The 288,358-nt window shown below is 40.0% G+C and overlaps 7 protein-coding genes across 15 annotated transcripts in view; 4 read left to right on the top strand and 3 right to left on the bottom strand.

Annotated features, from left to right (window-relative positions):
• ZNF330 (zinc finger protein 330) overlaps positions 1 to 9,782 on the bottom strand; it is an 11,704-nt gene extending 1,922 nt beyond the window's left edge. The window contains exons 1-8 of the mRNA XM_056490518.1: positions 9,755 to 9,782; positions 7,164 to 7,293; positions 6,934 to 6,953; positions 6,736 to 6,806; positions 5,153 to 5,232; positions 3,809 to 3,935; positions 2,995 to 3,099; positions 502 to 548 (exon numbers count right to left, since the gene is read on the bottom strand). Of these exons, the coding sequence (XP_056346493.1) occupies positions 502 to 548; positions 2,995 to 3,099; positions 3,809 to 3,935; positions 5,153 to 5,232; positions 6,736 to 6,806; positions 6,934 to 6,953; positions 7,164 to 7,283 (570 nt within the window). The 5' untranslated portion in view covers positions 7,284 to 7,293; positions 9,755 to 9,782. The remainder of the gene's footprint in view (positions 1 to 501; positions 549 to 2,994; positions 3,100 to 3,808; positions 3,936 to 5,152; positions 5,233 to 6,735; positions 6,807 to 6,933; positions 6,954 to 7,163; positions 7,294 to 9,754) is intronic.
• A 21,578-nt stretch (positions 9,783 to 31,360) lies between these two features.
• Positions 31,361 to 133,112, top strand: RNF150 (ring finger protein 150). The gene is made up of 7 exons (XM_056489805.1): positions 31,361 to 32,036; positions 90,170 to 90,420; positions 96,288 to 96,359; positions 96,764 to 96,846; positions 102,494 to 102,590; positions 107,243 to 107,453; positions 126,328 to 133,112. The coding sequence occupies exons 1-7, from the start codon at positions 31,571 to 31,573 to the stop codon at positions 126,444 to 126,446; spliced, it is 1,299 nt and encodes a 432-aa protein (XP_056345780.1). The 5' UTR covers positions 31,361 to 31,570; the 3' UTR covers positions 126,447 to 133,112.
• A 24,524-nt stretch (positions 133,113 to 157,636) lies between these two features.
• On the top strand, positions 157,637 to 199,865 carry TBC1D9 (TBC1 domain family member 9). 2 transcript variants are annotated; one of them, XM_056489361.1, is made up of 21 exons: positions 157,637 to 157,974; positions 170,470 to 170,580; positions 175,062 to 175,180; positions 176,832 to 177,060; positions 178,048 to 178,309; positions 179,380 to 179,587; positions 182,281 to 182,487; positions 182,731 to 182,901; positions 183,350 to 183,500; positions 184,874 to 185,088; positions 186,441 to 186,558; positions 187,503 to 187,788; positions 188,208 to 188,337; positions 189,489 to 189,587; positions 189,689 to 189,757; positions 190,807 to 191,047; positions 194,126 to 194,191; positions 195,458 to 195,544; positions 196,421 to 196,495; positions 196,635 to 196,735; positions 197,653 to 199,865. In XM_056489361.1, the coding sequence occupies exons 1-21, from the start codon at positions 157,848 to 157,850 to the stop codon at positions 198,373 to 198,375; spliced, it is 3,795 nt and encodes a 1,264-aa protein (XP_056345336.1). In that variant the 5' UTR covers positions 157,637 to 157,847; the 3' UTR covers positions 198,376 to 199,865. The 2 variants fall into 2 exon arrangements, with proteins under 2 accessions (XP_056345336.1, XP_056345337.1); XM_056489362.1 differs by lacking the exon at positions 196,421 to 196,495 and having other exon boundaries at positions 157,662 to 157,974.
• A 7,207-nt stretch (positions 199,866 to 207,072) lies between these two features.
• ELMOD2 (ELMO domain containing 2) lies at positions 207,073 to 213,719 on the bottom strand. Its single transcript, XM_056489363.1, has 8 exons — positions 213,434 to 213,719; positions 212,290 to 212,318; positions 211,586 to 211,680; positions 210,663 to 210,792; positions 209,726 to 209,859; positions 209,075 to 209,143; positions 207,888 to 208,021; positions 207,073 to 207,483 (listed from the first exon to the last, which is right to left on the bottom strand). The coding sequence occupies exons 1-8, from the start codon at positions 213,576 to 213,578 to the stop codon at positions 207,326 to 207,328; spliced, it is 894 nt and encodes a 297-aa protein (XP_056345338.1). The 5' UTR covers positions 213,579 to 213,719; the 3' UTR covers positions 207,073 to 207,325.
• A 6,539-nt stretch (positions 213,720 to 220,258) lies between these two features.
• Positions 220,259 to 250,948, top strand: MGAT4D (MGAT4 family member D). Of its 2 annotated transcripts, XM_056490524.1 has the most exons (15): positions 220,259 to 220,426; positions 227,838 to 227,999; positions 229,642 to 229,770; positions 231,503 to 231,636; positions 233,650 to 233,696; positions 235,415 to 235,528; positions 236,800 to 236,875; positions 241,435 to 241,546; positions 242,044 to 242,174; positions 245,775 to 245,882; positions 246,781 to 246,974; positions 248,654 to 248,732; positions 248,840 to 248,918; positions 249,219 to 249,331; positions 249,864 to 250,948. In XM_056490524.1, the coding sequence occupies exons 1-15, from the start codon at positions 220,336 to 220,338 to the stop codon at positions 249,888 to 249,890; spliced, it is 1,596 nt and encodes a 531-aa protein (XP_056346499.1). In that variant the 5' UTR covers positions 220,259 to 220,335; the 3' UTR covers positions 249,891 to 250,948. The 2 variants fall into 2 exon arrangements, with proteins under 2 accessions (XP_056346499.1, XP_056346500.1); XM_056490525.1 differs by lacking the exon at positions 249,219 to 249,331.
• Positions 250,949 to 253,677: 2,729 nt separating this feature from the next.
• Positions 253,678 to 275,881, top strand: CLGN (calmegin). 4 transcript variants are annotated; one of them, XM_056490052.1, is made up of 17 exons: positions 253,788 to 253,924; positions 254,216 to 254,350; positions 257,168 to 257,338; positions 258,127 to 258,197; positions 259,902 to 259,960; positions 262,004 to 262,145; positions 262,337 to 262,418; positions 263,158 to 263,350; positions 265,155 to 265,344; positions 265,950 to 266,063; positions 266,587 to 266,743; positions 267,606 to 267,821; positions 268,875 to 268,994; positions 269,172 to 269,310; positions 271,135 to 271,215; positions 273,310 to 273,440; positions 274,984 to 275,881. In XM_056490052.1, the coding sequence occupies exons 3-17, from the start codon at positions 257,177 to 257,179 to the stop codon at positions 275,056 to 275,058; spliced, it is 1,932 nt and encodes a 643-aa protein (XP_056346027.1). In that variant the 5' UTR covers positions 253,788 to 253,924; positions 254,216 to 254,350; positions 257,168 to 257,176; the 3' UTR covers positions 275,059 to 275,881. The 4 variants fall into 4 exon arrangements, with proteins under 4 accessions (XP_056346030.1, XP_056346028.1, XP_056346027.1 ...); XM_056490054.1 differs by having other exon boundaries at positions 253,860 to 253,880; XM_056490055.1 differs by lacking the exon at positions 254,216 to 254,350 and having other exon boundaries at positions 253,678 to 253,924; positions 274,987 to 275,881.
• A 1,787-nt stretch (positions 275,882 to 277,668) lies between these two features.
• On the bottom strand, positions 277,669 to 288,132 carry SCOC (short coiled-coil protein). Of its 4 annotated transcripts, none has more exons than XM_056489861.1 (4): positions 287,827 to 288,132; positions 280,639 to 280,710; positions 280,452 to 280,535; positions 277,669 to 279,916 (listed from the first exon to the last, which is right to left on the bottom strand). In XM_056489861.1, the coding sequence occupies exons 1-4, from the start codon at positions 287,888 to 287,890 to the stop codon at positions 279,774 to 279,776; spliced, it is 363 nt and encodes a 120-aa protein (XP_056345836.1). In that variant the 5' UTR covers positions 287,891 to 288,132; the 3' UTR covers positions 277,669 to 279,773. The 4 variants fall into 4 exon arrangements, with proteins under 4 accessions (XP_056345836.1, XP_056345838.1, XP_056345839.1 ...); XM_056489863.1 differs by lacking the exon at positions 287,827 to 288,132 and adding an exon at positions 281,241 to 281,320; XM_056489864.1 differs by lacking the exon at positions 287,827 to 288,132 and adding an exon at positions 281,241 to 281,301 and having other exon boundaries at positions 280,639 to 280,713.
• Positions 288,133 to 288,358: the final 226 nt, after the last annotated feature.

Raw genomic sequence — 288,358 nt, 5'->3', positions numbered from 1 at the left:
GGAACTTTTTATACAAAATTACTTCTGAGTGTGTAAAACCAATGACAACAAATCAGCATGTTCACATGGATTAGCTGTGGAGATAATTTCTTTGGATGAAACGATTTCTGTTCAGATGTTCACTGTTTAAAAGAACAACTTTTCTAATTGTTTTAGTTCCACACTGGATCAAAGCATATTCCAGAGCCTTGGATTCTGTTCATGACCAAGGATTTATTTTATTATCTTGGGTTTTTTTAAAGCCCCAACACGTTGCAGGCCCAGCTTCAGCTAAGAGGGCAGGGCACAGATCACCTCACACTGTCTTGTGGCTAACAGGCAAGCACAGATAAAAGGTCTTTTGTCCCCCACAGGTCTGACCCCAGGCTACAGAAACTAATACAAAAGTATGAATTTCCTTTTAATCATGGAGAGGAAGGCATGGCAAGGCCTGACACCAGCCTTGGAGGCCAAGGAGAGGGAGCCTAAAATCAGCTCCTCACAACTGTCTTTATTCTTTACCTTACAACGCAGGCAGGAGTGCTGCCCCAGCCTGTTACAGGAGACACCTGTTGGAGAAAAGCAGTATGACAAATTCAGTACGTGGAAACTGCAGACCTGTCATGTTTTTAAAACCTTGTAAAAGTATGCAATGCCAAAATTGAGGCATTTAGTTTTAATTCTCTGACACAACTGCACTCTGGCAATGTCAATCAGTCACTTTAGCCCACTTTTAGTACCGTCTTACTAGATTTTTTTAAACTCTAAACCTCATTTTTGACACAAAAAATGGAATTTCAAGAGGGGAAAATGTTTTGAGCTTCCAAACTTTTAAAACCTGAAGCTTCAGAACCAAGTTGGTGTTAAGGTTTCATCATGATTTTCCTTTTCTCACAACATTCAAAAGGAATGCTAGAAATGTAAGAACACTCTAAGCTTGCAAACTTCCAAACCTAAACAAGTTGTTACATTCTGTATTTTCTGTCATATCCTCTGGAAATGTACTTGACTGCACAGAACTTTATAAGAGAGTCTATCTGTGTTAAAGAACAGGAGCACAAGCTGTCAAGAGCAGAATCAGTGCCCAAAATTTAACTTGTCTTGAGCTTCAAATTGTTTTTACTATTCCACTAGAGGGCGTAAAATAAAGGCAAATACTCAGGAATTGGCAGCAACACGAAGTTTGGTGAATAGTTACTCCTTGAGAAGCAGTAACACATACTTTCCCAGTTTCTGTGCAAGTACTCATTCCTTTCCTCCTTGTCTAACCCCTATGACAGAAGTTTTTGAATCTGAAGTAATAAATATCATGAGTTCTCCACATAAGCAGGACAGACGTGGGATTTACAGCTCTGACATGTGTTTAAAGATGGAACTGGAATTGCTGATGCATATAGATTCATCATTTTTTGAGCATCCAGAAAACCTTTCTCAGATAGTGATGGAAAGTAACAGTACCTTTTTCACAGCTAAAATGGATTTATACAATTTCATGACCGTATTTGAAGATCAAGTATTCTGTAAAAGTACAGGTTTTATAATCTTCTTACCTCACTGACAAAAATCTTGTCTCTATCAAGTCTGCTCTGTGCCACAAAACACCAAACACAGTGAACACCCTCAAAAAAACTCTCTCTCTCTATTCAGGGTGTGATACCACATCTGTGAACTGGGAGCTTCCAACAATCATTGAAAAAACATTATTGTGGAACAGCTGTTGCTGCCTCAACATTGCTACGCAGGAAGAAATTCTGGCAGAATGCATCAAGGGAAGCTAGGAAAGGCTTAAAAAATAGCTGGCTAGGAACAAAAGTATGGGAGATGAAAAGGAGATAAGTGATATCTAAAAACACTAATTACAACACTGAGATCACTAATATTCTGGACCAGGAGAAATCAATTAGGACAAGAGATTAATCAGTTCAAAGGAAAAAAGCCTTATGATAAAGAGCACCTTGAATTTCTGCAGTAAGAATTGAGAATGCTGTAATTGTCAAAATACATGCATACAAGTTTTGGGAAGGACAAACAAATTCTTATCTTGTGATAAACCAAATTGTATGTAATGGTGGGTAGGAAAGAAATACTGGTAGAAAAATTATTATTAAAGTTATTTCGAATATGCACAGTATTGGCTTTTTTTTTAAGTTCCCTTCAAGTTTCAGCCAGAGATGAGTAATGGATGAGCAAAGTCAGGCATGGCCATCAGATCCTCTTACAAATACTAGTTTCAGTTTTGTCCACAAAAATTAATCAAAGTTCAAAAGGACATAAAGTGTTCAGCTACCTGTGCTTTACTCAAAGAGTGAACATAGATCAGTATTTGATACATTACTCACTTATGTGAGTACATGTGTCCACTGGTCAGAGAGGAAATGAACACTGAAATCATGCTTTGGGACTATTTTTAGCACTTCCCTTTGTGCTCAGTCTGTCTCACTGAGTCAGATAATGACTGCTGAGTCACAGCCTTCCTCAGGACTTTAGCAGCTGTAAACCTTTCACCAGCACACAGGCCTTCCACAGCAACCTAGGAAAGTTTAGCCAGACAAAGCCAGGTGGCATTGTTTAGGGCATCTGTCTTCCAGGAGGAATTAGCTCATCATTGGTCAGAAGAGTGGAAGACAGTTCCTTCCTTCTGCCTGCAGAGCTTTGTGGAGTGAAAAAGCAGCAGCAGCAGTTGCAGTTGTTTTGCTGCAGTCCTGCCACTGCCAACATTCCAACTATGGAGAACACTGGCTCCTGCAAGGGCAGCTTCCCATGGGAGGCCTGTAAGAGCCTGGCAGGAAAACAAGTGCCATGTATGTTCTGGCATGGAGGAAAGTTCATGAAAGAGAAACAAGTTCTAGTCTGGATAACTGGATACCAAAAGCCAGTACATAAAAAACAGGCCCTTCCCTCCAGCAGTGGCAAAATCTCCTTGGGAAAGGTGATGGAGAGGATTCTGGAGCACAGAGGAAGCAAGCAGAGAGGCTGCTTGGCTGTGGTGAAAGGAACTATGAATAACTAACTTACATTTAAATGTCTCTGCTTCCAAAACTTGGCAGCTGGCTTGATGTTCAAACTGATCATCTTCACAGAGGAAATCATGGCAAAACGAGCAGGCAAATATTCTGCCTCCTGAAAGATTTATCAAGGCAAAACAGTCAACAATGGGCACAGGCATTAAGTCCTGCTCTGCAAACAATTTAGGCAGTAGATCTGACTGAAGACCAGTTCTCCCTTCTGTCACAAATGCTTCAAGGTCCTAAATTAGATACTGCCATCCATTTTTACACTGAAAAATACCTCCTATCATACAACATAAGACTGCATACTATGGAGCAAGTATTATTTCTAGTACTTTTCTTCATTTTAATTTGACTGTAGCATTAACTATTTTTCTTAGATCATATTCTAATCCAGTCTGCTCTGCTCAGCTCTGAGACAAACTTGAAATAAACACTTTAAAGGATTCCATAAGTGGAGACCAGTATGGTTTCCTAAGCAACTGGGAATCCAAATACCTGTGCTAGTGCAGAAGAATAGAGTAAGAATGGCAGAAAACTGTGTTGGCAATTTGATGCAGTGCTTAATTATGTGAATAATTAAACTGATAGAAGCATTATAATTTAGATTACATAATAATCCCTGAACTGAGCACTGTATGTTCTTGAGCAGCTCATTTACTTTCACCACTGTACAATGACTGTTTTTAAAATGGAGAGAATCCTTGCTTTGAACAAATATACTGCAAGGACTAATCAGCGAAGACTAAAAATGCTAACTTAAACAATGCAAGGAAAGAGTGTAATTTATATTTTCTTATTTTTAAATGTGAGCAACCTACCATGGTCCCAGACACTTCTTTCACACTCAATGCATTCTGCATCTGCCAGAGGGCACATGCACGCGTGGGTGCTGAGACACTTCCTCCCGTGACACACCCAGGCTTCACAGAAATCACAGATTGCACCCTGCAATCACAGCAAGATACCAGCTCAGGGCTTCTGCAATACCAACAGAGACTTATCCCATAATCCCCAATGTATCCTAGTATCCATTCTCTAAATGGGCTCTCTTTGGTTGAATGAGAGTATTGAACCAAACCTGTGTTCTGACCAAGCTGCTCCACAGTTCATATTTGTGTGCTATTCATTTCTGCAGGATTCAGTATGATGCAAAATAATTTGGTTATCTTTTCTTATCACACATTTTGCACATGGAAAATTGTGTTGTCCCAGCTGAAACCTGGAATCCCCATAAACAATACCAATGTTCTGGCAAAAATGAAATTTCAAAGACCTGCAAAAATGCCTGAAGACTCTCATAGCTGAAATCACTCATTTGGATTTTTAATTCTGCTATATTAGAGCACAAGCTCTGCAGAGAGCAAAGATCAAATAACTCATTAGAAGTAAAAGACTCTTTAACTTTCATTTTGATTAATTATAAGATCTCCATTTCAGCTGTCCTTAACTAAGAAGCCTTCTCAGCCCACAGGTAACTAATTACTATGTGCATTATATGCACAGAAAGCTAAGAAAACAACAATGAATCCAAATTTAACTGTCAGTGAATACATGGGATGAGTTCAGGAATGCCAGCATGTGAAGGCTGGCTGTGCTACTGAGAACAGCTGACAGCCAGCTGCAGGCAGCAACAGGACAGAGATTAGTCCCTTTCCAGATGCACACACTAACTTGTCCTTCTAAGAACAAAACTTCAAAGGCCTGAAGCTATGATTATCTCTAATTAAGAGCCTAAAAGAAGGGTTTTGTTCATTAAAATTCCCCTCTAATGGAACAGATTCCTCTCTGTGATACTGATGATCTCTGTGACAAAAGTCTGCAGGTTTCTGCACAATAATCCAACATTTTAATGAAGGCTGGGAATTGTCTATGGGGCATGTAAGGGTCCAGTGCTCTTCATGCATGTGCTTAGGGCCTGCCACCAACACAGATCCATTACCATCCAGGACATGTGCTGGAGTTTGCAGGAGCTGAATCTAAAAATGAAAATTTTGGGGGTTTCAGTATAAGGGAAAAATCAGTTTGTTACATAAAAATGAGGAAAAAACCAATCTTGGCATGGTACATGCTATCATTCAATAAATCTACATTATCATTTTTCCAGGAAGATTTGCACAAAATATCCTCATAGTGAAAAAAAGGCTGTAATTTTGTATACATACCACCATAGCTAATCCAGTACTGTACACACCAGCATGTTTTATAACACAGTCTGAAGACTTCATCATGCATTTGGTTTTTCCTGTTTAAAATAAAGACAAGCAACCATAAGAAAACTATGTAAAAATAATTTTCATTTTAAAAAACAGAATGAATGTTTATGTAAGAACAGCACTTCAACTGAGTGCTTAATCATAAATCTAGATTAAAAAAATGCAAACAAATATGTTTGCATTATTGCTGCATTCTGCAACCCACCTTCACACCTCCCTTAGGTTAAATTAATTTTTGTCTGGTTTTTTGTCTGTGAAATCTCTTGCCTCTGTACTGAGATAACAAGACAATGTGCTGGTCTTGCTCTGTGTTTTGAGGCACAAATTTCAAATATCGAAACAAAGAACAAAACTAAAGTCCAGCAATGAAACCTTAAAGAGTTATGTTTAAAAATGCTGCTAGATCTGTCCCACCATAAAAGCAGCTGAGCTGGGCAGTGAGAGGTGGTAGGGGCATTACTGGGTGTGGGGCACTGGAACAGAGGGAGCTACCCATCCCTCAGGCTCCTCTAAGAAAGATGCTGCTGGTTTATAGTCCCCAATGCTTGATTAAACATCAAACAGCTCTAATGGTCTGTGTTTGGAAAGCTCTGGGTCTCAATACAGTGTGGTTGTTGATAGGAATTCTTTCCTCTGGAAACATACTCCAGATGAAGATAAATGCAGCACACAGATATGAGCCATAAGATAGAGAGCATGGTTTTAGTACTTCACTGCATGGTGACAGAAAGGAGACTTATGAGGGTGACACACTGCCACTGCACACTAACTGCCTGGCTTCCAGAAATGCTCAGTATCTGCAGGTCACAACAAAGGCACTGAAAGCTGCATGTCAGCAGCTCTGAGAGTCAAACTCCAAAACAGCCAAACTGCTAAATGACATACTGAAAATCCGCAGTGATGTGTTGAAACAGTGGAACAACAAAATTCACTTCAGTATGAAATGAGCATCAACATCTCCTGCAAGCAAGCACTGTTTAAAAACAAAGGGAATTTTAGCCAGATTCAGAGCAGTTCTGTCACTAGGAGTCCTTCTCTTCTAATTTCAAAGTATCAGCCCTCAAGCCCACATAAATAACAAGAGTTGCATATTACATTACAACCCCATGCAAGGTGAATCATATATTGTTGCTTTAACTGACATTGAATTGATCAGAAATTATGTAATCCCTAAAAAAGCAGTATTTATTGGTGCCTTGCTAGCAGTCAGAGCATTTTTAGTTTTCCTGATGTTATGAAACAATGCTCATGGTCAATCTATGGAAAGAGTCAGATTTCTCAAACCTAAAAGGAAGTAACACAAATTTTTCCAAAGAAAACAAACCATGATCCAGGCTTGCGAAACTTTGGGGGTTACAGGTATATATACTGAACAAAGATCACTTCTCAAGGAGGATATTCACAGCAGATTCAAAAGAACCTCCACATTACAGAGGTACTTTAAGATAAAGCTACTGTAACACAGGTACTGAGAGTTTAACACCACAATCAGGACTGAGGACAGCTTGTTTTCATTCATTATTTCTACTCACCACATTGTGCACAAATGGGCAATTTTTGAACTGAATTACAGAAGTAACAAAAAGCTCTATTCTTCTGTCGTCTAGGCACATGGAGGGAAAAAAAAAAAAAAGAAAGTATTAAACTTTAAATGAAAGCATTAAAAAACACCTGCAAAATGTCTGAAACAACTATTAAACTACTGGTTTTAGAAGGGTAAAATTTCTTACCTTTGGCACTTATCACATTCCTAAAGAGAAGAAATAAAACACTGGTAATTATTTTCATTCTAGATAAAATATATAAAATTTACAGACCTCCGCAGGGATTTACAATTAGGATTCAAACATCTTAATCAATATTCTGTCTGGTGCAACATAAATATATAGGAATGCAGTCAAGGTACTATCCCTGGGTTTACATAATTGAAAATTAATAGAGAATACTTAGGTTACTCTACCATTGAAGCATTACAAGGATGTTTGGCCAGGTCTATGTTGGCTCGGGAAGCTCTTATCTGCTTCTCGCGTTCCCGACGGTTCTCGGCTTTCTTACGAGCACCAGTCTTTTTTTTAGGCATGTTGCACTGTCTGTGGGGGAAAAACAGCTATGGAATGAATGCACACAAAACTATGCATGTAAATACATGGGTAACATGATGCATCCAGCACTGAAGCTGGATCTTACAGTTCCTGCATTGACTGTGCTTCATCTCCATTCACTTGCTTGTCTGAAAGTTTCTTTTGAAATGTAGAATGTGGGGACAATCCACGAGGAAGTGCCATGTGATGAACCATAAAGAATCTTGTGATCTGGAAAACTTTGCTCTCCTGAACTTTGTGTTTAACTATCTTTGAAGTCTTTTGCCTTAAAAAAAATGAAACCATTACCATCTGTAGGTTTATTTGTGATGGAACTCTGGTTTTGGTTTGCCTTGCCTGTTTAATAAGCATCTGTAAGGACATCAACAGGCAGTCAATTCTAGCAGCTTCAACTTGGAAGGAAAATCAGTATCTTCCTTCAAAAGGTCTTATAAACCAAAGCATCCTAACTTTTCTGAACACAGAAATATATTGTCCTGACCAGATACTAAAATTTGCTTTTGATAGCACACATAAATCAGTTTTCTTACTCTGTAAAATTCAGCACTGTGTTTAAATCGTGTTAGTGTCATATTTTGTAGTCAAAATTATATTGCTGTGCTGCCTGCTGGCAACTGTCATTATTCTAGAGTGTGACATTTCTGACACTGGGAGCCCAAGTTAAGGATCCATACTAATTTTCCAACCACTCAAATGCTGATTTAACAACAGAATCTAATGGCTAGTATTTATACCTTGACATCTTCACATTCCCTCATAATGGAAAGCACCAAAATGACAAACTGTTTTCATGAAAAGCACTGCCCCAGCGCCTCCTGAGGACACAGATTATGAGAAATTTTAGATGGCAGCTTTCAAAAAGCTGCACTGAACTAAGTAACAACAGAACTGCAATGTCAGGTCCCCTTAGCAAAGCTGTTGAGTGAATCCATGCTTTCAAACACCATCCAATAATAACAGCATCCTATAGATCAAAATTCTTATCACTTCCTCTGAGCTTTCATTTAAGTTGTTTGCTGTCTGCATCCTGGGCTCAAATTTTTGTAGAAATCTACTGTTTTTGTAAGTTTTGGACCAGAGTTTAACAATGTTATGATTCCAGAAATTGTGACAGCATAATCCTGTCTACCTTCAATTCCTTTCAACTCAGATTATCACCTCTTTTGAAACCACCAATTAGTATTCAAATGCCTCTGCAGAGTGCTCTACCTCCACTTTTGGCACTCTGTTACTGAATGCTCAGGCAGGAAAGATCCAGTGGATTCTGTCTGCAGCTCACACCCCTGGGTGTGTGTGGGAGAGAAAAGTGCATCTGGAGAACCTGAAATAAGAGCTTGTAGGTCCATGCCTGGCTCCCCTCTCAGCCTCAGAGGGTACAACTGTGCTGCCCTACAGAGCACTGGAGCTCCTGCATGGGAAGCACTCTGCACAAGGGTTGTTTCTCCATTTGAAGTTTCCTACTCATGGATGAAATGTGCTCAGGTCACAGCAGCAGTTGTGGGAGTGAGTGTGGCTCTCCAGCCTACAGGCTGATGCTGTGGCACAAGGAAGCAGAGTTTAGGTATTAGAAAGCTGTGTAAGAATGAGGTGAACAGTTCAAAAGAAAACCCCTAAAACTGGTTATGTGAGTACTGGGCCCCCAGCACTGTGTTCTACTCTGTAAATTTTCACCTCCTGCTGCTCTCTTGCTGCATTACTTGCTAAGGCAACCACAGGGCAAAGACCACAGATGTCCCACCACAGCTCCTAAGACTGCTGGTGGATTTTAACTGGTGGTTGTGCTACGTGAGGTGCATTAACAATGCCCAGCATCTAAGTTCTGCTGAAGTCACGGCTCCTTGTCCAAAGACACACCCTGACTGCAGGCGCAGGTTCCTGGATGTGCTGTGCTGAGCAGGACATCTCTCCTCACTACGTGGTGGTGCACTGCCCACCCTGCTGCCACAGGCACGGTGAGCAGCTGGAACGAGCTGTTCACGGGGGCAGGGAACTGCGGGCTGCCCTTGCCAGCACAGACACCAACACCCAGGAGAGGCTTTAGGCTTTCTGTACTTCAGGGTGTCTTGTGCTTGACCATCAAACAGCTTCCACCGTATGCTTTACGTATTCAAAGTCTGTGTCACAAATACTGTATTAACAGTAGTTCACACTTAACAGGACAATGAACTGAACGCCCTAATAACGCAAAAATCATTTTCCAGGCACTGTGATGCCCATGACTTGCTCCATCCTAAAAAGGCCTCCCGCTCCCCGGCTTGGCTACGGCAGAGCCGCACACCGCTCCGCTTGCTCGGCCACGGAAACCAAGGGCCGGCAACCGAGACCCTCAGCGCCTCTAGCCCGGCCCTTTGAGGCACCGCCGCCCTTTCAGCGTCCCCGCTCCCATTCCCATCCCCATTCCCACTCCCCCCATTCCCACTCCCGCTCCCGCTCCCGCTCCCGCTCGCACCTGGCTCCGGCCGCGCGGAAGCCGGAAGTGCCGGTGCGCACGGTGCGCTGCCCGCCCGGCCCGCGCCGCCCGGCCGGAACGTTCCGGGCACTCCTTGTGCCCCCTTCCCCTCACGGAGCGCGGCGCGCTTTTTAAAATGAGGTGTTAATTAATCTAAACAGTACGGGTACAACGTAACTTATACATTAAAAAGCCCTGCGCACAGCTCTGTCTCGTCTGAGGATATGCAAGTCACGGATGGATATGGCCCAGAAAACCCTCTGTGAAAATCATTAGATGCGTTGTGTAGATAGCTAATGGAAGATGAGTGCGTGGATCGCGGCCTTTCCCCTAGAAAGGGTTAGATACATATTTCACACCAGTAAGATCTTTGTGTGCTTTGATCATCGATTCACTCCAGCGAGGTTGGATGTGTCGCTTCACATTGCACTTGGTCGCTTAATTATCCCTGAAAGTTGGCTGCTAGTTATGGAATGTGATTTTCACTTTATGAGATACACAAGTTTTCATGGGCCTTCACCGCCTTTCCAAGAAGACACTCCTAACTTTTGTGAGGCCGCTGGTGATTCTCCCACATTTTGTTTGCTTGTCACACTTTTCCTTCCAGGCTTGGTGTTCTCAGCAGCTTAGGGGATGCACAGAAAGCAGCATTATTGTTCAGCAACAAAAAACATCGTGGTGGTCACTAAAATAGACACTTCTCCATCCTGAGAAAGCACATGAAGAAATAATTTTTAATTATTGTCAGTAGCCGTAGCTACAGGCTGTTTAACTAAAAACCTAAGTAGAAAATACCATCTTTTCTGAGATGTTAGAGGCGTTTTGGTGTAAGTCTCGCTTTTCTTAATGAATTAATCACCAATATTCTTGTATTCTGCTTGTGGCCATTGTAGTCAGTTTTAGGCAAGAACACAAAGAGAATAAATGTTACAGCATTGGGAAAAAAAATACAAACAGAAAGTTTTAATCTACTTTATAGTCATTATCCTGGTCAGCTAATCTGCTCTCCTGAGTGAATGGAGCTGTTGAAGAAAGGACATACACTCACAGATGTGACTGGGCATTTTTACATAAATTCATGAATGAAAAAGAAGAAGAAATCTAGAAAAACCCCAAGGAGATATGTAGACGCTGAGATTTTTATCTTAGTTTTGTTTTACCCTGTGTCTGCCTCAAATATATTCCAGAAACCACCCTCTAGATGGCAGGAGTTTGTCACTTCACTCATGAACAGTGAAACAGTAAAACATCTTATTTTCAGAACCAATAGAGTGGCCTAGGGCTGTAATACAAGGTAGTTTAAAAGATTTAAAAATTAGATGAGAACAGCCAGTTTAGAGCTTACAGAATTTCCATTAGCAGTGCTGGACTAGTCTCTGGGGGGTTGTGGCAGATTTGTTTCAAAGAAAATTCAGAAACTAAGGACAGCCGGCCTCCTTTTTCAAGGTGTTTTGAGTTCCCTCTGTGTGAGAAGCAGTGGAAGGACAGTGAGAGTGTCTCTGAAGGGTTATCATTCCATTTTACCTTACAGGATCAGAACTGTTGTGTCTTTGCTTCATGCCTGCTGTCTGGCTGGCTGAGATAACAGGTGAGGGCCACCCTGCACTGCCTAAAATAAGTGTTTGTCTAGTCAAGGGCTTTCAAGACAGCACGTGTATTGGTGACTGTCTTTGCTCTAAGCTGAGCTACTTGCAGAGGACACTAGAGAGAAAAGTGAAAGCTCTGTAAGCTAAATGTACAATGACAGCAGAGCTGTTGTTCTTCCCACACTAAAGGTGTCACCCTGCAGCAGCATGCACTGGTTTTTCTCTTCTGTTCCACCCTGCCGTGCCATCCTGCATCTCATAAAGTCAGTTTGGCCTATACAAAAGGCCAGAGAATACTAATAAATCAGAATCTCTCAAAAGTGATGTCTGGGATACAGAACAATGACATTTTGAGCAATATCTTTCCACCTTGCTCTCTTTCTTGTTCCCCTTTCAGAGTCATGTGGCAAGGCAGAGCAGTGGCACTCTGGGTTACATACTGGCTGCTGGTCAGATGCAGATTTTGAAGGCAGTAAATTCACATCTCAAATGGGAATAATTCAGCAAAAGAGTGTTGTGAACAGCTGTCTGAGGGAAGGGGACTTGCTTTCTCCAGTGGCAAAGCTGGGTATTGCCATTGCAGCAGTGTGTACCAGCTCACATGGACACTGACCATCTTCAGAGCTGTTCTCACTTCTTCCTCTGCTCATCTCATAAAAACCCTTCCTTTGCTGTGACACCATGTTTCAGGAATGGGCATTTATTTATTCCTTACTCATGTAATAATAAACGACTCATGCCTTCTCACTTCTACTACTGAAAATTTTAGAATCAGAAAGGAAAATAAGGAAATTAGGTGTGTGCACAGCCTCTATCAAAATGGCAATATTCTGAGGCAGATAAGACCTTCATATGCAGTGACACTGGGCTATGCTGGATGACAATGAAATATTTTTACTGCCTTTTGCTGTGATATCTCAGTCCTTTTAGAGATATAAAAAAGCACAATATCTCTCAACTTGAAATAAATACTGACCTGAGTTGTTGTCATTTACTTTTAATTGAACTGAAATTTCTTTTTCTCTAAATAATATCCTTGTTCTGATCCAATTAAGCCTCTATTACCTACCTGCCTATTACCATAATTATCTTCATTATTGCAATGTCTCTTTGCAGCATTCAATATGTTTTCCTCCCTGGGGATTGCATTGTAAAATAGGTGCAGCATATACCTTTCTAAATGACCTTTGAAATGGCATACATCAAATTTAATTTGTTTTTAAATCCTGGCCTTGCAGCAACTGACCTTAAAAGTCATGTCAATATTTGTTTGATGTAAGATAATTTTTTTCTGAAGACATTTATACTTGCTGATTTAACTACACAAAGAAATGGGAAACAAAGAAAATAACTTGAGGCAAAAATCTTTACTGACGTCTAGTGAATTGGCATGTTCAAATATAATATTTTAAAATAAGCATCCTAGAATTAGATGCTGTAAAGATTTCTTGTGTGTGTGTTTTCTTTTCCCCCTGCTATTATACCTGATGCTTGCAGTCATTAATCTTAGCCCTGGAAAGTCATTCCCCAAGAAATTTCTAGATGGTTATTTTGTCTGGTCAATGTTTGTGGAATGTATCAAGAGAGAAAAGAAGAAAGAAAAGAGATAAAACAAAAGGAGAAAATTTGCTGTTAAGTGATTAGAGTCTTGATTCAGGGAGCTCACTCAGTTGTCAACTTCTTTATTAAAATCTATTAATCTTTCCTGTGATACTCAAGTTGCATTTTTTCACATTTCTTCCATGACTTCAACAAAATTCTGAATAGCATTTTTATCCCGGTACCTTACTGGGGCTTTTTTTATTTTGTTTTTTAAGATGAAAGATATGCCATAAAGCTAATACTGGGATTTATGTGCACAATTAATGTGCCATCATATGTTAATTACCATAAAATAATTAAGATTGTTGAGGTGAGAGGATAGTGCAAGACTAATCAGTTACTCATTTTGTAACATAAAGGGGAAGCTATAATTTTTTGCTATGGAGAAAGAGCTTGTTGTCTAGTGGCAAGCTATTAGTATTGCTTTTCCATGATGAGATTGCACTACCATAAATTACCTTGTTTCTCTTCCCTCTGATCCCATCAAAAGGCTGGCACATGGTGATATATTTGCTGCATAGGTGACACTGGGAGGCTTTGTTTGTGAAGAAGAGGAGGGAGATGCCTGATAAATGGCAGCACCTGGTGACAGAACCGAAAAAGGTAAAAAGAAAAAAAAATCAACGTCAGGCAGAGGATGACTGATGACAAGAATTTCTCTCTCAGTGCTGGAGGCTTGTCAGGTGGATGTGACAGAGGAGAGTGAAAAATGTGAATGTTTTAATTGGTCACGGGATGTGAGAGTAATTTACACAGCTGATCAGGAGACTGCCAAGGTGATCAGGAAACTGAGAAGCCAGTCCCATAGGAGAATATGCTGTATCTGGCAAAATGAAAGGTTAGAATGGGAGAGTGGGGTTTCTATCTGTGTGCTGAGTTAGACGGGTGAGCAAAAAGGGCACAAGAGCAAGTGGGTGCAAAATTTTACAGCCTGGGGCCACGTGGGGAGGGAGAGAGAGAGAAAACAACAGTAGGAGAGTGTCAAGGTTCAGGGGACAGAGCTTTGTGATGTATGAAGAGAGCTGAGAGAGTTTAATCTGAAGAAGGGAAGGCTGACAAGGTCTGTCTTTGAGAACCTAAAGGAAGTTTTTAGAGAAGACAGAGCCAGGCTCTTCTCAAGGGTACCCAGTGACAACATGACAGTCAGCAGTCACAAGCTGCAGCAAGAGGAATTACGACTGATATACAGAAAACAATTCTTTGAAGTGAGAGTGGTTAAGAGTGGAAAATCTGTGCTGGAGCCCCAAGCACTGAGTCAAGAAACTCTCTCGTATTTAGAATGGATATTATTAAAATAACACAACGAGTTAGGAGGGGACCTGTAGAGCTCACCTATCCAAGTCCCCTGATGAAAGTTGCTACATCAAATAAGGCTGGTCAAGGCCTAGCTAAATCTTAAATGTTGCCATGGATAGGGATTGCACAACTGCTCTGGACACCCTTTTCCCAGGATTAACAACCTTGCCTGCAAAGATCCTGAGCAAGAGGATCCTACTGATTTCAAAGGCAGTTGGACTGTCCCCTAGATGAGGTAGAATATTTGTCTCCATATTTTTCTGGAATATCTGTTCTAACAAATTCAACATTTCAGCTTGTTTCTGTTATTGAGCTGTGTGACATGTTCCTCTTTGGTGTCACTTCTTATCTAGATAGCAATTTTTCTCCTTTTAATTATGACTTTTTCCTTGTTCAGTAGAATTCGTTTGTAGAAATCTTATGCAAATATGAACTGAATGGTTTTCCTGTCTAATTACAGCTCCATTTAGATGACATTAATATCAGTGGCACTGAGCACTGGCTGAATTAAATACTGAATTTATTCAGCTAATGAAAGCTGAAGGACAGATCATTTGTTTTATGGCATACAACATGGGTGGCTTAGCTGTTGATTCAGGGAGAAAGAGAATTTTTGCATCAAGTCCTCACTTCCCTGACATTGTAAGGAGCTCTCTTATAATCTTTCATAAAATTGACAAGCTCCCCTCTTATTTGCCCTCGCTGTGTTTTTGAAAAGCACTGTGGATAAAGAACAGAATTGCACCCAGTGTAGCATAGCATCCTACAGCAATTCATCATATACTGAATTTCACAGTGTAGGTGATGTAATACCTGTATTATAAATAAGATGTTTGAATGCAGGCAATTGAGTGTCAAATCAGATGCTTATGGCACTATGAAAAATGACACTTGGAACCATTTCTAGGCATGGATATCAGTCCTCAGTATTCTGATTGATTTAGAAAACCCGTTTGTTTATGTTCCACTACTGTTAGTTGATATTCTGAAAATAGTTTCTATTTATTCTCATTTGTGTTTTATTAGTTTTCATTTATAGTGCAAAGTTGTAATAACAGTTCTATTGCTTCTCAAGTACCTGTACATTTAGACTTATTGAAATATCACTATAAATAGTCATGTGTTCACCATTTTCATCAAACTCCTTATTTTTATTTATTGTGGAGTAATGAACCTGTAGTCCTACTCTAAACTAGAGCTTATCCACTGGTGATGTATTGTGAAATACATTTCTGTTTTTATAATGGGTGTTTGAAGCATAGTGCTGTTAAAAAGCTGAGCAAAAGCCTTTTTGATGGAGTGTGAGGAGGAATTTAAGGGTTTTCTCAAATCATTTAATTGTATTTGCATATTATTTAAAACACTAGTGGAAACTGCAATGCTGTTGTACCTGAAGACAAGACAAAAGCAAGCAGTTTCTGAAAACAGCATTCTGGGCTGTGAGCTGGTTTCTTTGCTCATTTTTACTAGGTTATATCTCTTTCTGACAAGATAGAGTTCTGCAGTCTCTGCACTGAGTGTGTGTCTGACAGGTCGCTGGAAGTATCAAGGTGTTTGAGGACTTGTTTGTTTTACTGTGTTTCTTGTTGGTGTCGTGTCTCTGGGCAGACTGTTGCTATCTGCAGCTAGGACACGGCTATTTATTTCATATGAAGTTAAACATTTGTCTCCAAGGGCCTTGAGGCTATGAATTTGCAATTTGCATGATGATGAGTAAAGTTAGAAAGGAATGACTTTTGGTCACTGCCTGCTTCTCTTGGTCTGACCCGCTCTGAGCTTGAAGACCTTCCAGTCATCCTACAAAAGCTAGTTGTGTGACAGATTTGGGCTGGAAGATGGATGGGATGCCCCTGAAAAGCCAGTGTGTTTCCAGAGCATTTTCATTTGTATCATTACCCAGCTGAAGTAAAATGTTGCTTGCATTTGTTTTTTGCAAATGGCTGCTTGGTGGAGTTTATTTGCATAGTGGTATTTTTGTCACTGATCAGTTAATTTTATATCTAATTCGTTTCAGAGAGCTCAAATCTTTTAAACAGCTCACTGTTTTCTTATGTTAAATCCAGCTAAAACAGCCTAGAATGAGCTGGAGCACTGGCCTAGAAAGGAAAGGCTTCACAGCCCATTACTGATCCCCTGAGCCATCTCATCCCCTTTACTGTCATGTAATGTTTGTTTAATGTAAAATTTCCATATAAAGCCAAACAAAATAAAACCCAAAATGCAGAACAGCAGCTCTTTGCCATTCAGATATTAAAATGTGGAGGTAGTGAAAATGAGATTTCCTTTCATAAGTGCATTAGTGACCTTAGGGGGACTCTCACCAGGGAAATGCCTCAGTGGTGAGAAAAGGCTCAGCTCAGAGGAGAAGGTGGATGAACCTCTTTTGGCACCATGGGCTGGAAACACTTGGGAGTTTTGTTTTCAGCTTCAAGGGAGAGGAGGCTCTTGTGGGAGCCTGTGAGAATTTCTAAAATCAGTGCTCTGGGCCAGGCTGTCACTGTGCATGTTACCAAGCATATCTGGGCAGGAGTGTGTCACTGTGTGACTGACTGAGGATTGCTGTGCATAAGGAGGCATGTCATTCCATGAGTCACTGAGGATTTCTATGCATGAGTGACTGTTTCTCTGCTCCAATATGAATAAATAACATTCAGAGCCTCCAGTCATTCCAAAAAGGTTTAATCAAGGCTATCAGATAACTGGATTGTCAAAAAGCATTCCTTGCTGAATTTATTCATGAGGTTTCAGGGACTCAAGTAAATTCAGCATCCCAGCAGTTTCTCCTGGGTCGTTTAAAGTACCCAGAAAGATCAAAGGAAGACCTCTAATTAAGATCTTTGAAAATGTGAAGCCCAAGGGGGATCACTTGTGTGAAAGGTGGAAATGATGAGCTCAGAGTCCTGTGCACACATCCCCTCTCCTGGGATGCTTTTTAGCTCAACAAGTGCCAGTGTGGATCACTCTGTGGATCTGTCAAGTTTTGCACAGCACCAGGTGCTGACTGCAGCATTCATCCATGTGAGTTGGGGATTGAAGGTACTTGGCAATGAGGAGAGAGTGTGTGAAAAGGGAAAGACAGCCTGAAAATACTTGCTGAAGGTGCTGGGAGAAGGCAAGGGAGAGAATTTCAGAGCTCTCTCACTGAGCATAAGGTAAAGTTGCACATTTTCATGTGGACCTGCTGAGTCTGGCACTTTGAGCAAGACCCTCACCTGGGCTGCCCCTGATTCCCACTGTCCCCTCTGTCACCTTGGCCTCACCCCATCTCAGCCCCATGCTGGCACCCAAGGGAACATTTGTGTCACAGGCTCCCCCACTTGCAGCTCTGTCCTTTCATCTCAGTCTCTCAATCCACCACCACAGTGAGGCACAAGTGAAGGCAAATGAGGTGAGTGGGCCATTCTGTGCACAAATATAAAGACATTCCAAGAATGCTATGGAGTTACCAGAGCTTTTCTAAAAGGCTAATTTTTTTTCACCACAAAGTCAATGAGTGAGACTGAATTTGACCTTGAGAAGCTTTTGAAGAGAATGGGGCAATGGTCCTTGTTAGGGGAGGGTGCAATTTCTCCATTTCACAGTTGGACAGTCACAAGCATGAGTCCCAGGGAATATCTGTGCCCTGCATCTCTTAAAGAGCAGTGGAAGCACTGGGAAGGTGTTCTGAAAGAAAGCTAGAGAAATTCCACATTCTTCCCTCTGATTAACCCAATCTGCCATTACATCAGACTTCCTTGGATCCAGCTTCAACACTTGCTCTTCAGCCTGGTGCTGGTCTCATCCAAGTGGGTGGGTATCTAGCAGATAGCATTGTTTGCATCTGAGGTGAAAGGGATGTAAAGTTTGGAATGTTTATTTTTAATTGCTGATATTTTATCCTTGCTATGTAGCAATGCCCACCAGAGGCACACAACAAATGCAACGTGACACAGCCCATCTCAGAACAGAGCTGGAGCCAAGGTGCTAAAATAAAAGCAGTTATTGAAAGCTAGTCAAATATTATCCTCAGAGAGTTTGTTTCCCTATCTCTGTTGTGCAGCTACATCTCTTGTGAAGCAGTTGCAGCTCATAAATAGGAAGTGGGAGTACTACAGAAATCCTTGGGAAAGAAGGATGCAGAGATAAATGCAGGCAAACATGAAATACAATTATCCAGCTTGTAAATGGGTTGCTACACAGTTCTTATTGCCTTTCCTTTGGGGAATTTTGCTGACACACACTTTCCTCTTTCATCCTGTGATAGAAGATGGCACCTCCCACAGTCTTATACATATTAGTAGCCTTCAAAAGCTTTTGTTCATTATGAACTGAAAGACAACATCCTTGCTGCCTATTTGATCCCTGATGGGAAAGGCTGTGAGGTTTTCCCTGGAGTTTTTTCCCTATGTTTTTTGGCACTTGCCTTTCCTGTTGAAGTTTTTCATACCTTTCATGCTGATTTCAGAGCTTCTTCCTACAAACTGGAGAAAAAGTAAAATTGAAGTCATTATGACACCAGAAATTCAAATTACTACATATCTCAGTATTATTTTGCTTTGAAATAGGATCTCATTCAACAAAAGTGAACAAAGTAAAACTGTGAGAGGAGGGGGAGAAGGAAGGAAGAGAAGGAAGTCCCAAGGATATTCCAGGTGGTTTAATGGAGTGTGGCTGTAACACATTCCCTGGTGGAGTTATGCCTGTAAAACAGTGCAGTGTAGGGAAAGCTTGTATAGCTTAGAGAGAATCCCAGCTTTTCTTTTTGGCTCCTTATCTGGCCATCTGCAGGGATCAGCAGCCAGAACAGATAAGCTGAGAGAAGATACCACAAAGAGTTACTACATACAGCTACAAGAAAGGCAGGGACTTTGGGAAGGAGATGTTTGGGCTGAAATGCTGGGTTGAAACCATGAGCAGAGAAATTTGGGGAAAGGAGATTCCCATGAACACAGACGGAATCAAGGTTTTATATGAAGTTCATGGAAAAAAAAAAAGAAATGAAAATTCTTTCATAAATTTTTCCTTTTCATGAAAGTTGCAGGGTATGTTGAACTTCGAGCTTCCTAAAAGGGCCTGGATTTTCTACTGGATTTTCACAACTGGATTGCCCAGTTGTGCTGGATTCATCTGTCTGGCTATAAAATAACTGATTTAGCAGACAGATGAAAGCTGGCATACTGGTGTAACCTGTGAGTATTAATTAATAGAAAATCTGGGCATATGCATAATATTATTTAGCAGAAAAACTTCGTATGAAATCTTACATTAAGGCTAATATTTGTTATAAGAATTAATAGAACTTTGCCTGCATAAAGTATGTTGCAATTTTCATAGAAAATACAATAGAGATGCAAAACAATGAGAGTTGTGTTTTTTATTCTACAGAAAGTAGCTATAATAAGTTCAAAAAATTTAGATGGTATATTTTTATCACTTTCCTCTAGATACAACATAAAAATGGACTTTGTCAGGCCTAGTAATATAGTTCAAATATTCAGACATTGGACTATTCATGTAGTATAAAAAAATAATTTTCTACATTAGCAGAAAGTCATCTATTTGGTAGAGCTACTCAGTATATTGCAGTGTCCAAGTGTAAGCCACACTACAGTGATTTCCTTATACAGTATGGGCATGCAATTATTAAGAATATTTAATGTACTTTGATTTTACCCAACATAATTCTTTTTTTCAGTTTGACTGTCTGTTTCTCTGATGTTAATTAACAGAAATGCTGGTAAGAAAAAGTGAGATGAGTTGATAAAAAAGTTGATAAAATGTGAAGTAAATATTAATTGTGGAATTCTTTATTTAAAAATTAATATAAAGCACAGTGACAAATATACTCTATAGCTAGAAAATTGGCATATAAATGTATCCATGAAATCATTGAATTGGGTTTCTTTCCTTTTGCACTATATGTCCTGCAAACTTTTGGTATTTCCATAAATTGTAGCTGCTTATGAGGACAGCCTGCCACTGGTGCTAATTGAATGTTCCTGGATTGTTAGGTTTGATCTGTGATGAGGTTTCCATGGTGATTCTATGGCCACTGCTACTATTTCTTTGTGCTGATGTGACTCTCAAGTGCCTATCTAACACTATGACATCCCAGATTGGCTGAAAATCAGTAGGAGTTTGCTGTTTGCTGTTGTCTTCAGTGGATTTGGTGTTGTCTCTGCTGTGACTGGGTCTGGAAACTGCTCTGGAATCATACAAGTCCCAAGTGTAGTCAAGATAATACTTCTGGTTTAAACTGTTCCCTGTGTTGCTTGAAACCAAGTGGAATTTGCTGGCATTCAAACCCACTCTCAGGCTGACCATGCCTCCACATGAAATAAGTTATGCAAGCCATTTCCCTCACAACTTAAGCCCTCTGGGATAATTTGATTCCACTGCATGGAAGCCCTTAGAATGGAGTGGGATGATATGGCAAAAGGGATCATGAAAGCACAGAAGATGGTTCTCTTTCAAAGAGCTTGCATCTGGATATGGATGGGCTTCTGAGAAAGACTGGAAAAAGGAGGAAAGGAGAATTAGCAGTGATCAAAGCAAATCAGTTGTCTGGCTACATTGAGATTGATATGTTGCCAGCTGAATAATCGACACTGGTTTTAGGGAGGCTTTTGAAGAAAGACAAAAGGATTTGTTCTTCTGTGCCAAGCAAGTGGATGGAAGTGTGGCAGTGCTTTTTGGGAATTGAGTGGGCAGAGGTGGCACTGTGGGTGTGGATGCAGCAGTGACAAACTTGAAGGGATTGCAGTGCCCATTTTAAGGGAAAGTTGGAGGCAAAATTGTGGCATGAGCAATAAGGAGGAGTTAGTGGATAAATATAAAAAAAAGAGAGGAAAAGGGCCAAGATAAGATGATGATCTCATTTTAACAGTATTCTGAATTGCCCTAAAAATGGCAAGTTCCAGGACAAGACAGAAGGAAGCTGATGAGATGGGTGAAGGAAGCTGCATGAGATGGGCAAAGGTCCAGTTATGACATGAGATGGGTTCCTGGATAAGACTTTTAACGTGCAAGTGTGGTTAAGAAAGTCTATCATTTTCCAGAGATTATGTGAAAAGAAATAGCAAGTTTTAGAAGTAAACAGGGTAAGAGAATCTTTGGAGTATAAAACAGTTTCCAAACTTTTCTACCTCCTTATTCCAGTGAGACAGTCTTGGATCAGATAACAATAAAAAAGAAGCATTTTTGTAATATTTCAATTGGTTTTTAAAGTGGAGAACAGGACGAGGGACAAGATTGATTGTTGAAGGTCAAAAGAGCTCTTAAGGAAGGATGTGAGCTGTGATTTTTACTGTCTCTTCTTTTGGACTGATAAGTGGCTGTTTCTCCTAGCAAGAAAAATGTCCCAAATAATATCACCTTCCTTGATCCTTGTGTTAAAGTTCAACCATGAGCAAGTGGAAAGATGCAGGAAAGAAATTTAAGGAAAGTGAGAAAAGATGTATTAAAGGTACATATTTTTTTAAATAGCTTTGAACTTACTACAGAAAGTTGTTTTTTCTTTTAAATTAAGAAAACAACAAAATATTACTTGTCAGTTTTATGTTCAGTTCTGTAACTCCTGAAAATACTGAGTAAATCCAATACACTTGTGAAGCCAGTTTTCCTCCTAGACTGCAGAGCAAGGCTTCTCATGGAGCAAGGATGACCTCTTGTGGTTGGTTTTCTGGTAGAGACTCAGGCTTGGTCCATGTCTAAAAGAGTTTGGATATTGATTAGATATTGATTAGATGAGGGAGAGTCACAACATACACTAACTATTCCTACAGCAATCCTTTATGTAAGTGGGGAGTATGAACATATTGTCAAAGAGGTTGATTTTGCCTCTTTGCTGGAACTTCACTCATGTTGAGGTTAATGTTCCAAGCTGAAATGGCTTTTTTTTTTTTTTAATAATCCATAAAAGTGAAACAAAAAAGCAAATAAACTTTGTGCAATTAAAGACTTCCAGGTAAATGTTCCTATTAGTCTAAACAGGTACAAGCCAGAAGCTGTGGCACTGTGCTGGTTTATAGGAAAGTACTATATTTTCACTGTTTATGCTGACTAGCTGAGGTAGAGACTAAATATCCTGCAGTAGCTGGAGAAATATGCATTTCTAAAATGTCTTGCTTATAAGTAACCTAATTTGCTCTCACACTGGGTGGTGTTTCTAACACTTTGTGCTGACAATGTTCTTTTAAAGTTACCACTACCCCTAGTCATGTAAAAACCTCTACTCTTTAAGATTACATTGTTTATGCTTAACCATGGTCTGGAAATTCAAAATCTATTGACTGACCTACTTGTGCATTTGAGAGGGGAAACAATTTGTCTTTTGTAGAACATCAAAATCTTTGCTAGAGCTCCTTTGTGCCTCTGCTAGGTAGTGCAGAGTGCTGTGGAATGGGATGTGCAAGAAGCCCTCAGTGCCTGTGGACAGACCTGATGTTTGTAATTTTGGGTATCCATTGCCAACGTTATTGTAAAATCTGTAACTGGAAAGTTGGGAAGTCAATACAGAAAAAAAATCTAATATCAATATATCAGCAAAGGAGTACATCTAAACTTCTCAATAACCTTGAGAAGAAAGGCTTGATTAGAAACAGAGACTTAATTCCCATGAGACATCACTGTATCACTGAGAGTCTTGGAAAACTCAGAGACTGCAGTGTGAGATGTTTTGGGCTGTGTTTTTCTGATGGGTGATGTTAGCACCAAGCAAAGACCCTCTGCTTTGTTATCTAACCAGTCACTTCTGCAGGCAGTGCAGTATGAGCTGGAGGCAGTGATGGGAGGACAAACCAAGTGCTCAGTGGTTGGCTACTGTCATGGCTTGACACTGGCCAAATTCCAGGCAAATTCCAAGAGAGGCCACATATCCAGAAGAACTTTCAGCAACATGAAAGGTACCTAATTAATCTCCCATTCTTCAAAGATTATGATAAAAATAATAATAGCTATTATAATTATGATTATTATTAGAAACAGAGCATCAGCAGAAAAACACAAGTATATCTCTCAATCTGTGTAAAAATTGCATGCACACACACACACATTTCCAATCACAGAATCCCCACCACTCTCAAGAGTGGAAGGTAATGTTTCTCAGGCACAGCCTGCCTTCCCTTCTCTACTGCAGAGCCTGACTTGCCTCCATGTGAGGAGAGGAGGCTGGAGGCTTCCCCTGCCTCAAGGTGGAGAGAGAGTCCCTGTGCTTTCTCTGACTACTCTGGATATCCTAGCAAAAGCCCTGAAGGGGTGAGAGCTTAATGAAAAATAATGTCAGCCTTTTGTCTTCAGATACTTGTCTAAAGGCTGATTTTCTAAAAGCCAGAAGGCTTGACATTTGATAAATATGGATTTGATAAATAGAATATTTCTATTAGGCCTCTCTGAACTATTTGGAAGCAAGAAGGCATTTGGGGAGAAAACTTCTTGTTGGCTTACCTGTGGCAGGACAGGTAGCTGCCACTAGTGCTAAACCAAGCACTCTGTTTAGAATTGAAGTATTCAAGGTAAAGAAACAGAACTAGGCTATGCTGTGCCTAAAGAAAAGAACATTAGATTTTTACTAAATGCATGTTTTGCATGCATGTCTACTTCTTGTCATCACAATACAGGCAGGGCAGCTTTGCTACCTACTGAAATATTTTTCTGGTTTTTATTGATGGTGTGGATAGCAGGATGAAAGTGATTTGTAGTGGAAGTAAATTTCTCTATGTTCATGGGTAGCTTAGAAGTCAACTAATGAATTCCTACAAACTTACTTTGAAGATCAAAAATTAATTTGTAAAGTTTGAGAAGCATAATTAAATATAAACCTCTATATACATTCTTGAAATGCAAACAAGTTGAAAATTTACCTTTTTTTTTTATTTTATACTGTCTCATAAAACATGGAGCTAGCAATGGCACCTGATATTAAAAACAATGTTAACAGTTTAAATGTTAATAACATCATTAGTGTTGTAGGAAATCAGAATAGGTGATCATAATGGACTCTCTTACAGGAACCCTAATTAGTCTTTCCTATCTGTAGCAAAAACAAACAAACCCTTACTGACTCCAGAAAAGCCTTTTCTTCTCCCAAGACAATGTTATAATGAACCATTACATTGACATATGACAACAAAACTTTTAGTCTCTTCACAAAAAGCAGCTTTTAGACAAGATGTGCTCAATCTTTTATTTAAAAAAAAAAGGTAAACAACAGAGATTAGAAGTAGAACTTGGTGAACAAACTTCCTCAAATGACTTTTTTGCTAAAAGTGTACTTATAAATCATTCATCAGTTCTTCTCCTGCATGGGCCATTTCTCTGTCACTCCAGCATGGGCCACTGTAATTGTAGTGATAAACAGTTTATAAATGTATGAGGTAAGATGGTGCAATACAAAGGATAGGGCTATTGTCTAAACCCTAAATGCAATGTCTGAAGTATTTGACTGATGAGTTCAGAACACTTACTTTTGAAAACTAGACTTACAGGAGGACAGAAATCTAGAGCACAAAGAGGATTAGAAGTGACAATAGCCCAAAATTAAAAATCTGAGCTCTATCAATTTTTAAAGTAAGCACTCTGCATACTTTTTCCTTTAACTCAGTTCAAATCTCCATAGGCTGTAGTCTGAGCTGCAGTCCAAGCAACAAATACTCTTCCACTAAATTTAAGAATGATTCAAGAAAGGAAATAAGAAAATGAGACAGCAAAATCCTAGGCTGTAATTTTTTTTTTTTTAATGGGCTTGGTATCTCTAGGATTCAGTGCAATTTTCATTCAAACTGGTGGTAAAAATTCCATTTGAATTTTAATATGTACATATGAAAGTGCTTCCCTTGAGCAGGAGCACTTCTTCTAAGAACCTGTTCAGTCACAGCTTTGAGCAGCAAACAATCTTAAGTAGAATATGCAGGAACACCATAAACAATGCCTGATGTGCCACAGCATTTTAGCCACAACCTGCAGATATGACAGTCTGGAAGTACAGAGCTTGTAAAACTCTGTGACAGCACCATCTGGTGTCTCCCAATAATGCTATTTATGCTATTTTTAGGGGAAGGGAAGAAATAGCCTGACAACCTTTAAAGCTAAATTTGGATATAAGCAAAGGGGATTTCCAGGATCATCTAGTCCAAACCTTGCTATTGCATGCCATCATTTAATAATTCCTTCACATCAGTTTATCATATCTTCTTTAATTCCAGTTAGGTAATGAGAAAATGTCACAGTTCTGTTAATTAAAAGCTTTCCTCTTTTTATTTTCTTTTGTATTCCTTTATATATGATCAACTTGCAGTCTTTTTCTTAAGGGCCAAATCCTAAATTGCTGTTTTCCTTCCACTGCATTTAGCTTTCCTGATATACCAACAGAGACCATCAAATCCTGTTTGCTTTTCCCCTTGTTGCCAAGCTTTTAACTTTCTCATAAATAATTCTTTACTCCCTCAGCCTCCTAGATGCCCTTTTCTGCATCTTCTGCAAGGGCAGCTCCAGGTGGGTTTTTTGAGGCCTCACAAGACAAAAGGTTTGTGTGCCCCCATCACTGCTGATCCTGTCTGTTAATGCATTTTAAGGCCACGTTTGAAGGGGAAGGGGATTTTAATGGGACCTGTTGTCTTCATGAACCATTATCCCAACCCAGAAGCTTCCAGTTAAGAGCAGAAATATGTGGTTTCAGTCTGTAGATTCATGACCTGGCATGATGCACTATTGAATTGCACCACATCTCTCTCAGTTGGGTCAATAAGGTTTTCCTGTACTCCATACATGCTTTTCTCTCTATTGCCAATGGCACCTTATTTTATGTTGTCAATTAATTTCCCATTTTGTTTGTATGCACAGTGGTCATTTATGATCCTGTTAATGGTGATCAATTCCAGAGATCTCTCTTGGGAAATCTCTTTTAGTAACCTCACCCATCTGTTTTCAGGAGAACATATTACTGTCTTCCATTTGGCCAAGCATATGTGACACTGTTTAAATCCTCTGTTGAAGGTCATTAGAAAGGTGTACTAGTACAGAATGTCCAATTAATTCAGGTATATGCTTCCTGTCTCTGAAGCAACACCAGGAATCTCTGCACATGTTTGAATTGCCCCAAGAAATCCTTCCCACCATTATCCTGGATACATCCATTTTTCCTTATTCCATTCAGAAGCTTGTTGGTGATTGCTTAAGGAGCAGGATGTCTGTGTGACTACTCTCTGTTCCACAGCATATTCACTGATATGTTTCAACTAAAATTGTGCAAAGCAGGATTCTGCCCCTAATTTGAAAACTGCACTAATGTTTATTATATATTGTCCACAATAGACAGGTTTGTTTTTTTTTCTGCACAAAGACTCAACTCTGTGTTTCTTTTAGGCATTAGAGAATGGCATGAAGCTGGCAACCTCTGCTTCCAAGATTTATCATTGTACCACAGATGTTATGAGCCACCTAACAAGCATTTAGCATGACTCTCTTTGCTCCAGATCACATTAACTTCCAGCATGATCATCTCTAATCACACATTTCTCTGCAGCAGGTTCTATTCATTATGCAGTCTTGATTGATACATTTCCAGTTTGTCTGTTTTTTAAAGAAAATCTCTTTTATTGGTTACAGTTTGGTTTAGGTTCTTCACAACATTTCCCCTGGAAGATGATTGAAACACTAAAAATTGACTCCATTTTGGAAGCCTGGGGGGTCCTGGTCAACCTTTGATATTTTTGATGACATGTGCTCTACCTTAGAGGGAGACAAGTAGGAGAGGAGAGTACATAAGGTGAGAATTTATAATCAAGTTCCAGGTGTCCTTCTGGTAGGAGGAACCATCTGACTGGAATGGCAGAAAGTGCCACCTTGGCTGTCCCACAGATCTGGGGCTGGGTTTTGCCTGTTCACTTTCTCTGTGAGACATTTAAATACCTCCCTTTATAGGAGAGCAAGGGAAATAACCTAATAACAGGAGAAAACTAACATTTTATATTTTTAACTTGCAAAGGAAAGGCCAATATTTTGACTAAGGGCTGAACAAGCCTCTAGATGAGATTCATGAGAAATCTGGAAAATGCTGAAAGCTTAAGGAAGCTGAATGAGCTATTATGAAGGGAAAGAAATTGCAGAAAAGTGACTGCTTCTTTCAATGGTCAATATTTTTAGGAAGCTATAATAGCATGAGGAACAGGCAGAAAGGGGTTCATCAGTAGCCATCTCCCAGGGTATTGTACTTTACAAAAAAAACCCTCTAATGAAAGCAAACACTAAACAAATATGATGAAACGTGGCAGGTTTTGCCTTTGGAACACAGGGAGCACAATCTCACAATGAAAACTTAATAGAGATCAAAGAAGGTAAGGCTCCTTTGAACTCTTTTCATAGTTTTTTAATGAAAATATCACTTTCCCTATAAATTCTATTGAACTTTTCCTATAACTCCAGTGAACAATTTATTTTGGCTGTAACACAGATCCTTTTTTTGTCTGAGACATTACTCAGAAACTTTCTTCAGAGTGTCAAAGTATTCTCAAGAACATTCAAATTTACCTAAGCAAATGAAACCAGAACTACAGTGGCAACTGTAGTGATTCAGAGAATGTTACAGTAGAGAGAAGCAGTATCCCAATCTAAGGCAGGATTCTGGAATAAAGTGACAGGTAATGTAGCTAGTAGCATATGAATGGGAAGATGGATGGAGTATTATCAATGTCACTTAGGACAAGAAAAGATGTGTTGCTCAATTAACTCACTAAATGAACTGACAGAGCAGAGTTTGGAGCTCAAAGCACAGTATTGGCAGCAAATGGGTGAGGGGATGGTATTGCTTTATCCTTTGCATGGTCTCCCAGTGTTAACATCTCTTCTGCTCTTCTCCAGCTGTAGAAAAGAATCAATTTCAGTCTTAAGCAGGGAAAGCAAAATAACTTCTTTTCCTGAGCACTCGCAGAGAGATGAGGTTTCAGTCAGCCTTCCTGCTGTCCATCAGCGTCAAAAAACCTCCAGGCTGCCCTGAAGTTAGCACTAACCCCAAGTGTCTCCCATCCACTAACCCTGGGGACAGTCACACAAGGCAGAGGGAACTGACCAGAACGTCCAGGGACGAGAGAGAGGAGGGACTTCTCACCTACCCTGTGGTGAGTATTTTCCATAAGTTTGCTTTTGCCTGTGCCCAGTTCAATGTAGAATGACTGACCTGAGCTTTGGGACTATCTAGGTCCTATATACAATAAGGTATCAAGTTTGACACTCTGTATTGCTTCCTGCACAATCTTCCCTCCAGCGATAAAGGGAGCCAGTGCACCTAATATAGGCTTTTTAACACCCTGCAATGTCACCTTCAGCATTCTTCTGGATAGAGATTCCAGATAAATCCCCACTTCAGCAGAATTTAGGCAGCTAGTATTTTAAAGTCTTATTTTTAAACCTCTTGCCATTTTACCTCTTGGCAATGAGTGTCCAGATAGAGATCCATGAAACACTGTGGGATTCCAAAACAGAGGGCTTTAGTAACCTGGTGGAGATTCCTGACCTTTAACTAAAGAAATTTCTGCTATTTCCTTTGAGATCATTCCAGTTTTGGTACAGATACACAATCCAGCACAATGTAAGCATAGCAATTACCTTTTAAACCAAAAAGGGTATAAACTACCTCATGAAAGGGTAAAATGTTATGGCATATGCCAGAGGTAGTCCTGCAGTGAATTTCAATGTGTCCTTTGCTCATTATCAGCTGTTGCCTAAATCCAGCTTCTGAGTTTCTACATATCAAGAATCTGGAGCTGGAGTTCCCCACATGCTACTTCTCTTATTATTATTAACCCTTTTTCACATACTCAAGTTTGAATATGATGGTCTTGCAAGGTATAGTCCAGGTGGAATTATTCTCACTTCAGAAACATGGAAAACGGGGAGGAGAATTTGTAATATGTTGTTAAAAGTCATACATAACATGCAAAATCCTGAGATACACCCCTTGTCCCAATGCTACTGATACTGTAAAAGTATTTTCAGTAATCTTTTCTTAAACTCTCAAGGTTCTCAATATCTTTTTTTAAAATGCAGATACCAAAACTGGACAGCTTTCAATATTTGTCTCACTGGTGTTTCAAGTGGAGCAAAAATCTACTGTTTCCTGCTTGTTGCTCCTCTGAAACATCCAGGGATAGCTGTATCCTCTTTAGACTCCTTTTCCCTAGGAATATAGGACAATTCTTGCCTACTCTGACCCCCTACACCCTTCCCTGTGTGCAGAGCAAACCACACACTGCTCCAGAGTGGCTGGCACTTTGTCACCTGGAAATGTGTTTTTACATTAAGCTCTATTAAAGCACATTCTGTCTCAACTAAGTTCATCTTATCTGGTCCCTAATAGATTACAGTGTAATGAGAATGTCATGTATCATTGAATAGCACACTTGTCAAAAGCCTGTTATGGACCTGGCTGTGTAATTTTACTAACCACTCTGTAACTTCCTCAGAAAAACATGAATCATATTTACTTGGCCACTTCCCATAAAAACACTTTGTTCATACATTGAGTTTTTTCTCTCTGTTTTTCCTTCAAGTTGGTTAATGTCAGCCTAATCAGCCTGTAACTAACTGGTCAACATAATTAGTTATTTTGGACCTTATCAGGAAACTGAATGCTGAATCTTTCAAGATTTTCCTGTTATGCCAAGATTTACTTGAAGTAGTGTCAGAAAGATACTGACAAAGAAACTGAAAGATACTGACCACTCTCAGTGCTCCTGTCCATTCTTTTGTTATTTTATTGGTACACAAAACTTTTCTGGGTCTGCTGTTTTTCATCTGTTCTTTCTTTTAAGTCCATAATCTAGCAAACATGTGCTCCCTTTTTTTCCAAATAAAATTCTGGAGTATTTATTAATAATATATATCTTTTTTAGACTCCTTGTCTAATAATAACCCTTACACTTCTAAATATACAAATGCTTTATTGCCCATAGCCCTTCCAAGCATGAATTTTCCCCTTAGGGCTTTTGCTTCCCTGATGAAATCTCAACACCTTCTAATTAATGTTGATTGCCATCTACTTTTGCATTTCAATATTAGTTCAACATGGAAATTTTTCCTTCTCATTTGCTGACTTTGCTTTTTCAAGAATGGACTTTCAAGGGAAGTTTTCCTCTTGCTTAATGGTAGACTTCTTGGTAAATCACCATATTTCCCTGTAAACGTCTCAATTTTATTCCTCTATTCATATTTTTCTCCCAAATGCACTTTTTTTCGCCTTTAGGGAATTAACTTTTTCAAAGTAGCATGTGTGTGTGTGAAACATGGTTCAGGCTTGTTTGCTTGGATCACGGGCAGCTGCAAACATAACCTGAAAAAAGGCAAATATTGACAGGAGTGACATACTCAGGCACTAATTGAATGAAAGTAAATGGCATTTCCAGCAGCAGGTTTTACTAAGGGGCTACAACAGGCACTACCTATAAATCTTGTAAGACGTTCTTTTGTTGCTGAGTGTAGGAATAGGAAAGTGGAATCATTTGCAATAGTATAGACAGACATGGAGTCCAGGTGCGTTTTGGTCCTTTTGAAAGGTGTCAGTCGTGGCCAAAATTCTTTTGGGGTGTTTCATACACTAAAACTCCTCAAGTCTGGGCTTTCACGGAAACAAAATTAAACACATCGTCTAACTGCCTCCAGAGAGCAGCTCCGTCATTCTCTGAGGGTTTCTGCGCTCCTGTCAGTCGCACCCGGTTTTAGTAAACGCGCCTGTCCTTCCTATTTCGGGAACTACAGCCGGGAACGTATTCGGGGTGTATTGTAAAACCTCTGTACGAGGGAGCAGTCAGGAAAAGTGGGAAAACCAGAGCAAAGCGGGCGCTCGGAGGTGCCGGGCTGCGCTCCCGGGAGATGCCGGGATCCCGCCAGGTGGCGACGCCGCGCCGCTCCCGCCGCCGGCGCTTCCCCCTCTGCCAGAAATCCCTCTCTGCCGGGAGCCCCTCCGCTAGGAACCCCCTCTTTGCCCCACTCCACCGGGAGCCCCTCGGGGCCGAGCCCCTCCGCCCCGAGCCCGGCCCGGCGCTACGTGTGCGCGCCCGGAGCTCCCCCCGCCCCCTGCGCCGCTCCCCGGCCGCGCTGCCAGCAGCGGGGGAGGCAGCTGCGCGGGCAGGGCGAGGGAGGGAGGGGAGGAGGGAGAGGGGAAGGCGGAGACGGGGCCAGCCCGAGGAAATCAAACGGCCCCGGCATGAATTAGGCAGCGGCCGCAGAGGGGAGGGCCCCCTCCCCCGCTCCGCTCGGTCTGTGTCTCGCCGGTCCCCGCTCGGAGCGCGGCTCGGGCGCGCACGCACACACGGACCGGCGGCGGGAGGAGGGAGGGAGGGAGAGAGGGCGGGGGGGCCGGCAGATGAAGATGGCAATGTCTGTGATCCAAGCGTGCCGCAGCCTGGCGCTCTCAACATGGCTGCTGTCCTTTTGTTTCGTGCATCTGCTGTGCCTGGACTTCACCGTGGCCGAGAAGGAGGAGTGGTACACGGCCTTCGTCAACATCACCTACGCCGACCCGGCGGCCGGCGGCGCCGAGCTCCGCAGCGAGAAGAGCGAGTGCGGGCGCTACGGCGAGCAGTCGCCCAAGCAGGACGCCCGCGGGCTGGTGGCCCTCTCCGCCTTGCCCGCCGAGCGCGACGCCTGCGAGCCCGGCACCCGCTTCAACACCCCGGCGCCGGGCAAGAGCTGGGTGGCCCTGATCCCGCGGGGAAACTGCACCTACAAGGACAAGATCCGCCACGCCGCCGCGCAGAACGCCTCCGCCGTCGTCATCTATAACCTGGGCTCCAGCAACGCCAACGAGACCATCACCATGCCCCACGCAGGTGAGCCGCGCCAGCCCCGGGGTGTGCCCGGGGGATGGAACCCCTTCTCCAGCCCGCTCTGCCGTCCCGCATCCTTGGGGTGGGAGCTGCTGCGGGGAGGTGTCCTCGCACCTCCTGACAGGGACAGGAATGCTGGGTGCCCGTCGTGGGGGCCGTGGAGCTCCTCTCCGTGCTGCCATGGCAAGGGATGGATGCGCTGCTGGCACATCCACAGCAATGCACGCCGCTGCTCCAGGGATGAAAAGTTTGGGACGTGTAAAGTTTGGCTCTAGGCGGAGGAGTGGGGCACCGGTGTTTGTTGTGTCCTAAGAGTCCTCTGGCAGGTGCCGTGCGGGACCGAGTGTGGCTGAGAGCTTCGGAAGAGAAGTTGTAGTGCTGTGGTGCAGGCTTATCAGGAGGTGCAATAAAGTACAGAACACGGTGTCCACAGTCTTGGCTGCGATAGTGTAAAAGCTGCGAGATTGAGCAGGAATGTCGAGTATCTGATTTGGTGAGAACATGAGATGTGTTGTCCAGGCTGGGATGGGGGAAGCGTTTCACTCGCCCAGGTGAATGTTCTGGTGGAGTTTGTGCTTGCAGTGTCAGCGCGTGGGGGGTCGGGTCCCAACATGTGCTTGTCAGCTTGAGCCCAGTCAACAATCCAGTCATTCGAAGTAACTTAAACCCTGGCTTATTCCCACAAAAAAAAAAAACCCACTGTTTCTGTACCAGTGCTTGATCTGAAATAATGTCTTAAAAACAGTTCACCAGACTTATATTTAGGGACAATGTTTTCTGCCAGGGGTCACTTGTCTTTTATGCCAGCTGCCTATGCCATGGAGATAAAATGCCACCTATTGTGAAATCTCAGTTTGGTTTCCATCCAGTAACTAATCGTGCCCAGCTGTTTCATGCCAGTTGAATCTTACTAGAGTTGGGGTAAATTGAAACACAGAAATGCTGCAAAACAGGATGTTATTCTAATGACATGTTAAATTTCCACAGTAAACTAGCTAGCTTGGATGTGCTGAGAAGCAATTTGTTGCCTGACCATAGTGCTAAAATACTGCTGGTGCAAAAGCAGCGATTTTGGAACCTCTTGTGTCCAGCCTGTTTCAGAGATTACCCATTTGTATTGGACAAATTAGTGTTTCTTTGGTAGGGTTGGTGGAAGATGGGGCTTTTTCTGGTGCTTTCCTTTGGTTTTGTGAGACAAGCGACTCATAACCTCTTGAGCTTCCTAAAACTATGTTTTATAACCTGCCCAGCTGTTCAGATTATACTTCTTGCTACTTTAAGTATCACAGATTATATACTAAGAAGTATAAAGCAGTAGGAGCTTGGCATACTTATGCACCCTCAAAGTAAAGCTCAGGCTGTTTTAAAACTTAAGATGCAGCATAGTTTGTTCTTCTCTACTAAGTTTCTCTAAAACTGCCTACATGTTGGATTAATTAATGGCTTGCCTGTTTTTAAAGTTTTCACTGAGCTGTTTTCCCACACAAATGGGGTTTAATTAAGAAACGGTGGGAGTAAAAAATGTGTCTAACCTTTTAAAATGTTAGAGCTTTGGTTTGTTTTAAAGTCTAAGATGAGGTAGGGAAGGAAACTTTCTTACTGAAGATTTCAAAAATATGAACATAGTATCAATTATCCTGGGAGCAGCTTCTTTTATGTTACATGATTCCATAGGATCTGTTCTGGGAATCCTTTCTGAGTGCTGAATTGGTCCCCAGCAGTGGGTTTGTACAGCACCAGAGGCTGAAATGGAAGGAAACTTTCAGAAATTAATCTGGACTTGTGGAACACGATCAGTGAGCCTGAAGGACTTTGCTCATTGATTTGATGAGGTTGTCTTCATTCCAAGGATTTTTGTTCAGCGAAGTTGAATAATGGTTGTTAGGCTTACCTTAGAGAAAACCTGTCCTCTGCACATGGTCAAAACTGAGAGGAGTTTTAGAGCACAAGTCTGATGGAACAGAAGAAAAAATAACTGTTCTTAGATATTTGGCAATCTAGATTCAGAACTTTACTCTCCCTCTGGTGCCACTGTTACTCTGGGACAAAGTGAACGGTCAGCCTGCGTAAAATTGTGGCTGCAAGTTTTCTACTTGCAGCCTTTGACATTTGCCTGTTCCCAGTCTAAATGATAGCACAAGATTCAAGGGAAAAATGAATCAGTTTCTTGGTTTCTGAGTTCAGCAGCATCTGCAGTGCTCTGCCCACGCGAAATCCTGGAGTGGGAAGAAGAAAATTCCATCCTGGAAAATACTAGGAGGTTGAGAGGGAAGGGTGAAATATGACCTAAAAAGCAATTTAAAAGTCAAAAGAAATATGCTGTTACTCCCTTTTTATTTTCTATTTTCCTCTCACAGATTATTTGAGGTTTCATAGAAGCTTAAACAAACTCTTCCCATACAGAAAAGTGTATCCTGTTGCATAACTATGTGGCATCTGCTCTTACTAAATAACTTTTACTCCTAACACTACTCTTAAGAAGTTTTTTCCCTTTACATTATTCTCTTCAGTATGTTTTGCCTTCTTTCTCTTATTGTCACTCTACCTCTTTGTGCTTCTTTTTCTGCTCCTCTCACCCTTGTTTCTTCATCTCTACCCCTGTGCTTCATTCCCTGCCTTAACCACGTTACTTTGCCATTTCATAGTGCTTTGCCCTTGCCACTTTCTTTCCAAGGCACTCTTTCTCTTGCCAAAGAAGTTACCTCATGGCTCTATGTTTAATTATATTTCCTGTTTTCTGCTACAGTGCATACCAATGACCCTTTGCTCATGTGGTGCCTCCTGATTTTAAAATCTATATGCGACTGTAGCAAGATATCTGCGTGTGAAATTAAAAGTGGGTTCATAGATCTCTCTCCCACCACCCCCAAATCAAAACCAGAGTAGTATTATATCAAAGCTTGTTGTGGAAATCTTCAAATATGACTCTCCAGGATTTATTTATAGAGCACACAGCACAAAGTGTGCAATCTGAGCCAGTTCTGTCACCCCATGGAAAGCCTTTGCTTTCAGGGAGCTGGTGCTGAGGTCACTGCCTGCACACCCAGGAGGATGAGGTGGAGTTATAACATTTGCATTCACAGGGAATGTGGAGCTCTGGGGTTCTCCTGCTAGGATGTCCTTAGCATGTATATCATCTGCCACAGCCTGTACAAACTGGCATCTTTATTTTTATTGGCTTGTAGGATGGCACAGGAGCTGTGAGTATGACTGTGTTTGCTTTTTGACTAAGTAGGCTCCAACCAGAGAAGGAAAAAAAGCATCTAGAATTTCTATTACAGGTGCTTTGCATTTCTCCTAGATCAACTTTCCTAGCAGAAATGTTCTTTAATAATATAGAGGATGTTCTTTTTTCTCCAGAAGAATAATCCATGGTATTGGCTGAGGTTTCTCATTGACGTTTTTTCTTACTAAGACCAAATTAGCAATTGTCTAGGCTTGAAAAGGCCCCAGCCACTGTGTCTACATTTAATAATTTAATATTAATTTGAAGTAGTCTTACTGCTTGTAGTACATATCCTAAGATTTCCTCTGTGCTCTGAACAGAGATATAAGAGAGCTTTCCAGAAGGTGATTCAAGGTGAGAACTCCCTTCTTTACAGTTCATATTTAAGGGAACCTATATGGACCATTTCTAACTTGGGAACCTGTCAGGTGCTTGGGGCAAGGAAAGAATGTTAACTGTGACTGTACACAATTCACATGTGGGTGAAAATGAAGATAAAATAATATTCTACATAATTTCTAAGACCAAGCTGGAATTCTGAGGTGCACAGATTATCTCATGTGCTGCAAAGGCAGCCAGACTCAACCTGGGAGCATTCAGCTCAATAACAGTCTCTTCCTTTGTACTCAGATTTTTGTTCCTTGATCAATGACTAGTCTTACCTTTTACATGTTTTAAGATGTGCTGGTAATAGTTTGGGCTTTGAACTGCCCAGTAGATTTGTACTGATATGCAAATTGAACACCAAAGTTGAAGATTTCTCTCTTTACAGACTTAATTCAGAATTGTAGCTACATTTTTTTCTTTATTAAGGCAATTGTTTCCTTAAGCTTTTGTGGAATTCTAATGAGGAAAATGTGCTGAGAGCATTCACACTGAATTTACATATGGATAAGTGTGAATTAACAGAGGGCTGGAGATTTCAGCCATCCAGAATCTGCCATAAATTTTTTTCTTTTCCAGGCACCCAAGACTGATTCCTAATAGAAACTCACTCAGTGGGGGAGGGAGATGGAGATGGGTGCATCTCTGAGCCCTATCCATTGAGGTATAACTGGGATGTACTGCCATCCTTAGGAACTCAGAAGAGCTCGTGGATCCGTCATGTAGTCCTGGCTTTCTGCAGTGTTTGAAAATCTAGTTCTCTGTGTTTATCAAAATTCAGGATTTCCAGCTGCCAGGCTGTCCCACTGCATTCCCTGGTGAGTCAGCTTGTGCTGCTGGTTCTGCTCTGAGGAGGTTCTACACTGCTTTACTGCCTGTGTGTTCAGCTGTGCCAGGCGGAGGGGGCACTAGGCAGCTAGTTCAGGTTAAACTGAATTGAAAGGAATTAATTTGACCTTCAAGGACTAGAACAACAAAATAATACTGATCCCTGGCACTGCCTGGGACAGCCACTTCAGCTGAGGCACTGAGTTTTGTCATTAGATGAGACATTTTTACCTTGTTGAGCCTTGCATCTCTCAGCTGGGTCGTGTGTCTCCTTCAGAGCCCACAGTGGGAATAAAGACAGTGGAAAGACACTGAGTCCATTGAGCTTTGGATCAAGTCATAAGGCACAGTTTTCCCTACAAAGTGGTGAAATATTGATTCATTGAAGATATCATTGGTCCTCCAAGCTTATTGATTGCAAAAGCAGTTAGATTTCTGCTTTGGTTATCCTCAACATTTGTATACAGTGACATTCATACAAGTGCTGTCTTCAGATCTCTGCGGTAGGAAGTGACAAGAAGAAATCTACCTCAGGAACAAAACTGTATCCATATCCACACGAACTGCTGACTGGTGATCTGGTATATAGTCCTTAGGAGAATGGCTAGCTTTTGAGAAAGCAATGCTTTGTCCTAGTCCCATTGATACTTTGTCTTTAAAATGGTATGTCTTATCTTGGGTTATTAGAATATTGTGGCAATCTTTGGCTTAGTGTGGCTCACCAATTAATGCAGATATATTTCTGTGCTACCTCCCTTCACATCACAGAGGGCAGGAACATTTTCAGCAAAATGGGAGAGAAAACTAACACTTTAGAGTTTTCCTGGTGAGAGGACACTTTCTACTTTTCTCCTGTAAGCAAAAGCCTAAAAGAACCCATTATTGTGGAGCACTTGTTGGATGGAGCTCATGGTGCTCTGTCATGTGAGATGACTGAGTTTCAAGTGACGTCTGCCTCTGCACACCACGAGCCAGGCTGATGAAGAGTTAGCCATTTATGAAGGGATAGCCAAACAATTTCTCCACTTCCCAATAATTTCTGCATAGCTAACCTGCACAGAAACAGCATTCATTTCAAGACAAGCCCCACTTCTGCCCTTTCAGCTACATTTGAGTAACAGTCACTTGATGACTCCTTTGGTGCAGAAGGGAGGGAACAATGCAATCATTGACTCATAGAAATCAGATATGGAAAAGATTGAGTAGTCCATGTAATCTGCCACCTTACTAATGCAGGGCTGCTTCCTACAGTGCCACCATCCACTACCATCACAGTGCTTTTTGCTCAGCATCTTGCAAAGGAAAGGGTTTAGGGGTGCTTCAGAAACAAATGCAGGAGAATGGTTCTGAGACAAGAGATACAAAATGATGAAGATGTTAATTAGTAATACTATACATTGCATAATATGAAATTCACATAACTTCCACAAAGGCACAGCAGCTAAAGATAAGGGTAAAAGCCAACTGTATCCTTTGTATGTCACAGTCTAGGGGAGTTATATGGCAATTGTGAGGAAAAGGAAGTGGCAAAATGTTTTGCAACTGGTTGTGTGCAAGCAGGCTTTACTGTGCTGTGTCTTTATTCTGCAGTGGGATTTGATCCCAGACTTTGTTCATGACCAGTGTGTTTTGGTTTCTCTGGAAATGAAATCTGAATGGTTCAGCCTCAGGTCAGGCACTGCACAGTTTGACCATTTTTTGAATGTGGATGAGCAGGGGTCAAGGACCCCTCAGAGTATTCTGCTTTTCATGAGTGCATTTGGATGTAGTATCTCAGAATGTAATTCTCTTGAGAACTACAATTTCTGTTACCTGGAAAAGAAAACCCAAACCTCTTAGCTGAAATCTTAACTTTAAAAATTCACCATATTAAATCTACCAGCTATATATCTACTATCTGATGCACTGGCCACATTAGTATAAGTCTTCAGCCAGCTGAAAATTACTGAGTTAGGTTCCTATCAACTGCTGGGAACAATTGGTTTTAGTTCAAAAACACATTGAGGGAAACACCTCTTCCTTCACCAGTTCTAATAGACAGGTTATAAATATTGTTTGCTTATGAAAAAATCAATACTATGCATCTGTGTTTTACAGGAGAGACCTAACAAGGGCATTCTTGACTTTCTGTCTCCTCTTCAATAAATTATTTGAAATGAACCTTAGAAAACTGAACTGAGGAGAAATGAAGGAGATTACAAAAATTAAACTGTTTGTTTTATGGCTATTCCACACTGAAATATGAAAAGCTAGCATGCTTTATTCTGTGCTGCTTAAAGATAATAGCTTTTTAAAATAATTTTTCATTTCTTTTCCCTCTCAAGAGTGGCCAGTGAATAATGTCAATAAAGTGAAGTGCCTGTTCATTTTCCTCTGACAGTATAATCATGGTGATACTCAGTTATACTGCTGGACCAAAGGGTCTGTCAGAGTTTTGGTCTCAAACTTGATGTGTTTAACTGTGTTTATGTACATGAGAGTCCTGCTGTAAATTGGAAAGATATTTTCAGTTTGATACAAAATTGGAAAGAAAGAATTGTTTATCTTTTTAGTTCCCAAACCCCAGAAACAAAAATTGCAGCCATGTAACTCCAGAGTCCTGGCTTGAGTATGTCTTGTATACTTCTTAAACAAAGATAGAAATATTACATCTGCACAGGAATGCAGCTCCTCCAGGGATACATGGAGTAGGGTGGGTTGGCAAGTGCTCCCTTGTGCTACACACTTAATGAGACATAGCTGTTTAAAATTAATTTGTATTCCATAGTGTTGTGAGCCTTGATTGTGAGAGAGGACCTCAGCAGTGAGGTGCCCCATAACAAAGCAGTTGTTTTTGTATGGTTTTCTGCCAAAACATTTCTGTCCTTACTACTGGCATATTTGTGTATGAACCATCATCATTTGTCACTGAAATGGGCTTAATGATACAGGATTTTATTCTTCCTAGTAATTTGTTCCATGTCCCAGCCTGCCTCCCTTCTTGTATGCTCTTTGATTTGCTCTTACTGTTCAAGTCTCTCCTTACAAACAATCTCTTTTTTGCAAGTCATTGTAAGAATATCTCACCAGATAATTTGTGTATTATATTATTAAGGGAATTTTAGATCACATTAATCTCTGGCTTCCAGCTGTATAAATCACACATCATTAAACTGTGCTCCTCTATTTGTTGTTTCATTTTGCAGTCCTTGTTAAAAATTATTTTTCTTTTTGACATGGTCACTGTTATATTACATTGAATGTGCCTGACATTACACAGGCATATTCAGAATGGACTCCAGAGCCTAGTGGGTAGTTTCATCTTTAATTAACATATATGCTTAATCTTAAGATTGCTGTAAAATTTGTCATCATTAGTTGAGTATGTGTTGTGGATTGCCTGTGTTCAGACCCAGCACAAGAAGCTCTAAGGTTTTATTGTTTTGGCTAAATTGATTTGTGAAGCACTTGAGAAGCTTTTGCACCTAATTGTTATTCTCATAGTAGCAGAGCATTTCCAGATCCTCAGGATCAAAGCTCTGGCTGTCTAACAAGTTCCACTATAAAAAATTTCTTGCATTTTCCAATTATGCAAGGGTTCTCTATCAGTATCTGATAAAGATCTCTCTGGTTTTACATCCTGTGATGCTAGCTAAAATGTTCCTATTCTTCTTCCTTTTCCATTTCAGTAGTTTCTGTTAGAAGACAGAAATTATTTCTGCTTTTCCTTTGCCCTTTCAAAAATCTCTGTGTTAGAGAATCTTAAATCTTCGGCCATATTTCTAGTGCATGTCTGTGTTTGTACTCAAAAATAAATCAGTCTTTAAAACAGGACAGTCTGATGCTGCAGTCACATTCATGATTGCTTCTTGTACTTGCACAGAGTATGCTTTCCCCTCTTGTGCCTTTTTAAGCTTTTATTATATGTTTATTGTCTCCTAGTTTTACCTGCCACTATCATGTTCCTTGTCACAGGCAGCTCTGGCAAGATTGTGTAATCTCTGTGCCTGGTCTCTTATTGCTCTTTATGTGTCCCTGTGTTTGAAGTACCATCTGGTTGTCCATCAAATCCATACCTTTACTAAACACTTTATCAAAATTTCTCATGCTGGAAAAAGAGGAGCTGTCTGAGTAAAATACATTATGTCTTTTTATAGTGCTGTCTTTGATGTATTTGCCTTGCCTTATCATTCCTTCAATCCTATACCCTCTCTTTTCTACCAAGTTTTTTCTCTCCTTTGTTTTGTTAGATTTTTTTTCTTTATTATCCCTGCTTCCAGTAAATCTTTTCCTGGCTTCTCACCCTTTTTTTTTTTTTTTTTTTTCTCACCTTCTTCCCTTTCCCTTTATGTGTTCTGCACCTGTTTTTCATCTCTACTATTTCGATTTTTTTTTTTTTCTTTCTGCCCACTCCTTACCAGGTTGACAGAAGGAGCCAAAGGCTATTTGCTTTGCTTAAGTGCTGACTGTAAGAGGAAGCAGAGCAGGATTATGCTCTTTTGGTGGCTTTTCCTTGGCAGCTGACTCTGGGTTTAAAGAGCATCTGCTGTCTGCTGCTCAGGGTGGGCTCAGAGGAGTGGGACACCAGCAATTGTGAAGCCATCAGAAGAGTGACAGGCACAGCACATTTGCTGTGCATAGGAGGGGTTTGTGCTGAACACTCCTCAGTCCTTTTCATGAATTCTTAAAAGTCTGAATTATGGTCTCCCCTCTTTCATACTTTCATGGAAAAAGATTGTTTCCCCCCACACTGGATGCTAGAAAAACTGATGGGAACTTTTTCTATCAGAACTGTTTTTCTTAGGCAGTGAAATAGATTTTCAACAGAAAACTGTTTTGAAAAGTTCTTGCTCTCTGGAAAAGATCTTACAGGTCTGGTTTGAATAAAAATTATATTTTAGTCAGTATTTTATGTTTCTGAATTTCAGTTTCAGAAGCAGTTTGGTTTCCTTTTTTTTTTGTTAGTAGGAGTCTGGGGGTTTTCTTCCATCTAGAAACATTTTCTTTATTCCATACCCAGACAGCCTTTTTTCTTTTATTGTTTTTTTATTTATTTTTTTTTTCCCAATCCTAGTCTAATAACCAGAACTTACTGAGATGTAAGTTACGAGAATCCACAGACAATTTTAAAAACAAAAAATATGACTCCATATTTCCAAAATTATGGCTTCTAATGGTGGTTAGTGCAAAGAAACTTTTGGTGCCAGAGAATTGATGTTATCTGGTTTCTAAATCTGCATGACATCACTTTTTCTGAAATAATTGAGAGGTTCATTCCCATTAACTAATTTATGTAACCATCTTTCTGCTATTATACTTACAAAAATAACAAAGCAAGCACTGAATTTGTAGTGGGAAATATCTCCTGTTGAGTTCCTTGTGCATTTGAAGTGTAGAATCTGTTCTTAGTTCTTAACCAATTCTGTGTTGAATTACCATAATGATTACTGTTGGCTTTTCATTTTCTGGCCACTAACCAGGAATATTTTTTTTGCCAATGCAAAGACAACTCTGTAAATTCTATCACAGAGCTGTTATCTTTGGCTCTCACTAGCCAAATGTGCTGTAGATTAGCCCACAAAAGAGGAGCTACTGTGCATATGTAAAGCAATAGTCTCCTTGGTAGTAATGACAGCAGGGAGGCAAATTTTAATGGGCTCTCACCTGGGCTAATACAGCACATCTTAAAATTTCTTCCTTGCAAATGAGGCCAATATTTAAAAATCACTTCTCACTTTACTAAGCTAGTGATTTAGTTATCATAAAACTCTGTGGTAGGTATTTTTAAATGATTTCTAATTCTTACATTACGTTAAATTAATTTGGAGAACACTTGATGGCCCAGTTGAGGAAAATGTTTGCACAAATGGTTATAGCTAAGCTCACATTTAGTTCTTGCTGAGAATGGACTAGGAGTTGAGCACCTTGACTAAATGTCACTGACAGTGGTTCTGTGAGAAATGTCATCTGTGAAAGCTGCAGCAGGGTCTGACAAGCTCAGAGGCTTATTGCTAGGAATGTTAGTGTGGTCATCATGGGTGAAGCTCACGTCCTTCCATAGCACTGTGATCCTTAAAACAAGCACTTTATTTGAAATTGTAAAAATAAGATACATATGCTTTCTAGATCTCATTAAAGAGATGCCTAATAGACACCGATTAAAAGAGATTATTTAATTATTTTTCATTTCTCCACATCTTTTGGCTTCTGCTTTCTGAGTTATCAGCCATGCCTGCATTACAGTAAGAAGCAAATGTGCCTCTCAGCTTCCAGTGAACACTGTGCCCCTTCCATCTGTGGGAAATCTGGCCACCCAAACCCTTTCAAAGCCAGCTGCTGTGTTTTATTTGATGTTTGTCACCATTGCATGCAGAGGAACAATCACAGCTGTGGGAAGCGTGGACAGCTGTTTAGTTATTTGCAGATGGCTTAAAGATGTGCATCAACCAGTCATTTGTACTTGCTAGGTGAGCTAGAGGAGTTCATGTAATTTAGAATAGCCACAAAGCATTTCTTTGCTAATCAGGGAGTTGCCTAATATGGAAATACATTTATATCTAAGGCCAATCTGATACACAGCAGCTCCTTACCTTACACCCATTCCAGTTTGGGAACAATTTACTGCAATGTTTTTAGTTCCAGCAGATAAAATTTTGCAACCTCTCTTGTGGCCTTATCAGTCTGTCAGCTTCATTTTGCTTTGAGAAATTCAAGACAGGTTCCCTTAATGCTCCCAGCAGCACATATCAGTTTTGCATAGAACTTTTAGCCATTTAGACAGTTGTTTGGGTTATGTTGAGATGATGGGAAACTGTAACCAAGGAGAAGGGAAGTGTAGAATTAACAGATGTTCCTCTTTTAGACATTCCTAAGAAGCTATGGCTGCCATATATAGTTAAAGGGCTCTGCCTAGAAATAATGCAATTATTACTCTAATAACCTCCAAGTACCTACAGGTGCCCCACAACAAATGTGTTAACTTCACAGAAAGACTTGTTAGACCAGGCAAATATTAATGTAGGATACACAAGTACTGATGAATGCCTGAGGTGACTCCACAGTGTCTTGACTACTTTGCAAATCTGTATTTATCACCACAAGCCTCAAAGGTGTTCCATAATCCACAGTGTGAATGGCCTGCTGTGGGAGTGGAGGTGATTAGTATCTGTGAGTGCTGAGCTCTTCACAGGCCTGGGCCCTACTTTGCCTTCTCCTGTGTCTCCTTGTTTAATAAAACAGAATTGGAGTCCATCCATCAGTGAATTACTGCAGGTTTGATTGATTTATATATAAACCTGATGCTCATGCTGTTATCCAACAGTTGTCTCCACTTGTTGGCAAGACTTTCAGGATCTGAGAATGCATTAAGTCTTTATTCATAAAGTAATATGACATTAAGTCAACTAAAAAAAAAGTAATTACAATTTCATCTTGGTTTCCATCTTTAATAATGGCAGTGTCTGTATCACTGAAATGGATAATATTCACAGCATGTAAGCACCTCCAGGCTCTAGCAGTGAAGAGATTGTACCTTTTTTTGGGGGAAAGGTGCTGCTCTGTGCAGACTGAAAGAATGTATGAAGTTTTAAATAGGTGGCTGAATTTTAGGTCCACTTTTCTAGCTACTTTGAAGAATTACACAGATGAATGGAAAAGTCAGGAGTTAATAGGAAAGAAAAACTTCTCCAGCAGCAGTATTCTGATTTCAATTGTTCATGTATGGAGTATTGGGATTAGACTGGGCTCTGAGCTAACTTTTCACAGGCCATCCTTTCCATATACACACTGCTTTTCAGGTGCTGTTTTCTGAACTTTCAGGTTAGCCACTCTTTAAGGGTTTCCAAAGTTCCCATTTAATTTAATTACATTTTTGCATGTTATAAAAAGAATTCCAATAACTCTCCTGTAAATTCCAACTCCCAAATCTTTCCTCTAGAAAAAGCATTCTGGGATTGCTGATTTCCAGAAATGCACTTACCTATGCCACTGATTTGTAACCTCACTTGTGAAATCCTAACCATGCTGAAGTCAATGGCAAATCCTTCCTAAGGATTTCATTGCCAAATAGTTAAATCAGGAAAATAAATACCTGAACTCATGATATCTTCTGCTGCCCTCACAGAATTTAATGCTTTGTCAAGTACAGAAGAGCCAAGATCATAATACCAGGCTTTCCAAGCACTGGTAATGAAGCATCAACAATCAGCATTTCTTATGGACTCTACACATCTGTTGGATTCAAGCAAAACATCAGACAACACTTCATTAAGATAATTCTGTAACTGCATAAAATGATGGCTCAGCTTGTGAGTGCCTTGAACCTGTAAATATTAACTGGCATGAGTTCTCCAGCACATTTAACAAAGGGCCCCCCTGGCCTCAGTGAATGTATGAAATATGTAGTCATTGTTGCATTTATGATATAGGTAAAAGTTAATTTTCTTACCTTTTGAAGAGCTTGAGGTCATGTCTTATGTGAATTTCTGACAGTGGGCTTCAAAGCATTTTTTTCTGAAATCTCCTGACAGCTAAAATTTGGTTCCTGTGGCTTTTGTGTGAAGTTAGAGGAGTTAGGTGTGTGGTAGCGTTAGAGCTGTGCTAGGAAGGGGCTGAGAAGCTTGGTGTGCAAGGTGCACATCCCTGCTAGCTTGTCTCCAAGGTCAGGCAGAGGGGCTGCTGCCTGACTGAAGCCACAGTCGAGAGAAAATCTCCAGAATCTCAAGCAGGTACTGGCTGGATGCACTGCAGAAATACCTGCTCTAAATTTGGAGAGTGAGAGCAAGATGGTTTTCACACCTTTCTTCACTAACTGGTGTACTAAGGAGGAATGGCAAGGATGACAGCCTCATCACGAGGGGAGTGCTTCCGTGGTGGTTGTTAAGAGAATGCTCAGAATTAGCACTCACAGTCTCCAGTGAAGGAGTGGGATCTGTTCCATGCCATCCATCTATATTCCAAACAAATGTGGACAATTGTCACAGAAATACAGAGATGTCTATGCACATTAAGCCTAGCAGAGGTCATTTCTAAACTACTTCCTGTTGGACCAGGTTAGGGTGGCATTTAATATAGGCTGAATGTGTTCCAGTCAAAGGATTAGTTATTAGATCTTGGAATACATAGCTGTTTTGGGGTTTTTTTTTTCCATAAGTTTTCCAGAAATACCATTCAGCTGCAGAGACCAGTGTAGGCAATACCACATGGTGATTTCAGTGCCTTCATGCTGACGTGCATATTGTGTTTTGAGTGGTGCCGATCTGGTTTGAGAGCTCGTGGGATTTTCAAAACCACTGCTACGTTAATCTCATTTGGGCTCTCTGAAATGCATCTCATCACTGTCTCTTTTTCAGAGTCTGATCACAAGATACTGAATGATGTTTTGTTCTGCAAACGGGCTGTTTTCAGTTTTCACTTCTTTTTGGAAATCTGTGACTGTTTAACCTCTCTGTGAGTTTTCAGCATGCCATATTACAGTGCAGCTCTCTGCTAATCAAGGTGGCTGCTAATGAGAGAATCTCTGTCTCTCACTCAGTAGAGGCTCTGCTGTATCCTAAAGACATCTTGCCTTTTGATCTCCTTGATCCAAATTAATTGTAGGAGGCTAAATTCAGGCAGAAATATCAAATGCGCAGCAATGCTTAACAGAAACGTTACAATTACATAAAAGTGTGAGAAATCAAAGGAGGGATTCAGATAGGTGATTGAGCATGGAAATAACAGGGTAGCTGAAGCTCATGATTTCAGCTTGTAGTTCTGATCTGCTTGACATAGACACTGAGTCACCCAAGGCAGAAAAGTAAATGAGGAGAGAGAACATAAGCTGGCATATAAGGATCAAGGTAAATACAATTTACCTGCTTTTCATGTCCTCTCTCAATGGGCTGAATTCATCTCTGATGCAATCCAAACACAGAAATACATGAGCAACACTAATGTTACCAGCAGAGGAAAATTTCCAATAGTTAGGGGCAGCATTCCTCCCTGGAAGCCAGTGTGTGTTTTGGTTGTTGTTGAGTTTTGTTAGTTTTTTTGAGGGAGGTTTGTTTGGTTGGTTTTTTTTTTTTTTTGGTTTGTTTTTGTTTGGTTTGGTTTGTTGGTTTTCATTTTTTGTTTTTTGTTTGGTTTGGTGTGTTGTTTTTGGTTTTTTGTTTTTGTTTGGTTTGGTTTGTTGGTTTTGTTTTTTTGGTTGGCTTGGTTTGTTTTTTCAAGGAGAGAGGCATGATAGAAAATCTGAGTTGCATATTCAGGGAATAGCTAGAAGCCACCATTGAAGATTCCCTTAAAACAAACCTTGCTTTGGAATCAGCTGTGCAACTTAAGTACATCCCTTGACATCTTCAGCTCTTGTACTAACATTTGCTAAATTTGGGGCAAGATTCAGTTTCTGAACATATTAAATCTGAAATGTTTCATATAAAATTCTGGTTTCAAGTCATTTAAAGAGTTATGAAATTCACATTCAAGCTCTGAACCTTCTAGCTAGAGTAGATGTTCAGAGAATGAGATTTCAGTAAGGAAATACAGCCTTTGCCTTATCTATTGCAGATAGATCCAGCATGGAAAACTGTTATAATCAACAGGTACTGTATAAAGATCTGCATGGGTATTCATTTGAGCATTAAAAAGCAAGAATCTAATTAGCAATATACTGTGGTATCAGCATTATGTTAACTGCTTTTTGTTTTCATCATCCTCAAAGCATGCCTGACTCTCAGAGAAAAATGAGGAAAAAGCATATAATCAACCATACAAAATCAGTCACAGCTGTACAAAATGTAGTGTGGCCAAAAATGTGCTCTTTGGTGAAAATATTGTCAGGTAACTCTGACAAAAGCTTTGTTGTAAAAGTGTGAGCACACACTGAGCATCAGCAGAGCACCATGAATTTGCCTGAGAAACGTGCTGAGGGGAATGTATTTCTGACTGAAGGGGAGTTCAGTTCTGAGTTTATTTCTCCATTGCCACATCCTTGTAAAAGTACAGAGGAAGGACTCTGCCCGTTTAAAACTGATTTGGACCCATTCATGCACCAAATTTTTAAGGAGATTTGGACCCACTTATGTGTATCACTCCCATGTAGGTGTCTAAATACTTTTATTTAGGGGTAGATAGCATGAATCCTTTGCCTGTGGGTACAGATGTGTGTATGCCTGTGTGTCCTTATTCTCATATATGTATCTAAAAAAATGGTAAGGGAGATCAGCTACAGCAGGTAACCCACAGCTGTCATGGAATTCACAGAAGAGCCAAGGATGTAGAGATCCCATATTGTTATTTGGCCAATGAAAGATCTATGTAGACATAAACAACCTTATTTTTCAGCACACATGGCACGGTGGTAGTACTTTTGCTGGTTTGCTTTGGGGTTCATTTCAATTGTTCTGCAGGACATGGGGAAAATGGAAAAAAATAGAGCTTTTAAAAATGTTTAGACAGTTCTAAGAAACCCCTCTTTGCTGATTTGGGGGGATTCAGGAGAGAGGGAGGAGAGAAAAATTGTCTCAGACAATTTGAGTCCTTAACCTTTCAGGTATTATAATGCAAATAAAATGTGTTGTCCTGAAATGTAAAAAAAAATGTGTTGTCTCAAAATGTAAATAAAATGTTTGGTACAGAAAACTCATAATGCCATCCTGCAGCTTGTATATGCACAGGTGTAACAGAGTGGGGACAGGAATTTGCCTTCTATTTGTCAGCTTTTCAGAATACTGAAAGCAAGAGGTTCCATCTGGAGAAGAGTTTCTAAGTTTCTGAGAACAAAAACCAAATAAACCTTGTTCCCATACTGTTCCAACTGCTTGATTAGAAATGAGTCAGAGAGTGATCTCTGTGTTCTTCTCCGTCTGGACATGTGTACTCCCTGGTAAACTCAGATATGAAATTTAAAAATCCTGTTTGAAGTGTTTAGATCATTAGGTAAAATCTTTTGGTAAAAAGATTAAAAAAAAAAAAAAAAAAAAAAGAAAAAAGAAAATAAACACTGAAAAAAGAAGATAAACACTAATAGATTCCTTGTAGGAAAATGAGAGATTAGTTGTACAGTCTAGGCCCTCATGCTGAAAATACTCATGCAGGCACATACCATGGATGTAATGAACTTGCTTGGTCTATTTATAGCTTTACTCAGTGTATGTTTTTACCCAGATGGTGCTCCTTAAATTTCACTGGACTGTGTGTATGAGCAGCAGCTCACATTAAAGATCACAGTGCAGAACAAGAGTCCAGGTAGCAAACAAACAGACTTAATTAAGCAGACATTGACAATTAATTAATACAATACTTATGACCTTTTTATGGTGTCTGTCTGCAAGAAGGATTTGCAACTTTCAAAATTGCTAGTAATTACTATCTTGTTCTTGTTTTGGATAATTTTCTTTACAAGGATAAATAAATAACATTCAGGAGAAACATGCAAAAGGGGTGGAATAACCAAACCTTAGAGTGTGCCAAGGGTGGATTCCAACCTTCCAGCATCTTCTTCAGTCTGTACTAATAGATCATTCCCATCCCTATAGTACCTTGCTTCTCCAAGCTTCCTACTGGCTAATTTTGGTTCCATATGTTTACTATTTCCATATGTTTGAGCTACCACCAAGACTGGTTTGCTTTCCTAGTAAGACTGAAATTTTCCTCCATTTTCAACTGAAGTCTATTTGTATTCACTTCTTTCATAAGCTATTCTTGTAATTTAATTTTTAAATTGTTATCATTTTCATATGCATTCTGAAATTCTGCTTCAATCTATCAATTCGTAGTTTTGTAAATAAATAAAAAAAAAAGAAAAAAAGAGAAACATTCCTGTAAGTGGGGAAATAATCCAGGCAATCACATTAAACATGCTTACATCAAACTATAGTTGGACCAAATGTCTTTCCCCATGCTTCTCCCTTCCTACTGAAATAATAGATTTCATGTTAAATACAGTATTTGAATAAAAAAACTCCTTTTGTTTTTCCACACCCCCAGCCACTGAATGGTGTTTGATCTGCTGATACCCTGATACTTGTGCAATGTATCTGGTACACATGAACTCACCCAGGGTGGCTGATTTTAAGGCTTGTTGGAACAGAAATCATGACTGGGTGTGAGGATGCCTGCAGCTCTCTTTGGGAGGGTTATAAATGAAAGCTCAGTGGGTCCAGGTTAAAAGTGCAGGAGGTTTTTTTGTTTGGCTTTGTTTTGTTTTTCTCTGCAGCATGTGTCAGGCAGTGGCTTCCCTTGTGCAGTTTGTTACTTTAAAAGCATTTGAAAATACAACTGCAATGATTTAATTGAGCTCAATCATTGCCAAGTATTTTCTGTGACTTTTAACAGGTTCAATTACTAGATTGGGATCACATCAAAGGAACTGCAGGATTATTAGCATTACAAATCTGCTTCCTGATCAGAACTACTCAGCATATTGAGTTTAAGGAGGGGAGATTAATGTATTTCTGTAACATGAATGAAACCACCATGACTTCTAAAACAGCCTCTTGTGCACTCCATAAAAATTCCCTCTGTAAGAGCCAGGTGCTGTGAGGTGCTGATTGTCAATTTTAAGATAATGGTTCTAACTTTGGAGGCTCTACAGAAAAGCAAAGAAGGGAATTGTGCCCCATTGTCTCTTGTTCTCTTCCTTCCTTGTCCTTCAAGCTACTTGATTCCCTCTCCCATACTGCTGTTTGCTTTCCTATTAGCTCTTCCAAAATGTGTTTGGCTTCAAAAAGACTTTTTTTAAAATTAGAAAATAAACTAGTATTGTCTTTTTTCTGGACCCTATCAGACCTGATTCCCCCTGCACTCTCTTAGTCCCATGCTGGCCCAGCTGAAGGCTTGGTGAGTGCCAGTGCTGTGGCAGGACTGACAGCCCGTGGTGAGGAGAGCCATTACTCTGTAAAATGGCCTTGTTCCAAAAAATAAGCAGAGGGTGGAACTGCATGTGGATTAAGTCCTATGTTGAGCATCAAGTGCAGCTGTTTTTATTACACTGTCTGCAGAACAGAGCAAGTAGTGTGCAGGCAAAGCTCAAAAGCCCCTTAGCAGCTTCCTAATCTGAGGTCAGCTGAGAGAGGATTCCCATTCCTGGGTTCAGCTTCCAGTTGTTTGAAATGGTTTGGGCCACAGAAAACCAGCTGATATCTTTGTTAGAGGCCAAGGGCCTGGAATTAGTGTGAATAACTTCCATGTGGGAGTGGGACTGTCAGTGTAATGTGTGTGCCCCAGCTCTCCAGCCTCAGGCTGTTGACACAGTCCTTTCCTGCCATACATCCTTAGGCTGTTCATGCTGGTTTTTTACAGCATTTCTGTCACATCAGCAGCAGCTTCCCACTCTCCAGGTCTTGGCATGCCCTGTGGGTTGGCTGGCTCATGATGTTCCCTGTTCCTGCAGAGCCATCTCTTCCTGTAGGACAGCTATCACAGCCTTGATGACCTCCTATCCCCTCAGCAGATCCCCCTCACTTTGCCTCTTTCCCCTCTCTTTTGACTGTGATTTCAAGTCATGTCACAGCCACACTGTTCCAGGGCATGCATTTTCTCTTTGTTAGCCACGTGCTTGCCTGTTCATGTTTAATTAGTGCTTTTCCTAAGGGTGGTCTCTGGTCTTCTGGCACAGTTTCAGTAGCCACATCTTCTTGAAACTGCTGTAATATTCTGACATGTAGTAGAACTAAATGTAGAATGTCCATCTTTCTATCCAAAATGTTTTAAGGAGCAGGGGAAGATTCTCAAAGAATGACAGCTGAGGTCAGGGAAGAGCGATTACTTATGCTGGAAAATCTGTGAATGTATGGTTTTTGGGTAAATCTTTGGCTTCTTTCTGGTGGTGAGGATATTCATAATTCCCAGGAGCACATACAAAGTTCATGCTCATTCTTATGTGAAGGAGCTGGAAGTGCAACTCTTCTCGAGGAAGCTTTTCTCATCAAGGCTGAGAGCTGCATCTTTCTGTCTATGCATCTCCCTTCTGTCCTTTATGACTTCAATGAGTAGTTAGAAACAGGCTTTTTCAACATTTCTTTTGTGTACATAATGATCTACTTGGTCACTGTAGCTTCAAAGAGCCATTATGCTTTTCTGCTCTACCCTCCTGTAGTCACAAGCCTCTCAGATCATCAGATGCTCATCAGACCTTATAGCAGAAACTGAACATTGCAAACCATGTCAAGATTGTGAAGAGCCTGAAACTCAAAGACCAGGTTAGTTGTAACCTGGAGGTGTTGGCTTTCTCTTCTGCAAAGACCCAAATGTGCACAGTTTGGTCTTTAAAATCAAGGTAGATGTTGTTTTATGGACTGTATCTGATCAGTCTAGCTCATGAGTACCCAGCTGCACATCTCCCAATGACAATGAATTAGCTAATTCAGTTTTTATCTCTATCACACTGTCTAGGCTGTGGACAGCATCTTCTCCTTATCATTTTTCACATCTTTGTGTGTTCTCTTGTGACTTAACAGAACAGAAATTAAATCATTGCAAACAAATAGGAACTCAAACCTAAAGTAGTCACTCAACTTTGATTATGACTTTTTTGAATAAGACTTTGTGAATAAACCTGTCTGTGGATTCAAGACATTTTTAATCCTGTGCTGTCTCCCTATTACAGATGTATTGTAAATCATTAATAGTTAATTATTTGTAGCAGACTTAGCAAAGGTAGAGATTGTAGCATTTGAGAGATAAAATGTGAAGATATTCACTGATTGCAGTAAGAATGGGAAAGCGTTTTTCTCAGCAAATGAGAAAAATGAAAAATGAGCAAATGAAAAGGTTTCTATTCTGTTTTGGGAGATGGAATTGCTAAAAATGGAAGTTAATATGCTTCCACTTCTCATTTGAATAGTCATCAAGCAAAGCAGAAGATCTGTGTGGCATCAGAGTACTTAGTCCTAGTGTTCCATAAACATGGATTGTTATTTCTTTGGTTGTTTGGGTCTCCCACAGAGTCTAGTACATACTTCACATTTAAAATATGTACTCACTTTGCATTTAAGAAGGAGCCTTTTTATATTAGGAAAACTTATACAAGGGTCTTGCTGGACAACAAAGAATAGCAGCCACCTTCATTAAATATTGCTTTCAATACATGTTGCAGAGTGGGATCAGATGCTTCTTATGTCAGTGAAGATGAATAAGGAGTTAAAAGCTGGTACTGGAGTTGTAATATCAGTATAGCCTTATTGTGAGGCTCTCCATCACCAGATGGAAAGCAGTGTTAGTAAAAAAGCTTATTATCACAGAACCCTGTTAGGAGGCACATAGTCAGTCTGCAGTTATTTTATCTTATTGCAAGAAAAATGCATTCTTTGTGTCTCTAGAAGAAAACAAATAGTTACCACATTAACATCAGAGACAAGCATAATTAAATGGCTTTCTGTGATCTTACTCCACTCTCAGCATTAGTTTTCTGAGTGCCATATGTATCAAAGGCATCATTTACAGCTCTGTCAGAGAACAGTTTATGGCTCAATCCAGTTGTTTATTTTGTTTGTTTAAATTTAATGAGGAGTGCAGTTGACTGTCCAGTACACATGCTTTGGTTTGGGATGTCTTTCGCTGGCACAGGACTGAAATTTTCCTGCTTCAAGTCAAAAACAACTTGCTTCTAAGGCTGGGTGTAAGACAAGTCAAGCTGGCCACTGATGCAAGTGCACTGCTGCATGAGGACCTTTGACAAGAAGCCTTCTGAAGGAGGCTAATAACAAGCTTCCAGATTTCCTTATTGTGTAGCACATTGTCTCAGCATTCCATGTGCTGTGCCATCGTTTCACACAGCTTCATTGACTCATCAGGGGCTGTTTCCAGCATTGTGCTTCGTCTGTTAATGCCAGGAGAACAATCTCGTGGAAAGGCAGGCGTGCATGTTCTGGAGCTATTCAGAGCTCCAAACAGGATGAGTGCTGCAAAAGAGGAAATAGAAATAGAAATGACAAAAACCTACAGATGTTTGGAGAGCCAGAACACTGGTGCAGGACTGCCAAAGAAAGAACACATAACAGGAAAAAGAAGTTGATGAGAAATACGGGAACGTGTGATGTGCTACGTAGAAAAACCTGCGAAGGGAAAAACTTGAAATGTTTGTCAAGACAAGAATTGTCTCCAGACCCTGAGTAGATTATGGTATTTCCTAAGGTCTTTCCTGTTTCACTATGGTTTGATGATTTGATTTTATTTGATAGTGGGATTTTACTTCTGTTCATTCTCATTTTCCCAGCTGGCTGCTTGTGATCTAGCAAAAATATCCTAGGTGGCCTCATACAGGACTATCTCACTGTAATATTTGATAATGCTCAATAGAAAAGGAAAGCTGATGGTCTAGAGTAGCTGAAATGTAAGTTGTGGTAAGTATTTGCTACAAGTATTTTAAGTGGTATTTTTATCAATATTTTGTAAAGAAGTACCTGTTCATTCCCTAGACCTGTGGAATGAAGTTCTGCTCTGTGTATGCAGATGTTAACTTTGGTATGATCAACACACAAATCAAGGTTGAGCTTCCTCCCACAGTCCAGCTTAAGGAATACTCACCTGGAAAAGAGAGGTGTAACACAAGTAGTGCAACTCATGCCTCAGGAGAATCTTGTCTAGCTCCCAGTGCAGGCTTCACTGAGGACTGTGCTGCAGTCAGGTCCTCTCAAAGAAACCTCTGGAAGGCAGGCAAGGCAGAAAATGCTGCAAGTTGCATTTCCATAAGTGAAAGCAGAATCATAAATAGCAGCTCAGAGTAGGGCAATCTCAAACAACTCAGTTTCTGCAGTGAAAAATAACATCACACACTTGTAAATATAACATCACACACTTGTTAGTAAGAGGAAAATGAGATTGAATTTCCCTGTGAAATATGAAAAGATGGCAATGATACAATAGTGCAGAGGTGGAGGGCACTGAGATGTGTTCTGACATTACAGCTGTCAGCCTCTCTGTATGTGCAGATGTCATACTGCCAGAATTCAATAGGGTGAAAGAGGTTTTCATCTTAGATGGCCAAGAACTCCAGGTATAACCTCTTACAATTCCAATTACTGTACTCTGGGTGAGTGTGTTTGACATCAGTTCAGCCTGTGGCACAAAAGTCCTTTGCATGTTGCCTGGAACTGCAGTGCTAGTTGCAACACTGTGCTCTCTGTTCAACAGGGTGGACAAGGAACTTCCCTTAATCCCCCAGGGTTTGGTTTTTGTAACTTTTTTAAATGTGTCTTTGAAGCTTCAAGTTGTCATTCTTAATGTCAGTCAAGGGCTTAATTTCTCTTGATAATGGGTGAAAGTCCCACCTGGCTAACTGAGAGCTCTGTGATTGTTTAGAAATGATGGTTTATGGTTAGCTAAGGAAAAATAGTCTTGTTCCTTGTGGAATACATGAGATCAGAGTACTGAGTATCATGGAAGAATTGTGGTAGTCTTAATTGTAGGAATAAATTTTCAGCTGGTATTTTTCTTTTATTTCTGAAGGTAATGACTTTGCTGGAAAGATCATGAAACTAGTGGCAAAGTCAGTAAACTTTTCTACCTTGTATATGTGACCCTGAAAAAATCTGTTTTGCAAATAGGTCCTCACAAGAGAATGTTCATGCATTGAAGTCAATAAAAATGCTGCCAGGTCTTATGTATCTGTTGTAGTATTGAGATAAAAACACAGCTAAAATATTTCAAGTAATATAGTTTATAAAAAGAAAGTGTTTCCTTTATAATTCCCTGTTGTAATAGTTTGGAATCACAATTGAATTCCATTATCTTTTTATATTTATGACCTCATGCAACTTCCTGTATTACTTTTGCAAAAACTTTGCTTTTTTAGCCAGATGGGCTAATTTGTTACACTCAAATCTATGCAATTTTAAGATATATTATCTTGAAAGCTGTGCATTTAAGTATACTAAGTTTCTATCTCTATTTAATCACAGTCCTGAGTTTTGCAAACTGTGGCTCAGTCCCAGAAACATACTGGTGTCTGGAGTGCATGGTTTGCTGTCAGAGATAGGCAGAGGAAGTATTTAATTTGCTTTTCAGAAGAAGTCTCTATTGTGTGAAGCTGCTTTGCTGCAATATCTTCTACTAATTGCATCTTCCCTGTATACAGCCAAATTAAGTCATGCCTGTCATGGTTTTCTGCAAGGATCTGAAAAGCTGATACAGAGATATTAATTGTCTCTCAGTAGTAAGTTCACTGGTGGCTGCCTGTGTGCTTAAGCCTGTGTCTGTCATTGTGGCAGTGAATAGGTGTCCTTTGAAGCCTTGTGTGAAGATGAGAGAATACTAAAGGTGCACCAAGACTTAACAGCTAGAACAGAGCTCACCTCATTCATTTGCTTCTTTGCTTAATGTGACATCACAGAATTTTCTTACAGGTTAGGAAAACTTGTGCAAGCTATTGAAAAAATCTAGTTAAAGCTTCATCTGTCTCTCTTCCCTGAAATTCCTTGCAGAATAAAGCTGTCTGTAAAAAAAAAAAAAAAAAAAAAAAAAATCTGTCACCGCAGCTGGGAATGTTAGCATTAGGATATATTTCTATTGTAATAGCCAAAAAAAGGAATTTGTTTTGAAATCTCATCTGCCTACTATGGCATATACATTTTTATAGCCTTGCAGCCTTGTTGTTCATGCAAGTATATGGTTTGCTGAGCATTTTCTATTTTAAAAAATTTAAAAATATGTATAGATTAAATCAACAAGTTGATTCCATGTATCTCCATCTTCTGATCTACTATCTTTTTGAAAAATACATGAGCTGTAATAGCTACAAAATAATATGCAGCTCTAATAGATTAAAGTATGTAAGAGTATTATTTCTCAGACATTTCATCAAATCCAGACCTGAAAAAAAATAATCCATATCTGGGCTCTGTGATAAAAATAACAGTCGGATGTATTTTGATCACGAACTAAAATGAAATTCAGCTGTCTGACAGCACTGTTGATCTTTTCCTGTGTGCCATTTAATCTGGTAATGACAGACGTGCCAGCTCCCTCCCCCATATGTTTAACTGGAACAATTTTTTCAGGTGCTAAGCACCTGTGGCTTCAAAGCAAACTAAATGCTTTGTGTAGCACGAGTTGAGAATTCTGTTTCAACACAAAATTCTCTTGAACAAGTCCATTTTATTGCCCAGATGACCGTCTGCCCTTGTAAGCTCTTGACAGTGCTATTTTGGGATGGTTTCACTAGTTAGCTCTGGAATGATCAGAGCACGTCTCATCAGCAGCAAAAAAACTGGTGCAAAGCAAGTGCACTTAACTCTAGCTCTGACATGCTGGTAGATGACTGAAAATCATATTATATTTGCTTCAGAGGGAAAACCTTTAGAGAAAATAAAGTGAATGAGCAGTGGAAGTGGCATTTAAGGCACGCTGGCAGAGTTTAATTCCAGATTAAGCTTTGCTGTCTGAATGCCGGTGCACTCACTCCCTTGCCATAAAAAGATCCTGTCTGTCTCTTCACTTTAGTTGATTGCTAGAATGTAGAGAAAATGCTCACTGATGGAGTGAGATACAAAAATAAGTGCTTCAGATTATTACAGTCAGAATTCGGAGTGCATGGTGACTGCTGTCTCTGAGAAATGCTCCTTTCAGGCATTGGAAACAGGGCTTGGGGCAGAGAAGCTGTTTTTTCCATTTTGTTTACTTAATGACAAATAGTATTTTATTGATAGAGAAATCAGTTTGAGAGCAGGGTATGTTTTTCACAGAACCAGTGTTTGACATGTCCCATAGTGATCAGTGCCTGGCTGGACTGTGTTCTCACTGGCACCCAGTCTAAAATGACTGGGAAAAATGCAAGTGAAGTTGAGGACAGAACCTGCTGCAGATTTACCATCCTTCTTCCACCCCCAACTGGGGCTCTCAAGAAATGAACATACTTGAAGAATTGGAACAAAAAATAACAAAGACAGAGCCAGGCAAATGCAGAATGTGTCACAGAAAGTTACTGATGATGTCTTTTAGGAACAGCTAAAATAACAGTGGGCTATGTCAACACAGAGAGCTTCAGGAGGGAAAAAACCCTCCCAAACCTGTATCATGTATTTCATGACATAAATGAGTGTTTTCTAGTTACACCATAGGTTCTTGTACATTCTGCTCCTCACCAAAACCATGGAAGCAAGAATTTATTCTTGAATCTCCTAGAGAGAATGGGGATAGTTGGGCAGGGCATGCTGTTCCCAATGGAAGCTGCAGTACTCCTTGGTGATCCCTTAGAAGGGGAAGTAAGATGCATGCAGCACATTTTATCACCTCAGGTGATGAAATGGCACATTTTGCTAGCTGAACCTCCTAATGCTAATAATAAATGGATTTTTGGTCAGATGAACTGAATCATCAAGAACACTTTTGATGAGCTGCTCTGTCCTATGGAACTGGAATGGAGTAATGAGGTGTCTGACTTACTTTGGTTTTGCTGTGGCCAAGTTCAGCTAAAAGTTTGGTAGTTTTCTCTATTTGTTCAATGCTGGTTTAAAAGAAAAACAAATGCAGCAAACTTTACATTTTAAGCACACATCCTTTTCTCTAGGTGGGAATCTTCATTGGCTTAGTTTGACCATGTTGTAAATTTGTTTTGTTGCTTATCACTGCTCCAGGTTGTGTCCCTTCTAGTGAGATTTACTTTATTATGCAAACTCTAATTCTATAGGAAATGTTGCAAGTAGTTAATGGCTATTAAGGGGATTTAACTTTGATCTTTTTTGAGGGGTGCTAATCAGCTGTAACTCTTCTATTAGCAGAAACAGTGACTGCTCAGGACCTTTGAAAGGCACATCACAAATCTATCCATTTGAGAATAGCCCTGATCCTCAGAAGCCCATTTCTTGTTATTTCAGAACTATTAACAAAGGTGTTTATCTCTGGGCAAATTTAGTGTATAATTAAGGGCATAGTTTTGAGTGTTTCAACAATCAGAATGATTTTGACCCTGAAATGTCCTATAGCATGATCCCAGGCCGCCTTCTCCTGCAAAGCATCACCTGAGGTTCATTAAAATCCAGCACCTACTCAGAGGTGAATGCAGATACCTCTAAATAAGCAAAACTCACTTTCTTCCTCTGTCATTGCAGAAGTGTTTAAAAAAATACCAACAACAGTCGATGGCAGCAGATAAAAGACAGTTTACTTAAATTAAAACTAAATTTAAAAATGAAAGAGTGCAGACCAGAATGGGGATAGAAAGCTGGAAAATGAACTCGACTAGGTGCATGTCATTATTGGAAAGTTTCTGTAATCACCAAGTCATGGGTTCTTTGAGTCCTTGGGTTGTCCTTTTCTCTTTAATATTGACCAAATATGCTTCAGCAGGTCCATGGGATGTGCAGTGCCTGTTCTGTCTGTGAGAGCTGTTACTTAAGATGCAGCAAGGCTCGTTTGTATGGATACCAAGAGCACTTGTCAGATCACAGCAGTCGTAATGAATTGACCTGCATTCCCTTCCCAGTGGACTGAATACCAAGAGCTTCTGATACTTCCCAATATTTACTGATCTCTTTTTGGAGAGTTTCCAGTGAAATAACTTTGTTCCATTTTCAGAGCACTTTGTGTTGCATACTGAGGATCTGAGTAACATGTAAAGTGCCTGAGAGATTGCAAGCCCCCAGAGGGATAAAATTAGGACTAAGCTTCCTCGTGAGATATACCATACTTTTTAATTTTAAGGATGAATATGGAAAGGATCATCAACAGGAAAGGACATGAGATGAGAAGTATGGCAAGATAGTTAATAAGGATAGTGCAGAAGGCAATTTTCCTCAATGAGTTACAGCTGGACTGATTGCAGGGAAGTGGAGACAGCCTTGCCTGCCCAGTGAGGATGGGGATTATAATGGAGTGGGTCAGCTGGTCAAGGGTTAGATGGAGTTGGAGATGCAGGGTCTGCTGCAGTTCAGGATGGAGTCTGCTGGCTGTGCTGTGAGGAGGAAGGGACATGGGGCTGTTCAAGGGACAGACAAGGTAAGAAGATGCTGTGTGAGGGACAGACAGGGTTAGGTGGCTGGGTAAGGGACAGCTTGGGGTTAGCCTATCATGCTGAGAGGAGTCAGTGCTGTGGGGATCTGCCTGTAAGAAAAGGAGTCACAGTTGCCTGAGAGAAGTCCACTGAAAAAAGGCATGGAAATATTTTAATAAAGGACTAATGATGGTGCCAGTCCAGTCTGTCTCCACATAATAACTACAGAAAACTTGGTCAAGAGCTGTACAATATATTGATGGTCAGGATTAATTTGTTTTGATATATTAATAATCTGGTTTTGTAACACCCTTTAAACATTATTAAACTGGATATAAAGAAGTAAATGATCTAGCCTGCTCCTCTGTAAACATGGCAAACCTGCTGTCAGGTTTTAACTCATGGGTCATTTGTCTGATGGTGGTGTTGGATCCTCAATATGCTCAATGGGTTAATTTTGCACTTGGGCAATTTCTCTGAAGAGTTTGGGCAGAGCAGCAGCAACCTGGAACAGGAGGCAAACAGCAACAAAAACCAAGGAGATGTGTTCTCAGAATAGCCAATATTCCCACTTGGAGTTGTACTCCACACACTCCCCAATTGCCAGTGGGGAGTGTACAGCTGCAAGTAATAGTGACTGGGTGGAAAATCAGATATATACTTTTATTTATTAGCACTCAAAGGAAAAAAAAAAAAAAATAGAAAAACCCAAAAATCACTCCATTTTCGCTATTATTGGGAAATTACTCTATATGGATCAGTTGCAAATCCTGAGTGCAGCATAGCTCATGGGAACTAAGTACTTCAGGAGGGTGCACAGAGAACAAAACATTTCAGGCTGAAGTTCTGGTGACTATACAGATTTTCAGTCCAAAAATCCGATTTAGATGATGTTGTTAAAGTGGTGTCTCTCATCCTGGACCTCTGTTTTCAGTCTCACAGACTTCCACAGAGCTCCTGGTGCAATCAGGAGGCTTTCCTGGCAGATTGTGACGTGCAGTTGTGACAATGGACATGGATACTAGCTATGATTTGTCTCTGTGTTTGTGCTGTTGGGAAATGTTTAAATTTCATTGTCTATTCAGCAATTCAAAAGTAGAGTTATTGGAATGTTTCATTAGGCATCCTTTGGCAACTTTTTTTTTTTTTAGGTCTTCTGTTCTGAAAGTAAAAAATTATTTCTAACCAAGCCTGAATTCTAAATTCTCAATAAGATGATTTTGGTCAAAAAAGAAGTTCCATATTCCTTGGACAGGCATTCATGTTGGATGAGGGTTTAATCTGAGCTGATGGAATTAAAGAGAGATTATTTGTTTCTGCTTAACAAGCAAAGATTGATTGGTCAGGTATAGCAATTCTCTTCCTTTCTCTGAAAGGCTGTTTCAGATTGAATTCCTATTTCAGTGTCAAAGGTAACTTGATCAGCTTGTAGCGAGCTGTAGCTGCATTGTGCATAACAAGAGAGATTTGTGTGATGGGAGCATCTGTATCTGTGTGAGCAAGAGGGGAAAAAGTTTATTTCAGCTTGTTTAGAAAATAAAATGCATCATTAATCTAAATATGGCAGCAGCATAAGCTGTGAGGACTTTCTCCCAGCCAGCATGCCATGGGCCTGCTTTTTCTGCTGCTCTGCCAGCTGCACTCACTTTTTTGCCGAACTGCTGGCTCGTTCTGGATGAACTCTCTGCCAGGAAAAAGCATTGTGGGGAAAGAGGGCTGGAAAACAGCTGCTGAAAGGATGATCTGCTCAGATGCAGTGTGGAGGCAATGGAGGGGCAGAGGAGAGAGGTGCCAGTTCATCACTGTTCCCTAAATCTGAGCTCCAGGGAGAGAGAGGCTTTCTGTCCTCTGCCTGGAGCCCTTGAGATGTGTGCGTTCAGGAGAGATGTGTCAAAGCTAGTGGAAGAAAAGGATTTGATGTGAAAAATCTGTCTGCAAAAGCTGGTTTGTTTCATTTTTATTCTGTGTTGGGAGTGATCTTTAGAATGATCACCTCTCTATTTTCCTTCCCTTCTTCAAAACTAAATGCGAAGGAAGTTATAGGACAGAATATGAATACCTAATCACTTCGTGTGTTTGTCACTGCTTTGCATATGTGGTAGTTTTCTCTTTTCCTTGAATAGATGCTTCTCCTTTAAACATTCTGCAAGTGTTTATTTTTGTGGGATTTTTGAGCTTGTTGGGTTTTTTTAAATAACAAAAAGGTCAGAGGCAAGTGAGTGCAAAAGCTAACAACATAAAGTAAACAGCAATTATGAATAAGAAATGCATGGAGAAATATGCATATGTGTACAGAAAGTTTTTACGTAAACTGAATATAAATACAGTGGAAGCAGAAGAGGCTGATCTGCTGCCAGCAGGATAATTATATAATTGATGTGCTTGTCTATGAAACTGCTTTTTCTGTGCTTTGATATATAGCTCCTCTAATGAGGTGGGTCTCAGTCCCAAAATTTGGTCTCTGTTCCTTGTGTACTATTCTTCAGATATACAGCTCTATGAGGAATATGCCTGCAGCCTTTTGGAAATGAAACACAGCCCTTCTAGGTAACACTCATTGTGTCTGACTGGTTTCTGGGTCACACTTTTTGCCACTTCCCATCTAAGGGAAGATAATGGTGGGATTTGGTACAAACAGAAAATTAGAATCATGTAGTGCACACAGCAATTCACCTCTCCTTTCCCACGGCAGTCACGTTTATTTAGATGTATTTTCCTGATTGTTTTTGTGACTGAGCTCTCCTTGACCCTTCCTCTGCTAATTAATCATACCCTTGTGCTTAAGCAGAAACTGAACTGGTGGGCAGATTGATGTGCTGATGAATTCTGTCAAGGTCAGGAAAAAAGGATGAAGCTGATGGGTGTGTGACTGGAAGAATCAGGTTGTCTTGCTGTTGTTTCACACCAAAGTACTGGTGTTATGAAAAATAAGAATCTGAGCTGAATATTGCATTACCTGGGACCAGGGAGGTGATTCTGGGTGAAAATTTATTTCGCTGTTTTGTTTCATTTGAGAATTATCAGACTTTTTTTTCCTTGCTCTTTTAGTTTTCTGTCTGAATTCTCCTTGTTTCTTTGAGCTGTCCTTGTAACTTTGCTCCCTCCTCATGCATGCACACACAATGTTGAGAAATAAGTTTCAGAGCTCCATTGTATTCTTTCAGGGAGGCATAAAGATGAGAGATCTTCAGCCTTTCTGTCTCCTCCTTTGCCTTTATTTCCATCTTTCCATTTCTTGTCCCCTAAAAAGAATCCTACAGACCAGTATTTCTTTTCTTGGAGTTGTTAGTTTTGCTGAAGACATTGGTTTTGCTGATGAGTGACTGTCTCTGACCCCTATTCCATATTTCCACCACAGTCCCAGGGCTTAAGGCAGATGGCCACGTTTTGATGAGTTATTCTCTGTACTCCTTTAGAGAATAATAATTAATAGCAAGACTCAACATACTCCTGTTTCCTAGCATTCTGTCTCTTCAGTCCCTGTATATATGTATAATATGTTCTTGAATGAAAATGGGGAGGCTTCAAATCTGGAAACACTGCATTTTAATAGGAAAGTTTAGAACAGTTACAAGTGTTTTGCTATTGGCATGCTCTAGATAAAAGCATGAAGGAGACTAGAGACCAGAAGTTCCAGATGTATATCCCAGAGTCACACATGATTGTGCAATATGTACCCAGAAAAGAGATCCCAATGAGATGGGACAGCAACTGTTCACTGAACCAAAAGGACCTGCTCTTCTGCTCTGCCCAGCTTGGCTTTGATGTTTATGCATCAAAGTTGGCATTTAAACCTTTACTGGAGGTATGATTCCTCAGCTTTGAAAAGGCACAGGTCTTGAAAAAACAGGTGAGAAACCATTTTAAGGCCATCATATTGCCAGAAAACATGGGATTTATGCCCACCCTCAAATGGGAAGCGTGCCACTAGGGTGTCATGTGTGTCTGCTGTCCAGAGCAAAAAAACCTGGCTTTGGGGGCAGGATTTAGTCACTTAAACAGAAAGATTTCCAGTACTCTTTAGGCATTGTAGCATACCCTGGGCTCCCAGAGGTCCTGCATTGGAACTGCCAGCCCTGGGCAGCTTCCTCACATGCCCTAAGGAGCAGAAAGTGGCACAGCACACCTCTCTTAAGGCCATTGAATTTGGTGGCAGGAGGAAGTGTCTGCTGGAAAAAATGCCAGGAGCATTGGACAGCCAGAAGAAGAGCCAGAGCACATGATAAGGGACATATGAATGAGGCACATAAAGAGTGTAGGATCTCTGTAGCAGGCAGATAATTAAAGAAACTTAAATATAAGAGCCTGGGTTTTTTTTGCACTGGCATGTGCTTCTTGACAGAAAATCACATTAGTGACTTCCTCCTGCTGTAGCAGAAAAGTAGTTCAGGCTGAATTTGTCTTTCCATAGATCTTTTAATGTATAAAATACATCAGTGTTCTGTAGGTTAGACTTGACAAAAACCCTCTCCAAAGGGTTCACAGTCTGCAAATTCACTTACTTGTCAATATTGTAGGTGACTAATATGAACCAAATTGATGGTTCACTATTGTTTTGAAGTAAATTGGTAAATAGGGGTAAAGAAAATATATGGACAGAACCATGACTGGAGAGTCATTAGCAATGATATCACTAACTAGGCAGGCTTAAAATCCAAATGGGAAGAAATGTGGATTATGCAGCGGGAAGCAGGATCTGAATAAGCCACACAGGAGTGCCAGTTTTATGAATTTAAACAGAAAGTTCATGCATTTAAAAATCTGGCTGTAGACAGACTGCCTTGGGAGTGAGCCAGCCTGGTGGCCAGGAGCTGGCTGGGATGCTGCTCAGCGTGGAGCTGGTCCAAGCCACCACTGCTGGGCAAACCTGCGCCCTGTGGCAGCCCAGCCTGGGCACAGGGCACTAGAGCAAGGGGTGAGGAGGGGAAAACCAGGAGGCAGGGAGCCTGGAGGGAATGGTGTGCAGGACTGTGCCTCTAGAGTGCTTCAGAGCCACGTGCTGAGTCCTGGCTTGGCACCAGCAGCTGGCCAGGCTCTGTCCTGCCCTGACCCAAAGCTGTCTCGGGCATCTGCCTCATCTGTCTAAGCCTGGAGCTGGCTCCAAGTTACCCAGCACAGTACTCACTGTTATTCTTAATGAGTTATCAAGAACTCAGATCTTAGCCAGCAACATGTGGTCAGTACATTTGGATTGTTATTTTTAACTTTGTAAAGAAAGAAAAGGGTCGATTATATTGTTTAAGCTGCATTTCTTCTAAACAGGAATTTCCCTTTTAGCACTGCCATATCCCTTAGAGTCTCCTTTACCTCTTTCATAGTTTTTAGTTGCTGTATCAACTACAAAAATATCAGACATTTTAGCTGACAGTGCAGTTGTAGAAGGTCCTGAGGTAGTTTTCCTTTCTTTTCCAACTCTGAATGGCAAAGGAGATGGGGCACAATTACATACTTGGAACAGGTGTGACAAAGGCTGGTATTAGCAAAGTACAGTGGATAAAGGATAATTAAGATTTTGCCCTAAGAAAGGGGGATTAAAACTTCTGCAGTTAATAAAATGGATTGCTTAACACATTAAATATGCATCCAGTCATGGTCCATAAATAGCTATATCACAGGAAAAAAGCATTGGGAATACTGCCTGGGAATATAAAGGCACTATGTCTGAGTTTCATATCTTCCTTTCAAGGATAGCTTTGATATTATTGAGTGCTGTTATGTCTTGACAAACAGGTATATTAGATGGAGTCTAATATTTGTGTGTCAGTGGTATATGTGATATAAAAGCTAGATCTGATTAAGGTAATAATTCTGAAAAAGAAAACTATTTCCTTCAATTTGTTGTAATGTTATTCTTTCATTTATCAACACATCCTATATACTAAGAGGTTTTTCTTACTCACATTGTTCTGAGCTGGAAGGAAGAGGAAGAGATCAACCTGCCAGAAAAGAGACATGCCTGGTTCATGTTGGAATTAAATCTAGGAAAGAAAAAAATCCAAGCCAAACAATGAATAGGAATGGTAGAGAGGTAAGAAAGTGGTTAATAAAATGTTGAGCTCTCCATTTCCACTGGCAGTGGCATACATAATGGCTTTGTTTTCTCTTTTTTTCCCCCTAATTAATGTGTTGGGGCTTTTGTTCAGTTTTTTTAAAATATGTTATTTTCTTATTGTTTTGAACTTTCCATTTCAGTACTTTACAGAAACCTTTTTTCACTGTCAGCACTGCTAAGGAAAGCTGCTATAAGGGGACTTTCCAAGAAGCCAAAACTTACAACTGCCCTCTGAATTTTTGTGTCTTGAAAACATCTCCCAAAATGGAAGAAGTAGTAATATAATATTACTCCTTATAAGATATTAAGAGCTCTGATTCCTGTGTAGTGACATTTCTTTAAATAAAGAAAAAATATGAGAGATACAATATTAATTAAATATAAGTAGGATTGTTATTCTTAATAACTTTTTATGTGGCATTGCTTATGCCTGGAGAATAACTACAAGTATGAGAGAAAGTAAAAGGAGAAAAATTGGTAAACCATATTTTTAATGTTCCTCTCGCTTCCTCACCCACCCTATGCAAATTGCAGTCCCCTGCTATGAATTTTATTGTATTTCGAAGCACTCTTTTTACCTACACTAATGTAGTTCATCACATATTTCATTGCCAGCCTCCAACCCTCATCATTCCAATATCCATCAGTTCAGTTCCTCTTTCTAACCTGTTTTTCCAACAAGTCAGTTTTTCAAAATGAGACTATAAAGTGCTGTAAGTTTCTTCTTTGTCACTTTTCTGTGTGAGACAAAGTGTAGTCATTGTAAGTTTCCACTTTTTATTTTTTTAAATTAAGGCTATTTTTTCTTTTTATTCCCTAAAAAAACTATGAGGTCCAGAAACAAGAAAAGGAGAGGTTCATGCAGAACTACTTATTTTTTTCCTTCTTCCTCTCATTTCCTTAGTACTTCTGCTTGACAGATCATTTTTATCTGAGGACTTTTTTCTGGAAAAAAGAGGGATAGTTTCCCCTCAGCCTCATCAGTGTCTTTGGACAAGCCCAGCATCCTTACTCTTTTAAGAGGCTGTTGGAGCATCCCACACTGGGAGCATCCCATAGTTGTTGAGTGCTTTGTGGCTACCCAGAGCTTCAGCAAGGTGTGAGGATGTGCAGCTTCTGCAGCAGGATCCTGAACAGGGGAGGTTTTATTTCAGCTGTGTGCTCTCCAGCCTGCTTTGCAGTGACATTGGCAGGTGGGAGGCACATAGCCAAGTCACCAGGGAGGAAGCACAGCCACCACCTTTCTAAGTGCTTCCATGGATTTGCCAGCCCGAATCAGAGCCTCCATCACAGTCAAGTTTTCCAGTTATGTTTATGAGCAGTTAATCGAGCCCAGTACATTCATTTCTGGGTATATTTAATATTTTCATTACATTTCCACAATATGATTTCAGGTCTTGAGATTAACTATGCTTGTTACAGAATCCCCACAGAAATGTAAGATGCCAGCTGTACAGTTCCTTGTCTTTTCCCTCTGTGCTGTTATGAATATGCATGTACTTAGTAAGAGGAGCTGGTTTTGTTCTGAAAACTCACTCTTCTACACTTTGTACATGATGGGAGAGAGCTCTTATACCTCTTCCCTTTCTATTTTTTTCACTTGCCCATTAATGAATTATTCATAGAGGTCTCAGAAGACAAAGCATGAAAAAGTAGAGTACCTGAATTCCCTGAGATTTTCATTTTGTGCTGCTTTTCAGTAAAAAAGTGCTGAAGTGATACCTGCATCTAAGCCTATGAAAGGCACTGTGGAATACATAATATGTGATCCTGGGAAGTTCCAGATGTTTTTAAGTGCAGGAGCCTCTGACTTCAAAAACACAGCTAGTCCTAGGAAGCATTCTGGCTGAAGCTACATGATCTGAATGCAAGAGAGACAATTCTGTGGGAAGAAGCTGGGTTCTTCACTTTTGCCAACTTATAGCTTTCTTTTCCCTCTATTTATTCTCTTTTTCTTTCCCCCCATTATTCCTTGCTTTGTGGTGCTTGCTTGCAGAAACCTGTAATAGGTAATGATGTAATGGATGGAGAATAATAGAGAGAAAGACAACTCTGCATACTTAAAATCTCTGTGGTCCTGCTGGTACCAACATTTCTCACACAGCATCAGTTTCAGAAGAGCTTGCCTGATGGTGGAGAAGTCTTTAACAGACTTTATGCTTGGTTGTGTCACAGATTATACTAATGGTTCTAGGGCCTTGTTAAAATAGGGAAATTGTGGAATCTGGAGAAAAAAGGTTAAAATAATTTAAAGATTTTTCTCCTCTTGTTTTGAAATATGTCTGATAGTAGCATGACTTCTCCAAGTCTATGGACCTATTTTAGCAGAAAAGTTGCCTAAATAAAAATAAAAGGAATCAGAAAGTTTTTGTCTTTATGCAGTATTCAAATGTGATGTTTAGGCAATTGTCAGCACTTGAACCACCCTGCTTTCTTTTTATATTTTTTTCTTTAATGTGCTTCAGAAATTAAAGGCATGGAGAAATTTATTTCTAATAGACAAAACCTGTGAAATCCTTCCAGCTCATAAATGATAACATTTGACCTCTTCAATTGTATGGCCCTTAACTATTATTCAAGGTGATCATGAAGAAAATTTCTGGTATCTGAGGGGGAGTCCTGTTGATTTTGAATTTTAGTTGTCTGACCTGTCATCAGGTCCATGAATCCTCACACCAGTTGTTTCTGCTCCTACATTTTAGCCACTTTTTAGTTAGAGATGAAAGAAGAATACTGTTCAGAGCAAAAACCCTACAATGATTATGATAATAAAATTTCTTAACAATTATATGAGAAACTATAACAGAGTTACTCAAACCTAAATGCAGAATGAGAGTAGACATCAAACAAAAGTAAATATACTAATACTTGAAATCTGCTTAGGAGGAAAAATGTTAGTTTTGATGAAATATAGCTCTATTTTACATTACTGCAGAATGTGATTCTAATATAATTTAAGCTGATCTAAGGTAATTTGCTGCATGTGTACCAGTAGCTGGATTAGAGGTTGCTTCTTGTCATTTTGTTGCTGTAATAATGCCCACAAAATGATGCTTTTCTGTCTTCCATACTCCTTTATGGATGCAGTAAGCCTTGGTTTATAAATGGACTAGAGAAAAAAAATCCTGAATGGTGCAGAAATGTTTGGTTTTTGCTTTGTCCCAAGAGGGAAAACTGGCTTTTTAAATCCATCTTACTAATAACAGGATGGTGGGATGAAATAGGCAGAGAAATGAGAATTGAAAGTTTTCTTTGTTCCTTGTTTACTGGACATTGGAAAGCTGATTTCTATTGTTTAGTAAATCTAGGATAATAAATGTGAGCAGAACTGTCTTCCATTACTCAGTGATAGCACAGCAGAGAAACACAAAGGTAGGATAAATTCATTCTTGTTAGTCACAAAAAAAAAAAAATCATGTTTTACTTCCTCAGGCTCCACATTATTCATTTAGTTGAGTTCCTCTTGGAGCATAGAATAGAGGGAAGATGAGGCATAAAATCTCAATGACACCCTTATGCTTTCTTTAGCTGCAGCATTATGGTTTAAATGGATGATCCATCTGGTATTTTCATCCTACATCGAAAGCTCTTTCTTGAAAACTGTTTGTTATGAGAATAATTAGACTGTCTAGTTTAGTACAGGGTATCTAAATTAAAAACTTCACCAAATACTGATGTAATTATGGGAAACAGGTCTACTGACAGTCTTCCATTTCCTGACTTTAACATAACTTATTGATGTCCAACTTGTGTGGGGCAGTAGGTAGGCACAGAAACAACCTCTGGGTTTCTTTGTCCTGCTTCATGCATTTGCTTTCTTGGAGTGCCTTACAAAGGGGATCCACAAAAGATGAAAAACCAAAGCATTTGTACAAGGTGTGGTCCCAATCCTTTCAGTCCAGCTGCTTGCAGTCCAATTACCTCATTTTTCCTACTGGAGTGTTCAGGAGAAGCAAGCTGAAGGAATAGGTTGAGGAGCTGAATAGGTGCCCCCCAGTTTTCTGTTCTGTCAAACCAAGGCCCTGAGTGAGCAACTTAAACACTTTCCCCAAGTACTCATTAATGGGGATTGTGAATCTCCCTTTTTCTGTTACCATGTGATAAGGTGTCTGAACACTGAAAAGTTTTAGCAACTTTTACTTTTCTATGGAATCATAGAATGGTTTGGGTTGGAAGGGACCTTTAAAGGTCTTTGAGTTCCAACCCCCCTGCCCTGGGCAGGGACACCTTCCACTCTCCCAGGTTGCTCAGAGCTCCACCCAACCTGGCCTTGAACACTTCCAGGGATGGAGCATCCACAGCTTCTCTGGGCAACCTCACCACCCTCATAAATCTCTTTAGCTTAGAAGAGAGAAGGATGGCAGGTTTTCTACCTGTGGTGGTCCTGATTTCACTGTGAGTGCTTTGGCTGGTTAATCACTTTATAAATAATTTATATGTAGTTTAACCGGATTTGAGGTGTCTGAGAAGGTGCATGCTAAAAACTGTTCTAGAACATGATAGCCATGCACACAAGTTGGCAATTTGAGCTTTTTGGCAACGGATCCTCAAATGCAGAATGTCTGAGGGCTTGTACCTAAGGCATGATATGTGCCATGGCACCAGTTTGCCCAGGATTTCTCAAAGATAAGACTGAAATTAGCACAAAAAATGTTTCTTGGGTGAGAAGAGGCTGAACTACAGCCCCAGCTAAAACTTTGGAGGTCTAGAGATTTGTCTAAAATTATGTGAGAACATCTTGAATACAGAAGACATTTAATCATGAGAATGATTCTTTTGGATTAGCTTTTTAACATCATTTAGGGGAATCTCTGGAAATTTGTCCTTGTAGGTGGTATCTCTCCTTTCTGTTTAGATAAAGACTTAGTCCTCACAGGCTGATTATGTTCAGACTCAAGGATTTGGCTCAGAACCCATATTGGTGCAAAAGTGCAGGTTCTTTGCAGCCATGAACTAAACTATAAGCTTGCTAAGAACTCAGCCAGGATCCCTCTAGTTAAACAGCAGTGGAAGAAAAGTTCACACATAGAACTTTGCTTCCACTGAAGTTAAGGCATTTTCATTCCAGGAAGAAAAGGATCTGGTTTGTTTTTCTTCTGACACTGGGAGTGAGTCTCTTAGATTTTTGAACTCTGAGTAGCATTATTAGAGGTTTTTTTTTCCACTTAGTATAATCACTGCTTCCACCTCCTGAATCCTTTTGTTTAGTTGGCCAAAATTGTTATTGGCATAGTTAGAAAGAATAGGTGTGCTACTCTGAGCAGGGTGGAGTTAATTTTTAAAGAGTTATTTAGTTATAATTGCAGGAGTGCATTTCTTTTCTAAAGGCATTGCACAGAAAATTATTTACCCAACTTAAGCTAGGACTCGAGAGTATTTTTGTGATTTCAGAGTTGGTTTTATGACAGCATCAATTTCATTACTTTCCTACTAAAAAAAAAAGACTGAAACTGTAGTGTTTCATTGTATGTTGCCTGTAGTTTGTGGGTGGCAAAGAACCAAAACATCCAGAGGAAGCTGTGTTTGTTTGTCTTTTTATTAACAAGCTGTTGGCTAAATAAATTTCCATTGTTAAGTGACTAAGACAGTCAAATATTTATGATACAGACATAGGGCAGTTTCTCTTAAATACTGTGTAAGAAACATCTGTCCAAACGACTGAACATCTTTCAAAAACTGGAAATTTCTGGGATTAATGGTCAAGGATTCTCATTGCAGGCACTAACTCTTAATGAGTGCCAAATGTGCACCTGTTTTCCCCTCTCCACAAATTGTTGCATGGATGATGTGGTGATGGCTGCTTGTTTGCACTGTAACTTGAAGATCACTTCCTGCATCTCTGTTTTATTTCACACATCTGGGCACACCATTATTATTAATATTATAGTATTAATGTTATGTTATTCAGCTGTGATCTACACATATGCACTAAATAGGTCCCTTGAGCTTGCACTTAAAACCTCTTCTTGTACTTATTGCTGTGTATTAAACAATATAGTCAATTATTTTGTCAGTATTTGCCAGCTCTTCAGAATTTCAACAATTGTGAGATGCCTTCCATGCCCTCCAGCAGCCTAAACAAAGGTAGCAGAGTTTGCCCTGGCAGTGTAGTGTCTGGATTGGTACTTTTTTAGCTTTGGGTGGATTTAATGCCTCTGCAGGGAAGTGAGCTCAAGGAGGAGGTGCTATACAAACCACAGTCTGTGTGTGGCAAAGAAATTTGCAGGAGACAAGACTCAAATACCTTTTCCCAACCCAGCCATTGCAGATCCTGCTCCTGTAATCTGCCTTGGTGCAGAGATTCCTGAGGTACCTGTGCTAAGCCTTGCCTTTGCCCTCAAGGTATTAAACAGGCTTACAGAGTGAAAATCCCTTGTCTGCACAGTCCCCAAGGACCAGGTTAGTCCAAGGCTGTCCTGGATGTTTGGGAGAATTCCAGCTAGTATTAAGGCTGGGCTGTGACTTTGAGAACCAGGTACCTCACAGTGCCTGTGTGCACTTCTCCTTTCCTCTTTGCTGTGAGCAATGCACTTTAAGTATTTTGCAGGTATTATACAGTACAGTAAGATAAGTAAAGTCACACAGAATAATGTGCTTCCATTTTGAAGCCCGGACAAAATAAATTCTTAGAACCTGTGTAAATATGAAAAAAATTATGCAGAGGATACACAGATCCCAATTTTGAAAAATCCCTGAGTTTTGCTGTGATGTTGCCAGCTTGTTGCTGCCCAGCTGCTCAAGAAAGCAGCAGCTGCTGTGCCTCACTGCCTGCTTCTCTCCTGGTAGGTGCTTTATGATTTAAATCACTTCTTTGGGTGGAGAAAGCAGATCTCTAATTCAGCAATAGCCATTTCCATTGACTTGACAGCAAGAAGTAAAACCATTTGAATAGGACCACTGCAAGGATAGAGGAGAATAGGCCTGACTAATAAAAAGCTGCTGGAAGCAAAAGAAAAAGAAGACATACTGCAGGGGTTTAGCTCTCTGCTTAGGAGCATAAAAAGCCATACATGCAATTTTATGCATTTGGAAGGTAGAGTGTTGTTAGATGAGGTTTATTTGTCACTTTAAAGGCAGGTTTTCATAATATGTGTTGCTTATAGTTCTAGAAAAATATCTTAACTCAGAGAGCAGCTTCCATGTTCTATGTGGGCATTTTAAGCTAAGAGTAGGCTGTCACCACATGAAATCTTTTTGCCTTTTTTGAGTGGGGAAGAAATGCTTCCAAACTCTGTGCCAAGACAAGAGAAAGACCAGACTGTGCTGCTTAATATTTGTGACTCTTTTAGCAGAGTGTGACATGGCTAGTGGGGAGCTTCCCCCCTGAAATCAGATTATCTAGCAGTTAATCTGTTTTGTTGATGTGCTGAACAACAGCAGCTCATTCAGGAGCAGGCTCGGGGCAGGAGGGGGGAGCTCTTCTGAGAGCAAGCTGTTTCTACCAAACATTTTCCTTTTAGTGATTCATAGGATTAAATTTCAGGCTGTTGACTATGGAGCTGGCATTAACAGCCAACACATTCATCACATTGGCTTTTCTCTTCAACTTCCCTTATGGAAAAAAAATAGAGCCATAGTTTCACCATCAGTCTCCCTTGACCAGCTTCTAAGGCTGTGATTAGATTTTTCATCACTTTTTAATACTGATTAGACCCTGGATGGTTAAATTCACAGTCCCATCATCTTTTTTCTTTTCAGCACATACAGAATAGTCCTGAAATGAGCTGAAATTGATCTCTGCTGCTGTTAGCCTCCTTCCTTTATAGACAATTATTATTTCTCAGCATAACCATATGTAGCAAGACTTATTTCCTTTTCACCTAGAGGACAGATGGGGATTGGGATATGTTCACTGCACTGTCTTTTTCTTGTTTTGATTAAGTCCAGTAGGTCTTGCTGTGGCTCTGAGTTCCAGTTTACACAGTGCTTGGTAATTCTTGGGTCTGAGTGGTGAAGCCTCTTGTGTTCATCTCCCTCACTTTCCCTGGCACACAGGTGGGGGCAGGGAGGACATGAGTCTAATTAGAGTGAATGAATCTGTGTCTTGTACGTGCTGCTCAGAGGCTTTGCTCATTACTGCCACAGCCAGAGTGCAGCACCCAAGGGCACCCTGCAGCCCCCAGTGTGCTCTGTATAGATTTCTGCAGTGTGCTCAGGCAGGGTGAGCCCAGACTCTGCAGCTCCAGCTCTCACAAAGCCTCTTGGCAGGGGAAAACAAATGATGCTGGCTAGCACACAGCATTTGCTAGGAGGTGAAAGCTTAATGAAATCAAGAAAATGCTCAGTTCCCACAGGTTGCAGTGAAATGGGGATGCTGAGAAACAGTCAAAGCCTGGTAATAGGCACTAAAACTACAGAGAACCCTGCTTTTTCAGGGCTGCATTTTTTCTTTATTCTGTGAAAATGATGTAAGAACATATTTTGACATCAGAGATGAGATTTCAACCAGTACAGACAAGGCTGAACTAATAATAGCATAAGGACAAGACAAGAACTAGACAACCCTGTGACTTCAGCTCAAAGCCCCCTCCTCCTCCACAGCTTGCTTCCAAACAGGTGGAATGATGTAGGGAAACTCACTTTTCAATTCTGTGTCTCAATGCAATATGTATTTTTTAGCTGTTTCTGTAAGCTCAGATGTATCTCTGGTGCAAAAGCAGAAATTACACTTTTTAATGTAAACATCTTGGTTGCAAGGAGTTAATAAATGAAGTAAATACTGAAAGACAAAAAGCACACTGTTATTGACTAGAAATGTGAATTGTCATGTATAATTCAAAACTGAGTCCCCCAGGAAGAGTTCACGTAATGTACATGAACTGCTGAGCAGTTAAATAAACAAGGAAACAGAAAAGGGCAGCACTTGCTGTAATCCAGACATCTATTTAATGCATACAGGTACTTTCAGCCAAGTAAAAAACATGGGTTTTAACACTGAAGTGTTTCTTAGTGAGAGGAATTGATAATACAGTGGTGGTTAAGCAGATTAGAGTAATACAGCTGTCTTCTCTTAAAATGCAAGAAAATATTATCAAACCTTTGAAACTTTTGGGGATTCACTTTTCCAGTGGTGGTACAGGAATTTCTAAACTGAACATCTGTGCTTGCTACACTCTAGCAGTATTATGGGTTGGTAACTACTGAAGCCATTACCAATGTACAACCTGGCAGCATTTGCCTCATTTTTAACCAGCATTGTAGATAACTCAGTAGTATGAGAGCTTCAGTTCCTTCTGTGGTAACCTTTCTCATGAGAACTTGACACTATGGTGATTTCCAAAAACCTGATACTGTAGTGAAAGCTTGGGTGAACCAATCTTCTCTCAAAGTTGAAAATGTTGCCATTGATCCATGAAAGTCACTTTGCATCATTTAGCCCAGATACTGCTTTTGTTTTGTCACAACTAAATCTGAAATGGGAATTGCCATCCCAGCAGAAGCCACTGATGTCTCTCTTCAGTGGGATTGCTGAATTGCTCCCTTTCCTTGAAGGGTCCTACTGCCCTTTAGCATTTGGGCAGCACTCTTGGTGAAACCAGCACCAGCTTGCCAAGGCTGCATGTTCCAGTCAGCAGCAGGACTCCCTGCCTTGGAATGACTGCACTTGCTCTGGGGCTAGGTGGAAGTCAGCTTTTGTTTGTTTTTGTGTGCTCAGTTTTGTGCTGTCTGATCTGCCTGACATGGGAGAACTGATTTGAAAGCTGCACACAGTATTTCCTACTAAAATGAAGCCTGAAAAAATCAGACTGAAGGGAGCCTTTTATTTTTGCATGTTATTTTTTTGTGTTTGTGTTTCTGGATGGCTCATTCCTCACACATGGGGAATGAGAATATCATGGAGTGACAGATTTCAAACCTCTAGGTCAGTGCTGTGCTAATTGCCTAGTGACCTCCTTTGGATCCTTGGCAAAGCCTGTCTTTTTAACAACATGTGCTTCTGCTATGACCTCTGGTTATGGATAATAAAAAAAGTATTCCGTGACTTTTCTCTCACTTCTTGCAAACAAATAGGTATTGGTTTGTATGGCTATTTTTCCCTGCAGGCTTTCTCCAACCACTTTTCAACTGAGATTAAACTGAGATGAACAGCTTTGTGGTTTGGGGCAGCCTTCAGAGTGTGGAGAAGAGTTCTTTGGTCTCCCACAGATGTTGTCCAGTGGCAATGGGTGGATTGCTTTGGAAGGCATTCATCCTGGATGTTTTATTTTTTTCATTTTTAAGGTTATCCTGAAGTGAGAGCCCTAGTCTGAATGAGGTGGATAAGGTCCATTCATTGTTGTAAAGAACAAGGCATCTGCAGAGGATGAATATCTCATCTTTTTCAACTGTAGAAAGAACCCTAGGCATCCCATGTTCAAAGTGTGGGTTTCATTTTTCTGTGGTTTTTTTCTTATCTTTCTTATAACATTTAGATTGCCATATTTTGAGGTGAATCTCACCAACTACTGATCCACAGCAATGTCTCAAGCATTGTTTCATTTGGGCTTTTCTTAACCTCCTTTTATTTCTTTCTTTTTTGCATGTAGATGTCTACTAAACATTTTTCAGGAACCACCATGATGCAGCATGTAAGTGCTACAAACTAGTAACTGAGAGAATTGTGTCAAAATAAATTTAGGAGTCATTTAGGCCAGTGCTCTGTTTTCCACAGTAAAAACATCTGTTGCTAAGGGGCCCAAAGTTTTGGTTTCTATCTTTATTAACATGAGTGCTCTTACTCACTCTGCTCTTTCTGTACTGAATTGAATGTTTTCCATGATGCTCCAGGATTCTTTATAAGACTCACCTTTCATTAAGGATTTTGTCTGTAGGTGGGATAAATACTGTCTGAAATGGTTGTGCCACATGCATGGTACTGAATCTTGCATTGTTAGTAACCAGACAGTGCTTTGTAGACCAAAGGGCTAAAGAAATGCACTAACAAACCTGAAATCTTTCCTGATTCAATCTGCATCTTTGTAGAAAGAGCCACCACTGAAATCCTGGATAAGAGAAGAATTTAATTCAATTTTGGGTAGTTTATTTTTTTTCTTTCTCATTTGCCTTCTGGAAGTGACTGTCTGTGTTTAAGTGTCAGAATATTTTTGGCATAGAAGTCATCTATGTGTTGACTTTTAACGTACCAATCTTTGAGACTGCCAGGCTCACCTTCTGGGGAAATGTTACATAATTGAAGTGTCACATAAAGTGTGTTGCTTTTTTGACTAAATTCCTTTTAAGTCTTTGGTATTTCCCTCTTTTATTTCTGAAGTTCCTTCATTTCATGTCATAAATAACACTGACCTTGCTGAACCCCTGCCTGGGAATTGCTCTGAAACTGGATGACCACAAACACAAAGAGAAGTAAGAGCTTTATTCAAACATGACATTAATGCAAGCAAGTGGCACTTAGAGACTTTGCCTTTAATAGCAGGAACCCCAAAACAACTACAAGAATGAGGAAACTGATGCAGCATTATCATTGTTAAATGTGTACATAATGCAGTAACTTTGCATTAAAAACAAAACCCATATTCTTGTCGTGGTTTGAAAGACAGGAACCTCCCTTGGAATGGAAAATATGAGCCCCCTTCCCTCTGAATTATTATAACTTGGAAATTAAGGGACTTTCAGGCACAGATATGGGAAAAGGAATAACAGTTCTTTACTGGAATCTAAATAAATAAATGCATATATAAATATATAAAACAAGGCAAACACCAGCAGTAGCACAACAAACAGAAACAAACCAGAACCAGGGGAATGTTCTTCAATAATTATGGCTGTTTTTAGTTAATTTTTTGGAAACAGCATCTCTGAAATGAAATTGTGCAATTGTGTTAGCCAAAGCCTATATCTGGCATTGATTCATTCAGATGCTGTGTCAAGTGATGTTTCATGAAGTCTGCACTTGTTCTGCTGAAATGACAACCTGTACAATGCTGGGATTTTATGAAAACATTTAGGTCTTATACCTGCCAGGATATCTGGGGCCTTGTTTCCTTTCTCTAGGATGTCTGTAACTTCCATACAAAGTCAGTAAGAATTGCTCATATCCTATGCTGGGAAAATAAGCCCTGTGAGCCAGTCTATTAAAACCTGCTGTATAAATAAAACAGACAGCTTTTTCAGTGGTGGTAGATATTTTCCCTTCAGTGGCTCTTCCAAAGCTGACTTGGTCCAAAATGTCCTGTTCTGCATTGTTTTAGCCAGTGGGGGGATTTCACTTGTATTTCATTGTGGGGAGAATTAGCTTTTAGGAGAAAATGTGTGTGACTTCTCACTGGAAGCACAGACCTTTCCTTCCTGATTAACGTGGGAAAATAAGGTTTATATGGTTTCACTTTTCATTTAATATAAATGCACTTTTGAGGTGTTTATATTACTGTCATAGCAAGGTGTGCATTAAAAAGATTTTTAAGAGAAGCTACATATCCAAGCTCTGCATGGATTACATAACTATAAGGTTCCAGAGCACAGTTGTTCCTCTGTATTGCATTGGAAAGCATTCCAGTGACTTTCTCCTTATAAAGTCAAGAAAGATAAACAGTGTGCCTCTATAGAAATATAAATATTTTTCTCCAAGGCATTTAGACTTTCACATGCTGTTGAAGATTGTTTTTCTTTTCTTTTTTTTCTTTCCCCATCTGTAAGAAAGTCTGCATATTTAAAACATTTTCAGGCTCAATGTGTAGTTTTAGCTTAGGGTGGGTGTATCTTGCAGAGCTTGAGGTTTGGTGAGCACTGCCAGCTATTTCTGGGTTCACACAGTTCAGTTGCCTCGTTGGAGCCTGAAAAAACACTTCTCCTGTGTTTCATTTGTGGAGTTTTTCTTTTTTTCTTTTTTTTTTTTTTTCTTTTCCCAGTATGTTTTTGTTTGTTCTGTTCCTTGTTTTGAATTAGGCTTTCTGCTCTTGAGCTCAAGCTGGAACATCACCTTATGAAAGATCATGTGTGTTTGCTAATGTGCAGCTTGTGGTGCCTCTCCAGCCTCCCTCCTGGAGCCAAGGATGGGGCTCAATAATAAACATGAAGGAATTCACCAGAGAGAGCCATGTGTGAACAGCAGCCTCTGGTGATCTTGAACTTCCCATCAAATAATCTCATTTCATCACTTGTGTTCCTTAAAGCCCAAATGCAAGTGGGAGTTAGAGCTGCCAAGACAAGTATTGGTGACTCTGCTTAAATAAACACACAACAAACACACACACTCTCTCTCATACACATATGCATCCTTGCTGAGCCCCTGTTTGGACTTCTGTCCAAAGAGACACAGAAAAGTTCATATTTTGTAAAATTTTCTTCTCAGCTGGATGTGCTTGACATAAGAGCAGGAAAGTTTACCACCTCTGTTTCAAAGTTTCTGAGGAACTGGGGTGCACATCTCAAAAATCACAGGGATTTTTGTGTTTTTCTGATCTGTTTACTAAGGATAATCCAAGTTTCAGTCAGCATGCTTGTCCCAAAAAATAATCTTTCCCTGTCTAATCACTCTCACAGTTTAAAACTCCTTATTTTATTTGTGATTTAGTTCTGATTTAAAAGGAATATCTTAATACCTTAGCTATGCATTTTCCAATGTAGTAAAAGACTCTCTTATTCAGATTAAATGTGCATATGCATGTATGTAGATATAAATATATATCTATATACACATTATATGTGTTATATGTAATTGAGTCATCTCCTGGTTCTGCTTTCAGTGAAGTTCCCCAAATCCTTCAGGTCTCTCCAAAAGACCCTCTCCACAGCCACAAGCATTTCCATTTTTCTGTTTCTCTCAGTTCTTCTTTGCTTCTGTTCATTGTTTCCTGTTTATAAATCTCAGGACTGTACTTTTCTTTGCCATTAGGTTACCTCTGAACTCTACCCTGATATGGAAGATTTTATTTTGGTTGGCAGTTCTGCCAGACTTTCCAGTTTTCAATGTCTTTTTTTTTTTTCCCTTTTTTTTGTTTTGTTGGGATGGGGTTTTTTGTTTGGTTTGTGGGTTTTGAGGGTTTTTTTTTTTGTATTTTCTTTTATTGCCTGATCTGTTTACCCATTTTGACTTCCTTGTTCCTAGAAATACCACCTTGCTTGTAGAGTGCTTGTTGGTGCTGCTAGAGACTGGCATAGAGAGAGCTCAGGGGTTGTGATGGTGCAAGGAGAATTGTAGCTGCTTCCACCATTATTTGTCCATAGGAGTCAGGGCTCAGCCTGGTTATTTAGTTAGACTGAAGAGCAGCAGACAAAGTTAAATCTGATTACAATTACTACAGAGCTGATAGCTGAATCGGTCAATAAGAGCAATATTGTCTTACACCCAGATAGTTTATTTGGGTAAAAGAAACTCCAAACCAACCTAAAACTCTAATTAAGAAAACCCTCCACTGTCCAAACCAAAATTTTTAGGTGGCTTGTTCTCAATTTTGTCCCAGTTGTTCTTAATTATGCCTCTACTGGTGTTATTCTGTGTTGTTTTTATCCCATAAACCAACCAGTTGCTAAATTTTGTGTGTAGTTTAACCATAGTTAAAAAGTAGTTTATTGCCCTCCCCAAACCTTTTCCCATAATGTATAGAGAGACCTATAACATATTGGGAGTTGTATTTTACTCTAAAAGCTCTCATAGCATTTAAAAATTTACTCTCATCTGTTTTTGGTATAGATAATTAACTATGTCAATGTGTTCATCATATAGCAAAGACCTAATATTTATCTTCTGCATGATTTTCTTTCTTTTCCATTAGACATTTAAAGGATTGCTTACTCCAAGAGATCGTAGGGACAGCTGGAAAATTGCAGAACTGACAGTGTTAGAGACTAATAAAACTTGATTTCTTGACAAAGGAGATTAATTTTATTACCCACACAATATACTTTTGCCCTGATTTTTGTCTGATTTATGCTGATTTTACTTTTTTATTTCAGTATTAATCAACTTTAATCAGTTTTAATCAGCTTTGCACCATAATGCCTGAAAATGAAGGCCAGAGGTGGAGCAGCCCTGCTCCATCCTCAAAATGGAAGTTTTCCCAAACTAGGTCCTTGAGCAAACAAGATTTCTCAAAAGAAAAAATCCAAGAGAGACTTTATTATTTGTGTTTATGTCTGAAGTAAAATGAGCTAAGACAGAGGCCCTGTTGCTGGACCCCCAGAAGCTGGGAATATATAAAGGAAAAGGTTGCTTGAACAGAAAAATAATTTCAGTGTTTCTTTGTACTTTCCAGAATTATTTTGTTATCACTGATTAAAGTAAATGAGGGCTAATTACTACTTGAAAACTTAACTGCTGCTTTTGCAGAAGGTGCAAAAACTTGTCACCCCTGTGACACCAGCAGGAGGTGGCAAAGAAGGTGGATCTGAGCATGAGCAGCTGAACCCTTATTTCTGTCTGGGGAAGTCTTTCAGGTGGCAGCAGATACAAAGAAATGTTGGCAAAGGAGCCACTATTAATCAAACCTCTCCAACCCTATATGGAAGAGTATGTTCAAAGGTATGGAATGGCTTCCATATGAGGAATGGCTGAGTGAGACAGGGATCACTCAGCTTGGAAAAGAAAGAGCTAATGGCACATATTGCAGAGGTTTAGAGAACTCTCATACAAATCTAATGGCACTGAGGGATGTTCAGCGATGTTGGAGGGTTTGGAAGTGTGCTGGTGATGTGCTGCCCCAGCTTTGGCTTGTTTCACTCTGCTGATGTGTTCCTCACCTTCTGCCTGAGAAGTCTTATTTATCCTTTTGTTTCGATTTTTACCATTTCTTTTCCCTCTTTTCTCTCTTTTTGCTCTAATTTAATTAGTTGTTCTTATCACAGACTGATAAAAGCAGTTTTTGCACCTCTGGGGAGGTTTTTCCTGGGTGAGAAAAGAGGAAATTCCCAGAAGTAATTTTATGAAATCTCTGGGTTGTTGCTCTGAGTCTGTTTCTTGTCCAGCTAATTTAGGGTCACTTGGAGTATGCCCAGCCATGTTGCCTAAAGCCACAGCAGATGTGCCACGTTCTTCTCTAGCTCTTTACTCTTTCAGTCTGTGCTTTTTGAACCACAAACCACTGCAGCCCACGCAGAGCCATCAGAGCTGTGTGTGGCTTCAATCAGAGCTGTCTGAACCTCAGTCTGGGGATTTTCATTCATCTTCTCTGGAAGAGAAAAACACATGCCCTGCAAGGCTGCTCTGACTGGCAGGTTTGATGGTGCCAGGAGGAAGACGTGCATAGTCCTGCCTCTCTGAGCAGGGGACAGCATCCCTGATTCCCTGATCTCCAGTCTGCAGCCCATGGTGCCCAATTCTTGAGTCACTGTGGAAGTGGGGATGGCAGGGAAGCTGGGGTATTGTGTTCCTGGACAGTAATTGGAGTGTTGAAATGGCTCTGCTAACTTGTGGGGTGATCTGCTGGGTGAGCCATCACCAGCACCTCTGAAAGTGGTTGGACTTGCACTGGGAACTGATACAGTTCCAGTCTTTGGAGCAGTGATGAGAACCAGTGATTGGAACTCAGGCATTTTTGTTGAAATTATATTTTTGCACACATGCCTTCTTCTCTTTTTTCCTGCTTTAATGGCTTGGAGGTTTCTTAATGATTCTCTACTCCCCAGGGGCCAAATGTTGTTTATTTAGAATATGTCACTAATATTTTTTTCACACTCTCTCTCGTGTTATGAGTAAGTGAGCAGGATTGGTCAGTACGTGGAAAAAACCATCAATTCTGTATCTTAAGTTTAGATTTAAAGCTTTGTAGCAATACTGATTAATCTCCATGATAATGGCAGCATTTTTCTGTGTAGAGAATATATATTTACACCCTTCTGAGGGCACCAGGCACGTTAACTGGTTTGTGTTTGCATTGTACTCTGCCCTGACTACATAAGATGCTATTTAAGGCATATTTTCTTTTGGCACAATTCCACTGAAAATAGCAAAGCAGCTTCTGCTTTAGACAGTGGGTGTGTTTTGCCAGAACTCTGGAAAGGTTGTATTTTACTAATAAATTATCCCTGTAGCCTATTTTGGTCTGAGTTGGAGCACAGCTGAGCTGTAAAGCCTGCATGAAGGAGTCTGTCTGGCCCCCTGGTACATAAAAAAAACCCCATAAGCATCCCAGTGCAAATTCCAATAGAGAAAACAAGTCACATATGCCGTTAGCAGTATATATATGGTTTAGAAACAGCAGAAAAATTCTGGGGAGGTTTTCAGTACAAAGGCTTAGCAATTATAATGAGGTGCTATCCTGGTTGAGATAAGAGTGTCTCGACAAATTGTGCCTTAGGTTGGGCTGAGATCTAAGAAAACCTCTTGAAGAACAGCTTGTTTTCTGTAATTATGAAAAAGTATCACTACATTGGTTCATTAGCATTGGTTAGTTCAGCAGACTGATGAGCTGACACTGTAGGAAAGAAGCCCAGGAAAAATGCAGCTATCACGCTGAATTTGATTTTGTGGGCTTTGTAGCTGTTTACTTGTTTTTCCTTTGCTGCAGTTGCTGCATAAAATTTAGAGAAAGTCAATATATTCTGAGCTCTTACAGCCTTAGCAAGATCAGCATTGATTACGAAAACATGAACAGAAATCTTTGTCCCTAAACTGCAATAAAGTGTCTGAAGCTGCTTTTCACAGTAAAGATCACAGTCAGAGGCATCTTGCCTCTCCTGGATTTAGCATCAAAGGAAATGAACCAGGAACAGCTATGCTGGAGGTTGTTTTTGTCCAATTCAGAACAGGATAGCAAATTTTTTATATGCCTTACTTAAATACTGTAGTCAGTCATTTACATCAGTGCATCTTTTTTCTCTACATGTTACTTAATTGCCCTAGTAGATATTTGTGCTTCTGCAGTGACAAGTGTTTCATAGCAATAAGATTGTCTTAGGGAAAAAAATAGTTTACGTAGAAGAATTTCCTAATTTCCTTCTTTTGCAAGTGGGAAAAGGGCTGTAGGGAAAAGGTGTCACTGCTCCCTCCATGGCTGCTGCATTTCCCTTTTAAAAGAAACCTGATTTACAGTTAAATGTTTTGGAAGATGGGCAGAGGACCAAGGAGAGTGCTAGCAGTGCCAAGGAGAAGTGGGAAATTGTGAGAGGGTGAGTTGAAGGAAATATCTCTCTGCTTTATAACAGACAAGGAAAACAAATTGGAAATGTGGGTGGGAGGAGATGAAAGCACCTACATCATGGCAAAGCAAGAGCTCTAGAGTAAAAAAAAAAAATTATATGGTGAATTCTTGTGTTCTGATAACTTCAGTGGCTTGGTATCCCCAAAAACAGGGGATATCTGCCTGTCTCAGATGCTGTTTCTCATAATGGTGAACAGCAGCTGCTTGGGGAAGAGAATAAGCACAGGGTAAACATTGAATTCTGCCTCTCCAGAATGGCTCTCCCAGCCTTCAGCAGTTTGGGATCCCTGGATGCTCTTTGTACCTGGTTGCTCTTGGATGTTTTAAACACCTAGATGCTGTGTTTTAACCCCTTATGTTCTCATGGGAGGCCCTTCCTATTTTATTCAGAACTGTCTTTCTGGCTTGAGTGTCTTAGGTGAGGAATAACTTTGGACAGGCTGATCTGTAGCTGCCCATATCTGTTATGAAACCTCATTAGAAATGGGTGTCCTTTCTAGTCCTCTGGCATTGAGGCAGTTTATGTAAGAGATTATAGATGACACTCTGTAGTCATTCACCTGTGACACTTGATGTGTTGACTATCTATTTCTGCCACTTACTGTATATTGCTCTTCTCCTGCCAATTTTTTTCCTATACTATCATTTATTAATATTTTGATTTGAGACCAATGCTTTGAGTGCCCAGTAGGGAAAGGTTGCTGCAGGGAACAGTCCTTTTACCCATTTTGATTTTATACCAGAAATATAATGTTTCCCCATTTAGTGTATTTCTCATTACATAAGTGTCTAGGACATTGTTTAAACAACATTATGCTTCTTCTTCCCCAAATTGAGTGAAGCTCAGAAATCAGGTTTGTGGAAATATTGCTTTGATTTTCAAATGTACTTTTTGAGTTCACAAAAATATAATGTAAGGCTAAGTTGTTGGGTTTTTCTGAGGAGAAAAACAGGTAGCAGCTGTTACTCTGATCAGTTTATAATTGCACCATACAGAATAGAAGAGCTGAGATTGAGCTGTCAGTGGATGGTCTTAAAGACTTGGAACCCTTGTTGCAATTATGAAGATGACAGTTCAAGGGCACATTTTATAACTGAGATAACTGTTCAAGCCAGCTTGGGTGGGGCCCTGAGCAGCTTGATCTAATGAATGGCATCCTTACCCATGGCACTAGATGATCTTTAAAATACCTTCCAACCCAAACTTTTTTATGATTCTGTGATATTAGGTCAATTTACACAGCATTCTCATTAACCTATATACCATTCTCATGTAACTTCACTGGAAAGCAACCAAACACAAATACAAAGCAAAACACTTTTTGAAGAGAGCAAGATCTGCAACAGAAGGTATTATCTATCTTCTGATGGCCAAACAGACCTTTCTTGGCTGTAGCTTAGACAACCACCACAGCACCATCACCATGGAGTCCTCTTCATTCTCTTCAGCAGTAATTTTTCAGCTGAGTTGATGTTACGGAGAGGAAAAAAAAAAAAAAATTTTTTTTTAACAAATGTCTGCTCTTTGCTCCCAATTTGCTTTAAAATGTTACCCATCATCCAGACCAGTGTAAAATGCATTCACAGGGTGTAGGCAGCAGCACAAGCTGTGGCTGGCAGCACAGTGAGTCCTTAGGCAGAGGGAGCACTGCTGACTCCCAGGAAGCACCACCACCACCATCCCTGAATTCCCTGGGGCTGGCAGGGACCATGGGCTGAGCCTGGGTGGGATGTGGAATTGGTTAGATTTGTGTTTTGCTTCCATACAATAGCTGCTGGTTACTGAAATGATTCCTGAAAACAAAATCATTTTTTCAAGTAAGGAAGAGTTGCTTGGGCTCTTCCTGCAAGGTTTCTGTTCCTGGGCTCTGAGCTGGATTGAACACTGTCAGGGCAATTTCTGAACTCAAAATAGTGTTTGAATTTTCACTTACAAAGTCTGTAAAAGTAACCTTTTCACTACTTGATTTTAATGTACAGTATAAGACAAATCTTCATTTGTATCTTGATAGAATGTCTTGGAAAGAAGACTCTATATGCCTCCCAAAGTGAAATTCTATTCAAATAGTTCAGTTAATTTCTCTGACTTCTAGCTGCTGCCAAGCTTGAAAAATTAAACTGCCCATTCTAAAATATATCAGACCACATTTTAGAGCCTCCATCAAAAATTGACAAAGCATTAAAGGAGCAGCCCCACCACTGCTGGGCCTGACTGCTAATGAGAGGAGAGGACTGTGCTCAGTGTCACCTCTGAAGCTCCCAGAGCAAAATCAAGGAATATCACAAGTTTGTAAGCACAGCCTGCAGCCAAGGTGTAGCATTGATGTACATCTTCATTTCTTCTACAAAAGCCACTGTTCCTGCACTCAAGTCTTTCATTTCCTCTCTCACTAGTGAATAGATGGTTACCCTTGAAGTTTGCAGGTTTTGCATGAGAGCATGCCTGCTGAAATGTATTTCCATAGCCAAGTACTGCAAGGAGGAAGGTGGGTTTGGAGAGGGCCTTCCAGGTCTTTTTCCAAAGCATGCATTTTCTCCAGCCAGAAATATTGGATTAGGCAGATAGACTTCAGCAAGTTAAAAGGACATAAATCATCAAAATGCTTGTAATTTGTACCTTGCTTGGTTGGTTTTTGGCTCATTAGGAGAGAACACTGATAATGTTAAATGTTTCCTTAGCCAAAAAAAAAAGAAGAAAAATAAAATCCATTCACTGTAGCCTGAATACCTTTGATTTATGAATCTCTGATTCATCCTGACAGCTACTTAAAAATTCATGTCAAACTCTGCATTAATGTTGGCCAGAAAAAGAAAAGAAATGTGTTAGGGAACAAGAGTGCCACAGAATGCAGTTCCCACTGTGGGTGTGTTTAATGAAAGGCAGTGGTAGCATTTAACTTGCCAGGGAAGCATCAGTACATGTTACTAGGTCCCTTCTCTTTTTTAAATCTCTTGAACAAATGTGTACTTGGGCATAAAAATGCACCTCTAACACTGATGTCTCACTACATTATCTCCCTTCTTTAATTTGCATACTTTTTATGTGTGTTGGAGCATATGTGAAACTGAGGTAATACAAATGTTTTGTTTAAAAAGGGAGAAAAGAGGAATTGCTTTCTTTTTCTTTTGATATGAACATATTTGAGATTAAAAACATAGCTTAATAACATGATTGATAAATAGCATTCTCTATAATGTTATGGAAAAATTATCATAAACTCAGTAAAACATTAAAAAAAAATCTGATTATTATTTGTCATTGCTTTAGTTATTTTTTCCAACAGTGCTCCGTTACAAGTGGTAATGTTTGGCAAGAAAGTAACCAAGTAGCCTGAAATTTCAATATATTAAGGGTTTGGATAAATAAAAGTAGCTGCTTTCCTCTTGGAATAACAGTGTCTTCTATTTTGCATTTCCAAACAGTTTTATTTTGTATATATCCATGGCAATTTGCTTAGTATCCTGTATCTAGAAGAATATTAAAGCTATATTAGGCATAATAAACAATAATTTAATTAAACATAATTAAACACACTAAAGTTTTTAAAGACGTGTGATTCAAGATAATTAAGTAGTTAAGATAATACTTGTATTTTCTACTGGGAATGAGTTTGTCTCCACTTTCATAGGCTTTCAGGTGATATCCATGCAGCTGTACTGATGATGATGTTGAAGGTCAGTACTGATAAGTCAGTTGGACAGAGTGGTGGCTTTTGAGAGAATTGATTAAATTCACTATTTTTGGCTTTGGAATTTTTCTGTGGGTTCTTTTTGGCTATGTGTGAGATTGGTGCTTTGATTTTCCCATAGAATTAATTTATTTTTTAAATTTTTTTTAAGACAGGGAAAAGAACAAAGGAAGCCATGTGCATAGCTATGCCCTGCTCCAGACAATTTTTCTTTTTGACTGCAGGAAAGTTACTGGCATGGCACCAGTGCCCTTCTCAGCCACTTTTGAGACTTGGCAAATTCTCCCTGGGCCATTAGGGTAATGTTTGCATTAGCCTTCTGTAATAAATAGGTATCAGAAGAGTTGCAAGGCTAGATTTATCTTGACTGCTGATGGTGGACTGTTGGGAGAAAAAAAAAAAAAAGGGAAATAGCTGAAAAACAATAATGCTTTATGGAAGAGTATCAGCAGGAAAGTTCAGTTTCCAATCATGGATATCTAAAACTCCTGACTCAGCCAAACAGTTGATCCCCCTGATTATTGACTGACCTGCTCATAATCAGGGAAGTGTTATGATGAGAAGTCTCATGAGAGGAAGAGGGGTGGTGTTTGCACTCCTGCTCTGAGGCTTGGGAGAGGAGGGCAGGTCCCAGCTTCCCAGCAGGTTTCTGTGAGCAGCAGCTATGGCAGTGCCTCCAGTTGATCCTGGATTGTGCCTCCCAGGGGTTCTTGGTGAAGAAATGGCTGAGCTGGCTTTGAAGACCAGGATACAGTGTTCCACTGGTGGAGCTCACCTTGGATATCAGCTTGGAGGGGGAAGGATGCTGTTGAAAATGCAAGTCAGCCTCCCGTGCCTCCATTTGTGGCTGTGTTCCCATCCCATCTCCATGACTGTCCCTATGAACACAGAGCTTCCTCCTCCTGCCACAGTCAGAAAAGAGATAGCCATGGGATTAACAGCATGTCAGCCAATTTCCTGGGATTTCATCTGAAATTCTGAGGCCCCACCCCAGCATAACTCTTTTTGAGTTCAGACACCCCCAGTTTGTACCTTTCTAAATGCCAGTTTGTGAGCATTTCATTTGCTGCTGTTCCTAGCACATTTTTACATTACAATACATCCTGTCTGTCCTTAGCTACTTAGAACAATTGCAAAACATAGTTTTGGTGTAAAAATAGTCCACGTGCTTGTTTCATGAAGTGAAAGAACAGAATATCCCTAACAAGAAACTGTAAAGCAGCAACAGTTTATTTGTGAGGCTGTAAAGGGCAATTAACAACCTGGTGGGTCGCAGATAATTTCAGACCATATATTTCATGTACACAGGGGACATAAAACTGAAAAGGAAATAGGTTCAGCAATGTGTGATGCAAGTAACACCAAACAGTGCTGTACAGAAAGGAAAACTGTGTGGAGTTGAGGATAGCTAGATTGGTGGAGGGCCCAGTTCACAGGGTCATGACAGAGGGCTTGGCAGGACTATAGGAAAAGTCCCTGCTTTATCCCATCCCATTAGTGGGATTTTACTGCCTCAGCTGGGCTGACTTGCATCCTTGTGGGGCCATGCTGCACACTGTGCCAGGGGCTAATCTGGGCTGCAAAGGCAATTTTTTATGGAATTAAACAGTGCTCTTGACTTTAAACTTGTACCAGTTGGACAGTCAAGCTCCCAGCAATGAGTCCCAAATTTCTGTATGGACTTGGGCTGTGGGGAGCCACTGGGACCATGTTGAGCTGCTTTTTGGTTGCCAGCCTGGTGCAAGAGCAGTGATGCTTTGGCACATTCTGGTTGTGAAACCATGTGGGAATCTGTGATTGAAAGTGTTTCTGATTTGAATGCAGAGTTTGGAGGGGCTTCTCTGACAGACTCATGACCCTGCAAAACAGACTGTGATAAATGTATATGGAGTGCTGGGTGCAGTGTGCCTCCCTTTCTGCAGTGTTTACAGCAATAGCATCCAGATAAGCCTCAGTAGTGCTAGAAATCAGTGTTTATGTCAACCCATGGGGCACATCTTACGTATCTCACCAAGATTAGCATGTAGAAACACACTGTGTAATGGTTTCAGTTGAAAACTTCACCAGATCCTTCTGACCTCCCTCTTGGTAAACAGGAGGGAGGAGCAGAAGAAAGCACAGCGTTCTTGTTATTTTGCCAAAGCTGAATGTATCAGAGAGGTGGGCAATCATCAGTTGTAGAAAGTTTAACAAGTGAAGAGCCAGACTCTCCCCATGGGCTGGGGCACCCTGGATGCACAGGCTGGGGAATGAGAGGCTGGAGAGCAGCGCTGTGCAGAGGGACCTGGGGCTCCTGCTCCATGGAAAGGTGAATGTGAGTCAGCAGTGCCCTGGCAGCCAGGAGGGAACCCTGTCCTGGGGACATCAGGGACAGCATGGCCAGCTGGGCAAGGGAGGGACTGTCCCCTCTGCTCTGAGCTGGGGCAGCCTCACCTCCAGGGCTGGGGCAGGCTGGGCTGCCACAGTGTAAAACAGACATGAAGCCATCAGAGAGTGTCCAAGGGAGGGCACCAGGATGGGGAAGGGCCTCGAGGGGAAGCTGAGTGAGGAGTGGCTGAGGGCACTTGGTTTGTCCAGCCTGGAGGAGACTGAGGGGAGAGCTCGGTGTGGTTATCACCTCATCAGGAGGGAAAGGGGCAGGACAGGCACTGATCTCTTCTCCCCAGTGAGCAGTGATGAGACCTGAAGAAATGGCATGAATGTTGTGTCAGGGGAGATTTAGGTTGGATATTAAGATTTTTCACCCAAAGGGTGGTTGGGCACTGGAAGAGGCTCCCTGGGGAAATGGTCACAAAACCAAGCCTGACAGAGTTCAAGAAGAATTTGGACAAAGTTCTCAGGCACATGGTGGAATTCTTGGGAAATCCTGTGCAAGGCCAGGAGTTGGACTTCACTGATCTTTGAGTCCCTCCCAACTCAGGATACTCTGTGATTCTACAACTGCCTTTTGGTGATCACTTGTTTTACCTAATGTTCCTTTTCTCTCTCTCTCTGATAGGCTTAGAAGATGTTGTGGCCATAATGATTCCTGAGCCCAAAGGCAAAGAGATAGTGAGCCTGCTGGAGAGGAACATCACGGTGATGATGTACATCACCATCGGGACGCGCAACCTGCAGAAGTACGTCAGCCGCACCTCGGTGGTGTTCGTCTCCATCTCCTTCATCGTGCTCATGATCATCTCCCTGGCCTGGCTGGTCTTCTACTACATCCAGAGGTTCCGCTACGCCAACGCCAGGGACAGGAATCAGGTGAGCAGGGCTGGGGCAGCTGCTTGTGCTTCCAAAAAATCACCACGGGGTTTATCGTTGGTGTAAATGTTAAAGAAATTGTCAGCGTCTAGTAAAAACAGAAAGCCAAGCAAGTGAAAATAATTACAAGTGTAGAAATGACTGTGGCTGGGAAAAGCCAAGGCTTCTGTCAATAGGGATGGGATTCAAGAAAAAAATAAACTCTCAGCGTCTGTATATTATAATATATAATATTGTATATTATTTTCTTTACACAAAGCACAAAAAAATAGATGATGTTTATTTATGAAAAGATTGTTTTGGTGCATATAGCCTAATGTCATAGCAATGTATATAACTAAAGACCCTTGAAATCAAAATGCTGACTAAAACACCCTGAGGTATGTGTGTGTGAAGCAATGGCTCACAATAAGTGCAGAAAGGAAAAAGAATTATTCTCACTTGAATGCTTCCTTAGAAGGATCTTGGGCTAGAAAGACAAACATGTCTCTCTTCATTTGATAATGATCACTGAACAGGACTGTGCTGATAGCCACCAATGTTATTAAACCATTGCTATTGGTTTTGGCATCTTGTCCAAACCCCTTGAAAGAGATAAAAAGTCTATGGAGCTGAAGAGAAGTCAGCTGCAGTGATCTTATAAAGCACTGTCCATCTTTATGGTAGCTCAGCAGTGAATAATAATAGCAGCAATAATAATAAATTTATTATTTTCTTGTCCGGATGCAACTATCTCAGCAGAACTGGGGAGCTGAGGCTTCTACATTTCATTCTAATGGTACAGCAGAAAATGTTACCAATGTAAGAAATCTGAAGAGATAACCATTTTACTGCAGAAAAAAAAAATGCACTGTAATTCAGAGAGGTTCTGAACCCTCAATAAATTACTGTCAGGGCCAGGAGAGTTGCCTTGCTTATTCTGCAGAAAAGGTAAAACTCAGAGTATGAATAATCATCTTGTAGAGGAAAGGGCTGCTGCACACTCTGTAACAAATACTTGTGTAGGGATTCCTCACCTTCCCCCATTGAAATTCAGGCATCCTCTGAGATAGAGAGCAGCTGCTCTGTATTTACAGACAGAAAGAATATATTTTCCTTTTAAATATACAGTCTGAAATTTTGGATAGCAAGAATGAGACTATCCCAGCTGGAATCTGAACATCATTGGCAGCAGATTCGCTGTGACTGCAATGGCTGTGATAATTTTTAGATGCTTTGTCTGCAAAAGCACATGCATGCCTAATTTGTGTGTGTGAGTAAGTGTGCTTTCAATCAAATAATTATACAGGCAGCTCAGCAGTGTAAATAGACACACATAAACATGAAACTCAGCAAAATAAGAAGCTCATGCAGGTAATACGTTGTAGTTTGAGACTGATGTGTTTATATGTTCCAACATATTTCCTTTTCAGTATTTTCTTTCCAAAGTTTGAATGAGACCAGCATATTGTACACTAGCAGTTGTCCTATGGATGGATGAAGGGTTTTAATAACTTGGTTATTATATTAGTTCTGTTCTTCAGAAGAATTAGAAAGCATGCCTCCTAAGTAATTACATATTATTAATTTTGGGGCACAATAATAAGGGGCAACCTAAAAAGTCTTCATGCCCTTCATACAGTTTTGTCTGACATCTAATCTCTTTTTTAGCTCTTTTCATATGAAAAATTGTAGCAATATACAAACAAAACTCCATGATTTCTGTTAATGAGTTGCTGTGCTCTTTAGTTTTTTGTTTTGTTTTTTTTTTAGTCCTGCCTATGGAATACAATGATGTAGGTAGCTCAGAAGAGCTCAGCTTGCTCTTGCCCTTCCCATGAGTGTTCCTCTCTCTTTTCCATCAAGTTCTGGGTTTTCTTTTTTCTTTCACACGTTTTCTTGTAGCTCAAGGACGGGATCACAAATTTCTGATTGAAATCAGTGTCATTTGTCAGGCCTCATGAACACTTTTGTCTGGTCTTTCTTTATCTGGTTACTCTGCTTTCCAGGTATGCTTCCCTTCTTTCATTGGGGGTAAGTTTCTGAGCAGGCACCAAATCCAAAACAAACTGATTTAATTATCCATCAGGAAAGCAATGAGTCCAGCTATTGAGAGAGGCAGCTAGTAAGACTGAAAAATCTCCTGGAATCATTTCCTGGGGCTCTACAGTGAGATGAAACCTGGACATAGTCCACCTACATCTTCAGCCACCACTCTTCCTCATCATGTGTGCAAAATCTAAGTTCATGTGCCAGAAGGAAGACACAGCTTACTACAATTAGGTACCTGATTTTGATGAGTAGAGAATCAGGATTTCAAAGACTCTTTCTGAATGCCAGGGCCTATTCATCCCAACTTGGCTGGGAATTAATGGAGTAGAGCACAGAATTTTCTTCCACTATGGGCTTGTGCACCTACAGCCAGGGTGTCAGCTACAAACATGGTGAGGTATCAATTTTTGTTTTAATACATTTTATTTTTAAGAGTACCACTAGCACAGACAAGTGTGCATTACATATGGAAGTAGAAGATAGGTAGTAATATTCACATGATTGAACCTTTTTTTCCCACCTAACAAGATGCCCAGGAATTAAATTTATGCAAGAAAATATGTTTCCTCAGAGCTTGTTCCTGGAGGGCTCCTGAAGATGAGAGAGTTGAGAGAGTTTATAAAAGGCTGTGGAAATTGTTTAAATCAAGAAACATCACATTGCAGAGCTAATTAGAAGCAGTTTTTGAATTACATGACAAGTTAAGTTCCAGAGCTAATTTAGCAAAATATGACCTGATGTTACAGCCCTGTAACAGCCAAGGCACAGACTTAAAAACAACAATTACAACAACCAACCAACCCTGTCAGTGTGTCAGATTTCATATTTCACCAGTAACAGTTCTCTTTTTATTGTTTGTGAGATGGGAAAATGAAGAGGGGGGATGATGTTTCAGTACCAGACTTGTTTAGCACATTTCTTTCCATTGGCTTTTTGTTCAGAGGAAGTTTTCTACAGAGTAATTTTGAAAGTAGTTGGGCTCCTTAAGCTTTGCAGGATAGTGAAAGCCAAAGCAGGTAGTGCTTGCACCGGAGTTGAGGAGGATCTTTGTGTGTCCTAGGTTAATCTTTAGGGTGTGACTGTCAGCATGTGCAGCTTTTATCTGAGTAGGAAGACTGGTGGCTGTGGCTTGGGATGAGAGTTTTGGCCACTGAATGGGGATGTCAATTTCTGAAGGGGTTTGGGAAGATGCTTCCTTGCCATGATGGAGTCTGCAGATGCTGTCTGGATAGATGTGCCTGATAGCTCATCTCATTCTGCACAAGGTGATCTCCCTGCAAAGGTGCCAGTTCAGTGGGGCCATTAAGGGAGAAGCACTTACTGTAACTCCTCTTCCACAGCATTTAGGGTCATTTACTTTCTCAGGAACACATTAATGGTGCTTTCCCTGTGACTGTCCTTCCTCTTTAATGAGCATTGCCATTTCCTGAAGACCACTGTACCCAACATGCTTAACTCCTTCCAGTCCAGTACTGAGTGTTGCAGCCTTGCTAATGGGATTATGAGATTTATGACTGTAAATCTCTAAGCCTCACTTTAAACCCTTAAACTGCTGTAATGCCTCTTATCTTTTAGGAAAAATCATTGGTTATTGATAGCATGTCTTGCATTCAGATGGGAGAATCCTTTGAAAGTGTGACTTTAGTCCAAGAAATTCCTGTTCTTCCAAAAATTAAATTACTCTCATTTACATATAAGTTATGAACATACTATTTATGATAGATAAGAGAAAGAAAACATGAAAGCAAGCAGATCAAAGATGTACATGAGTTTTTAATCTTGTCCTTTCCCCTTCAAGAATGTGCAAAAAAGAACTGAGACACTTCATTCATTAAAGTAATAGAAATGATAAAAAGGGATCACAAGCACTTTCTGAAGCATGACATAATGGCTCTTGTCTCTCTGTCTGTTATCAGTCTGTCTTTGATTTACATTAAAGAACCAAATAACTGACAAGAAATGTTTCCAACTCTCATTTGATTCTTTTATTTGAGACTGTGAGAAAAATGGACCACAGAAGGAGATCTTGTATAACTACATGATACTCCCTCACAAGCCAAAATTAACTTGCTGCAAAGCTCACATGTAAATCTTCTGGTAGCCAAGATTGTTTTCACCTCTTTAGCCAGATCTGAAATTGCACTCTGCTTTTAATATTGCATGTGTTTTTTCAGCCTTTCCAATTCAATAAGCTCACTCTCTAACTTTAATCCAGTGATTTTAATTGAATCTGAAGACCAAAGTGGTAATTTACTGGCCCTATCAGTGTGGTGATTAGGTCTCAACTTATAAACCACCTCCAACTTCCTTCAGTTTTTGGCCTCATGCTCTCACCCTCCAGCTGGAAACCCTTCCTGCTGACAGGCTCCTCTGAACTCTGGCACAAGAGTTTCCCAGCTCAGAAAGTTGAATGTCTTCTGAGTCACCCAAGTCTCTCTCCTGTCTAACAACACATGGCTGGAAATGTGGCTGGGGAGAGGAGGTGAAGGGAAGAGTTCAAGTCATTTATTGGTGGTAAATTGGAACATGAATTGTTATAAAGAAGACATTGGAATGGGCATTGCTGCATGAAACTGTGTGAGAGAGGCACAGAAAAAATGGGGAGTGCCCAAAGGAGGGTCACAGTATGGTGTGGGGGCAGAAGCACAGCTGAGGAGGGGTGAAGGGAGCATGCTGAGCTGGGTGGGGAGTGGAGGAGCAGGAGGAGGAAGGGCTCTGCTTCCAGCTGCAAAAAGGCTGGTCAGAGAGGAGTCAGAATCAGCCTCTTCCTGGAAGTGCACAGGATAATTGTCACAAATTACCAGCAAGGGAAATTCCATTAGTATGTTTAGAGAAGAAAAAAGGCTGAGATTGGTTAAGCACTGGAACAAATTATCCCAGAGGTTGTGAAATCTCCTTTCCTGGAGATATTCAAAACTTGACTAACGCAGCTCTGACTTTGAAGTTGACCCAGCCTTGAGCAGGGGGTGGGAGTACATGACCTCCCAAAGACTTTTCCAGCCTGTGAGTCTGTCTCCAGACTGCCTTGTTGCTGGATTGGCACAAGTGAGCAGCCAAGTCCTTGGAGCACTGATACAGGAGCGAGCTCCATAGCACAGGGTGCTGAGCAGTGATTGTGTGAGCTGCCCCTCCATGTTCCCAGCCTCTTGCAAGGAGCACTCTTGTCCATCTCCAGTGTCTGAGGACAGGGTGTTTTGTGTCAGGCTGTTATTACATACTTTAATCCTGGTGGCTGTGACCCTGCCAGCACAGTAACAGTGTTTTGGAAATACAGGAGAACAGTCAGAAACATCACATGGTAATGACTTTATGGTCCACTGGAGGGAATGATAGAAAGGCAAAGAATGAGCAAATGGTTATGTATGGACAGGATGTGACTGCAGTGCTTTACCTGTAAGAAACTGCAGATGCTTCTATCTCATTTTTATAAAGCAAGCAACTCTGTATTGCAGGAAAAAAAGACAGGAGCGATTATTCAGAGGTTTTGTGGTTAAAAAATTAACAGCTCACTTTCAGAAGTTGTATCCTGCTGAAGATCATGAACTAGTTATGGAACAATGTAAGAATAAAGTTCAGTGTTTGCTCTGCTGACTGCCCAGTACTTTTTAATAACAAATGTCATTAAAAAAAGAGAGGGAAGAAGTTGGATACCCAAATAATTTGCTTGTTACCTACATTGGTACACACTGCTGCAATGTACCCTTGTTACAAATTATTGTATTTATACACTATCCTTTTATATGTACTTAAAATTATATTGAGAAGCCTAGGGAGAAAAAGTTTTGATTTCTGCACGAAGAGCTGCTCTTTGCTTAAGAGCAAATTTTGTATTGCAGCGCCGGCTTGGAGATGCTGCGAAGAAAGCAATCAGCAAGCTGCAAGTCAGGACCATCAGGAAAGGTGACAAGGTAATTTTTCAAAATGCTTGTTACTAAATGGAACTCTGTGCTGAGGATTTCTGCAGACCTCTGGGACAACGAGGCAGAACAGAAATGCCAATTGTTTGTTTAGCTGCTGTGTCCTTCAGGTGGGGGAGGAGTGCTGGTAGTGGAATGGAGTGGGGGGAGAGGGTAATTTGGTTAAAGATGCAGAAAATTCTGAAAGTTAAAACATGCTAACTAAATCTGCATGCTTCCCAGTGCAAGTTGCCAGCTGGAAACATGTCAGACAATCTGACTTGCTGGTTTTGAAATGCATTACTGGATTAGCAGTCTGCTTCAGTGACTGCTTTACTTTGTCACATAGGCTCTTGTATGATGAGATTAGCTAACAAAATAAAAAATGAATATGATGAATATTCTCTTTCCTGTAGGAGACTGAGCCAGACTTTGATAACTGTGCTGTTTGTATCGAAGGCTACAAGCCCAATGATGTTGTCAGGATATTGCCTTGCAGGTAAATTGAAGGTGCTTTTAGCTTTAATAATTTCTTCTTCAAGACAGTCTCTGCTCTCAGTTTCACAGTGATGAGATTACCTGAGAACTTGGCAGGGTGGGTTTATTATTTTGGCCTATTCAAAATCCTTTGGTAAAGATATCTGAGATGCCTTTTTATTCAGCATGAAGTGAAACTGGAGTTGATGGTGGTGAGACCCTGAGGGTTTAGTATGGTAGTCAGAAATTTTGTCTGACCTGGGCCTACAACAAAATCTTCAGTAGGATTTTTATACTCAAGTTTTGATTGATCTGTTTTCCTCACTGTTTTGTTTTTTTTTTTTTTTTTTTAATTAGAATAAATGTCTTAGGAGAATTTGCCTCTGACTTGCAAGTGAGCCCTGGCCACAGCAGCCAGGGATAGAGCAGACTCCTGCTCCCCATTGAGCTACTTCTTTTGCTGTCCTGGGCCTGAGAAAAGAATTAATTTTGTCCAAAAAAAAAACCCCCAGCCATAAAAAGAGATGTACTGAGTAGAACATGCCTTGTGTGTGCAGCACATCCACCCACAGTGATGTGACACAGCAGTGCAGCCCCTTGCCACCCCTGACAGCTGTATTCATCTTTGTGCTATTGCATTGGCATTTGGGACGTGTTACCTAATGGAGGATTTCTCTAAAAAATCAATTTCTCAGGAAATTTCCCAGGATCAGTTGCCTCTCTACAGCAAGTGTTTGGTTTCCCTGGAAATATAGATCTCAAGTGCTGCACATATAGAACAGAGATTTTATTTCTTTCAATAGAACTTCTTTCTTTTCCTGAGTCATGTTCACTGGCTTGAGAAACCAAAATATTTGTTTATTTTTCCTGCTGTGTTGTACCCTAGTAGATATTTGAATGTTACAAGTTGTCCATTTCTGTTAGTTCATGTGATTCATTAAATCTGTTTACTGCCATCACTAAATGGCTAACACAAAGCAGCAGATTAATCATAAATTTGACCTACTGTAAATCCCCCACAATGACAAATTGCATGTGAATTCTCTTTTTTTTTTCTACAAGCAGACACAAACATATCACTTCATGAAGCAGAAATACAGAAAAAAAGAAATTACCAGAAAATGTGAACCTTGGTTTGGCATCAAGTCTGTTTGCATGGAAGCAGAATAAAACTTGGAAACTTTGCATGACAGAGACAGACAGTGTTTGGAGGTAGAACTGCAACAGCTTAAATACATGTCTAAGCTTTAGCTTTCACTTGTGTCCCACCTCATAATTCCATGAGCCTTTGTCATCCAAGGCATTGCATCAGGCAGAGTGAGTAGAAACACAGAGTTAACAGGTGGTGTTTGGCTCTTGGCTGACATAAAAGGTCACCCAGAAAATGACTCATGCTGAAGGGGTAGCAGTAGCAGAATTGTCTTGTAAAATAGCCACAGTCTGAGCCTTAGCAGTCTGGAATTCAAGAAACTCCAAGTTCTTTCTCAAGCAGCTATTTCACCAACCCTGGCTCTCCTGCTGCACAAACTGCAAGGGCAGTGTTTTACACTTGGATGGGTTTGAACTTCTGAAACATGGAATGGTGCTCATGATTCTTTCTGCTGTTTTCAGTCTCATTTCATCCAAAGCAAAAGAAAGTGGATTTGTTTCTGTGGAGGGAGTAGGAGTGTGTCATATCTTGATAAAGACCTACAGGCTCTGTAGTTTTCTTGCTTCTGCATCCTCAGTTAAGCCACGTGCACTTTCTAACATGGGAACCTCATCAAACCTCCAGTATAGCACAGATGAGCTCTGAAGTCAGATACATGTTTGCTAGGACTTGGGCTGCTTTCCCAAATGTCCTCTCTTTGCTGCTGGCACTGGGATTTTTATGTACATTTTTTATGTTTTCCTCTCTGTCTTCAACAGGCAGCTCCCACAACTGACATAATAATAAAACCTCATTCTACAGAGTGTGTTAACTAAGTAAGGAATGACACTAGGTGAAAGTAAAAAGCATTGACTTGCAGCTGGTTTTATGTTTAATGGCAGCAAACACCTCTGAAGTTGTCTTTAAGGGCACTGAGACAAGATCAAACCAAGTTCATTGTTCCCAGAGTGACATCTCTTGTCACAGCCCTGCTTCATTCTGCTCGTCTTCCATCTCCAGATTCAAAACACCATTGTCTTTTCTGCTCTAGCTTTGGAGAAGGCACTGATCCTGCTGCTCCCAGTGTGCCTTTTCCTGAACTTTTACCAACTTAACTAAACTTCTATAGAGAAGCAAGACATTTCTTTCAACCTTATCTCTGCTGAGTGCCTCATAGGTTCTTTTTTTTGCTGTTTCATTTCTTTCACCAATAAACACATTCTCTGACCTCGCTCCAGCTTGTTCTTTTCCTCTGAACCTTCACTCCATGAAGAACTGTGATTTCAGAGAGTTTTCACTCCTGCTTTCTCTTTTTATTAGCTTCCTGTGAAAATTATTTTATCACACACATTCTTCCCTTTGATTCCTTCCTCTCACCCTCATCATCATCTTTTTTTGTCCTCCTCAGAAATAAATAATACTGTACATGAACCCCCCAAAATCTCAAACCTTTTTGTGAGATACAACAGTACTACTCAGTCTCTCACAAAAATTCTAAATCCTTTGCTTCATCCCTATGTCTAATCCAGGCCACTGATGCTCTTACTTAGGGTTTTCAGGGGTGTACCTCTCCTTCTGCATAGATGAGACTGGGAGTGGAAGGTGGGAGGAGAACAGTTTCCCTTCATCTGGAAAAAATCCTCTCAAAATTGTTGGCAAGTTGAATGCTTTACAATACTTGTAGGTTTTTTTCTTTTTTTGGGGGGGGCTTAGTGTGACACGATTTTTTTTTCTTGGATGATTAAAATCCCATCTTTTAAAGAAAACAGAAATACATTCCAAGCAAAAGCCATGTCTAGTTAAAAAATGTGAAGTGCTATTTGGATAATACTGAGTGGAATGCTCTGGGACTTGGAGGTTCTTTTTCTTTGTGGTCTGTGAGCTTTGCACAGCCCAGGAGAGTGCAGGAGGGATCCCAGGAGGCAGCACAGGGGCACTGGCAGGCACTGTGGTTCTTGGCAGCTTTTTCCAACACACTCTGCACTCCCCCGGGATGAAGATTGCAAATTCCCCTGGTAACTTATTGCAGTGCTTCATTACCTTGACTGTGGCAAAGCCTTTCTTATTGTGTAACCTGGAGCTCACTTGCTGCAGTTTAAACAACATCATTGTGCTTCTTATCCCTGGGAGAGATGGGGGTGGAAAGGAATTGTTTCCTTTCCCTTATGAAAACCTTTTTGTATGAGGTTGTTAGAACATCTCACCTTCCTCTCTGTCAACTAATCAGTTGCAGCTCTTCTGAGAAACTTTTCAACCCATCCAAATCAACATAGTTTTGCAAGGAATGTGGTTGTACACAACAGGAAAAAAAAAAAATCTGTTTTTTTTTTCTAGCTTTGACTTTGATTATCAAAGCCATGTCCTGAGGCTGAGCTTGAAACTTCTCCTACTGTCTCCCTGTATGGGTCATTACTTCTGAAATCATCCATGATGGCTCTGTCCTCTCCTTCCATTTAAAACTTGCATCATCACAACTGCAAAGGGAGGGAATTTTGTTGCAATTGATCTTTTTACATCTTTGTCCATAGGACAGTGAAATACTGCAGTTGCTCTTGTCTTACTTTATGCTCATCCTTCTTTCTGCTTGAATTTGGAACACATTACAATTGACAATTTGTTGGATGCCATAAGCATGTACATAGTGCTATACCTAACAAACTTTCAAATCCAGATCTGCAAAGCCTGCCACCTTGCTCTTCTGCACAAATGTTTACATGTTCAAAACAGATATTATAATAGCTCCAGTTGTATCATGCTGTACAAAAAAATTTAAAAGGCAAATCTTTACCTGATTTTCAGTAGCATTCCATTATTCTGTGGATTTCTGTCAAATAATCAAGTTCCCTCTGTAGTACATATTAAATGTGAAATTAATGGAGTCGTAATACACTCTGCTAAATTAGTATTGAGAAGTGCAAAGTGACAAGATCTGTCATGTATTTAAATTACTTGGCATTGTTAGGACTTATTTTAGAATATTGTTTTTGAAGCCAACTTCAGGAACACCGAACTTCAGATTTTAAGATCTTTTAGGCATGAAAGTGTTCCAAGCTTTTGATGATGAACAAACATCATGAAATTCTCTTATATGAGCCCCAGATTAACTGAGGCTTTCAAAACTGGAATTTGAAAACTAAAGGGGATTTTCTCATCTATGTTAAAATGTCTTGGTGGAAACTACGTAATTTTTATTCAAAACAGATTTTGGAAATCTGTTTTGTTTTCTGAGAGATTAGTAAATAAATATCTCAGGTTTTGTAAGTGTTGTTTTGGCATGACATGCTTCAGATATTTGCCAATAAACATATTTTTGAATTTGATTATATAATTAAAGAAAACCAATCACTAACAAGAATTTCATATAGCTGAAAGGCAAGACATAGATTGCCAGTACCCTCCATGAACTAACAAACTCAAGAAAATCTGTTGGTTGGATTTTAAATATAAAATTACACATGCCTAAGAACTGTATTTTTGTGCTTTTACCTCTTCAGAATGCTTGTCTGATGATGTGCTGAATATGCCCCTCCTAAGACAGAAGGAAGGAAGAGTTAAGCAGGACAGAGACCAAAATCTCTGGTTCATTTGTTGTTATCCATTAGGTCAGGTCTTGTTTGGAAGGACAGCTGTGAACTTTAGTAGCCTTAGTAAAGTAGTGGCTTAAACTTCAAATATCACAATGCTTCATTTGATTAATCATGTTGACGTACAGGTTCAAATGAGGTTTGATACTTCAGCCAACTGGTATAATTAGACTAGATCACACCTCCAGGAATATGTTTGCCCTTTTCCATAGCTGTATGAAGTGATACAAAGCACAGGATTGCAATAATTTGCCATGTAGTGGCACAATTCCTCTGTTGACTCATTCAGCTGAGTAAGTAGCAGTTAAATATTTAGAGTTACTTTGGTACATTAGGTGACTCTGGCTTTCTCAGAGATGGGATTTCCTTGTAGAGACTGGTATGTGCCATGCTCCAGGCAGAGCCTTAGGATCATACAGATATTTAGGTGTTTTAATTCTAACAATTGACCCAGCACTGCCAAGCCCACCACTAAAGCCTGTCCCCAAGTGCCACATCCACACTCCAGATACTACTGGATTCCCTGGACAGCCTGTTCCAATCCTGACCATCCTTTTTTGAGTGAAGAATGAAAAGTATCTTTTTTTTTTTTTCTAATTCAATATTTTTCTTTGTGCCTCTATCCTGAAAAAAATACTAGACCCTCAATGGCTTCACATTTAAATTATGTGTAATCAGGTTTGTGTGTAGAACTATTAAGAAAAACTAACATATTTTTACTTTTACCAGCAAGCAGCTTTTGTTTACTGACATTTAAAGAATATGGGGTTTGCTAATGCATTTTGTATATTTTTTGTGTATTTTGTGTGCATAGGACCTGGTTCTGCAGTCCTTGCAGAGGTCACAAACTGCACCAGTTGAAATACTCTCACTTAAAGGAATTCAGAATCATCTGGTTTAAGTGTTAAACTGTGCTGTGGTGCATTTGAATTAAGCTATCCTGGTTTTCATTGCAGGCATCTTTTCCACAAGTCCTGTGTAGACCCCTGGCTGCTGGACCATCGCACCTGCCCGATGTGTAAAATGAATATTCTAAAAGCTCTAGGGATCCCGGTAAGCACTTTGCAGAGCAGCCCAGGGGGGCACAAGAGAAACACCAGCCACCTGACTATGTCCCCAGCTTTGCCTGTCTGTTCCCATCTCACTCTTTTTGCCATATTACTGAATAATTAATTGATTTATTAAGGGAAGTAACACTGGAAATGTCTGACTGTACCTCTGTCCTGCACCCCACTCATATTAGCAAGGATGATTGTGTGCATGGGGCTTGGCTGGGTGTTGGGATTTGTGTGTTTGTGGCTGCTTGCTTTGTGGAGTAGAAGGTTGTTCACTGTGTTTTGGTGGATTTATAGACTCCACATGGCTGTCAGGACTGGATTTATTGAAAGCAGCAAGTCTGCAAATAAATTTTTCTCTCCTAGACTCATCAAGGACAACTAATTGCTCATTCTGGGGAAACAAGTCCTTTCTCTGTCAGATTTCTTTTAAAGTCCATCTGAAGCAAGATCTGTACTCCTAATTCCAGCTAAGGGCCATTTCTCTCAGTTACTAAGAATGTGGTGGAGCACATGACATACCAGAAATTGTTAAGCTCTTTGTTATTTGGAACATTCAAATGTGGTTAGAAATTGCCAAAGTAATTGATCTTTCTAGTTGCATGTTTGCATTTAGATAGTGAATGTCTTACAGTTTCCCAGCTGGAGCTATCATGGAGCTCAGGGGCTTCACCAGGAAGGACTGAGTCACTGTCCCCCACTGTGCAAGGCTTGTGAAGTTCAATACTGAAACACCTCCAGGTGATGCATTAACAGGTGCTGTAAATAGCCCCCTGAGTTTCAGTCAGTGATGCACCAGTTCACATTTGGAAGGGCTGTGTAAAGTAAAATGGTATATAGCCATTCTCAGAGAACTCATGCAGACTAGGAAGCAGGCTGTAGGCAGATATGTTAATAAACCTAATATAATGATTTAAAACTAAAAGCTAAAAATATGCAAAAGGGAAAAAGCAGTGGAGCGTTGTAGCTAGAGTAATGCATCTAAATAATTTGGCTACTTGTTCTGCTAAATGTGTATATTGTCTTTAGTCTGAGAGGTGATGCAACTTAAATCAGTGCTTGAGATGAAAAGCCAGAATGAGGGCTAGCTCTGCTATTCAGCATCTCTGCACCTAGGCTGAAATACAGAAATATTTCCCCAGGTTCCATCCCAGCTCACAGGCCTGCCATGAGCAGTTACACAGGGTTCTGACACCTCTTCTCCCTACCCAGTGTGTTGTTCTATGCCTTCCCTGTGCATCTGACAGCACCAAACCATTTCTGCTCTCACATTCACTTTTTTGTCCAGCACTTCATGGTTGAAGCGCCATTCCATTTCCTCAACCTGTTTCCCTTCTCATAGCTCCCTCTCCTCTCTGTAAGCACAGCAGAGCAGGGATCCATCCTGCTGTCCTCACTGAGAGCTTTCTGCATGGAGCTTCTGTGGAAATGATTGTACTGGGCATGTAATTAAAGATGCTGCTGTAACCTACATGAACAACTGGTTCAAATTAAGGTTTCCAAATCAGCTTTGGTGTTGGTCTGTCTTAGCACTAAAAATAAAGCACTTGGATGTTAATGTTCCACTAGCAAAGTTTTTTTAGGGGATTTTATTGTGTGAATTTCTGCTAAAATTTCCTGTAGGCTGTTCTAAGACAACAAGCTGAAAACAGCTCTATTCATCTCTTGGAGGAAGCATATTGGCATACATGGATCATTGGAGGTGTTCATGAGGGGAGAGCCTCATCCCTCCAAGTGACTTACAGTAGGAGTTACCTACTGCTGTCCATGGGAAATTGGAGTAGATAGTAGCCTTTGTGTCAGGTTTACTCTGACAGCAAAGAGCATCTGGTAGCTTGAGGGTTAAAAATTCCTGTACTGCTATCACTTGCTCCTCCTCCTCTCTTTTTTCTACCTTCTCTTTTTAAAATACACCTCACCTCTTCTTTATTCCTTTCCTACCTTATACTCTCTCCTGCTTCACCTGTGTCCTTTTGAGCTCCTGCTCAGCTCACAGGATCTGTTTTCCACCTGCACAGAAATTACCTTGTCCTCACCCTTCTCAGTGCCCAGCACCAGCTGAGGGCAGCCTGGGGTGGGCATCATCCCTAAGGTGCTTTCTGCTACTTCCATGAGCCAAAAAAGCCACCAGCACACACAGAATGGTGTTTTTAGAGACTCATCATTAGCCAGGTGTCCATAGCTGCTGTGGGAAAAGATGTTGCCCTCAAAGAACCTGTAAAGTTCTAGGGCTTTTCAGTGAGAGATGGCAAACATTTCTGTAGAGTGCATGAAGCAAAATGTCATTCCCTAGCCACATTTTTGAGTCTTGCTGACCCCTTTTAGCTGAAATTTCCACTCACAAAAGATGAAAAAAGCCTTAGGCAGGCATTCAACCTCTGATGAGAGACTTGGGCAAAAATTTGCCAAAGTCCTTTTGCAGGCTTTTACAATGAGAGGAATGAGGAAACCTTACCATAGACAGGCTATGGGGTTTTTTTCCCCCACCAGCTGCATGTTTGTTCTATGGTTGTTGTTAAAGACCTGGCTTGCATGTCTGTGGATATATTGTGCTTCATTTAGCAGGAAGAACTTTGGATTTTCCAGGAAAGGATTGGTTAGACCCCAAATATCTAAATGTTTCCATTCAATTCACGACTAAACTCTGCAATGGAGACTTCCAGTATTATCTGCCCTAAGCTCAGATTCCCCAGGCAGCTGTGAGGCTCCAAAACTCCTGCACCCATTTTCACTGAGCACCTCAACACCTCCACTATTCTCTGCAGCTCCAGATTATTAACCAGCTATCTACCAGCAAATGGTTGGCTTGACCTTTTCCACTCTTGCTGGCAAATGCAGCTCAGACTACACCTGCAATATTTGAAATGGATTACCAGGGAAAGTGTCTTTCTCTTTCAAAGAGCTACATTGCTTTTGGGACAATCATATCACGTAAAATAGTTTCCCTCTGCTTCTCCCCCTTTGCTGCAAACATCTGCTGGATCTGCAGTCAGCAGCATTTTTGGCAGCAGATTGTATGACTTGAAGCCATTCACTAAGAGCCTTAGCCAAGCCCTCAGAAGTCAATACAAAGCTTTCCCTTGACTTTAGTGGAATTGTGCTCTCAAAGCACTTACATGCAGGGCACAAGTGAAACCAATATAGTTAAACTTAGTAACTGGTCCTGGGTCACTCTGGCAGCCAAAGCCATAATGGCTTGGTTTTTTGTTTTTTTTTTTTCTGATCAGTATTTCATATAATTAGTTTTATAGCATGCTGCTTAGTTTTGGGCATTTTTTTTCGATTAAAATGATTCAGGAGTAAATTGATTCATAATATCAAGCAATATTTTTTTTGCATCTTTAATGTTTGGTTTGGTTTTCAGTTATAATCCCTTTCTTTAAAAGATTTAAAATTTTGTGATAAACACCCCATTCTAGGAATAACAGAAATCAGAGCAAAGGACAGACATTCCTTGAAAAGTTGAAATAATTTTTCCCATAGGTGAAAGGAAAAATAGGCCTTTTGTTTTTAATATACACTGCCATCTAAGATAAATTAAATTTAAAATAAGATTCTGAAAACATTGTTTTATAATTGTTAAGAGAGAGGGAAAGAGTGAAAGATGTAAGGGATAGTTTTGGATCCCTGTCCTACAAATAAGTAGTTGGTACTTCACTTGGAAAAGTACAGATTCAATGAGTTTCATTAACACCTGGTGTATTTGAGTGTGCCTTTTTTATCCCAAATCTGAGGCATTCTTACTGCTTGTGGATTAGACTGGAGCCAGACAACAACAATTTTAGTTTTCGTTCCAAACTTCAGTTTGTGGATACAAGACTGCTTAAATTGCCCATCTCTTTCATTAGGAACACTTGTGGGGGGAAAAAAAATACTTGAGAGGTGACAACAGACAGGGAATGTGTGGAAAAAGAGAAAATATGCTAAGTTCCTGATTCTAGGAAAAAAAAAAGTAAACATATGGTAATCTTCTGTGCTTGAATTCAAGTGGGTTTTTGCTTGTGCTTAAAGTTAATCCCAGTCTTGCTCTGTCACTCTGTCACTGGTCCTGCTTCACATAGCAAGAAAGACTGTGAATCAAATCATGCTCTTCAGTTTCCCATTATTGTCTGTTTGTTTCTTTTCCCATAATTGTATTTTGTAGGAAATATAGTATTAGCAAAGGAAATGATCTTTTGATGTTTAGAAACTTGTCTTATAAAGAGCTTTAGCTTCTGGTCTTGCAGCACACACATAGGTGCACCCACAGGCAGTTCTTATTGAATTCTTATTCCTGTAAGCTTTGTAAAATGTATATTTCAGGAAGATAATTGTTCCACTTCAGCTCCTGTCTCTGTTTACATTTGTGATCTGATTCAGCAATCTGCCTGCGTTGAGCAGATCATACCAATAAATGAGTTACTTTTTTAATGTAACCTTTTTAAAATTATAAATAAGAATGTTTAGCAATTGTAGGTGACACAGTTTTAATACTCAGTATTTCCATGGCATACTTTGGGTCTCTCTTCCAACAGATTGTATAGAGCTTTGGGTCCGTGAAGACAAGCTGCGTTTATTCGTTGTAGGTTGTCGTTTTCAATACTGAAATAAAACAAAAAAAAAAAAAAAAAAACTGAAGAAGCCCTATTTTCTCCTTTTTCTTCCCCTTAGCCAAATGCAGATTGCATGGATGACATCCCTCCAGACTTGGAAGCATCCATAGGAGGCCCACCCACCAACCAGATCACGGGGGCCAGTGACATTACGGTGAACGAGAGCTCGGTGGCCCTGGACCCGCCAGCCCGCCCCGTGGGAGTGCTGCAGGTCATCCAGGATGTCGACTCCTTTCCCCAGGCTGGAGAGGGCAACTTCACCACAAGCAGTAAGTTCCACTGCCTGGCAGGATTTGCATGAAATAAATGTCTAGAAACCCCAAGCACAAACCCATCTCTAGCGAGCAGCCTTTGGAGGGCTTTTCGCTGGAGCTTGTTTTCAGCCCAGCAGGAATCTACAGGGTAAGTTAATTTAATTATCAAGTGTTCTCCTGTGCTGCACTGATGGTCAGAGTTCCTGTATTGAGTGCAGTTAAACAGCACTGATGATTTGTACAAAAACAAAAGGAGAATTTTACGTGTTCTCAGTTTATTTTCACTTGTGTGAGGTGTGTAAGCGGTACCATTCAAACCAGAAATTCTCAAAATGTCTCTCTGTTCCTAAAAATTATGTTCTCTCTTAAAAATCTGCTTCTGACAGTTTGAAAGGAATGTTGTCAGCTGTTCAAAGTGAGGACTGTGCTAACCTAAAATTCTCATTTTTAGGTAAAATAGCAGATCAGTAGAAAATGCCCATCTATGTCTATCTATGTTCCTATCTAAATATCTAATACTTTCTATGTTTGGTACCAGTTGGTGTATTGACAAGACTGTTATAGAAAATCATCAGATATGCTTGAAGAGAGGTGATAAAATACAGTTTTGTGTATAGAGTTTGTGTAGGTTCTTGAAAAAATACACATTTTCAGTGATTTCTAGGTAATGCTGTGGGTCTGGGCATGAAAAAGGAGACAAGTAATAATATAATGTGTAAAAGGTAGGAGAGACATGATGGTACTAGGCTGAAATGATTTTATATTACTCTTCTTACTCTCATTTTCTCTCATGTTGTCATGCCAGTGTCATGGAAGTGAAACACTGGACCTGTGACCTGAGAAACAGGTGACCCAGAAACGGATTTTTAATGGTGTTTTGTGGATTTCAGGTTTCATGTTTGGTCCTTTCATGGTCTAAATTCTGGATCCAGCAAGGGGTGAGCAGCAAGGCTGTAATCCCAGCCATCTTCCATAGCCAGCCAGGGGTATTCTGTTCTCTCAAGTCTCCTTGAGGCTGCCAAGAGCTGTTCAGAACAAGATTTTGTTCCTTCCAGTAATTGTTTTTGAATGCATTGAAGGCTGATTTTAAAAGCAAAGGGAAGATGGCACCACAGTGTAATAAAGACTGGGCTAAGTGCTGGTCTCTGCTCTGCCCTTTAGCACTCCAGATACAAGTAGATGCTGTCACAGATAATGGACTTGCCTGCAGTTCTCTGCAGGATGCACAGGCTGGGAAGGAGGGCTGGGTGTCCCTTACCCACACAGCTGCATGACACATGCTGGGAAAAGCCAGCAGCCTGGTCCAGAGCCCAGCACAAGGGCAGCCTGTGCTTTTCATCCCAGGATCTTGTCAGGCTGAGAAGCTGCTCTTCTGGTTTCTCACCAGGACTAACAATGGTGTTGAGGCTGCCAGGGAGCACAAGAGCTCAGTAACTCTCCAGGCACTCTCTTCCCTCCAGATTTGTTTCAAGAGTTTGCAGAAGAAACAAACACATTTTTTATTAATTTTCCAAGTTGCCAGCTAAGTTAAGTAACTGGGTGAAAAGCTTGCTCAGAGCCAGCAGAATACTGCAAAGCCTACAAGGATGCTTGATTTTGCCTTAGTGCCCTTTGTTTTCCACCTTACCTTCCCTTTTTCCCCTTAACTCTGATAACATTGGACAATAGACCTGAACACTGGATAATCCTGAGAGCTGACAGCAGAGCCCACAGACAAGGAACTTGCCCCAAGCCCAGGCACACAGACAGCAAACTACAGAGCATCAGGAGATCCTCATCACCTGGAGAGACTGGCCATGCCCAGGGGAGGACATGAAAGGGTTTTTTTCCTGATTGTATGAGAGAGAGCAGGGAGAGAAAACTGGCAGATGGCCCAAGCTCTTTGAATTTTGTGAATCTCACACTGGCAGAGGTGTGGGTGGGGAAGCAGGCATTCCCAGTTGTTTTGAGAGGATGGAAGAACTCTCTGAGGAAAGCTCAGAGCACCTTAGGACCTTCCAAAAGCAAATGTGCCTGCCTGTGCTGTGGTGTGCACACAGTCACTCAGGGAAATCTGGTTTAAAGCTTGGTTAGCTGCTGTCATTCATTCATCATTGATGGGTAGACATGAATCTTCATCTGGATTTCCCATCTAAAGGGCAATGCAATACTTGAATATTTGTCACTGATGGATGTGCAAGTTTCCCTGCTATCATCACCATATCCAGCACGGTGCATTTTGCACAAAATGTTCCCAGAAAAGCCACTTAGGACCTTTTTGCAGCAAAGAAGAGATCTTTGGTTGGGAGTTAGGGGCTGAGTTCCAGCAGTTATGGGAATTTAATTCTCTAGTTGTCTTATGTGAATTTGGAGGGCTCAGGCAGTCTGAAAGGTAGAATTGGGCATTGTGGACAGCCTGAACTCTTGAGGTAGTGAAAGGGGAATATTCAGGACCTTATATATAGCTGTGGTATGAATCCAAATGCTAACTAAATCAGGGGGCAACTGTGGGCTAAATAACTGGGTCATAGCTGTCAGAGTAGATGGACCTTTATAGGCATTGTCTGTTTATTGTATTTCTCATATCCAGAATGCTCACTCACACAACTGCAGAGCCTGCAGAGCTTGCCCTCTCTGTGAACTAGCCTGCCTGGGAATTTGTAAGTGATGATGCTGATTGCCCCTAGGAATCTTTGCTGAAGTTGCTGGGTTCTGGCCTCTTTATATAGAATTACTGATGGGAGCCTATTCCAAGGCTGAATCTGCACTACAAGTGTTTTCCCCCTTATTATTGAATCTGTGCAGACTCCAAGACTCCAGTGCAGCCTTGACTGGCTTCCTGCACCCAGCACAAGTCCTTGCATCCTCCCTTGTTCTTCACAAACCTCAGTGGTCCAGGGGATAAAGGACTTGCCACCTTCTTTCCAGCCACTTCTGCAAGGCTTTTCACTTCATTGTTGCTACATTCTTTTTTTGTCTGTTGATTAATGGTTCTGGTATTGTTGTCTTGGTTTGGGTTTAATTTCCCTTTTTGTGTTTCCATTCAGAGCCAGAAGACCTCCCACAGAGTGTGTCTGGAGGGAGGGTATTCCCAGAATACTGCTCACATTGGGTAAAATTCTGTCTCCATGGTGGCAAAGCTCCTGCCTGTTTCAATGGGGCCAGATTTTAATTTCTGGAACTCAGCCAGTGCTTTTCTTCTTATTTCTGTGTGTATACTCCTCAGCAGACATCTGGCCTCCTCTCCCTCCCTTTTGCTCCCCATGCTCCTGATATCTGTGGGATCCTCAGAAATTTGTGCTATGAACATCTGGATGGGACTAAGCCCTAGGGTTCCTTGCAAAACCAAGAATCTCCTGTTTAGTAGCACTGAGCACTTAAAAATGCACCAGCAGTTTCTCTCAGCAAGATCCAAGCCTTCATCAAGTCACTTGGGCATCTCCACAGCCCAAAGTCTGTTCTGTATTTAGTATTAGTGACTATTTGCTCTCTGTGGTGGGATATCGTGTAGGATCCTGGGATAGCATGTTGTAATATATTTCTGTAACAGGTTGCTTAAAGGTATTGATGGAAAAATTGAGTTTTGGGAAAAAAATAGCGGGGGAGGGTGAAATACATGAGAATTCATCTCAGCTGAGTTTACTGCTCTGACTTTTTCAGCTCTCCAGAGCCATATTAAAGAAGACAACCTAAGGATCTTTTTCCACATTAATGCATCATAGCAATGTGTGGTGCCTAATTTTTAGTGCTGAGTTATGCAAAATGCTAACATTTTTGGAAATCTCAGTGCAGGTAGAGTTTCCTGCTCTACATATGAGTGTGAGCTGGACTTGACCAAGATCTGAACTTGAAGGAGCTCTGAGCTGCACCAGCTTCAGAAGGTGGAGTTAAGATTTTAGGAGGCCATTGCAATATTCTTTGGGTCAGGCTTAGCTGGGATTAAATGATATGGTTAAAAAAGGTTCTTTTCTGGGAAAGTAGCATCTAGATATTCTAAAGGTATGGTGCCACTGGCAGGTGAAAAGTAGTTATTAATTTTTTATTCTTTTATAGCATCCATGGTCATTTATCTCCCTCAAGCACTTACTAATTTCTGCAGTTAATAATGGGCACTGTCTTTACCCTCTCTTCATAAATACTTCCAGCTTTGCAATTTAGACCAGCTTTTATATTCCAATCAGTGGGATGTCTCATCCACCACATAGGGCCTCAAAAATCCCACTAGTACTATCTCTGTAGTTGGAGGGAGATCCATAAATAATTCTGCTGCACACATGAGCAGGACTTTTAGTGTGAAAAACGACAAACTTTCCCCCAAGGTGTCATATCACCTACAAAGTCCAGAGAGTTTGGCACACTGTACAACAGTGTGGGCAGTCTAGACAATATCAGCAATACCTTTTCTGCCTCTCATTTTGTTCTTTCCATAAAACCCTGCCAACCTACAGCTCATCATGACTGTTAGGACCCTTTTAAATCTCTCTGATAGCTCTTCATTAAATCTATTAATATAACTTTTCAGGTAATTATTTTGATCTGTGTATGTCTAAAATGTCTTTGTGAAGAACAGTCAGCCTTTGGGAGTGGATGAAAGTGCATGATAAGAATCTGATCCACTGTTGTCTTGTAACCACTTGACTGTTCCTCCTTGCTATTAATAGTGGGGTTTTATAGGCAGAATGTAAAGGGGGAGGAAAAGGTGGAAAAATTCCCTGGATACTAGTTAATGCAGCAAGTTATTAACACTTGGATTAGCAAATCCTAATACTGTCCCAGAGAGAGAATACTGATGGGATCTAGTTAAAGACTGAGCAGATTGGGTCCCATGGGCCTGGCATGTGACACAAGCTCTGTAAAATCTTGTGTGGCTATTGCACTGAATAATTGTCATAGACCAAAACTTCCAGTGAGCTGAGTTCCTAGATTGTTTTGGGATTAACACTGATGGTTTGAAAGCATCACCAAGTGAAAGGTAGCTGGCACTAAAAATGTGCTCTGCATTATTGCATGCACCTACAAGATCTCAGACTCAAAGAAGGGAGGGGTTGAGGGAAGTTGGTTTTAAGATTTATTTCTCCTTACCCTACTCTGATTTGATTGGTAATCAATTAAGTTAATTATTTTTCCCCCAAGTCAAGTCCCTTTTGTGCCTGATGGTAATTGGTGAGTGGTCTCTCCCTGTCCTCAGCTGGACCACCTGCCTTTAGTTGTATTTTCTCTGCCCTGCCCAGGTGAGGAGGGGAGAGATGGAGTGACTTTATGAGCTCCTGGTGTGCAGTCAGACTACAAACACCACACTGTTGGTGCAGAAATGTGTCCTTAGATGTGTCATTCCCAATTACTCTGAGTGTGCATTGCATGTGTTCAGGAAAAAGGAAAAAGAGGACCTGAGGACTGGCACTGTGATAACATAGCTTGTATATCCCACTGTATATCCCACTGTCTTTAGCAGATATCTGGGTAAAACACTGAACAAGAAAGCTTTTAAAGCAAAATTGACAATGTAGAGTAAAATACAAATCTGAACTGCAGAGAGACCAGATGACTTCATACTAGCTATTCTCTTTGATTTGTACTTGACAACAAAAGCCTTGCCTTGCAAGAGTTGTTCAGTATCTTGCATACAATTGACTTGATTATTTAGGACTCGTGTTCACATTTGCATTGTCTGTGGAGTTTTCATTCTCATCAGTTTTTAGGCAACATCCTCCACTGAAATCATCAGGAAGTGCTGTTTAAGATCCAGTGTGCTACTCTGGTTCTGAATCTTTTTCTTGTCAATTCAGAAACAAAACCAAATGGGAGACACAAGCATCAGCACCTGGAAACAAGAAGTGTGGCAGAGCAGTGGTTCTGTGGTGAGGAGGCAGAGGAAAGGGAGAGGAGGGTTCCAGGGTCAGTGCCTCTGGTTGCTGCTGTCATTTCAGATGGGCAAGGCAAAAGTAGTGCTCACCTGTGCTGTGCAGACCTCAGAGACCCCTGCCAGGGTCAGGCTCTGCTCAGTCACCCAGTGTATACACAGATATGGACCCACTTCCAAAATCTCACAGGTGAGAGCAGATACAGCAAGCAAACAGGTCTCATAAATGTGGTGGGGAAAGACAGACAATGGAAAGGCAGCTGTGCCTCTTGGAGAGGAAAAACTGAGGTACAAGAGGCACTCAGAAAGTAGTGGCATTTCTGCAGCAGTCACTCTTGATTCTGCTTGGATGTGTTTTGTTCTGCTTGCATTGCTTCACGAGTGTGCCTTTGCCTTAGGGCTCCCTGGTGAAGGGAACTCAAATTAAAGGAGTCAGGCAGGAGCTCTGCTGATAAAATGTTTCTAGCCATTGGTACATAATGTTTTTCTCTTTATTCAGCAGCTGTGAGCATGTGAATGTGCAGGAGAATCATTTGCACAAGGAAGCAGACTGATTTCTCACAAGAATTTAAAGGATCATGTGCATGCTTACACCTGTAGCTCTTCTGTTGTAACCAGCAATTCTGATTTCTCAAAAAACATCAGGGAGTTGTATTTAGAAGACATGAAGTGAGGGAGGGGGGAATGTGCATGTAACTATGTGATGGTTTATTCTATGGTAGGAAAACAGTCTTGAGGGAGATGTTTGGCTTGCAAGACTGCTGTGCTCTGAATTTTCTCCAGCCTCCCATAGGGGCAGCAGCTCAAACTTTCACATATAGTCTCTAACAATCTGAGATTTCAGCCTAAAAAAAAAAAAAAAAAAAAAAAAAAAAAAAATCAGTGATATTTGCTCATCAAATACTGGTAAAGTCCTACTCATTTTTTCATCACTTTCCTCCAACCCCTGCAGAAATTAGGGATCCTCCAGGGTTGCCACAGTAACCACTAAAGTTGCCACTAAATTCTTAGTACCTGGACCTTCTGTTGTTCTGGATGTGGGCAGTTTCAAGTGAAGATAGTGCCTGAAACTGGTGCTTTGAGACTGATAGGCCAGGTGGAGAAACTGGCTTTTGAGTGTTTTTAGAAAGTGGGAATGATTGGAAGAGGAGGAGGTAACATGCCCAGCCCAACATCCAAGAGGAAATATCCAACTTCTGGCACATATTAGAGGATTTTCTCCTGCCTCTGAGCCTGGGAATGGGAGGGATGCTGAAAACAGGACCCACATGGATGTATCCCAGCCCAGCTAGATGCCATCTTTGCCACTCCAGTGGCCAGGCTGTATCCTGGGGAATACACTCAAGCTGTACCCAGCACAATGCACACTCAGCATCAGGGTGGCATTAATGGATAGCTACCCAAATGGGCCTTTTGCTGTGACTGTCTTTTGCAAGTGCCAATACATTTGACTGTTCTTTTTATTGTACCTCATGTTAACATATCTGAGGCTCTCAGGGGTAGGCAGGAACAAATGCTCTGCTGGGTGGCAATAATTAAGCCATGTATTAATATACACAATGTGCAAAACAGCTTACCTGGAGATCTCTGAATTTTTGCTCTGTTTTCTGCTCTCTAGGTAGCATAGTGCTATAAGACAATGAAACAAAATACTCCTACAGGAAAAGTGCACAGAAAATGTGTAGAATAAAGGTGCCACTGGCAAAGTCAGAATGGGAAAAGCACTTGGCTGGAATAGCTTTATTAAATTTATTAAATTGTAGCATCTCAGTGGGGGAAAAAAGTCACACAAAAGGGGTTAAAAATCTGCCAGTTCCTTGCACAGGTAATTAAATAACACAGAGTTTTCATCTGCTGAGGTTTCTTTGGGGGACAGCCACCAAATGTGGTGTGTCACGTACTCAGGAGAAACCTGACTTCAGATTCTGCCCCTGAGTGCACAGGATATTGAATTCAACTAAGGTGCTGCTAAACTTCATTACTTCCCTGTAATTGCATTTTGCAAAGGTAGTGGCACCAGCAAATTGTCTTTCTGTGCATGAATAGCTGTCAGTCTGTGAGACCAAAATAGTCTTGAAGAAGGAAATTTTAGAAAAATGACCCTCTGCCAACCTGCTCTGGGAGATGGAACGTGCTTCCAGCTCTGGAGAAACCTGCTGCCTCAGAGTGCACTTCCAAGGAAACACTTTTGGGGGAAAGCTTTGGTAGAAAGGTTGTGGTTTTAGTTGTTCACCCTCCAAAGTGAGTTGTTAAAGTATCATAATACTGGTGAACATTCCACAGGGCAGAAACAATTACATGTCTTTGCAGTAATTAATTCCTTCTGTCTCTTTTTTTTCCTACATGAATCCTTCAGTTTTTGCTTGATTGTGAGTGAAAGATGCAAGACCATTTCCTGTGTAAAAACTTAAAATTTACTATAAACTGGTACTCAGCTTCTAAAAGCCCTTTTTCCAGACTTTTATATAAAAGACACCAATATTTTAATCTTTTGTTTCTAAAGGTTTCTGGGGTCTAACTTGTTCAGGAACTGCCTGGGAACCTCTTGGACATGACAACTTTCCAATGAGAGGATGGAAAATGGAGAAACTTGGATAAAAAAGGAATGGCAAAAGGGGTTAAAACTGAACTTAATGTCACAGTTTTGACTCTACAATAGTGCAACAATAATGAACAGTGCTAAGGCATTTACATTTTTTGAAGTTACATGGTTGGTTTCTAGGTGTTGGAGTGGTTTTTTTACTTGTGTTTTCCTAGGGAAGTATGGTTATATAGGGTAAAATCTCTTCTGCCTCTCCTATGAGTGTGAATGCTCAGAACACAAACAGGACTATATATTAACTTTAAAAATTGAATTTTTTTTTCAATTTTTAATTCAAGAGTTTTTTCATGTAGAGAAAAAGTGGTTTTAAGTTATTCTGTTTCAATCTGAGTTTCACATGTCGAGTGTTAGGGAGGACTTGATACTAGTGGTGGTGGCCAAGTGACCTAATGAACATATTATCTGGTAAAATTCCAGCTGCAATTTGTTGAAACTTAAATTGACCTTTCCCATCCACTGCTCTAAGAAGAAACTTGGGGAATGGATGTCTTGGGTTTGGCCTTTCTCCTGTTCCCATGAGCATTTCAGCAAGCATCCCTGATAAAAGCTGGGCTTTGGAGGGGGTTTGCTGATGCCAGAAGTTGTTCACTTGAAATTACACTGTGACTAGAGGCTTATTTGAAAGGAAATGCTAAATGGCCCTAGATTTATATAATCTAAAACCAGTTTTTTTCTGTTGGTGTCCCTGCAGGATTTCCTGCCAGCCAGACCCAAGGCTCCAAGGGCACTTTGCAAGTGAGGAATTATCCTCAGCTGCCCTTTAGCCAGCTTTAGTGGCTTCTAGGTGAGACTGAGCTCTTTCTTCAGTGTTAGTTTTGCTCCTTATTGTCCTGGTTACCCCTCTGAGGTTTTGTACACTCAGCATTTTGCAAGCCAGTAATTGGAAGTCACTTTTTTGTCATGTTCCTTGTATGAACCATGAGCAAGGAAGCAAAAGGTGGTAGGTAAATAAGGAGGGAACATGTGTGCACTCTTGCTTTAGGCTGGAGAGGCAAAACTCTTGGTTTCAGACCTCAGTCAAGAAAAACTGAGCTATGTTCTCTTTAATATGGGCTCATGTTGGACAGAAAGGGAGGCAGGAAGGAGATACAGGATCAGGAGTAAACTCACATTAAAATTGTTATGATTCTTTAAATAGAAATTGTCTATTTGGTTTCTGTTGTTGTAAAGGCTGATTTTTATTTTTTTTTTCTTCTTTCTGTAGAGCTATTTTCAAATTATTTTTTTCAGACAATATTTGAGTGTAGCAGGCCAGACCTGGCACATCAGATTTATTTTTAATGGGAAAAAACATGTTAAGCTATGGCAGGATTGTCAAAGGAATGTTCCAGTTAAAAGGAGATTGGCATCAATCAAATTATTTAAATTTTTCAGAATGAACATACAAGATAAACAGCTGACCTCTTCCTTTATGAGAGCTTTTCTTGGTTGTTGTTTCTGTACTCACATTTTCTCTGTGAGTGCATTAAATGCATTAATATACTCCAGCAAGCTTGTTAGAATTTTATCTGGTGCACTAGCCCTACCACAGGACACAAGTAACATCTTGGACATCTCTGTTCCTAACAAACAGTGGTTCTATACACCTCCTAGTCTTATTTTAATCCTGATTTCATGTGCTAGTGACAGAGTTTAAATGTGCTCAATTTTCTTTCCTATGGAGTGCTTTTGATTAGGTAAAAAATATTGCTTGATCCTCTAAGTAAACTGTGAAAGCAACATAAAGAAGATGCAAAGGACATCTAAGAGTAAACCTAAAAAGGTTTACTTTTCCAAAAGGAAAGATTTTGCTATAATATCTGAGTTTTTTATTATTTCTAAACTAATGAACAAAGACATGTTTCTCATAAAAACAACTATACATGGATCAATTAAATTGGGTGGTTTTGCTTAAGTTTTCAGGAATTCCTTGTAGAGATGTTCCTAATGGAAACTATGGGCTGTTTCAGACTGCAGAAATCTACTTTACTTTTCCTGCTAGTCCTGTGTCCTCTGTGAAATGAGTTTTATAGATCCTACCTGCCAATCCATAAATGCCAGCAGCAGCCTGAGTAATTTGCACCCTCTGCAAAAGGCTGACCCACAGACCTAGTGGCACACAAAGACCTTCCCAGTACACAGACTATCCAAACAGTGAGAAGTTGCAAACTTTTAGGTGTAAGTGTTCACATTTTGCTGTTGAGGGTCTTGATCAGATTTCACTGATAGTGAAACTACTGAGTAGGCAGCAGGGAAGATCAGATCTGGGATAAAGCTGCATAATTACATGGGAATGAAAAATGGGCTGCAAGGTTTGATGGGCTTGTGATGTTTAAGAGAAGGGAGAGTTAGCAGCTGAACTCATCTGTCACTGTAGGATGTTGGAAAAATATTAAATCTCTGTGGTTTGGTGTTGAAGGGTTCTTTTGAAAAGTGGGTATTATGGCTTTGAGCTGCCACCCATCTGCAGTTCTGCACTGGCACAGAGATGAGTGGAGTAGCTGGGGAGCTGGTGCAGTGCAGGATTTGCTAATTGCTAGCAAATCTGAAAGGGATGGTGTCCTGCAGCCAGTACAATTGTGCAGAGTGGGCTCAGCTGCCCAGGACATCCCTTCCAGAGAAGATCTCTCACAGCTTCCTCTCTAAGCACAGAGTAATAATCCCTGTGTTAAAGGTACTGCTGCACTGAAGCTGTTCTGCAGCCTGGTTTCTGCTCTTGTCTGCCCTTTTCCCTGCTGTTGTTTTCAAACACCATCACATTAGACTCCAGAAAAGAAAAATCTGAGAATAGTGAAGCATTTGAGGTTTATTACTTTAAATGAGATTTTTGAAAGCTCCAAAAGTCAGTAGGATCTAATCTTAAGTGTTGTCTATGGTCAGTAAAGGTCAGAGTTGTCTTTTCCATGTGAGGGAGGATCAGATACAAGTACCCACCAACAGTGTATCTGAACAGGGGGCACTAGAAATTAAGAGTACACTGTTTTGAATGGCTGGCAGTGTGACTAAAGGTGTTGGTCACTGCTCAAAGGTGTTTGTCCCCCCGTGTTTCATCTTGGCTGCTGGGATAATCCTTGCAGATCCCTTATACACCATTAACATGACAAAGCCTGTTTTTTCTGTAACTTTATCACTTCATGCCCATTGTTTTGCACTAACACCAAGGAGCTGATCATTCAGCAGCTGCTAAGAAATTCTAAATAGTCCCCATGCCACACCTGTTGTTTTAGATATATGACAGCATGGTTACTGCAGGGACAGTTATTACTGCAGTTGAATGCAGTAATATATTACCAAAGACAGCTAAGGTACTTGAAAATCAAAACTGTCATGTACTTGCAGCCCTGTGCTTCAGTGTTTTTTTTTTAATCTCTTCCCTTCATATGGGAGATGTAATTTTCTGATTTTCAATCAAGGAGATGAATAATTTTGCATGTTCTAAATACTAATAATTTGTACCAGTTGGTACACTGAGTGAAATTTCTCCACATTTTCTTACAAAACTTCCCATGGGGTCAGAAGAACATGATCTCCTGGCCAGAGGTGCACCTGGTGCAGTATTTGGGCACTGAAGATGGCCAGTGGTGAGCAGTAAAGGAGGGGAGGGTGCAGCATACCCTCTCTCCTTCTAGGCAGTGGGAAGGCCTGAAGGGAGAAAGGAAAAGCAGCTTTGCAAAGGTTTAAGAGGCTGGATGCCCTGTTGTGAAGGAGCAGAGTGGTTCTTGACTGCCAGTGAAACAAGATGAGAGTGTGGGACTGAGGTATGGGGTCAAAGATGGAATAAAACACTTTGGAGTGAATGAAATCTAATAGGTGGCATCCCTGCCTATGGCAGGGGCTGGAACTGGATGATCTTTAAGGTTCCTTCCAAGCCAAGTATCTCTATGATTCTGTGAAGAACAGATGTGCAGATAAGCTGTGAATGTGGGGGTGAGCACTTCCAAGAGCATGAAGTGCAAAAGCCAGTATGACAGACAATATTGTCTGTTCTGGTAATCTTTGTGACCAAATTTTGAGTTTGCCACTGAGTTTCCGGTGGGAAAGAGGAAAGACTAGTCATGTAAAAAGAAAATGATGTTGCAATATCTAGGAGTTTCCCTGCTGGTCCCAGGGCAGGAACATGATGAGCATGACCAATAAGAACAAAGAGGAAATTATACTGAAAGCAAAAATATTAGATTTTCTTGTGTCATACCTGGCAGAGGCATGTTTGCTGTATCACAGAGAGGGTTGGCAGCTCCCCACCAAGGCAGCTGATCAAAAGTTCTAAAATGTCAACCAGTCTCTCACAGAGAGGAGGCTGATCTCCAAAGTGTTGACTACTAAAATAATGTTAATATGTGCTGTGTGTTTCAAAGGCTGGTTGTTCTGATTCCTGAGTAAAATCCCAAGGATTTAGTATATGCTCATTAAAGATAGATACACATGTATATACAATGGGGAAAAAGTTTTATTTTTCCAGCCAGTTGGACCCAACTGCTTCCATACAACAACATCTGCTATGTGTTCTGCCTTTTTTTTTTTTGCTCAGCTTTCTGCAAATGTGTTTGCTCTTTGCTCCCTGTGCTATATATCCTTATTTGGATGGATTTTTTTTTTTCTTTCTTTTTTGCGTTCTGATAGTTTCTGCACTCTCTCTGAAAATGAGTTTATTGATCTTGCCAAAGCACAAAATGTCTTCTCAGGTAACTGGTGTTAAAGTTTATTGCTTAAATACAACATGCTCCAAATTTAGGCTTCAGAAAGTTAGTTATATTATTAATAAATTCTCCATTTTGATGCTTGGCTTGAGGTACTGGGGTGTGATTTCCAGGTGATGATGATGATGTTAACCCTTCATACTGCAGGATGTTTAAAGACAAGGAACCATGTGTTTGCCTGTTTTTCATTAAGAGAGGCCATATATTCTCCCAAACCATGTATCCTAGAAAAAGATGAAGGGAGAAATTTTGTAGCCCTTTTATTCAGTAGTAAGGAAAAAACCCCACGTTTACTTTGGGAGAGCCTCCAGTGTTTTACATCATGTCAAAACCCATCTATCACATCTCCCAGCCACTTAGGGGTTTGGTGCAGGTAAATATATTTTTGGAGTGTCCTCTTGAATTAATATTGCCAGATCATGGGATCTGGTTTTTTCCCTGTGTGCTGGTGTCTGGGTATTCTTTGCAAAAGGTTTCAGACATCATCTGCTTTACCTCCTGCAAGAAGCTCTGTTTAGTGCATTCTCAGAGCTCTGGCTTGTTATTTGCATCAAAGACTCTAACCTTTCCTTCCAAAAGCAGTTACCACTCTCAAGTACTTGCTCCCATTGCTGCTCAGATAAATCTCCCTTTGATTCTAGGGAACAGCAATAAAATATTTCCCCAGTGCTCTGTTCTCAGTTGTAGCCAGCCAAAGTCTTCATCCCTTTTATTAGCCTCTGTGTACAGAAGGACTGCATTAGGAACAAGGGGTTTTATAACTCCTCAAACATATCCCCCTGTTTCTTTTGCATTAGAGATTTTATAGGCCTTTTTTTAACATTTATTTTATTTTATGTTTTGTTAGGGCAGTTATGGCCCGTTCTGAAGTGCTAAAATTCTCAAGATGATATGGGAGGAATTTGAGACTTGTAAAATGATCCAAGGAGAAGTATGAGATGATTAACTTGAGAATAAATTTAACAATCAGTAGTATTTTTAAAAGAAGGGGTCTAAGTGATAAATTTAATCAGTGTTGTTGTGAAATGAGTTGACATTTGAGGTAATAATTTCATAAGATGCTCTTCCTCTTAGACTATGAACAGCAAAGTGATGCAATGGCAAGGCCACAGTAGGAGATAACAATAAACTCTGTAATGTTAAAGTGCATTCTTAGGCAGACAAAGAAAAATAGAGGAGTCTAGATATGTCTCTCTCATAAATCAAGTGTCATGAATTGTGTCCTGGTTGTTCTTATACTGGAAACAAAATCTGAATAGCACTGCTTGCATTGGCATTCTTCTGTGGCTTCAAGCTGAGCAGAATGTGTTTTGATAAATATCCCATATTAATGTCTCTAGTGACTCTGGATGTATTTTCTGATCAGGTCCTCAAAGCTCTAGGAGATTTCTGGTTTCTTATGAAGCAAAATCCTTCTAGACACATCTGAATGTTTTCTTAGAAGAGAGCCCTAGACTGGAATAAGATTCATGGCAATGCATCCATTTTAGATATTTGTCTAAACCTGGGAGCACAACTTGCACCAGGGATTGCATGTTTTTGTTTAAATCTGTCTTCCCAAACTGAAGAGTTCTGAAACAAGGCATATTTCACCTCAGTGAGGATGTGAAATGTCTGGTAGTACTTCTCTGCTTGTTCTCAAATGGGTGTAATAGCAGAGAGCTACCCAAAGGTCTGGAGAAGGAAAAAAGTGCCATCTTAGACAAACCTTATCTATATTTAATGCCAAGAAGCTTTTGCTGTTGACATTTCAGTGTGGTCTCACTTTTCTGCTGCTTTCCTGGGTGCAAACTGCTTATTGACATTTGAGCCCAGTTATGGACTTTTGCAGCTTGGTGAGCCTGGGGGAAATCTCAGCCTCTGGGACAAGCCAGAGCAGTTTTGGGAGAGCCCCGTGGCACTGTCCGTGTCCTGGGGGCATCAGAGGTCATTATGGGATGTGAGTGAGGCCTCCATGAGTGCAGAGCCCACCAGAGTCTCACCAGCTTGTTTCTCACCCTGGAGTGGGTCCCTGCAGGTGTATCTCAGCTGGTGCCCATGCCTGTGTGCTTGGCAGAGGAACGGGTTTGTAAATTCACTTTTCTCTCACTGCTCAATGTTCAGCTCCCTCCCAAGCCTCTTGCAAGCAGTATCAAATTCTTAGAAACCCATGATCTGACCTCTTTCTTTTGGAATATTTATTAGTGTACAACAGCTACAGACTTACACCAAAGGTTACAAATAGCAGCAGATGACTATTACTGGTGTGCAATCTTACTGTTTTCAAAGCACCAGAGTAATTAGCTATCTTCATCCTTGTTTGATTACAGTAATATTCAAATTAAGCATCCCTTGATGCACTTTTCAGTGAGTAAGGGCTGTACCACCTCTGTGTAGACCACTTCCAAATCTACATGGTGATATTCTTCCCATGCTAGTGTAATTGATTTAAAATAATATTGGCTAGAGAAGGAGTTTGGTTAATTTTACCTCTCAAACAAACGTGTGTCAGGAAATACAAGTGAGTGGAAAAAGTCAGTCTGGACAGGCAGCATGCTGTGGTGTATTATGTTTCACTGACATGAGAGGAATGTGGCAGGGAGGTCTACAGTTCCCTGCTGTAGGCACTAACGCTGGCTGGAAAGCAGCTTGGGATGTGCCTTTTGCTTCATTAAGCAAAAGGCTTTCTGCCTGTGGCAAGAAGACTGTGCTGTAAAACACAGTGGAAGTATTATAGTGTGTGTGGTTAGGCAGGGTTGCCAATTTCAAGTATCTGAAATCACAACAAGATATTCCAACGTAAAATCTGTCTAGAAAATAGAGATTTAATTTTTAAAACACTTAGTTTCCTTCTTGCCTCTTAAGCCTCATTTATTTTTTAAGTGAAAGCTGAGATCTTCACTGAAAGTTGAGGTCCTCATCTGACTTCAGGGCTTTAAGAAAAACAGCAAATTACAAAAAGGTCATAAAGGATGTTAGCAATGAGTCTGGGATCCTCTGTGGAAGCTGTGTGATTGTATAAGCTTTGGCATTGTAAACAGGATCTGAAAGGCAGGGATGCAAAATGCAGGCTAAGCTCCTGGCACTTGCAGTGGAGTTGAGGTTTGCTTACCTCTAACAAATAGCAGTAACTGTGCTGGCTTGTGTTATTGAGCAGCCAGCCAAAAAAAAACCCAGCAGAGCAAACCAGCAGAGGCTGTGCTGTGTGGGGGAGCCACGGTGAGGCAGTTTATAGACCTTGCAGCCAGAGGCACCTACAGCTGGCTGTGTTTGCTGTGGCTTCTGCAGCTCCCAGAGTTTCATCCTCTGGGTGCTGGGGTCAGCATCAGGATTCCTGTTCACAGGAGATGCTCAGGGATGCATTAATTTCCTTATGTTGCCTACAGCTTCCAGAGAAATGTCAGTGCTTCCCTGAAAGGGAAGGTGTAAGAATGGTGATGTCCCCTCTCTGCTGGAGCTGTAGTTTCAGGATTTTGAGCTGGTATCAAGGAAGGTGGAGTGCTGCTGTTCCTAGGCACTATCACAGTGCTGGAAAAGCAATGCCAGAGCATTGCAAGGGCATTTTTTAGGGTCATTCATTGTTCCTGCCAACCTGCCCTTCTGTCCCAAAGACAGCAAAGCCCACACTTTGCAAAGATTAAAATCCAAGAATTTGAATAATTGTATGGGATTTATAAAGTAAAACTCGAGTTTGCTGGTTTGGAGACTGTGCTGCTGTACCTCCATCAGATATTAGGTATGTGAGCTGCAAATCTGGTCCTGTTCCATCTGCCTGTCTTGACCTCAGTTGAGATTTTTTTCTGCTGTGCAGCCCTGGAAGAAACACCAATTCTTGAAATAACATTTCAGCACTATTAAACACTGCTCATTGGATGCTGACATTTGGTGCTGGCAGCTCTGCCTGCCTCTTCAGCATGCATCTGGCTGTCACTATCCAGCCAGCCCTTTTCTTCTGCACAGCTCAGATGGAAAACACCTTGGCTCTCAAGAGTGCTCCAAGTGGCTGTTCAGCTTGGCTAAGCCTCAGGAGCTCCATTTTGCAAATATAAACTTGCCCTTAAGCATAATTTTCATTGTTTTTAAGAATCCTATTAATTATAGAGGAATGATAAATAATCCAGTGGTCTGAAACCACATTTTTCTGACTCAGGGAGCTGTTAGCACTAAAGATGATGCTTTAGGTGTTGAGGTGCTCTGATGAACTCTAGGATCTAGCAGCTCACCTGAAGGTTCAATGTCACTAAAGACCACTGAAGTCTGCAGGATGTATCATTCAGCTTGTAAAAACTTCCTCCACCTCTGGTGGAAACATTTACAGTCAGAAGCAATGCCTTGAAATGTTTGCTAATATCATATTGAAAGGGCAAGAAAAAAAATAAATAAAAGATAGCAATGTAAAGATGTGTGCATTAATTATTTATTTTGCAATCAAAAAAATATAAAAGTAATCCAGGGTGAAAACTGGGAAGAATTGTGAAGGAAAACATTGGCTCTTTCAGTTTGAATAATGCAAATCCCACTCAAGCTTTCTCTAAAGAAGATGATGTCTAATCCCAAGCACAAGTAAACACATGTGGGGGTTTTTCCTATAAAAGATTTAAAAACCATGCTGCTCTTGAGAGGTGACTAATTGTGCTCACTTAGCTTCAAGTGAATAATTAAACTGTGAGGAGTTATTATTTTCCTGGCTTCTCTGTCATGTTTCTTACTTATTAATTCTTAGATATTCAACTTCTAGACTTTTAGCATCAATCAGGCTCTGCTTCTATTGTCTGAAAAATAAAATATGTAAAGGAAAAACTGCCACAGATTTAAGTACATTGTATTGTTGCGGTATAAATACCATCTTTGTAATTAAACCAATTGAAAATATGAACCATCAAATTTTCTCTCAGGGACTCAGCCACCTAAGAGGGTTTTGTGCCTTTGAAAATCTCCCTAGTGTGTTTTGCTGGTTGTTCTTGAAAGAAATTTAGCTTTTAGTGCTTTAAAATCTGTTGGCTGCTAAGTTTATTTGCTGCTAAATACACACCTGGTAAGTGCTATGGGATCAAAAGCAAAAACAAGTTGCTCTTCCTACAATGTGATTTGCAGTTTGGCAGAAGTCAACAGTCCAACTCTTAGTGTGTTTTGGGGTCATGGAGCATTAAGGGATCCCTTTGGCCTGGATCATGAACCTGCAGTCTTCAAATCAGAGGAAAGAGTGAATTTAAGGAGACTAGAAAAGGATGAGAGAAGCCACTTGAGACCAGGTAGCCTGCTCCAAAGTCCTGGATTTGTTTTGTCCTGGTCCAATGCCCACGTTCCTACATTAGACAAGTGTCCTCTTAAAGATGTCCTCTGAGATTCTGTCACTTTATGAGGGTTTGGGCAGATTTTTTTCCTGTTAGGAATGTTTTTCTGATGACTGAGGTGCCTGTGGCTTTGTCATTAACTTGCTGTCTTTGTGGGGGGAGTAGGATGATGCCAGGTTGAGGAAGTGAAAGGGGATGGGGAGGGAAATTCTCAGGTGGTGGGAGGAAGTTCATGAAGGACCTGGATGAAAAGCCCTGGGAGGATTAAAAGAAGAAAATGTTACCCATCCAACTGCTTTTCATCATGTATTTCACTATGAATGGCTTGAATTTTGGGATATTTCTTGAAGTGTTTTAGACAGATATTGAATAAGAGCAAAGCTTTAATCTGATCACAATCTCAGTGGTGGAGATACCTTGGGTCCCACCTGCAGAGCTACAAATCAGTAACACATTAACAGAAAGAAGTGACCTTTTCCTGTCTTTTCTACCCTCACAGATGAACAGGAGCCAGCAGTCAGCAGTGATTCAGATATTTCATTGATTATGGCCATGGAGGTTGGACTGTCTGACGTGGAGCTCTCCACTGATCAAGACTGTGAAGAGGTGAAATCCTGAAACACAGAGCTGCAGCACTAAACTGCAGGGGAGGGTCACAGGTAGGGACAGAGCCAGCTTTCTAGGGTTTGGACCAGTCATGCACATGCCTCCAGAGCACTCACTCCTGCACACTCCATGCTGAGATGGTCATGAGAAGCAATAGCAGCTGTTGTGTCTGCCTGGATGTGGTTTCATCATCTGCCCCCTTCGTCTGGCTCACATGGATGGACACTTCCAGCTCACCCACGTGCTTGAGAGCAGTCATGGACCTCTCCAGGGGCTCCTAAACATGCAACTGAAATGACAGCTGGAGTGTTTTCTACACTTGTTCAATCAATTTTCTGTTGGGTTTTTTGAAAAGGCATATGTTTATTTTGATTTGTTTGTTGGTTTATAGTTTGTTATGGATGGATGCTCTGTTTTTATTGACTGACCCCAGCTTTTTCAAGAGTTCAGTCCAAAAATCCAAATTCCTCTTCACTGGTCACTTCATGATCTGACCAGGAGTTATCATTGCCTTGTTTCTGCATGAATTATGTGTGGCTGGCTTCAGAAGGATGTTGCACCAGCACCCTGCATTGATGTAACACCTGCTTTCAGTAAGTGGAAGGCTTGGAAATGGCATATTCTGAAGAGCCCTGAATTAGCAGAAATTTGGGTCAAAACAGCATTAGTTTGTCTTTTACTTAGAGCTCTGTTCTAGACAAGTATTGTACAGTGTGAAGGAGAGAAAGAAAAGCCTAAAGCATCACTCCATCCATGTAGTCCTGTCCTGTATTTTATGCTGTTCATAGGTGTCAGTGCATTAGTGTCCTTCCTTCAAATGACAATTCAGTAGTTGGAAAAAAAGAACTAGCATAACATAATTTCTTTTCTTAATTTTACAGACCAAAACCAGATCAGTGGGCTAAAGGAGCATCTGAGAGGTTTCCAGAGGCTGCTTATTAACAGTTCTGCATTAAGTGGGTGACTGTATTCTTACAAAGGGTCTGGAGATGCTTCTGTCAGTGTCAGAACTAAGGGGGCAAGAGGCAGTCAATTGAAATGTTTAATTCCTGGTTAGCTTTGGGTCTTTTCCCTTAGTGTGTTCCATTTCTTACAGCAGTTTTTGTCTGCTTGTTATCTAGCAAGAGTTCAGGTGGTTTGTTGCCCTCCAGAGTCCCTGTCAATGTTGCATAATGGAATATTTTCAATTTATATACAGATACAAATGCCAAAATATATTGGGGAGGGCATTTGAAAATAAAAACTAACATAAATCAAAACATCTAAATAGTAATGACCTGACATAATAATTTATTTCATCCTGAGCTCTACTTTCCAGGTAAGAGCTCATTGTTAATTGTTCAGGTATGATTTGGTTTTTCAGTCAAAACACTCAGCTGTGAAGAAGCTCACTGTTACACAAGAGTACATAGTTTCTGCTGGGAGTCAGATGATTTCAATCACATTACTGCCTCCTGAGTCAGTCCACAGAATCAACAATTCATCTTACACTGAAATTTCATGCAGAGGTCAAATATTTTGACTTTCAGTGTCATGGCAGCATCTCAAAATGCAACTGTTGGGGCTCACTGCATTTAATCTCCTTGTGGATTTACTTGTTAAATGTGAAAACCAGCTTCCAGCCAAAATTTGAGTTTGTCAGATTTTATTCAGGAACAAATGTGTTTAGAACTAGCCCTAAAATTTTGGCTGACTTGCTTCTTTAGTACAGAAAGAAGGAAAGAATATTCTCCATGCTCTTTTGTCCATTTAGAACTAATTAAACATTTAGTTTTATTTTATGTTCTTAGGCCCTTAATTGTGAGGTAATTCTGAGGTAAAGGTTTTAAACTGAAAGAGGGCAGATATTAGAAATAAATTATTATTGTGGTGAGGCACTGGTAGAGGTTGACCAGAGAAGCTGTGGATGCCCCATCCCTGAAAGTATTCTGAGCAACCTGGTCTAAGGAAAGAAGTCCCTGGCCATGGCAGGGGGTTTGGAACTAGATGATCTTTAAAGTCACTTCCAACCCAAGCCATGAAAATGACCCATAAATGTTCTAAATATTTAGAAGCCATTGGAATGAAAATCTTTTTTCAATTTAAGAGAGAGGGAGGCAGCTGGAAATCTTGGTTAAAAAAGAAAGTTACAGACTGTTCCAGTGGGTACACTAGGTCAGTCTTGACAATATTTGTGGTTCTGTAATCTTGTTTTCCATGTTCTTTTATGTCTTCTCTATTCCTTGCTGCTATGGGAAAGGCCTGACACATCAATGTTGAAATAGACCACTACAAGAGAGTTTGCACAAGGTACTGCATCAGCTCCACTTAAGCTCTGTAAATAATGCTGAAATGGGATTTAAGTGGTGCTTACATCGAATTTTGACCCAGGAATGAAATTCATTTCAAACAACTGCAGGGGAAGGAGTGAGGCTGGTTATGTACAGTCAGGGCACCTATGGAAAGTCCACACACACTGGTACAATTTCTTCTCCAGCCCTGGAGTGTGGGTGCTGCATGTCACAGGAACATCACAAACACATCTGAGTTGTCAGTGATCCTTTCACATGAGCACACTGCAGCTCAGCACACAGGCAGAGAGCTCCTGGCCAAACTGCTTGGGTTTCAGAGGAGCTGCCACAAAGTCTTCATTTTATTTCATGAACTGGATTAATTTGGTCTCAATGGATAGATTGCTGTTGCCAGAGCAGAACAAGCAAAGCCTGTGGAAAAGCCAGGCAGGAGGGGAAACTCCCAGCTGATCCTGAGCTGGGTCCTTTGCCCAGCAAAATCACTGAAGGGAGCTGTGCTCAGAAAGGCATCACAGATTTGATAATTCAGACCCTGCACGTATTTCTGAGAGTTAATGAGGAACTTTGTAGGGGTCTCATGCTGTGCACACACTTTTCCTAAATATCCCATATTAGATCTGGTCCCTCAGGGTCCACAGGTGGCCACTGGCAGGGGCAGGGCCAGGCTGGGTGAGTGGTTTTGACATACCACCAATTAGTGATGTGCCTTTTGGAACAGGCATCCTAGCAAATCTGGGTCAGGAGTCTTTCTGCTTTTGTTTTCCCAGTTCTGCATGCAGGTTCACTCAGGGAAGATGTTGTTCCATCCCTGTTTTCAGGTGCTCTGCAGCTCTGAGCACTGTTAAGTGATGGTGAGGGCAAAGCCAGGTTACACATCACTGAAGCCTGAACTTAGGAAAGCACTTAAGTAAATGTTTATTCCGTCCTTCAAAAAACCACTTATGATTAATTTTGGACTTGTACCAAAGTCACATCATTCTCAACAGGTCTTCTATAAGCATAATTAAACCCCTGGGTCAAAAGGGAATGTTTTCCTGAAGCTTGACCTGACTGACAATATTCTTTGCATATATAATCTGTGAACTGCCTTGGGAATTTGAGGTGCTTTATAAGCATTGAGGCCCCCTGATGTGTGTTTGTAGCATGTATGAAAGCCTTAATTCTGCACATCTGCCTGCCCATGCACACCTTGGTACTGCTGCCCACTAAGCTTGGGCATTGAGTGGGTGGGGTTCAGCTGCTGGGGATGCAGTGCTGGGTGCTCAGAAGGGAGAGCAGCCTTCAGCATGCAGCCAGGAAAGAGCAAAATCCTCTAGAGCCCTCTGACAGGCAAGTGCTCACGGATACAATTCTGCAGGCTGGTGCCATGACTGGATGGGGGGCATCACCTGCACAGGGGCAGTGGCCAGGGGATTGTGTGGCTCCCAGGAAAAGGCACTCTTGTCATTAAGCTGATCCTCTGCCTCTCCCAGCAATTCCTGTCTTGTCCTCTGAAGCACTTTTCTTTTCCATGAGCAAGTGGTAGTGAAAGAAGCATTTGCCTTAGTGAGGCTCATCATCACTCAGGCTGGGTTGCAGGATAAAACTTCGTGAGACAGAAACTGCACTTGGAGTATGCTTGGATTTCTTGGGTTTCACTAAGCTGCCTTCCCAAAAGTCTGCTCAATAGGTAGGATGCATAGAGAGTTATAGAGGCAGAGTTTTGCACCCACAAACAACCTGATGTGTGCATGCAGATGTGCAGGGCACCAGGTGTACATCCCCTCCCCACAGCTCACCTGTTCTGGTGGGGATACAGATCTGGCACTTACTGAGGGTTTGGGTTTTTTTATTTTCTGACTGCTTTAGAGCCTCAAAACCAGGATCAGGACTGTCATAGCACTGCAGTTCATTTTTTAAGCACTCTATAGAATTAAATGGACATGTATGCATATAAAAATGCATTGATGTGAGTATGGAAACTGTACTGTTGTAAAAATCAGAAGCAGTTGTCACTTTTAGGCCTTTTATTTGAGATAGATTGTAGCACTATAGAAAAAGGCAATTTGAAAAAATAAATTATGGAAACCACATATGATGTGGTCCTTTGGGTGTCAGTAATAATGCCTGGGTCAAATGCCAAGGAAGTCATTGCAAGAAGGGCATTAATGATGGGGTACATCCATTTTGCAGGACTAAAATGGCAGAGAAATCCAGCCTGCTCCTGCCCAGCCCATCTCACAAGTGTTTGTCCAAGGGTGAGCCTTGGGTGCAGGGGAAGGAGATCATGGGATCAAACCTGCACAGTGCTGCTGCCTCTCCTGTGTTCTGTGCCACCAGCATCTTTGGAGCAGGTTGGAGAAGGGACAGGAGCTCCAGCAGACCCTGGGCTTTCAGCAGGTTTGGGGCAGCCAAGCTTCTCCATGGCTAGTGCTGGCCCTAGGTTTGGAGCTTTGTTGAACACTGAGCCCATGTGGAGCCATTTGTTTTGTAGATGCAAAGATGTGTGAGTGTATTTGGGATGGCAGTGAATCCCAAATACTTGGGTGTGTTTTAGGGCTCAGGGAAAACGAGCCTGGAGGTGTTGCAGGCTTCTTAAATAGGGGAAGTTGATCCAAAATAAGCACTGCTTTAATTTACCAAGCTGTCACCTGAACTAACTGATGGTTTCAGAGAATGAGGAATGCCAGATGGACTGTGCAGGGAGGGTTTGTTGGTGAAGCAGATGGCAGCTGTGGGGTGGGGCTGCCCCTCTGCCCACCCCACTGAGCTGGACACCCACTTGGCCCCTTTATCTGCCCATTTCTTTTTCAAGGAAGCACCCTTGTAAGCAGGAGCTGTATTTCAAAGGGAGAAATAAAGAAATGGAAGATGTGGATTTTGAGTGAAAACCCAATGGATGATTTTTCCATCTGAAATTCATCTTGTTTCTCTCAAGTATTTTAATTGTGAATTGGTGGAAGTTACTTCATTCTGTGGTGAATGGAAAAAGATGTGAGAAAAATAAGGAGTAATAGTGTTTTCCCTTTCTTGTTTATTTCTTGATTCTTCAGTCCCGAGTAGCATTAAACACAATAGCCAGATGAAGATGCTTGTTTGCTCTGAATGTATACAGTTATTTCAGATGTCAAATATCTAAATGTTTTGTATATGTATGTAATGCCATCCTCAATACTTGTTTCATGTTAGGAACCTGAAATGACTGTACCATTTTATAATTAGATATGTAAAGAGGGGACAGTGGGTGGGAGGGTCTGTTATTTTTATACCAAGATGTTCCTTGTATTTAGTGAACATTTAAAGCAGTTTTGTACTTGTCAAAATATACATTCCATCCATTTCCAGAAGAGAATTATTTCTATTTAGAGTAGTTTATAAGCAAACAAAAAAAAAAAATAAAAAAAAAAAAGGTGGCATCCCACTTGTATGCAGTTCCTGAACAGAGCAGCAGTCCTGGTTTCCAGTGGTGGCTACAAAGCTTTTCCCAGCCATGTCTCTTCTCACAGGCAGCAGAGCCATACCAGCAAATGCCAGTGTTATAAAGGGAATAAAAATCCCAAACGAAGTAAATACCACATGGATCAGTGCACAGCTTAGCAAAATAACTTTGTTAAGTCCAGAGACAATGGTCTGTCCCAGTGCAATTCTCCAAAGTAGTCAGTCCTGCTCTGGGCAGCAGGAGCAGGTTTCCTGGGAGGCTTCAGCCCTCTGCCCCTGCCTGCAGAGCCACCAGCCTCAGCGAGCTGGGGGGATGCAGGGATGCACTGTGGCTCTGGCTGTGCTGCAGCTTTGGTTTGGGAAACACCTTCCAAAAGGCCATGGCAAAGTCACACTGTGGCATTTGCATGGGCCATCCTTTTCCTTGTACTTGGCTTTCTCATTCCCTCCCTTTCCCCGCTACCTGTGACGTGCTGCCAAAACTGTGCAGTAGCAGTTTGTGAAGAATTTTTTTTTTTTTTGCCTTTTTTTCCCCTTCTGTACAGTCTTGCAAATAAACTTTTAACTCTTTGCTGATGTTTTATAACATATACATCTTCCTCTCCAATGCACTTTATCTCTCTTGAAAAATGTGGGAGTCGGAGAACTTAAAGGGATTTGCCTGAAATCATGAGACACGTACTTTTTATTATTTTGTGTCCTTTTTGCTTTGTTAGATACTGTAAATGCTAAAGAGCATAGACAGTGACTCAGCTGGGGGAAATACTGAAATGTTGAGGCTAATACTTGGAAGCATTATTCAGTAGTCCAATATGGCTATTTTTGTTATATAGAGGATTATAATGTAAATATGTGAGACTGTGTTATTACGTACTAGTAAAATATTGCAACTCTCAAAGTTAAGATGGTGAATTCCAAGGAATTTTATTGCAAGTTTTTTTAATAAAACAAATCTGATTATTGTGTTGTATGCATTTTCTAACAGCCTGTGTAAACCTGGAATTTCCTGGTGTGTGAAACTTGTGGGTTGTTTCTTCCTGAACTCAGCCACTGCAAACTTTGGCATTCATAGGAGACAGAAGGTGCAGTGGGAAGGGACCCAAGTGACAGCCTGGTCTTTGTGACACATCTCCAGCTCATTACTGCTCTGCCTTTCAATTGCTTCTAAACAGAAACAGCAGCAGTGTGAGAGGTAAATGCTTGTGCTGCCTCAAGGGAGAGCTGCAGCCTCAGCCCAGACACTGGGCACGACGTGTTAAAGCAGCTTTAAAAGATGACTGCTCTGCCATGCCTCAGTGGGAATTGCACCACTGTTGTGAGGGGTCATCCAGCTGCTCTTCCCTTGCCTTGTCAGACATCACTGATCCCTGGAATCCCGCTGGGAGCAGGGGGAGGAGAGCCCAGGGGTGGTTGTGCCATCCAGCATAGCTATGCTGCTTGCAAGAGGTATGAGGCACACTGAAAATCCTAAATGTAATTTCAGAGATTTACAGAAAAGTTTTCCAGTAGATGCCAAAGAAGGCAGAGAGAAATCCCTGAAGGAGCCAACTCATGGCTCAGCTACAGCCCTGCCACGGGTCCCAGCCTGCCTCCATCCTGACCCACCTTTTTTGCTTTCTGGCAGCTGCTGGCAGCACACACACCTGTCTTTTCCAGAATTCGAGGTGACAGCTTGCCAGATTGGCTGGAGCCCTGGGCTGGATTCCAGGAGCTGGGAAGGCAGCAGCTGTGGGCAGTCCCCTCTCAGCTGTCCAGACCTTGCTGCCTCCTTGCTCCTGGGCACCCATCCCCATCCCCTTCATCCTTGCTCTGCCCACAGCAGAGGGGCAGCAGCTGGCTCAGAGCAGGAGAACAGCCAGCAATTCAATCAGCAAAGCCAGGAATTACTTTTCCCCTCTCAATTCCTGTCAGCAGCACAGCCCAGAGCTCCCATCCCACCAGCCCTGCTCCAGGGGCTGAAGCCCTCCACACCAAAACAAGCCCTGGGTTGCCTTTGCAAAGAGGATTTATGTCTCATCTTCCCCAGTCATCTCCCTGCCTGCCAGCTGCTTTGCTCCCTGTGTGCACTCCCTGGGCTGTTCCCAGGCTGGGTTTCCTTTCCTTGGCAGCCAGATGTGCACAGCTGCCACGGGAGTGCACACGCAGCCAGGATGTGAGCACCTACTTGGGGCTCGTGTTACACTGCTCCCTGCTCTCTGTGGGATTGATTTCTGGTCCAAATGTGGAAATAAAGCTCTGCTGCTCTGTGCTCTGTTGTTTTGTGGGTTTGGGGGGTTTTTTCCCAGAAGGAATAAGGTAAGTTGTACTCACTCCTGATTCAAGGAGGTGACGCTCAGGTGAATTGCACTCAATAGAGATGATGTGAGATTCAAAGGGAATTTATCCAGGTTTGCACTGCACAGCAGTGTGTACAAAGCAGGGTCCTGTGATATCCAAACCATGCACTTTTAGGATACCCAAAAAGGAGATGCATTCACCTGCACTGGAAGCCACTCTGGAAAAAAACCACTGAGGACTCAATTCTCTAACACAGGGAGATCAGGTCTGGGGACATCCCTGAGGGAATAGGACTTCATGCCCCAAAAGAAATCCAATGAGACAGTTCATTTATCAGAATTCAGCTATAGGAAATCAGTGCCTAATAGGTGAGGCTGTAATTTTGCAAAACACTCATTCCTCAGCTTCGTTCTCTGTGCAAACAAGTTGCTGGCAAGTCCTGGCAGCAGTGGACGTGGTCAAAGTGTCACCACCCTCACGTGCCTGGTCTGCAGGCTGCTGCATGGCTGCTCTGAACATCCTCCTGGACATCTGCACCTTGGGTTTACAGGCCATCCTCTCACCTGAGAGCAAAGGTAAGTTCTACAGGGAGGCCAGCAGCAGCTCCTGGTGCCTGAAGCCCAGGCAGATGTCCCTCCTCCTGCTCCAGCTAGGAAGCATGTCCCTCCTGGCAGAGGGACAGAGCAGCCATCTGGGAGCAGTAATGCCTTTGATGTGCTGGCAGAGCCCCAGCATTCATCTGTTGGAACCCAGAGCTCAGATAAGGTTGTTCCTCTGCCCCTGCTTGGGGCAGCCATGCTGGCTCCAGCCAGCAGCCCACTTAGTCTGACTCAGCCAGGGCTGGGAGGACACCAGGACAAGTCACTTCCCTTATCACTCCACCTGGTTTCAAAAAGGTCTACTACATTATGGAATCACAGAATTATTGAAATTCAAAAACTCCTCTAAGATCATCAAGTTCAACTGCTAAAACAGGTGTAAGTGCTGCTTGGCTTGAGGGGCTGAGCTCAGAGTCTTATTTTGGGGGATGCTGTTATGGGTTCAGTTTTGGGCTCCACACTACAGGAAAGACACTCAGGTGCTGGAGTGTGACCAGAGAAGGGCAACAAAGCTGGGGAAGGGTCTGGAACACAAGTCCTGTGAGGAGCAGCTGAGGGAGCTAGGGGGTTTTATCCTGGAGAGAAGGAGGTCCAGGGAAGACCTTATCACACACTACATTTCCCTGAAAGGAGGGTGTATCCTGATGGGATTTGGTCTTTTCTCCTAGGCAACAAGTGACAGGACAGAGGAAATGGCCTCAAGTTGCAGCAGGGATTTAGACTGGATGTTAGGAGAAATTTCTTTGCTGCAGGGGTGGTCAGGCATTGGAATAGGCTGCCCAGGGAAGCAGTGGAATTATCATTCCTGGAAGGGCTCCAAAAGATGTAGACATGGCACTCAGGGACACAGTTTAGCAGAGGGCTTGGCAGTACTGGGTAATGGTTGGGCTGAATGACCTTAGAGATCTTTTCCAGATTCAATTGTTAATTGGTCTTTAACAACTCCACAGCTCTATGATTCTATGTCCTTGCTGCCTTTCTCCAGACCTCACTGCCCTTTCCTTAACTGCATGGCACAGAGCCCCAGGCAGAGTCAGGAAAGGAGGATGGAGACAAGCCCCGTGGCACTAACACAGCCAAGGTTATTGCCCAGCATCACCAGGAAACACTCCCCACTCCCAAGGGCTTTGGGTGCCACTTGCATGCCCCAGCCCTGAGCACCAGCAGGGCCCCCCACCTGGACACCCAGCCGTGCCAAGCCTCAGCTCCTGGAGGCAAAGGAATAACGCTGGAGCGGATGGAAGGGGAGCAGGGCTGCAGACCAAAGGACTTTAGGAAAGTGGTTCCAAAAATGAGCGGTGAAAGGTGTTTGTTACTCCCTGGGGACAGCGGGCAGAGGCAGCTGCCTGCAACCCTCATCCCGCATTCCCCGTTCCACATCCTGCATCCCACATCCTGCATGCCCCATCCTGCATCCCGCATCACCCATCCTGCATCCCTCATCCTGCATTCCCCATCCCACAACCCACATCCCGCATCCTTCATCCTGCATTCCCCATCCCGCATCCCACATCCCGCATCCCTCATCCTGCATCCCTCATCCTGCATTCCCCATCCCACATCCCGCATCCTTCATCCTGCATTCCCCATCCCGCATCACCCATCCTGCATCCCTCATCCCGCATCCCGCGCCGTGTCTCTCCAGCAGGAGGCTCTCCCTCCTCGCCAATCCACCGCCCAGCCTCGGGCGTCCCACCCGCGCCTGCCTTTATTTATTGAGCCAAACCAGCGGCTGTTTACCGCGTTAAACAAGTTAAAAATCCCACTGCGAGGGGTTTCTCTGCTCTCCCTGGAGCGCTCCCCCTTTCTCGCATCCCGGGGAGCTCCCTCCGTGCCCATCGCACGGGTGGGAAGCGCAGGAAGGCACCAAACCCTCCCTGTTTGGGGCGCGAATAACTCCACATTCCGGAGCAGCACAGCACCCACGGCGTGGGCTGCAGGTCACTTAATTAACAGCATGCAATTAGCCCTTGTCAGCCACTCGGTGAGATTCCCCGGGTCACAGCCAAGGAAAACCAAGCAAAACCCGGCCAGGATAACTGGTGGCTGTGGCTTCAGCAGGAGGTGACAAAGGGACAAAAGTGGGGCTGGAGACCAGCACTGCAGCCCCCACCACTGCCTGATCCCACGGGAAGGAAATATCACATTTCATCCACACTTTGAGTGAAAGATGTTGTTAAAGTAAATCGGTTAAACTTCTGTTTGTGCAGGTACTTAAACCATTTGAAAGCAGGTTATTTTTGCACAGCTTGGGCTATGGATTAGACTGTGCAGGAGAAGGTTTTTTATGGATTGCCAGAGTCACGCTGGACTGGGAATTGCACTCAGATGGGAGTGGAATTTTGAGGCAGCTAAAAATCCCAAACTAGAGCATGATGCCCACTGTAGCAGACTGGATCCCAGCCATGGGAGGTCTCCATCTGTACACAGACACCTTTACTAGACACAATCCCACCGATTCAGTGCATTCATCAGCTCAGCCACCACCCCCTCCTCTCCAGGCGGTCCCATGTCCCCGAGGTTCAGGCTGGTACAGCTGCAGGGTGTGAATCACTTCATCCCCAGCCCTGGGTGCATCCTTTCACCAGCAGAGAGTGCTTGGCACCAGCTCCCTCCTGCCAGCAGGGGAGGTGTTCACACCCAGGCAGGCAGGAGATGAGTTTTGGTTTCAGCCTGGCTTGAGTGTGAGAGTCAGAAAACACCAAAGAGGTGAGGGGAATTGTACAGAGGTGTGTTGGCTGCAGTGCTGCTTTGATGAGGGTGGTGGCTTAAAAATAATTGTCCTAAAGAGCAATAGAGCAGGGGATTTTCCTACAGAAAATTGACCCAAACTGGCTTTCAGCTGTGAAACAGCTTTAAAAAGGATCATTAGTGTCAAGGAAAAAAAAAAAGAACCAACAAACCACTTGTCTCTTTGCTTATCAAATTCTTAAATACAAGCAGCTGCCCAAATTCCCCAGGTGCAGGTTGGCAATGACCAGCTGGGGCTGTTCCTGCAGAGCCAGGTGCTGGGAGGGAGATGCTCTGCAAGGCACTGCCATTTGCAGTACCTCTGGTGCTATGGACCCACTGAGCCTGGAAAAGGGGAGTGCTGCTTGCTTGTTTGCCTTTTGCTTCCTGTGCTTCAGCTTTGTTCACTTTCTTTCTGACAGAAGAAAAAAGACTCAGAGCAATGCTGGGGCCAGTTCTTCAGAGTGTTAAGGACTTGCCTGTGCTTTGACTGGTAAGGAAAAACGTATTTTTTTCTCTGAAGCTGGAGTTGTCTGCCCAGCTGATCTTGTTTCAGCTGGGATAGAGTCATATTTCTACTAAGTGTCCAGTCAATGCTGTGTTCTGGTTTAGTATGAGAATAACATTGGTAACACACTGATGTGTTGGTTGTTGCTCAGTAGTGCTCCCCCTAAATAAAGGACTTTGCAGTATCCCATGTTCTTCCAGTGAGGAGGTGCACAGAAAGCTTGGAGGGAGCCAAGCTGGTCAAAAGGATGTTCCTCACTATAGAAAATCACCCCAGGTTATGAACTGTGAGGATTTACCCAGGAATGGGCCAATCACTTTTTGGGGATAGGATGAGTGTTGGTCAGCAGGTCCTGAGCAATTGTATCAGGCATCAGCTGCTTTTCTTATTTTTTTTAAATGTATTTTCATAATTATTTTAATTAGTGTCAGTTATTAAACTGCTCTTATCTTAACTCACAAAGATTTGGGGGAAGGGAATGTTTTAGGGGTTTTTTTTTTACTTTACTTTTTTTTCCCCTGGTTCTGCTCCCCCACCTACTGGGAATAAGGGGGAGTGAGCCCCCTTATATATATATATATGTATTCCTTTTACTCAAAATAACTTGGGGTGAGGGATTTTCTTGAGTTTGGCTCCTTGTCAAGGTGAGAGGAGAGCTTACTCTGAGCTGGGGTCCTGCTAAGTTTGGGCATATTGCTGACAGTGTCCAATGGACCAGCCCAGGGTGTGGGAGCAGGAGTGGCTGGGGGGTGATGGTTATTTCTGGTTATTTTCTGAGCTCTGTACATGTGTTTTGTTGGCCACCCAGCTCCATCAGTGGCAAAGCAGCTTCATTCTGACCATGAGAATTTCTCTCCCTCCTTTGTTAAAGATGATAATCGTGTGCAGCAGTGAGATCATGTCCCTTGAGATGAAACCTCACCAGCAAAGGAGCAAGGCAGATCAATGGCAGTGAGTCTTGCTCCTCAGGCATTGCAAATATTCATCAGAACAATTCAGAAATGCATTTGACCCTCTCAGGGATGTGAAGTCTGACTCCACACAAGTGACACATTGGATACAAACTGCGTGCAAAGCATAAATAAGATTCTGACTTTCTAGCAGAAGAACTGTCAGCTCATTTTGGTTTGCCCATGGTTGTAATGCCAGAAGCTTTCCCAAATTGAGCTATTCTTGCTGGTGTTAGGAAACATTATCTTCCTTGTTGATCCTTGAACTTGGATGGAAACAGGGATTGCTTCTGCCTTTTTGTTTGTAGTGCTTGCTGATAGCCAGAGAGTCAAAAGCTTTTCCTTTCTTTCTTTTTTTAATCTTTACTTTTAATACTGCTGCCTGCAGACCTGTGGGTACCTTTGTCTCCCACATATGTAGGACATGATAATAGATGGTGTCCTCTAAATTTCTAATCCTTTCTATTAGTTTTCAGCCTCCAGCCTCTTGGTCAGTTCCAGTGTTCCAGCCCCACAGGAATTATTCCTGACTCCCACTCAGAGAGGTTGCAACCAGGTCATCTGTTCCTTGGGTAATGCTTATATTTCCTTTGTTGGTCACTTCTGCAGCAGCCTTGATGCTCAGGAGTATTTCCCCTCCTTCTCTGCCTTTTCTCTGTTCCTGCTGTGTTTCCTTGTGCTAACCTGACTTTGGCTTGTCAGGTGGCAAATCATCACATGCAAGCAGCTGCACACAAGGTGTTCTTTAAAGAATTGCCCTTTAAAAATAGCTACAATGGTGCAGGATATTTGGAAAAACCTGATATATATTTATATATGATACCTGCACAATGTAGTTCAGCTTGCAAAGCAGAAGATAAATATGAGCATCATCAAAACCAAGCCAACAGGGTGTGTCAGGCACTGTGTAGGCACCCAGTGCCTTTTCCAGTCCCTTTTTCTTGCAGAGAGAAATCTCTTGAAAGCATTTTAATTAGTCCAGGAAGGACAAGGACAGGAGTCCTCCCTCTGAGGTACCCTGGCCATAAGCTGGCAGCACATTGCTGGTCAAAGGCAGCCTGGCTGCTTTGCTGTGTTTTGCAGAGCATTTTTTCCTGCTCTCCTTTAAGTGCAAGTTCTCAGCTGTTCACATTCTGATCACACAGGAAGAGCTATTTTCTGCAGCAACAAATTTCTGTGCTGGCTGTGCTCAGACAGCTCTGGGCTGGTACATGATTATCACAAAAAATGGTGGAGAAAAAGATGGTTCTCTAGGATGTATATGAATGAATGGGAAGTATGGTGGGGGTTTTTGATTGGGAATTTTTTTGCAACTCATCTCTGGGCAGAGGAGCCACAGCTGTCTTCAGAGCTGGTTCCTTGGATGGAGCTGGAAATCACACTGGGGTTCATGTTAGCTAGTGTTCTGTCTGCTCTGAGCACTTCTAGTCAGCCCTCAGAAAACCAATATCTCCTGTAAGAAGCACCTAGAGAGTCATAAATGCTGTAGGATGAGCACTTTGTACCCCCATTAAAGATGGATATGAAAATGGGGGTTTGTTTAGTAGAGAAAGCTTAAGGGGTGTGTAAAATGGCCTTGCAGAAAACAGGCATGTGGTTATTTACTTCTGCCTGAGTTAAAGGCATGGAAGATGTGGGACCTAAAAGCCATGAAAGGAAAGAACATAATGCAATATCCTATTGATCTGTGGGATTTTCTGCTGCTTAAGAAGATGGCGCCACAAGTAATGTTTGTAGCTGTACTAACTAGAGTTAAAATAATTATAGGATGGAAACAAACCATGGCAAAAACTCCTCAGGGCTTAAAGCTTTCTGCTTCTCCCTTGTTGGCTGATGGGGTCCAGGGGTTCCTGCCATTCCTGTATGTTACTGCACTTCCCAGTTATATGTGCTGTGTTTTGTGTCTCACTCTGGAGCCACTGGTATCATTTTCCCAGGCAGGCTGAGTGCCAGGTCCTTGGCTGACAGAAATTGATGTAGTGCTGCTGACTCTGAAAACCACCTGCCCCTGCCATGGGCTCAGCCAGCTCCCTGCCTCCCCAGCACCAGCAGGGAGCTCACACATGGAATAAAATCAGTATATGTCCTAAGGGGGAGAGACATGAAGAAAAACCCTGCTTCTGCTAGGGGGATAAACAGCCTGGCATCCCAAAGCAAGCCAGGGAACAGAGAGAGACTGGGGTAGCACAAGGCAGCAGGGAAGGGGTGGTGTGATCAGTAGCACCATGGCAATAATGATTCATTTTAATTATGGTGTGCTACAGAGCTGTAGTGGAAAGCACTTTTCTTAATTCCAAGCCCTAGTTAATGCATGGCTGCAATCAGTAGCCCAGCAAAGCCAGGTGACACTCTGTGAGAGCTGGGGGATAGGTGACAGTAAGGACACAGCTCCACCTTTCCCTCAGCACCACTGCTGGGTGCACTAGAACAGCTTACTTTGAGGAAAAGCTAAAATAGCTTTTATTTCTCCCTTTTTCAGTGTAAAGAGAGGGCCAGGTTCTTCACACTTCAGGGCAAATATATTTTTTGCTATTAGAAAAAAAGAATTAAAAATAAAATTTGGTGGCTGGAGGAACCAGGGAATTTTTTCACGGGAAGGTTTGAATATTTTAACTTGCATTAAAGCTGATTGATGAGGACTCAGGTTGCATCATCCTTCATAAGAGAAACCTGGCTCACAGGAATAGCTTTTTCTCCAGTGATATGCCACTTCAACAGGCAGGTCTTGGAGACCACACAGAGATTTAAAAACAAGCCCCAAAAATTACTCCACCAGCCCTCTGAAGTGATGCCTAGCAGTTATTAATGAGAACAAGGCAGTGCCCAAAAGACTGATGCCTTTCTTCCTGCATCCCTGTTTTCTTCCCCTAGCCCCAATATCCATCTGTACCCTTGGATATTACCAAACAGCCATTAATCAAATCTGTGGGTCTTCTCTTCCCAGTGACAAATGGTCAGGAGGTGGGAGCTGTGGCTTGTGCTACAGACTTCCTACACTCATAGGACTGGCTGGGGAAAAAGCCTTACAATTTATCTTCTGGGTTTTCAGCTGCACATCTAGGAGCAGGCACTCATAAGGGCACAGGCACTCTGTGTTTTTATCCACCAGCCTAAAAATGTGTGATGGAAATATTCCTGTCAGGGAATAAGACAATTTCCCTTTCAGTTCCTAATATCCCCTTTTGTTGCCATAACATCTTGTTTTCCATATTTACTTGCTTTTCTAAAGAGAGCCCCAAAGGCAAAGGTGAGCAATAACCCTTTGCCCATTTTGAGTCCCTTTCCCTCTGGTGTGATGCTCCAGCACAGCTTTGAATGAGGCTCTGCTCTCAGCCCACAGGGATTTCTGCTGCTCCTAGCACAGAGCCTGAGTCATACTCTAAAAATAGCCAGCAAAATAAATGTCAGCCCAGCCAAAGTCATTGGCTGATTCACAAGGAAGTTCCACAATTCTGTGTACCTCCAGACATGATCCTGATCTTAACTGTGGAGCTGGGCTTTTCATAAATAAATTTATAATAAATTAAGGGTAGTGAGTAAAAAAAAAAAAAAAAAAAAATTATTAGAGGTGATGCAGAAACAGATTTTATCCTCGTTGGGAAAGTATATAATTAGCAGAGGGCTAGAGGGACTGTCTGGCTGGAAATGCGGTGTGTCCCCATGCAAGAGGAATGAGAAATTAAAAACTGGACAGGGCTAAGGATGTGGCAAATCTTTTGTCCTTGAGGGTAATGCAGTACTGTGTCTCTGGTCTGGGTGAAAGAAGGAATGGTCTGGGGACAACCATGAGCCAGGCACATGGTGGAGGATCAGCCATGGTGCCTGTGGGAGCTTGTCAGGCAGAGAAGAATGGAAATCCCCTTGCCAGGAGGAGTTTCACTTGCCCAAAGGGGCAGATCTGCTTTACCAGAGTGATGCAGTTAAAATCTCCCTCCAGCACCACTTGTGCAGTGTCACCCAATGCAGTGCATGAGCAGCTGATCTCTGAGATGTGTCAGGCAGGGGAGCTGGCCAGAGGAGCTGATGGAGGCAGGGGAGAACAGCCCAGTGCCAGAAACTGCTGCATGTGCTGAGGGTGCACCTGAAAGAGCACCTGGCAACAGCTCCACCAGGAGCCTTGGAAAAGAAATAAAGTGGATTTTATTTCTCCAAAAGCTGATGTGGTGTCAGAGCAGGTGTGGCAGCACTGCAGCAGCAGCCTGTGGTGGCCACATGTCCCTTGGGCCAGGCACAGCAAATGGTTTGTGGTAGAGGCAGATCTGAAATACCTCATCTGGAGAAAAAGGGAATGAATTGGCAGTGAGCAGGTTGGGCTCTGGTGCCTGACAGCTACTGCCAGATAATGCTTTGCTGGCAGAGTCACCTCTTCCCATTAATTAATTCTGGAAAAGTCTTTGCTCCTTGTTTCTGATGTCTTACATGGGACCCAGCCAAAGGCTGCTACCCCTATGGGCAAGGGGAGGAGAAAAGGATGCTCAGATGGGGCCAAGCTGCTGGAAACAGCAAGGACAGGGGTGGGCATGCCAGCAGCCTGTCCAGTGAATTGGTCTGCTCTGTGTGCCAGGCAGGGAGCTTTGCTGTGCTTCACATCCCCCAGTGAGCTCCTCACCAGAGCATTGGGAGTCAGGACCAAAACAATGAAAGTGTGGATGAGCACACTGCCCCTGCACACAGTCATCCATTCAAGTAAATAAGCTTGTCTATGCATGTTTTCAGGCAGTGTGTATGAAAAGAAGTCTTGCTAGATATCTGTCTTGTAAAGTTACCATTAATGACAAGGAAGAGAGGGGGAAAGCTTTTAGCCTGGTATTTCTGAGGTGCTTTCCTTTAAAAGAGGAAGGAAATATGATTTTTGACAGACCTCATCATGCTTGATGCAGCACAGCAGGATGCTCTCTGCAGGTACATCCTCCAAACAGCTTTTCCACCTCAAAGGTAATCACATTCTCCCTGCACATCACAGCTCTGGTGGGCACATGGAGGTGAAATCACATAAAAGAAACAGTGCTGGAGTGGCCCCTGTGAGAGGTCCTGCTGCCTCCATGGCATGGATGTGCCTCTGCATCCAGCTGAGTAGATGCTCCTGGGGATGCTGTGACATCCCTGGCATCATTCCCTGTGCTCATCCTTTAAGGACTGACCCATGGTATTGCCTGAGTTGGGAGCTGGGGGCACCCATCAGAAAAGGGGTCACATTGACACACAGTGGTGCTGCAGGGCTGTCCTGACTGATGGCTGCTGTCTTTGTAGGAACAGGTTCTTGCTCCTCCTGAGCTCACTGCCTCACTCCTGTGAAACTTAAGGGCACTGACCCATGGAGGAGCTCCCTTCTTGTCAGCTTGCTGAGCCTCCTGGATGAGCAGGCACTGCCTCCAGGCTGATTCCCAGCTGCTGGGCATGCAGAACAGCCAGGATGTGCAGTGTGCTCTCCTGGATCCCTCCCTTGCCAGGCAAAGTGTCCATTTCTATGCAAAAGAAGGATAACTCCTCTCCAAATGCACCTCCCTCACTGTGCAGTGAAAAAGCTTTACATGCCTCAGTGAGTGAAGAGGGCACAGCTTGGCTGACCCTGTCTTTGGGTTTCCCTGGTTCACAGTGCCATAGAAAGCTGTATTTCCATGCTAAGTGGAGTGGCTCCCCTTTTCCAGCTCCTACCCAGGCCTAGGTGCTATTGGACATTGAAAAGAGGTGAGAGAACTGTGATGTTCTGTGAAGAGCATGCACAGGTGGGGGTGGGTAGATTGCTTAATGCACTCTGAAATCCAGATCCAAAGAAGCAAGCAGCACAGCAGAGCCCATGGCTGTTGTTTGAACTAATATAATTGTTAAAAAGAGGTTTAAACATTCCAAGGGATGAAGTGTTTCTCTGATGCTGCTCACCACTGAAATGTATGCTGTGAGAAAAAACATATTTCTGCCAAGTGCCTTGTAAATAAATATTCTTTCATGACCTCTGAGCTTTAGCACATGCATTTTTAGAAGCTGGTTGAATGCAAATTAGCAATAATGTTTCCCTGATTTGTCAGTCCTTCCTCTTGCACTGAGGACAGAGATGCAGCAGATAAAGGGGAGTGCAGCAGTTTATCTGTGCTAGGAGAGATCTCTTCCTTCTCAATAATCAAAGAATCATTTCTTATGCCATGTTGGTGTCATAATATGCTCCCACCATCCATCAGTGCTCCCCTGCACAGTAACCCCATATGTCACCCCTCATAAATAAGTTTGAAAGATGTAATTTGTTAAGCAGGCAGTGCAGCTTTATTGAATAAATATTTCAGGGCCACAGACAATAAAACAAAGGGAGGCACAGATGAAAATCTCCCCCATGAAAATATCCTACAGATATTTTATACTATTCTGGCCATTACCAGATCACCTTCCATGTGAACATGTGGGTAAACATCTGGAAAAAAACAACATGTGGGCATCCCTGGTTACAAAGCAGAAAGGGAGACTGTCCATATTGGCAGATGTGGACACAAAATACCATATTTCAAACACAGATCATGGTACCCAGAGGCACATCTGAAATACTCCAGCATAAATCTGTTGGTGGAAGCCAGAGTCTTCTTCCCTGTGGTGTCACTCTGTTTTCACCCTGCTCTGGGGTCTGCTGATTGGTAACCAAAGGAAAATCCCCAAACCTGGAAATTATTCCTGCTCCCAAGTTCATGGACTAAGATGCAGCTGCTAAAGTATCATTTGAAAATAGTTTTAATGGCAATAATTTTTAATTTTGTCTTTCTTCAAAACACAGGTCTACTCATGAAAATTAAGGTAGGTCATGTTAGGTGTGGGCTTATTCTGCAATATTTGAATCTGAAGGGTTCCTTGGAATATAATTTTATTCTGAGAAGAAAAAAGTAGTCACTTAATGCAGATCAATATAATTCACTTCATACTTCTGCTTGAAGAAGTTGAATTTCTTCCTAATCGTGTCTGAGGAGTTATTTTGGAGGGATTACACAGGTTATCCATTGCACTGGAGTTTAATTTTTTTAACTCATTACCAGATTCCACTGATTTATTTTCCCCCCTACCTTTTTTTGTCCACTTCCTTTTCCAATTACTTTGATACTCAGCTGCTAAAAAGCAGGCAGGAAATGCTGAGAGACTGACCTAGGGCTGGCAGCCAGCCTGTGAAAACCTCACAAAAAAAAAAAAAAAAAAAAAAAAAAAAACAAAAAAACAAAAAAACAAAAAAAAAAAAACCTCAGAACAATGTTTCCCCAGCACTGCTTTTTCCTGCTTTCTGGAACTGGCAAAATGATCAGAAGGTAAATGACTGTCTGCAAATTGTCTAAGTTGAGGTTTTATTTGGTTTTGAATAGGAAATGTGGTGGAAAGAGGTTATTATCCACCTGTGACTGGGCCTCGTGTTTTTTGTATGTGTTAAATGTCATGGACTGACTACATCACTGTCTCAATATCCTGGTGATGGTTTGCAGAGAAATGCTCTCTAGAGTTCCTTCTGCATTAGAAAGGCATTATTTCTTCATTTGGTTCCAAGTGAAACACAACTCTAAGCTTAAACAGAATTTACTTTGTTCATGGTCCTCTATTACAGATTATTAGCAAGGGTGGCTCTGATCCAGGGATCCCTTCAGTGCTGCTCTTACCCCAGGTTGTGTTTGATGTCTGAAGATGTCAGAAGTTTCCTTTATATTTCTTTATATTCCTTTATATTTATATTTTGCAGGCATAATCAGAGGTTGGGGTCTAAAGCTTAGAGCCAGCTGTTGAAATTAGAAGGTTTGGCTCCAAGAGACATTTTCAGCTACATAATCTTTTCTTACAAAACCAGTCACAGAATTGTTTGGTGTACTAGTTTGAAAGCAAAACCAGTGGGAGATTCCAAGAATCATGGAATGGTTTGTGTTGAAACACCTTAAAGATCACCTAGTTTCAATATCTGGCTTTGTGTTTGTGTGAGATTGTCTTCATCTCTGCAGCAATTTTTCTGTATCAAGAGCTGGCTTCCTTCCCCCTCCTTGCTTTTTTTAGGAAAGGAAAAAAAAAAATCAGTCTGATCCAGACACACATGACTTTCCAGTCTCTGAAAAGCTCTGTGTCTCTTCTTGCCTTGAGAGCAATTACATTTCATCTTCTCAGAGCAAGCCACAAATGAAATAAGTCAGGAAGCTGTGCAGAGAATGAAAAGTATTTCTGGCTGCTTTTCTCTCAGATATCAACAAATTGATTTCTGAGATTTTTCCATTATATATATGTATATATACATGTACATGCATTTTGAAATATGTTGGCTAGTGATTATTTTATGTAAAATGGAACCAATTTTTTCTGAAGTTGTTGTACCAGATTACCTTCAAAACTTTTCAACCTAAACTTTCCTGATTAACTGCCTTGAATTTCCACAACTTGTTTTCATGGCTACAGAAATGTCATTTCTGTGCATAGATGGGCTGCCAGAAAAGCTGAATACTGAGATATAAAATAGCTATTTCTCCTAAATTACTTGTAAAATGTTAGAGATTGAATGCTTAAGCCTCCATCCCACACCACAAGATATGCAATGACACAGACTTTGGTCTTTATGTGAAATCCATCTGTGCTTCTATAGAGGGAAAAAACCCCAAAGTACAATATTTTATGGTCATCATTTTCAATCTTAGTTTTCTCTTGTCTGCTGTTGCTGATTTGCAAGAGCTATGAGCTATGAGCTCTTGAAATATTTGCTGCCCATGAATGCTTCTGGATGGGGAAGAAAAATCCCCCAGGTCATCAGGTTTTCTTTGGCACTTGACAGCTTCTAGAAGGGGACAAACCAAAATCATCAGTATGGGTTTACAAAGCTGTTGATAATGTATGTGCATACAGTATAATAATGCATCATAAATTAATTCTACAGAGAAACTAATGAAGTTTATTCATGGGGAGTCTTTAGAACAGCACTGAGAATAATTTCAGAGCTTCCAGCTGGTAAAGATGTTCACTTGTTAAAAGGCTGGCTGTTGTTAATAGAAAATTTCACTGTTCTGTACCTGAACTTGGAATCAGTTTAAGATACTCTATGAGTTACTTAGAAAGGAGTTTGGGGTGGGTTTTTTTTGTATGTTTCTATGTTTATGGACTGCTCTGCATAAATCATAGCTGATTTTTTATGGATAGTGTTGCATTTTCAAAAGTGTGCTTAGCTACCCAGCACAGCTAAAGACCAAGTAATGCTTCTTGTGCCCTACCTGTTGTGAAACAATTTCATAGTTAGTCACATCTAGAAAAAACTAGTGAAAGTGCTGAAAGTGGTTTCCTGCTGTGGTTATGTGCTGCTAACAACTGCTTCTGGATGCTGCACAGGAAAAAAACCACAGGGCATTTTTTTTGTATTTTAGTAGAGCATATAATACTGCTTGAAATGTGTATTTCTTGACAAATTATTTTGAAAGGTTCACTCAATCCATCCTGCTTTTTCTCTTTAGGACAAAATAGAGATTTCAAGAATAATTAATTTCAGCAAGACAGCCATGGTGTGCACAGTGATATATTTACTAGCTGTGAGATAATGACATTACTCCATGAATCTATTAAGCAAATTCTTCCACTTTCAATCATAGGTACAGACATATTTTATTCCCTTTCTGATTTATCATTGCTGTCATCTTTCATTTATTCTGTCATCTTTGGTTCATTAACTGTTTTGTTGTTTTTTTTTCCCAAAGGTATTTTTGGCCCTTCTGATATGAAATCCTTCCAGGCATGATTCCCTTAATTCTTTTTTGTTCTAGTGTCTCATCACCATGTTCAGTCATACCTAAATCCTCACCCAATCTATATTCCTTTCTGTCTTGGGGTGATTTTGGATGATCAGTTTATTCCCTGATCATCTGCCTTATGCCCAAAAATTATTGTTGTAGCTTCTAGGTGGGTCTGGGGTGAGCCTTGGGGCTTTTCCAAAGCCTCATTTTCCAGGCATCCTTGTGTTTGTTCTGGGGCTTTCTTTCTGCTTGGCTAGTTTGGCTTTTTGTTAGCTTAGCTGAGAAGTTTTTTGCATCTGAAAGGCACTGAAAGAATCTGCCAACATTAAAACATTATGATAATTTGATGTGCTGCTTCAGTCCTGTAATTTCTTCCCTTTGGTTCTTCTCCATCCCTTCTTCCATACATTCCTATTAGTTGTCTCTTTCTGCCTCTGTTTCTGTATTTACACATACTTTTCTCTCCTTCTCCCTTCAACCTTAAGCCATTTCTTTCTATGCTCTTCTTTCATTCTTCTCATCCCTTTCTTTCATTTTCATTTCATAGTAGTCAAGAATGGCTTGAAGAAATTATTCATCTTCCTCTCTTAGTCCTGGCACAGGTTGCAGAATGCCTCCAAGGCAAAGGTTTTTCCCTGATTTCTGATGCTAAAAAGCGATGACTTACCACCAGTAACAGCAAATATTTTGCATATTTGTAACTAGACAGGATTTGAGCCTCCATCAGGAGAATTTTTTTGAGTGCTTTTGCTCATTCTGCATATGGGCATGAGTAGGTACCCTGGAGCTTTGTACTAAAATGTTCTGGTCCATAAATAGGCAAGACTAGGCTTTCCTTTTAGAGAGGAACTGTGGGAGAATATTAGGAACTTTTTGGATGTCTGGAAAGCAGGCAAGTGCTGAACTGAATTAACCTGGTGCTGTGCAGCTTGCAGGCATTTAGGCTAATCCAGGTCTAGCTCCAGCTCCAAACAGCCCTTCTGTCAGAGGCTGGCTGTGTGGTGTAAGGAGGCTGGTGGAGAAGCTGTCTGAGCATCCAGACTGCCACTGTTCAGCAAGAGTAGGCATTTTGTGTGGAGACAGAAACACTGGTCCCAGATTCTCAGCAGCTGCTTGGTGGGCAGCCAGGAGGAGTGGGATGGAGAGAGGACAGCAGCTCACAGCCTGCCAAAGAGAGGGTTTTGTTTGCTTGATGAAATGTTGTGATTTACTCTGGCTTAATTAACAAAGAAACCCGAAGGAAGACAAGCTCCCTGTAGCTCTGGTTGTGTAACCACTGGGCTGCATCAGCAGGGCTTCTCCATCACCAGAAACAGCAGTGGGATCTGGCTTTTCCTGGGGAGGCAGAACAAAGCAGCAAGGACAAAACTGTGCTGATTATAAGCAGAACAACATCACAGATGTGTCTTGGGGATGGTTTATTATCCCTTATAATTTTTGGGGGGGTTATTTTGTTTTGTTTGTTCCCAGGGTGGCTGCTTTGGCACTATGACTGGACCTGCTGGTTTGTTTCTCTAGTATGTATACTGATATTTTAATTTGAAAATAAAATTGGCAAATGATTCACTGGATACTGACTGTCACACTTCAGTATTGGCAAATGCTTCTTATACATTGTCTATAAATAAATGTATATAGATAAATGAAATGTATATCTGTAATTTGCAGAAGTTCACATTATGCAAATTAAAAAGTAGCACTGAAGTAATTTATTTAAATTTTCATACCCTCAAAATACTTACCACAAAGGTTCTTCGTGGGTGTCTACACCCCCTCTAGTGTAATGTGTAAAATTATAGTTCAAATCAATATATAAGTTTCTACAGATAGCTTCATGCACAGTGGCAAACAGGATGGGAGTTCAGCTGGGAGTGCATCACACATACTAGATTTCTGGAAGGTTTAGGAACAGACTTAAGCACATGTAGTACAAAGCATGGGTATGATCCTCTCTGGTACAGCAGATTTCATTTGTATAGTGTTCTAAAGGCACTCTCTAACACAAATTTCCACCCCTAAAATTAGAAATAAAGCTCTTCATGCAGAAATACTTCTTCCTGATGCTATTGATTTCTAGCATACCTCTGATATGTTGATCTCTAAACTAAGAAAAAATGTAGCAGGTTTTTAGAACAACTAGTTTAAAATTTCTGACATGTTGTCCAAAACATAGCCCCATACCATCTGATATGAAAAAAACATATCCCACATTATCTGATATGAAAAATACATATCCCCATACTATCTGATACCAGCTGGAAACAGCACATGTTTAACAGAAGTTTCTCTTCTGGAGGAGATCAACTTTTACACACCTTTTCTTCTACATCAAAGTAAGTGAGCAGAGAAGAATAAAAAGATGTCAGAATTCCTGTAAGACATTTAACAAAACAACACAAATCCCTAGAAATGCTGTTATCAAGACCATCTTGGATTAAACAGTCCATGTGAATTGCAAACCAAATGAAGAGCAAAATAAAATATTGATTGTATTGGAAACTCTTGGGGTAGCTCAAATGCCACTGAAGTTGGAATCCCATTGCCATAGCTCTGCATGTGCATGAATTGTTGGCTGTGTGACTTTCTCAACAGATTTCTGGTATTTTCCATGACTGCTCTCAGTGGCTGTTTTTAGGCAGAGAGGAAAATTTCACAAAATTCCAGTTGGTTTTTGAGCTCTACACCACTTGGAATATCCACCTGAAAAGATCCAAAATACAATTTTCTGTAGAAAACTACTGCCTATACATGTAGTCAGCTGTAAAATCTGATTTATTGCAGATAGATTTTCCTAGGTAATGGGATGGAAGGGAAATGGTTATAAATGACTGATGAATCATTTGTAAATATTCCTGAGGGGAATATTCCTTATTCTTACCAGAAGCTACTGGTCCCTTATTCCCTTTCCAAATTCTTCCCATACAGTTCCCTGGGGACAGGTAGCACAGAGCAACTCCTTCCATAGGAGCCACAGCACAATCACAAGCAAATACAAAGTAATTGCCCAGAGCCCACAGCAGAAATTTCATCCAAGGAGAGAGGGAGCTCTGAGTTATACTCTGAAGTTTACCACTAATTTTGCATCTTTATGTTCAAACAGCCAACTTCTGTATTTTTCTGGAACTTGCACAATGATGTGTGGTGGTACTCAGCCAGGAGCTGGGCAGAAATTGCATCCACAGTGCTGGTTTGTACATTCTTTTGGTTAAACACACTGTAATACCAAAATAAACTACCACTCTCTTCTGCTTACAGGGAGAAGAGAGGGTAGGAAGAAAGTTAAAGAGGATTCTAATGAAGAAATACCAAATTTTGCAGCTTGGACTCAAGAGGTGAGAATAATCAGATTTACCTTTTCCCTTCCTCTCATAAAGACTTTTCAATCTCCCTCCACCTAAATATTCTCTTGCAAACTTCCTAAGAAACTGCAGATTTACCAAGGGTTCAGTGACATCACACTGGGTACCACCTCATCCCAAAGTTACAGAGGGGCATTTCAAAGCCTCCTTTGCCCACATCTTTTTGGTGAATGCTGAAATATATCAGGGTTTTTTGATCTCAAAGCCAATAATAACAATAAAAAACTTGCATTCTTTCTTTTTTTAGGTTTCAGAGAGCCCATGCATTAGGTTAGCAGAGCAGGGTGAGAAGTGAGAAGGTGCCAGAAGCTTCCCCTGTGTGTGATGGAGGCAATGCCAGCCAGCTCTGACATGGATCTGCTGCTGGCCAGAATAAAGGTGGCAGCACCTCTGGGATAAGGGCTTTAAAACAGGAGAAAAACCTCAACTGCACAATTGCAGCCAGAGAGAAGAGTGAGTGAAACAACAAAACAACACTGTGGGTGCCAAGGTCAGTGAAGAAGGAGGGAGGATGAGGAACCAGGTCAGTGTTCTTTTACATGGCTTGTACAGAAAATTAGCAACCAATTCATCTACTTGTGTTTTTGCAAGGCTGTGTGGAGCTGATGCAATGGCAATCCTCTTCTAAATTAGACCAAGTACAATGACATTATTTATTGTTAATGTATTCCACTGCAAATGATGCAATACTTTCAAAAGAATTCATCTCCTCATATTTCAGTATCTTAACTAATCTTGGTGCTGTCATATTATTTTCATTAAGCAGGCAAGTAAGTGGTAAACAGTGGTACCCATCATTTAGATGTCAAACCAAGCATATTTTATCAGCATTTCAGCAACCATCTAGCTCCTTCATGAACATGTAACAGAAGTTTTTAAGTGTCACTTCAGATACCAGCTGCCACTTATACATTTTTAAAGTATTTAGTCACAGAAAGAAACATTGAGGAGGAATCTAGCTTCACTGATTGCACTGGAGTTGCATTAGGAGTTTCTTTGGTGTGTGCCACATACTCTTATATTTTGTAAGCAAGTAGATAACATCTCAGACACTTAAAAAGAAAGATAAAATGGGTAAAATGAAAGAAAAGAGTACAATAACTTGTGAAATACTTAAGATAGTGATTATTCAACTATATCCCATTTGTCCTAATAAATAACTGCAAATTGACTTAACTCTGTAAATCCTTTAATATACAAATGTTTAAATGGACAGAACAGTATTTGGGCTTTTGTTTCAGCAGGTAGGTTTATTTCTCATTTTTTCATGGAGTGTTGCTTCTCTAAATTACCTCATGTGAGGTGTGTACTCTATTTTAGGATTACATAGATTAAAAAATCTGTGTATAGAAAAGCAAGGAACATCATCAGAGGGTAAACAAAATTTACTCTGAACTTAGGGATAAAAAAACCTAGCCATTTTATGAATGGGCAGTGTTAATTAAGTCTTATGATACATACCAAAGTATTTAAATTCAGGTACTTAGCATAAGTAATTAATGAAGGGATTCTGGGGTAAGTAATTACTGAATATTAACACTATTAAAGCCAAATTAAGTCCAGCATTTCTCTGTTGTCCAACATAACTTATGTTGTTCCTCAAGAAATCTGTCATCTCTAACTGGCTAAAGATGTTAATTACATGAGCATATAATGAAAGCATCAAAATCTTTGAAAGAAACTTAATTCCTTGCCAGTATTTGTCTTCAAACATCCTCACTCATGTCATGCTAAAGAAACATTGCCAAGGAAGCTGTTGGCTGAACTGGTCTGGTGACTTCTCATCTTCCTGGAAGCTGGTGGCCCCAGAAGGTGCCAAAACGAAGGTGCAAGATGGATTTGGGTCACTGAATTTCAGAAAAAGAGCCAATCCTGCTGTTACCAAGATATATACCTCCTTCTTTTTTTTTTTTTTTTTTTTTTTTTTTTTCTTTTTTTTTTTTTTGTTTTGTTTTGGTTTGGTTTTTTTGGTTTTTTTCTTGCATCACATTGAAGCATGGTAACTGTGCCTTTTTAAGGGCACTGTTACAATAAAATATCAGCTGCCATCAAATCTATGTTAGTAACATTGGCTCAGCTGCATGTAGTCTCCTAAATCATACACAAAGAGCTGAAAGAGCTGGTTTTTTTCTCAGCTTTATCATTGTCAGCTTTGTTATCATAGGACTTGCAATAACTTCTTTGGAGTTTTCATTCTTAAACCTTTTCTATTTTTATTCCACTGGAATAAAAGCAGATGTTGAAATTCATATATTTATCTGTACAGTGATGCAGTTTCCACATTTAAAAACAGGAGGCTCCATTAATTAGCTAGTTAGACTTAGCAAACTATGGGCTGCTTAGTCTATCACTGAACTTTGTTACAATAACAGAATAATTAATCTGCCACATTGTTAACAAATAATTCCAGTATTAGAATGTAATTGGTCTTGCACAGTCTTGTGGAAATAGGTCCTGTCAAACACAGCTTGCTTCTATTTTGATAGGGTGAAAGCTTTGGTCAATAGAAATAGTAGGGTTGGAATCATATGTCTGGATTTTGCCAGAGAAATTTTAATTGTAACAACAGATTGTATATAAAATTAACTTGGTCATAACATTGGGGTGTAAAACACACAGAGATATTGGAGAATAAGTGGATAATAGTGTGTGGGAAAGCTGGTAGGAATCCTTGTATAATTTTAACATTCTACATGATGAACTCTGTGCTAAAGAAACTTTATGACAAATGACACAGGGATTGGCAAGATAAATAGTGATGTAAGGTCACTGCTATATCAGGACTCACATCACTCTACCATAGCCTGGAGCTTATGGCCATAAACCAGACATAAGGCAAAGGGTGTCAGCTGTAACCAAAATAGGGACCACTCCTTTGGAGAGCTTTTCTGAATGAGGATTTTGGATAAAATGTGTTCCCAGTGCAGTGCTGTGTCCAATTAAAAAAAAAAAAAATTCAGACACCTATACTCCTACACTCCAGAAATTGATAATTTCAAATTCACAGGATGGTATAGACATGAAGGAGGGATGGAAACTGAGTTTTATCCAACACACTTCAGGAACTAGGGTGGTCCACAAAAAGATGTGTGGGCTTTATAAAGAGTAAAGGGGTCAATATGAACCTAAGGGGAGTTAAATATAGGGAAACACTTTTTACCAACTGATAACAAGCTGTCCACTTGTCATGAAAGAACAGTGGAACTCCACACAAAAAAAAACAAGCCTAAGAAAGCAGTCATTCACAATGAGGGAAAAAGTAGTAAGTGTTATACTGAAGATCAGCTGTCATAATCAGAGAATTTTAAGAAAAGTGCATCTCAGAATATGAAACTGTTTTATTTAACTTTCCTTGGAAAGGTAGGTTCCTCATCCAGAATGAAATCTTACAAACAGCTCATTTCTCCTGAATATACACACCTGTTTTCCAGCCTGAGTAAGGTGTGCATTTCTCAAAGATAAATCTTTCAAAATTTTGATATTTTAACTTTGCTCCTAGTCAGCTGAATGGTTGTCTTGAGCCACTAGCAAATGCTAGTTGGGTGTGTCTAATGAAGAGATCCATTGTAAGAAGATCTTCTGGGGAATAAATTTCATCTTTTTCCTGCTTAAGTAATGTTAATGTCCATTAGTATGATGATATTAGAATGCTTGTTCTTCTAGAATCATGTTTATTTTCTTCTCTAGGAGGTGTATGATATATGAAATAACTCCTCAGTTTGTATTGATATCTGCTCCTGATTTCTTTATTTTTCAAAATTGAATGACATGCATTATTGTTTTAAATCTAGTGGCACAGACAACTTTAAACAGCCCCAGTCAGTGTTAAACCCACACTGTCATACAGTTTTTGTCAACAAAACAATATAAAGCATACAGGGGCAAATATTATTTTATTTCCATTTCAGATTTTTCTAAATCCCTATAATTCAAGGCACTGACCAGAAGTTCATTATTTTGTTCCTGTCATGGTTTGACACTGGCCAAATGCAAGGCCCCCACTCATTCACCCTAACTGCCACAGCTGGACAGAGGAGAGAAAAAAAACTAATTATGGGTTCATGAGCTGAGATAAGGGCTGGGAAAAAACCTGCCAAGGGTAAAACAGGCTTAGCTTGGAGGTACAAAGTGAATTTATTACTAACAGAGTCAGGGGAGGATAATGAGAAGTAAAATAAGCCCTTAAAACACCTTTTCTCCCCAACCCCTCCCTCCTTCCCACCAGCAGCACAGGGGGACAGGGTGTGGGGGTGTGGTCGGTTTGTCACGGGATGAAGGTGAAGATGAACATTCTCCATGGGGCAGTGGAACTGAGAGCAGACTGGCTCAGATCAGGGAGTCACCTCCCCTTCCTGAACCTTTTACCTACACAGTAACAGCCACATGACTGCTACCTCAGCTGAAGAGTCATTTCTCCCAGGACCGCGTTTGTTTTCACAGGATGGACACTGGGTACCAGCTCCAAGCCAGCACCAGCTGATGACAGGCTGCATGAGCAGTTTGTGCCCAGAGCGTGGCTTTATGTTGTCTTTCGGGCTCAATTTAGCCTTATCAACATCTTTAATAAAACAAAGATACATATCTGATTGGAAAGGAACAGTTTTACATCTAACGGGAGGTCAGTGTGTCCAGTGCTTTCCTGACAACTGGATGCAGAGCAGAGGGGCAGCATCCCCTCCCTCCCCTGCATCCCGCGGTGCTCTGGATACAGAGGGGCAGCATCCCCTCCCTCCCCTGCATCCCGCGGTGCCCTGGATGCAGAGGGGCAGCATCCCCTTCCCTACATCCCGCGGTGCCCTGGATGCAGAGGGGCAGCATCCCCTCCCTCCCCTGCATCCCGCGGTGCCCTGGATGCAGAGGGACAGCATCCCGTCCCTCCCCTGCATCCCGCGGTGCCCTGGATGCAGAGGGGCAGCATCCCGTCCCTCTCCTGCATCCCTCGGTGCCCTGGATACAGAGGGGCAGCATCCCCTCCCTCCCCTGCATCCCTCGGTGCCCTGGGCGCAGAGGGGCAGCATCCCCTCCCTCCCCTGCATCCCGCGGTGCCCTGGATGCAGAGGGGCAGCATCCCGTCCCTCCCCTGCATCCCGCGGCGCTCTGGAGGAGCCCAGGACACCTTTGTCTCTCCGGGGCGCGGCGCGCATTGCCGGCTCGGTCCCGCCCGCGCACCCCGGTACCCGCGCGCTCCCGCGCTCCGTACCCGCAGTGTCCCCGCGGGGCGCTGCCGGGCGCGTGCCCGTGCCCGTGCCCGTGCCCGTGGCCGCGCTCGGGCGCGCTCCCCGCGGGGCGGGCGGAGCGCTCGGCGGCGCGCACGGCGCGGGCGCGGCGCGGGCTTTGTGCGGGCGGCGGCGCGCAGGGGCCGGGCCGGGCAGGGCCGCGTTGATGTCACCGCTGCGGCGGGAGCCGCCGCCGCCGCCCCGGGCCGCAGCAGCCGCCGCCGGGCGCCCGGCGGAGCGCGGGTGAGGCGGCGGGGGCCATGCGGCCGCTGCCTCCGCTCCGCCGGAGCCCGCGGGGCCGCGCCTTGCGGGCATGGTGAGGCTGCCCTCGGCCCGCCGTCCGCGCCGGGAGCATGTGGGTGAACCCCGAGGAGGTGCTGCTGGCCAACGCGCTGTGGGTGACGGAGCGGGCCAACCCCTACTTCATCCTGCAGAGGAGGAAGGGGCACGGCGGCGATGGCGGCGGCGGGGGGCTGGCAGGTAAGGGCGGCCCTCGGGCTCCCCTGGGATCGCTCCCGGGATGCGCGATTCCCACGCGGGTTTACACCGCAGCGCCGGGCTGTGACCTGCCCCCGCTGCCCGCAGGATTCGCTTGCTGAAAATTCTTCAGCGCGCGTTCCTAAATAAAACCGGACAGTGTTGTAATTCGGAGGTTTACGATTCGTTTCGGCTTCTCCGTGTGTCCTTGTGAAGCGTGTTCCCCGAATGCTTTGTTTCCGCCTGGCAGCTGGAGACGCTTTTGGAGAGGTTTGGGTCATTCTCATCATTGAGACACTCATCCAGGTCTTAATAATACTGTACATATACATTCGTCGAGGTTTTCCACCCTTTCTTAGGCAGTGTGTGTGTATTTATATGAGATTATTTATAGGCGATACAGAGCCCGGTAGTGTTCCCGCTGGTGCTTCTTGAATTGGTACAGAACAATCCAGCTCGTTCTCCTGAAGCCTGTGCTTTCTTCTTTACGCACTTCCATGACAATTAAGCTAAAGCAAAATAGGCATATGGGCTGCATCTGTGTTTGGTTCAGGGTCCTGTATGTGTTTACTGTGAGATTGAGTGTTTCTTCAGCCCTTCAGTGCTCTATGGACTTGTAAACAGTTCATAATCTTAACTGAGGCACTGCTGTGAAGTGTGTTTTCATGTAGACTGCTGAGATCTTCAGTCAGTGTTGTGTGTTGATAAACTACCTCATTCTTGTGCGGGAAGTGACCAGCAGCCATGCCACATTGGCTGTCGATTTCTCAATGTTTTAAATAATCTTTTGAAGTGTGGACACGATTGACAAATTGATAAAAAACGTGTTTTGCCTCAAAAGTTCACCCCTGCTCTGCTTACTGACAAATTCTTCTCAGTCTCTCCTTTCATGGATTACCCCCTGGCCTCTCAAGGTCTGACAAGTCATTCTTCTCCCTTTCTGGCTTTGTTATCTTTGGATTAGAGGTGGTTTGAGATAGCCATCAATTTTCCAGCCATTTCTCAGCTATTGGGAAAACAAGTTGAGAGTTTAGGGTTCTGTTCTTCAACCTGTTTGCATGCATACCTAAGCCTTCTTGCAATAGTCTGATTGGTGATACCACTTTACAGATGGAGAAAACACTTCTGGAGGATTTTGTCCTTGAATGGAAGCAGGATTCATAAAATGTGCACTCCTTCTTTTTGTGGAGGCCAGATAAGCCTGCAGCATTTGGTAGAAGTTCAGAATAGAGAAATAGTTCTTTGTTTTTGTGTTAACCCCCTGCCTTTTGGAATTTAAATATTTGTGCTGTGTTTCCATTATTTTAGTATGTGAATGAAATCTGTATAGTGAGTATTATTTAGAAGGTGAAATTCTCCACGTGTTTTGAAGTGTGCTTTTCATGTGGCTCTTACTGGAATTGCTTTGCCTGGAATTGCAGCTGCTGTGGCATTGAGGTAGTAGCAACAAGTCAGTTTCTAGGGGGTGTGTTTGTTTGTACAGAACAGGGCTGGTAAAAAGTTGTAGCTTTCTTCAGTATGTTGCCAAAACCAGAACTAATCAAAGCCCTGTAACTAACTAATTTATTCGAGTTGGCAGTATTTAAAGGAATGTGTGGGAACTTATCAGACCATGTGCTAAAATGGCAAGGGTTTATGACACAGTGGTCAGCAAAAGGTGGGAGAGGAAGGGTGAGTGATGGGTGTAGTCTCCAAGCCACTCCCAATGAGGCAGGCACAGTAAAAAGTGGAACTTGGGTTTATTTTTTTTTTTTTTTTTTTATGGAAATACTGGAATTTTCTGCTGGTTCTTCTAACAGCTGTGGTCTGGCAGTTGAAGGACAAGAAAGGTGGAGAAAGCCAATGGATTGCTGTAGGTAGGAAAGATTGGTTAAAAGCAACATATTGAGGGATCTAGCTGATCCTGAGTTAAAGAATAAATCTTCTGGCATGGTGAACAGGATACATAATTTGTAGTAGTCATAACATCTAGGATGACCCTTTGGAAGTTCTCTAGATGATACTGGTCTTGTGACAAAGGTGGAGGTTACCTGGTCAAAAGTAAACAGGGAAAAAAAGAACTTGTGGTGTGGTGGGTTGGGGTTTTTTTTCTCCTTAATTACCCTTTCTGTAGTGACATAATGCTGAAATTTGCTCAGATATAATCTAAGAAGTTAGTCACCCATTAATATGGTATGAAATTTGGCCTGGTTACTCTGTGGGAAACCAACTTACATGTCTGTGTCCTTGAAATTGACTAGAAATATTGTGTACAATATTTTAAACTGTGCTGGGGATGATCTCAATTCACATTTGCAAGAGAGGATGTAAACACAGCTGTCCTTTTTCTTTTTTGTGATCCAACTTTTGCTGACTTATACTCTCTCATTATTGATTCTTGAAGTCATTTGTCTTGAGTTGTGGAATGAGAATTGACTTTCAAGTTGATGAGGCTGTGGGTATGATGGCATTGGATGGCTTCACCATGTAACTTAAGCAGTGGCTGGACAAGGAGAAGCATTGATTCTCTGGCACTGCCCTCCAGTCTGGGTTTGCTGTGAAGCTGTCATCAGCAAACTGATCAGGGTTAAATGTAATGCCCTTCTCTGCCTCTGTGCTCATGGCAAACTCCTTTTGGCATGTCTCATGCTGCTTGTTGGCTTTATGTACTTTGCAGGGAAAGGAGTATCAGTCACTTTGGGGGAAGGGGTGAAAAATCCACCCTTTCTACACTGCTTCTGTCCTCTTGGCCTTGGTTTATGTAGCAGTTGAATGGAGAAACTCTAATTTAAATTCTTGTTTGGACATTGGAGACGTTTTCTGCTCTATTGTATTGTAACAAGTTAGGAGAATGATGATGATCTTTTAATGTGTTAGGGCAATGCTAATTAGCAAATCCACAGAAGTAATCTCTGCTAACAAGGTGCATTAGGTCTATTAGATGTAGTATAGTTTACTTCAGAGGTACAGCTTTTCTAATAAACAGTGTGGATCCATTTTAATACTGAATTGGGGTCTGGACTAGTTAAAATTATTGTGTCAATGTCATTACTAGTCACATCAGTGGGACTTTGCTTTGAAAGCATGCCTTAATTGAAGGGTTGTTTGGGTTTTATTTTCCTTTTTAACAAGAAGAAAATAGGAAAGACTGTGAATGGGATTTTAAATTGGATTTTCATAGCTGTTCTGCAAACTCACATTATCTTGCATCACTGCATTAATCTTCCAGGACAAGACCAAAAAATGTGCTTTTTTGCTTTAAAAGTATTTGATGGTTGATAAGCTTTCTCTGTAATTAAATTGTTTCATTCCTTGCACATAATGCCATGCCCATATTTCACTTCTGTGTGACCCTTGGTCAGATGTTTCATATTCCTTTTGTTCACCAACAGGGAAAAAAGTATTTTTCTTTCCTCAAATTCTTATTGCTTCCCTGGGAAGCTTGGTAATTTTGCCTGTATGAAATAATTCCTTCTCCAGAGGAATGTGGTGTATTTATTTACACAGCAGCCTGCATCAGCTGTAGCGGAGGTATTTGGACAGAACATGAACCTGAATCTCTACCATCATTTGGGTACTGTGTCCTGTGAGATAGCATTACTTTTATGGGTGTAAAGATCTTGAATATGTCATAAAATTCAAAACAACAATGCTATTAAGTGTATCTTCCATTCAGATGCAACAAATAGGTTTAAAAATCTCTTAACTGCTTCCTGCTATACTGTGATAATGTTTGTCAAACTCTTCTGCTTCAAGACATTATAGTAAGGAATTGATAATCCTGCTAATGGATGGCAGAGCAATGTATTCACTTGGAGCTTACAGGAACAGAAACTGAGGCTGTGGGACAGTTAGCTGTGCTCCTTTTGCCTGTGTACATTTGTGTGTGTGTGAAGTAGAGATGAAATTCTAAGTGACTTTGTTTAAATGCTATTGTGAGATCTTTGAATCCCAAGGGAAATAAGTTGTTCTTAGCAAGAACTGGTTTTAGAAGTGAATTATTTTGTAATTAGGGTATATGTACTTACATCTGGGACAGTGCCTGGGTGAGAGATGCAGTAGGAGTTGTAAGTCCGTGTGATGTTGCCAAGAATGATTCAAATGTTTAAGCAGAAGAGAGCAGATGGAAATTTGCTGACTTCTGGTGAAAAAAGGATCTGATGAAATACTACTTCTCCCCAGATATTTTTACAGAAGGAGTTGTCATTTTATTTCCACATTGGAAAGGCAAAAAGGAGAGGTTCTGAGCTCAGCTGGCTGATGTGAAATATCAATGTCAGATCTAATATAATTTTTAATACTGTGACAGTGTTCTAACTTGAAAGGCTTTCCTGCAGCCTTGCTGGACAACAGTATTAGTATTAGTATTTCACCTTTGGAGCTAAGATTCTGTCTTGCTCACAGCCTCTCAGTTCAGACAGTTGAGGAGGAGATTACTTGAAAACCTGTTTATGCTTAAGAGCCAGTTGATCATCTGCCTGAACAAAGTGTGGTCCATGTTTTAACAAACTTGACACTTTCTGGCCTTGTTGACTCAAGTAGTTGGGATTTTGCATGTCAGACTTGAGTAGAAAGAGTGTGGTTTCAGATACTTCAAATACAGTGTTTATCAAAATGGATGCAGTTAGCAGAATGGATAGGAGTGGGCAGCCTGTCTGTCCATCAGCTTTCCGTGATTGTTTTGGCACCCAGGGTGGAAGCTGGTCTCCTCTGCTCTGCTTTCATGTGTCAGTACACCAAATCTACTCTGATACTCTGAGCTGCTCCTCAGGATCTGCTGTGGGTGTGTTTACTTCTCCACACCAGTGCATTTCCACTTCAAGGAACATGCAGATGTCCAGGGCTGATTGGTGTTTGATTCCCCAGACTGACTCAGTCTTTCTGTTGAATTCCCAGATGCTTTTCCCAGTTCCTCACTTCCTGTCTGATGCTTCTCTCCATCTCCAGCTCTTGCAGCAGGGCACTCTTGGCTCTAGAGACTCAGTGCCTGAGATGTTGCTGGGTGTAGCTTTGCCTTCTCTCCTCTCTTGTTTCCTGAAGTTTCTAGATGGGGGTGTTTGAATTTCTACCACAGCAGCAATCTTGGTTTCAGTTAGTACATTTTTAGTGTTTTGGATGTTTTTTTAGTGTTCTTTCCTTATAGTCTGTCTTGTTCTTCCCCTTTGCTTTTTCCAGTATTTTATCAGCCAGAGTTATTGAGATCTTCTTTTCAGCATTGTTCATTTCCCTGGTAAAGTTCCTCCTCTGACAGCTTATTGAAATCTGATCTATCTGCAGGTATTCAGTCAGAACTGTGAGAATTTAAAATTCTCTTTTTCTGAAGCTAATGCTTCCTTTCAGATTTAGTTTATATTTCACCATGCTTCAGGATGAATCCTTCTGAATTCAAGCTGAGTTTGCAGTGCCCACTTCAGTCCTCAAGCAATTTCATTTACTAGAATCAGTTAACAGCAATTTTTCTTAGGTTTGGAGGGGTTTTTTTCTGGTTTTGTTGGTGTTTTTTTTTTCTTGATTTGCTCATACTTACTTGATTTGTTCTTTCATCCTACATGTTATATCTGAATCTTATGTTGGTGCAGATACAGGTCTAAAATTTCCTGTTGGATGAAATCTATCAAATTTGTTTATGCCTACTCTGACAGAATGGGATACTTAAAAATAGTTAGTTGTGAGTGAAATTCAGTGACTTCTCTGCTGTTTTCATCTGTGATTCTTGTTTATGCATTTCCTAAGTGTTTTTTACAATCTTAGGATAATTGTTTCTATCACACCTAGAAGGCATTTGATAACTTCATCACATTTTTCTCACTGTTTCTCCATAATTTCATATAGTCTGGTGTGATTGATATGTAGTATATTTTTTTTCAGTAGTGTGAGATAAGTTGTTTGGGATTTTGTCTAAATATCAGTTTTCTCTGTGTTGTATGCCTTCACATACTTTTAACTGTGGCATGTCCTGTCAGTGCTCATCTCTCTATGAGCTTCAGCTTAGAAGATACAAAAAATTGTAAAAGCTGAAAGTCTAAACCCAACCAGATTTAGGCTCAAGTTAAGGTACAGATTTTTTACAGGGATGGTCATGAGTTGTTTGGACACCTTAACAAGTACAGATAATCCCTTTTAAATTAACATATTTGGAAGATAATCTGATTCAATCACAATTGTTAAACTTGAAGGGAGGATGAAAGCTTTATTGCTTATTGCTGTTTTATCCCTTGGTAATCAAGCCAGATTGGCCCTCCCCAAGCTTTTTCTTTAAATACTGGTGGTTAGTTTTTCATTCTCTCACTTGTATTCATCAACCTGAAGACAGAGAAAGTAAGTGCTGGTTTTGCTGCTTTTCTTAGTAAATGTCAGTAGAGTGGCAATTCTTCCTCAAAATCAGTTTCACTGAATATGTTTGAAAACCCCAAATGAAAGGGTGGCTGAACAAATCTGTAGAAATGTGTTGGTAGGACAAGAGAGCAGCAAGGGCAAACATGGAGGAAAACTTAACAAATCCTAAATTCTTAACTATTTAAGAAATATATTAAAGAATAGATATGATTAATAATTTCTTAGTTAAAGGATATTACTTGTTGTAAGCTCAGAGGAAGAATTTGGTTTTCTTGATACCACATTAGATGCCCATATAAGCCACATGGGAAGACAGTTAGGAATTAAGTTTTTAGAGGTCATTTTACCTTCATTTATGTGAATGAACACCTATTTTAAAAGTGTAGCCCTTCATAAAGTTTTAAGGGCAGTATTCATAATGAAGAGGTTATATTCTTATTTTTGTGGGTATTATTGCCACAAAATTATTGTGGGTATTATTGGAAGTTTAACACTCAATTATTTTTGTGAGGTGTGTAATATTTCCAATTTGTATAGGCTTTCCTGTGAAATTAAATCAAGGAGAATTGACCCTCCCTTTTAAAAGGATTTGTCTGTAGTATTACCCATGGAGTTCTGTTTGTTGCTCTAGGTTGAGTTTTGACAGACAAGCATTGGGATGATCTCATCCTGTAATAACAAATGAGAGAGAGCTAATCACATAAACTGCCTTGAGAAAGAATGGAGGAGTAAGGATTCATTCTCTTGACTGTGAAAAACAATACCTTGTGCTGTATGCTATGTGTTGTTAGGAGTTATTGTTTTTATAGCTCAGGAAGCAACACTTAAACTTTAGGAAGAATTTATTCATTGTCCATCAAATCAATATAAAACTGAATGCTCAGGGTGTAAATATGACTTAAATCAACCCTATTGATTGAAGCTTTCTTGAAAATCGGCTGACATCTGCAATCTAAATAGATGCTGTGGGTGTTGCAGGTTTATGATCAGAGCTCATTATGTGTCCATCTTACTTCAGTGGAAAGAGGAGTCATCAATGTGCTTTAAATACTGAGGACTTTTTAAGAAGTATGGTTTTGATTCAGTGTTGGAATGTCACAGTGCCTGTTTTGAAAAGCTCTTGCTTGTGACACGTTTTCCAGGTTTTCCTGGTTCTTGTGTTGAGCTACACAAACAGGCTGCTGACATCCATGAGACTGAGTGGTAGCTCATGGGCTTGACTCCAGGAGTCACAGTCTGACCTGTAGCTCCTTTGCAAGGTGTTATTTTGTATTTACTCTGTGTGCTAAAAACATGTGTGTTCTTTGTTCAGACATTTTGAGATAAAAACCTTTTAATAAAAGGTATTTTGAGGTATGGATTCATGTCAGCCTGGAAGGAGGATGAGACAGGGCAGGGCTTTTCTCCCAGGAGCCATGTGAGTAACATATGTTTGCACTCTGGCAAACTGGGGGAAGGGAGGGCACAGCAGTCAGTGGCACTGCAGGGTGGCCTCCTTCAGCTCCAGGCAAGGTGTGACACAAGCTGCCTGTGTCACTGAGCAATGGATGTGTCACAGGTCCCTGCTGTGTGCTGAAAGCACCTCTGCTCTGAGGCTAGAGATGACTGGGAAGCATCACTGTCTGATTCCATCCCCAGCTTTTTGGTGCTTGCTGTGCAACAAAGCCATGGCTGCTGGTGATTCTTAAGCTTTGAAGTGTCATTATTTATTACAATTCATTGGCTTTTCAGTGTTTTAATAAGGTGCACTAGAGGTAATAGATAATCCAGATCAACACTCTTGAATATGTAATCCAATTTACTTTGAGCAGGTGAAACACAAAAGCTCTCAAATAATACTGCTGTGAGGGGGACTGTAGAAGGGTGATAAAGACTACTCAGTCTTTGTGTTTTTAAATGAGAACATGGCTTTTTGTGGAAGAGGGTTAGTGTCATAAGAAAATTCTTTGCTAATAAAGAGTTTGTTAATGTGTACAGTGCATAAACTTGCTTTTCCTTTAAAAACACAAAGACACTTTTACAAAGACACTTCCAAATTATTATGAAAGATAAAGAAAAGAAAGAGAGAAATATTCCTGCAGTGAAAATCTGTGCCATGGATATCCAAATAGTCACAGATATTGTGGCTTAGGACAGGTGTTCGAGTCTGTGTACTCTGAGGTGTGCTGAAAATGTACCAGGCTGGTTCTACAGGTCATGGCTTGATTTCATTGCTGTTTGTGGGCAGTTTGTAATCAGCCTGGACTGTAAGCCATCTGGAATAATGGTCTCCAAGGAGCAAGGACTGCAGTGGTGCTTGGAAGAATCTCAACTGGCTAAAGCTATTGGCTTAGTTTTCCAACCAGGATGACCTACCTTTCTGAAAAATACCCTTTGGTGAGATAGGAATAATTTGTGAAGGGGGTCTGTGTTATGGAGGAGGTCAGGCTTCATGTGGTCATAATCCCTTCTAGCAAAAAAACAGGCTGAAAATTGGTTGCTGTTATAAGGATACAAGTAGAGCACATAATAAATAAATTAATTAATAAAAACTACTAATCTGTACTTTCTGCAAGAGTTATAGGCTCCCCCTCCAGCTTGTGACTAAATGTGAGCCAGCCCTGAATGTGGTCAGATAAGTAAAATGTAGTGTGATTTCTTCCTTCAGCACAAAGTGCATCGGGTAACTGAACACCTTTTCCAGTAATTCCCTCTAGTGCATTGTATGTCCTTCCAGTAACAAGATGCAAGAGCAATTGCCCAGGCTCTCAGCCAATTGTGGCTTTGTATTCCCTGGTTCCAGATATTACATATCATTATTTTTCCTCTGCTAATGCCTGTGTTTTACAGAAAAGAAAGAGAATACTGATCAATCTTCTGGACCTTCGCTTTAGAATTCAAGTTTGCAAAAGAGGAAATACCTTTTAAAAAAGGCATTATCCCTCCCTTTTCCCCTCCTGCCCCATGTATGGGTATGGTTGCTTTAGAAATTTGGCACATGTGTGTGATGGAACTGTTTGTACATAAATGGTTACTCATGCTTGAGTGCCTTCAGGATTGGGCAGCTAGCCAGATGCTAATCCTATGAATTATACCATGTGCTTTAAACCTTCTCTCGTGGAAAAACTCTTGTTTCAACAAGGGCTTGCAGGTTTAGTGTTCTTACATTGGAAATTTTTCCCCTTATTTCATTATGCAGTCGGAAACCTGATGAAATAATGGGAAACAATTTGCAGTTGGTATAGTCATGTGATTTGATGCCTGGGTAATTCACTGGCTCTTGCCCAAGGGCCAGTCTAATCTAAGGAATATGATTCTTTGCTGCCTGTTCTGTTTCTATAGAAACTCAGTTACTTAATCATGTCTGAAAAGGTACTTGCTACATGAAGAATTAATGAACTAATGAACAGTATTAAAATTCTCTTAATATATTTTTTTTAAATTTTCATTTCTACTTCATGTAGAAAATCTTCAAACAGATTATCAGTATGAGCTGATGTGGTTTCATTCTGGTTGCATCACATGTCTGCATTGCAAAAAAACCCAACGAAACAACAAGTACCCAAACCCAAAACAACCATTACTGGCCTAACAACACAAAAAGGAACAGTTCATGAAGGAGAGCAAGCAGGCTCAGCTGCACAATTGCACGAGTTTTCAGGTTATAAAAACACACACTTTTTTTTGATATCACATGTATCATCTGTCAAAACAGCTATTGCATGATACAAGTAAAATGTTACTGATAAACTGTCAGTGGCAGTTATCTTGGTAAGCTCAGATGTAAATTTCCATGTGATGATTTGGAATTCTGTCAGTTTTCTTTCTTTAACCTCACTACATGATTATTTTTTCAAACTTTTTACTGAAAAGCCCCTGACCAGCTCCTACTTACTGCACCATTGGAAAGTTTTATTTTCCTTTCCTGCCTCCCATCTATTGTTTCAGTCACTGCTGGCTTCTCGCTTTTGTTGGCTTTTTTTTTCATAGTGCTTGCCACATTTCTTAAATGCATTGCTCTGTCTTACAATGTTTGGTGGTACAGGGGGATGTTCCTCTCCTGTCTACCATATACCCATACCAGGAAGAAGGATGGGAATATCCTTTGAACTTGATTTTGCTGTACAAGTCAGTAGGTTTGTTCTGACTTCCTGATCTTACCTGCATATCCCAGTTTTTACAGCACTCCAAGAACTAGGGGCAGAATTGTTTGTCAGGATCACCCATGTGCCAATGAATTTGGGAATGGAGCAGGAGGAAAGAAACAAGCATATTTTGTAAAGAATACAGGGAATGAACAGTGTTTCTGTATCTCCGAGACGATTGCATTTGGCCAGAGTACAACTTTATTTAGATATTACATCATACCTATTGCATATTTATTACTGTCAGTAGTCATGTGAAGCTGAAAAGCACAAAGAAAAGATTCCTGCTGTATTTGCAGCCAGCCCAGATGATGAACAGAGTGTAATGTCTGGCTTGCTCCCCACTCCAGTTGAGCAGTACTGGCAGCTTTACATGTTTTAGGATTTTGCCCTTGGTTAAGTGACATGTGCTTTCTGGGCCAGGGGCTTACAGCACTTGTGAAGCTCAGATGAGAGAAAAAAATTCAAGGTACATTTTAACCAGGGTTAATCAGGGTGTGTCTAGAAGGGCTGGTGGAGAATTGTTCAGAGGCAGCTTCTCATTGTACAGCCAGTAATCAAAATGTGTGAGAGATGAGGGGCAACTAAAGCTAGTGAGGCTAATGTACATGGGGATATTTTACATTCATATTTCATCTTTGTATCCTATGGTTGTCAGATAACTTTGTAGCACACCTTACTAATGGCTTAATGTTGTGCCCAGACTTGTTTCTCATGTGTTGCAGAATTCTTGGACTAAGAAGTGGTGCATGTTATTAATTTAACAGAAAGAGATTACAGTTGATCTGACCTGAGATGATCTGTATAAAACAAAATACAAATAAAAGGAAGAGAATGGGGAAATTAAAAAATCACTGATAGGTGGGGTGTTTCTTAGTATCAGTTTCAGTTCAGATTTGAGGGATCTACTGAGATGGGAAAAGGGTACTGCTTTTATATCTTTATGATGCACAGCACAAGTCTGAAAAAGGAACAGCAAGGGAAGCAGAATTATGTATACCAGTTATGGCAGAGTAAAATGAGGAACTAATAAAATTATGACATAAAAGATGAACACATGAGACTTGAAAGGAGAACTTTTAGCAGGAGAGTTTTCAAATGTTTTTGGTGCATGTGGTTTATTTCAGCTGTTAAAAAAACCCCTAATTTCTACCCTAATAAATACTTTCACCAAAAAAAAGCTCTGAAAGTTCATCCGTTTGCTGTTTATATATTTCATTTTTTTTCAAACAATTGCAACAACTTACTGAGAACTTCAACATGAAAATGCAAATCTGACATCTCTGTGGGGAGAGATAAAAATTCTTTGTGGAGATGAAAAGGGGGAAAACTTTTACAAAGTTTAAAAAGAAATAGGCCCTTGCAGACAGTTTTGTTTTATCTGTAGTTTATTATAAAAAAAGGATATAGAATTTGTGGAAGTATGGTTAGGAATTACTGATAGCTTTTGGTGTGCAACTGTTGGTGGCTCTCTCAGTTGCAAAGAATTTTCAAAGCTACTTCTGGAAAACAGTATGGCTTTGTGTTTCCTCAGTATCCTTTTATCTGAAAAACAGCTTGACTCTTAAGGCATTTTGATCCTTCCTACCCTAAATAATCAGACTATTAAGTAGCACAATTATTTTTGCTGGAAGTCTTTAGTTTTACCTAGCTGACATTCAAGTTTTGAATCCTTATAGGGTGTGCTGTCTGGGATTTCTTGGTGGTGTTGGAGGAGGATTTTCTGCTGCTCCTGGCTTCAGCAGTATATGAAGCACAGGGAAGAACTAGATAACCTTTAAACATGATTTTATAACACAGCTACCTTCTGCTTTGCTTTGATTTGCCTGTCTTTATGCTGGCATTGATATGCATTAAAGAGTTGAAGTCTTCTTTAAGCTGAAGATGTTTCCCTGTTAAATCACTCTTCCTCTTTACAGCATGAGACAACAAGCATGATGATGAATATGTAGATCTGCATTTTGCTGTGGAGGGTGAAATGGAATGGGGCTGCAGAGCCCTCTCCTGTGGGATCTTGAATTTTCCATCACTGTGTTGATCAGAATTTCTTCTTCCATAGGTCTCCTTGTGGGTACTCTTGATGTTGTGTTGGACTCCAGTGCCAGAGTGGCACCATATCGAATCCTCTACCAAGCACCAGACTCCTTGGTCTACTGGACCATTGCCTGTGGTAAGGACAAATACAGACATGTGGATTTTTATTCTTCCTGGATACTGTGTCACATAACATAAATGAGAGCATCCTTCCTGCTGAGCACAGTCATCTCAGGACAAATAAATGGGTCAGGATGAAAACCTGCTGTCATGCTAAAATTCAGTGGCACCAGAGTTTCTGATAGTCAGACCTTAAATGCCAGCATGGGGGGGGGGGGTGTTATGCACAATGTCTGAATGAAACCAGAAATGGCCATGGAGCAGGGACAAAACATTTGTTTTTCCCACTTTTCTTCTCCCAAAGGTGTTCCCAGAGCAGCAGTACCCATTCCTTCTTCCTGCTCTTTTTCTCCATGCCCAGGGCTCACTCCATTCCTGAGTGATGGGATGTCTCTAAAGAGGATGGTGTGAGTACCTGGATTACAGCACCCCAGTTACCCAGACAAGGCACCTGGCATCCCTTGCAATGGTAACCAGGAAGAAACTGCAGCCCAAGCACTCATGTGAATACTGAATAGCAAACAGTGAGACATTTCCTGTCTCCTCCAGGATAAATACCATCTAGATCCCAGGGCTGCCCTGCCTCCTGGTTGTTTATTTCAGACAGTGTGTGGTCTTTCTAAATATGATGTACTTAGAGTTCAGCAAGATGGTAGCTAGGTTAAAGTTAACTACAGAAGTGTATGTTCTTACATGGATGCAACAACTTTTAAGAGTTTTGGTCTTTAATGCTCCAGCTTGGACAAATCTAGCAGAAAGGCTGTTCCTTTTGTTGTTATAGTAGTGAAAACAATTGAGTTGATATTTTTGTACATTAAATAGGATTTTTGCATGTATCAGATCCTGTACTAAATGCTTATTTCTCTGATCAGGTACCTATTGCAAGTAGCATAAAACAGAATGGAGTAGTCTCTGGTTTTGTCTGCTGTCTCTGAAGGTAGTGTCTGTAGTTAAATGCAGAAGATCCAGGTCGTTTAGCTTTGATTGGCCAAGCTTGTCAGATCAGATCATTGGTTTGATAGTATTGCTTTTCAGTCTTAGCAAATGGAAACTTTTCAGTGCAGCTTCTCCAGCTCAAAAGTTTCACTGGCAGCAAAGTTCTTGGCAACAGCCAAAACTCGTTAATTTGGAAGAGAATTGAGGAGAGAGAACAAATGAGAAGTGCATGCCTGTCATCTCTTTAATGGCCTGGTAACCTCCAGCACCCCCACTGTTGCCTGACATTCAGAAATACTGGTTAATGATGCTATAGGCTTCTTTTCAACTATCTGTTCCACTTCATTAGTGCCCATTCTCCCAATGAAATTTGACATTTAGATTATTTGGATGACTTTTCCTCCAGACAGACACCCTTTGGGAAGGGAAGAGAAGGAAGAACAGACAAAAGTTTGCTATAGATCTAATAATTTTAATTCAAACCAGGCTCTGTTCTTAGAAGCATATGATTTCTGTGTCTGGCAAAAGTGATATCAAAGCTGTGCCTCCTTCTGAATCTAACAGGAAGTTTTGCTGGTAGGTCTTATTAGCACAAGTATTTCTTCCTATTTTTTATAGTATCAAACCTGAAAGAAGGGCATCAGTTCAAACAACCTTTTCCTGCTCTACACCTGTTTATACCAGCCCTCTGAAGATTTTAAAATTCATATAACATATTTTTTCTTTAGTGATAGCTAATACTAAAACCAGATATTAACAAAGTTGTCAGTATTGTGACGGTTGTTCCCAAATCTGCATTTAAGTGTGTGCTTTTTACTATCATCTACTCTGCTGTGACCATAAGTAATTCATGTCAGCTTTCCATGCATCTCAGAAGAGAAAGAACAGTGAAAGTACTTGTCTGTATGTTTATTTATTTTCATCCAGATGTCAGTGCACAGCTATTAGAAAACACATCCATCCCATAAACTTGAAGGGGGCAGCTGAGGACACAAGTTTTCTTCCTATTTGCAGACTCTCTTTCAAAGAAAATAGTGTATCACAAAGCTCCCAACAAGATAGTGTTTCTTCAAACACCCTTATACTGTGCATGTATTCAGAAATTATTTTTGACACTTTGAAAATAGTGCATGGGACTTCTCTTCAGATTTTTTTGCATGAACCTATAGATAATGACTGTAATTTTATACCTACAGTGTGTCCTCAAGACATGCAGGGGTATGAAATGGAAGGCAGAGTTATGAGTTAAGACCCCAGAATAAATAAATGTACCATACATGTAGAAATTTATGGTGCTGCTGAACTGTGAGAATTTTGTTTTTCTTCTGAGATATATATTGTGGATTTTATGTAGAAGTACAGTACTCTGTCTATATTCAAGGTAGTATTAATGATCATGCTCTTCAATTATTAATCTTAGCCCTAATTGAAATTGCTAATGTAGTTAATCTATATATCTGTGATTCCATTTTGTGGAGTGTTTTTTGAGTTTTTAGTCTCCTAATACCTGGTTGATGGCTCAGTTGTTTTGGTTAAACTAAAAGACTGCATTAGTTTACTCTTATCACTTGAGGGGAATAGTGTGGATCTTGAAGGTAGGTAAAATTTTAGAGAGCAAATAATTTATCTGTGCAACCTTGAAGCTGAGCAGCCCAGTGTTCCCTAAGGCTCTGTGCTGTGGTTATTTTATGAATTTGCAGCTAAAGCAATTCCTTCTGAACTGATCAAGGGCTGTTAAAATTATACAGGTTTCTAAGGGCTTTGGCTGCATTTAGCTATGCAACTCTGATTTGTCCTGCATTTTCCCTCCCTGTTCTCTGAGGGTAGACTGCTGGTTATTTGGTACTTGTAATCTCCTATTTTTACAGAAATTTGTCTTTTTCTCTGCCTTCAATAAAGAAATAATCTCCATCTTCAGTAAGTAGCTATACAGAGTGACTCGAAGAAATGCCATTGTTTGATGATTTATGACATTTGGTCTTGCTCAGTACAAGAGTATTTTGAGGGTGAAAGTAACCAGGGCAGTTTGTCTGCTATAAAATGGCTATTTAGACAGATTTGGATGTCAATTTTCTTGGATGTTAACTCTACTGATCCTAGGGCATATGAGAATTCTGGCTGGTGAATCTCAAGCCTTACAGCTCTGGGGAGAAGTCCTGTTAACAGCCCTTTCTCCAGTGCTGTGTTGGGTTAAAGGTGTCATAGCTTAGAGTTCTGTCTATTGAATGATGTAGGAGAATTATTTAGTTACTTTTCAAGAACAATTGATGGTCTAGGAATGCAAATTGAGAAATACATTCAGCCTTTCAATATTGTAGTAGCCCTGCCAGTGTCCCTCTCAATCTGCTGGAGCTCAGTGTAAGGCAAAAATAGTGCTATATCTAAGTTTTTGTAAATGAACTACTTTTTTAAATCCTTCTTCACCTGTAAAATCAGTCATTCTTACAGTGGCTTTGTGTGTTTTTCAGGTATAGGACTGCTGTAGGGTTTTTGTGGTAATGGTAATTATATGCATTTTCATACAAGTTGCTGTGTTGTAGCTATTTTCATTCTTATTTCTTGCCAGTCTTGAGGGCTCTGTAAGTTGAAGTGCAGTGTTTTAACTGTTAAATTTGGTTTCTTCCCCTTCCTGAGAGTTCCTGCCTGATTTACCTAAGAGGCCAATAATGGGAAAATGGTGAATACTTTTCATATGCTAAGATAAGCCAAGACTTTCCAGAGATAAAATAACCTGTAATTTAAAACTTTGCAGTAAATGTGTATTTTAATCCTGAGTGAACAAAGCAAAGAGAAAGACCTAGGCTGTGATGATGAATTATTGAGAATTGGGGTGTAGGTTTTGGGCTGATTGAGTGATCTGCTCAGGGGAGACTGGGAGAGGAAATAGTGAGATAATGGAGACAAAAAGCAGTGGGGAAAAAAGAGAGATGTATTGTTACTGGTTGAGAATAATCAGCCAAAGCAGTTTCAGAAGAAGTGATGAGAGATAATTGATGAACCACAAACCAGAAAGAGACAGCTTTAAGAAATAGTTCATCATGGTAGTGTGTCTGCACTGCTTGTCACTGCTCTTACAAGCTAAGCAATTTTTCTCATGAGTTTAGTTTTTTATACATAGCTCATGCATTTCATCATTGCTTTTTACAGCAGTCCTAAAGCCAACAAGAAATAGTGTTCAGACCTCCAGAGTTCTAGAAAGGTCTGGTTGCATCCAGTAGTTTTAAGGAGAAGCAGCAGTGGTGATCATTTGTGGTTCTGAAATATTGATTACATATGTGGGCTGTTCTGCAACATGATTTGTGTATCTGTACTACAACCAGAATTGTGACATTCCCTTGGAAGCTGCACAGAATGCTGCATTCTGTTGCCTTCATTGGAGCTGTTAAATTAAATACAATGGGAGTAAATTTTGGAATTTCCAGAAGGACAACATCTAGTGAAATATTGCATTTTGACTTACTGGCAACTTTTCTTAGAGTTTTTTGTTTATGATTAAAGGGACATTGACAATGGTGAATTATTTATTTTGTGACTTTTGGTTTGTTTGGGTTTTTTATATAGGTTGCTCAAGGAAGGAAATCACTGAACACTGGGAATGGCTGGAACAGAATTTGTTGCAAACTCTTTCAATCTTTGAAAATGAGAATGACATAAATACATTTGTCAGAGGAAAAATACAGGTAGTGTATTAATTACTGCAAATGTTGTTAATGATAAATATGACTGTGGAAGGAAAACTGATGTGAATTTGAAACAAATTGGAGCTGGTAGTCCCCAGGCTGCTCTGCCTTTTTGAAGGAATACCAGATGCTAAGTAGCAACATGTGTATAAAAATCAGGGAAACTGGAATAGTGCATGTAGCTTACAGCAGTGTGATTTTTTTTTTTTAAATCCCATATAAATATATAGGCAGGGCTTAAGGCATTGTAAGTTCTAAAATTAATTGCACTGTTGACTGTCTTAAACTTTGACAGTTGTCTGTGTAACTGTTTTTCCATTGCAAGGCTTAATTTAAATTTCTTTTTAATGTACTCATACTGTCTCCTCCCCCTCTTCTGCACAGTTAAATCCTGTAGTACTGGCATTTGCACTTCATATAGGTGTTAAGGGTTGCTGGTTCATTGATTTGTTTTTTTCGTGGGAAGTGGGAGTGTTGGTTTTCTCAAAATTTCTTTTTCTCTTTATAGGACACATAATAGCTATGCTAGCAAAAAGTACTTTTTTGTGCTAAGAATTATCTAAAAATAAATAAAAATAAATGTTCAAAGATTGTAAGCAAAATTACTCTCTTTACTGGTGTGTGTTCAGAGTATTGGCTTTGTCTCATTCCTCTTTTAATGTTTCATGTAGTAAATCAGCTCTCTTACAAATCCCACACTTGCTTGTGTTTTCCCAGTGAATCAGGTGCAAGTGCTGTAGATGGTCATGGAAATACCTTATATGTGAAGACATCTGTGTTTTGAAATATAATCCTTGAAGAAATGTTACTTCTTAGAGTTGGATGAATACTAAATGTGAATGATGGTTCTCTGTCTTATTCTCTGCTCTTCATGTAAATATGGAGCAAGTTGAAGGCAAAAAGCCACAAAAAAGAGAAAAATTTTATAACTTTGATATTAAAGACAATGGAGATGATTGTAAAGAAGATTGGGGAAATAAGCAAATAAAACAGAGCTTCAGTATAGAACAGAAGAAACAATAATCTTTAAAAATATCAAAAAACATCTTTTTACTGTTGCCTCTTCAAATTTCATTAAGGTCATCTGAAAGTGGGGTTTTTTTTGCCCATCCTATTAGTTAATCTGAATAAAGATTTCTTTTTTTTTCTTCTTCCCCCACCCCCCCTTTTGCTCTTCTTCTATGCTCAAGGTCCAATAAGAGGGATCATAGAAGTAATTTAAAATTTTTCCTAAAGAACAACAGTTCATTTTCTCCCTTTTATTTTTTTCCTTCCCTTAAGAAAAATGTTGTGTGAAATCCTATGTATGTCTCCCCAGGAAGGAAGAAGAAAATACTACATACAGATCATGGGGACTTCACAGGGCTGTTAAGAGTATTTGAGTTAGGCTGGTTAATTTGAAACAAGGTACTGGCAAGTTTGGTTGCTTTTGACATAGGCATGGTAGGGGGTAAGGTCAAACCTTTATTCATCAGAATAAAGCAAATAACTACGTAAGCCAAAGAGTGAGCAGAACAGTTGGAGCTCAGTGAAAGACTTCCTTGACATTGCAATAACTATTGTGGCCTGTGGCCTGGACAACATTGGGAATTAGGATATCTGGTAGCCCATGGCCACTAACAGGATGTGTCCTTTTTTCATTCCCTACCAGGGCATCATTGCTGAGTACAACAAAATCAATGGCATCAAGGAGGATGACGACACAGAAAAATTCAAGGAAGCCATAGTGAAATTTCACAAGCTGTTTGGGATGCCAGAAGAAGAGAAATTAGTGAACTACTACTCCTGCAGTTACTGGAAGGGGAAGGTTCCCCGTCAGGGCTGGGTGTATCTCAGCATTAATCACCTTTGCTTTTACTCTTTCCTCATGGGCAGGGAAGGTAAGTTTCCAGTGAAATGATAATTTGTGCATCTAAAAATGCTTAGGAAATCTTCTGTAGCTTGTTACTTTTCATGTTCTGATCACTGAGGGTACAAAGACACTGCTGAGCAAAAGAGAAGCAGGGAGCAATTCCCTGATTTGTCACAGTGCTTAGCTGTGTGCTTGTTCCCTTGTTTGTTTGGTCTTTCTCAAAGTAGCTCTCTGTAAAACAGTACTTGCCATTGTCTGGGGACATGGTTCACCTCGGGAGCTATGCCCAAAATGGAACAGGGACGAGATCACTCCAGTCTTTCTCTTCTGCTCTTACACAATCCTCAAATACTGCTCTGGCAGGCTTTGCAACCTTAAATGACACATCTACATTTGTACAACACCAGAACATCAGAAAGGTTTCAGAGGAGACCCAGAGTATAGAACTGCATAGTGTGGGTGCAAACAGTCTGTTCTACAGGGAGTTAATTCAAAGCACGTTGGAAGTGAAAAATTCTGCAGTATTTGGTTTTGAGCAGTGGATCAGTCCTGGGATTTTTAGCTCCTGCTTTAAGGACCCCACCTATATTGGTGTTGGGGGAAAAGCTAAGGTTGTGTTATGGCTGTAATATTTGAAACTTTTTACTGTGTAAAAATAACACAAGCTTGTCTGATGTGCTTAGGCTGTGTTACTTTGCTTCCATAGGAAAAGAGGACATCAGAGTCTGTGCAAGTGCAGTGACAATGATGAGTCATGCTAGCTCACCTAGCTTTGTAATGCTTGGGTGGTGTTCTGTAAATAAAGTAAATGATATTTAAACTCTTTTATCTGCTTTTTGTCAGGTAATAGTGGTTTGATTATACAAACCTGGTCTATTTATGCTGTGCTCCCAACTTTTCAAGATGCAAGAAAAAGTCAGCTGAATGCATTTTATAGGAAGAGGAAGCTAAAAGCTCCTGAATATGCTCATTTTTGTACTGAATCTTTTTTTTTTTTTTGTTTGCTCCTGTGCAGCAAAGTTAGTTATCCGTTGGGTTGATATCACTCAGCTGGAGAAGAATGCTACATTGCTCTTCCCTGATATGATCAAAGTGAGCACAAGGTCAAGTGAACATTTCTTCTCAGTATTCCTTAATATCAGTGAGACATTTAAACTAATGGAACAGCTTGCCAATATAGCTATGCGACAGCTGTTGGACAATGAAGGATTTGAACAAGACAGGTCATTACCCAAACTGAAAAAGAAATCCCCCAAAAAAGTATCTGCTCTAAAACGGTAGGTAGCACTGCCTCTTACTAATTTGTTCCTCCTCAGTCCTTTTACTTGCAGGATTTTGCCCAAAAATTTTCTAATGTTGTGCCCATTTGCTGTTACTCCAAAAGGGATGATTGATTCCAGCAGTGGTTCAATGTGAATAATTATTTAAATGTTATTTAATATCTTGTTAAAATAGGAAATGGAAAACACTTGAATATGAACATGTTGCAAAAAGAAACTTTCTAGAGCCAAATGCTCATTTGATCAGAAGTTCTTTAATGTATCTCCTGACACTGACTGCATTTTGGTATCTGTTGGCCATTTTATGTCAGTAGGGGAAGATAATGAAGCGATTAATATTCACACTTGGTCTTATAACTGGAATTGAAAAATTACTTTAGATTATTAATTCTATCCAGAATGTAGTTTAGGTAACAGCAATGAGAAAAATTGACATAAAATTTTAAAGGATGAAAAGTTATCTAGAAAATATTTCTTCTGTTATATCAAACTTCAGCTTGTCAGTTTCTTTTTCATTTTTTCTTTATATTTTGTTCATGTTAGTGTACCATACAGAATTATGGCCAGTGCTTGTTTATAAATCTCATTACTTAGTGACATCTGACATGCATTATATCACTTCTGTTTGTCCTTCCTGTTTAGTGTTTTGCACTGAATGCATTATCAAGACTAAGTCTGGAAATTTTTAATAAACTCTTAACCTTAAGGGTTCCATAATGTTAATACATAAGCCTCAAAGAAAGATTTTTTATTACTATTAGCAAAAAATGGATTCACTGTGTATGTTCTCAGAATATGAAAAGCTCACTCAGTCTTTCCTCTGAGAAATGAGGATGAATGTCTGAGTCATTCATGGCAGACTTTTTTTTTTTCATGTAGTTTTAGAACCTTCTAAAAGTGAAGACTATATCTCCACTCTATGCAAATTAGTTCCCACTTTTTACTGTACTCTCCTTGCTTAGCTGAGTTACATGTTGCAGGTAACTTGCAATGATTTGCATAAAATACATCTTAAAATATATTATATATTCCCTAAACCAAGGAAATCTTTCTGTGGGCTTTTTTAGGGATCTTGATGCCAGAGCTAAGAGCGAGAGATACCGCGCATTGTTCCGGCTTCCCAAGGATGAGAAATTGGATGGACACACAGACTGTACTCTTTGGACTCCATTCAACAAAATGCATATTTTGGGTCAGATGTTTGTTTCTACAAACTACATTTGCTTTACTAGCAAAGAAGAGAACTTGTGCAGCCTTATTATCCCTCTTCGAGAGGTAAATATTTGTATTTTTAAATTTATAGGGCAAGTAATAAAGCAATATCTTATTAGATATTTCAGCCTAGATTTGAATTTTTCTATTTTGGTGGGGGATTTTCACTCTTATTTATTTTTTGTTTTTGTTGATTGTTTTTGGAGAAAAGCCTCTTTTCATCCTTTTAATCTCTTGTGAGCATGCCATTCTGATGTGCTCTAAGTAATATTTAATGAGTGTGTATCTTAGTTCACAGTTTCTGCTACTAAAGTTCACAGAGAGTTTTTCCCATCAGTTTTCATGACCCTTGGGAGTTCTTCCTCTCTCATAATTTGCATTCTGATTTACAGCCCAATTTTACAATTTTTGTGACTCACAGGGAGAAGTGGAGGTTGAAACTTCCTAGATTGGTGACTGGAAATTCTGTTAAAGAATCTGTCAGATAAGATTTGGTTTTGTCAGATGTAAAAAGATTCATAATCCTAAAGTTTTGAATTGCCTCTTCACACAGACTTGCAATTGTTTATTCTTGTACATGGAAGATGTTTTTAAGTGTTTTTGAAGTTGGTGTGTTTCCCTTTTTAAAGCTGGTTACTTAAGGCAGATCACCAGTAAGAAGAGTTTGTTTGATGCAATAAAAAAATAATTATGTTTGGGAGTTTTTTTATGGTTGACTTGATTTGTGGCTTAATGGAAAGTTGTGTTAAGTAAGTTCTGGAAGTAGTAGCAAAGCTGATGTAACCAAGGAGAGTTTGGCTTGACTGAAGAACCACAGAATATTTCAAGGCACTGCTTTCCCCCACACATCATTACAACGACTTTGTTTATTTGGAATGAGGCATTCAATTATGGTTGCACTGTTTGTCTGAAAATCAAAGGGAATGGCAATCCTGCAGGTAGTGGTGGAGGAGTCAAAGTCTTCATTTAACAGGATCTCTTTTCCTGGATGCAGATTCAGCAACTGCTTTTGATAGCCACAGTCACAGCAGCACAGGATTCAGAGCAGCTCTAAAGCTTTGAGACTGAAGTAGCTGATGGAATAAGTGCTTCTGTGTGAACAGCTTCAAGTCTCAGCACCAGCAAGGAGGATAGTAAACCAGGGGGTAGTGCCAGTTCTCAGAGCAATTGATCAGTACCATTAGTAACTAAAGGAAAGCTTTCTATTTAATTAAAGCTTTGGGTTAAACCCTAAATTAATTCCATTTTGTAATATCCTGGAGGTGTTTTGTCAGATGAGACAATAGCAAAGCATTGATTCACAAATTATGGTGGGAAAGATGTTTTTCAGTGACTGACTGCAGTGCTCACTGAACCTTCAGCAGGTGCCCTCTCCAAGACAAAGCACTTCAGATACAGGAAATAAGTGGATATTAGCTCTTATTACAGCAGAGCTATAATTAAGCTTGCTTTAATAATGTCTGATCTGTTCCTTTAGAACTTGTCTGTCTTGTGCTGATTGTGCTCGAGGAGTTTTTAAGTGGAACAGGAAACAGGGAACACTTTTTAGCTAACTTCAACACGCTATTAGTGAAGTCCATTAAGTTAACAAATAACTGGTAGATTTGTAGTTAACAGAAAAATAAAAGGAAGTGGGGAGAACAGAGAAGTGGTTTAGCAGCTGAGTGGTGCACTGCAGTCTTTAAGTCTTCAAAGGGAATGCATGAAAAATGGTTACCCTATCCATTTAGCTAGAGAACTATTCATATTATAGTACTTATGTTTTACCATTGATTTCTGTTTTTAAAAGGTTTAAAGGAGCAAAAGTAAAAGTCCTAGCAAAATTAAATGTGCAACTTCCTATTCTGAAGGCAGTAAGTCAGTTTTCAGTATCTAAGAAATCGAAAGTTGTGAAAGCAGTGGTTAAAAGTATTTACTATTGTGATTTGTCTTTTGTTCAATGTAAGAACTACACAAACCTGATGGATTGATGTGTTTTTAAGGCTAATGTTTAGGACACACAGCTGTTACACAATTCATCAACAGTGCATGTATGACTTGTCCTAAAGATTTCTTTGTGTTAATGTGCTTTACCAAAACCTCAGGGAACTCATTCCCTGTGCTCAGTAGACTGTGGTATGGGTGCTGTTTACAGGTTGGAGTTCAGTTAGATTAGTGACCATTTCCCTAACAACTGAAGGCCAAACAGAACAGATATTTTCCTTTGTAGGGGACGACATGGGGTTAATTTACCTTTGTTGCAAGTTCCTGTGTTCTTTGAAAATACAGTTAAAATAACACTGTGCAACAGTTTTCAAAGGATGCAATTGTAATACAGTTGTTGAGGAGCAAAATTTATTCTCATGTATTGTCAGTAAAAGGTAGACCAAGGTTTCTGTGGATTCAACCTGTGCTGACCATGTTAGGAAGCAGGAGAGGGATTTGGAAGTCCTACAGAAAAGATGATAGATTTGTATCCCACAGATGAAATTTTGTTTTACTGATTCTTTTAAAATACAGCCTGAGGAAAACCAACTAAGTAGTGCAGGGGAATTTTGATGGAAAATGCACTGAAACCAGTTGTTTGAGGGATTACAACCTTCATCTTTCAGGCTTTTAAGCCCTTGCATGCAAACCAGGTTTTCTGGCAAAGGGGTGTCCATAGGGATTTGATATGAGGGTGGAAGGAGCATGGGTTTATTGTATTAAGATGGTTTCTTAGACCGAGGAGCTTGATTAAGTGAAGAACTTGAGCTGTAGCAACTGTTTCTTCCTAGGTGACAATAGTGGAAAAGGCAGACAGCTCCAGTGTGCTGCCTAGCCCACTGTCCATCAGCACGAAAAACAGAATGACATTCCTCTTTGCCAACTTGAAAGACAGAGACTTCCTTGTACAGAGGATCTCAGACTTTCTGCAACAAACCACTTCAAAAATATACTTGGATAAAAATATTTCTGGAAGCTATATCAGCTCAGATGATGAGGTATGTGAAAGAACATGAATAATTTACTAGGATGGGATTTTAACTGGTGTGGGGAGAGGGAAACACCTTTAAATTTTTGCAAAGCTATTGAGAAACTGGAAGCTATTTCATTATTCTCTACTGGCTTAATTTTTGCTGCCCTATGTGTTTGTTAACGTGTATAAATTTTTGAGTTAAGTGAAGTAAAAATTCCAGACAGTAGCTCGTCTTTATGCCTGTATTGCTTGTGACTGATTTCTACAGGTGTTTACAAGGTCCAGTAGTTTAATTTCTGCCAGCCCTCACAAAAGCCTGAGCTCTGAGTCGGAGGGAGAGCGACAATTCAACCTCAATGATAATGGCATTCCGACAGCAACTCAAGCTCTAATGACAATGTATCGGCGCAGGTCACCCGAGGAGTTCAACCCCAAGCTGGTAAAATACACCTCTGTGTGCTCCACCTGACTGAAAAGCCTGTTAAATTATGTTTGCCTTAAACCCCATGTTACTGACCCAGAAGAATTTCATTCTGCCAGACAATTTAGAAGAGGCAGTATTTTTCACAGAAGTAAAAGCTTGAACATGTTGTTTTACCAATACAAATAACTTCAGTACATAAAAGCAAAGTTGGATGTAATTTAAGGAGTGGTTGTATTCCTGCTCTTAAGTATAACTGCTTCTCTTAGCAGCATACTCTACTGGCATAGAAACTAGGAAATGGGAGGAGGCAGCCCATTAAGAAGGTGACTGGACTGTAGCCAAGTTATTCCTTGCTCACTTGGAAGGTTAGGATATTGCAGGCTTTTTAGCACTCAAGGTTTTAGTGGGTCAGAGTGTTAGAAGCAGAAGCTGCATCTTTATGGCTGCCTTTCTTTACTTTTAGGCCAAGGAGTTCCTGAAGGAACAGGCCTGGAAGATTCACTTTGCTGAATATGGCCAAGGGGTGTGTATGTATCGTACAGAGAAAACAAGAGACCTTGTGCTAAAGGGCATTCCAGAGAGCATGAGAGGGGAACTTTGGCTGCTCTTTTCAGGTAGGTTTTCCTTTGAGCATGTCTGTGGGATATAAGCAAAAGCATCAGGGAGGAAAAGATTTCAAAAATTATTAAAGGTGCATATAATAAGTGTTGGAAAATATTTGGAGTAAGTAAGGCTGTGCTTGTTAGCTGGTGCCAGACAAGTTTAGACAAGATCTCTGTTCTGACCAGTAAATACCCTTTCTCAAACAGGCTCACATAATTAAGGAAGGATATATAAAAAGCAGAACACACACTCTGTAACCAGAAGCCAGTAGTTTAGGGGCCTTCTAGATGTTCAGCAGCCACCAGCAATCCTAATTCCCACTTATTTAATAATTTCTGGATCCAGTTTTGCTTTTGGCCTTCACAGCAATTGTTGCAAGGAATTCCAAAGTTTAGGCATGTTGCATGGAACCACTGTCTTTTTTTTGTTGATAATAAAAAAAGCTACACTAACATTTTATTAGGTGAATCAATTATGTGAAAATTTGTGAGAAGATGTTTGTCTGGGATTCTGTGCCATAAAGCATTCTGTAGATCTGTGTCCAGAGCACATATGCTTATGTTATGAGCCTTTATCTGATGACCTAATGGTGCTTCCAAGTTTTTCTGTTTCTTCCCTAGTAATACATAGTCATGTACCTTTTCTCTTTGCTGCTGGGCACTAAAGCAATGTTTTCAGAAGATACACACAGGAATGCACAGCTCTGTTTTGTGTTCTATTAACAGCTAGTTTGGCCTAATTTTCACTGTGTATCTGTAATTCATGTTTTCTATGTAGTTTACTTTGGGCTACTGACACTTGATTTTTGTTTCTGAACAAGTTGTAAAGTCAGTAGTGAAATCTCGTAGCAGCTCTGTGAGCAGGTAGTGGTATCCCTAAGGCTGAGTGCCCTGCCCAAGATGACAGAGTCATTTTCAGAAGTAGGAATAGAACTCATGAGTTTCTGTCTCTTGCTTTTGGCTAACATATCATACTCTCTGCAGCTAGACATTACTCTACTCTGTCCTCAGGGCAAGTAGCTTTCTCAGAGACAAGTTTTGAGTTATTTAGAATAACCAAACCCACAGCCAGCTGCAGAGGGAGCTCATGATACCATGTGACTGCACAGTTGGTTTGTTCTTCATGCCTCCTGTTTTGTTCTGGCTGAGAGAGATTTTAACCTCATTATAAAAATGCCTGTAGAGAAGACAGGAAGGGGTGATAATCACCAAACCACATACTTTTTATTTTTTTAATCACCTTTAAAGAAATAGTATTTTCATATTTGCTTTTGAAGTTCTCGGTGACATTTGGAATGGAAGGGGAGCAGATCATCATGTTGAAATACTGTACCTGCTAAACCTTCAGTTTTCTCCTGGTTTTAATACTGTTCTCCTACTCCTAGGAGCCATTAATGAAATGGCCACTCATCCTGGCTATTATGAGGACCTAGTGGAGAAATCAATGGGAAAATACAATCTTGCTACCGAAGAGATAGAGAGGGATCTGCACCGCTCCCTTCCAGAACACCCTGCATTCCAGAATGAGATGGGTATTGCTGCTTTAAGGAGAGTCTTGACAGCTTATGCTTTCAGAAATCCAAACATAGGATATTGTCAGGTAACTGAAATACCCTGCACTCCTTCAGTTTCTGGAATTCCAGTTCTTCCCTTGCACTCCTATTTCTTCAGTCACATGCCTGAGGGTTTGGCTGTGTGAAGCACACTGAGGTGTGGATGGTGCTGTGAGTGCTGCAGAGAGGCAAGTGTGCTGAGGCCAGAGGGATGTCACACCAGGACCTGCTCTAATAGCAGTATTAGCAGCACACGTTGAGAGATGTTTTCTGTAAGCATATTTTCTGCTCATCAATCTAGAAACTGGACAGATGGTAACAGAGCTTTCTACAAAAAAATGACAATAGACCCTGAAGAAAGGTTATTTTCTTATTAACAAAGAATCTCCTCAGCCTTAAATTTTTATCTACTTTTATCTATTTTTATCTATCCATCTTGTAATTAATTACTATTCAATGTAATAGTCATAACCCTCCAGAACCTCCTTTCCTCTTTCAATGATGCCATGCCATCATTCAAAACAATGGAAAGAAACAAAATGAAAAAAACAAGCCAAAGCTCCCCATATACTTGACAAAAAGTGAAACATCCTAGGATGAGTCCCAACCATATATCTGTGGAGTTCATGCTGACCCCAGTGCATGGTTTTGAGGTTCTGATGCCCATAGTTCAAGTCACTTCAGTTTCTAGTCCTAAATAATTATTTCTTACTATATAAGTTTGGTTTATCACCTGGCCCTTTTTTTGCCTTCCTACATACTTTTGCAAAGAGGAAACTTAAATTCATTAGTATTAAGAAGCATGATTAATGTCTGACTGTTAAGGCTTCTAGATGCAGCATAAGTAAGTACAAGCAGTTGTAACAGATACCATCATAAATTATTTAATAATACATGTGGTACTCAGTAATCGCCACAATTTTTGTAAAGATTATTTAACAGAGGAGCAGTAGAAAGACATTTCAGTTCTGGTCCCTAAAGTTGTCACAGTAATTAATAACCTTGAGATTTGGTTCAGCTGCAGTGAGAATTCAGGCACATCACTAGTGCTGTGGGAGGTGTTTTGGCTGCACCAGACCCAGATCCCCCAAGAGCACCTATGGCAGAATATGGGCAGCAGGGGTGCTTGCAGACCTGAGTCAGCCCTTGATTAGAAAGAAAAATCTTGATTTCTTAAAAAAAATCTGCAGCACAAGACCACCCACCCCCAAAAGCCCCAGTGAAACAACAGCAACAAAACTAAAGAAAAACCTTACAATATTGTGTGATTTGAGGCATTCTTAAGCCTTTCTTTGAACTCTGGGAAACACTGCAAGGAGAGATGTAGCTGATTTCCTAACCACTTATCTGCCCAGGTACAGTGCTAGGTACTGAATAATTTTATTTCCTTTTCTTTTAGGCTATGAATATTGTCACTTCAGTGCTCCTCCTTTATGCAAAAGAGGAGGAAGCTTTCTGGCTGCTGGTGGCTCTGTGTGAGCGCATGCTGCCTGACTACTACAACACAAGAGTTGTTGGTATGCTATGGGGACATTTTTGAAATGATATTACAAAAAATAAGCAAATTAACTGGTGTTATTTGTACTGAAACAAATATATGGGTATATCTGTGCATGCTAGTGACAAGACAGCTTGCTCAGGAGAGTAAAGGCACTTTCCTAAAGAGGTGATCTTATGGTTAATAGTTTATCACTTATTTAGGATCAGATGGCATTCTAAAGTGGGCTCAAGAAATGTAGAGTTTTAAGAAGAGATGGGAAGCTAAAATTTGAGTTTTAGATGATCCCATTAGCTGATTTTGGTAGGGTGGAAACAGGAGGTTTAATAGTTTGCAGTAGAAGTCGTTATGCCTGTACCTCTGATGTGAAGAGACGCAAATATCAGAAAGCTGTTGTCAGTTGAGCTTCCTTGTGTATGTGGAAGAGAGTGACTTCAATTTATCATGGAATCTGTTTTTTACTATATCTCTCAAATACTTGAGATACTCAGCCTTAGAAACTATTCCTCCTGGCCTGGTTAAAGCACTAATATTATGGCTTGGGAATGTATAATATGGGGTTCTCTTGAAGTAAATCTAAACCTTCACAGTCACCCTGGCCTCATTCAAGAGATGATGCTGAGTAATAGTATTAGTAGTGATACTAATACTAGTAGTATTAGTAATGGTAATATTAAGCTACTATTTAACTTCTGCCAGTGCTAGACCAGGTAAGTCCTTTTTTATTTATTATGGACTATATAATTAAAAGAGAACTTATTATGGTTCAATTTGTATGTATAGCTCAGTAGTGAAATGGGATCTGTAGCTCATTTGAAAGTGAGAAAATGTGCCTAAGCACCATGCAAAATATTCTTAGGTTTTTTTATTTGTGTACACATAATCTTTAGATTTTTTTTCCTCCCCTAAATGGCAATGTATCAGTTGCTCCTGAATTAACTCAACCTTACTTGTCTTCAACAGGAGCATTGGTGGATCAGGGTGTCTTTGAAGAGTTGGCTCGTGACTACATTCCACAGCTTTATGACTGCATGCAGGACTTGGGTGTAATCTCCACCATCTCCCTGTCCTGGTTCCTCACTCTTTTCCTCAGTGTAATGCCATTTGAAAGTGCTGTGGTAGTTGTGGATTGTTTCTTCTGTGAAGGAATAAAGGTGATCTTTCAGTTAGCACTCGCTGTCCTTGAAGCTAATGTAGACAAGCTGCTTAACTGTAAAGATGATGGAGAAGCCATGACAGTCTTGGGAAGGTATTTATTACAGAAATTTAAGTATCTTTGTGTTTGGTTGTTTTTTTGGTTTTTTTTCCTTGCTTTTCTGATTAATATTCTATGTTGAAATACTAAATTTAAACCAGTACCATCTTTTACATGCTTGTAGTCCCCTTTCATCCACATAAAGTACTCCTTATATTATTTTAAAATAATGCTAAATGACCAACAAGATATAAATTCTTCTTTCAAGACATTCAAATAAACTTCCCAAACCTGGTTATAGAAATTTAACTTGATTCATTATTTTAGTGGATTGCATGAGTTTTTTAAGTTCAGCCTGCTACCTCTTAAATGTTACTAAGAAATGTTACTAATGTTACTTAAATGTTACTAATACAAGCCTTCTCATTCCCTAATACAAGGTTTCTCATTCCTTCTTTTTTTCCCCCCACCAGATATTTGGACAGCGTAACTAATAAGGACAGCACTCTTCCTCCCATTCCTCATCTTCACTCCCTGCTCAGTGATGATGTAGAGCCTTATCCTGAGGTGGATATCTTCAGGCTAATCAGGTCTTCCTATGAGGTAGGATAAGATTTCTTAACAGGAACTTGCCAACGCACACAACTTCTGTTTCACAGAGGAATTTGATACTCTGTAGTTTGGCTTTGCTTGAAACAGAGAGAACATAAAAGAAATGCAAACTCATCTGAGCAGGCTGAGATGGAGCAAGGAGGAGGAGTTACACTTTCTTCTTCTTTTAACCAAAACTTTTAATTGGAGCTGTTTCATAGAGAAATCTGAGACTTCAAGAGAGAGTGATTTGCAAACAAAAGGCTGAACTTCTAACTTGAAAAGAGTTAATGCTCATTTTAGCTTTTTTGTGCTTTTCCAATCTGGAATAGTAGTGATATCTGTATGATTTCAGAAGACCTTTCTATTATCACTGAAACTTTTTTTCTTTTACCTTTCATTGTCTTGAAAGTGCTGATTGTGACCATGGGCCACTGTATTCTCTACTATCACCAAAGCTAAAAAAATAATTCAAGTGAAAGGAGCTGGTAATAATTAATATTATTAAAGGACAGGACAAAGCCTGAAAAACCAGCTAAAATCTGCAGACTGGTTTAATTGTCCTAAAATTAAAAAAAAAAAAAAACACCATCAGTTAAAATATCTCTGATGGTTACTGACATGCCCATATTTTATAAAACTTAAGGAAGAGCTGTAAAGATTTTATCTTTATACTATCCTGTGATATTTGTCATGGAAATGTGATGAGTCTGAGAACTTGATGGCACTGGCAAAGGCACAGTATTTGAATTGCTTTATGAAGACCTGCTTTCCATCATGCTCTGACACTGTCCAGCTCTTAGGTAATCATGTCAGATGCATACATGAGAAGTCTCCAGTGAAGGTTGAAGGGATGCAGAAGAATTTATTGGTAAATAAGTGATTAGCACCCATCTCTGTGATGATATTGAGCAGACTTTCTACTTTCAAAGAAGAAACCATCTTTAAATTAGAGAATATACATAACAAGTGCCAGTACTTCCTAAATTTACTGAAAATATGTTCCTTTGTAATTTTGTAATGTATAAGAAAAACATGTTAACAGCAGTTTCATTTGTGGTACATCATGTAATTAAATTAATTTCTCTAATACATTAAAGGGAAGCTAAATATTCTGAATATTAATACACAGACAATCATGTACAACTTTTTTCTCTTTCAAGAAATTTGGAAGTATCCGGGCAGATTTAATTGAACAAATGAGATTCAAACAAAGACTGAAGGTCATCCAAACCCTCGAAGATACTACAAAGCGCAACGTGGTCAGTACTGAAATTATCTTCTTTGCAAATAATGAGTTCAGTCAGTTTCTAAAGTTTAACTTGATTTCCAATCTGTAACTGTTAATGTTGTGTTTCAAAAGGTACGAACTATTGTGACAGAGACTTCTTTTACTATTGATGAACTGGAGGAACTATATGCGCTTTTCAAGGTAAAGTTAAGATAAGATCATGTGCCTTCAGCAACTTAAATGTTCATTTTTGATGTGGGACTCTGTCTTTTCTAAGCACCAGGTCAAGTCTGTCAGTTATTATTTGGTATCTTGATACCAACTTGAATTAGCTGCTGTAATATTGATATACAAAAAAACCCTGAACTCAAGTAGTTTATAAAACATTGGGAAAGGTTTAATTGACTAATTGATTTGTCCATGGAAAAAAGTATATATAGATTAAAAAAAAAAAGTAAAATTGGATAGAGACTCTTGATCAGTCATTAGAAACTAAACATACGTCTCTCTCTACCTGACCCAAGTTTTGGAATTTATCCCAATTATTCTATATTTCAGGCAGTTAATACTTTTGTATGGCAGCAGCTGATTTTTGCCTTTGTTAGTGCTTTAATGCATTACATGGGAATTTAATGCCATAAAGTGTCTTCATAAGTTAGATCCACAAATTTAAAGGCATTTGAAACTGAAGGTGTGACATTCACCTTCATGCATAATGTCTTAAAACAAATTATTTTCTTCCTGTGTTTTGTTATAATGAGATTTTTTTTTTTTTTAATATGACAAAGAATTTATTTTCTTTTAATTTCCCATCTAATGAGAAGTCAAAGTTGTCCAAATCCTGCAGTGGTTTCTTTCAGTCTTCCATTAAACCAGTGAGACCAAGTTAGACAGTCCTCCCTGGTTGATCGCTCTGCAGTGGATCTTTTTCTCTAAGTTTCTGAATTGTTTTGAATTAGATTCTGCCAAAATCAGCTCTACAAACTCCACTGACTTCAGTAAGACTGAAAGAATAGTACATTATTCAGTATTTTTGAGAATCCACAAAAGCATTAAAAATATTTTTCATATGATTAAAGATTAAATAAAGATTTCATGAAACTTCTGACTTGACTGCATGATGAGGGTGCCGAGGGTAATTGCTTTAAGAATGCATGTGGAAAGAGTTGTTTGGAATTTTTTTTATCATGCAGAGCAATGAATTGTTTGTAGAGGTGCTGACAATCCTGTGGTGTTTGCCTCCTGTTCAGGCAGAGCACCTGACGAGCTGCTACTGGGGAGGGAACAGCAACGCCACGGAGCGGCACGACCCCAGCCTGCCGTACCTGGAGCAGTACCGCATTGACTTCGAGCAGTTCAAGGGCATGTTCGCCCTGCTCTTCCCCTGGGCCTGCGGGACTCACTCCGACGTGCTGGCTGCCCGCCTCTTCAGGCTGCTGGACGAGAATGGAGATCTGCTCATCAACTTCCGCGAGTTCGTCTCCGGGCTGAGTAAGGAGCGTTCGCAGCCCCTTCGAGCTAACGCGACAAACCAGCTCGTTTTATCCTGCCTGTGACAGTGGTTCCTCAGGGGTCTAGGCTGGTCTTAGTACATTAGCCAGTGGTGTATCACACTGGCAAAAGGACAGCACATGAACAGATCCTTTAAGATCTGAGGATTTCACTGGCTGTTAACTCTCAGCATGAAAATTAACTGCAACACGGATGCTGTCCCCTAGGCATAGTTAGAATCTGTTACTTCTGAGATCAGCAACCAAGACTGCAGAAAGCAGTTTGGAAGTCCCCTGAAAAGGAGAAAATAAAGGTGCAGGTCAGAGAGGGAGGCTGAATGTTTTTAGTCTTGAAGAACAAGATTTCAGGACAGGAAAGTTGACCTTGTGAGCCCCAGGATTAACATGAGGAAGCAAAGATGAGGCAGGAGCTGGCCACTCCTTTTTTAAACATAGCAGGAGTTGTTTGCTGTAAGTGACCAACATCTCTTCATCTACCATGTGTCATTTCATGGCAACCTGGAATTTCCTCCAGCTCTACATTTTGATGCTTTTTGAGTGAAAAGGTTTCCCAGTCTGGCTTTCAGCAATTCTTTGTAACTATGTTTAAGCATTAAGGTTCCAAATGCAGCCTTGATTTAAAACCTCTGTACAGAAGTAGTAGCACCTGTTCTCTTGTAAGTGCCAAATAGCTGTGACAGTAAAACTGGCTGTACACCTCCCCTTCACACCACCCAAAAAATCCCAGTGCTTCCCACGATGCAGTGATTTGTATTTGAGGTCGTGTTTGCCAGGTAACACTCAATGGCCTTTTGAGGACCCAGGAATTAACTACTCTTCCAGATTACAGGATGCTGTTAGTAACAGTTAACCAGCTATTGACTGACACAGCATGTTTTGGAGCCAATAATGAGTAATAAGAGCAAGGGCCAGTCTTGAGTACTGTGAACAGAAATGAATGTAATATGCACAAATGTGGCTAAAAGCCAACATGACTGAACTAAAATCTTCAATGGGCAAAGCAATCAAAAATGCTCATTCTGAAAACTCATGTTTTTCAGAAACTAAGCCCAGAGTGGTGTGATTTGAAAACCTTCTTTTTTTCCTCCCTAAATAGTAAATCAACCCTGCTGCCCCCTTTTTTCATTGAGAAGCACGTGAGTGGTAGAAAGGACAATTCAGTCAACAAAGGAACAATGAACCTGTTTGAGCATATTTCACCATGACCCAGGACTTTTAATATTTTCATTTCTTTTTCATTGTCCCTACAACAAATAGCTCAAGAACTTCCTACTTCAGGTGCCTCTAGGGCCTCAGCTGAGCAAAGATGGAATAACCTGCCATATTCTTTATGTTTACTCTGTGTCCTGTCACAATAATATATCCAAGTATAGGAGTGGTTTGCTCAATGAGTTGTGCTGCTCAGAAGAGGTAGTCAGCCTTGGTTAGGAGCTCTTTGGGTTATTCACTCTTGATACAGCTCTCCTGTAGCACACTGGATTATTTATTGCAGTTGTTGACTGCACATCCAAGTAAGCTACAGAGATTTCTGCATGGATTCAAAGTGGCCTCCTGCCTCCCATCATGTTTTTGCAATACTCCCCTCTCAGAGCACATAGCTCTCCCACTTCTCCAGTGGCTGCTGCTGACTGCAGTAGTTGTCACAGCCTCCTGTCAAAGTCAGCACCTTGAAAGCTGTGTCTTGCAAGGAGAACCTGACTGGGTTTTTTTGGGGGGTTTTTCTGTTTTGTTTTGTTTTTGCAAGCAGGGTTTTTTCAACTGCAGAATGCAGGAGGATATTTAAAAACCACTTCTTCAGTCCTTTCAGGGACAGGATCAACTCCCTTGACCTGCTAGCAATGCTCTTCCTAATTTTGAGCAAAAAGGGAAAGGGATGCATTAGGAGGAAGGAAAAATGTGCATGAGGAAGCACACACAGATTTATCTCAAATAGTAGCTATGGAGTTTTTTCAGTTCTCTTCATGCCTGAGGACAGAGAGAGGAACAAGCCTACACATGTCACCCTGTGCCCTGAATCCTATTTTGCAGTTCCCTGTTGATGGAAGATGCAGAAGTGCAGCTTGTTCTGTCCCTTGGTTATTTCATGTTGCCTTTACCAGAAGAGAACACATTATCTGTGTGGTGTGATCCACCAGATAGGACCATAATGAGGTTTAGTGCTTAAAAAGGACCTTGTTGAAAGCAAGATGGCTAATGTAGATGTGCTCAGTTTTTTGGCCTAACATCTTTAATTATTAGAGTGTTAAGCTTTGCAGGAAACTGTGATTGTTAGTACTTGCCACACCACACTCTGTGGTTTGCATAGCAGAGGTAAGTTGACACAGTCACCTATAAGCTAAAATAAATCTCTGCACAATCTAATTATTGAAAGTTAATTCATATTACTTGGGGATGGCATGTCACAACAAGTGAGATTTATGAAAAAGTGTGATTGTTGGTTATTTTGTTACTTTAAAATTAATTACTGTCCATTTAATTAATTGGAAGGAAGGGCTTCAATAGACCTCTTGGCTTTCATACAGCTAATTCTTGTGTAGTCCAGAAACAAATAGGGGTTAATGTGGAAAAATCACTAGAAAGTATTGCCTGAACATCAGTTTAGCCCATGGCTAAACTATGATAAATGCTGTTTACTTGGATTTCTCTTGCGTTTTTTTTTTTTTTTGGAAAATAACTTGTTGCTCTAAGACATGTGATGTTATTATTGGATCCTCAGATCAGAAAGTTTCAAGTCCACACAAAGAAGGACTTGTTAAGTTCTAGCTGGAGGCCTTTCTGAGTGATAATGCCACAACCATAGATGGAGTGCTATGAAATAGGCATTTAATAAAGAACCCAAGATTGAAGTATGAAATTCAGGATAGATTTGTCTGATTCTCTTACTGTTTTTACTGTATGATCTTAGAAGTCAAGTGACTGCCTTATGATCTTGAGCTGTAAAGGGGTACAGTACTTCCCAGAGTGAATGTAAAGGTTTTTAAATCAAAATACTGTGGCAATAACAAATAAAATGGCACAGAGTGCTGACTAGTAATGTACTGCATGTAATGTTGTTTAGGTGCAGCATGCCATGGAGATCTAACAGAGAAGCTGAAGCTCCTGTATAAAATGCATGTTTTGCCTGGTAAGTAAATGATGTTAAAATAGCTCTTGTTTTGCTGAGAGCAGGAATTTGGAGCAGAGTTGTTTGTGACTGGTTTTCCCAATTAAAAATTAATCTGTGGGAATTATTGTAGCTGTTTATGCAGCAGTAAAATAAGGAAGCTTCTACTCTAACCAGACAGATTTGGGAAGTCTGAAAGCACCTCACAGCCCTCAATTTCTCCCTCCACAAACATATAAATGTCTCTTGCCTGTTAAGTTGGGGTTGGTGATACCCTCCAGGCATAAATCCAGTGTTCTTCAACATATGTTACCATAATTAACTCTATTTAAGAGTTTGAAAATTAAGCTATTTTGAAATGTTCCTGCATGTCCTGGCTCCTCATTTCTGTCCCCAGGATTTCTTCTTGGTTTCCCCTGTGGGCTGACACAACTGCTGGCAGAGGGAAGCTCCAGATCATTTCATGGATGTGTTTTCCAGGGAGCTATGCAAACCTGGACTCAGCTAAGTGAGAGAAGCAGTTGAGGGTGGAGAGGGGATGAAAACACCTCAGAACAGTTCTGAAGATGCTTTATTGGGACTGTGCCCTCTCTGGCTTGTCACACACATGCTATAAAGAACCTACTGCTGTCCTCACTGAACCTGCACTTTAAGAACATTGCAACTGCTTGGGTAGTTTAATTCTTGTGAACATTTCCATGCTGTGGTAAACATATCTAAAAACTTAGAGAGGACATTCACCTTTGTATACTTTGAACACTGCTGATTGCTCTAGCTGGCTTTTCTTGGAGGTAGGCCTGAGTGATTCAGTAGTTTAACTGAGAAAAAAATACTTTCAATGCTTTTTAAAAATACTTAACATTTAAAAAGAAGTTGAGCTGTTACAAAAAACATCTGGTTTTAAGAATGCAGCTTCTCATATCTGGGGAGTGGACTGGTAAGCTCCTACCAAATGATGACAGACTGTTTCTAGGTAGGAAAGAGATCAAACCCTGCTTAGGACATACTGAGCTGCACAGAGAAAGTAATGGAGGTAGGCATGCGAAGATGGGTAAGCCAGCCTCTGAAAGCAAACAGCTCCTTGTGAGACTGTATTGGATGTTGGGAAGGAGACAATTCAGGTTCAGTTGTTCATCTCCTGTGAGTGAAAAGGAGATGATTCCTACCCATGACACCCTCATACTTTTACTTGTAGAAATTGCCATTCTAAATCTATTAATGGAAATATCTTTCAGTTTTTAATTAAAGGGTGCAATTTTTAATGAAAGAATCTTATGTGTTGCTTAGATCCATCCCCTGAGCAAGAAGAGCCAGACTCTGCTTTTGAAGCTACTCAGTACTTTTTTGAGGACATCACACCTGACTGTACACATGGTAGGTATCTTTTGACTCGGGCATGAGAAGGTGAGGTGATGCATTTCAATCAACATGTCTCCTTAGGAAGCTACTTTTTAACTGGATTAAACTTTGTTAGCAAAGTATTCTCTGTAATAAGAAGGATGAAGCATTTGTATATGTGTTGATATCCTTAGAGGTGCAGGCATGTGTACACTGAGAGTCCCCCTGAATTGTACATTGCAGAACTACTTGCAGAATAATGCCAGAAAGTGTGTTGTAGTAGAAGTAATTTTGTGGAGAATAAGAATAAATAGATTGGCTTTCAAGATATATTTGGATCAGAACTTAAAACATTCTAAAGAACTGAGAGGAAAAGATAATCAAAATGGAGTTCAGAGTTTGAAATCTTACGTGCCCTCGTGAGAGCCAGTGTCTCATCACTGCTGCTTTAAATGGCTTTCTCTTCTTTGTGATACTTGATATATTCAAGAAATATATAGCCCATCCTTCAGGTTATAAGTGGAAGGAAAGTTGTTTGAAAATACAGGTAAGAGTTGATAGTCTAGAAATGGCAATTTCTAGAGAGGTGTAAGAAGATGCACTAGTATAATCAGCAAATGTATATCATGCTAGGAGGTATGTTGTGTAGTAAGGGTTAATCATTGTACTATGTAGACAAAACCTAGGATTGTCCCAGCCTCAGTAGTGATATTATAAATTGAATGGAATTTATTGGAAGGTTTAAGAATAAGCAAAAATCATCATTTATTCCTATAATGTTTGCTCTGCTTTTTTTGCAGAGTTTGTAAATATTTATTAACATTTTGTTATTTTGCACTGTACATGTGAAAACAATGTCTGTATCTAAACCCACACTGATCTCTTCTCTCCCCCTGCCCCTCCACTTCCTAGTTGTTGGCCTAGACAGCAGGAACAAACATGGAGTAGATGATGGGTTTGTTACAGTGAGTCTGAAAACAGACAAAGGTATGCTTGGTGTCTCTGTGTGAGTTACATCTTCCATTTCATGTAAAGATGCTCCTTTTGAAAATGGGGAATAAAGGTAATAATTTAAGGTTTCTTCATGGACTTTTTCCTCCATCTCTGGGTAATTTGTTGGCAATAGGCAAGAAGAGCTCACAAGAAAATCGAAATTACCTGAAAATGTGGAGCCAAGAGAATAAATCCAAAGCAAAAAACACAAAGGACTTGCCCAAGCTGAATCAGGTACTTCTGCTGACACTGATTTTTCATTGCATTTAAATTTTCTTCACATATCTGTAAATATTCAATGCATTAACACTCAACAAAGGTTTTATTTTGAGCAGATACTTTTTTTCCAGAGTTACAGCCAGCTGATTGCATAAGTTTATTGTTTACAAAACATTTTAACTGGTATTCAGCCCCCAAAAATGAGATACACACATATAGGAATGGTAAAACATATTATTTTAATCTCTAGACAAAGGACGTGACACTGAATATCACTAGCCAGCTCTTAATGTCTAATAAGCACAACCTGAAAGTAGTTTTTTATGTTTTGTAATTTGTACTGCTAGTCTCAATCCCCTTAGATCCACAGCTCCTAAGGAGGAGAGCCATTGGGATAGCTGTTTCCTCCAGAGCACGTAGGGGAGGTTTATTTCCTGTAGAACAATGATTCTTACTTAAGGTAGCCCTGAGCAAATCTTCTGTTTAATTCATCAGTTTTGAATTTCCAAAGACTTGTATCCAGCTAAGTTACTCCTGTTAGCTAAGGAGTGCTGCAGGTCTTCACTTTTCATTACTTCTCATCAGTTTTAACAAACCCTTAGTTATACTTAGCATCGTTCCTACAAGAAAATCCACCAAAATGAATGTAAACTGTCTCACTGCTCATCCTCTTTTGCCCTCCTGTGGCTGCAGAGAATTATATTTGTGATATGTTGGACAAAGCATCCAATAATTTATTCTAAATACCTTTGAGAGATGCAACATATCTGACTGCCCAGTCATAGAAAATGCTTCCTAGACTGCACCTGAGATATTTCAATTATCACTTTGGTCACATGAACTCTTGTGCCCTGTCTCAATCCCAGACGTTTTGGAAGATGTCAGCATGATGTTTTCCTGCTCTTGTTAACGTTCCTTGCTGCTGTGTTTAGGGGCAGTTCATTGAGCTGTGCAAGACGATGTACAACATGTTCAGTGAAGACCCCAACGAGCAGGACCTGTACCACGCCACGGCTGCCGTGACGAGCTTGCTCCTGGAGATCGGGGAGGTTGGGAAGCTCTTCAGCACACAGCCCCCCAGTGACACAGAGAGCAGCAACAGCTGCAGCAAAGCCATTCAGGGCCAGCTGTTCCAGAAGAAGGAGCAGCATCAGTTCCCCCTGGAGCAGCACAAGGCGTTCCGGGACAGCCTGGTGGCCGGCGAGGAGGAGGCTGCGGGCACCGACAGCGCCCTGGGCATGCAGATGGAGGACATTAAGCTGGAAGACTCTTCTCCCAGGGACAATGGAGCCTGCTCTTCCATGCTCATTTCTGATGATGACACCAAGGACGACAGCTCCATGTCCTCCTACTCGGTGCTGAGCGCGGGCTCCCACGAGGAGGAGAAGCTGCACTGCGAGGACATCGGGGAGGACACGGTTCTGGTGAGGAGCGGCCACGCGCCCGCCCTGCGCCGGAGCACCAGCATCGACAGGGACTGGGCCATCACCTTCGAACAGTTCCTGGCCTCCCTTCTGACTGAGCCAGCCCTGGTCAGGTACTTTGACAAGCCTGTGTCCATGATGGCTAGGATTACCAATGCTAAAAACATCAGGATGAGGGGAAAACCAATAACCTCGGCCAGCGACTATGAAATCTCTACTATGTCGGGATAAAGGCAATTGGGTTTTTTATTTCGTTTTTTCTTTTTATTCTCTATTTATTAGTACCTGGCAGAAGCCCTGGTATTTTCCAAACATAGTTGTTTTCACTAATGTGAAAATGTTGGGGTGCAAACATAACTATCTTCAAGTATAATCACTCTTTCTGTGGGAAATGTTACACATGCAGATTTTATTCAAAATACAGAAAAAAACGCTTGTCAGTGAAGTGTGTGTATTATTAATATTGCTGTCAGTGTATAATGGTAAAGATTAGTTCTTAATTTCTAAATATAAACTTAATGCAAATATTTATGTGCATTTTTAAAATAGACATATATAGAGATCTGATGCTTGGGAAAAAAAAAATAACAAAATGGGAAAAACCTGAAATTTAAAGGGACACTGTCAACCTGAAAAGGACCTTACATGAAAATAAGTTCCAGGCAACATCCTTGAAGCATAATTTTATTTTATATAGTTGTTTTTTTTCCAAAGAGGCTTTGAACCTATGCTTAGATTTTACTTTTCTGAATATATGAAAGACCAGTGACACCTGCCTGGCTCCTAACTTCCTCTGCCTCAGACAGGTATGGCTCAAATGGAAGTGAGAAGCCCATCCCAACCTATCTGCCACATCAGGCAAATGTGGATAAATGTGGTGTTTGTGCCCATTTGCCTTTCCCTGGGCTCAGCAGAGGGAAAGCCCTTTCCCAGCTGTGGCCACCAAAGGAAGATCTCTAGCATGACCCTGCCCAGGGCAGTATTCCTAACCAGTGGACTTGGAAGCTTTGCTGGTGTTCTCCAATGACAGTGTATGCAGGTCCCAGAACAGATTGGTAGAGTCTCTTTTCAAAATTTGAAGTCTGTTTTTAAAAACTTAGAAAAAAGAAGTATATGTATATATCTACTTCTAAGGCTGGATCTACAGCAAATATAGCTTAGTTCTTAAAACTAACCTTTACCAACCAACCTATTATATCCATGTTAGATTAAGAAAATAAAAGCCTGTATTGCATAAGTCTTTATTTACTACAGTGTAAAGCAACAGTAATGAAAAAACAATCTGCAAGATAATGTTACTGAATGTTTAAATCTTACTGAGAACACTGTCACTTTATATGAAATGAATAGTATCCTGTATTGACTTACTGAATAATATGTTAGAATGGAAACTGGAGCACCTGCACTTTGAATCCCTGCTTTTTTTATACAGATATTTGGGATTTTTTTTTTAATTTTGTTAGCTGTTTTTTAATTCATATTTGTTTGTTTCAGGATCATGCCTACATGCCTAATCATTTGCTGTTTTGAGAATATTTTCTGTAGAATACTGTTGATTTTTTATACTCCTGTATAATACTGCATCCATGTAACTTGCAGATTTTTTTAGCACAAGCTATGTTTAATTCTTTTGTTCTAAAAGAATGCTTTTAAACTGTCAGATGAAGTGGTTTTTAACCACAAATAGGTAATGTGAACAAATAAAGTACACTCTGCACAGATTTGATTTTTAACTATTAAACTCATGCTAGAGGGAAAATGAGCTTTATTGCAGAGACAAATGTTAGTATGTCTACTGGTAATGGTATGAAAAAGCAGTGTAGTCTGACTGTGGATGGGTTTACATGTGTGTCAAATAATGATATTTATTAGAAGCCATAATCACCATTTCAGATAGTATTACTTTGTTTTAATTTAAGATGCCAAGGCCAGAGTGGGGTGCTTTATTAAAATATCTGGCAGCTGAATAAGCTATCATGGAAGTCTTCAGCACTAAGAATTAACATCTTTAAGTGGAATACTAACCTTTTCAAGTTTGCAGATGCCTGAAATATTTCTCTTTTAGCTGTCTGTTATGTTGAAGTGAATTTAAGCATATCAGCAAGCTTACACACACCCCTAGGGATGCACAGGACACAGCTCCAAAACATTTATCTTTGGAGGGCTTGTCAGCTTTGTTCCCACCCTGCCCACATGGCAGGGGATGCAACAATTGACAAGAATGACTTTGCTCTTGGGGCTCCTGTAACAAGAAGAGGCATCACAAGTGGATCTCTGGTGTAACATGAGCCAGTTTAGAAGGCAACTTTTTTTTTTATTTGTTTTGCCTTGCTGATCACATCAGCAAAGCTCCCAAGTGTGAGCCAGGTCCTCTTTAAGAATGGCATTGCTGTAAGTAGCAGCCAGGTGAGCTGATCTTTTCCAGGTTTGTTTGGATGAGGCTGCTCACTTGATCAGCACCACCTGGCAGTTGCCTTTTTGATGACAAGATCTGCTGTGCCTTGTTCTTTAGTAGCTATATGGGAGCTGAACAGAAAGCTACACAAGAATTCAACTGACCTGCACACAATGGTGTGAAGCTTTTGGGGAAATGTAAGTATATTTGAAGGCTTACTGTACGTGGAGGTGTGCTACATAGAAAGTGAGTATGGCTTCAGAAGTACCTATGTCTTGTGCTTTTTGTGCTTGGAGATACAGACTCTTTATTCTGTGAATTGTAGAGTTTGGTTGGGGCTGCTATCTTAGAGCTTTTTTTATAGGTTATTTTATATAGAACTTTCACTACTTAAAAAAAAAAAAAGGAACTTGAGAAGAATATTTCTTTATGGCTTTTCTTCCAGTCTGTCTTTCAGCTTAGTCAGAAGCTGTTAACACCTGGAAGTTCTGTGGCAGTTACTTCCATCACTGCAGCATCTTGCAGCTCCTGAGTTCTAGGTGTTAGAGCTGGGGTTGAGACTTGCAAATGTTTGTGTTATACGAGTTGTGTTACAGAGGTAAGAAGCTCATTATGTGACATATTGAACCTACTGGAAAAATTACTTCAAAACTGTTGTAAAGAGAAAAGCACTTCATGAGTTCTTATACAATGATGTTGGAGCTTCTGTTAGAGTAGAAGTCAGGTGTAATCCAGTAGAAAGGGATGCTTTAGCTAGAAGACACCTTTGATCAGATATTAGGTATTAACAGTACCAAGTAGTTGATGTGTTGTACCCGTTTTGGTAAGAAACATGGACTAATTTGGCTTAGAGTAAAACATTTTGAACACATGAGGAAATACCAAGGAATTGTGTATGAGTTGGTAGGACAGTTTAGCCTTTAGCAGAGTGTGCCATGGTATCCTGGTCCTTTTGCTTGGTAAGTGTTTGAGGTTCCAGTGTTCCTTAACTCCTGGTGCTGAGGGAAAAGACTGGTCTGTGACTCAAGTTCACCAGTTGAGGTGAGCAGGAGTGTTATGGTGAGGCTGAAAGTGAACCAGTTGTATCTATTACTGAGATTTATTCTCTTGGAAAAAAACATTCCTTCTATGCCATTTCTGTTTCTTTCAACTTAGAAGATAGCCTTGAGTCAAGTGTTACATATTTCAAGCCACAATTGTGACATCTAACATTATGGTTTAACTCCAGGCAGCCACTAAGCCCCAGGCATCAACTGTCTCCCTCCCCCACCAGTGGGATCAGGGAGTGAATTGGAGGGGTAAAAGCCTGAAAACTCATTGGTTGAGTTAAAGACAGTTTAACAAGGAAAAAGAAGCAGAAAAGGCCCCAGCTCTGTGTAAGCCCTGCTCAGCAATAACAAAAACATCTCTGTGTTATCAGCCTGTGTTCAGCATAAATCCAAAACACAGCCCCATAGCAGCCACTGGGAAGAAAATTGAATCTACCCCAGCCAAAACTACCACAATTTAAAATGTTGATATATTCAATAACAAAGCCAAAATAGTAACAAAACAAACAAACAGCAAATAGTAACAAAACAAAAATGTGGCAGTGAATGTTACACTGGAAGATGGTTAATAATGGAAAATTGCAACATGTGCTGATAGCAGCATCACTGTGCAAGAGTGGCTTACAGCTGGAATACAAGCTGTGAAATACAGCTTAGTCAGTCTTAACAGCAGTGCAAGATTTTCCTGATAAATGGTGGCAGATATCTCAAAGTATGTCACTTCAGAAGACAATTAAGCTCTGGTTCTTCTCTTTCCTGTGGTACTCAAGATCTCAGTTTAAATTTCCTGAATAGTTAGCTGCTTGCTTGTCCTATTTTCGAAAATAACACATTTGTATAACTGATCAACCTGACATTTGGAGTTTGGAGGACTGGGATGTTTCTGTAGTGGCAGGGCCTTTTCTGTGCTTCTGTAGAAATAAAAATTGCTACAGGTGAGATCTTGCAGTTCTCATGGAATGGCACTTCCCGTATATTAATAGAAGCATTTGTTTTCCAGAATTCAGGAGGAGAAACAAAGACTGCCTGAGAGATGCAAATAAACTAAAAAAAAAAAATAAAATAAAAAAACCCAAGCAATTTACATAGCTTATATGAAAGCATACCAAAAGATACTTAGTCTGAAAAAAAAAAAAAACTATCTTTCTCCAGCTTCTAAGTTTTGTTCCTCCTGAACAAAAACGCTCACATTTTGAGTTGCCTGTGAGAGTTAACTTCTGGATCATTCACATAAAATCATTAGTGTGGGGCTTTTTTGGGGTTTGGTTGGGGTTTTTTTCTGTTGTAGAATTTTTTTTGTGCATGTTTGGTTTTGTTTTTTTTTTAAAGGTAAAGAAAGAGCTTCCTTTCAAGTGAGGATTTTAAAAGCCACTGAAATGAAGCAGTAATAAACCTCTACCACTTGTAGCAGAGTACAGTAGCCCATCTGAGCAACAGGATCAAGAACCAAGGACCTCTAAACAAGCTGGAGGCAAGTCAGGAGGATGGGAGGGGAGAAAAAATTAAAATTACAAAGCTTTCACTCATATCCCAGTGCAGGTACATAAAACTGAAAATTGTTACATTTTCTAGCAGGCCAAAGACGTGACTGTTGACAATACTTTGGAATAACCTGTTCTTTATTTGCTACCATTGTAAACATCTCTATTACACAGACATCACAGTATACATTATTGCTTTTAGATTGTGGTAAACAGGAATTCCTATTAGTATGCAGCTATCTAAGCACAGTGTCATAAGAAGGAACTGCCCCCAAGTTGTCTTGGGCTGGGTTTTTCTTAATTCCCTAGAGAAAGACAGAATCTAGACTGGCACAAGAAACATCAGTCCAAAGATGGGCCACCATGGTACTACAGCAACACAAACAAGAATGACAGAAGGAAAACACAGGTTACATCTTCACCACACATCACTAGCAGTATTGTCAAGGATACTGACTGCTCAACTCCCACCTAACTAAACACAAACTTTTTCATCCTAATTCCTAAAACAAGGCTAAGTAATTTCTTTTGTGAAATTTTATTTAGACTAGGACGGAAAATCTGGAAAACCAATGGACCTGTGCATGTATTTAATTTTTGTTGCATTTTTGTTTTGTTTTGTTTTCAAAGAGTGAAAGTCCAGAACTGCTTACCTGGGGTGTTTAAATTGGGCCCTTTTACTATTGCCGTTTAGGGACAAATGCCCTGTTATTTACATGGCTGTATCAAATGACAGAAGCACAACCAGTTTAAAAACACTGTTTCTTTCTTCCTATGTAGCACTGTCTTCAGATGGCTTTCCAATTAAGTTAATGACTTCTGAAACAATGTGTTTGCTTAGTGAAAGACTAGATTTTATATTTGCTTGTAGTAAACTGCTTATCTTCAGATTAATTTGTTCAGAGTGGCACCATGTTTCAAGATACACTAAACAACAAAAGTGAAGGTAGTTTGTTAAATGTTTGCTACAGGCACAACAACAAATTTAGAGAACCACCTTATCTCCAGTTTTAATTTTTTTAAATATTATTGCATACAAGCTTTCACATAGTGAATGTTTTAAAGAGGCAGCAATTTAGAAAACTAATAGCACTTGCAAGTTCTAGTAAGATAACGTGTATTTAAAACATGATGGTTAATAAATAATAATTTACTGAGTTTTTAAGACTCTTAGAATAACCTGTGAGCAACAAGTTCTGATGTTAAAGATTATACCAACTTGCAGAAAAGTGGCCTGCCTCCATTTCCAGTCTTCCACAACCTTAGGATTGTCACCCTACAACAGAGTTAGCATAAAATACCACTGACTAGTAAAGCCTTGTTCTTGCCTTCTCTAAACACAGTTTTAACTATTTCAATAAATTTTCTAGCTACCACCATAATATAGTTAACCTACCAGGGATGCAAACAGGGACATCCAGTTCTAGTTTACATACAGTGAGTGACTCCTGGACAGAATTACTGGGCTAGTTGATCATACAAAAACACATGCAAATTCTAACTGTTTCCTGGGAAGGTGCACTGGAGCCTAAGATAAACATTCACCTTAATTACTACATGCAAACTAATATATTCCCTTACGTCTCACTCATCTGATGATGGTTGGGTTTAATTTTTCTTTTTGTATACTGCCACAGTTTACTTCCAGATCACCCACTGATTTAAGAAGAAAAATAACTAGCAAAGATGTATCTTATTAAAAGCTCGAACTACATTTGATACTAAAACCTTTCAGATGTGTGAAGTTTCAGTGCTGGAAAGACAGGGGTGTAGATTATGCTTGCAACTGTTGCAAAAAAAAAAACAAAAAAAAAAAAACTTAGGGGAGCCTTTAGAGATGGCTCAAGCAATTTTGTAACTAGCTGGCAGGCAGTAGATGAAAACAAATAGGATCTCCTTTGCAAGCAACATGCAACTGACTTTTGAATTCCAGAAGTGACCCCAGTTATGTTGGCAGCAGCAAAGGAGATCCTTTGCTCCAGAAAATGGAGCTAGAAAGTAACCACTTGTGCCACTGGGAAGGAATCCACTTTCCACTTCCTTCCTTGGATTTTTGGCATGCTCAAGGCTCAGAGAAACAGAGCTCCACCACAGGACCTGAATCCCAGAATTCTCTCCAGAGGACCCCAGCTCGTCATTGGTGAGTATTCCAGGATCCACATACAGGGGAGTAGCAAAAGAACTGGGCCTCCCATTGTCAGTTTGGATCCAATCTGGTCAGTTCAGCTGTTCAGTTTACAAGCCAGGGCAAACCATAAATACTCTCCCTATGTGCATCCTCACAGTGTTGGGTTTTTTGCTGTTGTTGATGGTTTTGTTTTTTTTAATATTGGTAGAACAGCATCAACCCAACACATGTGAGACTGAACCCTTCCCCACCCTAAACACATTCAAGTTGTCTGACTCTTGTCTGTACCTAAAGTATCACAAAAAGAAGAGAACTGTGTTACCCCATATACATGCACTGTGTACCTTGATCAAGAGCTTCCCCACAAGCAAGACATCCCCAACGTTTAAGGGATCAAGAGCACAAGGGGGGATGCAGTGCAACAAGTCACTACTTACACAATACAGACTCCCAGAATTACTGGGTGGGAAGGCACCTCTGGGGATCACCAAGTCCAAATCCCCTGCCTGAAAGCAGGGTCCCTCAAAAGAGGCTGCTTAGGGCCATGTCCAGGTGAGTTCTGATGATCTCCAAGAAATGCAGTATTACTTATTATATTTCATACTTATGTAGTGTAATAACACTTGTTACAAAAAGGGGGTTATCTATTTCTTTTTTCCCTTTTATTTCCCCCCATGCTGTCATTCATTGTGTTCAATGCTTATATTCTTCAGGAATCTTTTCTGGAGTAGTCATTGACTAGAAATTAACTCATTTACCTGAGATGATTAAAAAACAATATATGAAAGCTTGTATCAGCATACAAATGTTGTGCCACTGTGAGCTATTTAGGTATATAGTGAAAAAATCTTTCTCAAATTACTCAAGTTTCTAAGACTCTGATCTAGCTAGAAGAATCAAAATAAAAAGCTGATTGAAAACAGCAGAAGGCACTTATTTAATAGAAGGTCTTAGAAAACAAAGTGATGGTTATACCAAATCCATTTAAATTTGCTCTAAGCAATAATCAGTCACAATACAGACATGAAGTTCTATCTATTAGATTGTCTGAGGATGGCAAGACTAAGAACACATCAAAATTGCATCCTTTCAATGGAAAATACATATTTTTTAGACTTGTACTCAGATGTGAATTTAGTTTTACAAAAGGATTGCAGCTCCCATAAAGGGATTTTTTTAAAACTTTATAAAAGGGCTAAAGTAGATCTGTCGTACCTCCCACTAAGAATACCCCCTTAGCTGCTAAAAGAAAGGGCTGACAACAAATTCCGAGTCAATCACCCTCAGCATTTGAAGTCAGACTAGAAAAAAATCAAAAGTTTTTACAATAGGAATACTTCTAGAAAGAGTAGCTTTAGCCTGAGGATCTTATCCTTGTGCCGATGACACATGGTTCTTTTTGTTTGTTTGCAAACTAAACTTCTTCCAAGCATAGGAATTGGCTGGTACAAATCTATAGATAAATTTCCTTATCCAGAAGTAACTTCTAGTAAGTACATAAATATGCTGATGGATTAAGCCTCTTCTCCAAAATTATAAACAAATAATTAATCTCCTTTGAGGACCTCTTAATTACAAAGAAATTTAACATTGTTGAGTGAACGATCAATGACATATAAAGGAAAGAGAACACAAAAAATCTAAAACCACATTAATTTCAACTAAAAGCTGGACTTCAATTTTTACATTGAAAGGTTGGAATTTAAATTAAAATTTGAAAAGCTGAACTTAAATTGTCTTTTAAAAGACCATTAACAGTCAAACCCATTCATAGAAAATATGATGCAGCATAAATACCTGCTTCACGTTCCTGCACCAAGAATTATAAAAGAAAATGCAAAAGTAAGTAATTCATAGGTTCTTGAGATCTGTGGGTTGTTTTTTGTGTTGGTTTGTTGGGTTGTGTTCATTTTCAAAAAGCTGCCCTTTGGAGAATAGCATAAAAATACCTGTAAACAGAGGTTGATTGTCCAAGCTTTCTTAACTGAATTTTGCTAATTTTCTTTTTTTTAATGTTAAAAAAAAAAAAAAAAAGTTCTATTGTTAGACAGTTTTTGGTGAAACACACAAAACTTCTGTCCAAATGCATCACCCAATTTTTGATAGAGAACCTCATTTACTGCAGGAATTAAGGTTTCTTCATCTCTTGTAAGGTCAGTACCACATTGTAATCCAGTAGAAGTCCCTTAATTTTTTCATGGAATTTCTCTCTGTACTGGTTGAAGTGCATAATGCTTTCTGGTTCCTCTTCAAACCAGAACTTGTCAAACTCATAAACTAGATAACCTGTGAAGAAAATAAAACACAGTTCTACAAAAATTACCTCCACAATTTCATGCCTTGATCTAGCCAGTCCTAGAGTGATCCTTTAGACTCTCTTCAACCCCTTTAAACTAGGACTGTCCCATCCTGATCTACACCAAGTTTAGGATGCTGCAATAACGAATACAAAACCAAATCTGCAAATACACAGTTTTCAGACTGGAGTACCTAAAACATAGAAAGCCACAGAAATTATCCTTTATATATATATTTGTGCAACACAATGTTTAAGCAGCAGGTGCATTTGATGAAGACAAACAGCTTGTTCTGGCTAATAAGAAAAGAATGGAAATGTACTCCAAAGAGCCCAAACTCTACACTGTGGCCTACCCTGAGTGGTCTGTACTAGAGAAGCTATAGATACTTACAGTAAAACTGATGGAAGTGCTCCATCTGTGGCAACCCAGAGACCATGTTGTAGAGATGAGACTTTAAAGCACCATTCTTGAGCAAGCTGTATGCCATCTCTGTCAGATTGATCCCAACTATGGCATAGGAGTACCTGCAACACAAATCATGGTTTTATATTATGTACTTAAAAGCTTCCCTGGCTTTTAGGAGAGCTGTGATAGTCAAAATTTTTCCTGTAATACTTGTTGATGAGCTGATTCCAATCCACAGACCATTCCCTGGTGCATCCAACCATGTACAAGTTATTGTAATATTGAGATGGCAAAGCTAATCAACAGTGATTTCAACTTGTTCATTTGAAATCCTTAGATCTGCTGGAATATTAAAAACTGGATGTGAAAACATTGTTGCAGTGTAAATGGAATACCTATTTCAACCTGTTGCTCAAGTTGAAAGAATCTGGTTTTCTATTGCATGGTGTAAAAAGCATTATAAAAAAAATTCTTAAACAACAGTTGAAGTGTTTGTGGAGGAAGGAAAAGTAAAACTTAATTAACTTATGCCAATTATATTCTTACATAATTGAACAAAAAGTCTCATATTCATGACAGAGTTGCACAGGGTAATGTTTTTTACAAAGTCATGAAGGGCTCCTGTTTTTTGGTAGGTCATCAAGTTAACTAGGGGCAAGATGGATCAAATTATTATATCTGACTGGTTTGAGAATGTATTTCTGTAAAATTAGCTAAATATTTAAATATGCAAAGTTTTTCAAAACAAATTTAAAGCTGAACAACAGCAAAACACCTGTTTGTAAATACTTATTACAGAGCAGAAACCTAGAGGGGAAAAAATAGGACCTTAAGAGGTAATTTATACTATCCCAACACAGGATCAGTAAGGTGAAAAATAAGTATGAATTTCTAAATCTCATCTCTTACAAATAAAACTAACTACAATGTTAAAGATGTTTACTGTGTTAAATAAGGATGATACTTTAAAAAAAAAACCCTGCACTTAGTCCACAGCTAAAAATTCCTTTCTCTGTTTGTTTTCTCACACCTTTCCATTTTGACCCTTTTTTTCATAATTTAATGGAAAAAGCCCACACATATTTTCCTTTTTCCTTTCCTGGACACATGTTTAGCAGTTTTCACATAAGTTCTTACATAGAAGCAGCCAGAATAATTCTAGAGTGACTTACCCCAGCTTTGGGTGATTTGACCGAGAAAGGATCTGACGAGCTTCATTGGTGTAATGCTTACTAAAATACCTGGAAGTGAAAAATATTATTTTAAATTCTTTGGAAAAAAAATCCTGTGTTAATGACATTAAAATCTGTAGCTTTAAGTTAAAGGTGAAAACTAGCCTGTAACTGGAAAATGGCACAAAATGAAAAATAAGGAAAAGGTAGCAAAATAAATTAGATTCACCATGAACTAATACTGTAAAAAAATTAATCGTGATCTGAACATCAAATAGGAAGTTCAACCCAGTTCAACCTAGTCCAAAAGTTAGCTTAGCAAAAGACATGTAAACTTGTCTATTTTTCTTCACAGCAGAAATTTTTACATTCAGGAATTTTTAAAGCTTTTGACAAGTTAGATACAACCTAGCAATGCTATCATAAGGCAACAAAAAAAAAGGTGAGAAATTCAGCAGCTTTCTGTCCCTTCCCTCACTTCTTGTCCTTACCCAACCACATCACATGTTTACAGTAAGCAGCCACTAGAAATGTTGAATATCCTGCCTTCTGTTTGCTTCTAGTCAGTTTTTATTAGAAATAGCATTAAGTAGTGAAAATAGAGATATTGAAAATCAGTTACAAAAGGAATGAATACTTGTGTTCACTTACACCAGGTTCACTAAGCCCAGCAGCCCCATTCCTCTGAAGTCTGTTTTGGGATCATCGCCTTGGAAGCCGATGTCACACCACTGTTTGCTGATTCTGGCCTTCAGATTCTCGTGAGGCATCAGCAAATTCCAGAGCTGCACAAACACACTTCCATGTAATGCTGCTCAAGTATTCCAAGTCACATAACTCAGAACACTTGCTGCTGCACACTAGAAACCATTTACCAAGGAACAGGGAACAATCTGCATGCTGCTCTTTTCTGTCAGTGGCAATCTGGAGTCTGCTACAATGGCTCACTTCAGCAATTATGAAAGTTATTACATTTAACATTAAATGGGGTAATTTCCCTTCACAGACAAAGATGCTGTATGAATACCAAAGAAACAAAGCCTTGTTTCACCTCAGAAATTAATTTATGCATCATTTTGTAACAGGCAGCTATAAACTGAAATACAAATTCTCAGTGAATACTCATTTATTGTGTCAGTGTTGGGGCTTCCATAGCAAGCTGACATAATAGTTTTTATCTTCCAGCATCAAACTATCTTCCTTGACTGGGAGCAGTAATAAGAAAAAAATTAGTGTATTTTTTAATTTAGTAATTGGTGGTTTACAAAGTAGGACATATGCATAAGGTTATATATCTTTTTAGTAGTGATTCTTCAGTGACATATCATAAATCTATTCTTCTACTTATATACTGTTGTTATGTCTGATTTCACACAAAATAATTCCACTGCAAGTAACTCAAGTTTACTTTTTTTTCTCTTTGAGGTTTTATTTTAATGTGTCATTTCTATAATGGCTTTGCAGTTTGTAAGTAGAAAAGAGGTTTAAATAGGCCAGCTGGTAAGAATGCTGTCAATAAGCTCTTTCAAGGTATTGGACTTTGAGGGGAAAAAAACAAACAGCACATGTATTTTAAAAATTATTTCACCTCAATTAACTGTTCCTCGTGTTCTTCATTTTCTGAATCATATGGGACCTTCCTTAGGCTTTCCACATTCAAATACAGTTTTTTATAACCTGATATCTGTAGTAAGGATATATGCAAATTTCTCTTAAACCTGAAATAACAATAAAACATCATGGAGAAGTTTTTAGATATGCCTACTCAGCCATAAATTCTTGTTTTGAATTACCAGATGAGACCCTTCTTATGTTAAAGCAATGTAAACACCAGAATTAGGAAGTGCTTTATGTGTATCTTTACAAACTACAGAATTCTGGTTAAGTACACTGCTACACAGATCTTACATACTTTAAATCTCTAGCTGATTCCTGTGCTGCAATCAGACTCAAATTATGGAGGAAAAAAAAAAGCTAAAATATGTTATGACACAAGAAAACTCCATATATCCTCATCCTGACCACTGTACCTTCACCTACCCTCAAATTTTTTGTAAGTCTTACAGTCAAACTCTGTCAGAAATACTTATAGTTTCGAATAAGAATTTCATTAGACTTTGAAATTTTGATTATTCCCCTTTGAAATTTTGATTATTGCATATTAAAAACTCACTAATTTAAGTAGATGAATGCAAACGTTAATCAAGCATCACTATATTCTCTCAAATATATCTAAGGAATTAAACAGTTCTTGAAATCAATCTATGCAATGATCATACTAGTTAGAAATATGGAGTAACAGAAGAGACTTGCAAAACAGACACAGTAATGCCAAATCCACATAAATTAAAACTTTGCAACTTATTTTCTAGAGCTGATGAGGACATAACCACACTTTATTTCCAGATTTCATACTGAATACTTATGTTGAATGGCCTAAATATTGCATCAGGTTAAGCAACTGGAAGAGCATGCAAACAAGTGAGAACAGAGAAAGGTTTCCAAACACACCCTGTATCCTTCTGTTCAATCTTCTTTTCTTTCATTACATCTCTGACACATTTCTCCACTTCAGCTTCTTCAACGTGTACAGCATTTCTTAAAACCTAGGAGTTAACACAGTAAATGACTTCATGAGGATTGAAAACATAACCTACTTTATTACTATTATTGCTCAGCTCTTGTATATCTGTTGTATTATTTATTATAACAGGAAAAGGGTCAGTTTCAGGAAGTTACTTACAATGCACTGGCTCAAACTGCATATAAAAGTTTTGCAATAATTACATGGCAACATGATTTGTAACTTAGGCTGTAAACAGCAATGTTTACATAGAAGTTGCATAGAGAATAAATACAAAGCTGGAAGGTTGCTTGGTCTATGTTCTTGTTTGTTTTCAGTTGCAGAATTGAAATATGTTCTTCCTAATCCAACTGAAACTAGTGCAGCCAAGAAAATAATGCTTCAGAATTAGGAAGCAGGTAGCTAACAAAGCTGAGATTTTAATGCAACAAACATTTGAAGGGACATGGGATTATTTCTGAGAAACCTTAAATAAACCTAGCACACAGAACACAAAATTCCAAGTTTTCTTTTCTCTGTCCTTTACTCCTCTTCAGTTCTCCCCTCTCAAAAAGTAAATGCATGTGTTATTTTTCTGGGATCTGTCTCTGGAAAAAGGTTTTATTACAGTTTCATCTTTAGTATCTCTTACCTTATTTTTTGATGATTCCAGTGAATGTTCTGCAATATGGGAAAAAAGCAGATTTCACAGTTAAATTGAACTGTTTTAAATAATTGACAATAAGTGTTCTTGCAGTGTATAAGTATTATAAAATTTTACATCGCTTTTATACATGTAATAAAAAATTAATCAATCTTAAAATGAGCAGGTTATCAGGTCCTAATGTACACAGATTTTATTATAACTTCAGTACAATGCTGAAAGCAGATGTGGATTTTTTTTTTTAAGTATCAATTACATGTACAAAACAAAGACAAATTCGAAAAGGTGTCAGGAGAGAAATATGTCAAATGACATTTTCTTTTTCTCAGACATTATTTCATGTTTATTACCAAAGAATAAGGAAGTAGAGTCACTTCCACAAGTTATTGTAAAACCACAAATATGTTCAGTAGTTTCTCAAATTTCTATTTCAGCTCAAAATTCTGCATCAGGCAGATCTGTGAGTTAAATCACTCTTCCTTCCTCGCCTCCAAAAAAATTCATTTGTGTCTATTCAGTGATTTTTTTTTTGTAAAGGAAGGTAAAAGAATATGTACAAAGTGATGGGGAGACTGAGGAAAAAGGTATAATTTGTGATTAGTGAATGACTCGATGGCAATGTCTTGATGACACTGGAATTTCCTTAGCAAGCAGACAAGCAGCTCTGGCATCGATTTGGAATTCTCACAGGATCGCTGGGATGAAAGGAAGAGTGCAAAAGCAATTCTGGGGATGCTGGAAAGCAGGAGGCTCGGGGGGGTTGATCGCTCCCTACAGCCATTGGAAAGGAGGCTGGGGACAGGAGGGGTGGATCCCTCCTTCCCCCAGGAAACCAGTGACAGGAGGAAAAGTCCTCAGGTTGTGCCAGGGGAGGTTTGGGCTGGATAAGAGGGGACATGTCATCACCGAAAGGCTTGCCAAGCACCGAACAGGCTGTCCGGGCTGCAGTTTGGCCACCACCGCTCCCGCAGAGATTTAAAAGATGCGTGGAGGTGGCGCTGGCAGACACGGTTTAGCGGCGGGCTTGGCAGCGCTGGAATCGGTGTTTTCCACGCTAAAGATCCCGCGCCCGCTGCTCTCCCCACACGGCTCCCGAGGCGATGCCGCGGCCCCTGCCCGGCCCCTCCATTACCTACGCCCAGCGTCCGCCGCGCTCCCGCCTCCGCGCCGCCCAGCAGGCGCTGCAGCTCGCACTTGCCCGTCAGCAGCCGCAGCAGCCACTTGAGCCAGAACCGAAAGTAGTTGTTGTACAGGAATCCCCAGACGTGCGTCCACATCTTGGGCGGGCGGCGGGGCCCGAACCCGGCCGGGCCGCGGGCGCCGCTCCGCCGCCGCCCCCTCGCGGCCGCGCCGCCCGGCCCTCAGAGCGCGGCGGGCACCGAGCGGGGCCCGGCCGCCCCCCGCATCCCGCCGGAAAACCCTCCCGACCTGGAAGTGATCGCGGCGGAAGCGCCGCCTGCCGAGAGCCTTCCCTTTCCCTTTCCCGGTGGCCGGGTTCAGCTTCGGCTGCTGCTGCTGCCTCCGCGCCTGCCGCCCCGCCGGGCCGGGCAGCGCTGCGCTGCTGCCCTCAGAGCGGGTTGATCGCCCGGCGTGCGGCGAGCCAGAAATGGGACAGCCGGGAGAGATATCGAGTGCCTGCTTCAGAGCCGAACAGCCCCGGGTGGGCTCTGATAACCCACAGATCTACCGCCCCAGCTCTCAGAACTTTTTACTGTGAATTGATTCATTAATCCCCTGCTCAGTCTCTCCTTTGTGGCCGGGGGTTTTCGGGCCGGTGCTCTGTGAGTTGCCCCTGCCAATTAGGAATTACCTGTTACCCTGTTAGAGCACAATTACAGATTTGTCTTCCTTTGTTTATTCCTTATCTTGAGAGTTCTGCCAGATGTCCTTGTGGTCCCTAAATTCTGCATTTATGGGACACCACAGCGGTACATCCTTCTTCCCAAGCTTTGTTACCCTCCCCTGGTCTGAGAACATTGAAGCCTGCCCAGCCCTAAACCTTAACAAGGCAATTTTATCAAAAAGTAATTTGTTTTCCTAACACCTGGACGTTACCTAGAGCTTGTTGGATGCTCTCTGTTTCACGAGTTAAATCTCCCCTCTTGCTGGTAAGGCTTGAAAGTAGATAAATATCAAAACACCAAAGGATCTTAAGAAATTTTCTACATATTCCACGTCTTGCAGCAGTTGGGCTAGATAATTTTAAGGAGTGTGTTGCCATGGATCCTGCCTTGCCTTTGCTGAATAGAGGTTCAGCCTGAGTGTTCCATTTAGTTTCAGTTGCTACTTCCATTGTATTGTAATCGATTGTTTCAGTAAACATGGCTTGAACACAGAATTGTATGCAAAACTGCATATGGGGGTGTTGAAAGGGAGCTGGCAGGCTTGCTTGACTGCATTCTGATATATTTTTTGATGTGTGGAAATTGAAGTAACTTTGACACAAAATCAAAAGCCACGCAGCAGGTCTGATGGCCTTTGTCCCACAGAGGATTTCAGAGCATGGACCAACTTGTTTGGCATCCTCTCCCTGGGTTCCTTCACTGATAGGGGTGCAGAGTTTCATGTGGGGAAACCATTGATGTGTGAACTTTAACTGTTTGCATATCCTATTCCTAAAACTGTGAGGAGAGGGGGTGCATGTTGTGTGCTTAGGGTTGCTTAGCAATCTGACTGTCAAAGCATTGGAGCATTGCATGAAAATAAGCTTGAAAGTATTTTTCTTTATTAAAAAGTATTTTTCTTTATTAAAAAGTATTTTTACTTGGTGACAAGATGACGTGATGCTTTTATCACCTTATCTGTATATAAGTTGTTCCAAGGTAGCCAAACCCCAGGAAATATGTATTAAAAATCAAAGACCCAGTGCCAAAGAAATGGTAACAGAAACTGGAGGAAAGAAATTTGTCTGTATTGCAGGACCTGGGTGTAAGCTACAGCTTCCACCTAGCTTGTATATGAAATAACTCTGAGCAAATATTTGGAGAAAAAACGATTGTGCTATACTTCCCATCTGACAACTTGGCACTGCTGCTTTGATATTTAAACATAGCTGGGCTGAAATCTCCTTGTCAGAGAAGTCCTGGCTGCACCAGCAGCAGCAGGGTGTTAGTTTGATATTGGGAAGGCAGAAGAATTGCAACAATGTGAAGAAATGCAAGGGTGGTCAGGTCCTTCCTGCCAGCCTTTATGCCCACACATGGATTGCACTGAGGTAGTTCATTAAAAGTAGGAGCTGCTGGAATTTTAGGAAGTCCAGCAGGTGCATCCTTGAGGCGTGGGTTTGCACAAACAACACGGAAATTTCTAGCTGATGAGACTTGTTGATTTTTTAATACCAAAATTAAACTGTGCTGCTGCTTCAAAGGTTTCACTTTCCATGGTATCTTTCAAGGGATTAAATAGCTTCATACCAACATGGATATTGTTTTCATTATATTTTAAACTGAAATTACATTTGGTGTGGAATGTTAAGAACCAAAGTAACTTTTACTACATGGTTTGGAATTTGTTCCTATTGTGATATACTATAACAATACATACACACAGTACAGGATTATTTTCTTCTCAGTTCTCTTTGCTTCCAGTCTCCAGGACTGATGTGTAAAGTATCTGGTGTTGACAGTACATTGCACAACACTTCTCTGTGGTATAATTAGATCTGTTGAGGTAAGCTTGACAGATTTTAAGGTCTTGGTTTAAATTAAGCACTTCTGAATTTAAAAGATGCAAGTTTTAGCCTTACACTTAATTTTGTTCATATGTTTTCTTCACTTTAAATCTGTATTTTAAAGTAAAATCTGTAACCAATTAATTATTTTAAGATATTATAGCATGCTCTTTTGACAGTTTTTCCCATGAATTTTTGTAAATTGCAAACCAGGAAGCATATTTTATTTTGTACAAATGTTAGCACTTGAATCATGCAAGATGCTTCTGTATCATGTTCAGTCAATTAATAAATTATATTAAGATAGTCAAAAATACCATGCAGTAGCTTAAAAAAAATTCTACCTTCCTCTTGTGTTCAGTAGTTGCCTTCAAGTCTTACCTACACAGAGACTTTAGTTGAAGTAAAGATCATAACCTGTTCATGTTTTAAAATCCCATTTCTTGGGTGCCAGCAGGGCAAATAACCAGCAGTAGCAGTTGGATCAGTCTCTAATCAGAAAACTTTCCATGGCAGCAACTATTACATATTATTACTGGCAGTTATTCTTTGTTCATGTACCTTTGCAGATGAAGGACATGCAAAACAATCCACTGTTTGGCTCAGCCAGGAGCCTGCATTTTGTCAAATATTTATTTTAATGTTCCTTATCTCTAGTCTTGCTTACACACAGATGTGTGAAAACTATACAATGTGGAGCAATCATCTGAGCAAGAGGAGATATACACTTACAAAGCACAAGGACAAGCCTAGGAGCTCTCTCTTGCAGGTAAGGAGAGCCAGTCCCCTGAATCACTTTAGTGTTAAGTACCACAGGTTGCTCAGCAAGGTGTTCTTCTACAGAGTCTTTTTAAAGATGATCCATTTGCCAAAAATGCAGAAAGTCTGCTGATGGGAAGTAAAACTGCTCTAAAACAAATAACACCCCCCAAAACCCCCAGCACAGCTTACTCCAGTTGTGCACTGTTCTTGAGAATGTGAAATAACATATGAAGAGAGCCCTGGGAGGGACATACTGTGAAAGCATGAAGAGATAAGGTACCCTGTTTGCAAGTAGGTCCAAAAGCTTATGGCAGTTTCAGTCATGAGATTTTTGATTTATTCTTTTTTTGAGGAACACTTAATGCTCTACCTCACTGTAAGTTAATGAGCTAGACTATGAAGTGAGCATCAAGTAAATGGTCACCACAACTCAGCATGGCTGAGTAACTGCTGCCTTAATGAAAAACATCAGATGCAGTCAATGGCAGTCTCCACAGACCTTCCCTGCACACTGTGTCAGTTTGTTATTGGTTTCTGGAAATATGTGATAATCTTGTCTTTTTTTTGGGGTGGTTTTGTTTTTTCCTTACTCGCTCTGAACATAAGCTAAAGTTAAACGTGTGTTAGATTTCTGTTAATCTTATCTTCAGTAGCCCTCCTGCTTGACTACATCATTTACATTTTCACTTTGGCTTATTGCAGATAGAACACCAACCAATAAAGACATTTTATTCATTATTTGGAGCATACTTAATGCTCATTTGTTCCTCTTAGTTCTAAATCTCCATTTTACTGCAAATGTGCCAAAATCTACATTTACCCTCCATCAAAATTAGTGCTTTATTTTATTAACTGGGAGAGGGAAATGGTGATGGGGAGGCAGTAAAAAAAGCCAATTATAAATTGTTATATTTGTTAGCCAATTATAAATGCATATCCGAAGCATAGTTTAAAGAAGATTTCTCAGTAAAAAATTTCAAAGGCACAGAAACAGAAGGTAGAGGGAAGTTTATAACAAATGAGTAAAGGACAGGAATAGTGAGGTCTAACTTAAGGCATCATGGTAATTTATGGAGCCACACTGAGATTCTTAGCTCATTTCTATACTGACACAGGCTACTAGTAGTGTTCTGCATTTTTAATGGATAATAACATTTAAATTCAAAGTAAGTAGTAAACAGAGATGTAAACCCATCCATATCATAATTCAAACACAGGAGGGTCACACTAACCTTGCCAGAGCAGCAAGGTCTAAAATTTCCAAAAAGGACATAGTTACACTGTTGTTAGTATAAAGAGTGGCCCATAAAGGCAGCATTGACATTCAGACTCCAGCACACCTTTGTGTGGACACAACTGTTGTAGGATTTGGCATTGCTTTGCACCACACCCTCACAAACGATTTGGGGGTTTGGCACAAAATGAGGTAAATTGTTAAGTAAGCAAATAGAGAAAAGGAGGGAAGTGATACTGTATTAATAATACAAGTATATTTTTAGAATACAAATTATCTAAAATACCATGTCCTCTGGGTAAATAAGGCAATGAATTATATATGCTAATAATGCATTAGGAAAGTAGATAACAAAAAGTTTACTGAGAGCTTTTGAGAGCTACCCAAGTCCAGTCAGATTTCTGAAACTGTCCTTTGCATGTTTGCAGCACAAAGTGGGAAACCATAGTTTATTTATCATAGGTGCAGAATGAAAGGTAGATTTGTGAGCAGGTAGATAGCATGTCAAAGCAAAAGCCACTAAATACCTGCTAATCAGGTATAAGAAGGAGGAACATTTTTTCTTATAAAACATAGGTGGTTATATTAGAACTGTGTTGCTCTTAGTGGTTCCAGGGACCTTGTTAAAAAAGGTATCCATTCCCTTTATAAACTGTGTTGTAGAAGATGTATTCTAAACAGTGACAACTTTTTTGTTTTCTTAAGGATTGCTGAAGACCCAAAAAGGCAAACAAGTGTGCATGCCTAAATGGAAAGGCACATGTGTGAAGCAAGGTACAATGGCTGAAGTATAATACCTTTACCAGTGTAGGGGTACCAGTGTACCATTAGACTTTCATCAGGTTAGATTTTGCAGCTGTTTGCCCTCCTACCTCTTTGAAGGTGAGCTGAAAAGCTTGGTTTATTTACCTGATTCTGTGACTGTGCTAAATGTGTGTATTAATTGTACACAGCTTGGTTTCCTGATACAATCTTACAAGCAAAATGTAAACAAATGCCCCATTGGTTTTAAATGGGCAAAATAATGTTGACCATTACACTGTTGTGCAGAAAAAATTCACATCACAAGAGGTTTCTTTCCAAAAAGGAGACAGAGGAGTCCTGTAACTTTATTTGTGAACAAATGGAGAAACCATGAGGCATTTCCCATGAGGTCTGTCAAATTCTTGAGTACACAGCCCCGTTATTATCCTGATTTTTCCAGCCACATCACCCTCTTTCTTTCCTCATTGGCTGAGGTACTTGGAAGGTACAAACTTCCCGATTCGCCTACTACATGTACCCCTTAGTGTGGGAAGATGGTTTATAGGGATAGTGCAGAAGGCAATTTTCCTCAATGAATTACAGCTGGACTGATTGCAGAGAAGTGGAGACAGCCTTGCCTGCCCAAGAGGATGGAGGTTATAATATGTCAGCTGGTTGAGAGGAGCTTGAGATTCAGAGTCTGCTGCAGTTTGGGGTGCTGGCTGTGCTGTGAGGAGGAAGGGACATGGGGTCGTGCAAAGGGACAGACAAGGTAAGAAGATGTTGTGTGAGGGACAGACAGGGTTAGGTGGCTGGGTAAGGGATAGCTTGGGGTTAGCTAGTCATGAAGAAGGGAACTCCCGGAGAGGAGAGAAGGAATCAGTTCTGTGTGAAGCAGCTAATGAGGAAAGGAGTCAGTGCTGTGTGGAGCTGCCTATGAGGAAGTCAGAGTTGCCTGAGAGAAGTCCACTGAGAGAAGGCATGAAACGTTTTTAACAAAGGACTGATGATGGTGTCAGTCCAGTCTGTGTAATTACTACGCCTTAGCATGCCCACACCCACACTGCTCCTTGCATAAGATAGCTCTATCAAGTCTTTATTCTTTTTCTCAAACTTCAGGAGTTAAGTACGACTGTGGCTGAGCAGCAGTCTGTGTCAATTAGTACCGTTTTCTGAAACTGATAATTTCTCCCGTTACTTCCTTATCTGCAAGCAGATTCACAGCACCTCTTTGTAAAGACACGTTCATCTTATTCCTTTCAGTGTTATACCTTGGGCTAAACAGCACCTGCCGAAGCGCTGGTTTTTTGAAAACAGTCTATGCTTGCCGCAGTCAAGAGGTGTGGGTCCGAGCGTGGGGAGGGCTCTGCCAGGGGTTTTACAGCGGGAATTGCCGTGGGCGCTCGTGTCTCCCGGGGGAAAGCGGGAGCAGCGGATGCCCGTCGGTGGGGACGCGCAAATCGCGGCGGGGACGGCCGGGAGCAGCGAGGCAGGCGGGCCGTGCCCGGCCCTGGGCGCAGGGGGCGGGCGGGGCAGGGCAGGGCAGCGCCAACACGCCCGGCCCGCGGTGCCCGGGCGGAGGCGGCGGCGGCGCGGGGCTCGGTGCGGGCAGCGCCCGCGGGAGATGCGGCTGCGGCTCGGGCAGGTGCTGCCGGCGCTGTGCCTCGGCGCCGTCTTCTCCCTGCTGTGCTACGCGGTGTGGAGGGGGAGCCGAGGTGAGAGGGGGCGGCGGGTCCCGTCGGTGCGGTGCCGGGGGCACTGGGCTGCCCCGGCTGTCAGTGCGGCTCCGTCCAGCCCGGCAGTACCGGGGACACTGGGGCTGTTCGGCTCCGTCCCGTCCGTGCGGTACCGGGGGCACTGGGCTGCCCCGGCTGTCAGTGCGGCTCCGTCCCGCAGGGCACGGCCGGGGTTTGCGGCGGGTCCCCCGTGCCCTCCGGAGCTGCGGAGCCGCTCCTCTCTCCGAGTGCGTTGGGCGAAAGAGGGACCCATGTGGCCTCGAGGCTTGGCCGCGTGTAAGGCTGAGAGTGCGGGTCTCGCCTGTTCTTCGCTCGGGGTCGTGGATTAACTGCACCCAGGCACCACCTTGCGAAACGGCTTACAGGGTTGGATCCTTGGGGCATAATTTATCCTGTTAAAAATTCCCTCCTAAATTTAAGAAACAATGCAAGTTTCTTTTTAACTTTTTTTACCCCTCTTTTCTCTTTTTTCCAACTTTTTCTAACAAGTATCTTGCATTAAGATGGAAAGAAAAATCTAAATGTGATTGCTGTGACTGTCGCTTTCAAAGTGATTGATTTTATTGTTGAGGAGGATAAAGTATCGTTGTCCATCCTGCAATTGTATTTGTGCCTCACGTACAGTCACTTTTTCTTGTGCATGTTTCCAGGACCAGAATGCAGAGAAAAAAGCCTGAATTTTTTAATTTAATATCTAAACTTTAAAATGATACACTATCTTTTTAGTAGGTTTTGTAGGTGGCATGTTCCAGATAGAGCTACATAAAGACATGTCTAAGATTCTCTGAGGTGATATAGGAAAGACAAAACTGATTATATTTTCCAAAAGGAAATGAGAAGGTCTTTCCAAATAGTATTTCTGAGACTTGCAGACATGGCTTGTTGTGGGTAAGAGAGTGGATCTTTGAGTGCTTCCTACACACACCTTTATAATAGGTTTGGTTTTATAGGTGCAGAAGGATTAGAATATACTGATTAGTAATTTCTGGGATGAACACCACTTTTGCCAGCAGATAATTTGTTTATATTAATTATTCCTGCAACAAATAAAAGTGGTGGTAGAGATCTTGGCCCCACAATGGGATATTGAACAGAGTCAAGGCAGTGCTGATCCTCCTGCCTTTTAAGTCAACCGTGTGGTGGTTTACCTTACAACATTTTATTTTCTTCAGTGGCACTCCTGCTAGGAGTGGGGAAGGAAAAATAAAGGGTGTGTCAGGAGGCTAAGATCCAAGAGATGTCAGAATGAAAACGTTTGTCCAATCTGCAGCTACCATTGTGTTGTCTTGTGGCTCATGTTTTGGGACTCCTCATTACTGACACTACATTTTCATTTAACTTTTTTTTTTTGACATTTCTCTGATGACATTCCATGCTGGACTGTTTTGCTTTGGGATTTTATTTGTTGGGTTTTGTTTGTTTTGGGCAAGAGGGGTATAATGTGTGTTATGGTATATGTGTTGTCTTAACGTCTCTTTCCACAGTTGGCTCCTCCTCCACAGTAAACTGAGTAACTAATTCCTCTCAGATAGTATAATTTTCCTAATTACTATTATTATTAGATCCTGTTTTTTTTAGCAAACTGTTGACCATTGCATATGTGAATGTAGTCTTTAGACTCTCTTAAGGTTGGTAAATCTCACAAATGTGTAATAAAATAGTTAATATTATTAACTAAAAGGGAAAGAAGCAGTATGTGGTGAATGACTTTGTTTGTTTTACTGAAAATACAGTCTTTGCTCCCAAGGGCTGTTAGAAGACAAGCCTTCTACCCTTCCAGAAAACAGCCAGCCACAGGTAACAACAAAAGGGTTGTTACCTTTTTCTACAGAGAAGAGAAGCATTGGGAGCAAACCCACTAATGCTGTGTTGTTGTCACGGGGTATTTGTACTTAAGAAAGTGGTTTGAAATTAATCTTTTGCTCTGAAAACGGGCAGCTATCACTGCTTAGACATAACATTTAAACCTCTGTTTTTTTCCTTCTGCTCTGCTGAATTTGTTCTCCATGGTCATGCTTAGACCACTACAGGAATTTCCACTTCTGATGCATCTCAAACTATGATGTGTTTTCTTTTCTAATGCCCTTTTTACTTAGCCCACCAGTTTCTGTGAGCACTGTTGCAGTTTCCCAGCTCCCATCTCTTTCCCCTCATTTGTCAAATGTTTTCTGGCTCATTTTCTTTCATGCGTTTGTTAAATCTCCCCTAAGGTTTTTTTAACTTCTCTTTTCTGCCCATTGAAATGTTTAGGTTGCTCTTGATTTTTGACTGAAATCTATCTCATTAAGCAGCAGTAGTCTGTGGTATTCCTTCAGGTTTCTGTCTAGTTAATTGTTTCTTGGATAGCAGTGGTTTTGGGATAGTGAATAAGCTTTGTTAAACTAGGACAGGGCAACCAAGCTCAAGACTAGTGGTCTTAAGTACTTCTTATTGATAAGAATATAAATCTTCTTATCTATAAGAGGTATATTCTTCTTATATATATTTCTGTAATATAAAAATACGTAATAGTCCTGTGAAATATTGTTCCATTTGTCTGCAGTCTCAGAGCCTTTCACCCCTTGATTATTAGAAGTTTAAATCAGATATTGGCTCTGTCCCAATTTCTGTGCAAATAAAAATCAGTAGCTTAAGTCAGTGACCTTTAAATGCCTTACAATAAAGGTAGCTTGGGAGATTTGAGTTGAAATATATTTGCTGTCAATGACAACAAATAATTGGCTCTTTGGAGCTGCTTTTGATTATTATGTGCAGCCTGAGTATTGACTTGGAGTTGTGAGACTAAAATCAAGTACACATAACTCAAACTGGCACAGCAAGGAAGATGCTACTTGTTTGTTCACTTAAAAATAAAAGATCAGACTCTACTACAGTCACTAGACTTCAGTTATTGTGGACAATACTGTGTGTATTTTAACTGTGGCTAGGAAGATGTTTTTCTAGTCACTTTTTCCATTGCTTTATAAAGATTAGCAAAGGTTTTCATACTAAATATGCTAATATTTTTGTGGCCAGGAAAAAAAAAAAGGAGCTAAAAGTAATTGTGGAGACAACTGGTAATGATCAGATCTTCAGCAAAAGCTGTGTCTGAAGTTGTGAACTTACCCAAGTTTCATTATGAACCTCAAGTTTCTTCAGAGGAAACAGTATTCCTGAGTAAAAAGAAATTTTGGTGCCTTTGCTGAATACCAGTGTGGTTTTTGTAAGTCACAGCAACAAGGTAAATCGGATCATTTTTTTTGGCAGTGCTTCTTCAGGTTGCACTCAAGGATTACAAGATTAAATCTCTTTGAACTGATTTGTAATGTATTGCTGCCCTCTTCACCTAAATTTGTGGAATACTTTGTCCAAGTAAACTAAAAGTAAGCTTTGCCTGGAAGGTAGGAGAAATTGATGCTCGAGTATGATGTCACAAAGATCTAGGCTTGTCAACATACATGTTGAGTCAAACATGGTGACACTTGAGTTTCTTTAGTTATTCCTTTGAGATGGGATCAACAAGAGAGAAACTGCTCATATGATTGCTTTCACAGAAATATATGTAAGGATCATAATTTTTTTTAACATCTCCATTTTGAATTTGTTCCATAAATTGGGGGGAGGGGGGGGGAGTTTCATCATTGCAAAGGGTTAAAGAGATTTCTGATGAAAGTATTTTTTTTTCCCAGTTGAAATACAGTAATTTACATGCTAGTCCAGATAGCATGATTGCACATTTCTTGTATTTCCAGTCATCTTCTGCTTATGGTGTTATGCTTTGTTTGAGCTATGCAGCCAAGTGCAGGTCCCCAGGAGATTCTGTCATTTGTGATGTATTTCTTTGCAGGTTTCCTGTCCAGTCCCAACTGGCATACTCTGACTCAAAGTTTCAATTAAACAGTGGCAAATTGACAGACTTGACAAGGAAGTCTTGGCTTACACTGCTCTCACTTCAGCCAATACAGCTTATCCAGGTTTCTGAACATGCAGAAGCCAGTCTTCCTGTCTTCTCTGGAGCTGCTAGGCTGTGTTTAACCACCACTTTCCCAGCTTTCTGGTAGGCTACATCTTCCCTGCATGTGTGCATTTCCTTCCAGTGACACTGAGAGCAAACAGAGGTTATTGCACATTCGGGTTTTGCCTCAACATGCAATTGGGTTGTGGCTGAAATGCACAGGGTGATAAGGAAGGAGCTTTTCAGTCCATCAATTGCTTACTCAGTTTCTTTGTGTAGGTCTGCATTTTGGCATTAAAGAAACCCTTCAATATACAACAGCCTCAAATGGTCCACTTAAAGCTTAGTATTTACTTGTCCAAAATTATGTATCAAAATTCACGTCCAAGACATGGAAAAGCAGTTTACTTTTACTGGTTTCAAAGTCTATGAACACCATACAATATCCATTCAATTTCTATATTTTTCATTTATTTTAATAATACTGCTTTCCTATATGGTGATGTTCTGACTGAATGGTTTAAAATCACTTTTCACTGTATTCTAATATAGGAAAAGACTTGAGTCTAAAACGAGGATTGCTTGCCAACATTTAAGAAAATATTATTAAAACCTAACTTGTATTTTTTTTGAAGCAAGTTTGCTTATCTATTTTCAGTTAGTTACAGTATGTAAATTGTTCAGTAAAAATAGTCTGTGCCAAACTCAAGACTAAGTCCATGTTCATTCGACAGCATTAAAATCCAGTTATTAACTTTGATCTGCCTTTAACTCTGTATGTGTTTGTTTTAACACTGAAAGTATTCTGATTCTCTTCCCAGTACGCTCTCTATGGGACTAGAGGAACTCTGTCTCCCCTGTCCCAAATTGCTGGCACAGTGCTTTTCTTTGATGTCCCTGGGTTAATGCAAAGTATGCCTTGCAGCTCCTGATGGGGATGCTGTCAAAGGAGAGTAGATGTCTCTAACATTTTGGAAGACATAAATAATACTGTTCTGTAAGGCTCTAAACAGAATAGTTAAAGGTAATGCATGTTGTTGAATTTAAATGTTTGCCTAAGAACTTGCTGTTCTGACCTGAGACAGAGACATTGTTTGGGGATTTTTTTTTTCCTTCCTTACTCAGAGAGCACAAAACCTGAGCGTGCAAAGCATGTACCAAGGTTCAGAAAGGTATCTCGTATTGGATCAGTTATGGAGAGATAATAAACTGCCAGTTATTGGTGCATTGCATGCCTCAGTGGTTTAATATGCCCCATTAACCTCAACAGTGAGCAGTGGTTCCAAGCACAGAGTATGACAAGATCTTTTGCAGTTAGTGTGCTTGTATAGTTTTCTTTTAAGGCGGCCATTAACCAAATTTCAGCTTCTAAAGGAAATAGTCTTTAGGTATGATAAGCAATGTAGCTTGTAATTGAGAAATAGGAGCAAGATTCACTGCTAGACTTTGAAGTGTTTTCTTCCCTCCTTTCTGCCACTCCAAATTCTCCTTTTATTTTCTTTTCTGTTTGAGTGCTAGGAGGAGATAGTGATGAATTGTTCCACAGCTCTTAGATATTGCCAGAAATCATTAGAGACTAGAAGCATTTATGATCATACAGGAAGTGTATATGTGTGGAGCTAAGTGAAATAATCAGTTGGCTCTGAGAATGAGTATTTGCTTTAGAGACTGGTATTGCTGCTAAACAGTTTCAATTTTCAGTGCAGGAAGTTTTGTATTTATAAAGTGTATCTATTAGGAGATAACACAAGAGCCCATTTAAAACCATTTTAAATGTTGCTGTTTTAGAATTACAGTATCAATGGGTCTATCTGCCAAAGTGCAGCTAACAGGAAAGCTACAGTAGAGCTGAAAATTCACTGTGAAAGCTTTTGAGTGCTGTCCCTGTGTCCAGGAGGTGGCTGGGTCTGCTTTTGCTGCCATGGCTTGTGGCTGGTGTAGTCCCATTGACTTTTCCTAGAAAGGAAATTCAGTGAAGCACTCTTAGCTCACCAGAGTGGTTCATAGAATCCCAGAATATGCTTAGATGGAAGGGACTCACATGGATAATTGAATCCAGCTCCTGGTCCTGCACAGAGTCACATCCTGTGCCTGAGAGTGTTGCTCAAATGCTTTTTGAACTCTGTCAGACTTGGTGCTCTGACCACTTCCATAGGTATGCCAAAAAATTTAGCTTGTTTGGGTTCTAGCTCTGTAGCCTGATGCCTTGTGACAGATATTTTCAAATTTGAAATCTATTTCAATATATTTTTTATATTTTATATTTTTTAAAGGTAGTCTTTGCCTGTTTTGACCTTCCATTTGTTTTCTGATTTTTTTTTTATTCTCCAATTTTCTTAGGGAAGCCTACTTTAATCAAGTACAAGTGTCTTGTTGCATGAAGCTGAAATAAGCCAGGTTCCCTCTCCCTTCAGCAAAGCTAAATTTATGTTCATAGCTCCATAGATATGAATGCCTTTCTTGCAAATCAAAACATTGACTGTCAAATTTTAGGAAGCATTAATTTGATAGGATTTTATTAAACATCCTTTAAAATTTTAATGAGGTAAATTATAAGAGACATTATGTTTGTTTGTTTTTCTATCCACTTTCTTCCTAGATGTTTTAAACTTCAGTCTTCCAAACACACATTTATTGATTAAATTAAGGACTTGTATTTAATGGAAATAACCCCCCTGTTTATCCAAAATGCAAATTAATTCCAGTTTGAAATACCTCTGCAAATCCTCACAAATTTTCGTGACCTCTGCATTTTGCTCATAGTGTCTTTTATAGATTAGAATCCCTGGGAATTTGCTTTTCCAGAGTGACAATGGTGAAAATCCAAAGATAAAACTTAGCACAGCCCACAAATAGAATGGGGGAAGTCTCTAAATAACAGCATCTAACTAGGAAAATCAACAAACCCAACTAACTAAACCACAACAAGACCAATAAAAGATGCAGCATTATAAAACATCTTAAAATGAGGCAGAAGTCCCCTTCTACTTTCTTTACTCTCTGCTTCATATTAACCACCTTTAGTAATAGTTCTTAACATATTCCAGGCACCTTGTAACTCATTGATGAAGAGTGAATGCTTTTAATATCTGTTTTATTCTTAATAGCATTTGATACACAAGAAAAGCCATTACATAATTTTACTTTTCCATGTGAAAAGGGTCATCTTGACTTGTTATTTGATGAAGAACATAGCACCTTCCCCTGCAACTTGCTGTCTTTCACTGACTTTTTCCTTTTTATGGATTTAATATTCTTGGTTTTGTTTTCAATTTAGCTGTACCCAGCTGTGCTGCCTAAACTCTGCCATCTAAATACTCTTCCAGACTCCTGAATAAACCTTATTTTTTATGCACTTTGGTGGTGTGATCTTCTGGACCATCTTCTATTTTTTTTTTTTACTTCATCCTGTCATATAAATCACCTTTTAGAAAATAAATTGTGCTCTTATTGCAGGAGATGACTTAGATATCAACCAAGACCAGTTGCTGGTGCTTCAGCAAAGACTATTGAATGCTGAAAAGGAAAATAAAAAAAGATCACAAGAACTGAGCAGTGCCCTATATGAATTGAAACTTCTAGTTGCAAGAAGAATGAACATTACAAAATATGACACAGGTTTGTAGGGGTTTTCTCTGTTTTGTTTTTTGTTTTGTTTTTTAGGACACCAACATGTAAAGTTTAGTGATCTGGGTTCTTCCCATTGTTTAATTGAACTTTTTAGTTACTTTGCCTTGCAGACTGTTGTACATCTCTATCTGCACAGTGTAGTTACATACAATAGATTGACAGTTTGATTTTAGTCACCAAAATAAATTATGTAGTTGTGCAGGATCTCTCTTCCTCCCTGTTGGGACTGGCAAAGCTTCTTCCCTGAGAAGGGAAACTTCAAGAGGCATCTCTGTGGTGGAGGCATTTCACAGTGTACCCCAACTTCAGCAAGAGCCTGGGTGTGATGAAAGTGTCATTTAACAATCCTTATTTTCATTCAGTACAGCAGGCTGATAATCAGACTAGAATAGAGAGTGAACCAGGACTGTTACAGGGGAAGAAAGAACAAGGTCCATTTCTTCTTTGTACAGTCAGAGTTGTTTCTTCTCCTGTTCTCACCCTGCCAGGTTTTGTCTGTTTATCCAATATTAATTCATTGGGACTGTTCAGACATGCATAAACAAAGGGCTGAGCATTGCCAGGGTGGTGGCCTTAGGAGCTTTAGAACAGTCATGTTGTCAACCCCCAGTAACCCCACATACTGTGGGCAGAGTTACTGCCTCATGCACAAAACAGCAGCAAAGGAGAGTGCAAGTTCCCCCTCCCCCTGCTTTTGAGTCTTATTGGAGCCAGCTAAATTTCACAAAGTATTAAATCTCTCAGTTCACAGGATTTAAGGTAGAAATGTCTTAAAATCACTGAATAATTTTGCATTTACTTACCCTTCTGCTTCCCATTCCAGCCATGTTTTATTATGCAACCAAAACTGAAAGTTTTATTGTAGTCAATGGAACTAAACTCCTTTGTCCAATACTTGATAGGTACTGCTTCCAAACAATGAAGGAAAGTCTTGAACTTGTGAAGGTGGTGTCTATGCAGCAAAATTCCAGTATATTTACTGGCTTAACAGTGTGGCAGGACTTGTGGGTCTCTCTCACACACCAAAGTCTGGGCAGATATAGATCATTGTTTGGAGGTTTTTTAAACTGTTTTCTAACTTTCCATCCCAGTCAATAAATGTTCTGTTGCTTTCATCATTATTTTGAAGTAGCAAAGAGAAATAAAATTTCCTATTTTCTCTCAACTGTTACAGCCTTTTGATTCTTGAATAGCTTTTAAAGGTCTGTATGTGGTTATTCTTTTTACCATAGGACGTTATAAACTGAACTTTTGCTTGAGCTGTGAAAACCATCATGTGTTACCTTTTGGGGAAAGCATTTGTTTGCTGCCTTTAAAATAACTACTGTGTTTTAAGAGGACTCAATCCTGCAAGTGTGCAGACACAGGGAAATACAGATGGTATTCCCAGGATGTTCAAGGTTGGAGCTCTGCACCACCACCTGAGTGGGAAGGAGTTGTACTGGGAAATTCTCAATTTAGTAGAATGTAACATATTTGACATGTAATCACTCCTGAGGAATAGTTCTGATTGAATAAGCTTGTGTATGGTAATCTGCCAGTGTTCAGCTGAGCAAAGCAGGTGAAGGAATAGGTTTCTCTGCTCATTTATTTATTTTATGTGTATTTCTGTTCTTGTTGTGTCTTTAAGTTGATATGAAATGGAAAGAGTTAAAACTCCCCGTGCACCTTACAAATTTGTACTACTATCTCCCTCACCTTCAAGAATATGAAGATGCAATTTCCCCAAATGTCATTTTTGGGCAACAGAGAACTGGAGGTAAGAAATAAAGTTTGGGTTCTATTTTCTATATGTTTGACTTTTTTATTAATTTATAGCAACGAAACATATTCAAAAGTTTGGAAAGGATTTTCTCCCTTAACTTTCTAATGTTGCCAAACGGAATTGTAATGGCAATAGCAAAAGTACTTTAAAAATGCCCATCCCTATTTCAAGTCTTTATCTTAAAGTATTCTGAAAACCTTTTTAAATATCAGTAACAATCTTAATTGAAAGACAAGATTATTTTTTGTTTTAATCATATTTTCGTATGGCTAAGATGCAGTAGCTGACATTTTTTTCCCCACAAAATTAGTATGGATGAGGAAGCCAAGATGAATTTACAATGCATTCAGTTTGCCAGTGTGAGAAGCAAAGGGAGAGGTAATGTGATCATTTAAAGGGGATTAATATATCTTCAATGTAGCTTTTTCATCCACATGAGAAATCAGTTGGCACTTGTAGAAATCATAATGAATTCCAGTGAACTATAATACAAATTTTTAAAGCATTATCCTAACTGTCATGTGACAGGTAAAAGGAACATCCAAAAGTAGTAAGCAAAGAAGAAACAAGTTAACCATTTTCCTGAGTTTTGTGTTTTGTTGAAACTTTTCCTTTTCTCTAGGGTTCTTTTATATGAAGAAATATTGGCAGTGTTTTTGATTTAACAAAAATAACCCTTAAACCCTGGGCCATGCTGATGACAATAGATAACTTTCTACAGCCTACTTATTAGTAGGTGAAATTGTAGCAATGTGATTTAGTGTTGTAGCTCTCACTGGAGTGCCTGTAGATCAGTGTCACTAATAGAAGAATACTCTATGTTTAATCTTCTTTTATTTGTACAGGAAAATCACAATAGCAAGGCTGCAGTTTAGTAAGCACAGGCTGACCTTCAGTGTATAAAATGAAACAAACCCCAATGGTTTAGCAGGATAGGTGCTGGGAAGGAACTTTGGCATTTTGGTGTTTTTGAGCTGACACTGGCATGGAAGTTAAAGTCATAAGCAAATCACTAATTGCAGCTACTGTTTTATTTCAAACCATTGCTTCCTTACCAACCTTCTGGGATTTTTGGTGAATAGAAATCGTCTGCAAAGACTAAGATTCCACAGGTTTACTGAGCTATCTTTGGTTGTAATTTAAGTAATGCCCATACTAATGAAAAAAGAGACATCCTGCTTATGCTCTAATGATGTAAAACAGCAGAGGTTTGCTACTAGTGAAGTCTTGTCAGGGACAATTTCAGTTTCTTTATTTTTAATACAGTAACATCTCAGTTCTTTTATTTAAGTGTATCAATGCATATCAATTAAACTACTCAGAAGGATTTTTGAATTGGATTCCTTTCTGAAATGCACAGCAGTCACTTCCTATGAGAACCTGCTCACCAGAGCAGTGTTGGTTTAACCCTTCCTACTTAGATCTCCAAAACAAGAGCAACCACTTATTTTGCAATACTCACTTTTGAACCTTAGTAACAAACACCTATGTGTTTGGTAGAGGTATCTCCAAGTTCTCAAGTGTAGACCTGGTGTTTATAACACAGCCACAGGTGTCTCTAAACACAGCTGGAGGTATCCCTCCTTCCAGGTAGTAGAGCAAATGCTGTCACAATGCTAAGGAAATATTAACTGTCAACATGTTTCATGGTAACATCAAATCAAAATTAAAATGTAATTCCAGTTTCCTTTAAAATTATATGGCTTGAGGCATTCTCTCTTTGCAGTCTCCCTGGTGATGGGTATTCCCACAGTGAAAAGGGAAAAACAAAGTTACCTGATTGATACACTGCATTCCCTACTATACCAACTATCTGAAGAGCAAAAGAAGGACTGTATAATAATCATCTTTATAGCAGAGGTAAGTTTGCATGGGAAGGTGCAGGATGCTGATAGAAAATAAGGGGATTTATGTCTAAATATAATGGTGCAAAATACTGTTAGCTTGGCCTTTGGTATTACATTTACCAACACAATTGTTGGATCAGATTTTCCAACAAACCCATGTGAACTCATTATTTATGTCTGAAAGTAAGGTTTTCTGCTTCCAGGATGAAATGTAAGTCCTCCACAGAAAAGTGCTGCAGAACCTGAAGAAAGTAAGCTTAGTCTAACCAATGTTCAAATTATTTATCTGCTGGTTTGATAACACAGAGCTTGCAAAGCTTCACATATTGGAACTTTCTGCATGTCTTTTGGCATTTCCCATGCAAAAGAAACTGTTAAGAGCCTTGAACATGTTTGGGAAAGTAAACACTGCTCAAGGTGGATAAATGTTTGTTTTTTTTTTTTTTTTTTTTCCCCTCCCTCAAAAATACCTTGATTGCATCAGAAACAAAAAGCTGCAGAAGGGAATTAGCTAGTAGTTGCTTCTAGCAGGCAAAATGATTGTGTAATTATTCAGAATTCATATTTATTCTTCATATTTCTTTGTCCTTCCATAGACAGCATTAAATTAATCCATGTATTAATTAACAGTTACAGTTTGTATTTTTTATTGTTTAGTCGTCACTTTTTCAGGTGTAAAGGTGTCAGAGTATAGTTCAGTTTAATAAGTTTGGCCATGACTTCCACTTTTCTCTTTGGATCATAATGGGTACAGAGGAGCAGTTTTATTGGCTGCAGCTCCTCTTAGCATAGTTTTTAGGAGCTGAACTTTGCAGTTGGTATTTCCCAATGAAGAGCCCTGGCAGTGATGAGCTTTGCCTGGCTGCTATTCAGGTAAAGTTATTACAGGGCTTCAGAGGATTCTGTGAGTTTTTAAGGGTCAACTTTTGAATAGTTTGCCACTGTGGAGAGTCCTAACGTGACACTTTGAACAACAGGAGCTGTGGTTGTAGTAATAGTCCATATCAGCCAATTTAGGATTAAACTGCCATTGTAAGAATTTCTCTCCCTTTTCTCCCAACCCCAAAATCATGTTCTCATAGCTTCCATTTTTTTCAAACATGCAGTAAATTGGAGCAGATAGCCATGCTGATCTGAGAGGTGATAAGAACATTTTATTATGGGAGAAGGGAAGGTGTGTTCACTGGTCATGAATCCACACCTTCCTTTTTCCCACAAAGTTTTAAAAGATCAAGGTAAATGTTTACATCCTGGCTTAAGCTTGAGGAACTTATTGACTGAGAGTGAATTTTAAGTTCTGGGTATTTTTTATCACAGTTTTTTACTTCCCTTTTTACTTGCTACAAATTTAATATATAATTGGTAACAATTATATATTAAACAATTTGTTTATTTAAAGAGAGTCTGAACTCCTAAGACAGTTATTGTGGCACTTTAGAAATCACATTTGTAAAACTTTGCACTCTTAATGTAGTTAACAGATATGTTTGGTGCACTAAAACTGTTACTTTTATGAAACAGCTATAATGAATGTCCTCAATTTCCAAACAAAGAGCTGCAAGTTTGATATATTAGGAGGAAGCCAAATAAAAATTTTAAGCCTTGCTGGCTTTAGAATATTTTGCTTAGGTGATTTTTCTCATCAGCCTTAGGCCTCTTTTGTGATTTTTTTTATTTTTTATTTTTTATTTACCCAAAACAGCTCTTTTTACTGATAGTTATGTGACTGTGCTTTACTGACATAGCTAAACAGAATTTTAGCCAGAAAATAGCCTGGCTTTCTGCAAAAGCAATGAAAAACAAGTGCAGAAATGGCAACTGGAGAGAGCTGGAAGCAAAGTGAACTACTTTGAAAGTCTGCTTGACTTGAAAAGCCTATATTGTTCCTTAGTAGAAATGCTGCTGTAACATACCACATTTGTTTGGAAGGAAAAAAATTCAATGTTTGCATATGCATATTCCATACAAAGTATTGTTTAATACAACAATGGTGATTTTTAATGAAACCTTCCCTTCTTTTCTTTAGGTGGAAGCAGAGTATGTTAAGAGTGTTGCAGAAAGTGTTAAAACCAGGTAAGTCCTACAGAGTGGAACACTCAACAACCAGTGTGAACATATTTGGTTGGAGCTTTTATGGAAATAATTAGAAATGGAACTGAGGCAAAGGTGCACTCTCAGTATGTGTGCCATAACACACTGAAATTGAGAACAGAAGTATGTACATCAATTTGTTTTTCATTTCTTATTTGATAAATATGGTTTAGCTAACCAATCAAGGTCTCAGCTTAAATCTGACAAATGTTTACTTGAGCCTAAGTCTTTTCCCCACAAAATTTAATGATGCAATTCATGCATCTGAGGCTTACATGTATGAGGTCCCCACTGACTACACAACCCTGCAGTGAAATCTGGCATCTGTCATAGAGTCATAGAATTCCTTAGGTTGGAAAACACCTGCAAGATCAATAGAGTTCAACCATTAGCCCAGCAATGCCACCACTGATCTGTCCCCAAGTGCCATGACACATCCACGTTTTCCCACGTGTCTTCGCTTCCTTCTTTTAACTATTTTTCAAAAAGGCATTTGACTTGGGACAGAATGAGATTGCATATATAATTTTAAATGCTATTACATGATGGGCAAAATAAGATGGGTCATCTTTTCCCTGCCAGGTGAACCTTAGAGATGTCAAAGGGAAGCTTGATTCCCACTGCAGTTCTGCTTGCTCTTGAGCAAGATCCCTGGAGGAGTTGACCTTTGCCTCCTCATTTGAGGGTTTCTGCACATCATCCTGCACTCAAAGGTCCCCCAGACTGTTTTGTGTGTGGGTTTCCCTCAAAAGACTTACCATGCTGAGGCTGTTATCTGAGTAATATTCATCATCTCCTGCCTTCAGAGGGTTTAGCTCAGCTGGGAGTACAAGGGGACAAGGACAAGAGGCACTCCTTCTTGGACTGCCAAGGTACAATGCCTGCAGCAATTTAAACACTCAGATTATTTTAATTACTGCTTTATGGCTTTTGAAAACATAACTGCAGAGGGTTTGCTTTGAGTTACACAGTGAGATTGATTTTTTTTTTTCCCCATAATGCAGGTATTCTGTGTTTAATTTTTAGTGTTATCTTTTGTTTATTAATCATAGGAAATGTGAAACTCAGTTTTGAGACTTCTACCTGTTCTGTGTTGGGTGTTTGTTTTTGTTGGGGTTTTTGTTTGGATTTTTTGGTTTTTTTGGAGGAAGGGAGAGATTTGACTTGCAGGTTTGGCTCCCAAAGTAGGTTACACATTTTTTTTATTATCTCTTTAAATGAAAAATTTAATTCTTGGAGCAGAGTAGACCCAGACTGCCCATTTTAAACCCTTGCTCTGGGACAGTATAATTTTGCTTAGAAAGTAGAATTAGATATGGAGCAAGGGTAAGGAAACTGGGAGCTCTCATGCAAGGGGAAACAGTTGTGTGTTTTTCTAGATATTTGGTTTGGTTGTGAATTACTGCTGCATTTTGGCAACTATCTCAGGATTGTTAGTGAGTACCTACACATGCAGGAGGGGCAGGATTTCTGGGAGACACTTCTCTCCAGTGTTTTCTGAGACTTGGATGAGTTCCTGACCTGTCTGATCTGATGGTTGTTAAAGATCCCCTCTTGGTTCCAAATTTGCAGTTGGGCTCTTTGCTAGAGTTGTGAATTCCACTTCTGGAGGAGCAGACCTAACTCTGGGGAGCTGCTGTCTGTGATTGCCTTCAAAAGGCTTTTTGAGGAATGGGGTCTCACTAAGATCCTCTTCCCAGCTTCCCCAGAGAAGTCCAGTCTGGAGTCCTAGAGGTTATTTCTCCTCCTGCTTCTTATTACCCAGATCTTTCCAATCTGAAGAAAACATTTGGAGATTCTGAGGACCGAGTAAGGTAAGATTACTATATAAAACCTAAGAACTTCTGCTAAGAGTGTAAAATGGAAAATTCAGAAAACATCAGCATTGTTTGAGCTGATAATGTTTGTGTGCTTCAGAGCTGAATGACCTCATTTGTACTTGTAAAAAAATTTACAAGGGGATCTTGAGAAAAGCTGTGCTGCACATCACCTTCAGGGTAAGAGCCAAGGTGTCTCCTTTGGGTCTTGGCTCTAGGCATCCAACAGGTTTTAAACCAGATGGATAATGCCAGCAAGCAACAGGCTGTGTGATCTGGTCATAGAGGAAAAAAGAGAAAGATCTCTGTAATATGAGGGAGAGTCTCTGTGAACACACAGAAGAAACCCCATGTGGCCCTCTAGCTAACTACTGACAACTACTCTGGGTTTAATTAATGACCCAACTTTTGGTGATCATTGGGTTTTTATCTACTGTCATCCTTAATGGTGATTTCATTCACTCACATGCCCCAAATTCAGTGAGATAGTTTACAAAAATGTTATTTATTGGAGGAAAGTAATTTTCTTTCAATCAACAATAACTAGTTTATCAGAAGCCACTGCAATAATGCAGGCAAGAGAGTTGAAGTACTGAGAGTGTAGGCTGGAAGAAATCAGCTAGTATATTTATATGTGTGTGTGTGTATGTATATTGGCTTTATAGATAAACCTTGTGTTCATATCATAGACCATAAACAAGTTTGCATACTTATAGTTTAGTTTTAGATATGATTAGAATTGGATCAGTTATACTTTTATGTTAATTAAGTACTGATAAATTACTCAGTCTTTCAGTCTTGATTATCAAACATCAATGTCATTCTCTGGTAAAGTGAGAGACTCTACAAAATATGTGTTTATATTCAAACCTGAAAATTAAGGTTATCAGTCTGCTCTTGTGCTGTTCCTATGTAAAACCACTTACTTTTTCATCTTTAAATAATCCATGTGTGTTTATTAGTCTTCATAAAATGAGTAGAATCTTTGAAGTCATTTGACATAACTTGTTAGACATTTTGTTTCAAGCACTATTGACAAAGATCAATTTTTTGTTTATTTAATGTTAACTGTTATAGGCCAGTAAAATTATTTACAAGTGTTTACACTGATTGTAGAGAAATGCTTTTGCACTTAACAGTGGGTTAGAATACTCAACCTTACAACTTTATTGTAGAGAAAAATGCAGATCATTAGAAGTTCTCTTATTATAGAAATAACTCTTACAACCCCCTCAAAAACCTTATTGGAATTTGCTGCTTATGTTTAGGTGGAGAACCAAACAGAATTTGGATTATAGCTTTTTAATGCTATATGCTCAGCCTAAGGGAACATTTTATTTACAGGTATGTCCATATTATCATTAAGTAGCAGCAATACCTCTGTACTTTATTAGCTTTATTATTAGCTTTGGCAATTTTCTTTGTTTCAAAGGCCTCAATAAAACCAGCAGTCTATTGTCATTTTCTTTCTATTTTGCCTGTTCTCTTTACAAGCACCCACCATTTCTGTTCTTATACATCTTGCAGCCAGGTCTATTTGATTAAAACCATCTCTACCTTCCTGTCATTTGTGAGGTTGAAGAGCAAGGTATCTGAAGTATAAATAACCCTTATTATTTGGTTAGGCTAAGAAAGTGAGGGTTTAATATCTTTTTACTTACTGCAGCCAGGAAAAATAGTGATGATAAGTCCAGGTTATAGCCCAGATGACAATGAAGTGAAATATCTCAGGCAGGGAAACGCCAGTAGAGTGATAATTGAGGTAATGTCAGCTACAAGTTGGCACAGATCCTTAATTCTCCAGAAGATTTTGTGTTAGCTTTAAGATGATCCCCATGTATTTAAGCTTAGCTTTAATCATCATTCTAGATTTGTGCTAATTTACACTCCATAAAAATCTTATTCACCACCAGAGATTCCGAAATTTAAAGGAGCAGTTCAATCATGGAACAGGTCTGTAAAATTTCATGTGGCTCAATAATGTCAACAGTTTTTAAAAAGCTCAGAAAAGCATTTTGCCTCAGAGTCTGTATTCCATAAGGACATCACAGGATTCCTAGAAGCAGAAGACTGCAGGACCTGGCATCTCCTACAGTTTCTCAAGATTTAAAAAACCACATTTGAGCTGGGCTACTTAATGTGCTTTTCTCAAATGTGGCATAGGAGCTCAGGATTCTGGTGGACAAACAAATGCTATGTTTTGAACAATTGTGGTTGAATGGAAAATGAAGTATTTTCCTGAGAATTTTGTATATTTTTAAGAGTTAATGAGTGCACTAGAGCATCAAGGTGTAGGAAACCCAGTGAAGTGTTAGGATGCTGACAGACACTTGATGTACCTTCCTGTTACCAAGTTCAACAAACATTCATATTTGAATGAATCACAATGATTTATTTTTATATTTGTATTTCTAAAGCAATTTGAGAATGTTTTCTTATCTGAGACATTATAAAATGGCTGAACTGTGTTAAGAACAAAGCCTGGATGGTGGTGATCTGGTGGGAGTTATGCTTTTGGAATTTTCTCAACAAGAAACTGTTTTCCTCATACCATTCTTCATACTGTTCCTACTATATCCTATTCTTCTATGTCCAGCCTGCAGCTGCTCCTCTAGCACAGGTGCTGGTCTGCCCAAAAACTGCTCTGTAGAGTGCAGGTGAAAAGAATGAACACTTGCTGCCATAAACTTAGTTATGTCCTCCCTCTATTTAGAAGCCTTGCATTAAAGGAAAGCAAACAACTTAAAACTACTTTTCCTTAGCCTGGTACAAGATTTACTTCTGTAATCTTAAACAAAACTTGAGCTAGGTTAGGTTTTTATTGAGCTTAGTCACGAATAGTATTGATTGAGTGGTTGATGCTAACCCCCAAACCTTGGAAGAAGGGAAGCACACATAATTCATCTTGACATCTACAGAACAGTTGATGTCACGAGCCAGACAAGATCTTTGCTGAATAAACACTTGTTCTAGGATACAGGATTTAAGTAAGTAGTTTCATGAAGTCCATTGAAGCTAACAGGCTTACACTGGGGATGAACCTTACCCACTGATCAACTTGGCTACTTGAAGTACAAACTTGTACTTTGCTGCATCTTTTTTTTTTTTTTCCCCCTGAGAGAACTTTGAGGTCCTTGTTTCCACTTTCACTAAACCTCCTGGCATTCACCAGAGACCCTTGAAGCACTTACAATAATGGGATCATAACATAGCCATAAAAGCAGGCAATCCAATCCCAGCCTAATAGTGAGGACATGCATTTGTTCTGTTCATGTAGACTTAGTTCACTGAAGGAATTAAACATTTCAAATCTGAAAGAAACACAGATACAGCACTTTTTAAGTGTTTTCTATTAGCACTGAGCTGAAGCAAAAATAAACCATTAAATAAATCTTAGTTTCTTCAGTTAAAGTCTATTATCAAGTTCTAACTTAACTTGTAGTTAACTACTGCTATGATTTTTTTATCACCTCTTATAGAGGCTGGAAGAGCTTTGTGTATTTATATTATATATATGTATATTGCTAACAATGCTTCTCTAATGTATTTAAAGCCTGAGCAATAGCTCAGTGAGTTCACTAGGACTCTTTATATGGATTTTTTTTTTTTCCCTTACTAGATTCTAGGTTAGGCCTGCTGTTTGATAGACCTCTTAAAAGGAGCTCCACAGTTTCCACGTATTCATTGTCAGTGAGACAAAAATACTCTAATGAAATTCAGAGAGGAAGAACCTTCCTGTCTGATGCCTAAACTTTCATAATATTATTCCACTTTTTTGTTACTACTTCAGTTTTACTTCTCTTAGACAACCTGCATAAGAAAAATGAAAACCCTTTTGTTACTTATCTGTAGGAAATTTTCATAGTCTTGCTGTAGTGGATGTATATTTTTTTCATTTGAAAGCACTGATGAGTAAAGTTAGCTGTGATTCTGTGTTTTGCTGGCAACTGGGCAAGTGGACTAAGCAGTTCATATCTTAAACTTCCTGACCCAGCTGTGTGCAGCTGCACAACTTCCTTTGGTAGATAAGAGCATATGAGAAAACAGGTGGCTGTAAACTGAAGGCAGAAAAAAAACCCTCAGATTAGAATTTGGGTGCTAAGTATTAAACACACAGGGTAATAAAATGTTGTATAACATACTGAAATAACTGATACTAAGCAATGGGACATCTTCTCCAAAAGGATGTGCTTCAATTGAACAAAAATTATAGGGCTAAATAAATAACGGCTTGTGCTACATGAGATATCAAACTCTAATAATTACTGTTAGCTTCAGGAAAGACCATCTCAGACTCCAAAATTGCTTTCTGTTCATAACTACATTCACAGTCACTTTTGCATACTTCTCCACAGTGTTTCTTGCTATGGTGGCCTCCCTAGGTTTTTGAGATATTCCAGTCTGCTTTTCAACCTTTTTTGGTGCCCCTCAATTTCTCTTTAAGGAATCTCTACAACCTTCCTTTATTCTTTGCTGTTCTCCCTTTACATCTTGCTCCTGGCTAATCCTCTAAGATCATTTAACTTCAGGCCAGATTTCTTGTGAATTGATTGGGTTTTTTTTGTTGTTGTTCTCTTCTGCATAACTGTCAACTCAACTCAATCCCCAGACCTCAGAATCTGTTAAGAAGCATTCATTTTTATCAGTTGTCTCTATCTGTCTATTTTTTATCTTACCATCAGCAAAAGCTGTCAGGGTCAAAACAGCTCTCTTAATCTCATCTTTCTAACTTTATTCTACTTACTCCTGGGTTCACTGTTACCAAGACATTTCTTGTCAGCCAGCCCTACACTTGTAGTGATGCCCAAATTCAGCTAAAATCTGCAGGCCTGCTCTCTCAAGCTCTTGATGATGACTCTGCTGTGTCAGTTGAAAACACAAAACCAGCAGGAAATCATGTTTTGTTTGTTTTTCCTCAAAGGATTAATTTTCTAGATATTTAGCTTACTCAAGCTGCTTACAGCACAATTAGACATGAAGCAGGGCCAGTAAAGTATACCAGGTAGAATAAATTACTGTATGATTACACTACACCCCAGCAATATTTTCCTGAAACCTTAGCCTCTTCTTCCTGTGTTTTACTCCTATACTGAATTCAAACCATGAATTACCTGCTCCTTAATTATTTCTGGAACACATTTATTTCCTTTGTGCCTCCAACCTCCTTGTCTGGTTTCATAATCTGCAGTTTTAGTAGCAGGATCAGCTTCTGAGTTTTCAGATGCCCAGTTCTTGTGTGAAAGCCAGGCAAAAATGAAGCCAATGCCTTTCCCATTTCCTTGATGGATGTCAGTCTTCTCTTCCAAATACCCTTTAGTGTACTCTGTGCTGGCCTTTACATCATCTTGAAAACTCTGTATTCCTGTCCTTCAGTGTGATTCACAGAGCACAGCCCTTCATTAGAAGTATTCCCTGGGACAACTTGCTTTCTGCTGGCCTCTCAGTGATCATCCACAGTCCTTCTCAGTCACCTTGTATAAATGACAAAGTCTGGCCAGACTGCCAGAACCTTTCTTTTCAGACAGTTTCCTCCTGTTGCTTATCAATGCTTATACAACCTAAGAACAAAATGTTTATTGTTGTCTTCCTTAACCTCTTTTTTTTGCTTAATGTTTTCTTCTAAGAGAGATCTCTCTAAGGCAGGGAGTCCTCCTTCATCAAAACAGGGAGAAGCACCCATGGTGTTTTGGTCACTCCTGTAGATAATTAATGAATGATACTAAACCAGAGATCTATGTAGAAGCTGGACAGCAATCCACTGTAGTTTGGCACAGCTTCAGTACATGCAGTACAACAGTTAAACACAACAGTTTTCTTTTGCATGTGGCAATATAACCACCCCTTCTGCAAGCAATAAAATCACTGTTTGCCTTCTCTTTTTATGTTGTGTTCTTTCCCTCCAGCTGGAAGATGATATTATAGCCAAACCTGATTTTATTGAAAGTATAAAAAACTTTGCTGCTCAACAGTCCCAAGATTGGATGGTTCTCGAGTTCTCACAACTTGGATTTATTGGTAAGTATTAAGACCTCAGCAGGATCAACTGAATTTGGGGCTGTAGATCAAAGAAGTCTCATTCAGAATTACACCTCAGAGCATGAAGGACTTGCATATGACAACTTCCTCAGTTCTCAAGGAAACATCCCACTGAAAGTAGTTTACTTTTTGTTCTCTTTACTACTGTCTTTTTAATAAAAAGGCTCTTCAGTATAATTGAGTGCCCATTAGGAGGAAATTGTTCCACCTTAAGGAACTATGTGCCCCTCTATTAAAAAAAACAAAACTTTCTTGTCTTCGTGGGGGAGAATATGCATCCCCTATCAAAGGGCTGGATGATCAGCAACTCTTCAAAGCCAGATTCTATGTGAAGTTTTTCATTAAATATCATAATTACATTCACATGTGCAAGGCTGGTGTGATACTTAGACTTTCATTTAAACAAATTACATTTAAACATAAAGCTGGTGATTCTTGCAGAGCAATAAAAATATAACTTCTTGTCTTGCTTTCAGGAAAAATGTTTAAATCAGAAGACTTACCATTCATAGTGGAATTTTTCCTCATGTTCTATAAGGATAAGCCTATAGACTGGCTTATAGACCACCTGCTCTGGGTTAAAGTGTGCAATCCAGAAAAGGATGCAGTAAGTATTACTGAGTTTATTTAAGAACACAAATAGCATTCAAACACTCTGTGACAAAACTGATTTTCAAAAAGTGGAATATAATAAACTGGACTTACTTTGGACTGACCAGAGTCAGTTGGGTTTTAGGGTTCAGGAGCCAGTACCTGTTCCAGGATTTGTACATGTTACTTTTGTGTTGATAAAGGAGCAAGAAGAAACAGACAGGAGTTGTGCAGAGCAGGAGATTAAGGGGAGTGGAACAAACAAGCTCCAGGTTTTACCCTGTAGCATAAGTGACTTCTAGGGACAGCAGAATCTCCAGACCCACTTCATACAGATAGGAGTAAGCTTTTAAATCTTGCTTTAAGGGTTAGGCCAGGTCATAGGAGTTGGACTGAGCCAAAAGAAACTAATTTAAGTTCTTGCCTGCCTGTGAAAACAGATTAAAAACCAGATGCTGCTATGTTGACATTACCCATTCCAGGTCTATCATGTGTCAACATCCATTCAATAGGTGAAATACTTTATTTATGGCTGTTCCGTCTTCTGAGACCTGATTCCTACCTAAAATGAAGCTGTGTTCTCAAAAGGCAGGCAGGGAGCTCATGGAAGCCTGCACTGACCAAGCCAAAGCAGAGTGCTGTCCACAGGTTTCACTTCTGCATTTGCAATTTCAATTGCTGTGGGTGGCAAAAACCTGCTGAGAGAGATCAGTGTCACAAGGCCCTTGGGTGGGAATGACCAGTGGCATAAACTGCTGAGACCATTCATGAGAATGCAGAAAATGGAGACTGGGAGAAGGCTGGAGATCCTGGTAGCTGTGGTAACTTCTCTGTTTGACAGGGTAAAGCAGTGAACTTTCCTATAGGCACCACAGAAGGCAAGCTGACAACTCCTCACATTTTCTCCTTTCCAACCAACTAAGAGTGTCACACTGTGCTACACAGGAGGGTCAGCAGGGCACCTGTGTGTGGTTTCTATGTGGTGATGGATATTTGGCATGTGTTAATGTAAATTCATAGAATAGTTTGGGTTGGAAAAGACCTTAAAGATCATCTTGTTCCAACCCTGTGCCATGGGCAGGGCCACCTTCCACTAGACTAGATTGCTCAGAGCCTCATCCAACCTGGCCTTGAACATCTCCAGGGGTGATCCACAGCTTTCCTGGACAATCTGTTTCTCACCATCCTCACAGGAAAGAATTTCCTCCTAGCAGCTAATCCAAACCTATTCTCTTTTAGCTGGAATCCATTCCTTCCTGTCCTGTCACTCCAGGCTCTTGTAAAAAGCCTCTCTCTGTCACCTTGCAGGATCCCTTTGGGTACTGGAAGGCTGCAATTCCTAAAGCCTTCTTTTCTCCAGGCTGAACAATCTTAATTCTCCCAGCCCTTCCTTGTTGGAGAGTCCTTCTGGGCAGGGCTGCTCTCCATCTGCTCATCCCCAGCCTGGATTGATATTAGAGGTTGCTCCAACCCGGGTGCAGCACCTTGAACTTGGACTTGTTAAACCTCATGAGATTCCCATGGGCCCACTTCTCACCCCTGTCCAAGTTTTCAGCCTGGACTGGCTATTAACATATCAAGGTTCAGCTACATCTGCTCACCAAGCTGGAAAAGACAGTGTGTGATGATCAGAGCCATCAGGTCTCTGCCTGGTTCAGAAACTTTGTCATGTTTGCCTCCTGTGAACTATCATTCACTGTTGGGGTCTTCAGTACAAAAAAAAAAAAAAGCCATGGAGCTGTTAGAGCAAGAGGATAAATGGTCAGAGGGCTGGAGACAGGCTGAAAGAGTCAGAGCTCTTCAGAGTGAAGAAAAGGCTTCAGAAGAGACCACACAGCACCTAAAGAGAGCTTTAAGAAAGAGGGAGAAAGTCTTTCCATGTGTTGTGACAAGGGGCAACAGTCCTAAACTGAAAGAGGGTATGTTTGTTTATAAGGAACACATTTTTTATGGTTATGGTGACTCACCACGGGCACAGGTTGTTCAGGAAAGGTGTAAATATCACATCCAGTGTTTCTGACCAGGCTGGATGGGGCTCTGAGCAGCCTGGCTTAGTGGGAGCCTGTCCATGGCAGGGGAGTCAGAACAAGATGGTTTTTACAGGTCACTTTGAACCCAACCATTCTGTGTTTTTGTGCAGTGGCCTGTGTCTATCAGGTGCAGTGGGAACTACAGGCTGCAAGGGTGGAAACCCTGACACAACAAGCAGCCTTATCTCAGCTTCTGCAGAAATGACTACACCAGCCTCATGCCACTGATTATTCTCAGCTGCTGCCAGAAGCAGCTCTTTTGGTAGTGCAGCCATAGCATAAAACAAGACATTCTAGAGCCTGCATTATTGCATGGCATGAATTGCAAACCCTGTCAGTAGATAGGTCACAAATTTCTTTTCTTAAAATTTTTTATTCTTTACTGAAATCTAGTGTGCCTTTCAGAAAAATAGCTGCCAGTAAATCAGTTTGCACACAATGTTTTGTGGTTTTACATTGTTATGCTGAACATCTGCTGTGGACAAAAATAAAAATACATAGTTTCCTTAATAGCTTTCCAAAATAGCTTTTGAACTTTTAATTAGTACTCCTGTGGAAACCATAAATCCCTCATGAGTTTTGATGGTTTTAAGCCAGCTTTAAGAAGACTTAATCATTTCTGGCTTTAGAAGGCATTGATATAGTTAATGCAACATTTTTCTTTTATAGAACTGAAAGCACTTGATGGAAGAGGTAAGCACATTATCCTCTTAAATTTTAAGGTACGAGACCTGGGATGCAGAAAATTAAATGATCTTTCAAACTCATATAATAATTCTGTGGTAGTACCAAGAGTACAACCCAGGGAGTCTCATTTTAGTTCTTTGCTTTGTTCCTTGCCATTATGCTTCATTAACATATTAATTATTTTGGCATGTTTATGTAATTGTATCAAACTATGAAGCTCTATATATACGAAGAAAAAAAATTACATTTAAAGAAGTAGTTTGCTATCATTCAAAGATCAAGAAACTCCAAAATTAGTAACTATTACAGTTATTTAATTCCTTGATATGTGTCATGTCCCAGGTGTAGTAAACTGGAAAATTGTGTTGAACCTCAGTATTTAAAGACTTTATCTAATTATGTTATAAAAGATCCATAACTTATAATACATTAAAAGCCTCCCAAACACAACAAAAAGAGGCAAAACTATGAAGATTACATATAACCAGAATCTATCTTAAGAAGGTGAATTTTGGTCAAAATAGTTTAATTACAATGATATGGCAAGGCTAAGAGTTGAAATAAAGTTTTCCAGAAACAGCTAAGAAATCAACCTGTTTCAGATTTGAGCCCATTTTTATCACCCTGAGATGTGATTCACCACATACTCTGAAAAGAAATTTCTGAATTACTGGTGGCTGAGCCTTCAAATCTAAATAACGATGTAAGTAGAACTCTGAGTTTTGGTCTAGAAACAGTGTATGTGACTTAAGGTGACTGTTAATTTAAGGATTGCTCATTTAAGTATGGATAGAAAATCATGACCCATACCCTTAACTACATAAAGAAATTGCCCTATGGAACATAGTTTGTCTGTCCTTGGTTAAATAATCCTTCACTCTCTTTTACTTTCTTTCCAGGCACACTGTGAAACGGAAAAGTCAAAGTTACGGATCCGGGCTAAGCCATCTCTCTTTCAGCATATGGGAATTTATTCATCATTGGCTGGGAAGATACAGAATTTGAAAGTAAGAATAAGAAACTAATGCCATATTTTTACATTATATGCTTGTGTTCTGACTCATCTCTCAAATGAGTTTCAAGGGCCATATCTTTGGCATTTCCATATGCAATTATGTAGTTTTTCAGATTTGGGAGAGAATTTTGATCTGGTATCTAAGCTGCAGGTGGAGTACTGCTCCTGCACAATCACCTTTGAACCTCTCATCTGAACAGCAGCATTTCATGGCACATAGGAACCCTCTTCACAACACAAGGTTTCAGATGCTCTGCTCCATGCAAACAAAGCCATGATGGTTTGTTTTGGCTGAGCAGTTCACATTCCCAATAGGAGGGATAATTAAGAAGGTGTATTGGTGGGACAAAGTGTGCCTAACTTGATGGCCACAGATTTTTAGGGAGAATTTGGAGGGCAAACCACATATCTAATAAGGACATGAGCAGTGATGAACTAGACTTCAGGGATCTCCTGATGGTGCCATCTAGTCTAGTAACAAGATTTCTCAGTTGGATCAGACTAGAGATTCACACAGAGATGCTCTTTAGCAGAGCCCAGCAATCACATGTTCTGGCAGAAGACAACTATGAAACAGCCTCCTATCAATATCCCCTCACTCTCCACAAACCATTTTTCTCAGTGCAATATAAAAAAACACAGCCTCCTGTGAAGACTTTTAGTTTTAAATCTTGGCAGCTAAGAAACAATCAGTGCAGCTCTGTCTACAAATTGTAACATTGAGTCCCAGTGATTACACTGAAATTAATAATCTCTATTAAAAATAGATTTATATTTTTTGGCACTGAGGTAATTATTTTCTGGAATAGCTTCCTGCAGTAATTACAGATATCAATATGCCTTTTTCTTTTGCATTGTATGAGTGAAATTAAATTTCTTTATATCAACAGGATAAAGATTTTGGAAAAAATGTATTGCATAAAGCACATAATAATCCACCTGCAAAAGTGGATACAAGCCTAAGAATATACCAGGAATATACCTTGGAAAAAGTTTATAAAGGACAAGATTTCTTTTGGGCTTCAGCTCCAGTGGCAGGTGACTACATCAGGTTCACATTTTTAAATCCACTAGAAGTTAAAAAGTAAGTATTACATGATATGGAACATGGAAGCCTACATATTTCCAGTTTGGAAATGCTTGAGTCTGTTTGAAATTATCAGTGCTCAGCTGTTTGCATAAACCTTGTTACTAACAAAAAATCCATGATTTGTATTTATCTGCTTTCCTTCTTGAACTCCCCTCCTGAAATACATTTCTTCATTAGTAACTAGAGAGCTTCTTAATATTTTTCCTTTTATTATTGTTCCTTCAGGTAAGTATTCTATACTCTCTTATGATAATTCTCAAAGGAATTTGTTTTTAACTGATGAATTTCATCAAGGGTGTCAGTGAAAGCTTTATTTGTGTAGTTGCCAACAGAAAGGCTGTTTGTGTGATGTCAAGTCTGTCTCCATCTAGTGAGCTGCAGTGAATGATTGGTGTTACAATAAACACTGGTGTTCTGTATTAATTAACTCATTAATGCTTTATGAAAGCTGGGTAGGCTGTAGTTTTGCATGTTCCTGTTACTGAGAAGCTGCATTGCATGGAGCTAACTTATATATTATATTGTCTAGTGACTGATGCCTTGAGAGGCTACCAAGAACAGAGGCTACACAGAGTTAAAGGAATAAAGTAGATATTTATTAAAAGGCCTTTAAAGGTTACATTTTGGGCTGTACAAGAGCCTGGCTGTGGCTACACCCAAGATGGACCCTGAGTCACAAGTTTTCACACTTTTATAAGCTTTGGTCCATTGACATATTGGGATTAATTGTCCAATTCCAGCTTCAGGTTATGAAGTCCCATCCTCCCAGATTGCTCTTCTCAATTCACTGTTGGGCCTGAAGCTGCAATGGTGTCCTTGGGCTGGAAAATGATTGTTTTGTCTAACTAAACTGTGAATAGAACTTGCTAACACTTCATATGAAGTTCAGAGTTATGTAGTAATGTACAGTAAAGTACAGTACAGAATCTGGAAATTCTGAAAGCTAATAGTTAAGGCATCAGTCCCAGCCCATTACATTGCTAATCTATGAAAATGTATGGTCAGTCCTAAATATTTGGTGGTTTTAAGCCTTGAATATTTGATACCAGAGGAGAGTGTTTGATGATTTAAATTCTCTTAGCTCTTTTTGGATCTAAAACCTGAAGAACTCTTAATGCCAGAAATTTAAAACCAAACAGGGTTTAGAAGTTTTTTGTTGGATTCTTGTTTGGTCAATGCTCTTGCTTGTTGGCTATAAAGGAAATTGTTTAGAAGCACCTGAGCTCCCCAGTATTGATAAAAAAGGGGAATTCTCCTGGTATGTAGTATATGGCCTAGTAGAAACAGAATTTTTGCTGTCACTCACCTTCCAGAAGCCTGTTCCGTTTCAACCTTACAATTATAGGAACAGATCAGAGGGCAGATCTTCCTTTAGCCGTTTAAATATGGGAAGTTAATTTATTTGGAACTTGAGCACTAAAAACCAGGAACACTTGCATTTGTGGTCCCAGAAAAAGATGTTTAAATATTTGTTCTATTTAAAATAAAAAATACTGTATTATGGTTTGGTTTATAGTTTCAAGGCCTATTTCTGTTCTCTATAGCCCAAAAATATATAAAGAAAAGGTATCCTTCAAACTTTCCTGAAACTTTCCTTCAAAACTGGGAAGAATTACTGCTTAGAACTCCTCTAAAGTATAAAATACCTGGAAATAATACACCTTTATCATCAGGTACTTGTTCAGAAGTGGCAACATGGAGCACCCTGGTGATAAACTGTTTAACACTACTGTGGAAGTGCTGCCAGCTGATGTAAGTCTCTCATTTAGAACCATATTTCATTTTCAGAATGATAGTCAGCAAAAAATGTCACACCCTAGAAAATACATCTTGAAATGTTACTGTTTTGTTTTTTACAGGAAACACTAAGAAAAGAATTGGTTGCTAATGGAAGTAAATTTAACTACCCAGCAACCAAAGATGGATATTTAAAAATAGGTAATTGTTCACTTCAAAACCAGAAATTTTGTTCCTACATATAAAATGTTTCTGCTCTTAAGGATTTCATTAACTCTGTGATAAATTCAACATTCCAAGGTGAGCTGGTAAGGAAAAGAAACCCTTTGCTTAACTGCATATTGTAATTTGTGACTGATTGATCTCTCTTATAATTTTTCCCTAATGTGTTCCTCGATTTAATTTATAGTTTGTCATTTAGAGCTTTTTCACAAGTTTGCTTGGAAGTGTATTTCATTCTAATAAGTGTTCATATGGGTCTTGTGGGTTTTTTTCATTAAGGGGCTTTTGCAAATGGCATTGCAGAAGGCAGCATCAATCAGTCAATAGGAAGAATAAAGGCTTTTCGTTTATCAGTCAGTTCTGATTCTCCAGTCTGGGCAATACTGAGTGAGGTAGGCATGTCAATAAAAGCTTTTTTTTTATTATTTATTATTAAATGAACTTTGGTTCTTCCAATCATATAGTATTGTTAATCATTTATCTGAATGAATTTTGAATAGGATTTTGTGTGGAAAAACACAAGTGAAGAATTACATTAATTAATTATTGTCAGGAGAGAAGTTAAATGTACTTCATTGAAAGTGCTGGAAATGCTCAAATGGGATGATTGTCCAGTTTTGCAGTGCTGTAACTGTAGTTGCTAAGACTTGGGTTTTGACAAACAAAGCTCTTTTCTGTCACCATCTTAGATACTGATTACATTATGTTAACATTTTCAGATGAACCTCTGTTTTTTAATGCTTCCAAGTTTTTCCCAAGTGTTTAGATGTCAGTAAGTCCATAAATAGAAAATACTCAGCAGAAGTCATGGAAGTGAATCACTACAGCCTTAAACCCTAGCCATAGCTGGAAGAAGGGAAAAACTAATGTCATAGGCAAAGCTCCTGCAGATTTTAGAAAATAATAGATTTTATTTTTTTCCAGGTACTTATCAAGACATCTGAAAACTGAAAAAAATACATTTTTGATGTGTCACTTTTTACGAATTGCTTGAAAACAAGGATGGCTACAACAGGAAAAAAAAAGGAATGGGTCAAAAGATCAATTCCATACCCATTTAATTATTAATACTCTGTTATTCTGTTAATTATGAAAGAGTTGAGATAAATACTAGGTCTTTATATGACAAAGTATATGAAAAGAATGTTAGTAATTTCTATAAAATGTTCTTGAGTAACATGCCATGTATAAAAACCTCACCTTAGTTTGGCAACATTAAAGAGATATTATTATAAACAATTGATAAGGCATTACAGCCTGCCTCAGGGATTAAAGCATAAAGGTATAAAAGTTTCACCAGAAATAAAAATACAGACATCACTGAAAAGTATTAAGGATACAGCATTCAGCTCTATTAGAAACATTGGTCAATTTTGTAGGGAAATTAGAGTTGAAGGAAAAGTTGTCAATATTTATTACAAGTATCTAAAGTAGTTCAGAGGAACAACTTAATGTTATGAAAATTGATCTCAAACTTTATATAAATGTGTTTCTGCCTTAATGTAGCATAAGTTATGTTAAATATTTTTTTAAATGAGAAGTGCCTACAAATTACCATTTGAGTAACTTGAAACTTAAACAGGTTTTTTTTTTTTGAAGATTCTAAAACTTCCCAGTGAATTGTGCATTGAAATACAGGAAATAAGGGTATTATGTGTAGCTATATTTTTGTAGAAAGAAAATCTATTTTAATAAAATTTTGGATCCTAGAATTAGATAATCAGCGTGTACTGATATTTCAATCCTTGTCCCAAGTTCAAATTCAACATAAATTTGAAAATAAAAAGTAAAGCACAGTAGTCTCATTTGAAAAGTTTTTGGGAAAGGACAATCTACCTTGGACATCTACCTGTTAAGGGCAGAATTCTGGTATCACTTCCTCTGCATGTGAAGCACGACTGCACTCTCACTCCCCTGCACAGGCATTGCATCCTGACAGCAAGAAATAAACTGCAATATATGGATTTGTACCGAATGGGTTACATTAATGTAGAGTTGTATTCCTAATGCCACAGTGTTTTTCATTTAGAATGAGATGGAATTAATTTTTTTACATTAAAACAGTTCAGAAGAGTGTTTTTTTTTTCAAAGACAACCTCTAGTAATATTTTGATAATATTGCTTAGAGGTTTACTGCTTATTTATTTTACTTCATTTATTTAGGCTTTTATCTACAGGATTGTTTATATACTGTGGTGCTATATGTATGTGCATGTAGATATATGTACATACATATACTGGACCAAATATTGCAGCCTTCATTAGGTTAGGAGTTCAATTAAGAATTAGTGCAGTAATCCAGCACACTTAGAGATATAGTTAATTAGAGATATACTGGGAGACACCTTTGTCCCTCAGCATGCACAGTGAAAACATAAAACCTTATTTTGCCGTTGCTTTCACTGCAGCAGATTCACTGCTGGGAGTAGTGTCTGCATTCAGGGTGCCTTACACTCACTTGTTACAGGGCAGTGTCACTAAAGATTAAATTCCAGAGCAATTATTTAAATCAGTGAAAACATAAAAATACTAAAATAATAGATTTTGCTACCCAAACATCTTCACAGTGAAATGAGATTTCTATCTAGCTGTTTGAAGTGTTCTTTCAAGCTCATTAGAAGCTCAACAGAATACTTGAAAGTGTATTTGGAAATGACTAGACTTAAAAAAAAAAGTATTTTTAAATGAAAATTTTCATTCTGTGCTGCCATCTTCATTCCTTGTTTCAGTTTTTACATATTTTACATAACTGTTGCAATCACAGAATACCCCTCCCATTGCTCTCATGTAAACGAGGGTTCAGTTGATGTTGTAAATAATTAATGCTTCACAAAAACCATTAATTCTTCCCGTGCTTTCACAAAAGCAGAGGTTTCTTGCACAGTCTGCAGAACCACAGCTCCACTGCAAAACCAAAGCAACCTCCTCAGAGGAATTCTGGATTTTCACTGAAGAGGCAATAGCAGAATATTCCAGCCCCAGAAGTTTATGAGAAGAGAGCTGAGTGGGAGAATACTTCAGCAATAAACACTTCTGTGTGTTATTGGCAGCAGCCACCACTGGTGAGCGAATGGGCTGGGTTTGCTCACAAGGAGTGGTTACAGAACACCTGCAGCTTCCTTTCCACCCTGCAAGCACCATCTCACCTGTGGTTTTCCATGTAATAATCCTGTTAGCACTGAACCCTCACACACCGCCGCTCCGAGGCCGGATCAAAGCCTGAACAGCAGGTCAGGTCCAGGGAATAAGGAACTTCCTCCAAATTTATGACTGACTGGTTTTGAAGTCTAGGCAATTGTGATTGTAATTTGCAAAACCAAAGGTGGTAAACCGTAGGTGAAAAAAAAAAAAAAAAACCCTCCACTAAGAGTTTCAGATTACAAACCAGATCACCAGGTTTATTGACTGGGAAATTTTACTTCAGTAATTTCACGTGATTTAAAACATAAATCTCAAAAATAAGGTCTACCTCAGGCTCATTAATCATGTTTAATGTCTGTGTGGTAAGAAACCACATTTTTCAAGCTAGTTTCATTACCAAAATCCTCTGAAAACATCAGGAAAAATAAGACTCCCTCAACACCTGTCTTTTTATTGATAGGGAGCAGTTACTTTATTCTTGGCCAAGAGGTGTGTGCAGATCACAGAGTTTCAGCCTCCATGCTGGCACAGATGATACAAAACTTTTTCACTTATTTATGCATTTTTAGCAAAGAAAGGAATTAATGCTCATTTGTTCCAAGTTACATAATTCTCTTCGTTAATTAGTATTCTGTTGGTTATTGATTTTGTGCTCTTCATGCTAATTTGGTCCACGTTCTTTTCATCCTTTTATTCTGCTTTTCTCAGATGGGGTGTCCCCAGCTTTGCAGCATTAATCCCCTCTCTATCTTCTGGTTACTTCAATATCCTTGAAGGTCACAAACTTAAGATCCCAGTTGTTCAATCTTTAGTTCCCTTTGGTTCTGTTTATTTATTTATTGTTAATTTTAGCAAACTTAAGGTTTCAATTATTTAAGGATCACAGTAAGAATCTGTGAAGAAAACTAGTGCTGGCTAAAAGCAGGCATTGCTCGCAATTAATTAAAAATTAATTAAGAAACATACGACTTTCAACAGTTCAATACTGTTTTCTTCAAACAATTTTGATTTTCGCTGGAGCACAGTTATTCAATTCTCTGATGTGCCACCATTCTCCTCTTAAATCTTTTTAGGGCCTTTTGAAAGGGGCACGCCAACATTTGTGTTCAGTGCAAAAGGCAGGTGTTAACTCGGCTTTAATAAATTATTTAAAGCGTTTTTATTTCGCGGCACGTATAAGCGTCAGGCTGAGTGTCCAGCTGTAGGGAAGGGTTTCGTCAGCTGGAGGTTGCAGGTTGGGAAGTTCCGCCCGCAGACGTGTGGGGCAGGGAGCCGGGCCGAGTCCCGCCCGCCATACCAGCGGAGCCCCCACCGGCGCCACTGCTGAGGGGCGCCCGGCGATTGGCTGAGGCACCCGCGCTGGGCGGGCCGGCAGCCGCGGACCGAGCCGCCATTGGCTGGAGCCGCAGGCCGGGCCCTGCGATTGGCGGAGATCGCTGTCCATCTCCCGCGCCCGCACACGCTCTGTGCCCCGCGGGTGGGCGGGGCCGGGCCGCGCGCGCTGCGCCCTGATTGGCCGGCGCGGCAGCGGCACGAGCTGCGGCACCTGCTCCCGCAGCGCCGGGAGCGGCGGGGGCGCTGTGCGCGTGCGCGGCCGGGGATGCGCCGGGACGAGCGGCCGGGCCCGGCTCCGGCTCCGGCTCCGGCTCCGGGTCCCGCCGCCGGTAACCGCCCGCCGCGGGCCGGGCAGCGCCGGGACCGCCGCCAGTAACCACCGCCGGCAACCGCCCGCCGCGGGCCGGGCAGCGCCGCCAGCACCGGTGACCGCCCGCCGTGGGAGGAGCGGCGTCGCGGTGCTTGGTAACCAGGCCGGGAGAAGCGGCGGCCGCCCAGCCCCGCGGGAGGTGCGTGTGGATGCCGTGCGGCGGGGCCGCCCCGCTCGCCTCAGCCCCGGCGGGCTCGCCCTCGCCGCACGCACGGACGGCGGGTGCTGAGGGTGGGAGTTGGGTGAAACCCGCGGGAGAGGGCTCGGGAGCTCGGGCCCTTCCTTGGAGGCCTCGCCAGTGGCCCTCGTTCTCCCTTCGAGGCATCCCGAAAAGCGGGAAGGTGTCGGGTGCTGATGGAACATCGCGTTTGACCCAAACGTCTATTTTTTTTTTTTTTTTAATTTTTTTTTTTTTAAATTGGAAAATAAGGTCTTCTTGAAGGTTTTTAGTCGAGCTCGCTGTAGCAGCAAAATATCCCGAGGCACCTGCAGGAGTGCGGTATTGCGGCTGGAATAACTGCTGAATTTCACATTCGGCATCCATTCCAGCATCTTGACATCTCAGGTAAAGGGAGAGAGTATTCACACCCAATAAAGGAAAAATTGGAAGTTACATAAGAATTGTTGCATGCTTTTTCATGGAGCAGTTACAGCTCGATGTTGTCTTATGTGAGCTTGATGCCAGTGTAGCAGAATGAGGGAGGAATAGAGCAGCTCATGCTGATGGTGGAAGAAGGGGTGTGTGAAAAAATTCACCTCTTTTCGTGGCCCTGGATGGAATTGATATTTGGCCCTATGAAAAGCTCATGTGTTGATACTGGATGCAGGAGCTTTGGAGTGAGAATGGCTGTCTTATTCCCTTTGTGCTTGAGAATCCAGAACTCTGAGAGTTACATAGAAAAGGCATGACTGTTTTCAAAGTAAGGAAAAAAAAAAAAAAGTATTCTAAAAGATCCTGATCTCTTACTTAGTTCTGCAGCAAATGGAATAATGATGCCACTAACTTAATGGCATGTATACAGTATGCAGAAGACCATGGTTCAGAGGTACCAAAATTAACACATTTGTACTGTGCAATCCAAATCAAGTTATTCAGGTGGGAAGGGACACCAGGAGGTCTCTCCTGGCCTGCTGCAAGCCTGGACTGTTTTGGAAGAGCCCAAGGACTGAGACTAGGCAGCCTGTACCACTGCTCACCTGTCCTCATGGGGAAAAATATTCTAATATCCAGTCAGAATATGTTTTCAACTTATGCTGTTGTCTTTTATAAATACTAGTCTGTATCTCAGAAAAAGGAGCTTGTTACTTTAGGTGCAATATTCTGCTGGTGTTGCAGCACTGTTGCTGGTCCCTAGAGCATGCTTTGCAATATACTGCTGGCTTAAATGATGTGTAGCTGTGCTGTGGTTACCCATGGTAAAAAGCCACCAAGCTATGCAGAATGTATGTTTAAAGTTACAGGTCTGAACTGAGATACATTGACAAGACTGCTAGTAAATATAGTAAGAAAAGTTTCTCATAGGTCTTCATGTGTTAATTAGGAAAGTTCAGTTGGTTTTAAAGATGTGTGGAAAAAAAATACACCGTAAGATTAAATGTTCACCTGTGATAAACTCAATTACTTTAAATTTTCAGGGCAAGATTAAGTCCTAGAGCTGCTAAGGAGGTCTATGAATTAACAATATCTCTAGTTTTTAACTAAAATTTTACAAAAAGTCAAAGACAAAACACTAGTAAAATTTGCAGGTAACTTTTGAAATGTATCGCCTGAAAAAAGAGGGAACCACAAACTCACCGTTTTCAAGCAAGGTTGTAAAGTCTCACAAAAATGGTAGGGATTGTAGATTATAGGGGGAGAAAAAAAGAATGGCAATATGATTAATGTAGTTTTTGTGGAAAATAGGTATTAGTCCCAAAAAAGAGGCTTTTGATTATTTCTAGTATTGACATAGTGATAGTGTGTGAAGCACTTCTTTATGATAATGCTGTGTTTTGGCTTTAAATATAATCAATGCAGTTAATATTAAATTAATAGATCTTAAAAGAAATAAAGCTGATACTGTTTGATCTCTATATGTGTTCCTTGATAAAACTTTCAGGTGTAAAAAATGAATGATGAAATAATTATTTGTGCAGTTACAATGTTTGAATTGCTTACCAAATTTGATAAAACCAGGAAGAAAGAAAGAGGCTCAAACTTTCAATATAAGATAGCTTCTATAATTGCTGTGATATTTAGAGTTGTAGTGGTAAACAATTTAATCTCCAAGGAGTGCTGATGTAACTGCGAGGGTGGCTGCTTTCTCAGGTGCAAAAGGCACCTGAGCACCAGAGCATTTATTGTAACTAGTAGTGGCTACATGTAATACAAGTCTTGAAAATGTATTGCAATAGCAAAATAAATGAAATTAGTAAGAACCAAGTGATTAATACCTGTGCAGAGGTGTCTAGAATCTGTCTTCCTTCTGTTTCCAAATTCAGACAAAAATAATTTCAGAAAAAAACATTTTTTGCAAGACCTTTGATGAAACTTGCATGTACATTTTTTGACACTGGATACTCTCAACATAAAATTGGATTTGTATGTCTTACAGATGTGAAGAAAAAATACTGAGCAACAATTATTTTCATAGCAGATTAGATTGAGAGGCTGGGGCAGTTGTCTGCTATTGACATTCATACTTACACAGATTAAAGATTTTCAGATTTCTCTGAAATTATGAAAATATTTGCATTTAAACTCTTGCTCTACCTAACTTAAACTTGAAAATTACTGGATAGTAATTTTGAAACAGAAAATCATCTTATAATGATGATTCTGGAATCATCTTATACTTTCTTTTGGCACTTAGAGCTGGAGCCAGTGTACACTCTGCACTCATCTAAATGTAGTCATTGGAAATAGGGGCAAATACAGTTGCAATTCTGGCAGTGGATAATAATGCATTCTAAATCTATAGTTTTATTTTTCCTAATGAAAGGAATGATAATTATTGCTGCATTGTAGAAACTGATTCAATTTAATTACTTGTTCAGATTGTTTACATATGAGAAAAATAAAAGCAGTCTTGCTTACTTCTTAAAAAAGCATATATATTGCAGTCAGATTCTTGCTAGATTTGGAAAGGTAAAGGAACAGGCTACAGTCACTTTCCATAGGAAAACAGGAGGGAAAGGATAGTCTGAGTCAGGGCTCAGTAATATAAAAAAATTAAGAATGCAAATTAAGATAATTTTATAGCTACAACATTTTCTGATAGTTATTTCTCATTATTTTAATTGGGTTTTTTTCCTCTTTTAGATAAAGTCTGGTGTAAAATTGAAATAGTATTGATAATATCCTTGAAATTATATTTAAAATCTAAAACTTTCAATTCTTCAGATAACCAAGATGCATTTCCAGTGGGACTGGCTGTGCTTGGGTGTCCTTATAATGAGCTCAGTGACTGCAGGAATGGAAAATGAAGAAAATCTGGATGCAGATGTTGAAGTGGAGAATTTTGACAAGCAGTCCCAAGAAGCTGATGTTGACAGAGATAAATCTTCTATAGAGGTGAGATTACAGAAGTTTTTAGTTCAAGCTGCATACAATATATGATACAAGATGCATAGTTGTACCTAGAACAAGTTAATCTGATTTTGACAACTGAGTGGGTCTCAGATATAGCAGTCTAAGCTTTTCAGTTGCTATATCTGACATACAGGACAAGCTTAATGAATGAATCTCTTCTGCCCAGATGTAAAATCTCCTGCTTGTGGTTGATAGTCGTGCAAAAGGTTTTTCTTCAATCTAGATACAGAACCTGTTGTTGCAAGTCCTAACATGCCACTTCTAAAGAGGTAAATGGAAAGCACCTTGGTCTCACCAAGAGTTTGACTTTAGACCAGTTTCCTGACTTCATCAGTCACAGCTGCCTTTTGACACTGTCTTTATTACCCGAAAATTTGTATGCTATTCCTTAAAATAGATGTGGGCAATAGATGGGAAAACAGAAGAATGGAAAACATACAAAGGAGGAAACAGAGAGGAAGGAGATTTTGTACAAGTTCAGAAAAATTTTTTGACTTTTGTTTCACATAAGATGTAACAAAGCTTTAGTTATGAGCTTTGAAGAGAAGAAGCAACTTTTAAAATTCATGGATGTGAAATTGCTACCTGTGGGAGCGATGCACACAAGCTATTGAAATGTGGGTAAGGGAGAAGGTTTTATGCTGCTAGGTATTTCTAATGAACAAAGTCTGTTGGTTTGCCTGGGTAGATTACTTCTGGAGATATGAGAGTGCATTTCAAATGAAAAATTGTGATTTTTGTTGGGATGTGTTTCTGTACATATCTCTTAGGTTGTGTACGAGACTCCAAAGCCAACTGGGGAAGTGTATTTTACAGAAACCTTTGATGAAGGATTGTCTAGGTAAGTTTATGCCTTAAAATGATAAACTTTCAGCAGTTTAACTTACAGTGGCAGGACTTATTTTGTGTTCATTTTTCTGTACTATCTTTATAAAAATTATATTTATGGGGATTAGAATTGGGAAGGCTATTAGTGCTTGTTCCAAATACACCATAATGTTAAGGTGGACACTTAACATTTCAGATACATTACTTTTTTGTGTGTGTTTTAAGAAAGCTTTTAATAAACTCTGGATTTGTGGACATTAAGAAAAGTAATACAAAGATTTAGCCAGTTGGGTTTAACTAGCTGAGAGGTGAAGTGCCATTTGAGTAGCAAACCATTTCTTTTCACATTGTCTTAGGTATGTGTCAATGTTAAGTGCAAAAGCAGCACCTGTGATGACAGAAAAAATTATTAAATAGAAGAGGTGATAATGGTTTTTAAAAAACTAATCAAACAAACCACTGAAAACTTTAAGAGATTCAAAGATTTAATGGGGGTACTTGAATGATATAATTTATCCAAGTTTCTAGCTTTTTTGAGATCTGTTTAAAGATTAGTTTGTCTTCCTACTGAATCTTATGTTCAAAGTTTTAGCTACAATGTTTGGGATTTTTTGGTAAGGAGTAAGGAGTATGGAAGAAAGATTTATAAGAAAGTAAGCAGCATGCTGCCTTTCTTCCCTGAAGTGTGGAAGAGTACATATAAATTGGCTAGGTAAGAATAGAGTAGCTTTTTTGAGAATGGACCTTGAAAATCTTTCACATGACTTGTAGAGATGTTTTATCCTTACTGGTCTCTCTCCTGGTAGGCCATGGATCTAGTTTGCTATTTATACTGTGAAGCTTTTCCAGCATCTTTGTTAACAGTGGACAAATGTGACTGCAATTCAAACAGAAAAGATGAAGTATTCATCCCTAAATCACTCCATGCAGAGGATAGTTCAGAATGAATGAAAACAGTTCTTTTCAGAGTAAATTATTGGAACGTATTCTTGTGATACAATGAAGAGTTCAGCAGCACTGTTGACTTAAGATATTCCTGTGCATGGCTCCAGATAGAACCAGTGTATGTCCAGATGAGAGTGGACTGCCCTTTTCTATTTTTTCCTTTCCCAATGAACATTTGTGTGGAGACTCTGCGTATCTTTTGGTAACCTTAATAAGATAGCCAAGTTTGCCTTGCTCAATCGAGGGCATCAGGAGTGTGTTTGCCCTGTTGGATCTCCTGTGAGCACTACACTTGGAATCTTGAATTTGTCACTTACCATTCCCTTTTATCCTCTGCTATGCATGTGTACTGCTACTGTCAGATAAAGTTAAAATTCCTTTGGCTGATTTCTTTTTTCTTACCATATTGAAGGTATTAAACTTGAAATTTTCTGTGCATTTTTAAAATTATGTGCATGTTACATTCTGCCAAACTGAACTTGTATATAATACTGAAGTTTATTCAGAATTAAATAATTTGAGAATTTAATTACTTTAGACTTATAATTCTCTATTCATTTAATTTTTTAGGAAATATATTGAAATGCTTTATTAGACTACTCTCCTTTAATTTTCCTTTGCATGTTCTTTGAACCACACACAATTCCACCATACTGACTGAAAATCAGTATTGCAGATTCACAGACTAGAAGCAAAAGCTATTTTTCCTTTATTTGTTAAATAATCTAGCTTTGCATAGATAGATCAATGACCAGTACAATTTTTGTTTTAGGTGGGTGTTGTCTGTAACTCTGAAAGAAGATACAGATGATAACATTGCTAAATATGATGGTAAGCAGTTATAATATTTATCTCCACTACTTAGCTTGTGATGTTCTGTTACTTTTTGAGAAACAACTACTATTTCTTTGGGAAATAACACAGAACTTTGAATATCTAGATGGCATAGGTAAAAAATGCTAGTATCAGTATAGTGACTGTTATCCTGAAACTGAGATGTGAAATGTTGCTCAATTGGGTATATTAGTGTGAGGATAACTTTTTTTGTCATTCCAACAATGTATTGCCATGGTGATACCAGAATACCCTTTGACATCTGAATGTTTAATACTGCTTGTTTATGAGTCTTGTTTCTTTGGAACTGTCTTCTCTGAAATAATGTGAGAGAAATTTACCACTTCAATTTCAGTTGTTAAGCAGTTTTCTTAGGCATTGTGTTCCATTTTGCTCCATCTGTCCTACTGATACATGGATTGGTCTCTTGGTATAGCCTCTGAAACAAGAAAGTTAAAGCTACATGATTTTTTTTTAATAGTTTTTCAGATTGCCTGTGCTTGAATGTAGGGCTCTTCAATGGTTCTTGTACAATTTGGTCTTGGGGTAGGCAAAAACAAATTTGGAAAGCAACAATGAAAACATTGTACTGATGGTTTAATCATTGCAGTTTGCATTTGTGATTTCCTTGTCTAGAACTGGCTGCTTAAAATTTTGGCAGATGCGTGATCTGCAGCAGTAACTTTGCAACCTGAGTTTATTTCATTCAGGAGGGAGTGGGGAGAAAAGAAAAAGTTTCTACTGCAGCAGAGAAGAATTTACTACTGTTATTATGTCAAATGAAATGAATTAGGTTCATAGAAAGTGGTAAGCAAGCATAACTTGCAGAACAGAGTGGAACTAATGATTCTAAATGTAGTGGTTACCAAAAATAATTGGCAAAATTATGAAGTTGGAGAAGAGATAGCCACACAGATGAGATGCTTATGAGAAATGATGTCTCTCTGATTACTTGTCTTCATGTTAGATTAAAAATTGTCTTTAATGTCAGGACAGTCATATTTGCTTGAAGTCAGAAATTCAACATTTAAAAAAGTCTGTGATAAAGACACATTTTTGAACTGCTTTCCAATTCTTTTTTTCATCTTCTTGTTTTGCCTTGCATAATTATTTGGCCTTAGTATCCAGAAAGAAACACTATTGAAAAGGATGGAATTTTTCTCCTTCCTGTCTATTAGGCTAGAAGGAACTAGGAATTTGTTATTGACTTGCATATCTGCCCTTCCTTAACAACTTTGACTAATCACGCTTCAGCTGAATAAAAGTAAATCACTTTATGAAAGCAATTTATGAATCTTCTCTAAATTTCATGCTGAGGAACTCGTGACATTTTCTTCCTTTTTATATTGATACATGTGTTCAAGATTACAGAGAATTGTAGGAATAGGGAGTTTTGTGCTGTGTTCTTTCCTGGAAAAAAAACCCAATGAATCTTGTCCTGTTAATCTCTGAGAAAATGTAACTGCCCTTTTAGAAGAAATTTTGTTCTTTGGCTATTTGGCAGATGTGTATTCAACTGTATTTATCCCAAACTGGGAGAATGTATAAATATAAACACTTCTGTTTTCAAAGCTTTAGGCTTGCTTTGGGCCGAATCTGATATTTCTTGGAAAGACTTTGGGGAGGAGGAGGGAACTTCATCTATCCTGTGATTAGATTTGACTGTAGAGATTCTAATTCTGTGTAAGCAGAAAATAAGTAGTGATGCAGGTCTTTAGCTTTACACAGTGCTTTGTGACTAATATTTTTATGTGATGATGGTAGAAGTAAATCTAAAATCTGGAAAAATATTTTCTTCCTCTAGCCATTGTAGGATATCATAACCTAAAAGATACAGATCTACAGTATTTAAGTTTACTTACAAATTTTTGTAAATTTGAGAACAAGGAATACCATCTTTGACATCAGATGCCGTCATTCCTTCCTGCTTTGGCAACTAGTCTTTATTTGTTGCTAACTCTTTGCTTTCAACAAGGTGATTTCTTTACTTCAGACTGCATTTTTTCAAAGCCTTTGTGTGTGTGTGTGTGTGTGTTTTAGGAAGATGGGAAGTAGAAGAGCTGAAAGAGAATGCAGTGCCTGGAGACAAAGGATTAGTGTTAAAATCAGTGGCAAAGTATCATGCAATATCAGCAATGCTAACAAAAGCATTTGTTTTTGATGATAAACCTTTGATTGTTCAGTAAGTAATCTTTTAGATTTTTTACTTGATGTTTATTAGTAAGTTAAAACATTTTGCTTACATAGAAGTGTTTTGACAGTAGTAGGTAGTAATACACAGTGTCAATAGATTTGTAATTAGAACTGCAGATTAGCAGTTGATTTGTATTTTTCGGATACTTGGAATGTTTTTGTCACTTTCTCTTTGCCCAGATACGAAGTGAATTTTCAAAAAGGCATTGACTGTGGTGGTGCATATATTAAACTCCTCTCCAGTAGCAATGGCTTGAATCTGGTATGTCCTCTTGCTTAATATTTGCTGTCAGTTGCTCATTTCAGGAGCAGCTTGGTTCTCCATGGGTGGTGTCTGATGTCCAGGACAGAGGACTTGTGTATGTTTACCATGACTTTCTGTATTAATAGAAGCCATAGGATCTTAACTCCTAACTTGTGAAACAGTTTTTTACTGAACAGCACATGCGTGTTATTGTGTGTTCCAATACGGAAAACATGAATAGTTAAAAAATACTGACATAGCTCTGTAACTCAACATGCTCTGAAGGAGAATAACTATGTCTGATATTTTCAGAGTTGTTTGTTGCTGTTGCTTAATGTGGAGAGAAAAAGGTGCTGATAAAATACTGGATATTAAGATCCTGGGGTTTATGTTCATAGGAAAATAAAATTGTTATGAAGAACAGTGACTAGTTCCTTCCATCTTTCAGTGTAATGTTTGTAGAGGGAGAGAGATACTTGGGTGTTTTGATTTGTGACAGGCATTTCTACTTAAGGATAAAATCTAAACATATAAATGTATTCATCTTCCTTGAGGAGACTGAGAGTTAGGCCATTCCCTGAGAACAGAGAGCACCCAGCAACTCCAGAGGACTGTTGAGTTGCTTTCATGATTTACCCTACCACTTTTCATTTACCTTTTAGAAATAGATAGCTATGCTCTATGCCAAGAAAAAGTACCAAAAGTGATATAATAAAATGTCCAGTATATCACATGCTCAGCTTTCTTGCTTCTACAGGAATACTTTTATGACAAAACACCTTACACTATTATGTTTGGACCAGATAAATGTGGAGAAGATTACAAACTGCACTTTATCTTCAGACATAAGAATCCTAAAACTGGAGAATATGATGAAAAACATGCAGAACGTCCTGATGTAGACCTAAAAAAATTCTACTTGGACAAGAAGACGCATCTATATACTCTTGGTATTGTTTCATTTTTAAAAGTCAAATTCCAATTCTTAAATTCAAAAGGGGAGATTAAAAGTATGGCTTTGTCTGCTGAAGCTTTGCAATTGAGTCTTTGTTGGTAATAGCCTGTTAATTCAGAATGGTGGCTGCTTAATGATTTGGGTTAAATGGTTTAATGGCTGGGCTTTACTGCAGGACATAAAAACAGCTTTCAGATGCTACTGCTTAATATTCAGTACAGGAAAAAACATACCAGCTCTGACTAGCCTTTACTAATAGATGCCCTCAGTAATTATTATAATAAAACTATTTTTACTGGGAAAGATATTACAATGTACAACTGCCCAATATTCTAGGAAGGTGTCAGAATCCAGAGGAATTCAGTTAAATCTGTAGCATGCCACACACCACTCTTTCCCACATGTTGAGTTCTCACCAGCACCTGCACCTGAAGCAGTGTGCATGAGCAGATAGGTCAGCACAGACTCTGAAGAGAATGAGTATGGGCTGGTTTTAATTCATGTGATAACTCTTCTTGTACCAGAGAACTGTACAGAGAAATGAAAGTTTAGGTTAATTTTTACCCACTTTTTCTAACATCTGAGGAAGAATAACAGTCAGAGAATGGGCTAATCTGTGGCATGCTGCAAATCCAACCAAACTGACTGCACTTATGAACTTCCACTGGATAATGATAACAGAATGCATGTTCAGGTGCTGTGCCATGGGAAAATTTAGTGGTTTCTGAAATAGATTGCTGTAGTATGCCACAGCAAACTTATACTTTTAGATAGTAGGAATCTCATAATAAAGGTATGCATGCATTCCTGTATTTGGATTGTTTGTTGGAAATTATGAATCAAGGTACTTAAACTTGGGTTGCTTTTATTCTGTTATAATTGTTCAAGCAGACTCCATAGAGCTATGTGATTCCAGTGCATTTATTAGCTCTTTGTATTTTATCTAAAGGTGATATGGGGGCTTCATTTTTGTATTTATGGATATTTTAATAATGGATAATTTTAATGTTGAAAATTTCAGGCTGGAAAACCATCATTAGATAGTATCAAACTGTTAAAAGACTGTTACTCTGGTTTTCTTAACCTGTCTTTAGAAAACTGTCATAATAGTGAACTGTCATAAAAGTGAAATAATAATTATTACTTTTACTTAGTATTCTTCATTCTTTTAAATGGACAGTTGAATCTGCTGTTTAACCAATGAGCACATTTATAAGTGCTTATTAGAAATAGATGTGGATACTGAGTCTGACACTGCTCAGTTCTGTGACCTTGGCTTCTCAGTTACTCACACTTGCTAACATCCAGGAAATTCTCTTCAAATGTTTAAGCATTTGCAGTGTGGCCCTTGAGGGAAATGGCTGTTAGAGGTTAGAACCTCACAGAAAATGCAGCTTTGATCCTTCCACTATGCTACTGGTACAGTTCTTGTGTTCCCATGCTTTCAAGTGTGAGATTGTAATTTAATAGCAGAAATGCCTTTTGGGACAGAGATTATTTTTTCACTATCTGTGCTTTTGAAGTAAAAACACATAATTTTGGCCAAGTTGGTAGATCTCTTAGAATGTGTTTGGATGTGTTTCAGCAATTGAGTTTTTTTCCAAGGTTTGTCTTCGGTGGCCTAATGCTTGTCATAGATCCCCTCAAGGGCAATGTTTTGTGTCCAGATCCAGTGCCTGAGTGAGGAGTCTGTCTCCTCTGCTAGTGAGGATCCTGTTTGCTGTTATTTGACTAAGTCTGTGCTTATTTGATTGAATATATCAATAAAATTAAATGACTCCCTAATTTCTTCAATTTAGTGCTAAAACCAGATAATACATTTGAAATATTAATCGACCAAACAGTTGTCAGTAAAGGAAGTCTTCTTGAGAATATGATTCCTCCAGTAAATCCTCCCAAAGAAATAGAGGATCCTACTGATAAGAAGCCTGATGATTGGGATGAGAGACCAAAAATACCTGATCCAAATGCTGTCAAACCAGATGACTGGTAAGGAGAACATTTTCATTTCTACAATGTCTTTTACATACAGGTCATTTATTTGAAAGATTTGACTGGTTTTATTTTGGGGTTTGCTAATGTAATTTGGAATACTTTTCACTAAAAGCACTGAAATTTGAAAACATAATCGAGGTGGGTATAAAGATTTGGTCATGTTCTAAGGATACTAATAAAATCATTATTTGCTGATTTTGTAGCCTGCATGGTTGCAAGTAGTAACTAAGGTTGCTACATGTGAATAAGAAGGTTTTTTTTTTACCATATAGTCTTAATTTATAATGAATTTCTACTTCTGTGTAAACTACTGTTCTTATGGCAACTCAGGAAGAGTAGAGAAAACCTCAGTGGGAAGACCTGACTGACACCCGCCACTTGATACCAGCAATTTCTGGACTAAATAGTACTATAAAACAATGTAAATATGCTCCAGATATTTATAAGCAGATAATTATATGTGTAATGCTCATGATCAATGAGTCTAATCCTGCTGTGTTTTTGAAAATCATCCCTTTCATGCCAGTTGTAGTCCTCTGAACAGAACATTGGTCCAAAGTCAGGCTGCTGTATTTTCTAACATAAGTCTGTAATTGAAGGGATGAAGATGAACCTGCCAAAATAGAAGATCTTGATGCTGTTAAGCCTGAGGGGTGGCTTGATGATGAACCACAGTATGTTCCAGACCCTAATGCAAAAAAACCAAAGGACTGGTAAGTGCAGACTGTTAATGTGTTTTGTAGATAAGACTCTTCTCTTTAGTTGTGGAAATCAGTCCAAATCTCATTGTCTTTTGAGGCAGTAAGTTGGAATGTGTAAGGTATGGCCAAATATTTGTTGGTGTGTGGGACTGCTTCTACAAAAACATGAACTTGTCCTTGCCTTTTGTTTTCCAAAGATATATAAGTAAAACCAGAATATGAAGGTCCCCTTTGAAAGAATTCGCTACAGTTTAAGTTGGTAACTTTGAAATCATAATCTAAGTCTCAAAGGGATCTCAGCATTCTGGGTAGAAGTCTTTCAAGCTGTCTGCAGAGACAGGAATGTAATTGAAGTCAGCCATTCTGTGGTATTTATGAACATGTGACTTAAGAATTTACTGTTAGGTGAAATTCTGTGAGCTGGTCAGAATTCTGAGGTTGTTACAGCAATATACATGGACCCTAACTTCAGACTGCCTGAGTTTGACACCTGGCTGATTTTAAAGCAGTTGTTTGTAATTTTTTTTCTCTCTAGGGATGAAGAAATGGATGGGGAGTGGGAAGCCCCTCAGATCCCTAATGCAAAATGTGAGACTGCACCTGGTTGTGGAGAGTGGGTGCGTCCCATGAAGAATAACCCAAAGTATAAAGGAAAATGGAGAGCACCTATGATAGATAATCCTAACTATCAGGTAATAGCCAAATTGTTGGTCATTGCTAAAAGATACAGAGTTCAACAGAGCAACCAAGTCAAATATTATATTTACTTAGGCTTTTTTGCAGTATATCGATAGTTTAGAATGAGTCTGAGTACCCTCACTAATTTGAGATTTTTTATTTTTGCTTTTAATTTGCTTTTTTTTCCCCTTGAATTATACTAGGAAACAGTAATGCTTCCTGTATTAAAAAAACCTGACCTGTTTAAAGTTACCATTTGTACAATTTTCATTGGTACCATTTATTTTAGTATAGTCTTCAGAGTCGTATTCTGCATTGCATTAGGGTTTTAAATGTGAGTTTTTTGAATTAGTTTTTTTTTTAATATTAACAAATGAAGTCTTTCAGTAAGCAGATTGCCTTACTAGTTCAATTTTAGAGGAAGCATCAGTTTTGGGTAATTAAATTCCCCTTCTCCTTTCCAGATATAAGAGGTAATCAGCTGGATATTAAAGAGAGTTACTTTGTATTAGTTATGGCTGTGAAGTACTTGAATCTGATTTCTCTGAGGGTAAGATCCTAAGCAGGTTTGCAAACAAAATTTGGCTCTAATTTGCACAGGCATCATACAGCTGAATTTTCCTTCCCTAAATTTTTCTCTAACACTTCTGGTAAGAGTCAGTTATTACTGAGTTACTACTCAGTAAAGAAGAAAAAATTACTTATGGAGACCCATCTGCCAAATCCTACAGGCTATTTCCAGTTCTGTTTTAGATAGGTTAAACTCTATGGCTTGTCTTTTTAAATAAAAGTTCTTGTTAGTTTGAAATCTCTCATTCACAAGTTGCTCTTTTGATGAGCTACAGTTACTATGATTACATTTGTTTCCATTGACAGGGAATCTGGAGCCCTCGGAAAATACCAAACCCAGACTATTTTGAAGATCTTCACCCGTTCAAGATGACCACTGTCAGTGCTGTTGGTTTAGAACTCTGGTCTATGACGTCTGATATCTACTTTGATAACTTCATCATATGTTCAGAAAAAGAAGTAGCAGATCGCTGGGCAGCAGATAGCTGGGGCTTGAAGAAATTGGTAGCAAGTGCTAACGAGGTATAAACTTTACTATGTTCTAGAAAGTAGTGAGGAAGCTGTGGTGTTGGAAGAATTTTCTGTCAGTGCTGACAGAGTATTAATTTGTCTGCAATTCATAATTTTGCTGAGTAATTCTGATACTTGGTTTTCTGACTTGTAGTTTGGCTTTTTGCCTTTCCCAGATGAATATTTTCTTGAGGTTAAAAGGGTGCTGCATTTTACTTAAACATCTAGTGAGAAATTGACTTCCTGTGAAGCCTTCTGCTGTTCACATTGGTATTAGAAATTCAGTACCTGACAGCAAGTGAAAGAATGAAGGAGGCTGAGTTATTTATACTCAAAGACTTCCCCTCCTGCCCTTCACCCCCTATTTTCCCTTGTGGCTATATCCATGATATATAGTCTTTTGATGCTTCTCTCCCACGAGGAATGAACAGTCCAGTTTAATGTTTAATGATTTTAGGCCTTTGGCTGCTTAGGTGTGTGTTATGCAGCTCTGTAAACATTGCATGTATGTTTATAGATCTGCATCTGTTCTGTTTCTATGTGTGCATCCACATTTTGTTTGTGTACTGCCCTTTGACAGCCTTCCTCTCTCCTTCCCTGTGCTGTGGGATGGATCTGCTCTGCCATATGGGATCATGGGCCCCTCTAGTGGCTGCCTGCACTCCTGTTGCTGTTTAACACTGCTCTGTTCTCTTTGATTAAATGGCAACAGCAGGCTACAGTTGTGAATTGTGGCAAACGTGGCCAATTCCTTACAGCTGCTGTGTGTTTGAGTGAGCAAGTAGCAGCAGCACATCTGTCCATGCCATCAGGAAAACTGTCTCTCCACACAACCTTGCTCTTTTCCAAAATGTTTGGGTTTATGTCTGAACCTGTATCCATACCTGTACACACAATGGCAAAAATACTCCTTTGAGTCCCCTCGTTCCACTGTGCCTCTCAAATTTCCTTAGCTCCTGATGTACCTCTTACAGAGATGGCACTGACTACTGTGTAAGTCTTATTTAAGTGTTGAGAGGGATATAAATGCAATTCTTCTAATTTTTTTATTTTTTTAAAATACAGCCTGGTATGTTCAGTCAATTGATGACTGCTGCAGAAGAACATCCATGGCTCTGGGTTCTTTACGTCTTGACTTTAGCTCTCCCTGTTGGTCTAACTGTGTTGTTCTGCTGGCCAGGAAAGGTTAGTGAAATTTACTATATTTTTATTTGGTTTTATTCTTAATACTTTATTTGGAAACTCTTGAGCATCTGTGCAACGATATGGCCTTTTAATATGCCATTGGTATTATTTAGCTTACAGTGCCTGTTTAATTCTTAACTAGAGTTGAAGTATAAATAGATTTTTAATTTCTTGTAGAAATCAGATGAATGTATTGACTTCAAAAAGCCTGATGCATCTAAGCAAATTACAAAGGGAGAACTAAAAGAAGAGGCAGAGGAGTTTGAAGATGATGAACTAGAAGAGGAAAAAGAAAATGAAGATCCTGATGAAGATGGTAAGATGAGTAAGAGTGTGTCAGCTTGCAGTTTGGTTAAAGACATGAATAGAACTAGTTCGTGGATTGCATTGCCAATAATTACGACCTGTTATCTCAGACTATCTATGCCCTGAGCCTTTGTTCCTCTCTGAAAACTTCCAGTGAGTAGCATCCCATAGCTAAGTGCTCTGATAAATATAAACAGAAAGTAAGGCTCTACTCAGCATTTCTTCACTTTCAAGAAATGAACATGCTTCCAACACTTACTTACATGTTTGTAGACAGCAATACATATGTTATCCCTTCTAAATATTTCATATATTAAATTTTAATTATTCAGATATAAGTACCTGAAGCAGTTAAAGTCACTTTATTCTTTAAAATGTGTCTGGAATAGTTTTAAGTCTCTAATATAAATCTGCTTACACCTCTCTGCAAGAGTTATGCTATTCTGTTGGTCACTGATTTGAGTTATTCTTGTTAAAACCTGAAAATACATTAGGCTTGAAATCCTGAAGTCTGCAGCTTCTTTTATGTTGCTTTTTAGTAACCTATTCCACACCTTCAGAGGTGTGTCCTACTGCCCAGGGGAGAAATTAATGACGGGTTGAGCTGTACTTCGGCATCCAAGGATAAAATCATCACATGTTACTGTATCAAAGATTACTGGGTACTACTCAGCTATAGCTTTGAGGTGCTATTAGCATTTCCCTGTGTCTATATAATGAATAAAAACCAAAGCACCTAACTTACAATGCATTATTTTGACTTTGATGAGAAAATTTTTAGCTTTAGAACTCTGCAAGATTCTGCCTCTTATTTCACTCTTCCTTGGTGAGAACAAAGAAAGTGACAAGGGATTGGCATGGATAATTAGAGACATAGAAGACATGAATGTTTTGTGGGGTTTTTGTCTTGGTACTGACATCACTTTGTATTACTGACTGAAACTTGGAGGGTTTTGTCTGTCTTTGCACCATGTTCCATGAGTGTTGATGGCTTCTGTCTGTATGACTTAAAAGCTTACTCAGCATCAGCAGTTCCCAAGGCAGTACAGAATTGAGTACATATTTGGCACAGTGCTTGCCACACCAAACTTAGTCCATCTGCCTTGCTACTTCAGAGCCTTACCAAGGCACTTGATTATTCTGGTTATGCTGCATACATTCTTTACTTTAGCTTAAGTTGTAAATACATTATTTCAGTGTTGTATTTTCCTTTTGATCTTACTCTACCTTTTTCTCCTGAATTACAGACTGTTTTATTCTACCCAGTTTTGATGCAGATCATAGTTTGTACCTAATGTGCTGCTGTTGCAAGGCCGCCATTCCTCAATTCCAGTATTCTTCTGTTAAGTCAGTCAGCTAATTTATTTAATTACAACACATCACTTAATGAATAATACATTAAAATGTGTGTTTCAATGTTAGAAATAAGGCCCGGGCAATTGCAGAGGAACATTGTTCAGCTCCTACAGCTTTCTTAAATTGTACTTGGAACAGCTGTTCATGGTGTTGCAAAGGTAGGTTCTATTTTAGACCTTTACTTTTAGTTACTAAAAAGAACACAGCATAAAACTAACCTAGCTAGCTTTTGTATACCTATTCCAGGGTTTTCAAATAATTTCTAGGCTTCAGAGGGAAGGATTACACTTTGCTGTCGTATGGCTTCATGGTTTCTTGCTTTAAGAAGAACTGCTTAGCTTCCCTTAGCTTCCTGCCACCTTCTACACTTGCAGGTTGAAATCTTCCCTTTTTTTTCTATTGCTCTTTTGCCTCTTTTTATCTGTAAGCATTAGAGAATTTGTCTTCTGCCTCCTTTTCCTGATTCTTTTTGCTACAGAGAGAAGAGAAATGGAGGAGACAAAAAGAGAGTTTATAAAGGATAATACAATGAAGATGGGAAGGGAGGCTCCTGTTTCAGGTACTGGGGAAAGGAAGCAGTTTGGGCCAGGACTTGCAAGTGGGTCTCTCCTATCTGTTCTTCCCTCTGCTTCCTTATTGATGGTAGAATTTCAAGCTGGTGGATGCCTGGTTCCATCAGGTGCAGATGCAAGTTTCCTCTGAGATTTCTCCCTATGGTATACAGATACCATAAATCTGTCATAATATATTTAAGTCATAAATATATATGTCATAAATATTTTCCACTAGTATCTTTGTCTCCTTACGATTGTTATGGTTCCTTCCTAGTCATTACCTCCTCCTTTGTTTTTTTTGGAGTTGAAGGCAATGGGATTTGAGCTGTGGAATACTGAGTAACTTGAAATGCACATTGCATCATGGGCCCACTTGAGAAAAAGAAAGTGCAGCACAACAGCAAATTTTAGAAACACTTGGCGATTTCTTTAATACCAATGAGTGTGTTAAAGACAATGAGTTGCTGGCAGAGTACTTCTTGAAGGGCATTGTCCATGGGATTTACTGTTTTATTTTGTTCTATGTAAATTTTTGTTAATTTTAATTGTCTATTTGTCTGTTTTGTCTCCTTGCTTTCCTTGACCTCTAGAAGTAAAAGAAGGAAGTAAAAGAATGTTGCCACAAAATGGAATTTCAGGGGCACAGTCTGAACCTTATTTGTCAAGTTCTACATTTATTTATATGAGCTAATGCTTAAATTAAATTTAAAATAATAATTTTTAATAGTGTAGTTTTCCAGTTCTGAGTTATACAGCTTCTGATGTCTGAAGTATTTTTTCTTTGGGGTTTTTTCCCCTCTATTGAAATTCGTGATTTTGGGAGGAGCTGGATTTGCATAATTTATAATTTCCAATCTCTTTATTAGAATATGACCAAAGGTTTTGTGAATTTCTGCCAAGCTCTTCTATTGAGGGCTTATTTTTAGGACAGAGATCTTTGTCTACATCATGATCTTCATTATTTGGTCATATTTCTCCTTTTAGCAAGATACATAGTAGACATGAATCAGGTATATTGACAGATAACAAAACTAACTTCTTACTTTGTAACAATGAGTGAAACTGTGCTTGGCTCAGTTTATAGCTGTACTGCAGCCAGAGTTCTTAGTACTTCTACAGAAGTTTCAAATATTTTAATAAATTAGGTATTTCTAGGTTTTCATCACTGAGAATCAGGAGAGTCTTGTCTGATATGTGACTACATTCTAAATTTGCATGGATGCTTTTTTTTCAGTTTAACTCAGATGCAACAGTAAGAATTTGCTGTGGATACATATTTTTTATATTAGTTTTTGTTTTTTTTCTATTTTTTTCACACTTAAGTGGTGCTTATGAGATGTAGGTGTGACCTGACAAAGACAGAATTGAGCACTACTTCACTGCTGTTTTTAAATAAGCCACTGGCAGACTGTTAAGTTGCAAAACGCTGATGAATATCCTTTCTGTCAGACTTCTTGTTTACTCTTGATAGAAAACATTGTACAGGGTACTGGTAGTGCAGTAGTAGTGCAAGCTGGACATACTTTGAGTGAGCTAAGGGTAGTACAGTGCTTTTCTGAGTAGTTTCTGCATTGCAAAAATGCACAAGAAGGGTGGAAGTAATGAGCTGCTTATCCCTCAATCAAAACAGTATGTCAGAAGAATTCCCTGCTGAAAAGGGGAGTATCCTGAGGTGTCTCCCATGCTGGATGACTGATAACTGCATTATTGTACTTCCCCACCTGAATCAGAATTTAGTCAGATTTGGGATGCCTGAGTTGTCCCGTTTTGGACTCTGCTCTCAAAACTGTCCAATACAATAGCTAGTTTTAAAGTAAAGTAAATCAAGTCCTTTAAGTCTGTAACAAGTCTGAAGACAGCATGGGCTATTATGAAAAGTGGCAAAGTTGGAGCTGTTAAAAATGTTTATTAAATCTGGCAGTTATCACTTTCTACTAATTCATGAGAATTCTACTCTCTGTATCACAGAGATGTTTTTATGGGTTATTCTAAACAAGCAGTTCATTCTAGGCCTGAAATTGGCTTTTTCCTTTTAGTATGTCTGGATGTAGTGTATTTGTAATATAGTTCTGTTTACAAAGTAAAATTAACTTCTGCAGAAGTTGAAGGTGAAGGTGATGAAGATATTTATGATGATGAAGAAGAAAATGAAGTTCCAGATGAAGAAGAAAATGAAGTTCCAGATGCAAGTCAAGGTGATAGGTCAAATAAATCTGATTCAGAAGATGAGGTAAGTTTGCATTTTTCCTTGCTTTCTCCTTGCCACTGTCTGACATCATACTTCCAAGCCAAGTTACTTACAAGTGTTTTTCTTCTGTTGAGCCATAGAACAAATCCTGAAGTAGAAATATGCTTTCCTTTGAGTCTGATACCTCAAATGCTCTGCATAAATCAAGGGATAGTATAGAAATGATCAGGCAGCTCCCTAAATGAGAAATGTTTTTATAGGAGTATTGTTTTTAAGATTATTAAATTAATTGCAAGTCTTGAAAACTTGGATGATGCAGCAATTTGGTCGGTTTTCATTGTGCTTCTTAATTGATAGAACATGAGTTTCTAACTGAATAGCCTTTTCCTGAGACCTAGAAAAACCTAGTTTTTCAAATACATTTTGGGGGTTTTTATTCCAAAATAAGATTTTAAGCAAAAATGACAGTACTGTTTTTGAATACAGCATCTGCAGTTTCATTTTTCTTGTGCAGATGAATCCAGTCAGCCAGATACTCTTCAAAATTATCTTCATAAAGATCATTGTAGAATGGAATTTGTGCTTTTCTTGTTTGTCAACTACTCATTATTCCTTCATTTAGAAACTGGTAGTGCCTGAAACACTTTAGCTCCACCCATTGATCATCTTGTGCTTGTCACTCCCTAAATGAGTCACTTCCAGGTTAAGGGAGTTGTTTAATATAATGTTAACTCCTTTTCATGTAAAACTCTTCTAGGAAACTGTACCTTGCATGAGGTTTCAGCACTAAAAATCTTTATTTATTATTCTGTACTTTCTCTTGCTCCTGTAAGAAGTTTTGTTTTCCTTGTACATTTACCCAGGCATGCAGTATCTACTGAGCCCTACTAAGATTCACATGACTCCTTGTGAAAGCAGTAGCAAGCTCTGAGTGTGTCTGTGTCATGACAGTGTCATGACAGGCCATGGCTTGCTTTTCTCTGAGTGTTTTCAGCATGTAGGTGTTTCTGTTGTGAGGTGTCTGGAACACACTGTGTTCCCCATGTCCTCCCTCAGGTTGGGCCACATTCTGGCAGCTGTTCTTCCAAAGGATGTGCCTGCCATTAGGTGATGCAGGAAAGAGGAATCAATGCATGGTCTGAGAATTCCTGTGCCTAAACTGGGAACACCATATCTGATTTAAGGACAGTTACTATTTGTAGCTCTCCAAGGGGAACAGTTAAAATGTTTTAAATGCTTCTTACTTCAGAAGTGGAAATAAAAGGTGCACTTTAAGGATTAAGTCGCTAAATTAAATTCATTTAAAAGTCACTGCTTTTAAACCAGCAAAGACATGGGCAAAACCAAATTTCTGACATCAATTTAGACATACTATTCTCTTCCTTCTGAATCTAGAAATGAAAAGTCTTCTACCTACTTTATTAATCATTACATTAGTAGTGTGGGAAAAAAATGGCTTATCACTAAAGTACTGCATTTAGTGATAAAAGGACTGGGCAGTTCAGGAAGAGGAATAATGTAACATAGCAGTTTCAAAAATTAAAATAGCTGTAAAATGTTAATGCTGAATTTTTTTTTTTCCCAGAAGAAGGAAGAAGATGAAGGGATGGGAGATCGTCCACTGAAATCAGTGCGCAAAAGAAGAGTACGAAAGGACTGAGTTATGTCTAGCTGGTGTTTACAGGACTAGAGACAGTAACTTTTGGTGTGCCACTCCAGGGGGCCTGGCAAATTCCGGAGCTGTGATGGGAAAAGGGGGGGGGCTTATTGGTATTTAACCTCCTGTTTTAATTCTCTGACCTCTTTAACCATCCCAAACTTCCTAGGTTCCCTTTTTATAAGGATAAATGCTATCTGAAGAGTTAGCTGATATTTCAGATTCAAAATAAAAGGGAAATCACAAATTGACCAACTGATTTTTAGATAAAGATTCTTAAGATTTGAAGTTTCTTAGAAATTAGTATTAGTTGGAGATAAACTTACTCTAAATATTTTTTTAAATGAATGCGTTATAATACTGTTGTAGCTCTAGCACAAAATAAGCTGTTTACAGTTTCCAGCTTAAAGAAGATGGTAGTGTAGATGTAGCATCTATAGCAGTTCACATTGCTATGAGAAAAGGTATTTTTTTCTGTGCAGAGCTAAATGCAATAATTGTTTTTGTATGATGAATTTGTGCTAGCAACAATTTTTATTGTAAATTATTTATTTTAGTTTATCTTGTTACATGGGTGGTCACCTGTTCACTTTAGGCATTGGTTACAGTAATTTATTTTCAGGACATATATTTTGAAATAGAATACAAGTGGTAATTGATGTGACTTGTTTTACTCTTGAATGCAGGTATCAAATCTGCAGAAGTCATATACAAATGATTTTTTCAAACTTTTATAGTTTTCATGTTCCAAACCAGAGTGGTATAAACTGTTTATAGAATACTTGCTAAGTGTATATTGTCACCTAAAAATATTTATTAATTCTTGCTTAATATGAAATTTATTAATATAGATAAGAATTTTTGATGGATTAAGTTTTTTACAATGTGAGTAACTTGGGCATTCTCATAGTTTAAATAAACTGCTTATTGTAAAGAAACTTTGTTTCATTGAAGTCCAGCTGTATATTAATAAAATTTCAGTCACCAGAAACCTTTTGCTGCTTGGCACTAGTAGGATGTGTAAATGCCAGCAAAAGTAGTCATACATTACAAACCAAGTAGAAATACATTGGTTCATAAGGAATCTAACAGATTTTCTTGTGCCTGTCATAAAATTTGTCTGCTTTAAAAAGAAGTATTTTCACAGCACATTCCATGGAAGTCTCTCTAAGAAATGAATGCTTAACCCTAATGAAGAAGCCAGTGTCCTCAAGTGCTTGAAGTCTTCAAAAGTTAATTATATTTGACTTTCACTTGGTGTGAATTAGATGGAAACGTATCTAGGCTTTTGTTTAATTTGGGGCTTTTTGTGTTTTTAAGTTTACTGCAAGTCTCCATGCAACAGGTAAGAAGTGAAGACTCCACATTACTCCTCAGCCATAGATAGAAGCTGTTACCAGTGTAGTATTCTGCTGGCAACAGTTACTGTGAGCTGTCAGTGAGAATGTCCTTTTAAATGCACCTTTTAAATGAATTTTGTCTGAGTCTGATAGAAGTCCTTTGGAATTGTTACAGCATTTGAATGTCCTGGTTTGTTTGCTTAGGGGTTTGAAAGGGTTTTTTTTCTAATATGTGATAGTTATCTAGTAACAATAGTTTATTTGATGTGATTTAGTTACTCCAGGGGTTCGTCACCGTATGGGCGATGCTCATCTTCCCTTAGGGTTTTGAACTTAAACCCATAAAGTGTTGATTGATGCCCCATCAGCTTTGATCACCTAGAACCTAGAGATAGTGTACATCCTTGTGCACATCAGCTTACTTGGATCTAGGTAGATTTATGCTGCTAATTAGAGGAGAAACACCAGAGATGTTGAGGATTTGAGGCTCTAGAGGTAGAAAGCCAGGCAAAAGGGAAACCCCTTGTTCATTGATACAGTGCAACAGTGAGATTTTACCCACACTTCCTGTGCACTGTCCATTTTTATCTGAACAGCTGTTTCAGGAAACATACTTCGTCTTGCTATCATGGTTGCTTGAAAGAGCTTTAAAATTAACAAAATAATGATTTTCAGTTCCAGCATGTCATGCTTGGAACTTGGTAAGTAGCAGGACTTCCACAGCCTGCACGTCTGCTGACTGTGTTGCAGCTTGGTAAAAAGAGCTTTTGCTGAGCATGCCAGATCCCAGACTGAAGACTTTTTATATGCAGGGAAGGCCAAGTAGTACTGAGGCCCTTTTATTTAGTTACAGCTGAAGCTACTCTTCAGTTGGCATCTACATTGATTAAGAAGTAATAATTCTGGTTTCTGTCAAATGGTTTCTCTCACTAAAAATGTAGGAAGAAATAACATTTTTAACTTGGCTTAATGGTCCCCCACATGGAGAAGTGCAAGTGTTAGCTTTTTTTACAACAGTGGATAGAGTCTACCAATCCTTTTCCTTAGACAGAAATGTGAGACTGATGGCTGAAAAAAGCAAGTGAGTCAGGAACTGAAGCTTCGTTAAAACTAGATTCATTAAGCCAGGTTTAATCCCAATTACATCTAGTTTTTCACACAATTCAGCTACATCGAAACCATTAAGATGATTATAACCCTACTGCTTTTTTCACCTTCTGGCTACAGATAGTTATGAGAAGTTTTAGGATTTACAAATGTCAAACCAAACTAATTGAGACAAATGGAAAGTTTTTATTTGGTGTAAAGTCAGAAATACAACATCTTTAAAATGTTCATAAGTTAAATGAAGGCCACAGCAGTGGGAAGTAAAATAGCATGGAGATGAAATAACTGCTGTATACACACTGATGGATAAAATACCACTATCCAATCTACAATACAAAACCATGATTTTAAAATTACCTTATCCTGGGAATTGCTGGAGTCTAACAAGCGCATGCTGTGTTAGCAGGTGATGTACAGTGCAGGTGGAGACAGCAGTGACATGGCTTTAAAGCTACGAGGGCTGGAATGCAGTGCAGTCTTTAGAAGTCAAGTGCTTGCTGTGATTGTTCTTCCTTTAATGCTCCGACTCTGGACTAGCCATGTGATCTACTCTATCTGCTAACAATTCTTGGATTAATTTGGAGTTCCAGTAATGTCAGAAAGTAGTCCATAGAAGATTAAAATTCATTTCAGATGTTGACAAGGACCCCATGACACAAATGGTATCATCCATTTTTCATCATTGGGTTTCTTGACCCAGACTTGTAAACAGCCCTCAAGACTGTACTATTAGTGCTTTGTTTGCAGTCTTTTGATTCCAGTGAGCATTGAAACCGTTTCAAATGGGGAGAAATGGGAAACCTCACCTTTGGGAGGGGGGAACCTCACAATGTCAACTTAGACTTGAGACACAGCAGTACCTAGCTGCTAAGAAACCTGGGATTTGAGAGGGATTTATTATTCTATTACACTGACTCATTCATACCGTGCTTGAGGGAGATCCTTGAACTAGTGGTTTCCTTTTAAAAGGTCAAGTAAAATGGCTTCATTACTGAAGCGAGAACTCTGTCCTTGCTAACATCCATAAATAAGTCTGCAGTGCTGCTGTAGGGAAAGATGAAACATGCAGCTAAGTACTGCTAAAATTCACATACTCGTTTGTGTTTCAGCTTCTGCTCTCCCTTAATACTGACTGTTGGACATGCTGCCTCTGTGGGAAGTGCTCAGACCCACAATCTGGGCTGAGCTCCCCTGTAAAACCTGACATGCAAGCCAGGAAAAAACAGCACCTTGACACCAAGCACTGCTCAGAGCAGCAGTTTTGAGAGCCAAAATTCACCTCTGTTCCATTACATCCTTCTGCTTTAGCTGTTTTTATGCAGTGCTTCAAGAAGCACTTCACAAGCTTAGGCTTCAAGGCAGGAAAACAGCTTCTCTGAGGCCCGAAACAAAGACAAGTATGGCACTTCAGGAGGAAAGTAAAAGGTGGGAAGGAAAGACTTGTTCTCAGTTCCTCACTGCAGATTGTTCATGAGCATGAGGAGCATTGCTGACCTATTTTTGGGAAGTTTATCACTCAGGTTTGTACTTAACTTTTCATCACACAACAGGAGAACTTCAGGAAGGTCATAAATTGTGATGATGTGCCTGGTCATTCTTCAGGGAAATGGGAAAGCAGCAATGGCTTCAAGTGTACATATTACATCTGATACTGCATCAGTTTGGTATTTCCCTGATTAAGTTGCTTACCCTTGTTCCTCTTCTTACCCTCCCTTACCAAAAAAATCAGAGGCATTTTTCTCTATGCAAGCCCTGCAAACAATGTCATACTGTTCCTACTTCACAGAAATGCTTAACTGGTTTATAGGTTTTTGTTCTGTTTTGCAGAGCTATGAACAGTACTACACAGTAAATACATCCCAGGTGAAAACAAGTGATGCAATAAACTCTGAATATTTTTATCAAATAGGGTTTTAACACAATATTGTAACTATTACTTGGCTAGTCAAGAAATCTACCCTAAGACCTCAAAGTGCCAACAGACCTTTGTTTAACCTGACAAACTAATCTGCTTTTTAACAAGATATGGTCATTTTCAAAACAAATACAAAAGTTTGTAGTTATCTACACTACATTTGCACATTGCTTAATCTTAATACACAAACTTCTGTCTCCTGTTCATGATAATGCTCTTAATTCTGTTTATTACCAAAGTTTATAATTTTAGAGAATCCAGTAAGCCACAAACTAAAGTATTTTAGCTTATGTAGCCTATGCCAGTTAAAACAATAAAACAGCAGCAATACAATGACAAAATCTGTGAGTCAGCCCTTACTTCCTTTTGCTTTTTGTGTCAGTTGTTTGGAAAACACTAGATGCTGACATCAGATTTTCTATATACTGTCCAAGAACTTGGTTTTCTGATTTCAGTTTCAAGTTTTCTTCCTTTACAGCATCTACTCGTGCTGAGAGATCTGCGAAGGTGATAATTGTAAGAAAAATATTAGACACTATTGCATACAATAATAAGTATGTTCTATGGGCCTACATTAGACTAGTCACAGCTCTAATCGAGAAAACATCACCATAGGGTATTATGTTATAAAACACATTTTACCTAAAGGCCATTTTTCCTATATTATTTTGTAGTACAGTATTTTGACCAACTTGTTAAACTTGCTGCTAGTCTGTAAGTTTATTGCTTTCTTGAATTTTTGAATTAAGCTATCACAAACTAAATTACTTGGAAACAAGAGTTCAGTGATGAGCAGCCTCAGATGTGTGGACATATTAGCTTTATCACCCATTCTACTTGCTGTGTATCACCAAGGTCGAGCAAATGTAATCTTGCATAAAGAAGAAGAAAAAAACTATTTCCAAGACCTTGGTTTGGTAACTTCAGCTGCTTTAAGTGACATACTTCTGGACACTGTGACTAAGGGCAGAGTAGTCAGGTTCTGTTCTTATTACTGTGTACTTGTAAAAAATGTGATGTGTCAAGCTGCTAACCTTCAAGTGTGTGCTGCAGTTCCAAAACTTGATTAATAAGCCGTGTTTTCTCTTCTAATTCCACCTGATTCTCAGCCTCAACAGCTGCAATAAATCATGAGAGTTTTAGTGCAACCTCTGTTTACAGTTAGAGAAATTATACAAAACAGAATTAAGAATGAAGAACAAAAACATTAAGAATTTATACCGTCCATATCGGCGTTCATCATTGTAGCAGGGGCTCTTTCCACTTTTGAAGAGCGTTTTCTTGAGCGATACTCTGCTTAAACAAAAAAAACAGGCAGCAATTATTGGAATTTCCGTTATATTTGAATTTTAGATGTAATTTTCTAATTCTGAAGGGTCAGTGCTTTAGCCTGAAGCAGAACAACCTTTTTCATCATTCTTCAATTATTTTTCCTAGGCCTCACGCCATACGTGCCTATGCTTCGTTGAGTAAAAAGAACTGATTCGTTTACAAAAATAACTGATCTAGATTACTGCAAAGCACGAAATACCGCTGTTTCAATGATGTAATCGCCGCCTTCTCGGCTCTGGAATGGGTTACTGTAGAACTGGCAGTCCCGGAACGGCCCCGCAATGGCCAGTGCCCGGGCCTGCGGGGCGGGGGTGCTGGCCTCGCGTCCCGGCTGCGGGAGCAGCAGCGCCCGCGGGCCCGGAGGGCTGGCAGCACCGCAGAGGGAGTCCCGCAGGGCCCGCCGGAGCCGCGCACACCGCGCCCTGCATCCCCATCCGGGCCGGCTCCGCGCCCCCTCCCTCCCTCGGCCCGCCGCTCCTCTCCGCTCCTACCCCGCTCTGCCCCGCCGCCGCCTCCCGCGGGCTGCGCCCCGGCCCGCTCCGCGCCGCCACCGCGCCTGCGCCGTGCGGGGGAGGCGGGGCCGCCATGGCCCTCCCTGCCGCCTCAGGGCGGGGCGGGAGCGCCTCAGCGCTCTGCCCCTCGCGGGCTGCGTCGTGTTTGTCATTAATTCGGTCTGTGTGTGCAGCTCCGGGACAGAGGAGCGTCCCAGGCCGAGTTTCCGTGCCGCAGCTGCTGCGGCCTCTGTCACACCGCGCCCAGAGTCAGGGACTTGCGGTTAGCTCCGTGCCTCTGGCTCTCACAGCACGAGAACCTGAGTAACTTCACGGAGCTGCGCTCATCTAATGGCTCAGTAGCGCTAAAACAACGCTGCTGTGCCATTGTTCTTTCCCTGGAGGAATAACCCTTGCAGGTCCTCACTTCGACCTCTCAGCACAGTTCTGTGAGCCACCGCAAAGCGATGCAAAACGTTCATGACCTCGGCTAATTGTGGTGGCTTCACTGAAGTGACTGCACCGCCTAACTAGTAGTTCTGTGTAGTTTCAACCATTTGTTGCAGTGAAATGTATTCATATTGTATCTGTAAACTGCGGTATTAGATCTAGTTGTAAATAAATAATTCAATGCTGTGCAGACGCTCAGGAAGATAAAGGCATTTGGGAAGTGAGCCCTCTACTGTATTTTTAAACACACTTCACTTTTTATACACTTCAGTGTATATTTCTAACATCTTCACCTTCTGGCTGCCTCCACATATTATTATTGTGTCAATGACTTTTTTTAACCTTACAATCAGATAAGTTCAGATTAGACTGGATGCTATTCAAGGTGTGAAATGTACTGCAGTTAGAGTCTTCCTATCCATCTGTACTGGAAAATGAACCTGTTTCCAATTCCATTAGCTAGTTTACTTCAAAGCATATCAACATCCCTACAAAGGGCCTTTTCAGCACAGCAATCCTCATTATTTCTTGCAAGCAGTCCTTTCAGGTGGTGGCTGGGCTTTAGGAGCTTGTTGGAAGGTTTCCTTGATTGCTATTTTAAAATGCCAGCTGCTTGCACTGGCAATCAACAGGTTCTAATTCTTTCTAGTGAGACAATCTTCAGCACTTGCATTAACAGGGGGAAAAATTACTGCCAGATTCTCCAGGTGTATACAGATGTATGGAGACCTTGCTTACCTGGCGAAGAATGTGCTGTGTTTTTATACTGTAAGAGGGGCAAAAATTATTGTGGGCTGATCTTGAGGAAATGCACCTCTCTGCTGCAGAAATTCCACTTTTCTTGCATTACAGTTGGAGATTATTGTCAGACTTGTCCCAAAATGAGCAAACGGGGGAAATCCTTGATGTTAAATTATGGGACAGAATGGAAGCCAGATATATTGGCTCCTGTGCTGTTGCAGCCAAAACAGGAGTAATTTCAAGAGCTGCTGGTTTACCTCCCATTTCCTTTTTGGTGTGTGTGCCGTTGGAGTTCATTCTACTTTGCCTGGTTGTGGTTTCTCACTGTAGTACTTTCTTTTCATTCTGAACTCTGAGCATGAGCAGCAGGATGAACTCCTTTTCAGAAGACAACCTCTATGAGAGCTTTTTTTGGTTTTTCCTTTAGAGAAAGCTGTTGTTCTGAGCTGCCAGTGTTGGCATTGCAGAGGGGTTATCAGCAGAAAGCAGGTGACATTTCTAGTCTACAGAGTGCTGTCTTATGGGGTTAGCATTGAACAGCCCAGGGACCAAAAGGTTTGGATTGATACTACTTGGTGTAAATTCCATAGAGAGAATGCCTGGATCATCCTGTGTTCCCTTAAAAAAGCTTGTATTTCTAACCCTGCCTCTATTTCCAGTGCAAAGAAGGCAACTCCTGAATTCTAGATATCCATTGCACCACTACTTTTAAGCAAACACAAAAACCCCAAAGCACAAATGCAAAAATGCCCAAATCAAATATATCATAGAATAAAGGTCCACAGCCCAAAGTATTCTTGTGTGTGAAATCAACCAAGAAACCAGAAGCTTAATGTGTATCACATGAATTACCTGCTGGGTTTTAAATCCCTTACCTCACCTGCCTTGCATTGTGTAATAAAATTTTTGTGCACTTTAAATGTAAAGCTTTAGGAGCTTATATCCCCAGCAATCAGATTCCTTTTATAACACAGAACCTGTCCCAGGGAAGGCACCTGTGCATATTATGGCACCAAGCTGAGCGTTGATCTGACAGGTCCTGCACTTGGGTCACAACAGCCCCAGACAGTGCTACAGATTATTTTCTGAGGCATTCAGTTAAATTAGAGGAGGCATTAATGATATTGTCATTATATCAAATTTATAGGAATGGGTTTCAGTTTACAATTGCAGCTATCTATACTTACTTGTATCCTAAGTTCTAGTTAGATTTCCTAAAAGTAGCTGATGTCACTGGCAAAAGGAATCAATTTATTCAGTTTCACTGAAAGAGCATTTTTTGCTTGAAATAAAACATCCTCCCTAGGATATAAAGTATCATTAATAGATTACCTATATACAGGTACAGTTACAAACTGAGAGGAGAGGATTTTATCCCTCTGCACTCAGACTCTCAGTCCTTGCTGCTAATGACAAACATTTTCAGACGTTTTATTGCTAAAACTCTGTTTTACATCCTGTTTTTCCCGTGGCACACAGTGCAAACCAACAAGCCTCTGACTTCCCTTCTGGACACATTCCAGGCAGCAGAGAGCCTGCAGAAGCTGAGTGATGACAGAGGCTTCGCTGTTCACCACTACAATAGAAATGTATCCTTTTTGTCACTAACAGAGGGAGGCATTGTACCTATTGCTGAGATGACTTTGCCATTTTAACTGTACTGTTTGTTCCTTTGACTAATTATTGCCACAAAGAAAAAGACAGAAAGGAACACAAGTGGCTTAAGTTTTTCTCCTTGAAATGCTAATTCACAAGACCCTTTTCATCAAATCTTCATCCTTTTGTTTCTCTGCAGAAGTAACAGACTCCGAAGAGGGTTTTTTTTTCATGTAATGCTACTTTACACCAAATTCTCTGCAATTTTTATTATTCTTTCAGAGTAACCTCAAAAAGCTTTTGTAGCCTAGTGCATATTCTTGTGAAAATTTACTACTGGGTTCTTCTGTTAAGTGCAGAATTTGAATACTTCTTAGATTGTGCTTTTTCCAACTAAATCAATTTATACAAAATGAGCAAATACTTTGTTTTACATTGTTCTGACTCATCTGTGTCCTTACTTATTGTGCATGTCTTGGTTTTGCCTTAGAATGGAACCTGATCAGAGGTAACTTTTGAGCATATGGTTGGCATGAAAAAATGCAGTTCTTTAGAAAGTCTACAAAAAGGAAGCCTCAGAAAGTAATAATTTTTCTTTATGCCTGAAGAGCCTGCCTTCATATAACTACATACAGCTATATAGCCAACATACAGCTGCATCCTGTCCTGTGCAAGACTGAGCATGAGTGCAAAAGTTCTCGTTTCTACTGACTCCACCAAAATGCATTTTTAAATAGACTGAGGAACTGAACTTTTGACAGCTTTTGGCTGTGAATGCCAACATATATTGCATAATGTTACCCTCTTAACTCTTTGATCCTCCTTGTAGTCATCAGCTGTAAGTTTGCCACCAGGTGTTGTGGAAGGATATTTTGCAAGGTTCCATAAAGCTTTACTGGTGACTTAATTAGATGAAAAGCTGCTTTGTCTTTCCATAAGTTAAGGGTTTGTATCTGCTTTTAAAAGGATGGTTTTACATGAGAAATGTAGTCACTAATGTTTGCTTTCTGGAAAGCATATTTGAAAAAAGAGTAAGAAAATTTCTAGGTACCTTTCAATGAAGGAAGAGGGCCTTGAGGGCTTACTCAACATTGATCAGAAGTACAGTAAAGAAATTTTTGCAGATATTGGACAACATTTCACTGTTTTGTTTTATTTTTTATTTTATTTCCTCTGTGTTTTTGTTTGGCTTGGTCATTTTTTGAGGGAATTTTATCTAGTTCTTAAGTTTCTAAATTGAGAGATATTTCTTTCATTAAAGGTGCAAATATTTTCACATGTTTTCTTTGATTTCATGTGCTGTCAGTATTGCTATTAAAATACTTTTAAGAAAGTTTCTATCATTTTGTGTTTGTCCTAATTTATGTGGAATTGTTTTATTTTTAATACCTGGATACTTAACAAATAGAAAGACACTGCTGTTTTGAAAGAGCAATAGCTGTTAAATATTCATGGCTTGTGCTTGGTTAAGGAGGCTCAGTAAGCCCTGTTGCTTTGACACAATGGCTTTGCACTGTACCATGGAAACTTTGATATGAATGCTATATTCTGATTATCCTTCAGATTGTACATGTACAATATTCTTGCCTGTTTAGTATCTTTCCAGTGTCTTTTAGAAATGAGGGGAAAGCTAATGCAGTAAAAACTTTGCTCAGGTTCACTAAAACTACTGCACCTCTGTGAACCTTTTTAATATTTAATTAAGGAACACTTGCATGTAAAACATTGTCTTTCTCAGACAAAGTCCACTTAAGATCTGCATATTGCAATCCTAGTTTCCTTACTCCTCGCTCAAACTTGCTCTTGTCCATTCTAAGGAATCTTTTTCTCTCTCTCACTGTGTAGACTTTAGCTTCCCTGCTCTACTGGAATTTATGTTTTTCTCCAGTCTTACTGTCAGCTTCAATGCCCCAGAGTTTCTGTAATTAGTCCTAACTTCAGCTGGGAGAGATTTAAAGAAGACTGTTTCCTACAAAGTATATCATAGCCTCTTTCTGTTCTAGATTAGGAATTTTCTTATATTTTCTAACCTCCAGCTGTTGCCAGAAGAAATGGACCAGGGCTATCATGTTCACCATGAAATTTACTGTATTTACCCTCTGTGCCTTCAAGCTATAAGCCTGCCTGAAAATGTCACTTATTTTCAATTATTCTGATTTTACTTCTGCTTTCTGACTGGAGGTCCCCACCTCTTCACTACCAAGGGAAATGCTGTAATACTGGTAGCAGGGCTTTAATAAAGAAGCCTCTGTATTTTTTACATGAGCTTTCTCTGACCTTGGGTGTTCTGCTTCAGTCTGGAGTCCAGCAGGTTTGGAGTGCTCTGTTTCTGAGGTGCAGCACAGTCCTATTTGCTGTGTTGCTGATATAATTTATTTTGTAGCAGTGACATCTGTCAGGGCTTAGCTTTGAGTATCAAGCCCCAGATGCCAAGATTGACTTGGAAACCCACTGTTGGTGCTTGGATAAGAGAGTTTTTAACTTTGCTCTATTTTCTCATGGATATTAACATTTTCAAGCTGCAGGGTGCTGAGGTTAGACAGGAGAGGAGGCTGGTGGGTGTTTGCCTTCTGAAGAAAGAGACTTGACATCTCATGAGAGACTGAGAAAGCCATATGGCAAAAACACCCCTCTGTGAGACAGAACAAACTCAAACCCATCCAGTATTACAGAGTCATCCCTAACTCAGCTTCTGGTGGATACTTTGCAAAGACAAGACAATTGTGCCACTGAATGCTGCCTACAGTGTCCTGTAGGATACCTTTTCTCTGCTCCTCTACACCCTGCTACAGGAAAGGAGTGAGATTCATTTGCCTTCTTGCAAATAGCTTGGGCCAGCCCCATCTTAGTGTCAGGAGCCCTATGCAATGCACAAAGTGCATTCAAACATCCAGCTCAGCCCCATGACACTAATATGGAATTGCTAATAGGAAATTGTGTTCTAAAAATAAGATTATCTTAGTGGATTTGGGAGTTTTTCTAATACAGAAGGTAAATACAGAATACACAAGAACATTCTTTATGCAAAAAAAAAAAAAAAAAAAAAAAAAAAAAAAGAAAAAAGGAGGGAAAGGAAATGTGACTTATATTGATCAGAAATAAACTCTCCAGATCCCTACTAGTGTGAATTAGCACAGCTCTTTGGCAGCCATACTGACATAATCAAGTTGGTACTCTGTCCACACCTTCCTAAATAATTTATTATCAATTCATATTAACTCACTTCATTTTTCCACTCTGTAGGACTCTCCTTCTTCCCCTTCCAAGTAATTTTTATTGTGTAAGTGGGGAGGAGGAGGGTGGAGGGGAAGGCAGTTTTTGTTTTTGTAGTTTCTTTTCAAACAATTAAATGTTTAATAGTGGGGATGTAAAATATCACCTTATTTCCATTTCCAATTAACTTGCATCACTTCTTGTGAGTTCTCACTAGAGTACCTCAGGGGTTTATTATTCTGTGTACATCATTATCTGTATTTTATTTGGTAGCAGTAACTAGTGAGTTAATATTTCTGTAACAGTGTCTCTCTCACCAGTGAAAGGCTCTATGTGCTCAGATGATGAGTGTATATTACCATATGTTAATATATGAAAACTGGGGTAGCCTCCATACCCCCAAACCCTCAATTCTTAGCTCATCACAAGGTTTATTCAAACCACACAACTAAAAATAAGTTTGCTCGAGGGTATTTGCTAAAAATACCTTGTACCTGGTGAGCAGGACGAGCTTGCCTGCTCTCACAAAGCTGTTATTCAGCCCGTGGAATTTGCATTGTATCAGCAGAGTCCTGCAGTCTCTTACCTGAATCATCTGCCAGAGAAATGCTGGTGAAGGTGCCATCCTCCTCGTCCAAAGGTAACTCCATTTCTGCTGCCTTTTCCCAAAGTTTTTGAGATGTGTGTTAAGCATGGCCGTTGCCAGCCATTTTTCAGTGCACACGTGGCTTTCCTGGTTAAATCTTTAATGAGTCCAGCACAGGTGGACTCATTATCCAGCACACGCCTGGCTCCGTGCGCCGTCTCCTCTGAACCTTGAGCTCTCCTGCGGAAATCGTTCAGCTGGGAGGTTTCTGCCTTCTCACTCTCCGTCAAACAAATGCTGAACAAACACAAGTTCTTTCTGTAACAGACTTGTATCCATCCTGCCTGGCTTTTTTTGTTACCACTGTTCTTTATTTTCTCTAGGGCTGCACACGGGATATTCTTGGAGGGGTTTTTGGTAGAGAAAAGAGCAAAAGTAACTTAGTGTTCGAGAAATGTTGCTTATAGTTCATAAAACCACAATGGACACACCTGGGAACAGCAATTTTAAAATACAATCTTCAAGTACTTAG

Source organism: Oenanthe melanoleuca, chromosome 4 (assembly GCF_029582105.1).
Source record: "Oenanthe melanoleuca isolate GR-GAL-2019-014 chromosome 4, OMel1.0, whole genome shotgun sequence".
Lineage (NCBI taxonomy): Eukaryota > Metazoa > Chordata > Aves > Passeriformes > Muscicapidae > Oenanthe > Oenanthe melanoleuca.
This window is presented reverse-complemented; position numbering and strand designations above follow the sequence as displayed.

Coding starts and splice junctions, on each gene's coding strand:
- RNF150 (XM_056489805.1), top strand. CDS start 31,571: ATGAAGATGGCAATGTCTGTGATCCAAGCGTGCCGCAGCCTGGCGCTC. Junction 90,421..96,287: donor ACGCCAGGGACAGGAATCAG/GTGAGCAGGGCT, acceptor TTTGTATTGCAG/CGCCGGCTTGGAGATGCTGC. Junction 102,591..107,242: donor TAAAAGCTCTAGGGATCCCG/GTAAGCACTTTG, acceptor TCTTCCCCTTAG/CCAAATGCAGATTGCATGGA.
- TBC1D9 (XM_056489361.1), top strand. CDS start 157,848: ATGTGGGTGAACCCCGAGGAGGTGCTGCTGGCCAACGCGCTGTGGGTG. Junction 178,310..179,379: donor AAAGTATCTGCTCTAAAACG/GTAGGTAGCACT, acceptor GGGCTTTTTTAG/GGATCTTGATGCCAGAGCTA. Junction 182,902..183,349: donor AGGAGTTCAACCCCAAGCTG/GTAAAATACACC, acceptor CTTTACTTTTAG/GCCAAGGAGTTCCTGAAGGA.
- ELMOD2 (XM_056489363.1), bottom strand. CDS start 213,578: ATGTGGACGCACGTCTGGGGATTCCTGTACAACAACTACTTTCGGTTC. Junction 210,793..211,585: donor ATTGAACAGAAGGATACAGG/GTGTGTTTGGAA, acceptor TTGTTATTTCAG/GTTTAAGAGAAATTTGCATA. Junction 207,484..207,887: donor GCACTTCCATCAGTTTTACT/GTAAGTATCTAT, acceptor TTTTCTTCACAG/GTTATCTAGTTTATGAGTTT.
- MGAT4D (XM_056490524.1), top strand. CDS start 220,336: ATGCGGCTGCGGCTCGGGCAGGTGCTGCCGGCGCTGTGCCTCGGCGCC. Junction 235,529..236,799: donor GATTCTGAGGACCGAGTAAG/GTAAGATTACTA, acceptor GCTTATGTTTAG/GTGGAGAACCAAACAGAATT. Junction 248,733..248,839: donor TGGAAGTGCTGCCAGCTGAT/GTAAGTCTCTCA, acceptor TGTTTTTTACAG/GAAACACTAAGAAAAGAATT.
- CLGN (XM_056490053.1), top strand. CDS start 257,177: ATGCATTTCCAGTGGGACTGGCTGTGCTTGGGTGTCCTTATAATGAGC. Junction 257,339..258,126: donor GAGATAAATCTTCTATAGAG/GTGAGATTACAG, acceptor CATATCTCTTAG/GTTGTGTACGAGACTCCAAA. Junction 265,345..265,949: donor GCTGTCAAACCAGATGACTG/GTAAGGAGAACA, acceptor CTGTAATTGAAG/GGATGAAGATGAACCTGCCA.
- SCOC (XM_056489861.1), bottom strand. CDS start 287,890: ATGGAGTTACCTTTGGACGAGGAGGATGGCACCTTCACCAGCATTTCT. Junction 280,711..287,826: donor TTCTCTGGCAGATGATTCAG/GTAAGAGACTGC, acceptor TTGTTTAAGCAG/AGTATCGCTCAAGAAAACGC. Junction 279,917..280,451: donor ACTGCAGCACACACTTGAAG/GTTAGCAGCTTG, acceptor TCACCTTCGCAG/ATCTCTCAGCACGAGTAGAT.